The 288358-nt window shown below is 45.7% G+C and overlaps 2 protein-coding genes across 7 annotated transcripts; both read left to right on the forward strand.

Annotated features, from left to right (window-relative positions):
* Positions 1 to 35863: 35863 nt before the first annotated feature.
* ZNF628 (zinc finger protein 628) lies at positions 35864 to 44844 on the forward strand. 2 transcript variants are annotated; one of them, XM_086930461.1, is made up of 2 exons: positions 35864 to 36023; positions 36968 to 44844. In XM_086930461.1, exon 2 carries the CDS (start codon positions 36985 to 36987, stop codon positions 40453 to 40455), a length of 3471 nt encoding a protein of 1156 aa, XP_086786587.1. In that variant the 5' UTR covers positions 35864 to 36023; positions 36968 to 36984; the 3' UTR covers positions 40456 to 44844. The 2 variants fall into 2 exon arrangements, with proteins under 2 accessions (XP_086786587.1, XP_086786588.1); XM_086930462.1 differs by lacking the exon at positions 35864 to 36023 and adding an exon at positions 36816 to 36872.
* A 75199-nt stretch (positions 44845 to 120043) lies between these two features.
* Positions 120044 to 224077, forward strand: NAT14 (N-acetyltransferase 14 (putative)). 5 transcript variants are annotated; one of them, XM_086930463.1, is made up of 3 exons: positions 120044 to 120142; positions 121211 to 121358; positions 218420 to 224077. In XM_086930463.1, the coding sequence occupies exons 2-3, from the start codon at positions 121278 to 121280 to the stop codon at positions 218957 to 218959; spliced, it is 621 nt and encodes a 206-aa protein (XP_086786589.1). In that variant the 5' UTR covers positions 120044 to 120142; positions 121211 to 121277; the 3' UTR covers positions 218960 to 224077. The 5 variants fall into 5 exon arrangements, with proteins under 5 accessions (XP_086786589.1, XP_086786592.1, XP_086786590.1 ...); XM_086930466.1 differs by having other exon boundaries at positions 120095 to 120142; positions 121252 to 121358; XM_086930464.1 differs by lacking the exon at positions 120044 to 120142 and adding an exon at positions 120194 to 120258.
* Positions 224078 to 288358: the final 64281 nt, after the last annotated feature.

Consider the following 288358-nt stretch of genomic DNA (forward strand, 5'->3'; position numbering starts at 1 on the left):
ATGATTTAAGGAAACTCGATCTACTCCCTCCCAGGCATCGAACACATATTTACCAAGAAACTCTGAGAAGAGCCTGCCTGCTGCACTGACGGCTGGTGGTGTGTGTGCCTGGTGAAAGCGGGCACTGACGGCTGGTGGTGTGTGTGCGCTTGGTGAAAGCGTGCACTGACGGCTGGTGGTGTGTGTGCGCTACGTGAAAGCGTGCACTGACGGCTGGTGGTGTGTGCGCCCAGTGAAAGAATGCACTGACGGCTCCTGGTGTGTGTGGCTGGTGAAAGTGTGCACTGACGGCTGGTGGTGTGTGTGCCTGGTGAAAGAGTGCATGGTAAGCTTGGCCCTTGTGTGTGATAAGAGGTGCAATTATTGATCGTGCTACGTGCTTGGACCAGTGGGCATGATACGGAGCGTATGCTTGGCCCCTGGGTGTGACACAGGGTGCAGTTGTTGATGTGTGATTGTTGATGTGCAAATTGTTGATGTACGATTGTTGATGTGTGATGTTGTATTGCTGTTAAGTTTCCAAACTGTGGTTTGTTTTAAATATTGTGTTTCTGTCGTTTATTTAATGTTTTATATGAAGGTGCTGCTATATCTCACAACCTGTATTTGACATCAAAACAATATCGTTCAAATATTGTTTTTATTAACAACTGTATTTCTTCTACATTGTAACCTTCCATATGCATTGCTAATTGTTAATTGTGTTTATGAACAAATCATGTTGATTTGTCGATGCATCTGTAGATAGCACTGAGCTCATAGTAAAGTAATCGAGAAGCAGTAGCCCCCCCATGTTTATTTTCCCCATGATTTCGGATCGCAACCACAGAGCCCCTAAAAACAAAGAAGCTAAGGTATCTTGTCCTCTAACTTATCAAACTGATCATGGAAACACCACTAAAACATATGAAAAACAGGTTCCACACGGGCTATAAAATGTAATAAGGTTTGCCAAGATTGGCATGCACACATTAAAGCACATACATTTCCCTGGCCAAAGGAGGGACAATTCAACACTAACATACTTGAACAAATGAGAAAATGCGTACAGACCAAACACACAGGTCAAAAGAAAGATAAAAGGGAGGCATTACTAGAATTATGGGCCATCTTCAAAGAAGCCCAGATTGAAAATCCTACACTACAGATAGCAAACAAGGTGTCAGCACCTCCCCCACCTAAAGCAGGTGTGGGTATGGAGGTGCTCTTGCCCGCTCTTCGTGGATAAGGGTATTCCAATCCACCGTTAGTGGAAACCTGTGGGTCTCCCAACAAAGAGTGGACAGGCTGAGGCATGAAAGACTAATAGGCCAGCAGTCCTAGGCAATAACTGAGCAACCCCACTCCAGTGCAAGGGTTCCCAGAAGTTCGACCTCCCCATCCATAGTGATCAACACATAGAACTCCAGCAGTACGCAGAAGCGCTCGATCACTGATATGGGCAAACACAGACGAGTGTCAGGGAAATTTGTGATGGTTCTAGACAGTGATACCGCTAGCAGTAGTGAGGAAGGGGGCACTAGTCCTTTAGGATCTGACAACACGGGTTCAGCAACAGGACTTGCTCAGGTAGTTGAGGAAACAACAGAGTTAATTTGAGGGCAAAACCCGACCGAAAAGAACTGCGCATAGCTCAGAGGGAAGTAGACAACCTAGACGGGAGGTGGAAGAAAGGCGTGAGCTAAGGAGGGAAAGAGAAAGAGCTTGCACCCAGGAAACAGAGCGGGAGAACCGAGCAGAGCACTCACCGCATAAAGAGAGCATAGGTAGGCACAAGGCATGGATCGGGGATGAGTCAGAGGTAAAATTAGATCAGAGTCTTCTGGCTGGGATACAAGCCTTACCAAATGTTCAATATTGGAGAGGGGCTGCCTGTGAAATTCGAGATCAAGGTTGCCTGGTGCTGACCCAACCAAGACACAGGAAAAACAGGACAGCACCTTTGCACGAGGGGAGCAGTGACGACGGCATACACTGCTCCACACTAATGCACAAGTTAGATAGACTGACCCCTAGGAAGAGAGTAGTAAGCATGGGCGAATTTTGAGAATCTGTCGTTCGCGAATTTGCGTATTTGTGAACTCGCAATCCGCAAAATCCGCGAATTCTCACGAATGTGCGGATTTTTTTTTGTGTTCGCAAGGGTTTCTGCCAGTTCGCAAGGGTTTTGTACCAGTTCGCAATTGCGAACTTACTTGTCGGCTTGCAACGGTCGCGACTATGTTGTTTCTACGTCTGGGTAATCATCACAGGTTCACAGCACCCTCTGTTTCACCCATGCCACCCTCTGGTACATCAATGCCACCCTCTGGTTCATCACTGTAGATTATGGGGGGGGAAAGCAATCACACCTGCCCTGCTTCAACTGACATGAATTAATTTGGGGTTGATTTATTAATGTGTCACTGTTTTAAAATTCCAGTCTGGCACCTGCTTCCTTATCTGTAATTTGCTTTTTGTTGCAGAGCAATTTTTTTCCAGGCCCTTTGTGGCCTACTTGTAGCTATTCCATGAGCCTGCTGTGAGGGTCAGAGCAGGGTCATAGAATTGTTGCAACTAGCAACTGAACTCTGGAGGGGCCCCAGTCAGGAAGCACTACAGGGAATGGTTATTAATGATGAGTTTCAACTTTTGCACCTGCTGAGTGCTTTCAGTTTTGCAAAACTCGTTTTTCTTCAGAACAGCAACTGTAATGCCCCAAACAAACATAGGCAACTGAACTCTGGAGGGGCCCCTCAGGAAGTACTACAGGGAATGGTTACTAATGATGAGTGAACTTTTGCACCTGCTGAGTGCTTTCAGTTTTGCAAAACTCGTTTTTCTGCAGAACAGCAACTGTAATGCCCCAAACAAACTTACTTGTGAAAGTTGATTTCTAATCCAAAAGTGATCCAAAGAAAGTCAAAAGGCCTCAAATCCAAAAAAGTGCAGGCAAATGTCAACCTGAGGAGTTATTTTGATAAAAATCATCATTTTCAGAAGGTGTATGCTGCTTGCTAGTGGATGTCTTGTGCAGAATTGCAAATTTTGTAATTTCGCGAGTGCGAGATTGTTGCTGCCCGCCGCACCTACATGTTCGCAATTGCGAACTCTAGCAATGCGTCGCCAAACTCCAGCGGGATCCCGCAGCAAGATCCAAAATGGCGCAGCACTCGCAAAATATCGAGAAAAACAACTCGGCAAACGCTGAATGACGGTAAGTTAACGCCGCACGCCGCAATATTGTATCACCAAGAAAAAAAATCCGCTGCGTGAGAATTTGCGGATTTTCGGTAAATTTGCAAGAGTTCGCGGATTGCGAATTTACCGAAAATCCGCAAAATCCGCGAGCGGAACGTATTTTCCGCCCATGCTTAGAGAGTAGCAAGAAAAGAAGACAAGACATTTACGCAACCATTCTGTCACTTGCTAGCCTGCTGGACCGAGGAAAAAAAAATAGAGTACATGGGTATAGTAGCAGGAGTCTGTTTCCGACATGAAGGGGGTGATCCAGGGTGGAACTTCTCCTGCAAGAGTCCCTATGAAGATGGGAATACCACGTTAGGGACAAACCAGTAGTCACCCAAAGCAAAAGTTTTACCCGCTGTTACAGAAGGGCACATCAGGGACCATCTATGTGCCATGGGCTCAAATGGATAAGAAAGGGTTACGGGAAAAGTGACTGCCATTGCCGGATGGCGTGGGCAAATGGATCTCATGCTTTGAAAAGAACACTGCTGGAATAAACTTAACAACAGGCGATATAAAAACTCTGCTAAGTAGCCTTATCGGAGATCAGACTAACAAGGTGTATACCAGAGCTCGCATTCCAGAAAATACATTGACAAACAACGAGCATGTCGGGCCACATTCAATTCATACAGGCACATAATATGGACGGCCCTGAGGGAGATGTTCCCTGACCGCCCTGATGTAGAAGAGTAAATGGCAGACACTATGAAACCAGGGGAGACAATAACTGATTTTCTAGATAGAATGAGGGAACGATGGGGACAATAAACTGACACAGGCCACCAACTCACATTATTTTACAATATTCTCAAAAAGGGGTACCCCACCGAGATACAGGGTGGATTGAACAGAGTGGTTGGGTTAGACACCAATCCCTGGTGGGAGATACAAGCCCTTATATTGCATTATCACAAAAAGAAGGTAGAGAAGGATAGAGAAAAACATGGGCAAGCCCAAAGAGACATTGCTAAATTGGTCCAACACAAATTTAAAAAGACCGCCTTCGAGGAAGCCACGTTGGCCGCGAGCATGCAAATGGCGCCATTCGCAATGGGAGCTCCACCGCAAAACCGCAGACGGTTTCAACCTAGATATAGAAGCAGAAGCCAGGTAGTTTGGCAGCAACCAGACCCCAGAGAATGTTACTATTGCCACAGGATAGGCACCTGGCAGACAGATGCCCCTTAGAAAGGATACCACGCACGGAGACAAAATCATAATACACAGAACAAAGTCCAAGGAAACCTGAATAATACATCTTACATTCAGGCACAGGGACCCCAGTCAGCCGCTGCACCCCCGCAACAGGGATCAGATAACTGGACAGACATGTGACAACAGCAACCACAGTCAGGGAACTCAGGCCAAGAAGGGCCAGACCACAGCCTCGGTGGAATAACTAGGGAGATAATGCCTTCACACAAACACAGAATCCAAATATGCAGTAAAATGATCCTCCAGAGCAAATACCACCCATTCAGCCCAACAATTTACTGTGCCAAAATCAAAGAAGGACCATGAGACAGATTTGTAAATGCAAGCTTTTTCTAGAATCTGGGTGTTCAGGGCTGTTACGTGGGTTCTGCTGATCAAGTACCCTCACTAGAGAACGGCATTAAGGGCACCTGCGGGAGCCAGGGCCCCCTCTGATCCCCTGGCGGGGTGACTGTCCACACTTCAGGGGGAGGGCAGTCTGACAAGTGGGCGGAGCAGTTCCCAAACAAAGTACTTTAAAAGCAGGGACCCAAGCCCCTGTGTCCAAAGTCAATGGGGTTGGATTTCGATTACTACACTGAAAGGACCTCATTCTCATGCATCTGGTCCGGGTCCACAATTCCCTCATAGCGTGTAGCCCCAACAGCACTCCATATGAACTACAGGCCTCCAGAGAACAGAGCCCCCCCCCTTTCAGTTCTAAAACAAAGCTGTTCTTAAGTGGTGAGAACCAGGTTTCCCATAAGCTCAGGATAGTGATGATCCTATAACCTCCACAGCACATGCACAAGAGCCAACCAGTTATGAAGCGCCCCCACAGCATCAAATCCATTGGGATGTTCAGCAGGTTAGGCAGATTTCCCAGTAGTGTAAGGCAGTTCTGGTCCAGTCATTATCTCTAGGCAAAGTTCGGCAAAGGTTCTGGGCCTTGTCCTGTAGTGTAGTTCCTATATCCCTGATAGGCTCTGCACATTGGATCAATATGCACAATAGATTTGACTTAAGACTGAGGTCAGTATGTCTCTATCGAGTACATTAAACTTAATTACTTTTTTTCTTTGTGTTCAAAACTGCTTTATTGTATAGGAAAACAGACAGTACACAGCTTCTTGCGTTAATTACTTGTGTATGTCAGCTAACTCATAGGTCACGAGAAACGTTCTCGAATTAACAAGAAGGGATTAGTTTCTGACAACCGCTGTAACATGACAACTTTGTTTCCCTTCGAGTCGGAACAATATCTTCAGAGTCAGGGAAACAATAGATTACAGTATCACTCAGTCAATCGTGCATGCTTTGTTTCTACAGAGTTGCCTAGAAATAGAGAGACAGGCGTTTCAATAAAAGAATTTTTTGAATAGTCTTATTTCTCATGTAACAGATATGAGTTGTTATAATCGTAAAACAGACTGCAAAGTATAATACCTACAGCGTTAGCAGTAATGTAAAATAATACTGTAATAGCATGATCTGTAGCTATGACATATATACAAATACATACATAAATAACACTGGCTAAAATACTCAACTGGTGCGTCTGAAATAATCCAACCCTAGTGTACCTAACCTATGTGGAGTATGAGGGAAAAAGTGGGTGTTGTTTTAGCTATAGTCTAGTTGTAGCTAAAGTTTAGTTTTAGTTTCGCCAAGAGTTGCCAAAAGTTTCTCTAGGTTCTAATCAGCTCCATACCTTAGAATGAGAGAGGTTGGTATCTCTTTCCCGGGACTTGATCTCTAACACCCAGCAAGGGGAGTCAGAAACACTGGAGCTGGATTCTCCACGAGGAGGATGACAGCGTCTGGTCAGTGAGGCAGTTGGGGACTTGACTTCCTTTAGGACTTGCTGTGGGGAGCCGCGTCGTGCAAGTAGGTAGCCAAACCGCACCGTGCCTTGCCATAGCAAGTGAAGGTATGTTTATAGCATGAAGGTGTTTAGCAATGCCAGTATTCTTCTTTATTCATATAATCATGGATAAGGGTGGTGCAGCTATCCTGATACTCCTTGATCTATCTGCGGCCTTCGACACGGTCGATCACACCATCTTGATCGACCGTGTCGCCACCCTAGGCATTCAGGGCAGGGCAAGAGCAACGTTGGCATCTTTCCTGGCCAACCGAGTACAGTCCGTCAAGATGGGATGCTTCTGCTCTCCTGATTTCACACTCCCGTGTGGCGTTCCCCAGGGCTCCTCGCTAAGTCCAACACTTTTTAACATCTACGTGTCGGACTTGGCGAGGGTAATTAAGTCGTTCGGTATAGGTTTAACATCATATGCCGACGACACACAGCTGGTCCTGGAGATACACAAAAACGGAGAAGCAGTGGCAGCAAACTTTCAGGAGGGCATGAAGGCCATCAGTTCATGGATGAATCGGAATTGCTTAAAGCTAAATTCCGACAAGACGGAGGTGATGGTTTTTGGCGAACTAACTCCGTCTTGGTCTCCGGTCTGGTGGCCTTCGGAACTGGGAGCTCCCCCACCACCTGTAGCCAAGGTGAAAAACTTGGGCGTGCTTTTCGATAATAAGCTTACGTTTCTTAGCCATGCCAACGCTGTGGTGTCAGCCTCCTTCTTTACCCTGAGAATGGTGAAGAAACTGCTCCCATGTCTTCCCCCAACTGCAGGTAAAACCTTAATGTCCTCCCTGGTGTTATCCAAGGTGGATTACTGCAATGGTCTATTGCTTAACGCACAAGAGCAAGTTCTGAGCAAATTACAGCTTGTCCAAAACGCTGCTGCAAGGATTCTTATGGGTATACCCAAGCACGCTTCTATCTCTCCCACAATTCGTGAGCTCCACTGGTTACCAATAAGAAGCCGGATAAAGTTTAAGGCCATGTGTATTATTCACAAGGCCTTGAACAACAATGGACCTGATTTTTTCAAAAGAGCATTCAAACTGTACAAACCCAGCCGAACACTACGTTCTTCCTCGGCCCAACAGCTACAAATCCCATGCACAAAAAAAGTATCATGGGGAGATAGACGTTTTGTAGTGGCAGCATCAAAATTATGGAATCAGATCCCTTCCTCTGTCAAAGATCACTCCTCACTACTTTCATTTCGTAAACATCTCAAGACTTGGCTCTTTAACCAGTAAGACGTCAGTGGAACCCCTGTAATCTGCAAACTCCAGCGCCGAGACACCGAAAGGTATTTGCGCGCTTTAGAAATTTAAAAAATAAATAAATAAATAAGTATTGACATCCAATCGGGTATAAGAACGTCATGAATGAACCTCCAAGGAATAGATATTCATGCATAATAAATGAGTTCTTAGAGAAATCAATATCCAGGCAAGGGGAAGTCCTAAAGGCTTAAGAGTCTGGTTTTCCAAGAACTCGTTGTGACGAAGAGGATCGGATGTAGTTGACCATGCCTGTATTTGGTTAGCATGAGCAATGCCTAAATAAAGGCTGGTTTTCTATGCCTAAATAAGGGCAATGTGAATTGTACCTATATAAGGATATGAATCGGGAAAATCTATATACGGTATCTAAATTGACACACAATAGGCCAGGCCCTCCGAGTACTTAGGATCTCCGCAGTGTTTTCCCTTTTATTCTTAAGGGTTTTCTAATCTCCGTGTCAAAGCCCAGCTCACCTGAGTTTCTGTTCAGTTCTGATGGAGGTTGAAGACAGTCCAACCCCACCCTAAACTGCTTGTTCCAGCACACTAGTTTTAAAACAGTGCACTAAGAACCAGAAGCTCAAGGGAAGGGAGGAAGTGGATAAAATAAAAAAAGAGAGACAACACCGTTCTTGCGTTTCCACTGTGGAAGAGCTGCTAAAATCTGCGGCCCTCTCTGACTTCTGTAGAAACTGGTGCCAAATGAAACATAAACAAAGAACAGATAAGTGCAACCCATGCCTAAATGTGTTCCTGACTAAACCTTAATCTTATTAGAAATTCTCTTCTAAAAGTACCTCTTGGATCCTGGTCTCAAGCTTCCAGGTTTGGAATGTGTTACTGTTCTGGGATGTGCTTTCTATTACTGTAAAACTTCTGTAAAATCAAACGAATATCATTATCAGAATTACCAACGTCTAACATTCACCTTAATATAACTAAAGCCTAATGGCCACATGCATCAAAGTCCCGTTTTGCGATTCCTAATTTGCGATTTTTAGGGAATCGCAAATAAGGAATCGCAAAACGGGATGCATGATTAAAAGTGCATAAAATTTGCGATTCGGTAAAAATCGCATTTTTTACCGAATCACAAATATTATGCGAATTCCAATTTGCGATTTCGCATTTCCCATTGATTCCTATGGGCCAAAAGGCCCATAGGAATCAATGGGAATTGCGAATTCGCAAATTGGAATTTGCAAAATGTTAATGCATTCCATGGGTGCAAGGGGGCGTCCAAAGGACCCCCCCCTGCAACCCTGAAATGTATTTTTAATTGGATGTTTCACACACACATGTCCTAAGGACATGTGTGTCTGTAACATGACAGTGTTTAAAATGCTAATTTGAGCATTTTAAACCTTTTTCGCAAATTACCACGAGGTTCACCATCATGGTAATTTGCCCCCCCAATTGCGAATTCGCAATTTTAAAAACAATCATGCATTGCTTTTAAGGAATCGCAAATTTGCGATTCCTTAGAAGCAATCGCATTTTTGGAAATCGCTAAAAATAGCGATTTTTCCAAAAATGATTGATGCATGCTAAAAAGGTATTTAGGAATCGCAAACGGCCGATTTTACCGAATCGCACCGTTTGCGATTCCTAAATCCCTTGATGCATGTGGCCATAAATTCTTAATAGCAAACTCACTTTTCACACATTTCCAGACTTTTTATAAAACAAATACTGTACTTTTACATCAAAATATAGTAGGTAATTTGTGCAAGTCCTTGATTTACTGTTTGCCTTGCTGTCAATGATTTCCTCTGTTCGATTCTTAAAAAAGTTCAATGTAAAAACAATGTTTATTTCACAAAGTTCCACAAAGTATTCTTGTAACTAAGGGTTTGAACCACAAAGTTCGTGGGAGATATCTTGTTCCAAATTGTCTTTACATGAATCCAGAAATCGCCGATAAAGTTCTTTCAGGTAATAAAAGGTTTTGCACTTACTTGTTGCTGAAAAGGGATACTGATCAGTCTAACCTTGACCTCTTTCTCTTTTGCAGGTTGATTGCAGTGGACAGAACAGGGGCTAAGGCAAGAAGTAGCCGGAAACCAGAAGAAGGAAGAGCCAGAAGCCGCGGCCGTTGAAGTCAATGAAGGTCGGGAGAGAGCAGAAGTGCCAGCGCCGAAGGATCTGTTCTCAGGTAAGAGGGAGGTAGACGAGCACAAGCACTGGGTGAGGCTCAGGGGCTGCCTTTTATAGACAGGGCTGGGTGTGGTTCGAAGAGCTGGGTGTGGTTCGAAGAACTGGGTGTGGTTCTCAGAAGCAGGTGTGCAGAGCTTCAGTTATTATGCTAATGAGTTGAAGTAACACATCGCCTAGGGAGGAGTGTTCTAAATAAGCCTTGGTAAAAGAAAGGTCCAATGTTTTCTAAATAAGCCTTGGTAAAAGCAAAGGTCCAATGTGCAAACAAGCCAGCAATGTCCAAACTTGTGAATACATTGAGCAACATACACATTAGTCTTAGGGAGGGGCTGAGATAACAAGAAAGGCTTTCAGTAGTATGTTTAAAGAGAACTATTACAGAGACCACTAGTGCAATGAGAGGGGACATGCTCTTTGCTGTGCACAAATCCTAACCCTCCGTAGCCTGGTCGCTGTGCCATACGGCTTTAAAAAAGAGCGACAGGAGAATGCCTATTAGTAGGAAGCCCCTAACCCCAAGCTTGGAACCATAAATCCAAAACATCGCAGGGAGGACATGGTCTGAGGGAGAGGGCAGTGCCTGAGAGAGGGGCCACAGAGTTTGTCACAGCTCCAGGCGAGAGTAGAATACAGATGGCTCTCACCTTCATATCAGGCCTAGCAATTAACCAGTGCACCAGGCCTCCCATTCACCGTCTGGAGAAAGCAGTAAGCCCCGACCTCAGACACAACAAGATGGCCCAATCAAAAATACATGGGAGTGACAGAGCAACATTCTGACCCCCTCCGTCTCATGCAGATCACGCACGATCTAGGGAAGTGCACAAACACCCACAAAAGTAACTCAAAGTTAGCCTCCAGAAAGGGTAGGGGTTGGAGATAACCGGCACCACAAGGAAGGGCACGTTGCACGCAGCATGCTGAGAGACATGTGATCTCAGAGCACGTTGCAATCACCAAATAGCACTCGGTAGAGGCACGCCCTATCCTAGTTCAGTCATGTGCAAGTTGGAAACAACCCACACCAATGGCACCTCCATGCACAGATTAGAAGAGACCGAGTCCTGGAAAAACTGGTGAATCGCATACAAGTCTAGATTAAATTGATAAGATCCACACCTATGATCAAGGCCTCCCCTTAACATTGATCACTAATCCAGGAACCCAAATAGGTGCGTAGGCTCACAAAATAGACTAATTCGCCTGATTACCCATAAACTACCGTTAAGCCTTAACCACCAAAAAGATGCCAAGATGGGGCCACCTTCTGGTGCCTCACTAAAATTTTATAAAAGGAGTGTGTGGAACACACCTTTCAAGGGAAACACAGAAACCCAGAAGAAATAAGTATTAACAATTGTGCACGTACACTGTTTTTCTGACTTAAAAATGAACCAAGGTCTTATCCAATAGGGCTCCAAGCTAGCATCCAAAGTGCACCACTTTTCAGATGCCACTTCCTCACCCCAACACTCATCCAAAGTGTGTGAATCAAACTTACTAACTGCACTGTGAACATTTTGATTGAACCTTTTTTAATGAAAAACTACTGATAACCAGAGGACCACAGACATCTACACTGGAGCCATACCGAAGAGCTGAAATGTTCAATTACAAGTTATGTATTTTTGCACTTCAATATACCATCTGTCTAATTTGGGTACTGTAGCACCTATTCACTGTTAAAGAACTGCCTGGCCAAATGGAGCCTGTTCAGAAACTATCACAGCGCTTGCACGGGGATCTCTCCCATGTCACTTATAATTACACCAACCCAAACACTAATATTCCATATGCACTACACAGAGCCCTTTTCACACCACGTGCTATGAGCACATGACTGCCGTGGGCTCCAAGACATCAGCCAGGTCGCATTATGTCTGTTTGCTGATACCGCAGGCATTAGGCGCAGATCTCTTTACCTGTTTCAAGAGAGAGTCCCTGAAAGAGCAAAATGCCTTCTCCACCAGTATCTATGCAGAATCAGGGCCAAAATCCAGCCCAACAAGCTAGAACCACACAGAGTAGTAGTGAATCTGACCAGTTATGAGACCAACCCAAAAGGTTTATACCTTTTCACAGAGCAAAGCAAAATTCAAACTGAGATAGGCAGAATGCGTAGAAAAGGCACCATAGGGGAGGATACCGTTTGGCCTCAAGACTACCCAGGGAAGAGATTCTTGGAGGCAACAAAACCCCCAACCAAATGCATAAACATCCACTTCTGCCTCCATTTTTGGTCCAAGGGTGTCCCATAGTATATCTGAAGCAGTCTTCTTTAACAAAATGTGTATCCCAGACATGGAATTCTGGTTTAGGGGCACCGAGCTCGATAATATGAGTCTCATGGGGAGGTTTGCAAACAAGCATAGACAACCCATGTCAGGAAATCTGGGATACAGAGGTGGGTGGATACACTTGGCTAGAAGGGACGGGGGAGCCCCAAATTGTACGGAAACTTACATTGTATTCATTGTGTTTCAGAGGTAAATGAGCACTTCCATTGGGCACAAACGAAAACAATGGCACAATCCTGCACATTCTAGACATGCACCTCCACGCTGATGGATACCTACATGCAGTGCAGCAAGTTTGCCTACACTCAGCTCATCCCTGGATGGCGCAGACTCTGTTCCTTGGTCACCATGCATACCCCGACAATGGTCATTCCCGGAGAAGAACTATAGGATTTGTACCAGCACTCGCTAAGGAAGAAGACAACTTTGCTTGCTTCAGGCAAGTGAAAAAGAATCTGCGGAGTATTTTGTCTTGGCTTTGTACAAGAATATTTCAGAAGAACTCAGACTGTTCTTGGACACACAAGTATCGGCAGCATGGTCCATATCCTTCTTCGCCGTGAAGACAAAAGCAATCCCGCTGGTTCCAAATCAACAGGTGTGAGCTTCTTAAAATGATAAACAGAATTGAGCTTGGCCATAATTAGATCAAGGAAGAACTGAAAGTAATCAGCCTTGTGGCGATGAAGTATCGGTATGTCCTCCGATAATTTACCTGTCATGAAGTTTGACAGCATAGTTGGAATTTCAACTATAAGGGGGAATGTTGATATAGAAAAAGTCAATATTGAGGTGAATAATGATACATTTACATACAGAAACGAAATGTCATCCTTTCTGATGAATTTGCCCGCTGTGCAGTCCACATCAACCCATACTCAGGAATATATAGTTAGCAGACCCTGAGACTCAGGCCCAAAGTCACTGATTGACAGGTTGCAGGTGGGGTAGCATGTAGCCAGCACACAAACGCACGAAAAGGAAATCCCAGATCCAACCCACCGATAGGTGCAGCGACACCACAATGGTACAGGGAGATTGGCCCCAATAAAGCAGAAATGGCCAGAGCGGAGTGCGGGTTCCCAAAACGCAATAAAATTAGATGCCACATAAAATTAGGAACACTCAGCCAATCAGGACACAGCACACACAGTACATGCAGTGATCACGCAGTCTCCATGCCAGCCATCTGGACACATTATCTACTACCCGCATTGCGTCACACGCAAGGTCAAGGCCCACCTGGATTCTTCATCCAAACATTAAGTTATGGCTACCAAGACAGTGGTCCGCATTCCTTTCCATAAAAGGACTGATGGGCCTATTTTACTACACCCAATGCACTGTTATGTTATGTTAAAATTATTTATAGAGCGCACATTTACCAGGCGGTTTCATGGCGCTGTGAACGGGGGGCAGCAGAAGAGTGAAAGGAGGGCATTGCGATACTCGTAGGCCTGACAGAACAGCAGGGTTTTCAGAAGGGATCTGAAGTGGGTATAGGATGTAGTTAATCTAAATTCCAAGGGGAGTGAGTTCCAAAAGTAGGGGGCAAGGAAAGAGAATCTAAGACTACCGGGTTTCTTACGTTTGAAGGTGAGAGTGGTAAGCAAGGCCAAGTGGGAGGAGCGAAGATCGCGAGAGGGGAGATAGCGGTGGATCAAAGAGGAAATGAAAGCTGGACCAAGACCGGCCAATGCTTTGAAGGTGATGCTGCCTAATTTGAATTCACAGACTTTGGCCACCGGGAGCCAGGGAAGACTCTTAAGCAGGGGGCGAACATGGTGGTGTCTGGGTTGGTGGAAGATGAGCCTAGCGGCCTGGTTCTGCACCAGTTGCAGACGACGAAGCTGGTAGGCAGGGATGCCAATGTAAAGTGAGTTGGCATAGTCAAAGCGGGAGATGACCAGGGCCAGGAGAGCAAGGGTTAGGGCCTCCGTGGTTAAGAATCTAGAGATCTTTCGAATGCTGCAAAGGTGGAAAAAGCAAGATGACACCACTGCGCTAATCTGAGGCTTCATGGATAGGTCTTTGCAGATTATAACCCCCAGGCTTTTTGCGGATTCTACAGGACAGGGAGGAGTGCATAGGAGGGGGGGCAGAAGTTAGAATTCCATGGATTGGAGGGGCCTCCGATCAGGATCAGCTCAGTCTTGTATGGGTTGAGTTTTAATTGATTGGCCAACATCCAATCGCTAATGAGGTACATGGTGGACTGGAAGTTGTTGACTGAGTAGTCCGACGAGTCAATGTCAAACACCAGCTGGATGTTATCTGTGTAGTTAAAAGCGGCAACCTTACGCGCAAGGACAGGATAAGGGGAGTCAGGTACAGGTTAAAAGGAAGGGGGGAGAGGGAGAATCCCTGGGGGACACCGCAGGTCAGCGTAACTTTCTCAGCCGAGAAGTTGGAAAGGCGGGCAGCCTGGTGTCGGTTACTAAGGAAGGAGGAAATCCACCTAAGAGCCGACCCCTGGATGCCAGCGTCGCTGACACGGTCGATCAAGATGTTATGGTCGACCGTGTCAAAGGAGGCCGACAAATCCAGGAGCACCAAGGCCTGACTGATGTTATGGTCTGCCCCCCTCCTCAGTTCATCCATTACTGAGAGAATGACTAGCTCGGTAGAATCTGCTGGCCTAAATCCTGCTTGTTGGGAGTCAGGGAACTGCGAATGTTCAATGAAAGAGCTGAGGAAATTGGTGACATGAGATTCAACCAGCTTGCTGAGGTAAGGGAGCAGCGAGATGGGGCGAAAATTGCTTATCAGAGAAGGGTCGGCATTGGGTTTTTTTCAGAATGGGGACGACTTCAGCTATCTTAAAGGAGTCGGGGACAGAGCCTAGTCTGAGAGAGTTGAGAGTTGTTGAGGAGTGCAAGAGGGGGGTTAGGGCAGGTGGCAAAGACCTCTTGTAAGATGTGGGATGGGCAGCAATCTGTGGGGGAGCCTGAACCAACCTTTTTTAATAGTGCGATAAACTCATCCCTGGATATCATGGGTATTTGGTCCACCACCTGGGGTTTTTTAAAGGTGGTAACAGAGGTAGTAGAGGGTATGAGGAGGGAATGCTGCTTTTGATTGTGGCAATTTTTTTCTGTGAAGTAAAGGTTAAGGGAGTCACAGAGTGTTTGAGAAGGGAGGGGCGCAACTGTTACTCTGTCCGGGTGTGAGAGCTCCTCAACTATGGAGAATATGTCTTTGGTCTTGGCAGCAGAATTGGTGATTTTCAGGGAGAAATATGTAGTTTTGGCCTGGAGAATTGATTTTTTGTAGTCTTTAGGCAGCGCGACAAATGACACTTTTTTTTCTGGGGCGTAGTCTCGCCTCCAGCTACGTTCAGCCTGCCTGAATGTCAGTTTCTTATTTTTTTGTTCATCCGAGAACCAGCGCTGCGCGTCATGGGGGCGCTTAAGTTTGGTTTGCCTAAGAGGTGCGACGATGTTGCTGGCTGCTTCAAGCCAATACTTAATGCTGGTAGCCTGACTATCTAAGGAGTCCTGTTCAGTAGGAGACGAGGCGTTAAGTAAGGGGGCAGAAATCGTTGAGGTTGGCCCGGCTCCAGTTTCTTGCCATATGATTCCCTGTGGAGGCCTGTTTTATGTGGGGAACGCAGGCCAGTGAGAATGTAATAATGTGGTGGTCTGAACAAGGGCATGGAGAGATTGGGGTAGTGTGATTTCCAGGTTGAAGCTCCAAACTTGGTCTAAGACATGTCCCTTAACGTGTGTAGCGGACTGTATATGTTGAGTGCAGTTCATACCGGATAGGAGGTCTGTAAAGTCTGAGGAGCTGGTGCTCTCCTTAGCATCTGTGGGCCAATAGTTAAAGTCACCAATAATCAGGATTTTGGAGTTGTTGAAGACTAATTGGGCCAGCATTTCGCCAAACAGAAAGGGGAAACAGGGCATGTATTGAGGGGGGCGGTAAACAAGGGCGCAAATAAAAGGGGACTGGGAAGATTCACATTTTAAGATGAGGCTGTCGACTGAGGGTATGCCAGTGATATTTAAGGCAGTAAACCTGAGTGAGTGGTGAATTATAGCAGCAACCCCACCTCCCGGCTTCCCCGAAGGCCTGTTGGCTTGGAGGATGTAATAGCCTAAGGGAACTGCTGCAAGAATATCTGGTACTGACTCCGTAATAAGCCAGGTTTCCATTAGAAGAAGTATGTCAGGTTTGTTTGAGTCAAGTAGCTGGAATATTTCTAGTTGATGTTTTACCAGTGAGCAGGGGTTTAAGTGGCTGACTACCAGGGTGTTGACAGTTTTGCCCAGGGGCAGAGGGGGTATGGGACCTGTTGGACTGGCAGGGTTGGGGGAGAGGTTATTTGAAGCGGGAAGGACTAAAAGTTCAAGGAAAGCGGTCCTAGGGTTAAAGACCACTAACGAATACAGATGGGCTTGGGTGCTGGAGCTAAGAGGCCAATTATCATGGAGATGTAGCAGTTCAGTAGATGTATGAGAGACGAAATGGGCATAGTTGCCTGCCCCTTGCCCCGGTCGGCCGAGGCGCAGAGGGGCTTGCCTTTAGCACGCCCGCTGAGCACATCCGCTGCGCGTGAGGAAAGGCATGTCAGCTTTATGGCACGGGGAGAGCTAGAGAGCTACCCAGCGGCTCCACCCCCAGCACCTCCCGGCTGCCAGGAATGAGGGTCAGAGGCGCCGGCACCCTCCATATCAATCTGGGAAACCCTGTGGTGGACAGGGGTGTCAGCGTATGGCCCAGACGAGGTGTAAGCTGCTGATAGAGGTAGGAGCAGATTGAGCAATGAAGGTAAATTAGATAAACAATACAACCACAAGTTTAAAAGTTTAAAAGCTAGCAACAGAGTGCTTTGTGCGGACGCATAAGAAATGCTCACAGCGCGTTTAAGGCGAAGATGGAACTGCCTGCTTAGTAATCAAGCAGGACAGGTCTTAGGTCCGGTAGTCAATGTTCCCTCTAATTTTTTTCCTCTGTGTGCGGCAGTGTAAGGTTTCTGTGCTCTGCAGCCAATGCTATGTGCGCCAAGAACCGGATCACGCATATGGGTGCAGCAACAAATATCAGTGCAAATATCACTCCAAACTTTTGCTTAAAAAAATTAAATGCAGTTCATTCCACACATACAGCGCCACATAATGTGTCTTAAGGTAGGTTTGCAATTTACATACACACACCATTACATGAATTAGTTACACAGGCAAGTACACTTCAGCTTTAGAAAAGCACAGGACTCTAACGGTGGTACTAATATAAGATTTCACTAAAGATATCCAACTAGAGCTCTGTTCGTATGGTTGGGAAATGTTGGGAGCCTATACAAGATCGCATACCTTGGGATACATGCAGAGGGGCACATGTTATGCCCCCCTGTGTGTATGCACCCCCCATGTTCCTGCAGGGCATGGACTGAGGAATTTGCTTTGGCGTTCCCATATCGGTGCCTTTTTTATAGGTACTGCCGTGGTACAGCCTGCACTTTGAGATCTGCATGGTGTACATTCTTTGCAGCAGGTATATTAACCTTGGCGCTACCTTAAAACTTGCACTAGAGTAAACTCTGAGAGCCATCTTGACATATTTAATATTGCATGAAAATTGCTGGAGGCGAGTAATGTCACAGCAGGTGCTTTTAAAACAATAATGTACCTGCAAACATGGCGTTCACCCCCCCACACCTCCCAAAGTCAGCAGCTGGTACAGTGGCACCGGTCACACTGCCCTAGAGCTGGCCCTGGCCCCGCGGCAGAGCCCTATTAACCAAAGAAATGCAGCAAGTCTACCAGGGACATCTTAAGGATTTGGGGGGCCCTGGAACAAACTTATTGTATTTTTGGGGGACCCTTTTCAGAACAGGCTTGAATTTATGATTGCAATTCAAGTCTTTCATGCCATCTTAGGCCAGGTCACTGACAGTATACAGGCACAATTGTCAAAATTCTAAATGTGTTTACATCTAATGTTCAGGGATAGTGATGTGTGTTATCAATATTGTAACACATCAGCAGTTCACTAATATTACTGCAAATAATATCTGTGATGCACTCCCATTTCTCATATGTTTGGTCCTATTGCGATCTAATAGAATCCTTTTTATGAATGTTGCATAGAAAATAAACATTTCTCTGCAGGCCTAGTATAAAATGTGTGTAGTTATCAAACTGCTTTCACAGATTTTCTGTACCTCCATTAGCTATATCTCAAGCGTTGATTGAGCACTTAGATGAGAATTAACCCAACATCCAGCCCATCATCCCGTGGCTTAGTTGACTTGAAAAAACATACTTCACAAGCCATTGTTGTGTAATAAAGGGACAATTTTTTCCAGATTCCTCATTTGTATTAATTTTCAAAGTATTAACGAAATATAATGAATAGGCCCCATCAACTGGCTGTCTATATTGCACAGAACTCAGTTAGTGAGTGTAAATAATGTGAGATGCTTTCGGGTGCTGTGCCAGCCATCCTACTAATCTCATAAAATGATACTAAATGTATTTTGCTGATATTGGCAAAGCCCCTGTTCGGCAATGCAACGTCAGAGTTCAAAAGCTGAAAGACCTACACTCCCTGCACCAGCAAGTCTTCATCATCCGAACTACCAGCTAACAGTGAGACTAGATACTACAGCTCACCTGCCCAAAAATACCCACTTAGGCAGTCCGTGTTACACAAGAAGCTAGAACACAGCGAAGTTTGACACAAAAAAGCAAAACCTGGAGTCACTTTCAAGTTGGTTTTTAAAACAACGTGCGTTTGTATTTTGCAAATATATGCTTCCCCCAGTCACATTAGCAGCGGGGGGGCCTTTTAGGGGCAAGTGCCCCAGCTGCCTTCCTCCTGCCCCCACCGTGCCCCCTCACCAAGAGTATTAGGCAAAGCAGAGAGCATTAGAACAACTAAAAAGAATTCAGGAATCTAGATAAGTCTACAGGAGGCAAAGCTGTAGATGAAAAAAAACGCAAGAGCCCACTGTCTGCAGAGGTAATGGTTGCGCTGAAGCTGAACACCTCACTGATGGCACAGCTGCAGGTCATATAGTGTGCCTTTGTTAAAGTAATCAAGTAAATTGCAGCGCATGATGGGGCTGCAATTAACACGATTACCTTCACAAAAGGCACACAATCTGACCGTTTTCGCGCCGCACGCATTTTAAAAGCGGCGGCGAAAAGGTCCTCAGATGTCTGTGCGCGCTCTACATTTTTAAATGCGCGCTACGGGAGGCATAGGTGCGCGCTTGCCCAGGCGCGCGGCTTAGAGGGAACAGTGCCGGTAGTCATGCAAGGCGGGCCGAGCAGCGCTCTGTCACTGGCTGCGCGCGTGCACTGTATAAAAGTGTATGTTATACCAATTGTAAATGGAGACAGTCCTCAGACCCTATGCCTGTAACAGTTCTCCCAGCCGCACTGTTTAATTAAACGAACTGTTCCTGTTTTGCCAAGCGTCTCTTGTTTTTCAAGGCATTTCATGTTCAAGCAACAAACTCTCTCAAGTGCCCAGTTTAACTCAGTTGAAAACAAAGCGTATACGTAGGCAGTTTCCATTGTGAAGCATAAAAATACGAAATATAAGTGCCAAGTCATGTCTTGCCAGGCAGTTTATAGAGTGCATGTTTACTGCTGCTGACATGGGGCTGATTTCTGTGAATTACAATGTCAATGCCTATCATGAGATAGTGAATTAGTTTCCTTCTTTGTTTCATGGACTAAGGCGGCTTAAGAACATGAAAGTGCAACTTCACATAAATGAGTACATTCATCCTGTTGCTAAACAACATCGCTGAATTGCATTCCATTTACAAGAGGATACTGAGAAAGAACTTGATCCATTATTAAAGCATGACATCCTTGAGCGATCCACTGATCTGATGCCATGGGGAAAACCATAGTGGTAGTGCCGAAAAAGGATAGTAGAAGAGCTGTTGATATGCGCAAATACAAACAAGGAGGTTGAAATAAAATGATATCCCGGTCTGCATATTGTCAACATGATTACGCAAACGAATGGAGCTGAAGTCTTTTCCCACCTTGATTTGAACAAAGGGTATCACCAGCTCGTACTCGAAGAGAATTGAAGCTCCAGTACTACTGTTTCGACTCATGTGGGCGACGTTTTGGAGTGTCCTCAGCTGCCAAACTTTTTCAGGATGTCATTTGGCATAATATAGCCAGTCACATCTGCTTTCAATTACAGTGATAATATACACGTTTTTGGGGCCACACAACAGGAACATGATAAAGCTCTGACACGTGTGTCATATATTTTCTGATACAGGTCTCACTTTAAATGTGGCAAAATGTGAGCTTCATAAAACCAAACTCAAGATCTTTGGCCATGTCTTTTCTGATGGGGGAATATCTCCAGACACGAACAAAGTACAAGCCTCATAATCCACTTCTGCCCCACAGGATGTAACTATGCTGAGATCCTTCCTTGGTATGGCCAGTTACTATTCAAGGTATATACTTGACTTTGCCACTGTAAGTGCCTCATTGAGAGACTCATTAGTAGTAATGGGGTAACCCAGTAACCCTCAGAACCTGAGTGTAGAAGCTAAACAACAACAGTGGTTCTGTCGGGAATCACAAATAATTTGAAAAACCTGTTTAATACATATCGAGAAAACATATCCCGTGAAGGATATAAGGAGACACACACTCCCGAATATGGTTCTAAAGGTAAATCTTTATTATAAACCTTGTTGTGAATCAATCGACAATTTATAGATAGCTGTCCAAAACAAAGAGACACATAGACTATGTAAACATTTAGTGATCAGGTCGTGACTGGTGACATGGTGCTGTACAAAGCTAAAACAAATGACACATATTCATACATATAGACAAAACATTAGGTCATAGGTGTCCACTTTTGAATACAATTGTCAAAACTGGATGAAATATTCCCTTGTTTTTGTTCAGACTTTGTGTGGACGGATACACGTAAAGAACGTCGACGTTTTGACCCTATATGTTAGTGCAGACTCGTATGCATCTGTGTCGGGTCTTCATCAGGACTCAAGAAGGTGGAAGGACAGCCTGTGAATGTAAAACAAGGGGGGGAGGGGTCAGAACCGTGTGTGTGTGTCAGCGATAATTTATGTAGCTAAAGGGACCCAATGGGGCTCACCTGAATGAAAGGAAGAAGCATATTTACTTTCTTCAGTGGGTCCATCAAGAAGGGAGAATGTCAAACTCGATAATCATTCTTGGAGTTGTAAATTCTATAAAGCAAGCAAGGCACAAATCAGGCCTCTACTAAGGATATCTGATAATGTACTACCTAAATACATGCGTGGTTAGGGATGCTCATACCTTGTTTGATTATTTAATCAATCTTCTACACCAGCTGGTGGAATGATCTGTGTGGGTGGCGCCGTAGCGATCACCTGGAACGAAAAATAAGGGTACCTCTAATTAGCCCAAAAGAGGAGGACTACCGGATTGTCGCAATGCATAGTGGTGGTGTTCACTAGGTGGTGGTGGAGCTGTTAACATAACATGCTGCTAACAGTCTACAAGTCTGTTCTTCATTTAACGGAGTGTCCAAGGACAAGTTGAGGTGTACAAATTGTGTATCGTGCCTATGGTGGATGTGGCGGGTAAACTGTGTGGTTAGTTGGACATGAATTAAAAACCTATCCGCTAACACTGGGAGCTAATGAGGCCGATCGATTACGACTACTGGTGTGTGACGGGTAAACGCGCCACCCCGGTTGATTAGTCGTGAAGTAATAAGTGAATAGCACAACTCCTGTTGAGAGTGATTGGTACAACTCCTGTTGAGAGTGATTGGTAACGTGTTATGGTTTTAAACACAAGTGTATTAACACTGAGAAGGCAGACCTAATGATTAAACTTCCCGGTCAAAGTGAAGTTAAAACATTTTTGTACAAACTACAAACACGGTCATACGGAGCTCGTCATTTTTTGGTTTTTTGGTTGTACTTCGAGTAGAGTCTCATGTGGACTATACCAGGCCCTTTTTCTGGCTCTGTTGAGAAGCCCCTTTGGATAGTCCCTCTATCTTAGCTTGGAGATAAGCAAATCCGTTTCCTTGAAGTACTCCTTTCTTCTTGTGCAATTCCTGCATAAACGCAGGACAACTTTCTGCTTATGAGGGTGGCACAATCAGTGCTGCAGCCCACTAGCAAAACCAACAAAATGAAAACGCCAGTACTGATATACATGATAAAGCAACAACTAATGACTACCACAGATCTGAAAGAACAATCAGAAAAGGGGATTGACTCATTAATAGTCTTTTATTCAAAGTATTTACAAAATTTTGCTTAACTTTTTTTAGTTTTTACGAAGGAGTTTACAAAAGGACATGTAAAACGAAAAAAATGGATTTACCTTACAAGCATTCACTCAAATTTCAGACATATCACACGCAACCACAACAATTATACAACACTTCCAAGAAAAAAGGAGAGGGGAACATTTTTTTTATAGGAAACAAGTGAGAGAAAAAAATGAATACCAAGATCTACAAATATTTACAAAGCCGCTTGAATTGACTGTTTTATATGTACATTCTTATATTTACAAACACAATCTGGATTTCAAAAGAATTTTATATAGTAATGTACACTAGTGTACTCGGGGCTCAATCAATCAAAAGTCCAAGAGTTACTGTAGATTGGTAAAGTGGGGCCTACGCGTTTCGAATCCCACTCGGGTTATAGGGGATTCTCTTCAGGGCCGTGAGCGTTCCTTTTATTGAAAGTGGTAAAGATGTCCTATTGTGAATGGTCCTTGCGTATTGGCACTAAATTGTACCTAGTCACCCGAACGCCCTTTAGTGTCACGTCCTCTATCTTAACGGTTCGGGAAAAAGCTGGCGGCAGGGATACACAAAAGAAGGATCAGAACACCAATGAGGTGGGTGCCTGATGTCTTAGCGTTGAAATCGGACTAAGCGGTAAACATCCTTGGATAGAGCAATAAAGAAGCAAAACCTTCAAAAGAGTTTTCTGGTTATTATAGATGATTCTCCAGTAAAAACACTCGTAGTGGTAGATTGTTCGAAGGGTTGGTATATGTAGACTGCGAGTAAAACGTGTCAATTAAAGAAAGGTTTAGCCGTCTCCATATTAATATTAAACGTCATAAATTCTTTTTTGGTTTCAGACGCCCGTTTTCTCTTTCATAAAAAAACCCCTCAATATTAATATGGAGACAACAGGTTCCCCCGTCTTGATGAAAGAGTTGAAAAAAGCCAAGTAATTTGTGAAACTGTTTGTCATCTAACACAACCCCACATGCGTTAAACAGGTCTGATCTCCCAAACCATGCAGGAGAGAAGATTGCAATTGACTTCTTTGGACCCATTGACAATGGACATCATCTACTAGTAATTGTTGACGAATATTCCCGTTTTTCTGTGGTGGAAGACTTGTCGTCAACGACTCATGGCAAAGTCATCGAGAGACTAGAAAGTATTTTTGCAACTTGTGGTGTTCCTTCGATTTTGAAATCTGACAATAGCCCGCCTTTCAACAGTCGGGAATTTAAAGACTTTCTCACTCATTTAAATAACAAGCATCAGAAAAGCATACTATTGTAAATAGATTAGGTAGGCAGCAGGACACGTCTTCAGGTTATTAAGATATATTTATTAAGGTAGACAAGATAAGACAGCAGAGCAGTCAACCTCACAGCTAATCAGACCATCAACTGCCAAGGCTGGAATCCTCACATACCAGATAGAACACTCTTAGGTACTATGGAAGATTGGTAAGATAGAAACATTAAACAAACATTTACAATGCAAAGGTTTCGCCTTTGTAAAAGTTAGAGCTATTGGCATTGTAAATGACAATTTTTTTTATTTATGTGTTGGTTTTGAAACAGATAAATTAATGGTATTGTCATTTAGAATGCCAATAGCTTAATATCTCGCAAATGGATGATACCTTACACGTATTGTTTCAGAGCACTGTATTAAAGGTAGAACGATAACAACACATTTCACGAGCACTTAGATACATTTGATATATTGAAAATGGTTGCTAACATTTCTAAGACAACACGAAACATGTATTCACACAACTAACACACAATTGATCGTTTATAGTAATCAAACGGTACATATACTGAGAAAATGAGGGCCAATGGGGATTCCGCAGCAGCAGGTGGCCCGGAGGAGGGGCCACGTGTGGTGGGTCTTTGTGGGGGGGGGGGTGTTACTGTCTATTGTTCAGCACCCTCAATCCCAGGGGACCTTAACCCCAAAGGTGAGGAATTTACATCAACTGCACCTTGGGGTGCCGCCACTTAAAGGGGGGGGGGGCGAGGAGAGGGGGTCCGGGGCAGCCTCTTGGCCTCCCCCCACGGAGCACAGCAAAGAATGCCGGGAAGTGACAGGGTACTACCAGCAGGGCCCCAGGTGCTATCAGTACTCCAATAACTAGCGTCTTGCCAAACAGCACTATACGGGGCCCTAGAAAGCCGCTCTGCCCCTGACCCACCCTGTCTATCCAGGTCATCTGACCCCACCCCATGCAGACAGATGGTTTCATCTGGTGCTCCAGACTTGTGACTCCATAGTTCAGGCCCAGAAGCAGGGGTCAAAGGTCGCGCATAGTAAACACCCGGTTAGTCACACCGACCCCTTCACCCAGCCTTACCCAGGTTGAGGTCAGCTGTTCCTCTGCTGGTCTCAGCCGTCTATCACAGGAGGGGTCCTACATAACCTATCATCCAGCACCAGCTTCCCCCCCCCCCACTAAAGAAAAGAAAATAGACGCTTAGCAGGCTTGGAGTTGAGTTTGAAGCGCTATTAGGAGAGAGGGTGTGGCAAACGGCCAGACGTCCAGACTTTCCAACTGGAGAACCAGGTTCGAGTCTCGGCGCCCGCTCACCATCCTGCGATTGTGGCCGGCAAATCACTTCATCTCAACCTACCGGCCAAAAAACGCATGTGACCTAGTGCATGTAAAGCGCCCCAGTCCCTTATGGTGGAGCTCGCGCTATTTAAAATTGCAACAACAACAACAAAAAATACAACGAAAATAGAAGTGTCTGAAGTTTAGGCATAGGGTCGCCACACTCCTCAAGAGTATGCCAGGGTAAATCCGCGGATCGTGAGCGCTTGGACAGACACAGAGTGTCAAACAAAGCACAGCAGACCACGACGGCTGTCGTGTCCTCATTAAACTCCGGATATACCTTGGACAAACAGCCAGCCCAAACTATCACTGATCTTTTTGAGCATTGCAATTGGGTTTGTACAGCGTCTCCGACCACGGACGAGCCGCGTTTAATCCAATGGTTACCGATTACGGTTTGAAACTGGAATTCGTTTTTTTGTTCCCAACAGAATCATTCCAAGCATCCATTCCGGTTTCTTTCTGATCGATAAGAGGGGGTGAGATAAGTCCCAGGGCCCCTGTGGGTTCTTATAAACGGATGATGAACTCAACAGATGGACGAGAGGAGGCCAGGTTCTGCTAAACTGCGTCAGTATGGTTCAAAAGAGGGTAGGTTATGGGCAATGAAAGGGGATGTTGACAATTTACAACAAGCACAACGAACGCGGCAGGCACGGACAGCGGGAGGGGGGGGCGGGAAAAGCACGGACAGCGGGAGGGGGGACGGGAAAGGCACAGACAGCGGGAGGGGGGACAAGAAAGGCACAGACAGCGGGAGGGGGCGGGAAAAGCACGGACAGCGGGAGGGGGGGCGGCAAAGGCACGGACAGCGGGAGGGGGGGCGGCGGGAACGGCCAGCACTCATCTGGACCTGGACTTCCTTCGGCAGCGGTCGGCCGCAGAATGACCAAACGAAACCTGGACGAACAAAAAAATAAACCCGCCCACCGCCGCACTGACGTGATAAAAGGGGCTGGATGAGAAAAAATCTCAGGAACGCCCACGAGTCGCCTCGCAGAATGACGGACGCCTCTGTCTTCCAATGGCTAGCCTCCATTTATGGAGCTAGCCAATGGAACAGAGAGGCAGGACTTTTGTGCATACTGGTAAACAAAAGTTTTCGCCTGCGCGAAACGCTGCTTGCGCAGCTGTTCGCCAGGCGAAACCTAAAAAGGACTACTGACACCGAGTAGCCATATTGAATGAAGTACAAATATACAACATATCTTCTCCCTTTTCAGATATACAAAAAAGAAAGACTCAAACACAAAGTAAGAGTTAAAGCATGGAAGGCACGAAGAAGTAAACATATAACACGTAGGAGGTCAGCGACCTCATGGACTTCCAGATCACGAAGGCAGAGGAACAGGATCATGATGAGAATCGTGATGAAGATCATGAGGACCACCTTCTCCCCTTTGATTGACAAAACATGAAGAGCCAGTCTACTCTCTACAATCCGTCATTGTGGCCAGCAAAAACGGGAATAGACAGTTTACTTTCTCCAATCAGTGTTTGTCCGTCGGGGCTTCACACTCATTGTTGAAGATAGAACAGTTCAACAAATGCCTCAATGGGTCAAAAGTACTGGAAGGATGTTCCTGTAGAAAAATGTACAGCCAGATCTATTGTCCAAGATGAAATTCTGGACCAGGTGTCTCGGTTCTGTTTTTTTTTTCTCTGGTTGTGGGCCTCTAGTTGTGATTAGGGCCTCTGAGTTTCCTTTAAATTATATTTCTTTTGTGGACAAACTGTCTCAGTACTGTTGGCTATAAAGCCTGGTTCAAGTCGCGGAACACTTATCCCGGTTGAGAGAACCACCATGTCCCGATTAATCTGTCGTGGTACTGGAACTCTTGTCCGTCACGAATCACGGTCGTGAGGTCTACCGGTCCTGGGACCACCTTTGTCCACACCGGTACTGACTGTGGGACATCCATTGTCCCTTTCTGGATAGGTTGGAACCTTTGTTCACTTTTATTTTCTTCTGGGACCTTTGTCCCCTTTGTGAGCTCTCTCTTCTTGGTACAAATTCTCACGAATCTCAGTTGTGTCCTCTCCCGGTCCTGTGACTTCCTTTGTCCACTCCCGGTTTTGTTTCTGGGACCTTTGTCCCCTTCCGGTCCTGGGACATCCATAGTCCTCTTGCGGTACAGATTCTGGGACCTTTGTCCCCTTCTGGTCCTGGGACGTCCATAGTCCTCTCCCAGTACAGATTCTGGAACCTTTGTCCCCTTCCGGTCCTGGGACGTCCTTTGTCCACTCCCGGTTCGGATTCTGGAGACCTCTGTCGCCTTATGGTTCTGGGGCATTTATCCCCTCCTGGTTCTTAGACCTTTGTCACCTTCTGGTTCTGTCGATAATCGGTTCTTGAACCTTGTACCAATCTTCGTCTCAACGTGGTTCTGGATCATCCGCCCTAATATTGAATTCTTTACTACAGTACAGTACTTTCCTTGTTCTGAGCTCACAGTAAATGTCCCTAAGAGTAATTAAACGCTGATGGACTTTGCTGCTCGAAGTGTCTGCAACTCTTGGTTTCAGAACAGGTTACTAACTTTATTATCACCAACTATTTCTCTCACTATTATTCATATTGCTTCAACCTCGTTTTGGTTTTGAGAAACAGATCAAAAGTGTGAACTTCATACTGCCATTGACATGGTTCTTCTGTGAACCTCTCTTTCATAAGCCTCTGTCGAATTCTTGGTTCTGAGAGAATCTTTGTCCACTCCTTGTTAGGACTTACATAGACAAAGTACTGTTACTGTTTTTATTTTATTTGTATTCTTTTTTTTTTATATATCTGCCTCACTCGCTTTTGATGTTTTCTCTGTCAAAACTTCCCCTTATATATAGTTGGGGTGTTTGTGTATGGGTACCAGTTTTTCTGCTAAAATGCAGTCCGGTCCTTCTACTGTTGAGGTGGTGGCTCCTAATGATCAGCCACAACTGACCCCTTTGCACCCTCCTGCAGAGGTAGACAGGCTTCTCTCTTCTGCGATAGCTCAAGCTCTGGCTCCTCTGCAGGACAGTGTAAACAGACTGTCAGCCGATGTTTTTAAGAATGATACAGGTGTTTTGGGGGACAGTGGGGCAGGGCCCAGTGGTGTTCCATGTGCTCTACCACGTACGGCCAGAAAGCGTGACGTGGGGCACCTGGAGGGCTTCAGTAAATTATCTGAAGTCTTCCGTAAGAGTGCGCGCACGCTTAGAAGCGCACCCTACCGGGGGGACGACTCACCCGGAGAGACTGGTGGTTTTGCCACCCAGGACCTTGACCCGGAGGAAGGGTTCCCCATTGAGGGAGATGATGAGGAGGACGAGTACGTAGATGAGGATGAGGACGCTTCCTCAGAGGATTTTTCTGATGTGAGCAGGTCTTGGCGCCCAAAGCCCAGTGCTCCTAGTCTTACGGAGGGTGATCTTGTGCCTCCTAATATGTTTGACCCATCTACTATTGTAAGACCCAGGTCATCGGAGTGGTTTCCTGAACAGTCTACAGCTGATTATGTCGCAGCTAAGCTTCGACAGCCTTTACCTCAGGATGTTCGCCTTCGCCTGCGTTCTGAGTGCCCACACCCTTCCCTTCCCTTTAGAGTGGCATGCACCCCTGAGATTGATCCCAAGTTGTGTACCTTCTTCGCCAAATATATCAAGGACCCTAAAAAGGGTATAGATAGGTCATGGAAAGCCTGTCAGGATAAGCTCTTGGATGTTGTGGGCCCTCTCACTAAAATAATTGAAGTGGCCCAACGTTCTAAGGAGTCGGGTTTACCGATGTCGGTTGATGACGTTGCTGGTTGGTCGCAACGGGCAATGTGCCTTCTTGGCAATGCCAATTGCGCGCTTTCGGCGGAACGGCGACGATCCTTGCTTCTTAAGATTGATCCAAAACTAGGAGAGCTGTCGTCTTCTGAGGCAGGCCCTATTGCGCAGGGTGCTTTGTTTGGAGACCCCTTTGTGAAGGAGTTGGGGAAGTTTGCGGCAACCTTTTCTGCTCTGGACAAGGCTCAGGCTTCTATGAAAAGATTTTTTCCCAAAAAGGTTTTTGGCGGGGCCCGCAGAGGCAGGGGTCGCTCTTCCGGCCGTCAGGTCCAGCAAGGCCCCAATAGAGGCCAATACAAAAGAAATAACGGCTGGAATGATGGACGACAGGGTACCTTTTACCCTTCCAGAGGAGGCAGAGGCCAAGGCAGAGGACGTGGTGGATTCCAGTCCAACTCCAGAGGATTTAATGGTAAGATTTCGTATCATCTCTCTGGTTCAAATGGGGGGAAGGTTAGCGTTGTTTCGCCAGGCCTGGGCGTCAATAACTTCAGATCCTTGGGTTCTAGAGACTGTTCAGGGGTTTCACATCGAATTTTACGGTTCCCCGTTCAACCTTCTCGTCCTCGTCCTCTAGTTTTTTCTGTCACAGAACAAGAACTTGTAGATTTACAGGTTCGGGCGATGTTACAAAAAGGCGCCATCATCCCCTCGGTGCTTCACCCAAACGGTTTCCTCAGCAACATCTTCCTGGTGGAAAAGAAGGGCAAAGGGTTCAGACCGGTAATCAACCTCCGCTCCTTCAACGAGTGGCTAATTTACAGACACTTCAAGATGGAGGGCATCCATCTTTTGAGAGACCTTTTGTTACAGAACGATTGGTTGGTTCGCTTGGATCTGAAAGATGCTTATCTTTCGGTTCCAATCTTTCCTCCTCACTGTCGATTCCTCCAGTTTCTGTGGAAGAATCAGGTTTACGAATTTCGTACGCTTCCCTTTGGTCTTTCCTCAGCACCTTGGTGCTTTACCAAACTCCTGCGCCCGGTGGGAGAGCATCTCCGTACCCTGGGGATTCGTCTGATTGTTTACCTGGACGACATTCTTTTAATGTGTCAGTCCAAGGACCTCCTTCTTCACCATCTTCAGGTTACAATAACCCTTCTTCAGTCTCTGGGCTTCATCATCAATGCCCAGAAGTCGGATCTCTTTCCTCGTCAGGAAATTACTTTCCTTGGCTTTCTGATCATAACTACGGATGCGACTCTTCATCTTCCTTCCGAAAAGATCTCCAAGATCAAGAAGGAGATTCGCAAGGTTCTCCGGCGGGATCGAGTATCCCTCCGCCAACTGGCCAGGATTGTGGGCTTCCTGTCTTCGTCGATCCAGGCCATTTTTCCAGGCCCTCTTCATTACAGGGCTCTTCAGGGACTGAAGGCGTTTCATCTCCGCAAGGGTCTCACTTACTCGGAACTGATTTCCTTAAATCTGGAAGCCCGATCGGAACTTCTTTGGTGGTTAGATCACATGGATGCCTGGAACGGGAAGGCAATTTTCGGTTCCCGTCCGGATCTTGTGATCAAGTCAGATGCCAGTCGCCAGGGTTGGGGCGCCCGTTGCGGCTCCCTCTCGGTGGGCGGCAGGTGGACGGAGGAGGAACTTCACCTCCACATCAATTGCTTGGAGCTCCTTGCGGGCTCGTTCGCAATCCGCTCCTTCACCTCGACCAGGGTTTCGTGTTGTGTTCTTCTTCGGATGGACAACACGACTGCTGTCAGGTACATCAATCAGTTGGGAGGCACGCATTCCAAGGTCCTAGCGGATCTTGCGAAAGACTTCTGGAACTATTGCCTTCTTCGCCAGATCTCTGTCACGGGGGAGTATCTCCCAGGCGTTCTGAACACAGTAGCGGATTGGCAATCCAGGAATTTTCGGGATGCCAGCGACTGGAGGCTGGATCCTTCAGTATTCCGGAGAATTTCGGACCTTTGGGGTCTTCCAGTGATGGACTTATTTGCGTCCAGGTGGAACGCCCACCTGCCCCGCTTCTACAGCTGGAAACCGGATCCGGGGGCGGAAGCAGTGGATGCCTTACTACAGGACTGGTCCCAGTTTCCAGCTTATGCGTTTCCCCCCTTCCTTTTCATTCAAAGAGTGGCGGCTCAGGTCCGCAGACAGAGAGCTTCTCTGATTCTGATCACGCCAATCTGGAGAGCTCAATGCTGGTTCCCTTCTCTTTTGGAACTGTCCTGGGACAAACCTCTTCGACTTCCGTCGTTCGACCACATTCTGACGGATCCCTTGGGTCACCCGCATCCGCTGGTTCTCCAGGGCCATCTACGTCTCATGGCATGGAGGATTTCAGGGGACGTTGGTCTTGTGACTCGCTTTCGAGAGACGCTGAGCTCCTCATTCGAGGAGCCTGGGCCCCTAACACCACTAAACGTTATAGATCAGCATGGAACAGATGGGTTCGTTGGTGTGTGGGAAAACACCTGGATCCCATGGGCTCCTCTGTCACCGACGTGATTAACTTCCTCGCTGATCTTTTCAAAAAGAAATTGGCGTACAGCACCATTAACTCTTTCAGGTCGGCAATATCTGCTGGGCATGCCCTTGTTGATGGCTCTCCGGTTGGTGAGCACCCTTGGGTTTGTAAACTCCTTAAAGGTATTCGCCTTTCGCGCCCCCCAGAACCCCGTTATACAGGATTATGGGATGTTAATGTGGTCTTGAATTTTCTAAAGTCCTGGCAGGATAATCAGTACCTTTCCCGCAAGGAACTTTCGGCCAAATTAGCGATTCTCCTCTGCCTAATTTCATGTAAGCGTGCTTCAGATGTTCGTGCACTGGATATATCAGCCAGGGTTTTTACTGTTTCAAGAAGAACTAAATGTAATACCAGGTCAGTAACTTACCCGGCTTTCCCAGATTCGCCAAAGCTCTGTGTTGTTCGTTGCCTTAAGACATATGAAGATGTTACTCTTGAGCTCCGCCCTCCGGGCGAGAGACAATTGCTTATTGCGGTTAAGAAACCTTTCAAGGCAGTTTCCTCTCCCACCATTGCCAGATGGGTCAGGTGGGTTATGTCAGAAGCTGGAATTAGCATCACTGACTTTGGGGCTCATTCCACTAGAGGTGCAATGGCTTCCAAGGCTATACAGGTAGGTGGACGCCTGGAAGATATCATGAATGCAGCGGATTGGTCCTCGGATTCGACTTTCAAAAAGTTCTACTTTAAGCCAATCCATGAGGCTGCATCGTTGGTGGTGAGTAAGCTTTGAACAAGCAAAATCCTCGCCTCCGCTTCCTGACATAGAATGAGAAATTTCCTAGTTACCACAACGGAAAGTTTCTATTCTATTAAGGAGGCGGAGGCGAGGATTTTCCCACCCAGGCTTTATCGAGCCTTCCCTCCCGAGACTGGACTATGATGATTTTACTTCGTCTAAGGGAAGTATCTCTTTTCCTATGTATTAATGTTCTCATTGATAAACTGTGCAATGATGATTCATTTCTCTTTGCAATTCGTTCTGTTTACTCCATTGCAATGTTCTTGAATTGTTCGACATTGTTCTGGACGAGATATTATTATTATTGTTTCTCTTCCCTAGGCTCCGATCAAAAAGCGGACTAGTGGATGGATGACTTCTTTCCTGCGGCAGCACCCAAGAAAGAGGAAGGACTAACAGCTGGGACTCCCTATATGCTAACTGTTGGACTCTGATTGGTTGTTATGTTACCAGGACTACCGCTGCCATGTTGGTTTGGGTAGACAATGGTGTATTGTTTTTTTCTTACTACTAACTTGCTGTCCAATAAAATGGAGAAAGGACTAGCAAAATCCTCGCCTCCGCCTCCTTAATAGAATTGAAACTTTCCTTTGTGGTAACTAGGAAATTTCTCATTACTACAGGGAAGCAGAGAGAGAGGAGGACAACACGACGTACAAACTCTTTTCTCCGGCTTGACGCTGGTAACCAGGGCAACACAGAGATGCGCTGGAAGATTACGACGTCTGACGTAGGACACGCTGACTCTCCGCTAGCACCAACAGAGATTCCACTACGTCATAAGTGTGAGGATGACAGCGCCGCAGAAGGATCACTCGGCTGACTGGCGGTAATTGAGGCCAAGTGAATACGTTCAAAGCAAACAAGCACTATGCCTAACTTGTATCATTGCCAATCACGCCAATGCAGAGTGCTGATACTAACAATTGGTTTAATTATTCACTGCATATTCCAGGTTGTGACACAATGTACTCACAATCACTCACACGAGTTACTTCTGATGCGCATACCAATGCGATAACTTTCAGGATACAGACATACGCTTGCTTCAAGTAGAGTCTATTTAAAAACACGTGGACATTTCACTCATGCGAACCAACTCTGACCTGTCATCTTAGGGTGTGCCTTCAACAGCAGCTGTGTTTGGTACTTGGCAAATCGTTCTGAGACACACGGATAGTTTGATAGGTTTCCAGACAATTGGTTGGTTTTCCTCAAGTTTCGCTCCTTAAATTGTTTTCTGGCAGTAGCTGTAATTGACAGTTAAGTTTTCCTCTGATATTAAAATTAACCGTTGCTTTACCACTTGTTTCTTGCTGCAATCGGGTGACAGATTGTCATGTTGATTTTTTTTTTCTTGCGGCTGATTTCTTCTTACTTGCTTGCGTTTCAAAGGTTTATAGGTGTTTTCAACTTGTTTCAGGCCGCAGTTAGGTGGGTTCTTGTTTGTGATGTCTTGCTCGTGCTGCGCTATTCTTCTTCCTCTTCTTCTCTGGTCTGCTCCTCTGGTCTGCTCAGTGCAGAATGTCGCCAAAATGTTGTAAGTAGTTTAGATAGGCAGCAGGACACATCTTCAGGTTATTAAGATATATTTAATAGGTTAGACAAGATAAGACAGCAGAGCAGTCAACCTCACAGCTGACCAGACCATCAACTGCCAAGGCTGGAATCCTCACATACCAGATAGAACACTCTTAGGTACTATGGGAGATTGGTAAGATAGAAACATTAAAAAAGGACTACTGACACCAAGTAGCCATATTGAATGAAGTACAAATATACAACACACACCTCTCTGGCCACAGGCGAATGGTGTGGTCAAGAGATTCATGGGTACACTCATGAAGACCGTTCAGCGTGCTGCGCTGGAAAAGCCTAAACTCAAATCAGTTCTTCTGTCTATGCCTCGTGCCTACAGGTCAACTCCGTGTTCTACCACAGATGAAAGCCCTGCCACCTTGATGTTTGGGAGAGCCATAGGCACCAAAGTTCCACAATAGACCAATGAGAGATCTAATGATAAACTTCACAGTACTGACTCTGGGTACAAACCTCACATGAAGACCTATGTGGACTGACGCTGCTGTAAGCGGAACACTATGTTCAACAGAGGAGACCAAGTGATTGTAAGGCAGAAATGGAAACGCAAGTCTGATGCTCCTTTTGATGCTGACCCACTCAGGGTTGTGACCAGTAAAGGACACATGGTGACTGCTCACCCTCCTGGAAGTTCATTATGCAAGATTATTCGCATTTCAAGCACCTTCCTCAACTTTTGCTTATTCCAGAAGCCAGGAGTGAGACATATCCATCTGAGAGCCCAGAGTGCCTAGTGACTGTATCGATGACTGTCACCAATGCCAGTTATGGACCCTTCTCCGGTATCTCTTTAGCCTCACATGACCAGATCTGGGCATTGATTTGAGCATCAAAACAACGTTTTGAAAAGTTGTGATGCATAATTGTCTTGAGAGACAGAGATGACAAGATCCTTTTGGTTCCTGACGGACTCCGTAGAATAGTGACGTAAGTGCTTGGGTGTTGGTAATGGAATTCATGATGTAGATTGCAGAGTTCACGGTTACACACTGATGAATAAAAACATGCAATACCAAGCTCCCCGTGTGGCGTGGTGATCATTTATGTAGTATTCCTATTTGGAATGCTCTCTTAGAATTGTTATGTTACATGATGTTAGGAATGTTCTGTATCTTGGAGTTTGGGCATTGGGAGTTGGACATTGGATGTTGGTGGTTGTTTAAGCTGTTTCTCCTGTAATAAACTACTACCATCTGAAGATCGTGTGTTCCTGAATACTTCAATTTACAAGTACCCAGGCAGGGGAGGATGCTACATCTCTTTCCCTCTACTCTGGATGAGGCATTAATCTTAGAACTGCTGACTATGGTACTGGGAAACCAGGTTTGAGTCTCTATGTTAGCTCAATATACTGTGATTCTGGGCACATCACTTAATTTCCCGGTTGCAAACATCAAAGCATGTGACCTTGTGTAATGAATCACAAAGCTAATACTCAGAGGCAAAAGTATTACAATTCACTTTATTGTTAACTTGAATCCAAGAACAGTGTTGAGGGGACACAACAAGAAACCTCTCATACCGGTGTTCTCACCTCTGGTGACCTCCTCGCATTTCATAGTTCGAGGGGAGCTCGAGCATTGGAACTCCATGAGCTCACCAGCAGGCACGAGCTCACAACGTAACGTAATTAGTGCTCATATAAAGAACTCAGCCTTAGGGTTCAGTATGCAATGTATTTAAAAAATTGCAGAAAATTAACAAAGTAAAAACAAAGCCTTAATATAAGGAAAGACAAATAGAGACATTTTCTGGTTGATCTGCACAAACTGAGATCAGAAAACCTGGATAAATAATGGGTTCTCCCCCCTTAAATTGTGTCATCTTAAGCAAATATTCTATTTCACCATAACTTTTTTCTTCATTATTGCGTATGAAAGCACTTTCAAATATGAGTTCCGAATACCGTTGTACAACACTATCACTTTCAACAACTACTTCTCAGAGCAGTGCTAGAATGTGCCTTATTCATGTTAAAGATTCCACATGTTAAAGAAATACACTTTTTTCAATTGTGATGAGACTTTACCGTATTTTACGCCGCGCGGGCTGTTGATAGACTGTCATAGCAAACATTTTCAGGACTTGGCAGGTACAGTCCTTTGGCTTAGCACTCCTTAATTTGTTTGCTTACCCACCTCTGCCTAAAAAGTGCTTTGCTACTCACAGTCGGATTCTAAACGCTCTGTGTACAGTAGCATGGCGCTTAGCGCATTACACTATTACGGATGCTTTAGCGTTGTAGTTTATTAAAACCCTGTGGGCGTTAGCCAGACCAGCAATCTGCCAATGGGCGGGCTCGTTGCTGACGTGCTGCTCAGTTGTTTGTCTGAGCGAACCGGTAAAGGTTGGGTGTCTCGCGCCGTCGTAGCACGGCTGGATCACCGAGAAATGGGGTCACCGGAAGATGCCTCGTGACCTGTGGGGCGGCAAGCAAGCAGCCGCAGCTCACGCTGGACCGGGACCCCAACTCCGGTGAGAGGCTTTTATCAGTTCTGTTAGAGTAGTGTTCGGCTACTGAAGGGCGGGAACAATTAAAGGGGAGGTAGGCGTGTCTCACCCTTAAAGGAGCAGGCACAGTTTTGGGGATTTAGTTTGGCGGACAATAAATGTCTCGTTTCCACGTGACTTTCATGTTGTTGTTTTTTTCCTCCTCTTGTTACCATGTGGCTCACAATTTATACTAAGGTTACCAAATTTTTAAGCAAAAAAACGGAACAGGCCAGACATCAAAGTAGGACTAACGTCTTTAGCCTTAGTTCTATGTCTGGCCTTTTTCGATTTTTACGTAGCCTACCGATTTAAAAGCTATGCTTATTTAGCATTAGATAGGGCAGGACCTTTATCCCGAGTCTCCCTGCGCAGCGCTCCTCCCCAACTCTGTCTTCCACACTGCTGCATCATGCGTGCAGCCGAGCTTCACCTCCGATACCTGAAAGAAACACTTAAATTACTTACTTTACTTGATGGTGGTATACAATTGTCTTATATGGTGACTTGACCTTTGTCCCAAAAAACAGGACATGTATTTCAAATTAAGGAAAGCGTTGGGACAGACTTCTGAAAACCGGGAAATCCGTAACGTCTGGTCACTCTGTATAATACACTTGCATATAAATCCTTGTGTTAGACATGCTTTTTGCTAGTTGTTAATTATGTTGTAAAATAACCCTAACATTTTAGTTGCTCGTGATATGTAAAAGTAAACGCGAATATCACGTCCCTGCCAACCACTTCTGAAAAGTCATGCTGTTGGACAAAACCCAGAGAAAAGTAAATGGATATGCCAAGTATAGTCCTATTACTGATGAAAGTAACTTTCAAGTAGGTTTCTAGACCACTACTATATGTGTTGTTGATAGAAATATCTAGAGGGTGCTTAAAAAAAAAACAACAACCTTGACTCATGTTTCTTCCAGGTCCAGGTCCTGTTGAGATGCTTGGGGGACAGCAGATGGAAATGTCTGAAATACAAACACCTACGCTGCAACTACCGCAGCAAGCTGATGTCAGTGACCATCAATATGAATGTCGGGAGTGTGGAAAAGTGTTCAAGTGGTCTTCTAGACTCATCCATCACCAAAGGACTCACACCGGTGAGCGGCCATACAAGTGTTCAGAGTGCCCCAAGGCCTTCAAAGGTTCCTCAGCCCTGCTATACCACCAGAGGAGCCACACCGGGGAGCGCCCATACAAATGTGCGGACTGTGGCAAAGCCTTCAAGCGCTCCTCACTATTGCAGATCCACCAGAGTGTGCATACTGGTGTGCGCTCCTTTAAGTGCACCATCTGTAGCATGACATTCAAGTGGTCTTCTCATTATCAGTACCATGTGCGGCAGCATACAGGGGAAAGACCTTACAAATGCAGCTACTGCGAAAAGGCCTTTAAGAACTCATCGAGCCTGCGGCGCCACCGGAACATCCACACTGGGGAAAGGCCATATGTCTGCACCGTGTGCGGGAAGGCCTTCACCCAGTCAACAAACCTAAGGCAACATCAGCGCATTCACACTGGTGAGCGCCCATACAAGTGTGAGAAGTGTGGAAAGTCATTCACGCACTCCTCCAATGTGTTGCTTCACCAGCGTACGCATGCTGGGGTCTGTCCACACAAATGTAACTTGTGTGGCAAGATCTTTATTTCAGATGCATTCCTTCAAAAGCATCTTCAGTCACATGCCATTGAGCAGGCCTTTGTGCAAGCAGAGTCTGATATTGCCTGCACGCCAGCCGAGGTGTACTTGACCACCACAGATGCCTTGGAAACTGTTGAGATGCTTTTTAAGTGTGGAGAGTGTGAACTGACCTTCCGAAATGAGGACTTGTTGCTGAGCCACCAACAGAGTCACGTAGTGCTAGAGGAGGAGCTATCAATCTGTGCAACGTGTGGTAAAGAAATAAAACATGCTGGAGGGCTCTCACGACATCAACATTGCCATTCCAATGAAAGGCCCTTTAAATGCTCCATATGTGAAAAGACATTTGTGCAACTCGCTAACCTTCTTCTGCATCAAAGGACACACACAGAGGAACAACAACTTATCCAGACTGAGGCAGAAGTCACTTGCCCACAGTCTTCAGAGGTGGTGCAGGCACCTACTACCCCTGCTGCACCCACCGAAACTGTTGACCGAACCTTTAAATGCACAGAATGTGGCAAAGCTTTTAAGGGTTCTTCAGGACTTCGTTACCATATGAGAGACCACACCGGAGAAAGACCATACAAGTGTTCAGAGTGTGGTAAAGCTTTTAAACGTTCTTCCTTGCTGTCTATTCACCAGAGAGTGCACACTGGTGTGAGGGCGTTCAAGTGTGCAGAGTGTGGTCTGACATTTAAGTGGTCATCACACTACCAGTACCATCTGCGACTACACACAGGAGAGCGTCCCTACAGCTGTACTGAATGTGGAAAGACGTTTAAGAATACATCATGTTTGAGACGTCACCGCCAACTTCACACTGGTGAGCGTCCCTTTGCCTGCATGATATGTGGTAAGACCTTCACCCAGACATCTAACTTGCGACAGCATGAAAGAACACATACTGGGGAACGGCCCTACAAGTGTGAGGTGTGTGAGAAGACCTTCACTCACTCATCAAACCTACAGCTGCACCAGCGTACACACTCTACTGAGCGTCCATTCAAATGCACAGTCTGCAGTAAGGGCTTTGTCATGTCATCTTACCTCCAGCGGCACCTGCGAACCCATGCATTGGACTCAAACAGAGCTAGCAACAACGAGGCAACACAACAAAATCAATTAACACAGAACATTCAAATTGTGCCGAACACCCAGGGGGTCCAAGTAGTACCACACCTGCAAGCAGCTTTGGAGGTTAACAACCCACCTAGCACACCAAATTCGCAGACATACCTCTTGGTGCAAACTGCTCAGGGACTGCAGCTGATTCCTAGTATTCAGCAGAATTCCCCAAAGCTAATCCTGCTGCAAAGTCCCCAGATAATACCTGCACCAAAGACAATGCCCATTATGCAAAATAATGCAAACTACGTACTGGTGAAGAACAACTTTCCCCAGATTGAACAACAACAAAGAAAGCCTACACGCAGACGGGGCAAGCCGAAGAAGCAGATTTTGCCGAAAAATACAGCATGCAGCCAGAACTACTTTCTTGTGCCAAATCCAGGACAGGCAGTGCCTAGTTTGCAAACTTGCCAGAATGTGCAATATCAAACTATTCAAAGTAGTTCCCAGGTTGCAGGTCACCAGACAGGGCAAAATGTAATTGTGTTGCAGAACATGCCTGAGCATACGTCTAGTGAGATGCCTTCTTTACAAATACAAAGCTTTTCTTCTGCCCAAAAACTACCCAGCTTACAGATGCAAACAGTACCTATCTGTAATGAAGTAACAAGTTTTCAAATCAAATCCATGTCCAACCCCCAACAAACTCCAACACTTCAACTACATCCACTGGCCAGCTCACAAGAAATGCCAGCCCTTCAGCTCCAAACATTAACACCCTCCCAGGATGTGCAAAATTCACAGCTCCATTCGGAGATGTCCAACATGCAAATGGAAAGTATGTCTGATTCTGAAGATCTTCCCAATATTCACATTCAGGGTCTTGAAAACTCACCAGGTTCACAGAGTTTACAGGAGAGCCAAAATCTAATTGTCGTGCATAATTCTCCCGGGGATGAGCTACTGAGCACTGGGGAAGACCTAGAGAACATAGAAACAGTGGAGGAGGTGCAGGATGTGCACTTTGAGACTTTGCAAACAGATGAAGGTGTGCAAAACGTAATTGTGCTGCAGAATGAAGATGGGGATCAGACACGCCTGTGCATGCAGGAGGTAGACAGTATTCAGTCTGTACAGGAACCAAATACACAGGAACTTCCCACATCCATACATGGAGGCCAAAAGATGCTAATTATCCGCACTAGGCAGGGAGAACAGACCGTAGAGATTGTGGATAGCATACAAGGGATGCAGGGTGGACAGGATGTACATATGGTAGAAAACGTTCAATGTTTACAGAGCACCCAGGGCCTGCATTTGACACAGAATTCTCAGAACATGCAGTTGATGCAAAACACTCAGAATTCCCAGAACATACAGGTATTGCAGAACACTCCAAACCTACAATTTGTGCACAACACGCAGAACCTGCACCTTTTACAAAACAGTCAAAATATGAATACGCTGCAGATATTGCAGAATCCTGGGCAAAATCTCCAGTTGCGGACACTTCCAAGTCACTCTGGTGTGCAGACCTTGAAAAACCCACAGGACTTGAATCTTCAACATTCTAGCAATCTTCTGAACCAGCACACGTTGCAGCTAGTTCAGACCCCTCTACAACAACAACCACAAGGCCTGCAGTCTTTCCAAATTGTACAGACAGTTCCTAATGTTCAGTTGGTTCACACATTCTAAAACTTATACCAATTTGGTGGAAACAGCAAAGTTTTGTCCTCCCCTTCCCACAAGGTGGCATCTCCTATCTGATCAGGCTGGAACAATCAAAGAATCACTGCAGCACGAGAGGGCAAACATCTAAGGCAGTCAGCATCTCCCAACCAAAGACTGTACGACCTACTGCTAATCACTCTACAAAAGAAATCTTACCCAAACTGGGGGATGATCCACAGCAAGAATGTTTTTCAGTTTGTGGTTTCGTATGGAAACATTTACACCACATCTACTGCACAGTGAAAGCTGTTGGAAAATGCTTTAACTGGGTCGCAACTGCACAGGGGGTCTACCACGAAGTTTGTGCTGTGCTTATCAACCAGCATCACCAAGCAGGTCCCCTCTCAGAGCAGATGCTTGAGCTGGCACTTGTGCACAACTTGCCTGCTCTTGATCGATATTGACCGACATTTTACAAAGCGCTGTTCATTATGTACCGTAGCAGCTTTTTCAGAAAGAGGGACACAGCTGAACCTTAGATTTCCACAAGTGCACCAGTATATATACTTAAATACGAGAGACAGGCTGGCAGAACATGATAGGCACATGGTCTAAACTAGGCTCCCACTACAGCAACTGAACCTGCATTGATATTTTGCTGCATTTCTTGCTATCTGATCATATTTGTAATCTTTTCGCTGTCTGATGCTGAGGGAGAACCTAATGTTGGTGTGCTGCAAACCCTATTCTTTGCACCAAGCATGTTAGGGTGCAAGGTAGGCATAATCTGTTCAACATGTCTTATGCTACACCTTTTGTCCTTCTAGGCAATTCACAATGCATGCTTAAGACTAAAACGGCACCTAGATTTACATTGTTGAAATCATACACCACCTGCATAATGCTCAAATGTAGAACCCACACTACACAGCTATAGAGAGGGGGGGGGGGGCGGAGGGGGGACTGGCTTCCAGGGTTTTTTTTCAATGAGAATCTGGTTATCTGACGAGAAAGATATTCCACTAGCAACATCAAGCAGCACTTTGACTTAGTATTTCATTTGCTATTGTTCGCATCAATGTTTTGAATGTATTGGATAAAGTCTCTAAAATATTACCTCCTCCCCGTTGTAATAATGCTTTTGTCGAGTAATGTTGACTGTCTTGCATAACTAAAAAAAAAGCTTACCTCCACCCCAGGCTTCCTGGCACCTTTCTTTTCCCTTGCAGTTTGTTTCTGTCTGAGACACATTTTCTGTGTACTAGAAGACCGACTTCACTTCAAGATGTGGATAGAGGGTATTTGCCACCAAAAACATTAGCATTTGTCCACATGATAATACTGCAAATACTGTAAAGTTGCAATTATAGGTGTTAATTATCCTATGTCTCTTTGGCCCATGCATGTTTGTCTAAAATGCTGCTATGTGTTGAATTCAACTCGGGGAATCATATGTGCGGCTCAGCTGGCCAGGCCACTACACCAAGTGAGAGACCGCATAGTCTTTCATTTTTGTGGTTTCAAATGCATTTGCGTGTTTCTCTGTTGCACACATTAAATTATATTCTTGCCTGAAACTCAATTTCTACAGACATTAAAGTCTGTCAGGTTCTTTATGGTGGCCTGCCTTGGTTTCTCAAGTGCTTTTGTAATAACATAACAAGAAGTATTAATACACATTTATTGTGTTTATATTGGAAAAGAGACTAACAATGAACCGTTAATTTTCTCTTCTCTATGCACTTGGATGATAGAAACAGTACAGACCTCAGAGTTCAGTGTGGGCACCTGTTTGTCCCTTGCAGTAATAAACTAACCAAATTGATACATAAACTATAAATGAAGTATCTGTTATGTGTATACAGGAACAGAATCAGTCATCACTTTGCAATCCACCAACTCTATCCTCCATTGTAACAATCATAATACTAGTTTTAATTTTGTTTGTCTTAATGATTTATTTGTAAAATCAAATGACTAGTCTTTTGTGCCAGATAGTGTTTGAAATGATTCTAGTTACCCCTAGCACACCACAGATATATCAATATATGAAGCAGGATTCTACTTTTTTAGCGGTACATTTCAGACTGATTGTGTGAGTTTCACGCACCAGTTTGTCACAGTAGTATAAAATATATGTGATATGCTTTTTGTGATACAAGCCGGTATCCTGCAGAGCTTCTCGGAATGGGTCATAGATAGTTGTGCCTACATCAAATGTAGGAAGTTGTAATGTCTGCTGGAACTGCTTTAAAAGTGACATCTTAAAGGAATTCAAAACCATTCTGATTAACCAGCAGTTTTGCAACCTTTGTCACAAAGACACTGCTCAGCAGGATAGTGAAATTCAGCATTTATAAAAGTATTATTTTTCTTTTTTTGTGATAAAAGGGTAAGGATCTGTCAGTCAGAGTATTTCTATTTATTGTTATGCAACAGCTCCTGGCTGTACTTTCAGTAATGTGATAATGGGCACTTTTGCTTGTGTTTTCAAACAGGTATCTGTAGAGCTGTTAATCCCTGCACACCAATTTTTCTTACACATGTTTCTATAAAGATCCAGGAATGTCCTTTAGAACTGCCCAGATAAGAAAACTTTGTATGTTCACTTTTACACAGTCTTCACTCTCTTGATCATTGCACATACCCATCCCAATCTATTTCCCACAAAAACCATCACCATTGGTTGTAAATTGGTAATTCTTCAGGTAGTCTCCTTATAGATTCGAAAGATTGAACATTCTTAAAGTCAACTTCATTTGGACCAGTTTAATCGGGTATACGGTACACAGGTCCGCAGCATGAGTGACATTATCTATTGGGAGGTCTTTAAATGTCAATGTTTTCTGTCCTGCACCTTTAACATACACCAGTTTCACACCTTTTATATCTGCTGTGATCCCAGAGGCAGTATCATTTCCATTGGGAGCTATAAGGTTCACTTTTGGTATCCCTGTTGCACAGGGCTTAGCCAAGGTTCTTAAACCACAAGCCGGTTCCCAGTTGCTCATTTAATCTATCTTTGTGCAACAGGGATAAATATTTGTCTCTTCATTCACTGCACGCCAATAGGGTTCCCATCATATTTCTCAAAGGAATAGAGTAACATTTGATTTGGTTTGCCCGTTACTGAGGCTCATAAAATAGATGGTTCATGGAAAATACTAAAGCTGAAAAAAGTTTTCAGAGATGGCTCCAGTGTGTCTTCTCATAGGTAAGAGCTGGCCACAATGTCATGTGGGTACCTGCAGCAATGCCCTAGTGTATTTCTGAGCTTGCAGCACTTTAAACTCTAAAAGACTTAGTTTTGTTTTTCCCAATTTCAGTATGAACGTACAATTTCCAGCAAGCAGATTGGCTTAAGGCATGGACCTATTGGACAGCTATTTTGTTTGTGACCTCCTGCTTTAAAATATATCTACTCAAGACATTTTTATGGCTCATTTATTGCAATTAACTGCTTAGGACTGGTAGAAGTGGTAATTGAAATGTACTCTTTTCTTTGAATGAGTGAAGAATATCCATTCTTTGGCAAGACTAGTGTAATCAGGCACGAGTCCGTTGACATTTGTGTAAATATGGACCATTGCAAAGATGAAATCAAGCATTGCTATCCATCATAATTAGTTTGCAGAGCCAACCAATGACTACTAAAAACTATGAACTGTGGAAAGATTACTTACATAACAATCTAATAGTTACTTCTTGTTAAAACACACACTGACTGCATCTGTCGAAAACGAAGTGGCTTGTAAGACTAAGTAGACTGAGCATGCAATAGCTTTGGCACCTAATATTATGCCCCCATTGATAGGCAAACAGTTTGCATTTCCAGGAGGTAGAAGCTTGCCATTTAATCAGTTGACATACTACACCAGCTATATGACAATTTCAATTTTGCCCCCGGCTGTTTGATGCTCTCATCGGAAATACACACTGTACACCTAAATAATTACCTCAGAAAAGTGATGTTTACAATTGAGGACTTAATTAAATAAAAGATGTTCTTCCTAAATTAGTTAAAAAATTGTTTATGTAAACATTTATGATGTATGTAGGCAAAAAAAACTATGCTAAATGCAAAGATAGGTGGAGCCATGAATAGGAGCTTACGTTTTTGAGTAGCACTGCTGATTTGAGTTAAGGATTTCCAAAAAAACTACAATTTCTTATCTCTTGTACACTGTTTGCGCTAAAGTTAAAATAAATATGTATGGTACTGAATGCAAAGCACTTACATTTCTACCAGTATTTTGCCTTGGTAATCCGATTTTAGTTTATAATTTCTACACATGTCATCATACTTATTTAACAAAAACTGTTTATTGTAGCAGATGAGTAAGAAAAAACCTGAGATGACGTTAGTGGCAGATCTAAACATAACTTGCTTAAATAAAGACCCTTTAATGTGAACTGTGTGTAAATTACTCTTCCACCCACATCTTTGGAATACAAAATGCTGTATCAGAGTGATCTTTCGCATTGTATAATTTAAACTGAGAATTCCAACGTCATTATATTTATTTAGAAAATTCCTTCATCCGTGATTTCATTCTATTTTTCAATCAACCGTAAGGTTTACAAAAACAATTTCAAAGTGGCGTGGAACAAGAAAAGGCCTTCTACTCACTTGCCTACTCACTTGTCAAAAATTATAGTCTGTGGTTTTCAATTTAATTATTACCTTGCATTGTATGTCATCAATATCTTGTTAGGAGAGCAACACCACATACTGTTAAGTAAAACTCTTGAAAAATGTAACACCTTTTTACTTGCATTTTAAAAGTCTATAAAGCTTAAAATGGAGTGTAGAAGATGACCCATGTTCAAGTTTCATAATATGGTTCTTAGCTTGTTTAAATTTTTTTTTTTTTAAATAGTCAGGGTCTTTTTCCCCCTATCAAACCATGTGGAAATCTTCAGGACCCAGTGACCCAGTCCTCTTGGAGGAAAGCTGTTCCCTTGTTCGGGACCAAGAACCTAGTTCATATAGTCTTGCACTCCATGATCTTGTTAGCTTCTAAGACCTATTGGACTAAAAAAACAACAACTAACAGCTCTCCCCACAACAGCCATGCTTCTGCTGGCAATTCCCAGTTTGTCCCCGAGGGTGCCTTAGGGAGATACACCTTTATTTCTCCGCACAGAGGGTCACTGTGTTTCCATGAATGATTTACCTGGCGGTGGCTAACCCACTGGGTTGGCCCTTCATTGTGGCATTCTTCTCTGTGGGAGCCCTTTTGCAGACAATGCATACAACACCATTGACCTACTAGGCCTTCTCCTTCCCAGGGTTCCTTGGTGAGGTCATTGGAAAAGGTAATATCTGTCCCTGCAAGTTACAGAAAGTTTTTCCTTAATCAATGTGGAGACAACATGATTTCCTGTTTCCTGACCTGTTAAGTGGCTATTGCTACTTTTTGTCCCACAATGAATCAAGTGGTTGTTCGGGAGGTTCCTCGTGCCTGGGTTTGTTCCTCAATCTTTCCCTGTTTTTCTTTCTACTATCCCTTTGCACTTTAGTAGTTAGAGGACCATCCTTGCCTTTTCTGTATCATTTTTCAAGATGGCCATTCCAGCTTCAATCAGTCCAGCTTATGTCCGGATTGCCTGCTTGAAGTCTTCTGGGGTCAGGTCATCTTAGATTGTCAGAGCATTTGTAGATTGTTCTTCGAGATTTCTGCCCATTATCCTTTTCCATCCTTGAAGGCACTTTCTGGCTGGTGCTTTTCTGTGTCAGGAACGTGGCTACTGAAATGCATTAACTTTATCTCTGGCATACTAAATCTGTGAAGGCTAGGACGTTGATGCAGAGAAGAAGTGTAGGAAACCAAACCAGGCGCTAAGACCGTGACAGTTTGCGATGCCTATCACCCTGTTCTGATATAGATCAAGCTTTAGCCCAAAGAGACCTTCAGTAGACCAACAATGCTGTGATGAAAACCAGGCTTTGAGGCAAGCTTCTAATTCCAGAACTTCTGATGTTCCAGTAGTTTCTTCCACCATTCATCGTTTTTCCTGTGACTTAAATAAACTGAAAGAATTTCTTGACCCTTTGTTTTTCGTCAAGCCCAATTTTCGTTGGATTGGGCTAAAGGGAGATAACTTATAAGTTCCTTGTCCGAGCTGGCACTAGCTTGTGCGATCCTATTAGTAACTGCTGAAGATCCCAGTCTTTCAAATTAGGCCATCCTTTTAACTATCTTTAAGCAAGTGTTCGAAAGACCTGACCTTGAATTTTCAGCTGAATATGTCCTATGTGACATTCATCAAGGCGGGCAGGATGTCTTCATCTGTATTATTTGTTTTTGCCAGTTAACCGCTGAAACTACCTAAGTAGAGCGGATACTGCTGACTTATTTCACAGAGGTCTGAGAGATAAGAATAAAGAGGAATTAATTAACTCTTCCTGAGGGGTGACCTTCTTTGAAATTCTAGATCAAGCCCTACTGTCTGCAAGAGCAAAGATCTGAGAGACAGAAGATTCAAGCTGCACCTGCAAAAGGAGGCTTCTGGCAAACATCTCCTAAAATGGAAATTCCTTCCGAATTATTGCCTACATCTTCAAGTGAACAGTCTAAGCAGATTGGCACTACCAATGGCTCTCTTTCAGAGACAGAGCGATCATGTCATTGTCGAAAAGCTCTTTGGTTGTATTGTGTTTCTTCTGTACATGTGATGTGAACCTGACCAATTTATCTTCAAAGGACCCTTGAGAAAGGCTAGGTTTTGTCTTTGTGAGAGGAGACTTGAACAGAAGTACATCAGTTTTCTTTCATCAAGAGTTATTCTGCCTTTCCAGGTTGGGTAGCCAGAAAGAAGTTTGATTAAGGTCTCAGTCCTCCTGGATTGTGGAGCTCGTGGATTGTATTTGGATAAGAAATAGGCAAAGAAAAAATGTATTCCACGAATCACAATAGAATCTCCTGTGCTTGTACAGATGGAAAGAATACCTCTGGTCTCTGGACTAGAGAAAGAAATGATAATACCTTTAAAACTTACTTTTCGTTCTCACCAAAAAGTTCCTTTTGATATTTTTACTTTATAAACTACTATCCTTACATAAACCGGGAACTTAAACCAATTTATTTGTCTTCCCAGTTATATCATAGACATTGTTATCCTTTTGAGGGCTTGTGGGCTTCTATAGTGTGAGGGAGGTAGGTGTCAAAAGGGTCCCCATATGGCCCAGGGCCTTTGTATAGTTGGGCACAATCTGCTTTAGTGAAATATTAGGGGCAGTTTGTCATGTTTTGCTGATGGGTGGGGTACATCAGTTTAAACTGTCTGTTTAGAAATCTGTCTGTGTTGTGCCATCAGCGTCATAAACAGGAGCAAACTGGAAATGCTATTCAGGCTGGTACTCCAACATGCACCACTCCACTCTTCTCTACTATGCTCTACTCTACCCTAATGCATTCTACCCTATTCTACTAAACACAACTGCACTATTTGCCACTGTAATCTACATAACTCCTAGATAGTCCAATCGACTGCACTTTGCACCACTCCACTCTATGCCACTCCATGCTATTCTACTCTGCAAAACTGCACTGTATGCCACTGCATTCTGTGAAAAGCCACTATACTCTTTCCCACTGTAGTTTATACCACTTCACTCTACTCTAAAACAATCTACTGTACGCCACAACACTCTATACTACACCACTCTAAGCCACTCTTTTACAATCTGTGCCACTCCGCTGCATTCTATTCCACTGCAATATAAGCTGTGCCACTCTATGCCACATACTCTACACCACTGCTCTCTACATCAGTTAATATGCACATAATTCCACTGCACACCTTACCACATATTTACACTACACAAATCCACTCAACACAACTAACAGTTCCAACCCAACCCACATAATTCCACTCAAACCACATACATCCACTCCCTACCACAAGGGTAAAAGACATTGTCATTTACAACCCCAATAGCTCCAACTTAAAAAAAAAAAAGTTGAGACCTGTTGCATTTCTAATGCTTATTATCTTTTCCCATCTGGTCAACTTGAGGCCAAGTAGGTGATCCTCATCAAAGGGCAAGTTGACCAGATGCTGCTGCACCTCTGGCTCAAAGCCAGAAACACACATCCAGGTGTGTCAGTGAAGGAGGACACTAGAGTTAATGCCCTGAACGACGGTCTCTGCCACGTAGATGGCACACCGAATATTGGTATTGGATATCATTTTACCCTCTGCCTCAAATTCCTGCTCTCTTTTCCTGTATTGGTCCGGGAGATGTTAAAGCAACTCCTTCATTTTTTCCCAGTGTGTCCTATCCTACTGAGAGTAAACCTATGGATTTTGCAATACAGCAATGCATAGCAGACTGGGCAGTGACATGTTTACCTGCTGTGCCTATCTTTTAATTTTTCCTATCGGGCTGGGGGCATCACCCGTGCATTGGGCGCTGGCACGCTTTCGGGCAGAGTTGACAACCAGGTAGTCAGCCCCTAACGTAATGAGGGTCAGAAGGGAATGGTTTGTATTTCATATCAACCCTAGGGGTGATCACTAAAGCCTTTACCACCTCATTAATTTGTTGGGGGCATGCTTGAGCATCCCCTTGAACATGGATGAATATTGGATGGACCTTTGGGTGGAGGAGACGGCTTCCATCAGGAAGTCATCATCCTCCTGTTGCTTATGAATTTCCACTTTATGGAAAGTGGCTGCCCTCTGCAGGACCTCATGTAATGAAGTAGTGCCATCCAGTCGGGACGGCTTAGCAGGATAAAGGCCGGGGTTGATGTCCCCAAGGGGATCGCTATCAGAGTCTTCCCATGGGTCGTCATGCGGACATGTATCCAGGGTTATGTCATAGGGAGACTTGGGCAGTGTTGGACTTGGCCTTTTTCCCCCAAAGTTTTTCGCTTTTTGCCCCCCTAAATTGAATGTCTCCCCATGGTATTAAACCTATAAGGACCATGTGTGGTAAGAGTTACCATAATGTAAAATTACATGTTGTTAAATGGTGTACAGAAAATATCCCCCATTTTGGAAATGTACCTGACTAAAATGTACTGAGTCTTAAAATGGATGCCATGGCCCTGGGTAGTGCCACCTGACTGCATTTGGTCAGCGGTCTAGATAATCTTACCCAGCTACCCCTAGCTTTTGGAGGGAAAGCCTGGCACCCAGGGTGCTCACCCCCTCCCCTAGAACCAGTTTAGGCTAGATGTGCCAACATTCTAGAAGGTCCTGGCACTGCCTGGGAGGAGGGTATAAATAGGGAGAAGTGTCACCAGAGAGTCAGTCAGCGCTGGGACAAGGAAGGGAGGGGACCTGCTGTGAGGTGCTACCGCCACATGGGTCTGTGAGCTGGGCCCTGCACCCCTATAAACCCCCCCTCTACTGTCCCCATGGGCCCCTGACAAGGGAGGGCCCCTATCCAGGTCACTGACGCTGTTGGACCGGGTACCACGCCAGCTCTGCGTGAAGAAGCGCCCAGGAGGTGAGGAGTGTGCCCCTGAGAAGGACTGTGGGACTGTTCACCCCCCTGTGAGGTGTGCTGCCAGATGCTGTGCTGCAATAGCGCTGTTTTGGGGAGGTTGGTGCCCCCAAGGAAGCTGTGGCCCCTTTGGAAGCGCTGGGCTGTGAGGTGCCTATGGTGAAGGGCTGTGGACAGCTGACTGGCGTAAACTGCCGTATCACCCCATAAGCGCTGGATGTCTAAAGACTGTTGCTGCCTGTGGAGCTGCCTGGGGAGGATTGTGCCCCCAAGGGACTGTGCCCTGAGATTGGTGTGGCCCTGAGGATTGTGTGGGCTGAGGGAAGAGCTGTCCTCTGAGAAATAGCGCTGAGGAGACTGTGGCAGCCTGTGTATTGTGCAGTTGTGGAGGCGCGCTTTGCCGCTATAAAAATAAATAATTAAAAAGGGAGCCTACCCCTTGTTGCTGCCGGAAATCACCGCCGCGGCCCGGCGCTGTCGTGGGGAAACCCCCCCCTGCTGGGGGCATCGTCACGGCGGCCCCCGGTACCAGGAGAGGGCCGCCGAAGTGAAGGAAGGGCCGCGCTCGGCCCTGAGGCCGCCGACTCCCGCATCACGTGACGCGGGGCTAGGCCGCGTCATCGGCCCGCCCCCGCCGCACACGGATTGGCCTGCGCGGCCGTGACCTCTGAAGGCCGCGCAGGGATTGGCCGTCGGCCGGGAAGGCCCGGAGAAGCTGAATCCAAGTCCCGGGTCCCTGTGAGGTAGGAGGGGGACCCGGGTGAAGCTCCGTTGCGGGGCCCCCGTGCCAAGGAGGGAGCCCCGAGAGAAGCGACCGGAGCGGGAGGCCACCCCGCCGGTCTGTGCCCCACGCGAGTGTCGCGGTGAAGAAGGCGGGGCCGGGGCACACTGTCAGTGCCAGCCCCACCTCCCGACTAGAGGCGACCGGAGAAGGGAGCCCAGAGAGTACTGCGGGAGCCGTGCGAGGTGGGAGGAATGCCAGGCAGGCTTCCCCCCACGTGTGCCGAGACACTGCGTGTGTCCCCTGAGGCCTCCCTGAGGTTGTATTGAAACCCCGGGCCCCTGTGAGGAAAGGAGGCCCGGGTGAGGCGAGTGTGGCTGCCCAGACGTATAGTGGCCCCCCAGGCCCCAGAGAGGAGGAGGGGCCCGAGTGTTGCCGCAGAGAGGAGGGGCCTCAGGGCACATTGCCGGTGCCTGCCCCCTCCTCTGGAAAGGAGTCCCGCGACTCGAGGCACATTGTCGGTGCCTGGTGACCCCCCCCCTGCAGAGGAGACCCCAAAGGACGCCCCGCAGGACCTATTGAGCCACGCAGGAGCCATCGAGGAGAGCCCGGTGAGTGGGGACTTGGTTAACCTGTGCGGAAGTCGGGGCACAGGGTCGGTGCTCACCCCTGGACTAGTGATCGCCCCTGGGAACTGTTTCTGAGCCTCGCTGACCCTATGGGTCCCCTTTTAAGCCTCTAAATCAGACCGGGACATTACTGAACCACCCCCCCCCCCCTTGGACTGGTACAGGGAAAAGTTAACCCCTGGCTAGGTGTTAGACACTGTGGAGTGAAGGGTTGGGGTAATTTAGCCTGGTTGTTAGTGGCTTGTTTATCCCTGGGTCCTGCAATGGTTAATTGCCATGGTTATTCCTAATTAGGATGCTGGTTGCCCCATGGTAACGCAGCATTTCCATGTTACCTGTCAAGGTGTGGTGCGCTTCCGTGCCTAGTTTGAATTGTAGGCTGATTACCCTGCTGATGAGAATATGCTAATGATATGCCTACACTAAGGTTATTGAGGTCCAGGTATACTGTTGTGTTACACCTGATGGGTGATGGTATGCTTTCGTGCCCTTTTATTGCAGGTAAGCCTCTAAGCTGGCCTGATGAGTTAATCCAGGCCCCTGTTTATGCCCCGTGTTAATGAGCCTGCCGTACTGATTTCTTACAGGTGCTCCTGTCTAGTATGTGCTGTGATGCTCTGTTGTTCTTCCCTTACAGGGGTGGGGATTGGCGTTATAACGCCTGAGGTGTATTTATGCATAATGTTAGAGTTTGCAATTACAGCCTACCCCCGAGGATGAGAGCCTGAGTTGGCCCCGCCCGATTGGCCCCAGGTCTAGCGTTTAATTAACCATCCTTTTCCCTTTCAGCATGGACTTTGGACTCAACCCTTTTTGTCCCATGTAAATAATCCCCCACTGAAGTACTTGGCTCTGGTGCCAGTTGGCGCCTTGTTGTGACTACCACTATTTTGTTCCTTTTTACTTTGCAGGTTGGAGACATCACTAAACGTAATCTTTTTCCAACCAAAGGTGGTGTCGAGACTCTTTTGTGGTGTGCCTGGTGTGTCGTCTGTGGGTACTGCGTGAATGCTTCACATGTCCTCGAAGTTTGGCCTGCCCGCTTGAGGCCATGCTACCCCCTTGGAGATTTGGGTAACCCCCATTTCTTACATTGGTGGCAAGCGGTGGGATAGGACTTGTGTTTGCGCAGTACCACAGCGGCCACGGGTTACACTGCAAATAGAGCTTTGGATATAATCCGAGCCTTGTTGTGGGGATTATTGTTGTTTGGCTGAATATTGTGTTTTTTGATTGCTTCCTCCTAAAGAGTATTCTGAATTGTCCCCTTGTTCCACTGGGAGGGTGTGTCCCGGGTGTACCTCGCCACGATGGGGTTGGTTTACCAGGAAGTGGAACTGATGGAGTACACTGAGCAGGAAGTGTTACATTTTCTACAGGAGAGAGGGATACCCCCAGTAGGAAACATTAGGAGGAATTTGTTTCTCTATGAGGCCCTCAAGAGGGGAGAGCCCTTAGAGATTGATGGAGACTTGTCTGACTAACCCCCGAGGTTTTGAAGGGTCAGTGGGTTAGAGACCAGAGAGAGGGCTCCCCATCCAGAACCCTGGGAGGTAATTACTCCGATGAGGAGGAGGAAGAGTTTAACAGGGCAGAGACGCCAGTAGCTGTGGAGCACACCGAAGATAGGGAGTCTCGCACTGGGTCCAGTCCCGGGGGCACTGCCCCATCCCTTTCCCTGTCCCCAGAAGAGTGGGTAGATAGGAGAGAAGAGAGGGAGTATCAGCTGGCGCTGGCAAAGCTCAGGCATGCCGAGGGCTTAGCGCAGCTGAGGGTAGAAGAGCAGCGACTAGAGACTGAAAAAGTCCTAGCGCTGGAGAGGATGGCGGAGGCGGAGAGGGCCTTCGCCAGGGAGAGATCAGCTCAGGTGGGTAAGTTGTCCCCTGAGAGTGGTTTTAGGAGTCTGGATTCACCGAGGAGGGTGGGATCCAGTGGTGGCAGCGAGTGTAGGTCCAGTGCAAGGAGTCCCACTCCCGAAGCCCAGGAGACTGTGCCTGATTCCCCAGAAGAGGAGGACGGGTTAGTGTTCAGGGGCAGGGGAAAGCTGTCCCATCAGTCCTGGGGAGAGTTTGAGGAGGAGTGTTGGACTGTACTGGAGGATTGGGTGGTGAGGAGAGCAGTGGAGGATTGGGAAGGGCTGTGCCATGCCGTTATCCGGGAGCACATGCTGAGGAGTTGTTTCCCAAGACTGCGTCACCATCTGTTGCTGTGCGGGTTCTCGGACCCGAGGGAACTTGCACAGGAGGCAGACCTCTGGGTAAGTGCCAGAGCGTCTGGGAAGGCTGAGGGGAGTGATCCTGAAGGGAGTGAGACGGGGAGGTGTCCCAAGGTGCCCCAGCTGCGGCCACCGGGCCTGGAGTGTTCTTTAAGAGAACCCCATCTTGGGAGGCTAGGCTGCCCCGATGTGTCATCCAGAGGGAGGGATCCCTTTATGTCAGGAGGACCCGGAGCATCAATAATCAGAGCTCCAGTGGTTCAGGGGTCTGACCAGTCACAGGGTTTAGATCCTGGACTGGGGGTTCAGGTTCAGGAGTTGCCTGGCCTGGAGGGTGGGGTTCCTGTAATGCAGGTCCCTACCAAATTGACTCCCAGGGGTACCACTTCCAGTGGGAGGGTGCGGAACTCTGGGAGGGGGTGCAGAGGGAGGAAGGTCTCCTCTCTGTCACCAGCTCAGCCACAGGGCGCAGATCCCGGGTTGGGTGGCCAGGGACAGGAGTTGCCTGCCCTGGTGGGAGGGACATCTGTAACCAGAGTCCCCCCGGAAGTGACTCCCAGGGGTACTTCTCCGGGTAGGAGGGTGCGGAACTCTGGGAGGGGGTACAGGGAGAGGGAGGACTCGCCCCTGTCACCGGTTCAACCTGAGGGTTTCGACTCCAGGTTGGGGAGAGAGTTGTGTGAGGGTGTCCCCAGGCGTAGGAGATGGAGGAACCCTAGGAGGAGAAGTAGGGGGAGGAGAGCCTCGCCCCTAAGGGCTGGTCAGTCTGAGGGTGTAGACCCCAGATGGGTGGACCAGTGGCAATTTGGAGAGAGGAGAGTGGTTCAAGAGAATTACAAGCCTGAGGCTAGAGCCTCCCACTCTGGGAAGGAGAAACATCCCACTAGGGAACACCAGTGGGGTGGTTTTGTTAGTGAAGGGAGGGTTGCGAGAGAGAACCATTGGGTTCCAGAGTGGAGGAGAAACTGCAGGTGCTCCTGTAGTTGCAGGCCTGCGTCCACCTTTTTCCGCCCCAAGCAGGGAAGCCCATCAAGGCATTGATCAGTCTACCCTGGCTTTTGGCTGGGGGGGAGTTGTGTTGGACTTGGCCTTTTCCCCCAAAATTTTTCGCTTTTTGCCCCCCTAAATTGAATGTCTCCCCCATGGTATTAAACCTATAAGGACCATGTGTGGTAAGAGTTACCATAATGTAAAATTACATGTTGTTAAATGGTGTACAGAAAATATCCCCCATTTTGGGAATGTACCTGACTAAAATGTACTGAGTCTTAAAATGGATGCCATGGCCCTGGGTAGTGCCACCTGACTGCGTTAGGTCAGCGGTCTAGATAATATTACCCAGCTACCCCTAGCTTTTAGAGGGAAAGCCTGGCACCCAGGGTGCTCACCCCTCCCCTAGAACCAGTTTAGGCTAGATGTGCCAACATTCTAGAAGGTCCTGGCACTGCCTGGGAGGAGGGTATAAATAGGGAGAAGTGTCACCAGAGAGTCAGTCAGCGCTGGGACAAGGAAGGGAGGGGACCTGCTGTGAGGTGCTACCGCCACATGGGTCTGTGAGCTGGGCCCTGCACCCCTATAAACCCCCCCTCTACTGTCCCCATGGGCCCCTGACAAGGGAGGGCCCCTACCCAGGTCACTGACGCTGTTGGACCGGGTACCACGCCAGCTCTGCGTGAAGAAGCGCCCAGGAGGTGAGGAGTGTGCCCCTGAGAAGGACTGTGGGACTGTTCACCCCCCTGTGAGGTGTGCTGCCAGATGCTGTGCTGCAATAGCGCTGTTTTGGGGAGGTTGGTGCCCCCAAGGAAGCTGTGGCCCCTTTGGAAGCGCTGGGCTGTGAGGTGCCTATGGTGAAGGGCTGTGGACAGCTGACTGGCGTAAACTGCCGTATCACCCCATAAGCGCTGGATGTCTAAAGACTGTTGCTGCCTGTGGAGCTGCCTGGGGAGGATTGTGCCCCCAAGGGACTGTGCCCTGAGATTGGTGTGGCCCTGAGGATTGTGTGGGCTGAGGGAGGAGCTGTCCTCTGAGAAATAGCGCTGAGGAGACTGTGGCAGCCTGTGTATTGCGCAGTTGTGGAGGCGCGCTTTGCCGCTATAAAAATAAATAATTAAAAAGGGAGCCTACCCCTTGTTGCTGCCGGAAATCACCGCCGCGGCCCGGCGCTGTCGTGGGGAACCCCCCCCCCCTGCTGGGGTCATCGTCGCGGCGGCCCCCGGTACCAGGAGAGGGCCACCGAAGTGAAGGAAGGGCCGCGCTCGGCCCTGAGGCCGCCGACTCCCGCATCACGTGACGCGGGGCTAGGCCGCGTCATCGGCCCGCCCCCGCCGCACACGGATTGGCCTGCGCGGCCGTGACCTCTGAAGGCCGCGCAGGGATTGGCCGTCGGCCGGGAAGGCCCGGAGAAGCTGAATCCAAGTCCCGGGTCCCTGTGAGGTAGGAGGGGGACCCGGGTGAAGCTCCGTTGCGGGGCCCCCGTGCCAAGGAGGGAGCCCCGAGAGAAGCGACCGGAGCGGGAGGCCACCCCGCCGGTCTGTGCCCCACGCGAGTGTCGCGGTGAAGAAGGCGGGGCCGGGGCACACTGTCGGTGCCAGCCCCACCTCCCGACTAGAGGCGACCGGAGAAGGGAGCCCAGAGAGTACTGCGGGAGCCGTGCGAGGTGGGAGGAATGCCAGGCAGGCTTCCCCCCACGTGTGCCAAGACACTGTGTGTGTCCCCTGAGGCCTCCCTGAGGTTGTATTGAAACCCCGGACCCCTGTGAGGAAAGGAGGCCCGGGTGAGGCGAGTGTGGCTGCCCAGACGTATAGTGGCCCCCCAGGCCCCAGAGAGGAGGAGGGGCCCGAGTGTTGCCGCAGAGAGGAGGGGCCTCGAGGCACATTGCCGGTGCCTGCCCCCTCCTCTGGAAAGGAGTCCCGCGACTCGAGGCACATTGTCGGGGCCTGGTGACCCCCCCCCCCCTGCAGAGGAGACCCCAAAGGACGCCCCGCAGGACCTATTGAGCCCCGCAGGAGCCATCGAGGAGAGACCGGTGAGTGGGGACTTGGTTAACCTGTGCGGAAGTCGGGGCACAGGGTCGGTGCTCACCCCTGGACTAGTGATCGCCCCTGGGAACTGTTTCTGAGCCTCGCTGACCCTATGGATCCCCTTTTAAGCCTCTAAATCAGACCGGGACATTACTGAAACCCCCCCTTGGACTGGTACAGGGACAAGTTAACCCCTGGCTAGGTGTTAGACACTGTGGAGTGAAGGGTTGGGGTAATTTAGCCTGGTTGTTAGTGGCTTGTTTATCCCTGGGTCCTGCAATGGTTAATTGCCATGGTTATTCCTAATTAGGATGCTGGTTGCCCCATGGTAACGCAGCATTTCCATGTTACCTGTCAGGGTGTGGTGCGCTTCCGTGCCTAGTTTGAATTGTAGGCTGATTACCCTGCTGATGAGAATATGCTAATGATATGCCTACACTAAGGTTATTGAGGTCCAGGTATACTGTTGTGTTACACCTGATGGGTGATGGTATGCTTTCGTGCCCTTTTATTGCAGGTGTGCCTCTAAGCTGGCCTGATGAGTTAATCCAGGCCCCTGTTTATGCCCTGTGTTAATGAGCCTGCCGTACTGATTTCTTACAGGTGTTCCTGTCTAGTATGTGCTGTGATGCTCTGTTGTTCTTCCCTTACAGGGGTGGGGATTGGCGTTATAACGCCTGAGGTGTATTTATGCATAATGTTAGAGTTTGCAATTACAGCCTACCCCCGAGGATGAGAGCCTGAGTTGGCCCCGCCAGATTGGCCCCAGGTCTAGCGTTTAATTAACCATCCTTTTCCCTTTCAGCATGGACTTTGGACTCAACCCTTTTTGTCCCATGTAAATAATCCCCCACTGAAGTACTTGGCTCTGGTGCCAGTTGGCGCCTTGTTGTGACTACCACTATTTTGTTCCTTTTTACTTTGCAGGTTGGAGACATCACTAAACGTAATCTTTTTCCAACCAAAGGTGGTGTCGTGACTCTTTTGTGGTGTGCCTGGTGTGTCGTCTGTGGGTACTGCGTGAATGCTTCACATGTCCTCGAAGTTTGGCCTGCCCGCTTGAGGCCATGCTATCCCCTTGGAGATTTGGGTAACCCCCATTTCTTACAGGCAGTCTCCATCAAAACCAGAAATAGGGGATCCTTGAGGAGAATCAGGTGTAGGGTCTGCTGGCTGTGGGCGTGCGAGGTGGAGAGGCTTCTTACTCACTGGCCCCAGTGGTGTTTTAAGGGCTTCCCCAAAAGTCAGTTTTCTCTTGCGAGGAACAGGGTCCTTTGCCTTGGTAGGAGGCTGTGCTAGGATCCACCCGGTCTCTGGATGGATGTAAATGCACTGTATCCTGGTGTTGAGCTATTCTTGTAGATACTGGAGAATGGGATGGTCATGTTCCTCGGAGGTGGTGGAAGAAGCAGCCCCAAACACTGGTCATTTCAGGTCCTAAGATGCACGTTGATCTGCGGGCACATAGCTGGTTTTCGGCTCAGAATGTCTCGACTCTGAGGTTGGTTTCCAAGGTGCTTTTGACGCTGGATCCAATGAGGTGTTTGATGCAGGAAGGTGCTGCTTCTTCAAGGACTTTGGTGCAGGGAGGGCACCGTGGTCTGATCATGGTCTTGTGACAGTGGCGGACCAGAAACTTCATGACTGGCTTGTGAGCTCCATACTAGACCCCCCGTTGTCAATGCTCGACTTCTAAGTGGTGTTGAGAGCTAGGAGGCGGCTAGTCGTACTTACTTCAACCGATTTCTATACAGGACGCTGGACAGGCAGTGGCTCATAAGCTCTGGTGTCATAGCCGGTATTCTCCTTCAGTGTGAAGACCTTTGCCTCTGCGTAGGTCTCTGGCTTCAGATCGCCTTCGATGTTTTGGTACCTAAAAAGGGCCGGTGAGTCACAAGCATGGCGGTATTGGAGGGTCCTTTTGTTCTTGAAGGTAAGCCTTCAAACAGGAAGCCTCTTCGGGGCCTGGAGACAGACAGAGGTCTCACATCTGATGGAGGTCTATTCTCTGGTATTTGGCTCAACACTTAGGGCAGTACCAGAAAGGAGTCCCTCCCATTATGGAAAGACCATTGTCCTGCATTGAGGAGCTGATGGAGCCCCAGAAACAACACCATGCAACGTCGACTCAGAGCTCAGAACCCGATGACGGAGAAAAAACTATCTAACAATGGAGCTGATGCCCATGCGTATTACCAGCAATAGATTGAGTCACCAAACCTTGTTACTCTAAAGACTTAGTGGAAAAACAACTTGCACACGTCCGAGCTCAACACCAGATGGCAGGCGTATGCACAGCATGTGTATCTGCAGCTAAACATGCCACATATATATATACACACGGTGTGCCACAGGGATCAATTTTGAGCCCTCTGTTTTTTAATTTGTACCTACGACCACTGGCCAATCTTGCAGAAAATTTTGGTCTAAGTTTAATGACCTATGCAGATGACTCACAAGTCCTATTCTCACTTTCCAAATCTGACGTGTCTACCCCATCTGCATTAAAAGTAGGCCTCCAAGAAATATTTTGTTGGATGTCAGAAAACCAACTCAAACTAAATGGAGATAAAACAGAGGTCCTCCTGTTAGGGAATAGTAAAGATCTCTGGAATGATTCCCATTGGCCACCATCATTAGGTAAACTTCCACCTCCAGCCTCTCAGGTTAGAAACCTTGGGGTCATCATTGATGACAGTCTATCCATGACCCAGCAAGCTAACAAAGTGGCAGGTATACGTTTTACCATTCTCAAATGGTTACGCAAAATCATCTGGATGTTGCCACCTACCACCCAGAAGACCGTGGTCAACGCCTTAGTGACATCTCGGCTTGATTACGGTAACATCTTATACCTGGGCTCAAATAAGGCAGTGATAAAGCGTCTGCAACTAGTGCAGAACGCTGCGGCAAGACTGCTCTGCAAAATCCCTAGATCTGCTAGGATCACCAAACATCTCAGGGATCTGCATTGGCTTAAGGTTGAAAACCGTATTAGTTTCAAAGCCCTGAGCTACCTATTTAAAATCAAAGCTGGCACTGCCCCCAAATATCTACAGGCCCTTGCTAAACCCTACCTCCCAAATCGCAGACTGCGCTCAGGCACAGCTGCGAACTTTGTGGTACCTAGGTTCAAATGAGCCAGAATAGGCGGGAGATCTTTTTCCTACCTGGGGCCAATGCTGTGGAACTCACTGCCTATTCACATACGCAAGGAGGAAAGCTATGTGAATTTTAGAAAGAGCATAAAAACTTGGCTGTTTTAATAAATAATTGCTTTGACTGTTCTCTCCCCAGTGGTATTGTGTGTCTTGCCGGTCTGGCGCCGGGAAACCCTTTGTGGGTAGCTGCGCGCCTTACAAATGCTATAAAATAAAATAATAAAATATAAATAAAATAATAAATTAATATCAAACTGAGCAAAGATATGTGTTGTAAAGCCCTGCGTGACACTACAACACGTAAAGGCCAAATGGGTTGTAATGCCCACAGGGTAAAGGCATGTGAGATAAAGACCTGCGTTGTAATGCCTGATATTACTATGTAAATGGTTCCCTCTCGAGATTGAGGATGAGAATGAATAAGGCTCATGTACAGTCAGCAATTTTCCCAAAAAGTCAAATGTGCAAGCAGTTTAGAGTGTCTATCACTCCTTACCCTCATGTTGTACAGCAAGTTGGTGATAGTCTTATCTTGCAGCTTTCAAGCAGATCGGCCAGATTCTCCACCCTTCTGTAAGTGGAGGCCATAGTAAGAGAAGACAGTCCAAGGGCGCCAGGTCTCCATGAGCATGCTCATTTGGCTTAAACTTGCAGCGCATCAATCCTGGCTGACAGATGCAGCTCCAATTAGCTGGTGTCTCATCACACAGTACTACTATCTGAAGTGTGACAAGCCTATTATATATACTTGCACTCGACGTGCACACATAACGTCAGTACAAGGCCTCGGACACGCATACAAAGCGTAACTTGCCACAAGAAGTATTAGTAGGCTGCACTCTTTCCTGATGCAGAGAAAAAGGTCTGTCAATAATAACTATTTACAAAATCTTGGTATGCTGTCTCCACCGATTTATGTAACTTACTCGGGACATGGACAGTAGAGCTATGTCTGCTATAAGGGGTCGCTTTGGACTCCCGTCTAGGCCACAGAATAGGTTTTGGATCTTGTATTACCAGATTCAGGCCTAGGACTCTGAGCATATGCTAGATTAGCATGACCCCTCACAACAGCATACCATCAAATATCTTTGCATCCCCCAATCCCAAGAATTTACCTCATTTATTACACCATTTGGTAAGTATAAGTATTTACGAATGCCTTTTAGCTTAATTTCTGCTTCAGCAGTTTTTCAAAGAGCCATGGAGAGTGTTCTCAAAGGTGTTGATGGTGTAAAAACCTATCAAGACGATGTATTAGTATAAGGTAAAAACAAGAAGGAGCTTGACAGCAGAATATGTGGAGTGTTGAAGAGACTAGGGACCAGTGGTTTGACTCTGAAGCTAGAGAAATGTAGATTTGCAGTGATGGAAATAGAGGACCATGGTCACTCAATCACTGCTTATGGGATTTGTCCCAAGATAAGTCTTGAGTGATAATGTAAATGTATGTATACTTGTAAAGCGCACTATCACCTGACAGGCATCTTGGCGCTGTATACCGCTTTGGAACCGTCCTGGCTTTCCCTGTGAGACGCTCCCTACTGGGAACCCCCAAGGTGAAATCAGGCATCCCAGCGCTTTAGGGCCGTTGTAGAGATTAAGCAAGCTATTGCCCAGAGCTGCAGAGTGGGGACCCATGATTAGAGTAGGCACCGAAGCGAGAATTATCGAGTCCGTGGACATTGAGCCCAAGACCCTGCCGCGTCAGGAATTGAACCCTGGTCCCGGCCAGACCTCTGCATCAGGGTCTGCTGCTCTAACCATTGAGCCACAATTCTCCACATAATAGATATGCCAAGCCCTACTTCTAAGGAAGAGCTGGTTAAGTTTTTGGGAATAGCAGAATTCTACAGCAAGTTTATTCCTAGTTTTGCTGAAGGATGTAATGGCATGAGGATGTTATTAAAAAAAAGGTGTTGAATTTGTTTGGACGGCGGAATCTGAGAAGGAGTTTGAAGGGGTGAAAAAAGATTTGTCTAAAGCGTCTAGTTTATGTAGTTTTTAACCTGGTGTAAAAAACATTTTGAGAACTGATGCCAGCGTGAAAGGGTTAGAAGTGTTGGAACACAAGTAGTGTAGTGCTTTAGGGTTTAGTGTAGTATGGTAGTGTTTGTGTAGTGTTTTAGGGTTTAGGGTAGTGTTTGTGTAGTGGTTTTGGGTAGTGTAGTGTTTTATGGTTTAGAGTAGTAGTGGTTGTGTACTGTAGTGTTTTAGGGTTTAGTGTAGTGTTTTAGGTTTTAGTGTAGTATAGTAGTGTTTGTGTAGTGTAGTAGTGTTTTAGGGTTGTGGAGGGGTGGGAGTAGTGTGGGTAGTGTTGTAGTGTAGAAGTGTTGTAGGGTAGTGTAGGGGTGTGGGTAGTGATTTTGGGTGGGGTAGTAGTGTTTTAGGGTTAGTGTAGGAGTGTGGGTAGTGTTTTAGGGTTAGGGGTAGTTTAGGGTGGGAGTAGTATGGGTATTGTTGTAGTGTAGTAGTGTTTTAGGTTTAGTGTTGGGGTGGGAGTAGTGTGGGTAGTTTTAGGGTTAGTGTAGGGGTGGGAGTAGTGTGGGTAGTGTAGGGGTGGGAGTAGTGTGGGTAGTGTAGTAGTGTTTTGGGGTTACGGGTAGTGTAGGGGTGGGTGTAGTGTGTTGTGTAGGGTTGTCACTTACCTTGCAAACTTTAACTACGAGTATAGCTTTACCACGCATGCCTTTGCGTTGTAATGGCATGCGTGGTAAAGGCATACTTGTGGTAAAAGTATGCAATGTAATGGCATGTCGTTGAAATTGACATCGCGTAGTAATACCCACGTTGTAATGGCACACGTGGTATTACTATGCGATGTAACGTCACACAACCCTGGTGGGGTCAAAGCACCTGAAAGTATGAGAGGTTTTTTTGCAGGTGAAGGACGAGCTTTCGTTGGAGAATGGCCTAATAATGAGAGGTGGAATATTGATTCCTCCAGAGAAGGTGAGGATAAGACTTATGAGAATGCCCAAGAAAGCAACCCGGGGATTTCCAAAATGAAGGCGAGAGTAAGAATTAATTATTGGTGGCCAGGCATGGATTTCTTAACTGAAAAAGTGGTACATGATTGCATGGAGTGCAGTAAAAGCGACAAGATCTTGAAATGCAGAACCCAACCTATGTTACTCAGGGAGCCTGTAGCTGGATCTTGGTTTGAGGTTGCCTAGGTCCAATCAGGATCTCAGGTGGTGATAAGTTTATCACTTGCATGGATGTTTTCTAGGTGGCCGAACTTAAAGTGGTCAATGATGTGAGTTTGTTCCTAGAAGGAGACTTGGGAGGGGAGGAATTCCGGTGACTTTGTTAACCGATAATGGTGTACAATTGACATTGAGGATGATGGAGGAGTTTTTGAATGAGAGGGGCATCAAGCACAAGACTATGTCCTTATGTCATCCAGCTGCAAAGGTATGATTGAGCGCTTCAACAAGTTTAAGAGGTTGCCCAATGATTTGGTTGGTTCAGCACAGATATAGAAAGCATCTGGAACCAAATTTATCCCAGAAAGCGAAGGATTGTGTGAAAGTTTGAGAGCTAACAGAGAGAAAGCGACCATGAGAAAGTGAAAGGAGTAATTCGATGAAAGAATGTGGGTGAAGAGTACCAGCGTTAGAGTTGGTTATCGGGAAAAGAGAAAACAAGCATTTGCAATGCAACAGTCTCCCCTTTGCCATAGTTAGAGCTATTGGCATTGTAAATGACAAAATTTGTATTTATGTGTTGGCTTTGAAAACAGATAAATAAATGGCATTGTCATTTACAATGCCAATAGCCTAATCTCTCGCAAATATGACACCTATTGCATTTGGAGACACACAAAACCGGATCACAAGCAGGCAACGGAGGCACACCAAAAGCGGATCACAAGTAGGCAACAGAGGCACACCAAAAGCGGATCACAAGCAGGCAACAGAGGCACACCAAAAGCGGATCACGGATCACAAGCAGGCAACAGAGGCACACGAAAAGCAGGTCACAAGCAGGCAACAAAGACACACGAAAAGCGGGTCACAAGCAGGCAACAGAGGCACACGAAAAGCCGATCACAAGCAGGCAACAGAGGCCCACGAAAACCTGATCACAAGCAGGCAACAGAGGCACACGAAGACCCGATCACAAGCAGGCAACAGTGGCACACGAAAACCTGATCACAAGCAGGCAACAGAGGCGCACGAAAACCCGATCCCCAGGCAACAGTGGCACACGAAAACCCGATCACCAGCAGGCAACAGAGGCACACGAAAACAGCAGATGGGTGCAGAGTATTATTTGGAGGATTAAGCAAACGCACAGGCCCTTGTGAGTGAGAGGAGACATAACCAGAATGGTCGGAAACCTTAAAACAAAGGGGAGGCTTCGGTAACTGGGTTGGAAAACGCATTATTATAAAAACCCTGCGCCCTGAATGCCAGACCCCCTGAAGGTGATAAAATACCAGGGAAACGCTAGTGAATAGGTCATTTAAAGGAATCCTGTATAAACACTGTGTGAAGCACAACCGTGTACAGGTGGATTTCCGTGAACAAGAGACATTAATTTTGTGAGGAGGTACAAAACATCATAAGCCCACGTAAGTACGGCGTGTACCACGACCATGCAACGCTGGGTCTGTGTGTTGTGAAAAGAGAAAAGCACTGAATGCATGTGGGGTTACAGGAATAATGAGCCTTCAAGTCCAAGACCAATACCAATTGGTACGCAGGACACAATTAAGCATAGCAGAAAGAGCAGGGAAGAGAGCAGTTTATAAAAATCAAAACTTAGTCAATGGGCCGTGTGAATGTAAGTACTAATAATGTGTTGTGTTTGTAATCTCGCCGTGTGACCCCTGGCAAATTAAGGTGGAAGTGCGGAGCTCGAGAACAGCTGGGCAAAATACCGGGAGGTCAGGGCACGTAGCAGATTGCCAAAACCATAAGCACTATGGAGGCCTAGCAGGAAAAATTAACTGAGGCCTGTGCACAAATGAAAAGGGCAATCGAGGTTGGAAATAGACTCACCAGAAGCATCGAGATGACGACTGAGTAAATCAAAAGAGACGCCGGCAAGCAAGAAAGCGGGGCTTATATGGCTAACGTGCTGGAACAAGCCAGAGGGAAAAAAAAAAAAAAAATGATGACGAATCAGTCGGCGGCAGGTGAAGTTCTGCAGCACATCTACGGTGAGTGCTGAGCACTAGTTGGCAGACTGCAAGGGACCTTCATGTTTGTCTATTATTGCGATAAACTAGTGTACGCATGAGTCCTTCTTCCATGGTTTTGACCATTGAGGATATTTTCAATAAAGTTTTTGTTTAAATAAAAAGTTCTGATGTGGGTGCACCCTTTGAGGTAGTTGCTTGCCAGTCCTGTTTATTTGTTGGTGCAGGGAGGAAGTTTCCCGAGCGGACGAGCGCAGCAAGGGGTGAAAAAAACGCACATCAGAACAGGAAGTTGGTTGAAGGCAATTTGAGCTACATTTTAGGAAGCATATGGTTACACCATGTGACTTTACGTAGTAGACACCTAATGCAGTGAGAACAAAGACATTTCTGTGAAAAAGAAAGCATTGTACTTTTCAAAAAACCCTGGCGTTGATGAAACTGAAAGGTCTTCTGTGATGGCATTTAAAGGAAAAGGAACGATTTAAGAACTATCTCGGAGCATTCCATTTATCTTAAAAAAGAGCAAAAGAAGCAGGCTGCATTCCAATACAAGCTATTGGTATTGTAAATGACAATTTTTTTATTTATGTCTTGGTTTTGAAAATAGCTAAATTAATAGCTTTGTCATTTACAATGCCAATAGTTACAACTTTCGCAAATGTGACACCTATAGCATTTGTAATGCAATACGTGTTGTATTTACGTGACTTAGATGTATTGCTATCACAAATAACAATGGCTTTTATTTTTTTTTCATGATTAATACTTAAATAAAAGTCATTGTAATTTATAATGGCAATAGCTTAAACTTCTGTAAATAACTTTTGTGAAGATTATGTTCAGTGTATTTTATTGTGATGAAAATCCAAGAACAGAAGTGAAATATTAACATCTTTTTGTGACATTTGTAATATAGCTTGAAACATAGAGAGAACATACTTGTACTAGTTGTTGTTGAATGGTTGCACAGATTGATGCTGTGGTGACGCTGAGTGATGTTGTGGTGGTGACGAGGGATGCAGTGGCGTTCAGTGATGCTGTGGTAGTGCACAGTGCTGTTGTGGTGCCCCTGAGTGATGCTGTGGTGGCGCTGAGTGATGCAATAGATAGAGTGAGTGCAATAGATAGACAGAGTGAGTGCGATAGATAGATAGATAGAGTGAGGGCGATAGATAGATGGAGGGCAATAGATAGATAGAGGGAGGGCGACAGATAGATTGAGGGAGATAGAGTGAGTGTGATAGATGGATAGAGTCAGGGCGATAGATAGAGGGAGGGCGATAGATAGATAGACAGATAGATAGATAGTGATGGCGATAGATAGACAGATAGATAGAGTGAGGGCGATAGACAGATAGATAGAGTGATGGTGATAGATAGACAGATAGAGTGAGGGCGCTAGATAGAGAGATAGAGTGAGGGCGATAGATAGAGTGAGGGAGATAGATAGATAGGATAGAGTGAGGGTGATAGGTAGATAGAGTGAGAGCCAATGGATGCCACTCCATTGCATACAGTAATCGCCCAAGCCGCATGAAATAAGGGACGTAGAGTCACTTCGTTAAAGGTAATGAGGATGATGAGCCGAGATGAAGAATATGCCAGCACCAAATGTATATAATGCATATAGATTAAGCAGCAGTAAACAAGTGGTTTGACCCGAAATTTCTCAGGTCAGTTGAGACTAAACATACGAATGTTATACGTGAAGATATTGTGATGTGTTTAAAATCACACTGTTTATTTTCTTATTGCAAGTGCATCCTGACATGAGCAAATGGCCTAAAGACAATACTCACTACTCACGTGCAATAACAATTTACAAGCAAGTAGTGACAATGCCTGGCCCTTCAGGTAGCACTTTCCCTCAGAATCAGTAAGGGTAATAGTTCCAGTCAACTGGACACTCTCTTCGAATCAGGAGGAATTGTTCCACAAGAGCCAACTACCTTACCTGAAAGAGTCCGAAGTCTTAAGCGAACGCCTCATATCACGGGGGTATCCTTCCAGGATGGTGAAACGAGCCAGAAAACGGGCTTGGTACAACCCTCGCGACTCCCTACTCAATCCAGACGACTTGCCACGGGCCTCAGTTGACCGCGTCATTTGTGTCACGACCTTCTCAACACGTAGCAATGACATCAAGAAGATCATTAATCAAAATTGGCCTTTGGTTGCGGATGTAATTAAACAACCCGAACTACCTCTCCATTCTTTCAAGAGAGCTAAAAACATTAGGGACATGGTGGTCCACTCTTACCTGGAGTCAGCAAGTCAACCAACCTTAACATCCCTCTGGAACCTGCCCCCTGTAGTTGGCCATCACAGGTGTGGCACATGCATCGCCTGTGACACGACCATCCAGACCAAAACCTTCGATCACGGGGGCAGAACGTATAATCTAAAACATTATACGAACTGCAATTCAACTGGAGTCATTTACATCATTCGGTGCCCTTGCAGCCTGTTATACGTAGGCCAAACTCAACAAAAAATCAAATCTAGAATTTCATCTCACTGCAGCAGACTAAGATGCAAAGTGGCAGGGGCGCCCTTGGTAGACCATTGGCTGACAGCGGGACACGCGGTCACAGACTTACGCTGGTTTGTTATTGAAAAGGTTACCCTGGGTAGAAGGGGAGGTAATCGTGTATCAATACTGAACACACGTGAGTCCAAATGGATGTCCCTTCTGGACACCATTCAGAATGGGTTGAATGAGCAGGACAGTAGTATATCACAATTGGCAGCACTGGGTTAAGTTACATCCCACAATTTTAAATGCTTTTCTAATTACCCACACAACTCGTTACACTCTCATGTTTGAGAAGTGCACGAGCAGACTGCCATGATTTGCTGACAAATGTTTCCCACCTATGACCTTGTGTGATGAGAGTCGCGTGGATTTGTTACATTACATGATCACTGTTTTACAATACTTTGCTTACTGGTCTACATCCTCCTGTGTGAGAGTTGCACCAGTGTCCATGTTCTCCAATTTTTCCAATTACAATTGTTCTAATCCTCACTAATTGTATATTCGCCCTATGAATTCATATCCAAATATGCACTTTGGCTATTAAAACCCTACTCAGATGCCCATCCCGGCGATCGTGAGTAACTCTTCTATTTAACTGATTTGTTATATCAGTTAGCTCCTCCCCAAACTCCGCATTGCAGCCGCTGCGGAGTTCGTGGCAGGACCAGTGTAGACGGCGCCGCCCGCTTTTTCCTTTTGTAAGTAACCCTCGAGTCTGATACCCTTCTAAAAGTACAGTCCCGGCCTTTAGGTAAACAACTACTTCATTTACCGCAGGTAAAACAGACAATTCGAGCGGACGAATTCATATCCCGACTCGAGCTAGATCGGTGAACCTCTCACTTCGCGCTCTCAACATGACGGAGTTCGACTGAATGTCCTACGTAGACGGCGCTGTCCGCTCTATTTTCGTAAGTATCTGTCCCTCTGCAGCGAATATCCCAGACTAGGAGATTCGCTCTTCCAGCACATTTAGTATAAAACTTCTGTCTCTGTTTGGTTGACTACAGGAGACCATAAGCAGTTTCCTGCATTGTGCCAGACTCGTGGATCCTAGAAGGATCAACTCTCTACAAAATCAGAGGTATAATCTCCATATGGCAAGAGTGTTACATTGTTCGGATTTATCCCTGAGTGGTACGTGCTAATGTTGGCAATCATGTTTGACCAACACTGTTCTTCCTTCCACTACAGGGTGGAAGCAAATTTCACTTTGGTTAGAACTGTTATCCGATTCTTTTGAATCCCACCGATTCTTTTGAATCTTATCGATTGTTTGTCTCCTCTCTAGTTGAGGTTTCCGCCTTATTGACTGACCACGACTTCTTAGCGTGACGTCCCTTCCATATACAGAGCCCGGCTGGGCCGTATCCCATGGTAATTCTGTCGTTAATTTATCCCTTGGTCTATATATTAGATAGGATGAGTAATCGTCTTCCCTACTATGTATTAAAGTTCATTTGCTCTATTTTCTCACACAGAATTGCCCCTCTCCCCTCCCTGTGTGACGTCCTGATGAAGACCCCGCGAAAGGACTTTAATTAGCCTGCTGATAGGGGTCGAAACGTCGACTGTTTTCTTTTGTTGTAATTCCGGCACACCCCCGATTCATCTAGTATTCAGATGTGACCGTTGAATGTGATTCATTGACAATGCTTCAAATTGTGCCTTTTATTTTTGGCATGTGAACTACAACTGTTTTTATACTGTCACTAACCTTATAATATATCGGTTACCTTTTAGATACTGTGTTATTTTCCATGTTCTAAACACTCCCTTGAGCACTACCCCCTCCCTCTCTCCCTCTCTCCCCCCCTTGGGGCTTGCTAATTACAAATTTAATTCATATATTGTCACCGGCAATCAAGCAGTGTATGGTAATAAATCACATATACCAATCGAAAATTTGCCTTTCTAATTTTGCTTTACTGGTTGTTTCATTTTGTTTCCAGTGTATGTTATCCACAATACACTCTCCTTACGGGGACCCCTTTACATATGTACCACAACTGGACACTCTCAGCGCCAGAAGCAGGAACGTGAAAACAAACACCCACCTTCTCCGGAGTTCTAAAGGCCATCTGCCTCGCTGACTGCCCCTTGCTGCAGCTTTACTTAACTCTGCCTGGCATTACACAGGGCGTCACTCCTGTTCTTATGAAAAACCAGAGGCCACAGAACTCACAGCAGGAGCTAAATGCACGACATTTCAGTGCTCTGGGACAACGAATGATAAAAAAAAATAAGCCCTGATCCCCAAAAATGACGGCCAGTGCCCCTCACCCGCATGCAATCCTGGCACAAACTAAGTACTGCGCCCAGTGAAAATCATTTGATTAACTGGACCTCATTTAATTTCACCCATGCATAGCTGCTGAACCCCTGAATGCAGCAATTGGCAGATGGCCAGTTTATTTTTGCAAAGGGCTGCCACTGCTTGTTTATTATCATTTCATCCGTTTGAAGTAGAAACGATTTTGGCGAAATGTTCAAATTATGCCAATTGATGCAATATGTGGCAAATGCGGCACATTTGTAATTACGTGGAAGACACAGCGGAAGCAAACTCGCATACTTTCTGGCGCTGAGAGCGCAGTAGTGCCACGCCACAGCTGGCCCTTTGCATTACCAGGCACGGAGCGGCGATGGAAGCCAGCAGATGCGTGCATTTGCTTCAGGCTAAGCGAGCATTGTGTAGGCCAGCTGTGGCGTGGCACTACTACTGGCTCCGACCACCATCAGCGGTCGAGTGACTGGCCGCGCGCCTGTAAAACAGGAGCTGCTAGCTCGGCACCAACCCGCGTGTAGCTGGCGGCCAAGGGCTTGTCATCGGAAGTCATATCCGAAAACACTGTCCGGACCAACATACAAAGCGGCTAAGCCAGCGATAAGCCCCCTCTCTCGGTGCTCGTGTAATTGGTGCTCGTGTAAAACCCTAAAATACCTTCGGGTCGAGTTTGGCGTTGCAGCAGAAACATCTCACCCCCTAACAAAGAGATCACTGCACACTGTCCCCACTCACGCCGACTGCCCTGTCGCATTCACACAGATGGCTGAGCACAGAGAATAGGTGGCTGAGACGTCAATGTGCAGGTTAACTCCACCACAGGAGTACTGGGCTGGTCCGGTGAAGTCAATTAGGGTCGGGTTGGTCCTGAAAACTTAAGATAGCTAACACGTCGGCCTGGAGCCAGTGTTGCCAGATTTTTAGACCCGGCCCAAGCCCAAAGCCGCTAAAATATAAGCCCAAAATAAGCCCAATCAGACCAGTTCCAGCCCAAAAAACAGCCCAAATTAGCAAGTCTGAAATTATGCACAAATTATCATCGGAAACAATTTTAAGGACAAATATACATTGTATTCAATATACAGATGGTGGGAGGGCATTAACTGGGCACCTGCCTTAATGCTACTCAATTTTAAGACCGGTCCTTACTGTGACTTTGTCATGTGAAACAGGCACCGCTCAGAATACGGCTGATAGCCAGAAACCGGTCCCAGGATGCTTGATTCCGGTCCAGGAAAGACATGGATGGCTTGGCAGTTCGGGCTGGACTGTTCCCATGAGGCACAGGGTCAAGGCTGATTTGCATATGGCCATGTCTGAACTGGGGTGGTGTGGAGTGCAAAAAAACGATGGATTCAGGCCCAGATCTCTGTACTGGGGTGAATGTATGACATTGTTCTACATTCTGTCCATCAATTGTTGTTTTTGCATTTGTCACCCCGAGTGGGATGGGTATGCTCAGACGCGAGTCCCATGCTCTCCACACCACTGGAGTCAAGCTATCCTGGCTGAAGACGGCTGATAGCCAGAAACCGGTCCTAGGATGCTAGATTCTGGTCCAGGAAAGACATGGCTTGGAAGTTTGGGCTGGACTGTTCCCATGCTATAAGAAACAAGGGTGCTTAGCTTATTCAAAATGAATATAATACAGTATAGGAACACAATGGAATACTATACGATTGAGGTTTCCTGACCCAGCCGGGAAAGGAATTTATTTTCAAGACACAATGTCCAATATACAATGCATAATAAAATAGCATGACACAAGCCTGTGCCGTACCAAGGAAAGAAAGGAAGAGTAGGAATAGAGTGAAAGGGGTGTTTTTTCAGGCAAAGGAAGAGAGCAAGAGCAGGGCACTGTAGAAACAATGAGGATCACTGACAGTGTCACCTGAAGCAGAGCATACACAATCTCATTTGACAATTTTGTAAGTGTAACCCCACTTTTGGGTGTCGACGTTTCGATCCCTATTGCTCATTAAATGGGCAATAGGGATCGAAACTCTTGCTCTTGCTCTCTTCCTTTGCCTGAAAAAACACCCCTTTCACTCTATTCCTACTCTTCCTTTCTTTCCTTGGTACGGCACAGGCTTGTGTCATGCTATTTTATTATGCATTGTATATTGGACATTGTGTCTTGAAAATAAATTCCTTTCCCGGCTGGGTCAGGAAACCTCAATCGTATAGTATTCCATTGTGTTCCTATACTGTATTATATTCATTTTGAATAAGCTAGGCACCCTTGTTTCTTATAACGTAGTTATACCCATGGTCCTTAGCCATTTATTGGGTTCCCCTTGTTTCTAAAAAAAGGACTGTTCCCATGCGGCACAGGGTCAAGGCTGATTTGCATATGGCCATGTCTGAACTGGGGTGGTGTGGAGTGCAAAAAAAACGATGGGTTTAGGCCCAGATCTCTGTACTGGGGTGAATGTATGACATTGTTCTGCATTCTGTCCATCAATTGTTGTTTTTGCACCTGCCTGAGGCTGGGCCTGGGCTGAGCCTGCTGAGGCTGGGGGCTGGGCCTGGGCTGAGCCTGCTGAGGCTGGGGGCTGGGCCTGGGCCTGGGCTGAGGCTGAGACGAGGCTGGGGGCTGGGCCTGGTGTGGCTGGTGCTGGGCTGAGGCTGGTGCTGGGCCTGCCTGAGGCTGGGGGCTGGGCCAGGCGTGGCTGGTGCTGAGGCTAGGTGCTGGGCTCAGGGCTGAGGCTGAGCCTGCCTGGGGCTAGGGGCTGGGCGTGGCTGGGACGAGGCTGGGGGCTGGGCCTGGCTGGTGCTGAGGCTGGGTGCTGGGCTCAGGGCTGAGGCTGTGCCTGCCTGGGGCTGGGGGCTGGGGGCTGGGCTGGGCCTGGCGTGGCTGGGACGAGGCTGGGGGCTGGGCTCAGGGCTGAGGCTGGGCCTGCCTGAGGCTGGGCTGGGCCTGGGCCGAGGCTGGGCTGAGGCTGGGACGAGGCTGGGGGCTGGGCCTGGCATGGCTGGTGCTAGGTGCTGGGTCTGCCTGAGGCTGGGGACTGGGCCTGGCGTGGCTTGTGCTGAGGCTGGGTACTGGGCCTGGGTTCAGGGCTGAGGCTGGGTGCTGGGCCTACCTGGGGTTGGGGGTTGGGCTGGGCCTGGCCTGAGGCAGAGTGAGCGCAGCAAACATGCCTGAACTACCTGAAAATAAGAGTGGCCAAATGGTGCATTTTCAAGCAAATTTGTTAAAGCAGGAAGGTGTCAAGCATTCTGAGGTGTGATGACCCTGTCCAGAAGTTGAAGACCCGTTGAAGAGCAAGGACCCCTCCAGTGCTTCCTCCCACCTGTGTCTGATTTCAACTTTGCTGCGGACCCTCGCTGCCCAGTAACAGCTGCAGCCACAGGGACTTGGTCTCAGATCTGAGTGTAAAGTCTGCGTGTTATGTTGTTGCCTTTTACCTTCATCCCCTCTTTTCCCCCTCAGGCCTCCATCCCCTTCTCGCACGTCCATTGCCCTCGCGCTACCCTGTTCACCACCAGCTGGCATTCTAGAATGCCAGCTGGTAATTTGCATATGCATAGTTGAGTTGGTTGAGGGATTGTGACTGGGATGACGTGACCGGCGGCTGCGGCCCTCCGCTCCTGCCAGGGTGTTGTGTTTAACACTTAAATAAAGGAGACTTGTCATCACTGCTGCCTGGTGTCTCTCACTTAACAATGGCGACGAGGTGAGGAAAATAACAACACACCAGAGCTAAAACCACGCGTGAAGGAACATTCCACCAAGAAGATATAGAGAAAGATTTATTTAATGAAAGTAATCACAACTAAGGAAAGACCGATTTTTGGTGAAGTACGAATTCTATCCTCCATGACTATGGAAGTGCCTTCCCAGTGTGTTCTTGTGGTTGGAGTGTTTGCCATTTATTGCAGTATTATTCTTGTACCTGTGTTTGGTACCCTTTTGTAACTTGCACACGTCACTTTTCTTTTGTAACACACTGTTTGCTACCTCTCACATTTTGTTTGCTTTCCAGGGGTGTGGAAATTTTTTAAATAATCTACTTGTCCATGGGACAAAATGCAACATATATCTACATGTCCTGTAAGACAATATACTTGTCCCATCTGTTCCCAAATCAATAATGTGGGATGACAAAGAGCCATCAATGGATTTTTGTTTTAATAAAACTGACCAGTGATATCAAGGATTTGCAAAAATGTTGAAGGAAAACTTGACTTTATTGCTGAGAAAAGCAATATTCTCCTTAAGCACTGATACAAAACAATAAATGATCTTCAATAAACCAATCAAATGACACCTGTTAAAGCCCACAGCTGGTATGAAGGTAGTGTCCCAGCGATCTAGCAGACAGTAACAGAAGACCAAAGTAATAAAAAATGTAACTGAGTCAAATAGCCAATTTTTAAGTTGCCTTTTGAAGGCTGACAGTCAATTAACCGTAACTGAAAAGGAAGAATGTGAATAATTTTGCAGTGCGTACAGTAAAGGGGTTACCTCCACAATGAGACTTCAGAAATTTGGGAGTCTGCAGGAGTTGACTATTGTTGCATCTAAGTGCCCTCTTTTGGGTATACAGAGACAGTCTATTCAGGAAATAACATGGGGCCTCACCATGATAAGTGCTGAAAGCCAATGTTAGAGTTTTGAAGTTGATACGCTATACCACTGGAAGCCAGTGCAGATGTCGCAAATATGGAGAGACATTATGGCATCTCGGCACTCTCCTGATTAGTCGTGCCACTGCATTTTGAATTAACTGAAGTCGGTGTATCAAATATACAGAAAGACCAAGGTTGAGACTGTTAAAGTAGTCCAGATGGGACAAAATTAAAGAATGAACTGTTTTCCTTGTCTCTTCAGAAACCAGATCAAGAAACTTCTTTATAATTTTCATCTTCGTAAGGCAGACAGACAACATTTGTTTAATTTGAGGCATAAAAGAGAGGGTAGAGTCAAAGATGATGCACACATTTCTAGCAGACGTGGTATGATTAGGACAGGTGGTTGGCAGGCCACCACCAAATAGAAGGTGGCAGGGGCCATTTTGGTAAAAACCAAAACTTTTGATTTGTCAGAATTGTGTTTTAAACAATTTGCATCCATCCAAGTTGTGACTGCTCCAAGACATTCTTTGAAGTGGTGAAAAGCTTCCTCCATATTATCTTGGAATAATCTTGAATAACTGACTTCAGGTATGGTAGCTTCGATATACTGGTCCAAATCACAAGCTGCAGCATATTTGCACATCCATCCATGTTGGTTGTATGTGGAAATATCTACTGCAGAAACATCATGCTGCCAAAATATTGAGAACCAAAATATAGAGTCTGGAGTTAGGAATAGTAAATCTTTGCTTACCAATTACCATCTCCAAATTTTGAGGCTCAAAATTTTGTATATAATATTCTGGTAGCACAATATACTTATTCATAATTAAGGTGGAGTAGCTCAGTGTTGAAGTAAAAAATAAATGGATGAGAAATGCTGTGCAGTGGGGAGGTGCTGTCGGTCACAAAACGTCTGGCCTCCTTCCAGCCTAATTAGTTCTTCCCCTTTCATCTTACCATACTGACATACTCACTGCACATACACACAACCCAACTGCAATGACACGCACACCTGGGACAGACACCCACTGCACACTCAAACAACGCCATTGCACAGACACATAGCTACACTGCAGATGCATACTGTACACTCATACATCACTTAATGGACAGACACACAACCCCATGCAGGACCACACCCCTAGAGACATACCCCCAGCGCAGACTTAACCACAACTTCTATAGATAGACCCAAACACTTCCTATTGATAGGCAGTGCCTAACAGGAAAGGTTTGCATAACATGTGCTTAACTTGGCCCTGACTGGAGCAGAGATACTGCCCGCAAATCTATCCATGGATTTCCAGAAAAGGCTGAAAGAAGCCACTCGTTTTCTGTTCTAATGAAGGACATTCTACAAATGTATGAGAATGTTGCAGAAGGGGAAGGGTTTCAAGGAAGTTTTGGATTAGGTGGCAATGATGTCCAGCATAGGTCCACGAGGGCAGGTCGGAATCCATGGCCAGACTATCAAAAGTACCACTGACTACTCAAATTAGTTCCAATTAGATTAAATTGGTATATGTTTATTTTATGTAATAATCCTGAAAAGCTTGTATGGGTGTGGCCCTCCTTGGAACATGTTGGACACCCCTATTCTCTGGCTGTTTAGGATCTATAGTTTGCCAATGCTTATTTCAATTTTGGTTAGCAAATAGCACAGTTTTTCAGGTTGTTAGGCTCAAAGTGTAAATGTGCACTTGTGAAAAGATTCACTTGCACCTACCTTTTCTTGTGAATAAATATTTTCTGAGGTAAGAGAAGAGGGTGTTTCAGGAGGGTATTTCAGGGTCGGTATGCCCTGGGAAGTTTATGACCACCCACTAAATAATGCATTTGGGAGTATTCACAACTCACTACACAGCCCATTCTCATCATTGACATGGCCAAATATTTATTCATATCAAAGATCAAACAAAATCTGTGTCCAGGGTAAACGTAGGAAGAAAATTCCACCTAATTTGGTAGGATTGTAGGGAAAGGTCTCACTGCTTGTTTTGTGGTTCATTTCAACAGAGCATTGGGAAAAATGGAGACAGTATTACTGTTAGGAAAACTACATGTATTGACTCGGAAGTATGTTGATTGTACAATTCAGGGGTTTTGTGGCAGTTCTCATTGCTCAAAAGAGGTAGTTTCTGATATGCATTTCTTCACATCTTCAGTATTCGGTTTACTCACAATAAAATTTCACTCGAGGTGTCCAACATTTGCCAGTAGAATGTACAGGGGCGTAACACAGGCCCCTGCATCCCCGCAGTGCAGAGGGGGGGGGAGAGGGGGTGGGGGGGTGAGAGCTGCAGGGGGCCCCCTCAGCACATTACTCATGCCTCCGCGCTCCGGATTAAACCCGGAGCGGGCCCCCTCTGTGTACATTGCAGGGGGGCCCCTTGAACTTTCGTTACGCCACTGAGAATGTAGACTGAATCCACGGAACTGTCACACACGCAATAAAAAATCGCCAGCTAAGAGCACAACCTCAAATAAAAGGCCTTCAAAATGCTGGGCTAAGTATGTCTCTAAAAGAGCCAATAGCTCTTAAATCTTACAAAATACTTTGCCATGTTAAGGGTCGGGGCAGGATAATTCTTAAATTTCACACATAAAATAACGTCAAATTTAAATACCCTGAAAATATGAAATTGTAATGCCTAAGCACACTGAAAATGTGGCAGCGCCTCTCCTGAACACAAGATCACCTTTCAGCACCTAAATGACAAGGTCTATCCCGTCCTGGCGACCAATCAGGGTCTCTTTGATCTTAAAGCACCATCCAACTCCACTGCCCTCTTTAGCACAGCCTCGGCCGACCGCTCCAACCCTTGCAGTGCTGCCACGGCCAGAACAGGAGAGAATCTGAGCCAAACGGGACCCCGCATGCCAGATGAGATTGCCCTCTCCAGCGCTACCCACGCAGGACTGTCTGCTTCAGGGCGCACCAGTTAGTTAAGGATTTTAAATACAAACTCACTCTCCGGCATGACCAATATTCACCAAACTTTTGATTTGTTTAGACAACTGCACCAAAGGAAAGAGAGAAAACGGACAACCAAACAGATGGAAGAAAGTATTTACCGTGCCTCAGCCCATTTTATATTGCGTTCAAAGTTAAAATAACTTTAATATGGAGTTCCTTCTTGTATAATTGTGGCAATTACTAAACAAAAAAAATGCAGACACTACGCTCTTAAAGACCCCTCTCCTTGTTCATCCCGGTTTCATTCTCTTTCTACCACCTCTTTTCCCTACTTCGTGTGCTTGCAGAGCAAAAGTGTCCACGTTTCAGCACTAGCCACGCAGACATTAGCAGCTAGGAAAACACAAAAACGTATTTTTAGAATCCTACCAACAAGGCAAATAAATGTTACGTTCTGTATTCGGCATCCCGTGCCATCACGCATGCTATGGCATTAGTAAATCACATGACAGAGACTTGTTGAGCAGCCATAGGCAGACCATTGTTCTTGTGCGCACTGCTAATACACAAGCGATGCGTGCGTACAGAAGCTACAACCAGTAGTGGAAGAGAAGCTGCGTCTGACAGAACACTACCAGCCCCTCACCGAGATGATAGCTGTGGGGGCGGGGCCGAGCAGGGAAATCGCCGTTTACTTTGATTTAATGTCTAGTTGTCCGTCGGACAAACTAGACATTAAATCTTCTTGCCCCTGACAGAATTCAACATGTCTCGGGCGTCGGGCGATATGAATTCCCCTCCCCTGGCTTTCGATACTTGCACAAGTGCCACCATTGCCTATGTAACGTTTGTTCATGTGCTGGAGTGTCTGCCATTTATTGCAGTATTATACCTCTACTTATACTTTGTACACTTTTGTAACCTGCACACCTATCGCTTTTTCCTCCTGGAATGTACCAATTGCTACCTCTTGTATTTTCTTTGCCCACAATTGTCACTTTTGATTCATGTAACTTAACGTTTGCTTTTGTAATTTGTTCACTTGTAATTTCCTTCTCATGTATCATTACTGTTCCTATTGTTTAGAGCTCTTATGCCTTCGAGTAAAGTCTGTGTGTTATGTTGTTGCCTTTTACCGTCATCCCCTCTTGTCCCCCTCAGGCCTCCATCCCCTCCTCGCGCGTCCCTTGCCCTCGCGCTACCCTGTTCATCACCAGCTGGCATTCTTACTGTGAAGCGCTCGGACACCTTCGGGTAAAGTCCGCTCTATAATACATTGCATAAATAAATAAAAAATACGAGGGAGCGAGAACTGTGTGAATATATATAAACACGCATAAATAAAATACAATAAAATAAATACGGATGGGGCCGGCTGGGCCTGGCATGCCCTGGGGCAGAGGCTGGTGTCGGCCTCAGTTTGCCTACCTTTGAAGTGCGTCACTGTGCCTCTTCAAGGGCTGGGGCTGGGGCGCTGCCACAAGTTCACTGTGGTGCGTGTGGGGCCTGGGTGGGTGGTAGCGGCCATCAGCAGCAGTGTGACACACGACGAGTGTCACTGGTGACTCATGAGTCCTCCTCCCGACCTCCGCTCCTCTCCAGCAAGCAGCCCGGGCTGACAGTCTGTCTGTCAGTCACCGGCCGGCCGCAGGCACCACCACTAACATCACCATCACCGCACCGACCGTCTGCTCGCGCAGAAAGAGAGAGTGGAGGTCAGCCCCCCGCATATATGGGAAGCTTGCGGGGGCTGACCAACAACTGCTGTCCAGGGCATTGGTAGCGTTTCCCGCGCGCTACACGAATGACGGCCCTGGGGGACCTCCACATTGCTAATTTACCGTGGCAAAAGGCTCCAGGCCATAACGTTGCAACTGTAACCTAGCAACAAAGCTAGGTGGTGACCTGGGGGGGGGGGGGCGTCCAGGTACAGCTCGCATGTGCTGAGTGATTGTGTGTGCACTGTGCAAATGAATTACAGTGACAAGCAACCACTCCAGATAAGATAACACCAGCAAAAAGGTAGCAGGCCTCATTGATGGATGACAGACCTCGCTCTATGGCTGCCTTCTGCTCGTGGGAGTTAATGACTGTGTGCGAAGCGCTTTGAGTGTGTGCGTGATTGTGGGCGCCCGCCCAAGCCAGTTTTTTCCCGCACAAGAACACAAATATAGCCCCCCCCCAGGCATGGGTTTTTCCCGCACAACTGGGAAAAAAGTCGCCCAATTGTGCGGGAAATATCCCAATCTGGCAACATTGCCTGGAACGCCAACAGCCTTGGGCAGGAGCGTGACGCCGTGAGCGTGCACGTTGGCGTTCCCTGCAGCTCATGCCAGTGGCGGCTCATGCCAGTGGCAGCGCCTGCGGGGCTTGTGAGGCTGTGGGATGGGGCCACGTCTTAGAAGCGCGTTCACAGACTGCTGTCTGCTCCAGCACCGGTCTGTATCACTTGGGGAGGCAACACAGCGACAACAAGCGCTGGGTGCGCGGGACTCCGTGGCCCCTGGGAATCCCAGAAGAGGTCCGTAACTGAAGGAGGGCGGGGGCTTGTCTATGCCTCGGCCACGAAGTACACACGATCGAGTGAGTAAATTCATCTAGTCAGACAGTGCCTAAATCATGATTTGCGCCATGTTGTGTTGCTTGCGGGTCCGTCTGTGTATTGTTAGCTTGAGCCAGTGGACGCGAGGCGAGAGGTGCACAACGCGAAGAGCACGTCTAGTGTGCGTGGTGGTGTTCACTTGTCTCACTTTTGAAGGCACAAGGTGTTGTGTACTTTACATACTTTATACCATCCATGCTGGGACTGCCCGAGTATGCGCTCTCCGTGCTTATCAGCGGGTCAGGATGAGGGCTGGGAGTTAAGTTCGTGTTGGAAGCCTAATTGTTGCATTTGTAGCCCTTTTTGTGTTGTCTCATGTAGGCCTGATAATGATATGAGACCTCTGCAATCCTTGTGCAAAACCCCTTTTGGGCTGACACTTACAAATGGTGCTTCTTATATTGGTAATTCCGAGGTTGAAAGGTTGTTGAGCGGGAGTGTCTGGACACCTATAATTATAATGGCATGGGCCCGGGGAAGAGACGATGGCGCGAAAGTGAAACTGGTTTGAGGAGATGTGTGTGTGCCTGTACGTGAGCGTCCACAGACCCGAATCGCCGCGCGTGCCCCGGTCTGTCTCCCTTGAGAGGCATCTCGACGACAATAGGTCTCGAGAGCGAGACCTAAAAACAAGGAAATGTGGCCTGTTTGATAAGTTCTCTCAACCTGTGAGAGTTACCAAAATATGCAGGAACGCGATCAAGACTGAAGATCACAGTATTTGGAATTTGAATAGAGTTGCATTGTGGAAAGGTCCTGCTGGTAACTCTGGGATCAGATATAGCAAATGGAGGGGAGAAAAGGATCAATGGTGATCCAAGAGGGCTGTGATTACCACTCTGGAAGGGTGAGTGGAAGGTCCAGCCGCAGTCGTAGCCCTATGAATTACAGACAACAAGCATTTACAATGCAATGGTTTCGCCTTTGACAAAGTTAGAGCTATTGGCATTGTAAATGACAAATTGTTTATTTATGTGTTGGTTTTGAGAACAGATAAATAAATGGCATTGTCATTTGCGAGACCTCTTGCATTTGCACTCACACACACACACAGCCACACGCACACAGAGCCACACACACACACACAGAGCCCGCCCCCACCCCATACGTTCCTAAGAGAAGACCAAAACATGCCAGAGAAGTCTATAACATCACTGGTACTCGGTATTGGTAAGTGGTAACAAACCCAAATTCTAGGGTCAAAAGTAACAGAAGGTAGACAAATCACTGTCTGTTTTACTATGAATGTGTATAGTTGAAAAACACAGTGTGTAGTGAAATTTCAATGGTTAAGATGCGGTGTAGAGAGGACTAGGCAGAATGGGGTGCACACAAACTAAAACAAAGGCGCTTATTAGGGAAAGGTTGTGTGTGAACACATGTACAAATGTGCACTACAATTAGTATAGGTGATAGCAGATGGCGCGCTGAAGAGCTCATGGGCGCCTATCAACTGTGGAGATAATGCGGAGCCGTAGGGCATGGGCACTCACTGGGTACGTCAGTTCATTAATGCCAGGAAAAAGGCAGGTTCCATATAGCAATTGCAGGACATCTTCCTGTGTGGTAATGCTCTTACACTAACCTCTGGAGGCAATGGTCAACTGAGAGCCAAGTACACCCCCTGAATTAATGATACACCCTAAAACAGGGATTTCCCTGTGCCACCCACCCTTGGCTAACTCCGTACCCGAGGTAAACGGAACCATCGCTGGGCCTGAATTTATTTGGTACAGAGGACAGCAAGATAGCTGAATAATGCTTAAATGACCAGTCCAAACCAACTGTATCCCTTCAGTCGTTTTAGTTCCCTTATCCATTCTATCCACCATTCCAACCGACAAATGGTTACTACCAGGTTGCTGTTATCAATCCATAATTCTTGACATAGAGCATCCACCCACCATTGGCTAACTCCGTACCTGAGGTAAACGGAACCATCGCTGGGCCTGAATTTATTTGGTACTGAGTACAGCAAGATAGCTGAATAATGCTTAAATGACCAGTCTAAACCAACTGTATCCCTTCAGTCGTTTTAGTTCCCTTATCCATTCTATCCACCATCCCAACCGACAAATGGTTACTACCAGGTTGCTGTTATCAATCCATAATTCTTGACATACAGTATAATTTTATTATTATAAAGGCTTTTGTAGCGCGCTCAATTACTAAGAAAATAGTATCCTGGCGCGAAGGAGAGAGAGAGCAGAGCAGAGGGAATCCAGAGCAATGATAGAAAGGAGGACCCTATACAGTAATGTTAAAAAGGTGGGTCTTCAATCCTTTCTTAAACATAGTGATGGAAGGGGCTGTTTTCAGGTGGAGAGGAAGGGTGTTCCAAGCTCTCGCAGCTCTGACAGAGATGGATTGGCCACCAAGTCTGCTGTATTTGAATTTTGGTACGGTCATTTGGCACAAATTAGCCGACCCAAGGGGTCGGTTAGGAACATAAAGGGAAAATCTTTTTCTCAAATAGACTGGACCAGTTTGATGGACAGCGCGATATGAAAGGACAAGGATTTTAAACAAAATCCTGTGGGCGACTGGGAGCCAATGGAGGGCACGAAGAGGTTGGCGGACACTGGAGCTTTAGGGTATGTTAAACAAAAGACGCACAGCAGCAATTTGAATAACCTGGAGGCGATGTATCAAATAGGCTGGTAGACCACAGAAAAAGCCATTCGCGTAATCTAATCTAGATAGTATAAGGGCGCAAATGACGGTCTCCTTGGCCTCCCTCGGAAGAAGAGGAAAAAATCTACGTAACGTTTTGAGTGTGGAAAAGCAGACCCCTGTGAGTTTTTTTTAGATGATCCTCAAATTTGAGGTCGTTGTTAAACCATACTCCTAGATTTTTTGCAGGGCCACCAATAGATTTAGGGCATGGTAGGTCAGCAGGCCAAAGAGAATCAATAAAGTTGTCTGGAAAAGAACCATACAGCAGGATCTCTGATTTGCTTTTGTTGCATTTTAGTTGGGCGAGGGCTAGCCAACGAAAGACAGATGATAGGCAGGATTGGGCTCCCGACGTATCCAAGTTTTTTTTGGCCATGTGAACAGAAGTTGTGTATCGTCGGCGTAAGCCATAATTTTTGCTCCTAACTGTTCTGCAAGATATATGAGAGGGGTAAGGTAAATGTTAAAAAGCAGGGGGCTGAGGGTAGAGCCCTGAGGGACACCAGTTGTAAGTTTCTTGAGGGATTTGTATTTGCTTGGGTCCTTTCATCCCGAAGAGGAGGGCATCTTGGTGGTGAAAACCAGATGCTTCTTCTTCCAACTGAATGGTGCTATTTGTCCCCCTCCGCAAGATGCAAGGCTAAGCGTACCCAGTGGGAATTGCACCTGTTGTATGGGTTATGTTGCACACCGCACCGACATATGTGGACGAGAACGCCAAAATTATATCAACCATGAAATGTTTTGCCTGCGGGCTGAAACCACCATCCCAACCGGTAAGGGGTCACTAAGAAATGTTTTGCCTGAGAGCTGAAACCACCATCCCAACTGGTAAGGGGTCACTACCAGGTTGCCGACGCCCATCTATATTCATGACATATTTACACTGTGCACTTTAAGCCCCAACGGGGCATGTTGGCGCTGAATAAATAAGGCCAACTGAATGGCGTTATATTGTCCGCCTCTGCCAAGTGGGAGGGCTAAGTGTACATGGCCGGGAAATGAATCCGTGAACAAGAGGTGAACCAGTGAGCAAGAGGTTGATCCCCGGGCTGTGCCATGAATGCGTTACTCCACTAATCCCACCAACCCAGCAACAGAACCAGTGTTTTAATTAATTTATTAGATAAAACGTGTTGATGGCTTGACTAGTACATTTGGAATCATTAGTGGACATACACTCGTACGTACCTTAGCCCATGCTCCAGATTTAAAAATTCCCCACACAGTAAAATATAGACAAAAAGGGGGATAAGCATTGTCGTATAATAACGCATCTTGTAAACTAGAATGATTTATGAGCCCATGGGGAAGATTCATTATGCACTATAGAAGTACCATTACATTTGTTGAAGTACTAACCCAGAACTGTGCTTCACACACCATTAAAATGAATAAACCCAGACTGCGCTTAAAACACACGGTTGGCTGCCTACAAAGTGCGGCGTGCTATTTAAAAATTCCATTATATCAAAAACAATGGTTCCAGTGGTATAATCAAAATGATATGAATTAAATATATAGCTCAATGGCGATAAACATTAATACTGAGGATTGACAAGGATGGCAAAAAGAAATGTACGTACAATTGTGTATATTTCTCTCGTGTTTTTTACTTCATAGTATAAATTTTGTTGAGATATGTCATACAGTACAGTGCATACATAAACAAAAACATAAACAGTACATAAAGGTGCAGTGTGTCCCAAGTGTATCAATAAAACCAAACTAACAATACACAAAACATAAGTTCTCTCATGGCACAGTGGTTTCTAAATGGATATATGAAAAGGAAAAAGACCAAAGAAGAATAATTTGATTATTAAAAGTGATTCTACACAATCGTAGACACTTTATTTAAAGGTTCAATTCCTTGTTGCGTCGACGGCGTTTTGACCCTTTAGGGTGTGGGTCTCGTCAGGACAGGACAATGAAGGATATCTAAAATTTAAAAGTACGAAGGGGCAGTGAATATACTGTATGACGGCTTTATATACAAAACCAATTTATATTTAAGAAATATTTATATTTAAGAAAAAGAGACCAAAATACCTGAATGTTATCACGTATTCACCCATGCATGGTGAAAAAATGGAAAAAAATCACTCACTTACAAGTGACCCAGCCAGGTACAGTTGTAGGTGTAGAGAAAGGAAATGGTAGAAGGCGAGAGAACAATTAGTAAGGCAGGCCGTAAGAAGTACAAACCAATCAATAAGTGGGACTTGGCACCATGTCTAGATTAGGTACTTACCACATGTAGTGGTCAAAGAATTGCAATGAGCAATGTGCAACCGAGGGCACTGATAATGTTGTCTCAAGGTAACTGCTGTTATACCTAATGAAATAGTAAGGTTCCCAATTACATTATATATACTGACATATATTTTGGTTAGCATTTTCACAGTCATTAGGAATGTGTTATACTTGTCCCTGCTGCCCTGCATAGAATGTGTGATGTAAGAGCCTGTTAGAATGTTCTGTGTGGATGTCTGGCAGTTGAATGTGGGCTGAGTGGCAGGAGGCCACTCCTGGTGGGTTTCCCCTTTATATATCTTACCTGACATCTTACCTGAATAAAGGAGCATCAAGAAAGCATATGGACTACCTGGCCTTATTTAAAACATTTTTGGCGAAATTTTTTTGGCGAGACAGAAGAGCCAACAGCGTGCAGAAACCTAAACTTTACAAAACTGAAGAATCTACAGGCAGAAAGGAGTGTTGAACTTGTGAAGAGGTAACCCAAGACTACAAAACAGAAACAGAAGATTTAAAAAAAAAGGTAAATGACTTTCTATGTTTACGTGTGTTTAGCCAACTGGCACTAGGAAACCCCACCAGTGACAAAGAAATCAGTCGCCCTAAGAATCAGGAATGCCAAATTAAGCTTACATGTTTAAGGTGAAGTCATTTTTAATGGCATTATGTCCAGAGAAGTGTGCCATTTTTTTCAAGAAAGCATATGGACTACCTGGCCTTATTTATAACAGAATGTTTGCCAGTTATTACCTGCTGTCAATTTGAAAATAGCGCGGATAGCCAATTAAGCATCCGGTTCTTGGGTCCAATGATTGCCGTATATTTTTATCGAGGAAAATGCCTATTTAAACAAAAATTGGGAACGCGTCAGGGATAATGCAAAAGGCGGACTTCCCATATACTGGTTCGTTAAGGGACTCGATCGTTATTAAGTCGAATGTACCTCGCTGCTGTGGAGCACGATCGCGTCTCACAGCTCTCTCCTTCCGTGTTCGGCTGCCCCTCCTACGCCCGGGATATTGAATTGTGTAAGACCTGACTGTGAGAGTTAGGAAAACTCGATCACGGTCAGGTCACTTAATCGATTGCCTGAATTAGATATTGATGTATTGACGCTGATTCCCGTCATGTTATAAGACTATCTCCAAGGGATCATGTATTATAGATTACTCGCACATTCAAACGGTATAACCAAGTTGGGAGCAATTTGTAAAAATTAATCATCGGTGCTGTGATCGCATTGTCGAAGGACCCTCATCACAATGTTGGGCATATCTCCCATGTTATTCTACATTTTGCAGTCCTAAATACATAATTATAAATTATAAATTAGTGGGTAATCCAATCCATGTAATAAGCAGTATGAATCTTAATCAACATGTCGGATATATCGTTCTTCATAGATGCAATGTAGGAATTACGTATTTGTGTTATGCAATTTCAGAGGGTACAAACTGATTGAAAACTCCCTTTTCTGCGCATTAATAGTTTTAGCTAGTAGATCAAACAATTTACAATTCACAGAAGGATAGTAATGGAGAGCCTGCAAATAATTTCAATATTACACATATTTCTAGTGCATTAGTACTTCTCACTTCTTTGGCTTCACATAGAGACCTAGTTGGAATTTCAGATCATGTACATCTTAACACATACAGTAAATGATGTATTATTCAATATGAAATCCATCGCTATTTACAGGCTACACGTATATGTAAAACACACTGGGCCCGATGTAGGTAAATCTACATTTACCACTTCATAAATACCGAATCATGGGGGGCGCTAGAGGGCGCACTGCGGGATGGCTGGCGTGTGAGTCAGCTCCGCCGGACGGGTGAGGGAAAAGCGGTCCCATAACCCCCGAAACTGCTCCTTTGCCCGCTACGGACAGAGATATGGCAATCGGAAGATGGGAGTAACGAGACGCTGAAATTACAGCGATGCGGTGAGGAGCCAAAAGGAGAAAACGGTGATCATTGCAGCGAGGAGGACCGGCGATCCAAGATGGCGGCGACCGCGACCCGGGGCACCAAGTCAAACAAGTGCTAGCAGCCCCTAAAAACGACCTGTAAGCGGCCACAACCTTGCACTGCTGCAACAGTGAAACTACGCTGCCCGGAACAAAGCCCTGGACGCCCCTGCAAGCGGTGCCGGCCCGGCGACGGAGGTGCGTTCCACGGACCACAAAATGGCGGTCGCGGTGACACGCACGGCCGGAGGGACCGCGAACGGCGCTGCGAGCCCACAAAGACCCTAAGTGAGTACCCAAGTGGCGGGCGGCGGCTCAGATGTGCAGCAGTCGGCGAGAGGGGACGGCTGGAGAAATAGCGGCGAAAGGGGCACAACTACTGGGGCAAAGACATTTGCAACTGTGGGACGGGCGCTGAGATACATGCGCAGCGCGACGGTTACCTTCCAACAACACTCACTGCCGGATTGCCAGCGAGCTGACAACGCAGGGACGCGGTCCTGTCGCCCCTAGGTAATCGTATCCAGTTGAGCTTCCCGGCACCTCCCTCTTAGATGAGGGTAACGAAGACGACACGGTAACAGCACTACAGCCCCTGCAACAGCGCGAAGAGGTGCACATGCCATGATGACAGAATGAATAGAGAGGGACCAAATGAATAAATCAGCGGCGATAGGGGCACAGGGCAATCCACCGAGGAGGAAGCGAACAGCGATAGTGTCCCAAGTTGCAACCAGTCCTGCGCAGCGCACCAGCAGTCCGACTATGTCCTCCAGCGGCATGGGGAAACCGGATAAAAATCAATCAAAATTACCCTTCGAATCTAAGAAGCAAACGTCAAAAACAGCGCCTGCCACGGACGCAGAGGGGGATCACGACCTGGAAGACGGCGCCAACATGGAATCGGTACTGCGTGCCATCCAGCAGAGCCTGCAGGAGATGAACAACAAGATGGACGCAGTCGTCCTGAGGGTGGACGCTATGATGGCGAAAATGGAGAACCACGAGGAACGACTGGTGGAAGCAGAACAACAATATCAACGGTCGAGGATATCTCCAGAGACATGTCGAAGTCATGTAGCGCCATGGCGAAAACGCTGGAAACCCTAAAAGCGAAGGTGGAGGATCAGGAAGCCAGGTCACGCCGCAATAATGTGCACATTTCGGGCCTGCCGGAGACGACCAACACCGGCAAGATGGAGTCGTACGTGGAGGCCATGTTGAAAGACATATTTGGCGCGGAGAGCTTCTCAGAGGTCTTCCTGATTGAGCGCGCGCATCGCTCCCTGGCGCCCACCCCAAAGCCGGGGGCCACTCCCAGGATGATCATCGCTCACATACTAAATTACCGGGACAGAGATGCCATACTACGGCTCGCACGAGAAAAAGGCAAAGTCACGTATCAGGGCAACACCCTGGAGTTTTATCCCGACCACACCATGGCGGTGCAAATGGCGAGGAAGGAATTCGCCTCCGTCAAACAGAAACTCAGGGACATGGGAGTCGGGTATGCAATGCTCTACCCAGCGAAACTCAGAATTCTTACTGAGGGCAAGCCAGTAATACTCCCGACGGTGCAGGCCGCACAAGAGTATGTCAAGACACTCGGCAAACGCCGCAAAGAGTGGGAAAGGGGAGACAGGCTGAGCGACAACGATTGATGGCCGAGCTGAGGAGCTACTGTGAACGAATGAGCCGATTGAACTTGGACTGGCTAAACTGGGCGGCCGCCGGACTGCATTGAGCTGCTATGAGAGAAAGACGTTCTCCTTTAGCTGCGACGAGCACCAGCAGGACTGTTTGAACAGTGAGTACATAATGCGCCACAAGACGCAAAGGTAACTGTCTGCGACTGATGGCTAGCAATACTAGAGTTGCATAGCCTTTGAACTGAAGTAACGGCACTCATGTACTGAGTGGAACCCTCCACTGATGGGACACCGAATGTGCATTGGAGCGCACTACCTCACGCTCTACAGAGCAAGGTTAGACTGTTTATGGAGATAGTTGCTACCTCACCTTAGAGTGCCACAAGGGGGGATGATGAGGGACAAACTCTGTCACATATGCGACTGAACTCCACACCCGTCCACATCCACTATGTGGATGGAGACGTGTGCTCTTGGCGACACCCCCACGCGGGTGTACCCCAACTCAAGTTTCGACATTGTTTTGAAGTTCTTATGGGGATGGCTTTGGCAAAGTTTGGGTGCTGAAGTGGGAGGGGGGAGGAGAGGGGAGTTGGGGAAGGTTCGAATATATGCACTGTATCTGAGAGGCATTGCGACTCCATCTGTTGCTTGGATTGATGTAATTCTTACTATGCTCCCAGTAGAAGTACTGCGGCACACACACAGCACAGAACTGCAAAACTACATAATGGTCACTATACCAAACACTAACGCACAGAATCGACAGCCAGACACTCAGCGATGACGCGCCCTAACACGCTGAACTTTATCATGTGGAACATACGAGGCCTGGGGAACCCGAAGAAGATACGTCACATGTTTGCGTACCTAGATAGACTTAATGTAGATGTGGCCTTTATACAGGAAACACACATGGCGCCCACTAACACATCGAAACTGGGGAGTAGGTGGGCGGAATCGATCACTAGCTCCAACTATTCAACCTTCTCAAGGGGCGTTAGTATACTGATAAAGAAAGGAACCCACTTTCAGATCACGGACACACGCAAAGACACGGAGGGCAGATACGTGATGGTGGTAGGCAAGGTGAGACAACAACAGATTGCACTAGTGAATGTATATGACCCGAATATAGACGACTCCAACTTCTACGAAACCTTGTGGCGCGCGCTGGCAGATGTTGAGGAAGACAACATACTATGGGGGGGAGATTTCAACGTCACACTTAGAGATGGGCTGAACAGAGCACTACATACTCTGGAACCACATGTGAAGGCGAGGGCGAGGCTACGCGAAGTGATGACTGACTTACACCTGGTTGACGTGTGGAGGATAAAGCACCCTGGGGACTATAAGGCGACACACATAAACGCGGCTAATAACAGCTGGTCCAGGATAGACTTCTGGCTAGGCACTCAGGACACACTGACATGGGTGAAAGACATCAAGCACCTCCCCGGGACACTGCCAGACCATAGCCCTGTACTAATAAAGCTACATATCCCTCACTATGTCCCGCCGCCATATGTATGGCGATTTAACGCACAAGCACTGAGGGATCCATTATATGCAGACACTCTCCTGAAGGCGATCACAGACTACTTTGAGCTAAACTCACCTACAACGGAGGACCCTTGCCTACTGTGGGAAGCGTTCAAAGCAACTATCCGGGGCGTATGCATAAGCACAACTTCTGGCATACTGAGGGACATACGACACCAACTTCAGAGGCGGGAGGAGGACATACAAGAGCTGGAACAGCGGTACACACACACGGGGGATGCTACACTGCTGGGAAACATCAGGGCCCTTTTATCAGAGCACCATACATTTGCGGCAGATGAATTGAAATACATCTTCAAACGGACGACAGCCAGGAGATACGGCGAGGGGGGTAGACCTGGCAGGGCGCTGGCTGAGAAAATCTGTAAGGGCAGGGCACCGCAGCACATTGAGGTGATTCAACCCACGACTGGTGAACGCACACACGACATACAGACTATCATGGGGGAGTTCATGGGCACATACGGGGCACTATATAGGGCACGACCGATCATACCGCAAGACGACCTGCTGATTTATATGGCGGATGTTGAAATAGCATGGTTGGCAGACGGACACAGGGAATACCTAGCGCGCCCTATCACAACACAGGAGGTCATAGACACCATTCGACGTCTCCCAAATAGCAAAGCCCCGGGGCCTGACGGCTTTGTGATAGAATTCTACAAAGCATACGCAGACATCCTCGCGCCCCACCTAGTGCGACTATATGAAGCCTCACATGAGGCGCAGACGCTACCGGCTTCAATGAGAGAGGCGCTCCTAATTGCCGTGTTGAAGCTTGGAAAGGACGAAGAACAGTGCGACTCCTATCGTCCTCTCTCGCTCATCAACGTGGACACCAAAATACTGGCAAGCCTACTGGCGGACAGACTGAAACCACTAATGCCGCTCCTGATTAGGCCTGACCAGTCTGGCTTCATCCCGGACAGATCAACCACGCATAATACCCGCACCCTATTTGCACTGGCGCACTACTTGGCCCCGGACATAAAGGCGGTGGCGGTCTTCCTGGACGCGGCCAAAGCTTTTGACACCATTGACTGGCCCTTCCTCCACGCGGTACTGATTCGAATGGGATTCCCGCCACTGTTTACAGGTTGGATTACCATGTTATATACAAATCTCACTGCGCGAATTAGGGTTAACAAACACCTCTCTGGCCCAATTACCATTGGACACGGCACCAGACAGGGATGTCCGCTCTCGCCAATGTTGTTCGCCCTCGTGCTCGAGCCACTGGCGTGCGAGATCAGACAGCACTACCATCATTCGGCCATTCAACTTCCATCACGACCTATACACATATCTTTATACGCTGATTACATGGTCCTGTATGTTAAGAACCCCGACCAGCATCTCAACCCGCTGCTGCGGGAATATATTAAATATGGGCAGTATTCAGGACTGAAAATTAATTGGTCCAAATCCCTAGTGCTAGCACTAACTGACGGCACTAAGCCTACCGCACTGGACTATCCCCTGGAGTGGCAAGACGAGCCGACTAGATATCTAGGAGTGTGGTTCCACAGAGACCCGGAATTGGTTATCCGCACTAATTACGGGAGAGCCATATCCTCGCTGGAAGATAAAATTAAAAGGTGGGTTGGACTGCCACTGTCCTTGGCTGACAGACTTGCTATAGTGAAAATGGTACTGCTACCAAAATTCTTGTACCTGTTCAACAACATACCCATTAAACCCCCCGCAGAGGTGTTCCGTAATATAAGATCGCTCATGCTGTCCTTAATATGGGCGGGAAAACAGGCCAGGATTGATCTACAAACAATGACACTGCCATACGCTCAGGGTGGGTTTAAGGTCCCTGATATGTACCTATACTATCTCTGCGCCCATGCGCAATTCGCGCACTACTGGTTCCATGAGATACCCTTCCTAACGCACGTTGCGGTGGAAAAGGGGGATGCAGACCCGATCCCGCTGACAAGCGTTCTGTCCCACAGCAGACCGCGATTACATGCACATGATATCAATCCGGTAAATGCCACAATTGAAGCGTGGAAACTGCTAGGCAAGACAGCGCACAGCACGCCGCTTTACGCACCCGCACTCCCACTAGCTCACCATCCAGCCATTTCTGTGACTCAAGAGCAAGTTGGTATGGACCTGCTAAAGCAAGCTGGCATAGATAGATGGGGCGACCTGTATAAGGACGGGAAGTTCGTGACACTACACGAGCTGACCTACATTACAAACCCGACACTGCTCTTTAGCTTCAACTACTATAGACTACAACGAGTGGTGAAGGAGTATTATCCGACATTCCCAGCTGAGCCACAGACACTGGCCCCACTGCAAATGGTTCTTACCTCTCCCTCCGCATCACACTTGGTCTCTAGACTCTACAGCAGCGCGCAGGCGCACATAGGGAGTACCACTGCACGGGCCCGGGAGAGATGGTGCGCTGCACTAGAGGATACACTTACAGATGAGGAGTGGGAGGCATCTTGTGTAATGACGGGAATGCTGACACCAAATGGCAATCTGCGACTTATACACTATAAATACCTTCATCAAGAGTACCACACACCTCACAGGCTGCACCGATATGGCTTAAGGGAAGACTCCATCTGCGTAAGATGTGGGCAGGAAAATGCTGATTTTATGCACTTAGCGTGGCACTGTACTTTGGTTGCGCAATATTGGTTGCAGGTGATCCAAGCACTTAATGATATGCTGGGTGCGGCACTGCCATGCACAGCCAAGATATGTCTGCTGGGGTTGGTGCCGCAACTAAAAGCGCAAAGGCGAAGACTGTGCGTGATCGCCTTACTCATGGCAAAAAGGAGAGTCTCATTACACTGGAGCAGCAAACTAAAACCTAGAGTTAAAAATTGGTTGGAGGACTTGGCGTATTGCTGTGACACACTAGCCACATACGAAGAGGAGTTGCCAGCGGGTTCGCGCCCTAGAGACTATTGGGAGCCCTTTAGACAATACCTGGCGTAGACCGCGGCAGACCAGGAACCGCAGGCAGAGCTGAATTGACACTGACCAAATGTTAGTAAGGGAGTTTAATCGATGAAGTGACGGAGGGGGAAGAATGCTGTGATGCAGTGATATATGTGTTCTTGTTACTTTTTATTTTTTTCTGGAGGGTTGGGTTGAAATGTTCCTCCAGGTTACGGGGGTTGCAACTTTAAGGAGGAAAAAAACTGTACAAAATGTAAGACCATCAGTGCCACAGTACCAGCGTCACACATTGTCTGATTGCACACTTGACAGTAAAAACATCGACACGCCGCCGGACCTTCGGTTGTCGGCTGATGGGCTGTGTATGTGAAGAGCAATGTTTGTTAACACCACCCAAAGTAATGCCGGCCTCGTCAGGTTGTAGGCGTAGAGAGTGTATATTAACTCTGTGACAATGTGAAATAAAAGTCTTGCACCAAAAAAGAAAAAAAAAAAAAATTCCGAATCATACCGAATCGGTATTTATGAAGTGGTAAATTAGAGGGGGGGGGAGATGTAGGTATTTCAGATACGGTAAATACCGAATCTGTAAGATTCGGTATTTACCGATTGTATAAATACCGATTCGGTATCCCCCATTGCTTCCTATGGGCCTTGAAGCCCATAGGAATCAATGGGCATTACCGAATCGGTAATTACCGATTCGGTAATTACCGATTTGTGCAAGGGTGCAGGGGGTGTCACTTTGACACCCTCCAGCACCCCAAAAAAAGGCATGTTAGCCATGTGGCACACAGACATGCCCTAAGGGCATGTCTGTCTGTCACATGGCATAGGTGTGCATGCACACATGTGCATGCACACCTGGATTCGGTATTTTAACACCCAATTGGATTGGGTGTTAAAATACCGAATCTGAAGGGCCTGTGGGACTGAAAGTAGTCCCACCTACATCCCAAATTTAAAAAAAATCGGTAAAATTACCGATTCAGTATTTTTGCGATTCGGTAATTTTACCGAATCGGTAAAATACCGAATCGGACAAAAAAAGGTCCCCTACATCTCAGTAGGCCAAATACCGGTCGGAAACGGACGAAATCGGTCGTTTCCGACCGGTATTTGGTACCTACATCGGGCCCACTAGCTCTTCATGTTAGACACATACCCTCTCCATTCATCAGCGGAGTTTAGACCATGGTTGATAGAGTCAATTCTATCTATCCAGTGACACTCTCTGCGTTGTAGGATCTGTGAAATATCACCCCCTCTTTCAGGCATTGTTATACTATCGATAACTTGCCATCTGATCTGGTCAGCATTGTGATTCAAATCCTTGTAATGCGTTACAAGTGGTGCTGTTAGGATTGATTTCCTAATCCGACTACGGTGTTGGCCTATCCTCGCTTTCATGGGCTGTTGTGTTTGCCCAATATAGGGTAGTCCACAAGGGCACCAAATGCAGTACACAACACTGCGCGTGTTACAATTTGAAAATGTCTGCAATGTATGTGTAATATCCCCATGCTGGAACAATGTTGTCTTAAAAGTAAAGGGGCAGGCTACACAGTTTCCACATGGATGGTGACCCACCACCGGTGGTAACCCCCATACAGACTCCAGTGTACCAGTGCTTTCTCTTGTCTTCTCATTTGAGGAATGTACAAGATGGTCTTTCAAATTTTTCGCTCTTTTGAACGCGAACAGGGGCACTTCGATTGAAGGATCAATGTTCTGTATGATATACCAGTGTTTTATTATCAAACTGCGAATTTTGTTTGTATGAGTTCCAAAAGTGGTTACACAGACGATCTTCTGCATGTCTTTTTTGGGGCGTGTTACCAAAAGCTCCTCTCCTGGACAGTACCATGCACGTTTTAATGATCTTTTTATCAATATGTTAGGATATCCTCTACTAAGTAACTTCAATTTCAGGACACTTGCTTCTTTCATATAGTTGTCCCTTCGGGCACAGTTGCGACGCATGCGCAAAAACTGCCCGAAGGGAAGGCCGTCTCTTAAAGCTCTCGGATGGTGGCTTTTGTAAGAAAGTAATGTGTTCCTTTCAGTTTCCTTCCTATGTAATGATGTGATCAATTTATCTCCATCACTCATGATATTAAGATCTAGGAAGGCAATGATGTCCTTCCGAATCGTAGATGTAAACGTGAGGTGTTGTTGTATACTGTTAAGGTAAGTCACAAATGCATCAAAGTCTTCAGTGGTACCACTCCAGACTAGGAAAATATCAATATACCGGTACCAACATTTAATGTTTAAGGTTTAGATCATTGATGGCAAAAGATCTTTCTACCTGATCCATGTAGATATTCGCCAGGTTGGGAGCAAAAATTGCTCCCATACTTGTCCCACAGCATTGTTGATAATATACCCCCTTGTGTACAAAATAATTTCTCTGGAGGGCGATGCATAATAGAGAAATTATGAACGAGGTGGGCACATTCATGGGCCTTGCTCTGGTGTTAAAAAGGCTAGCGATGGTATTAATGCTGTCCTCTTGTGGGATGTTGGTGTACAATGATGAAATATCTAGGGTAGCTAGCCAATCTGTGTTTTCATTAAATAAAATAGTATCAACCAAATTGATCATGTGCATGGTGTCTCGCACATAGCTTGGTAGATTAGGAACATAATCTCGAATGAAAAAATCCACATATTTCCCGATGGGCTCTAAAATTGAGCCACATCCTGATAGGATTGGTCTGCCAGGCGGGTCTGTGATGCTTTTATGGATTTTGGGTAATGTGTACAAAACAGGTGTCCTGGGGTTTACGGAGTTTAAAAAGGAGAATCCGTGTTTGCTCAGGAAGCCTAAGTCAAGACCTTGCGTGGTGATACCAAGTATTTCATCTCTGATGTCATTTAGAGGATTATGTGTCAGTTTTTTGTAATGTTTAGGTTCAGAGATCTGTTGGTTTATAACTGTTTCATAATCCGGCCTATTCTGAACAACAATTCCCCCACCCTTATCCGCAGGTTTCAGTATTATGGATGAATCTTGTTTCAGACCATTCAATGCCTCACGCTCAAGAAGTGTGATATTATAAGGAATGAATTGTTTGGTGGTTCTCATAGTGTCTACATTCTTTAGAATTATTTTCTCAAATGCAATGAGTTCAGAAGGCATCATACTGTTGTTGGGATAAAAAGTAGAGGGGGGTCATAAACCTGTCACTGATTCTTTTTCTGAATACTCCTTGTCTTTAAAAAATATTCTCAAGCGAATCTTTCTAAAGAACTGGAACAGTTTGGATTTCAAATTAAAGAAGTTGGTCTTCTCTGTAACCACAAAGGATAAACCTTTGCTTAACAGAGATATCTCTGAACAAGACAGTATATGGTCAGACAAGTTAAAAATAGGAATGGTTTCCATATTGTCTTGTGGAGTAGGCATCTGTTCTAGTAAGGTTGTCTTACATGGGCCTAAAGAACCCACAGACCCATCCGTTCCGCACAAAATGGCCATTCCCTACGATACCTAAAAGGACCTGTAATCAAAAAATCGTGGGCTACTTCTTGTGCCCCTAGATAACCAAGCTAGAAGTGGGGGAATGCAGATTGCGCAAACCGCTCCTCCCCATTAGATGTTTGTGTCAGCACGCAAACTTAACTACTCATCATACCGCAATAGCTGTGGGACACTGTGACCATAGTCCCCGAGTCTTGAATAAAGAAATGTTCTAATCCCCCCAGACCAGTGTAACCAGCCTACCCAGTGAACACGTGACCCACTAGGTAAGAAGTCAAGCAATAAAATATCCTGCTCATGTGCCAGTGCTAAATGGAGACTGACCCACGCTGAACTTTTGTTTCAAGTTAGCGCAGAAAATTACCGAAACCCATTTTACAAGGAATCCACCTTGCCAACCATGTTCCCTTCATCTTCACAGACAGGGAAACCTCCAGTAAGGCGCTATAACAATCTTCGTGAATGCAGTGGTTAAGCAAGTGAATGCACTGTGGAGACTTTTTTTTATTTTTTTATATTTGTTTATTAGCAGGATGAAAAGTATACAAAGCTGTACGCCTACAACCCTTCTCAGGCCGGCATCATTTACAAACTGTTCTGTAAAGTGCATAACAAAGAGACAAATAGGGTACATGTTACATACGCAAATGAGTGCCACCGACAGTGGCCACCTAATCATCATATTTTCAGAGTCCGACATCATTGTATTTTCAACTTTTTATTATAACTTTCCCGAACCCCCTCCTCCCTCAAAGAAGAAAACAACGACCCTCCCACCCCTACCCCCCAATACTCCTACCGGTGCTCAGGCTACGTGGCCGCCCCGCGAACCTTTGTGATGCAACTAGCCCTGTAGTGTGGGTTCCCAAATCTGCTCATGGAAATACCCGGCCCTCGACCGCTTCTCAGTGCACCCCCCCTGTTGGGGCCCCAGTCTTATCCCTTGTAGAGGAGGGGATGTCCCCAGGGCCTCGCCTCATGCCGCAGTTCCGAACTAGATCCTCCACCCCACCACACCAGGCATGCGCTGTCTATATCTCTATATCGTCCGACTCTGAGTGTCCGTCACGTGCCTGCGCTGGGGCCTCCTCCACCTGTTCCTTGGAAGTCATATAGGTTTGGTACAGCCCCCAGAAGTTCTTGGGCCTACTCCTGGGTGGAAGCAGCTTGCCATACGCCTCTGACTGCGTATTGCAGAACAGCATATCACTGGACCACCGTTTCATGGTTGGCAAGGGGCCCCTCATCCAGCACATTGCCACCACTCTTTTAGCAAGCAGCATGCCCATGTCTACCAGCCTGCGGACTGCCGCCGGTACCTCTTTCGAGAATCCAAGTAGGGCAAGGGCTGGGTCTAACTGCAGTTCTAAGTCAATTATATTGCTCAATTTAGCGAAAATCAAGTGCCAGAATCTCTGCACTCCCGGGCAAGCCCAGGCCAGATGCAGAAAGTCCGCTACCGGGGCATGACATCTCTCGCATTCGAGGGGTTTCCCGTAGGCCATACCTATGCAGCCTCTCCGGCGTGTAGTACACGCGCTGCAGGTATTTAAAGTGTACCAGGCGATGCCGTCCGTTTAGGGATATTCTCCTAGAGTTCGCACAGCAGCACGTCCACATGCTATCGTCTATGTGTGTGTTTAAGTCGTTTTGCCAATCCAAGCGTGCTTTGGTGTACCGCAGTGCAGTGTGATCGTGACCCATTTTATAGAGTTTCGTGATAAGTTTTTGGGGTGCGGTCGTGTCAATGACATATGTCAACTCCGGAACCTCCGGCGGCTCCTCCAGGTCCGGACCCAACAGTTCCAGGAATGCGCTGCGAACCCTGTGAAATTGGAACTGTTGCAGCATCGTGGGTCGTACCTCTCCTTTTTTGATTTGCTCCCATGTCTTAACTCTCCCTTGGTCAAATAGGTCACCCATATTGTTAATTCCTAGCTGGCGAAGGGCACCGTGGACCCCGGTTTCCACTAAAGTGGGGAGCCATGTCACCCAGTGGATTGGCATGTGTGGGGAATATAACAATACTTTATCCTGCATCCGCAGTAGTGAGTGCCATGCGTGGTTAGTGGTCATAATAGAATCTAGTGTCCCTACTCTGCGATCCATCGGGCCGCATATCGTTGCCGGAAGTGGGGTAGGGTCTGCGAACAATCGTTCCAAGATCACGTGCGGGATATCAGTATTCCCGTGAATCCAGGTGTGAAGGTGCGTGGCCTGCGCAATCCTGTAGTACCTGTCCATATCAGGGGCGCCTGGGCCCCCTTGCTCATATGGGAGCATCAGTACCTCCCACTTCACCCTGGGCTGTTTGCCGCCCCATGCCAGGCGGATAAGGAGTTTGGTTAATGTGCTAAAAAAGGCCTTGGACAACACTATCGGGATGTTATTAAATAGGAATAGGAAGCGCGGGAGCACCACCATTTTCATAAGTGCAATCCGACCCATTAGAGATAGTGGTAGTTTGCACCAAATCTCCACGTCGTCGGTCAGTTTGTTGAACGCAACTCCGTAGTTTTCCCTGACCATCACTTCATGGTCGGTGTGGAGCATAATGCCCAGATACCGGACCGGTTCCGCAGACCACTGCAGGGGGTACTCCATCTCGAAGGGCTCCGTGACCGGAGTGAGCGGAAACGCCACTGATTTCGACCAGTTCACTTTTAGCCCTGACAACGCACCAAAGTGCACTACTTCCCTGAGGACTGAGGATAAGTTGTTCACCGGGTCTCTGACATATAGTAGGGTGTCATCAGCATAGGTAGATATCCCAATCTTATACGTTGGATAGCTGATGGCCTCATACGAGTGGTATTCTCTGATCGCACAGGCCAGTGGTTCCGCCACCAGCGCATACAGCAGAGGCGAAAGAGGACAGCCCTGTCTAGTACCTCTACTAATGTCGAACGGCTCCGATACTCTATTGCCCAACCGAACCCTTGCTCTGGGAGAGTAATACAGTGCACCCAGCAGTTGTAGGAACGGTTCCCCGAGGCCAAGTTTCCTAAGTACTTTCCGCATGAACGGCCACTCTACAGAATCAAATGCCTTCTCCATGTCCAGGAACACCGCTATAGCCTTGGTGTCTTGCCGAGTGTGCTGCATAGTCCCCATCACCGTACGGATATTATAAGTGAGATTGCGGGCGGGAATAAATCCGGCCTGTTCTGGGGCTACCAGTTCGGGGGCAACCATCGCCAAGCGTGCGGCCAGAACCTTGGCATAGAGCTTTGCATCGACATTTAGTAGCGACAGTGGTCTGTAAGACCCGCAGTTGGTAGGAGGTTTCCCGTGCTTAAGAACAGTGACCAGGATCGCCTCACGCATGGAGGGCGGCATGGACCCCGCCTCACATATATCGTCGAAGAGAGTAGACAGGTGTGGGAGCAACTTGTCTTTGAATGCTTTGTAGAAGCCTACCGTCAGGCCATCTGACCCTGGAGCACTCTCCGATCTCATGCTCTCCAGGGCATCTGATATCTCCTCCTGCATTATTGGGGACATAAGGAAGTCTCTCTGCCAATTTTCAAGAAACGGCTTCTTGATATAACTCAAGTAGCTATCTATCCGCTCCTCCATCCCGGATATCTTAGAGGTGTAAAGGTCTGAGTCAAAGCTTCGGAACTCCTCCAGGATCTCCCCCTCCTCCGTAAGTCTCCTGCCTGCTCCTGCCTCCAGCTCGGTCACCACTAGCTGTTGTCTGCTGCCTTTCACTATTTTAGCCAAAAGGGAACCAGGACGCTCCCCTTCCCCATACACGCGTGCAGTTGCGTACTTGCCCATGTGGCGCACTTCCCTGTCTGCCTCGTCATTAAATTCCCTGAGCAACTCCTGGAGTTCCCCAGATTCATCTGCCATCAAACTCTCTAGCCGTTGCCTCTCTAGGTCTGCTATCTGTCTCTCCAAATAAGCCAATCTCTGTCCTATAGCCTTTAATACACTGGAGTGTTTAGCCATTGCCACTCCCCTGATGCAAACCTTAAAGGCTTCCCAAACAGTTTGGAAACTGTCCACAGAACCTACATTCAAGTCAAAAAACGTATCAATCTCCTCGCCCAGTTCCCCTCTGAATACCTCGTCAAGAAGCGAGTAAGGGGGGAAACACCATGTGAATGGAGGGATTCTATGTGTCGGGGTGTCGAGAATGAGCAGCAGCGGCGAGTGATCAGACAGGGTGTGCGGTAAGATCTTGCAGGATCGAACCAATTGCAGTATGGAGTGTGTGGCCAGCCAGTAATCTATTCTGGTATGTATATTGTGGTAAGCTGAGTAGTGTGTGTATCCCCCTCTGTCCTGGTATCTATCCCTCCAGACATCTACCAACTCTAACAGCACCATCTCTGCTTGTAGTTGTAGAGCCGCAGCCGCGGCCATCTAGTAAGCCCTGAGGATCTGTCTAGCTCCGGGTTTAAGACCAGGTTGAAGTCGCCCCCCCACAGCATTCTAGCGGGCCCGACTCCCGTACAGAGCCTGGCCAGGGCAGCGTAGAAGTCCGGTGAATCATAATTGGGGCCATAGACATTTAGCACAATAAGTTCGTGACCCTTCCCTACACATCTGGACAGGACATACCTCCCCTCCGTGCCAGCCTGCAATAGTGAAAGTTGCAATTTAGACTTAGGGTTAACCCACGTTAGGACACCTCTGGCGTGCGACGTGAAGCCTGCATGCGTGATGTTTCCAGCTAGCCCTCTTGTGTTGAGCATCCTGCTATTGGGAGTCAAATGCGTTTCCTGCAGTAACGCCAGGTCTACCTGATGTCTCTGCAGGTATTGCAACACTTTGCGCAGCTTGCGAAAATCATTCAGCCCCCTGACGTTCCATGTCATAATTGTAAAGGACTCGGCTACCTCCGCCGAGCTTCCATGATGGTCCTCAGCCATACTCTCAGTGGTACCCTGCATATCGAACATGTAGGACTACATCCGCACATTGTAAAGGTGTCAGCGCAATGCCGACGCATAGTTACCGTGTGTTTACCACTGGGAGCCGGTGCTGTCATACCAGCATACACTCTGTCTATGGCTCCCAGTGTGAGCAAGACAACCAACGATTCCTGAGCCACCCTCCCTACCTCTGAGGTCCCCTTCCCCAAAATGAACAACAATAGAACATCCAACGCCCCCCTCCGCCCACAGCCGACCACCCCCAACTTGGTCAGACCGAGTCCCCCGCCGCCCTCCCCCCTCCTCCCCTCAATGCCTGCAAAAACAAACCCCAACCAGGGCCCAGCAAGGACCAAAAGAGCTGTCAGCGCTAGGGCAGAGGTCGCCAAACATGTCCAGAAGACCTGCCCCCTCAGATTGACTCTACTGAAACAGCTAATGATCCTGCCCCTGCACCATCACCCCTCCCATCTATGTTGACTATAGCCAAGCGCGTGTCCTAGCCACTCGCTAATCGGAGATCACTTGCGCCTTGCCTCTCCACCAAGAGTCATCAAAGTCTTATTTCGGCGGAGGGATTCCTGCGTGTTACGCGAGGCTCATGTCTCCCAATTGTCCAACATTGCGCCCCCTCAGCAGCGCGCAGACAGCATGGAAAAGTCTCACCCAACGTAGATTCCAGCACATCTCCCTCCATGCAGCACACTTGCGGAGCGAGGCGTAGTCCAGTGTTCTGATGTGCCCCCAGATTCGATTACTCCAGATGAATTCCGCCACTGACCCCTCATTGGTAGTACTGTCCACCTAGTCCTGTTCGTCGAGGTCATTGCTGTGCTCCGCCTCCTCAGTCCGGGCGCTAGGACTGCTCCTTTGTTCTCTGGCCCCCACCTTCAATGATTTCTGTAGATCTTTAGGGTCCGTGAAGAAGTGAGAGTGCCCCTGCCTGTTAATGCGGAGCTTAGCCGGGTATAACATGGCGTAATCCAACCCAAGGTCCCTAAGCTGTTTTTTGTACGGGGCGAATTGCCTTCTCTCCTCTTGTACCTTCGCAGTGAAGTCCGGGTACAGTGATATTTCCATACCCTCATGATGTAGCTTCCCCTTCTCACGCGCCGCTCTCAGTGCCGCGTCTCTGTCTGTAATTTAGCAGTTTCGCAATTATCGGCCTGGGGTTGGCTCCCGGGCGTGGGCGCGGGCCAAAAGTTCAGTGTGCACGTTCAACTATATACATCGGGGAGAATACGCCTTCCCCCAGGAGGGTGACAAGCAGCTTTTCGACAAATAACTCCATCTTGCCAGTTTGCGTTGTTTCTCCCACTCCTGTAATGCGTATGTTCGTGCGCCTCGAGCGCGCTTCCAAATCCTCTGATTTGTCCTGTATGACCTGGAGCAATCTGCTGAATTGTCTGCGGTGTTTGTCCCTTTCAGATTGTGCTTCCTCGGCCTCCGTTAGCCGCCTCTCCGACATGTCTAACCTTTCCGCATGTTTGTCTATCCTCTCGGACATTCGGTCCATGCGATATGAGAGTGCATCAATTTTGGAGCCGATCGCCGTCATACCTTCCTGCAGGCCTTTTTCCATGGTGGTCAGCATGTCTTTAATCTCCGCACACAGCGCACCCCCCGGTTCGCTAGCTCGCGTTGGCATCGCATCCGCACGTGGCTTCGGCTCCTTCTGACGTCTCTGCTCGAACAATAACTTAGGCTGTGTCCTGTCTCCTTTGCCCATGATGGGGCGCGGGGGTTGGGGAGACCAATCCCCCAAAGTCTCCACAGGTAGTATCGATCCTGGGGCACCTCAATTCGACCGGCACACCTCCCAAAGGTCGCAGAGACCCAGTGCAGTGTAACACTCTACTCACGGGGGCTTCTTCTACAGTTACTGGGCCATGTCGCTGGCAGGCGCCCCCCCACCAGGTCACGCAATCCGACAGCGGCACACGAGGCTAAGGAGGGGGGGGAGGAGGAAAGAACCACTCCCCCCGAGCCCCTCACTGGACACTACAATGTATACTCGCCCACCTGCCCGCAAAGCGACTCTCACGCCACGTGGTCAGTCAGGTCGCCGTCCAATCCCGGGGGGGCCTGTTCTCCACACCGCCTCGGACAGGTAACCGGGGGGGGGGGGGGCACCTGCAGTCTGGACGTACCTCCGGGGCACTTTCAGCCCAAAACCGCTGGTTTGTACACCATCTCGCCCAATCGCTGTCCCCCGGTCTCTGGGGATGGGGCACAGCCCCGCTCCGAGGCACAGGTCCGCTCCCGTCAGGACTTCCAAGGTCGGCCCCCCGGGCCCCGTGCGCCGCTCTCCAGGAGCGCCAGACCACCATCCTCGGCCCGCGCCAATCACCCTCAGAGGGACACAGAGCTGGTGTCAAGGCGCAGCCTCAGCGTGACTTCTCCGCTCCGCCGCGGTCTCCCGAGGATTGGTCCCAGCGCCGGCCGCACACAGAGTGACGCACAGCGGGTCGCGGCTCAGGAGAGGCCGGGGATCGCGGCCCAGTCCGGCGCCAGGAGGAGCCTCTCGCCTCCGTCGGTGTGAGGAGTCTCCGCAATTCGCAATCTTCGGCAGAGTGGCAGCGGAGGCGCCAAGTATGCCTCCCGGTGCCGTGACGATCTGGCAAAGTCAGTTAAGGATCGGTTTCAGGATTTTTCAGGGGTGATGGCGAGGAGCCTCTCGCTTATGCGTCCGCCATTGACGCTGGCAAGCTCCGCCCGCACTGTGGAGACTTCAAACTGTATATAAATGCCGTTTATACCGGAAGGCTAGAGGCTCATGTTGCTTTCACTTGCTATAAGTTCATTGAAGCAGTGTTAATACACATCTGCGTTGGTGTAGAATCGCATCCCAAAGTGTGCTTGAAAGCAACGTGTGGCCCAGATTGAAAGTTATTATGTATACACGAGTGCGCTCTACGGAAATACCACCTGCTATTTACAAAGTGCAGAGGAGTTAAATGGGTAAAATATGGCTGTAAAACAAACCCCACCTTTCAAATAAATGTAGCGCACATTAGACAGTAACCAGACGCAACGGGGTATGAGAAAACATGTTTTTCAAAAGAGTTTCACCCGATGGCGCCCATGTGATCACACGGAATCCACAACACACTACCTCTGAAGTTACAGCGCAGAAGAACAGCGAAAATATAATAGCAAGCGCTTCATTGAAAAGACCTCATTCTTCAAACTTCTGCCATTCTGGATGAATCCTGACCCCGAGTATAGTAATGCCTACACCCCAGTGAGAATTAGGAGAAACATGATATTATGTCTCTAGTCTTAGGTGAAGAGGCACCCCGCAAAAACATTTACCGCCCCTCCCACCAGCCAGGGCTCGGCTCCTCATTTTTGCAGCAACCTCAGATGAGCGAGGTGCCTCCCCCTCATGTGGCAGCTGGAGGCCTCACACCGCGAGCTGCATCTCTCCTGTAACGGCCCAGCCCCCACTCCGGTGCGGCCCCTTAAACCACCGCGCGCTTTGGGACACGTTTAGACGGAATATTTTAAAGGTATTCTGTACATAATAGTTCGCTATGCGCCACATTCAGCCGGAATATTGTAAAGTGTTCTGCACATATGAACTAGCTTTAGCCATAAAGATAACAGTTAGCAACGCAGTGCTCATCAACTTTGTTTAATGCCTCGCACCGCTGTGGGAAAGAGGCGCGTCCCCCACCTATGGCAGCTGGATGCCTCGCCCACCCCGCCACATTTCTTCCAGAAAGGCGCGGCCCCTTAAACTTAAAAAGACATGATTCATATAAATGTAAACGGACACGCACTCCATGGGGGAGCGTGCTCTGCGAACCAGGCGTGGCCTCCACTCCGGCGCGTAAACCTTCATCCTACCAAGACATTATTTAATCATCTATGTTGACCAGAACTCCATAATTGATCGCCGTGAGAATGAGGCGCGGCCCCCACCTATGGCAGCTGAATGACTCGCCTGCCACACTGCAACTCTTCCAGCACAGCGCAGCCTCTTAAACTTCCAAAGTCATTTTTCATTTACATCTACCGACACGAACCCCACAGGGGAGCACCGCTCTGTGAACCAGGCGTGTCCCCCGCATATGACTGCGAGACGCCTTGCACTGCGAGGTGCTCAATACAATTATTGTAAAGTAAACTAATACTAAACTCCCCTATGAGGCGACACACTGCGCCTAGGCCCCCTCAAACCTCCGATCTGAAAGAACGACTCGCACACAAACTCGGTCTAAAGAAAAAACCAAGGTCATTTTGGGATTCGGGGGCGTGTTTGCGTGTTTTTCGTGCTCTCCCCTTCCCATTGGCTGGAAGGTAAAATTCCAGCCAATGGGAAGAGGAGAGGGCGGGAATTAAAAAAAGACACGGAAACGCCCCCGAATCGTTTCACAGGGAAAGCGTGATTGACAGCCAATCTCTTCCAATGGCTAGCCTCCATTTATGGAGCTATCCAATGGAAGACAGAGGCGGAACGAAGCCCCATACTGTAGGATCATAATTTTTCGCCCTGGGCGGAGCACCTGCTTCGCAGGTGCTACGGCCAGGGCGAAACCTAAAAAGTAGACTGGGCTGTTGCTGAAGGGAGGAGGGGAAGGTCACTAGGTGTAAAGGGCAGTACTCGGTGGAGAGCTAACCCTGGGTATCCATTGTGTTGGATATAATGGCCTCACACACCCTTGCGAGTGTCATGCTTCAACATAGGCAATGCTCCTCGTTGGGTAGGCGGTGCAATACCCAACGGGCACACCTCTAGGAGGGGCTCTTTATCGGAGATCTTTTATCCAACTGCCTATGGGTGAAGAGTGGGTAAGGGGCCAGGAAAGAGTAGATGGTGTGGGTGAGGATAAAATGAGGCAAGAGGTACCGGAAAACAATTTTATTCTGGTGGTCCTCTGCCGCAATTAAAAATGAAGATTAGTCTGTCGTCGTTGGAACTTAGGTTTCCAGATACGAGACAGTACTAAGAAGTGAAAGGTGTGATCAACATGTTTCTCGCTTAAAGTACACTGACATACGATTCTTCAGGACCTAGTATAAATAACAAGCATTTGCAATGCAATAGGTCTCACATTTGGAAAGTTTGAGGTATTGGTATTGTAAATGACAAATATTTTATTTATGTGTTGGTATCGAAAATAGCGAAATTACTAGCTTTGTAATTTACAATGCCAATATTTTTAACTTTCGCAAACGTGACACCTATAGCATTCTAATGCAATATGTGTTGTATTTACATGACTTTGAAGTATTAACATTACAAATAACAATGGCTTTTATTTGTTTTAATAATTAATACTTTAAAAAAAAGTTATTGTAATGTATAATGGCAATAGCTTAAACTTTTGTAAATACCTTATGGGAAGATTATGTTCAGTGTATTTTACTGTGATGAAAATCCAAGAACAGAAGTGCAATATGAACATTTTTTGTGACATTTCTAATAAAGCTTGAAACATTGAGATAACATATTAGAACCAGTTGTTGTTGAATGTTTGCAAAGAGTGATGCTGTGGCGTTCAGTGATGCTGAGGCGTTCAGTGGTGCTGAGTGATGCTGAGGCGTTCAGTGGTGCTGAGTGATGCTGTGGCCTTCAGTGGTGCTGAGTGATGCTGTGGCCTTCAGTGGTGCTGAGTAATGCTGTGGCCTTCAGGGGTGCTGAGTGATGCCGTGGCCTTCAGTGTTGCGGAGTAGTGTTGCTGTGGCGTTGAGTGGTGCTGTGGCGTTGAGTGGTTCTGTGGCGTTGAGTAGTGCTGTGGTGTTGAGTGATGCGGTGGCGTTGAGTGATGTGGTGGCGTTGAGTGCTGCTGTGGCATTGAGTGCTGTGGCGTTTAGTGGTGCTGTGGTGTTGAGTGGTGCTGTGGCGTTGAGGGGCGTTGAGTGATGCGGTGGCGTTGAGTGATGCGGTGGCGTTGAGTGATGCGGTGGCGTTGAGTGATGCAGTGGCGTTGAGTGATGCGGTGGCGTTGAGTGGTGCTGTGGCGTTGAGTGGTGCTGTGGTGTTGAGTGGTGCTGTGGCGTTGAGTGGTGCTGCGGCGTTGAGTGGTGCTGTGGCGTTGAGTGGTGCTGTGGCATTGTGGGGTGCTGTGGCATTGAGTGGTGCTGTGGCATTGAGTGGTGCTGTGGCGTTGAGTGGTGCTGCGGCGTTGAGTGGTGCTGCGGCGTTGAGTGGTGCTGCGGCGTTGAGTGGTGCTGTGGCGTTGAGTGGTGCTGTGGCGTTGAGTGGTGCTGTGGCGTTGAGTGGTGCTGTGGCATTGAGTGGTGCTGTGGCATTGAGGGGTGGAGTTGGAATGTGGAGTTGGAATGTGGAGTTGGAATGTGGAGTTGGAATGTGGAGTTGGAATGTGGAGATGGAATGTGGTGTTGGAGGGTTGAGTTGGAATGTGGAGTTGGGGGTGGAGTAGGAGGGTGGAGTTGGAGGGCGGAGTTGGTGGGTGGAGTTTGATTTTGAGGCTGGAGTTGGGGTCCGTAGTTGTAATTTGTGGGTGGATTTGGAGGCTGGAGTTGTAGTTGGAGGGTGGATTTGGATGTTGGAGTTGGAGGGTGTGTTTGGAGGGTGGAGTTGGAGGGTTGAGTTGTAGGGTGGAGTTGTACGGTGGAGTTGAGTATTGTGAGGGTGAGGGTGAGTGAGGGCGTGTGAGGATGAGGGTAAGGTGTGTGAGGTTCAGGGGGTGTGATGGTGACTGAGGGTGAGTGAGGGTGTGAGTGTTGTGAGGGGGTAAGGGTGTGAGAGGATGTGGGTGTGAGGGTGTGATGGTGAGTGATGGTGGGTGAGGTGTGAGGGTGAGTGAGGGTGTGTGAGGGTGATCGGGTGAGTGAGGTTGTGTGAGGGTGAGTGGGTGTGTGAGGGGGTGTGAGTTTGTGATGGTGTGTGATGGTGAGTGAGGGCGAGGGTGTTAGGGTGGGTGTGGGTTGTTAGGGTGAGGGGGATGAGGGTGTGAGGATGAGTGGGTAGGGTGAGGGGGTGTGAGGGTGTGAAGGTGAGTGAGGGTGTTTGAGGGTGGGTGAGGGTGTGTGATGTGTGATGTTGAGGAGGTGTGAGGGTGAGTGAGGGTTGTTAGGGTGTGAGGGTGAGTGTAGGTGTGTGAGGGGTTGTGAGGGTGAGTGATGGTGTGTGAGTGTGAAGGTGTGTGAGGGGGTGATGGTGAGTGATGGTGTGTGAGGGTGAGTGGATGAGGATGTGTGAGGGTGGGTGAGGGTGTGTGAGGGGTGAGGGTGTTTGAGTGGGTGTGAGTAAGTCTGTTGTGATGATGTGTAAGGGTGAGTGAGGGTGAGGGTTGTGATGGTGAGGGTGTGACAGTGTGTGAAGGTGTGGGTGAGGTGTTGAGGGGGTGTGAGGGTGAGTGATGGTGTGTGAGGGTGAAGGGGTGTGAGGGGATGATGATGAGTGATAGTGTGTGAGGGTGAGTCGGTGAGGGTGAGTGAGGGTGGGTGAGGGTGTGTGAAGGGGTGAGGGTGAGTGAGTGGGTGTGAGTGTAAGTGTGTTGTAAGTGTGTGTTGTGAGCTGGTGTGTGTTTGTATGTCTGTGCGTTCTGAGTACCGATATTGGCCTAGTATTAGAATTAGTCCATGTTCTCTCTTTTTGACTGTTTCCCTGTGTGTGAAAATGGCAAGCGGTACCCTGGGCCATAATGCTACCAAAGTTTTTAGGTTAGTGTTCTAGTTTTTTCCCCTTATTTAGCTTGCATTTTGATTGACGTCTATTCCGTACAATCAAATTGCAACGTTGTCTTACGTAGTGTTGCAATTGCGCCACGTCAATTGGGAAATTTCCAGATCTTCGCGAGCCGGCGTTTGTGGAAGGCGTGTCGTGCTTCCTGTGTAGTAGCTGCGTCGTTTGACAGGTAAGTTTTTCAATTTTATCTTATTTTTAGTTTACCTAGAGTTTCTCTAGTATAGATATTTTGTACGTTTTTTAATGTTTAGTAATGTTTTTGAAAGTTATTTTTTGCGATCGTACTTGGCTGGTGTATGTATATATTGTTTTGCCGTGGAATGTTTATAAATTTCTATATTTAATGTATTTGTGCTTAATTTTATTTAATATATGGCTATGTTTTTTTTTTTAAGGTACTCTTCCCACATGTTGCTATATTAGTTTTGTTGACAATGTGTTATTGTAACGGTACTCTTTTGTATTAAACCTTGTGCTTTAGTGTTACTTAAATCTTATTTCTGCTGTTCTTGTTTTTGTTTTTCATGCGTCTAATTTGTGATTTTCTACCATATTTAAATATTAATAATTATAGTAATGGAACCTAGAACCTATATTTTCTGTATAGTTTAAAACCTACAGGTTTTGATGCGTATGAGCTGCAATCCCTTCCTTATGTTGTTATAAATAAATAAAAATTCAAAAGCAATACTTATGGAGTTTAAGCTTATAGGTGAATCGGTGTTCTTTAGATGGCTTTGTCCCCCTTTAAATTGTTCTATTACTCGCTGTGTATTTTGTTTTTTTCCTATTTTGTTTGCAGTTATTGTTTTCTTCTTTTAAAATATTGACAACTCCTGCATCTTAATGTATTAATTGCTGCACTGTTCTTGTGATGCATCAATTTTGCATTTTTTAATACATACAAGGCTTGAAATGTTATGTTCAGTCATTGAAATACATGTCGCCTAACGCTATTTACGTGTGGATTTGGAGGGTGGAGTTTGAGGATGGATTTGAAGGGTATAGTTGTAGTGGTGTTTTTTAATTAAGATAGGGCGTAGTTGTTTTCGTATTTGAGGTACTCTTTCCTTATGTTGCTAAAAAATTTTACTTGACGATGTTTTATTTTGATGGTACTGTTTTGTATTAGTCACTGTGTTTTTGTGTTCCTTAACTCTTTTTGCTCCTGTGTTTGCTAGTTGTTTTATACGTATACTTTCAGATTTTATTTCATCATTAAATATTAATACTTATTGTAATGGTACGTAGAACCTAATTATTCCCGTAAAGTTGTAAACCTACATGTTTAAATGCGTATGAGCTGAAATCCCTTAATTGTCTGGTTTGAAAAATTATGTTTTTCAAAAGCGAGACTTATGTAGTAGAAGCTTATATGTGTTAAAAAATGTATTTATTAAACGAAAAGAAACATGAGGTTCTCCATACCATTAGAATGGTTATTAAGTAGTATGTATGATATGGAATTACAAAGTATACGTATGAAACAACCTTTATTACATTTTTAATTTTTGGCTTAGTGTTTGAGCTAAATACACATTTGTAGTTTTTGAATAATTCCAATTAGGCTGTGAAGTCTCGTGCTCTTGTGATTACGCACCTGTTTAGACTTTCTTAATTTTGTCTGCAGGGAAGGGGGTCTGTGAGGTGTGGCGAAGTGGTGTGACCTGTGTGTGCGTTAGCGGGTAGCAGTGGAGGAGGGACGAGAGGCTGTGGAGCAGGGGCAGATTGTGTGTTGAGCTGCATTGAACCAATGGCGTTTTCCCACTATGTTGTACATGTGCGCTGTAAAGCCGATTACTTGTCCCCAGTTTGACCTTCTTTTTGCCAGACCCCAATCTGCAGCTAGCTTCTTCTGATGCTGTGGGTGGAGAGCAGACCTCAATAGAGCAGCCAGACACACTCTCCAAGCAACCTTTCAGTAAATTACAAACACAGGCAGCTGACAACGCCAATAGTCGTGACTTGTTGTTATGATGTACTTATTATTGTATCATATATCTGGATGCAATGACAGAAACTGCAAAATACAAGTCAGGCCGCACACTATGCTGAGCACAGATTGTAGCTCATGCGTTTTTTAGCCACACCCCTAATTACATTGGCCACGCCCTTTGAGAGACCCCCAGTTTTTTTCATCCCACTTAAAGCCCTGGCCACATGACTAGTAATTGAGTTTTGTTAATGAATGCAGCCACTGAGCTACTCTGACAGAGAGAAGAATACCAGAGTACTTTAGATTTACTGCAAGTCATTTCACGCTAGTCTGGGGCATTATAATGGGTCAAAAGTCCTCTTTGACTCAGGGGACGTTTCACATCCGAACAAACAAAGAGATGTCTGAAGCATTTCATGAGTGATGTGGAGCTTCTTGAGAGAACACTTAAGTAGATCGCCTGTATGCTGAAGTCACTCGAGCATGCGCAGACTGCTGTAGGCATCTCCAGGGTGCACCAGCGAAAGTTTTTGAGTGTTTATTGCTAAAGCACTCTGAAAAGATGTGCTTTACTGTGAATATTAGGGAAGAAGGGCCAAATTTAGTATAAGTACAAACACGTTAATGGTGTTAAATTTGACATAGCACTGTTGGACATTGTGATACGTGATTTAGGGTTTAAAGCCACAACAGAAACTCCAAAACATTACTTTAGCCCATTGATTCTAAAACAAAAAAACAACAAGTGTTGCGTGGAGTGATGCAAGTGTGGTGCGTTTTTTTGCTGCGTTGCGCTGAGTGCTGTATGTGTTGGGATGAGTGTTGCAGGTGTTGGGATGAATGCTGCTGTATTTGTGCTTAGTGATGCATGTGTTGAGCTTAGTGATGCTGTGGTGTTGTAGAGTTGTGTTGTAGCGGAGGCTCCCTGATGTATAGTGTTTCTGTAGTGGTGTTTAGTGGTGTTGTGGTGTTTGTTAATGAAGCTTTGCTGGTGGCGTATGAGTGTATTGTAGTGTTGCTATTGTTAGTGTGTTTGTCTTTTTGCTGATGCGATGTTGTGTTAGTGTTTTTTAGTAGTGTGTTATAAATGTATAGTGTATGTTAATATGTGTGTTTATTTGTGTGTGTGTTGTATTATTTTGTGTGTGGCGTGTGTGCTAATGTTGTGTAATATATTTTTTTTATTTCGTTATTAAAAAAAATGGCAGATGCAATGCGTCCCCTTGACGCTACTTACATTTAGTAAGTTAGCGGTCTAGTTATTTATCTTCCGCTGGTACTTTTATGCCCACGTTTAGATTGACATTTGGTTTATCCAATCGTAGCGCTACGTTTTTGACGTAGCGTTGCGATTGGCGTGCGTCATCGGGGAATTTCCCAGTTGATCGAGAATCATGGTGCGCGGAAGGCGTGTTCGTGTTCCTGTGCTGTTGCTGCGTCGTTTGACAAGTAAGAGTTTATTTCTATGTGTATTTTTAGGTTAATCGAATGTACTGTTGCTATTGTGTACAAAGGAAGTAATATTTATTAAATTCTTTTTTTAATTCTTAGTTTTTTGTTCGCAACTGTATATTTCCGTACACATTTTGTATTTTCCCTTCGATTCAGTATGTACTTTGAATTTATTTATATTTGATTTGGATGTGCTCTTTTGTAATGAATTTTATAATGAGTTTATTACATTATTGTAATTGTTGGCATTGTATTTGATCCATATTGTGACATGTATTTATTGCGCTTATGTAATTATTGTTATCTTGTGCCTCATTTTATCCTCCCCATCTACTCTTTCCTGGCCCCTTACCCACACTTCACCCATAGGCAGTTGGATAAAAGATCTCTGATAAAGAGCCCCTCCTAGAGGTGTGCCCGTTGGGTATTGCACCGCCTACCCAACGAGGAGCATTGCCTATGATGAAGGATGACACTCGCAAGGGTGTGTGAGGCCATTATATCCTACACAATGGATACCTAGGGTTAGCTCTCCACCGAGTACTGCCCTTTACACCTAGTGACCTTCCCCTCCTCCCTTTAGGAACAGCCCAGGCTACTTTTTGTTGTCTGTAACTCTAGGATCAGCCCTGAATTTGTGGATCGTCTCGAAAATTCTGTTTCCAAGGGACAGCAAGACCTGCACCCTTTGCATTCCAGTATTACTAATGGTATGCAAACAAGCAACAGGAAAAGTCAACGTGCAAGTAGGAGACCTACACATCTCCAAGATTTTGTGTACAGCTATTATTAAATAGAATCTATATTAGGATAGCTTGTAGTGCGCATAGCTGCCCCAGCAACGGGGCGTCCTGGCGCTGAGCAACAATAACACCTACACCGCAAGAATCCCACATAAGGAAAGACAGGGGGACAGGAAAGACAGGAAGATAAAAGATGGAGGCTTAATGTGGGAAAAAAAGCGTCTTTATCGCTTTTCGGAAGCTCAAGTAATTATCCATGCTTCAGATGTGAGACGGAAGATCATTCCAGAGCCTGTAAGCCAGAACGCGAAACGAGCGTCCGCCAGCACGAGCCCTCTTCACACGTGGTATAAAAAACAAGTGTTTGCCAGCAGAGCGCAGATGACGCAGGGGAGTGTAGAACGAAAGCAGACCAGATATTATACCAGAGGTGGGAGATTTCAAGATATTAAATGCGAATCAAAGAGATCTAAACTCCACCCGTCTCTCCACTGGCAGCCAAGGTAGCCGCCGAATGGTACTAGAGGTGGAGCAGCGGTTGGGCATGGCAAGAAGCGTTCTGGCTGTGACATTCTGGACCCTCTGAAGTCTTGATCTTATTGACCCCAAGGTAAAGCACTCTGGCATAGTCCAGTCTGGATAAAACAGATGCTTGCACAATGGTCTGCCGGATGGAAGGATCAAAGAAACCCAGCATGAGTCTAAGGCAGCATAGAATGCCAAGACATGTCGCCGCCACCCTCTTAGTTTGAGTTTGAAAGCTCAGTGCTGAGTTAACCCAAACACCCAGGTTTTTCACCACCTTTTTTGGGATGGAGGGTCCCAGGGAGGAGGGCCACCAATGCCTGCTCCACAGCTCATGATCCTTACCGACCAGCAAGACCTCGGTCTTGCTGGCGTTGAGCTGTAGGCAATTGGCAGTCAGCCACTCTGCTACATCCGCCAAGCCACTGCTCATGATCCTTACCGACCAGCAAGACCTCGGTCTTGCTGGCGTTGAGCTGTAGGCAATTGGCAGTCAGCCACTCTGCTACATCCACCAAGCCACTTTGAAACTTGGCCGCATCATTTTGATCATCATTGGAGAGGGCGACTACAAGCTGAGTGTCATCAGCATATGACACAATTGTCAGCCCTCTCCTTTTGGCTAGTAAAGCCAGCCGCTGAACATACAAGTTAAAAAGTGAAGGATTTAGCGCAGAGCCCTGAGGTACCCCCTGTTTGATGGGATACATCCTACATGAAAAAGGGGGAGCTGAGACTTGGAAAAACCTATCTGAGAGAAAAGAGGAGAGTCAGGTCAGGCGGCGCCCACGATGCCGGCCTCCTTCAGCCTTTGGCCGGGCGATCCCAGGGAAGACCAGTTCTCTAAAGACTTCTCGGCCACCCTTCAGTGTCTTAATTTTGTTCCTCACGTTCATTCCCCCACTTATGTCCAGGGCCACACATTGGACCAAATCTGGTCGGCTAGCAGCACCATACCCTCCCCCACTGTTCTCCCCTGCATGTGGTCCGAAAACTTCCTGATCTCCTTTTCCATCGAGCTTGAACCTCCAGAGAGACCCCCCCCATGCCTAAGAACATATCGGCCCGCAATTGGAATCGAGTGGATCTTGGCTCCCTTGGGTTCTCTCTCGTTCTCTCTCCTCCCGATCTCTCGAACCTCTGCCTTGATTCTCAAGTAGGTGCCTTGAATCATTGGTTATTTTCCTCCTGTGACTTGGTTGCCCCCCTAAAGAAAGTTAAGGCTTGCCGTCCCCATGATGCCCAAAAATGGTTCACGGACGAACTCAAAACTCTTAAACTGGCCCTTTGGCGCTCTGAACGTCACTGGAGACGCACTTATTGCCCCCTTCTACGTGCTAAATACAAGTCGCTATTAGTCAACTACAAGAAGGCCATCCTTTTTGCTAAAACGACCTACTTTTCGGAGATAATTACTTCCTCAGCCATCAAGCCTAAGGAGATCTTCTCCACAATTCGCAATTTAGTGGCTTCTGACAGGGCCAACCTAACCTCATCCCTTCCCGAATTCTTTGCATTTCCTTAAACAATTTTTTCTTAGAGAAAATTGAAAAAATCAAATCCAACATCCCTCCTTCCCCTATGCCACTCCCTTCCCTCGCTCTTCCCACACCCTCCGCCTTTCTTCATCAATTTCCTCATATCTCTCAGGATTCTTTTCTCGAACTCCTTCAGAAAGTCAAGTCGGGCTCTCCGACTGACTGTGTTCCAGCTCGTATCCTGAGAGAGCTTCTTACCCACTGCCCCGCACCCCCGCTCTCCCTTCTTAACGCTTCTATCTCATCTGGTCTAGTACCAAAATCCTTTAAATCTGCTATAGTCTTCCCTATTTTAAAAAAACCCGGCCTAGACCCCTCTCTGCCTTCCAACTTCAGGCCCATCTCGCTCCTTCCGTACCTCGGGAAGATCCTAGTGAGCCATATCACTACTTGTCTCTCCACCTTCATTGAGGTAAACCATCTCCTGGCCTCACACCAAGCGGGGTTCCGCCCAGTCCACTCCACTGAATCAGTGGTCTTGTCCGTTTTAGATGAACTTAAGAGCAAGGCTGACTCCAATCTACCCCAAGCCCTGGTACTCCTCGATTTGTCCGCTGCGTTTGACACGGTCGACCATTCCATCCTACTTGACCGTGTCCGCGCAGCGGGCATTCGAGGCACTGCGCTTTCCTGGCTCTCCTCTTTCCTCACCGAACGGACTCAGGCGGTCCAGCTTTCTGGTTTTTCTGCCCCCTCCCGCCTGGTTTCTTGTGGCGTCCCTCAAGGCTCTTCCCTGTCCCCTCGCCTATTTAATCTTTACATTCACCCTCTCATCCTTTCTCTCCTTGAAATGGGGGTCTCCGTATATAACTATGCGGATGACCTCCAGCTGGTATTCGATCTTTCTTCCCCCTCTGACTCCCTACCCAAATTTCATTCCAACCTAGCCTTCATCTCGGGGTGGATGAACTCCAATCAACTCAAACTTAATCTGGACAAAACGGAGTTGGTCCTGACTGGCCATACTATCTCTCCTTGGTCTGCTGCTTTTTGGCCCTCCACCTTTGGCCCCTCGCCCACGCTGGTGGCCTCTGCTAAGACCTTGGGTATTAAAGTCAGTCGGGACCTCTCCATGCATGCCCAGATCAGTTCAGTTGTATCCTCTTGCTTCCTCTCCCTTCGGATCATCCGGAAAGTGTCCCGTTTTTTTTCTTCCGATGCCCTCAAACGTATTATTTCGACTCTGATTTTGTCCCGTCTCGACTACGGGAACAGCCTTTTCGTAGGCATTCCTGCCTACGAACTTCGCCGTCTTCAGGCTATTCAAAACCAGGCCGCCCGTCTCATTTTTCACCTCCCCAAGTCCCTCAACATCACTCCTGTGCTGAAATCCCTCCATTGGCTTCCCATTCGCCAGAGAGCACTTTTTAAAATTGGCTGTCTGGCTTTCATGGCCCGTGCTCGCACTGCCTCGGTCTTTATCAATTCTCTTATCAGCCCTTACATCCCCAGCCGCTCCCTTCGTTCTTCTAACCTAGCCCTCCTCAGTGTTCCGCGCTTCAGCAAATCCAAGACTGGAGGCACTCGCTTCTCCGTACTAGCCCCCTGCTTCTGGAACAGTCTCCCGCTGACCATTAGATCAATTCCAATCTACCTCCAGTTTCGTAAGGCTCTTAAAACCTTCCTATTTTCTCAAGCGTTTTCCTGCTGACTTCCTCAGTAGAGATCCATCCTTTTCATCTGTCTACTTCAGCGCCAGGAAGCCGCTAGGTCGCAGTGCGCTTTATCAAGAACTTTCAATTTCAATTTGAATCAAGATCTGATGCGAGACCGTATCGAAAGCGGCACTGAGATCCAATAGGATCAGTGCCGAGGTCGCATCTCGTCCAAAGCAGCTCTCAGATGTTCAGATACGGCTAAGAGGGCTGATTCAGTGCTGAGGTCGTGACAGAAGCCGCACTGAGAGGAGTCCAAGATTTGATTTTCCTCCAGGTAGTTATAAAGAATCGAATTGATGTGTCTCAGTAATTTTTGGGATCCAAGGCAAAAAGGAGATAGGGCGGAAGTTCTCAGATTTAGTCGGGTCTAGCGTGGGCTTCTTTAGAAGCGGCATGACAACGGCCTGCTTCCATGACCTTGGGACAATGGCCCTGGCCAGAGACTGGTTGATGACCTGGCCCAGCAGTATCAGTAAAACCGATAATATTCTCCTCAGATGTTCCGGCTTCATAGGGTCAGTAGGGGAGCCGGATTTAACCTTCCTGCAAAGTGTAGTAAGTACTTCTTCAGTAATGGGTGGGAAGGTGACTACTAAGTGGGCAGAGGGAGATAAAGTCCTCAGATTCACCACCCAGAACCGTCGAAGGGAAGGTTTTATAGATGTTTTCCACCTTATTTATGAAGAAAGTGGCTAGGTCCTCGCAGTGCTCACTAGACTGGACTATAGGCGCCTTGGGTGCCCCCGCGTTTTTCAGGGTAGTAATGATGGAAAAGACTTTCTTGGTGGGGTTCTGACTGTTTCTAATCTCCTCCGAGAAGTAGGAAACCCTTGATTCTGGACAGCCCTCAGGTATTTTTTTATGGCGAATTGGTAGTTGCCTTTCAAGGTGATAGCAAAGTCTCGCCTCCACTTCTGTTCCAGCCGTTTACATTCTTTGCGCATGGAAGAAAGGATGCCATTGTACCAAGGATTAGACTTGGTACTTCGCCCCTTCGACAATTTGGCCGGGACCATAGCATCCAACAGAAGTTTTAGCCATCACTGGCAAGGTCAGGCTCGTCTGGCCAACAAGGCATACTTGATGAAAGGCAGGTGCAGAGCTGATCAAAGTTTAATTTATGCCAGGGACGGCGAAGGGTGCAGTACTAATGGGGCATGCAAGATGACATCACCCCAAGGAGCTCCATAGAAATCAAATAGTGATCTGTCCAGTCTAATGGAGTGGGGGTTAAGACAGAAAGACCCGGGAGGTTAGAGAAAACAGAGTCTAGCAAGTTGCCCGCAGAGTGAGTAGGACCAGTGACCAATTGAAGCAGTTGGCAGGCTGCAAGGTCCGCAGCGAAGTCAGACGCTTCAGAGTCGTGTGGGTTGTCAAGGTGAAGATTTAAGTCCTCAATGACCAAAGAGTTGGCATACCTCACAACCAGAGTACCTACTAGATCTGCCAGCGCAGTCCTCCCCTCCTTGGAGGGGCCTGGAGGGCGATAGACTATTAGCCCCGACAAGGTCAAATTAGGGTTGAGAAAGATCCCAAAACGGCCGCATTCACAGCCCGCCACATCTTCCTTAACCAGTGAGCAAGTGAGATGAGATTTACAGACAACTGCCACCCCACCTCCCCCCCTTGACTCTCGATTGAGGGTGCAAATGCTGTAGCCTGTGGGAAGCGCCAGACCCTGTTCAGCCAGCGTGTCAGCTAACAACCAGGTTTCTGTCAGAAAAAGGACGTCCGGAGACTCGTCTTGAAGTAGGTCAAACGCATCTAGGTAGTGTGTGACCAAAGTCCGGAGTTAAGGCTAAGCATTTTAATGTTCTGTCCTGAAACCTGCACTTGTATGGGCGGGCATTCCAAGATAGCTTCAGAATTATAACCGCAAACCCTGTAGCAGAACGGGCCAATAGGAGTGTTAGGTAAGAGACTGCAGGCCGTGCCCACTAAAGATCTAATCGCCAGGAGGTTGTCACAAGAGTAAAAGTAGGGATTTTCTTCAAAACTGGCAGAGTGGCTGGCGTCGTCCTGGCGCAGATGGGCTAGCCTTTGGCGCGCCCGCTACGCGGCCATTCCAGCATGGCCTTAAGTAAGGCAATAATCAGAGACTAGAACGTGCACCGCCAGAAGTAGGTGCGCGAGAAGGAAGCCTCACAATGAATCTAAAGAGGTCCTTCCCTCCGCACAAACGGTACAGACCGTGACGGACCGGGGAAACCTCCCAGCAGGAATACACGTATCAGCTCCCAAAGCGGTAAGAACACACTTAGTTTAAAAGACAATTCGTCATGAACACAGGGTAGAACATAAAATAAAAGATTAAAATACTATGGCTGCGAGCAAACAAGCAAATGACACCTGTGCAGTGTGAGATAAGCAGCAGTAGTGTAGAGCCACTGCGCAGCAGTTCCAACGTGGCCTTAAGTAGGGAATATAATGTTCTATATTGTTCTTCATGCTTTGTAGAGATGATGTGTATTAAATGTGTTCTCTTGGTAGTTGAGTGTGCGTCTTCAATTGTGGGAGTAATCTGCGAGGTGTGTGGTAGGCTATAGGGGTTTTGTGGTAGTCTTGCTAAACTGCCACTGTGCTGGAAGGTTTACCTAATGAAATCTCCAGGGAGGAATGTTGTTAATAAAAATGACAAGGCGGTTGGTTTCCAGGAGCGGATGACTGACAGATGGGGTTTATTGTACAGGTATAAAGGAAGAGCTTATATCCAGCCTGCGGAAGATTGATCATTTCTATACAGGGCCAAGAAAAAGGCCAGCCTATCATTTTTTTTGCATGCGGCCATGCACTCGGGACAAGGCTACAAACCCGTTCACCATGCAGGAGACATTCTTGTCCCTAAAATGACTTGCCTAATTTATTTCCTAAAATAAAATGCATCGGCCATACAAGAAATAGAGTAGAACAGGGTTATGTAATTCTTGCCTTAATTGCAATTATTCAGTATCTGTAAATGATAAATTCCACATGTGCATTGAATAATTGTCATTCGTACCCTGCCACCAGGCACCAGTCAAGCCCCGGTTTCGTCTGTTCGCATTGCTGCCTCCTGGTCCCCCTCCCCTTCCTGTTCTCCCTTCCAACCAGAAAGGCAGGCGACAGTAGCCTAGCTTGGTATGCTCAGCCCGAGACAAACTAATATTGCCCGGTCCGCCACTAACTCCTCAGACGCGCCTCCAGCTATATCCAACCTGCCCCAAATTGGAAGGTAACCGCCGGCGCCGCTGTAGACGGATGGCTCAGATAAAAACACACACGGTCTGGTCAGCCAATCGGCACTTCGAAAGTCTGTGTAACTCACTATGATTGGATCTCATAATATTTTTAGTCGTGGGGTTCGTTGTTGTGCAACCCGGAAGTGTTAACATTTACGGTCAAATCACATCCGTTAAGATATCAACAACGGACTACGGGCATTAGGTTGAATTTCTGAGTATTTCGTGTAAGTGGCTGACAGGTGGTCACCTGATTAAGGAGGTGAGTTAACCATATTGGGGTTAATCTGTAGATCTGTAAAATAGAAAACACAAAGTTCAGCACGTGTATGATATTGCTATGTTTCCACATGGAACGTGCCAGGCTTATTATGTCTTGTGAGTGGTTTGTAATTACCATCCGTGCATGCCAGTACCATCCTGTTTTGGGATGTTCTTCATAAACTACCATGTCTTTATTTTCAAATTGTGCGTGATATGCCCATAATATAGTCATTTGCACATCGACCATGTAAGGGAGGGTCACTGGAATTATGCCTTTGCGGAGGATCAAATTATGTGGCACGGTGGACTAAGTTATGCGGTAAGAAAAGCAAATTATGCAGCACATTTTGTGATCGTAGTACTTCCTAAAATTGTCATTTCTGCGCAGGTTAACTCAGTTTGATTAGATGTTTCTCCTCATTGACTCCAGATTTACACCCAAATACAGCAACGTGGCTTTTACCGCGTGGCAACATGTTTTGTTGCCGTTTCGTACCTTTTGATACGTTTGAGCTAAAAACGTTTTTTTTTTTTTGGCGGAGGGTGTTGGGGGGAGTTGGAGAGGGGCCAAAATATGCAGATTATGCAGCAGATGATGAATTGTGTGGCCAATACGGCAAAGCCATATTTATGCAAGAGACACAGCGTCTGCATAATTCCAGTGGTCCTGATGTAAGGCCATCGTGAGCATATAATGCCTGAAATGTCTTGTTAGAAATGACATGCCACTAATACCATCATGGTATCGTGACTATATTTCCATTTTTTTAACGGTACACCACCATTCATCATATGCCTGTCTGCATTTCACCCGGGTTCTTGACGTACCCTGTACATGGTAAGCATAAAACTACCATGTCATCCGTAGTATAGCATGCCAATAATTCCACCAAGATTATAGTTCGATAGAACCGCTTTCCTGTCTATTAATCATTCTTGTGTTTGTCTAGAATCACATTCTGTGCATGACATAGTTACAGTACTACCATGTGACTGGCTAATCTTTTGTATAGTATACCTACAGTAGAAAATGCCTATAATGCCAACCTGTACTTTCTATGTGCAGGCCTTCTGCTTCCACCTAGTGTCCGTTGTCTTACCTCCCAGAAGAGGGCTCTTTTGTAACCAAGACCATGCCTTCGTTAGATGAGAGCCAGCTGTCCATTCGGGAGATGCGGGAAGAGGAAGCACAGCTCGTGTTGGAAATGTTAAAGGTACTGTCTGAATGTGGCAGTGTGGAACATCATGCACCCAAAACTCAAACTCACAGACAGTCCCAGGGAAAGCATTCAGTATCCGTACATAATACCATATTTATAGTCCTAGCTTGTTTTATAGAGTACTTGTTGACGTAGTATTGTACCTTCTCAGGGCTGCTAAAAATGTTGTTTCTCGCACTGTTATTCAAAACCACTGGCCATCACCCAGTAGAGGTTGGCAAACTAGCACGTACATCTTTACATCATATTATTATTGGGTAGGATCGCAGAGGACCAAACTCATCTGCCCACAGAACATTTGTAATGCCCGCAAGACACATCGCCATCTTTATGAAGCTCTCGCAAGGCTAGTACCTGTGGCTTTTGCTCAGTCAGTACACACAGAGTAACACAGCTGTAGGCTTCCACATACGCAAAGACCCAACCACATAAGCTCTACAAACCTACGGAACTACTCGATCTGCTCATTCTCCCCCAAGAAGTTTGGAGGCATATTACTTCACACACAAATGGAGCTCACCTCATCGCATCTAAGATGGATTATGACTTTATTAGATTCAGGAAAGCATAGACCTACCCACCGTGCTGAATGAAACCGTATGTCACTCTATAAACTGGACCTGTTGTTTAAACGCCTAAAACCATCTACTCCATCTTTAGGCGTTTACTTCTTATCTGATATTATTTGTAATAATTGCTCTCTTTGCCAACTATACACTTCCAATTTATCCCTAAACCAATGTTATTTGATACATGAAGCTCTGAGGCTACCCCATTAGCGTGTAAGACTATACAGACCCTCAGATAATATGTCCAAATGAATGCAGACAAAACACATACAAACGTCCACACATATACCCATTTTACAGGTAAGAAACGCACATGCCCCATGACTGGGCATACCCACTACAAGGACATGCATTTCTTTAACCTGCAGCACCCTATACAGACCCTCAAATAATATGTCCAAATGAATGCAGACAAAACACATACGAACGTCCACACATATACCCATTTTACAGGTAAGAAACGCACATGCCCCCATGACTGGGCATACCCACTACGAGGACATGCATTTCTTTAACCTGCAGCACCTTTGGGGAAAAATAATTTTGTGGATTACTGATGGATGCATTGTTTGGATTAAAGTAACAGCACTTTATTTTCAAATTAGTGTATTGGCTGTTGTAATATAAAGGCAAACCATTAGCTGCAGTTGCCAATTTCGGAATTACAATTTCCTACAATCCTGTAGGGCATGGCCTTTCTGACATTGTTTTCTGAGGGGCGACAGACACCGCCCAGACTTGATGGTTCATGCTTCTTGTTTCACTCCTGGAAGTCAGGCAATTCATGGTTTGTTGTGTCAGGCATGAATTATTTATTTGTTGGTTTATTCAATATGAAGTGGCCGGCCCTTTTGATTGCCAGTGTTTCTACATTGCAATAAACATGAACATTATCACACAAACCTACTACTCACCTTTGCTGTGCTTTTGGCAACAGTTTGGCCTACACCCCCCTCCCTGCAACTGCCCAGCTGTACATTGCCTTGATTGCATCTGGAAGGATCTTACCCACAACACATACAAAGGAACCTGACACCAGGCCTGCCCTGCCTTTTGTCACCGTAGGGTAAGAAATGACCAGCACCAGTTGTGTGTGTGTGTGTGTGGTGTGAGGGTCGGGGGAGGTTGTAGGCCAAGGTAGTCCTTGGCACAACTGCTGGCACCAGGTATAAAAAGAGGAGCCTCAGACTCGTTAATCAGAGCACTCCTGGACCTGTGTAAAATTCAGGAGGACTGTCCTCCTGCCAGAAGGACTGTCCCGCTGACTGTAGAAGGAAGATTGCACATGCTTACCTTGATTCCAGGCCATCCAGAGTGATCTCTAGGGCCAGCTGGCTGTCCTTCTGTGTGAGCTACAGGTAAACAACATGCTTCTAGAGGCCTCACTGCAACTGCCTAGCTGATTAGCATCAACTCGTCCTGGACTAGACCTGCCTGAGTCCTACTGCTGGTCCCTGCAGGAGTGAGTCCTGATCCCCAAGAGATGCCCTCAGGTTCTGTGCCCTTGGTTTGCATCAGTGAGAGCTCCTTTCTCTTTTTAGAAGGTGAAAATCCAGCAGTTCGCGTCAATGATCATGCCAGTTCATGCTAAAACTCTGCCACCCAGGGTTATTGTCAACGCGAAGGTCCTGTGGCGACTGCTCTTTGCTCTGACAGCAACTGTCCTTGATGACCGAAAACGTGAGATCTGGACTTTGCACTACAGTTACGACAGCTGATGGCAACCGCCAATGCGTAGCTCCAGCACCGACTGGCTCATCGTGCTACAACAACATCCGTCTGTGATGCTGGATCTGCTCTTTGCATTGAATGCCTCCCCCTCATGGCATGAGGGGGAGGCATTCAATGCAATGGAACTCTTCGCACCAGGACACAATGAGGTAACTTTTCTCAGGGTACTAACCTGGTCCCTGTATAGGACCCACACTCTGTAGCTGTCGACCTGAATTTGTGACTTTCCCTCGCTCTTCCATAGCCAGTGAGTGGTGTTTTCTGCTTCTTGTTCTTATTTTCAGTAAAAAAAAATAAAAAAAACAATATCTCCGGTTCTATTGATTGTGTTTTGTTTGTTTTGGTGTTCTTTTATTTATTAAAAGTTGCTGTATTCTTCTAAATTGTTTTGGGAGTTTTCTAGTGTTGTGTTTTCACTTTATTACTGTTTGTGTACAGCATACATACTTTACACATTACCTCTAAGTTACGCCTGAGTGCTTCTGTGCCAAACTGCCAGAGGGTTAAGCACAGGTAAATTTAGTGACTTTTGTGGTTCATCCTGGCAAGGGACTTAGTTGTTGCTTGAGTGGGGCTCCCATCCCTCTCAGCGAATAACCCAATTTCTTACATTTAAGTGTTGATTAAAGATCTCTGAAACATAGACAAAATACAGGAAAACTTAGCAGACGAAAATGGCAGGATCATAGAACAGTTAGTACCAATAGCTGTGGACGTTTGTTCTTACATATTGCCAACAAAAAAAGATTAGATATGCCAAGCTACATTGCCTAATTTAAGCTTCCCTAAAATAATCAAGATATTCAGGAATACCCTCTGAGGTTGGTCAGTTGAAGGCTCTCACATGCCGTATTCATACTCCGCCCCTCCCCTCCCCCCACCCATTGCCTCCTGAATGCAAGGTCCGCAGCAACCTATTAGACGTTGAGCTAAAACATGTTTTCCTATAAGATTCTGAGCTGCGACAAAGCAGTGTTTATACCCTTATAGAATTAGTACCTGTGCAAGTAGGTTATAATACTAATGTTTGGCTATTTTTTAGGAATTGTGTAAGAGTAACAGAAGGGACCATTTTTTTTCTTTTCTCCTACATGGATTGCTCAATTCCACCCTCTCACAATTGACTTGGAGACCATTCAACTATTAATGCTCTAATCTACTACCGCCAGAAGGGAGCAAGAGAAAGTGCTAAGACCATTTATTATCCATATTTAGGCATCGGCCTCTAATCTTGTTGTTGGATTAATTGAATGAAATTTATAAACTTGATAGAAGCCTGTGATTTTTTTTTTAAATCAAACCTGCTACTCATTAAAGGATAAATGTTAAATATTTTTTTACCAGTTTAAAGAGCAAGTTTCCTGTGGGGTCTACCAATAGAGCTTTTGCTATCTCCTTCCAACCTTCTCATGTACAAGGAAGCTGGTTTAATTATCAACGAAAGCAGTAATTACGTGTCTTAACTAGATCCTGTGTGATGTATGTCATTACATCGCATACTAATACCACGCGTGCCATTACAACGCAGGTATTACTATGCGATGTCAATGACGACATGCGATTACATCGCATACTTTTAGCATGAGTATGCCTTTACCACGCATGCCATTACAACGCAAAGGCATGCGTGGTAAAGCTATACTTGTGGTTAAAGTTTGCAGGGTAAGTGACAAACCTACCCCTACACAACCCTCCCGACCCCCAGTCCTCTCCCTACAATAACACTACACTACCCTGCATGACCTCCCGACGCTACCCTAAAACATTACACTACAACACTACCCTAAAACACTACACTACACAAACACTACAACACTACCGTAAAACACTACACTACACAAACACTACAACACCCTAAACCCTAATGCACTACACTACCCTAAAACACTCCCCTACACAAAAAATTCAACACTACCCTAAACCACTACAACACTACCCTAAAACACTACGCAAACACTACAACGCTACCCTAAAACACTACCTTACTACACTACCTTAAACCACCACCCACACTACTCCCACCCCTACACTACCCTAAACCCTAAATCACTACTCCCACCCCAACACTACCCCTAACCCTAAAACACTACGACACTACCCTACCCTAAACCACTACCCACACTCCTACACTACCCTAAACCCTAAAACACTACGACACTACCCACACTACTCCCACCCCTACACTACCCTAAACACTACAACACTACCCACACTACTCCCACCCCTAGACTACCCATAACCCTAAAACACTACAACACTACTCCCACCCCTACACTACCCAAAACCCTAAAACACTACACAAACTCTACACTACAACACTACCCTACCCTTAACCACTCCCTACACTACTCCCACCCCTGCACTACCTTATACCCTAAAACGCTACGCCACTACAACACTACCCACACTACTCCCACCCCTACACTACCCTAAACTCTAAAACACTACGACACTACCCTAAACCACTACTCACACTACTCCCACCCCTGCACTACCTTATATCCTAAAACGCTATGCCACTACAACACTACCCACACTACTCCCACCCCTACACTACCCTAAAATACTACGACACTACAACACTACCCACACTACGCCCACACCTACACTACCCTAAACCCTAAAACACTACAACACTACCCGCACTGCTCCAACCCCTAAAACACTATGACACTAGCCTACCCTAAACCACTACCCACACTACTCCCCCCCCACACTACCCTAAAACACTACACTACCCACACTACTCCCACCCCTACACTACCCCAACCCTAAAACACTACCCTAAACCAGTACTCGCACTACTCCCACCCTTACACTACCCCTAACCCTAAAACACGTTGACACTACCCTACCCGAAACCACTACCCACACTACTCCCACACTTACACTACCCCTATCCCTAAAACACTACCCCTAACCCTAAAACACTACCCTACCCTAAACCACTACCCCCACCGCAAGCACTACCGGCCTTACCTATTTCATCCTTGATAGTCACCAGCGTCGCCGTCTCTGCTCCCGGTTTCTGCTTCCTGCGTCGTCAGAGGTGCACGTCATTGTGAGGAAACTGAGGCTGTTTCCTCACAACGACGTAGATAGCCATTACATCGCATGCGTTGTAAAAGCGCATGCGATGTAATGGTATGCATAGTGTCATATTTGACAGGGTTCTCCTATTACTTCTCTGCTACACTTAAGAGCACTACAGGTAATTGTAGATATAATAAAGTCAAAATCATCGTAGGGCATAGTAGTTTAAAAGCCCAACATATAAATTGTAAAAAGTAATTGTTACAGCACAAAAGACTTTCTCAGTGAAATAAGCTACAATCAGAAGCCACAGAAGTTTAAAGTAGTTACATTTTTCCTGATCCCATACTATTGTGAACACTTAATACAGCATCAACCGCAAAACTCATTCACTCAAGTCTGTCAAGTTCAATCTTTTATTGATTTATTCCTCATCACAGGCAACAATATATCTAAATCATGAAATGTAGAATGAAAGCGATAGAATTTATATCCTTAATACAAAATGCATTAGAAATAAAATGGCAACTATTCCAATTATATACTTAGAAATATCTAAAAAAAGATTCTCAAAATGGAAAAATATAATAACATATAGTTTCATTTACTGGAGACCAAATGAGAGCAAGAAAATTTCTTTTAGTATACACTTTCCATTTTCGAAAGCAAGGATCTGAAAATGTATAACTATATTGCTCTGGGGCAAAACACCCCAAAACATTTCTAAAAACTTTTCATGGATACTTCTTACAAATATCTTACCCGCTGCATCCAGTACCAGAATTTGTGTCTAATTCTGTGGGTCATTTCTTAATCCCTTCCTGTGCAATTGGAGAGTAGGGCTCTCACTCCTTGATGTGGGTATGTTACCTGATTTGTAGCAAAACCTGATCATGGGCACGAAGACCTTGCCCTGGCTCATAGAGTTAGGTTTTTAATACAGTTATATGAATCTTATCTGGTCACACCTTTCCAGACTGTTTCTTTTGCTGTTGGAAGCACGATTTCTACTTCAGCTGTTTTATAATTGTATTAAAAGACCATCTAAATTAATATTTTGCCCCCAGTTATATTTAAATAAAGTGGAAAGCTAGAATTACCATTCTTACTGAGGAAATGGGACTGCTACTGATTTCATTCTTGATTCACGCGGCTTTGATCTACTGTGCAAGAAGTTTGGTGAGTATTCTCTCACCAGATTTTGTTAAAATATGGTATACGATATCCACGTTGATTTTGTTTCTGTCATACTCCTGCTTTTTGCTGGATCTTAGCAAACATGGTGTAAGAAATTATTTGTGTATCGTATATGTTGGAAATTGGGTTACTGATTGGGGGGGTGAAATCCTACCTGTGCAAGCAGCAAGTACAAGTGGAGAAGTGTGGCTCCCTGGTTAGAGCAAGCAGACCCTGAAGCAGAGGTCAGACCAGGGTTCAATTCCCGACGCGGCAGGGTCTTGAGCTCAAATGTCCACAGACTCGATAATTCTCGCTTCGGTGCCTGACCTAATCGGATGTATGTCGTTACAACGCATACTTTTACTCCGCATACCATTACAACGCGGTATTTACAACGCATACCGCTACAACGCATAGCGCTTTGGGGTGCTGGATAGTGGTAAGTATAATTTACTATTCTAACTCCAGTCCCCGTGGACCCTAGGGAAGGTGTTGGATAGTAAATTAAACTTACCTCTTATCCTAGAGCGCCCCCCAGCGCCATGCGTTGTAACGGTATGCGTTGTAATGCCTGCGTTGTAGTGGTAGTGCGGAGTAAAAAATGCGTTGTAACAGGTGCATACCGACCTAATCATGGGTTCACACTCTGCAACTCTGGGCATTAAGCTTGCTTAATCTCCACAACGGCCCCCCGCGGCGGGATGCCTGGCTTTCACCTTGGGGATGCCCTGTAGGGGCTATCTCACAGGGACAGGTTCCCAAGGCAAGCGCTTAGAGACCCCTGGGTTATAAGCGCTATATAAATCCAACATACAATACAATACAATTCTTATTGGGGTGAAACACAAGCAAACAGCAAATTAACAAATGCTTATCCCTCTGGTAGCTTGGCATAAAAGCAGGCAGGCTTACCTCAGAAGAAATGTGTAAAGTATTTATGCAGCACTTCAAACAATAATAAAGTAAAAACCCAACACACAAATAATCACACACCAATTTTAATAAAAAAGAGTAAAATGTAATAATCTGTTTGCCATCTAAACGACCAAAATCCAATCAGCAGAACGAGATATGCAAATTCAAAATGTTAGGTAAAAATAGTGCTTAGAAGCACAAAGCGCAGATTGTGGTTATCGGTTCAAGTTCAGGCTGACTGCAATAGAGCACGTGCCGGATAAAGGGACGTATTTAGGCGCGCGGAACAAATACCATAAATCCTGGTTTGTGTTGCGAGAAACTGCGTCGAGGATGTGTCGTGTGGCTGCATTTCCTAGGAGCTGCTAGGCTGTGATGCGGAGTACTGCGTCATCGTTGAGGATTCCTGCGACAAGGAGCTTGCGATGCGAAGGCCTTCCTTGAGGATGCGTGATGCAGCCACGGTTTCAAGGAGGCTGTGTGCTGTGATGCGAGGTCCGACATCGGGGATGCATCACACTGTGGCAGTTCCAATACGACTCCAAGGAGATTAGTTAGTTCTGTTTACAGGACCATGTCTAGACTGGCATAGCACCTTCAGGCCCACTTCCAAGCATCCAGGACTAGGGTGGCAGCACTTGGGGTGGGCGAGACTCACAACAAGTAGAGTCCAGGTGCCTGGTACAAGATAGTTGAAGTCTTATCTGTCCCTTCGTGTCTGATCAGGAGACCAGCCAACTAGCCCTTCGAGTCGCACTGGTAGTCCTAGGTTCAAGAAGCAGGTCCAGGTTTTTTACTGAGGGCAACAGAATAGCAGTTTTTCCTGCAGATTGTAGTGAGTAGAGAAGGCAAACTGGAGACTCATTCGGGTAAAACACTGATTTATTGGAAGGAACAGCTGAGACAACACTTCACCAGCTGACCAGACCGGCAACTGATATTCAAGGAACTCTGGTCACAAGGTGCTAGAATACTCGCAGGTATTCTAAAAGAGGAAGGGAAGTAGGAAACCTGGAGGAAGGCTTTTATATTGGCTGAAGACCATGATGAAACCGGTGAGAATATACAACACATCTTCCTACTTTACAAACAAAAGGAAATAATGGAGACAAAGGAAATAACAATACTATGTTAATAGTAATCGATTAAATGGGCAGGGGGTCTGCGAGACCTCGAACATCTGACCCCTACATGCACAAGAGCGTTATGGATATTGCTGCTAGCATCACACGCATCACCACCACCCACCTCCCTACAATTGTAAGCAAGAGAATTAGACACAGCATTATCCAGATCAGTTAACATATAACCACTGTTGCTTTGCAAGCTTTCAGCACAGGAGTCAAGTACATCCATGGTGGGTGGAATTCCACGTCTTTGATATAAGACCAACCGACGAATGTTCCATTTTTACTGACATTGAAGGAACTCTGGTCACAAGGTGCTAGAATACTCGCAGGTATTCTAGAAGGGGATGGGAAGTAGGGAACATGGAGGAAGGGTTTTACATTGGCTTAAGGCCATGATGAAACAGGTGGGAACATACAACACAGATCAGCACAACAGTTCTGAGCTTTCTACAGGCCCAGAGGGGCACTGAACAGTTTGGGCCTAGGGTCGAATTTTTATACCTGGTCCCTATTTTGAAGTAGGAGACGGTTTCCATCCTTCAGAGGGGTTTAGAATTTCCTTCCTCCCTGCCTGGCCTCAGCTTGTCACAATAGACCGGTGTCAAACCCTTTATGAGTGTGCACAGGAAGAGCCTTTGTGATGTACAAGTGTGATAGGTGACCGCTCCTCCCCCTCATCCAGTCAGAGATGGCTGATCCTACCAACACCTATTGCCCCTTGTCTCACTGTCTCTGAGCAATACACAAAGACCAGCTGCCAGATACACCTGGTCATTTGACCCAGGATACAGGCAGCAGGCACATTAGGACAAAAAAATCAAATTTTTCAACAGTGGCATTTTTAGAACTGTGATTTAAAATCTGACTTTACCATTAAAGAGGTTTTTAATTACAATTCCATAGACACCAAAGTACATTTCTACCTGCTCCAAATTGAAATGTATCCCTTATTAAATGTATTATGGTAAACCAATGTTGTCCTATTGGAGAGGCAGGCCTTGCAGTATTGAAAAACAAATGTAAGAATTTTTCACTACCAGGACACGTAAAAATTAAAAGTACATGCCCAACCTTTTAAATACACTGCACCAGCCCTATGAGTTGTTTAGGGCCTATTCTCGAGGTTATTTATAAGTACTAAAAAGCAAGGTTTAGGCCTGACAAAAGCTTTATTTTGCCAGTTCAAAATGTCAATTTCAAACTACACATACAGGCTGCAATGGCAGGCCTGAGATGTTTAGAGGGCTTCTTGAGTGGGTTGCACAATAGGTGCTAGAGACTTATTAGTAGCATTTAATTTACAGGCCCAGGGTACCGATTGTACAAGTAAATTAAATATGGCAATTGGGTGTTAGGCAATTTCACTGTGTTTAAAGGAGAGAGCACAAGCACTTAGGCACAGGCTAGTAGTGGGAATAGTCCTAAAAACCATCAAAACAGACTCAGAAAACAGGAGGATGAAGGTAAAAAGTTTGGGAATGGCCTTGCAGAAAGGGCAAATTTCAACAGTATAGCTCAATTCCTTAGAGTACAATTCAGTTTGCCCCATGGTCTGATCTTACTTTTTGTGTTAAATTTCCCTGACTTGGAACTGCAGAGGCTTCCGTTTGAAGCCATTGTTTAAAAAATTCAATAATTGAATCTGTTGCTTGTGTTATCATTTAGTAAATAGCTGGCATGTAATCATCTATTGATTACAAGCATGGGACTCACGTCTGGGCATCCCCGTCCCACTTGGAGTGACAAATGCAAAATAACCTTTTGCATTTGTCATTCTAAGTGAGACCGGTATGCCCAGAAATGGGTCCCATGCTTACCATGCCTCTGGAGTAATTCTATCCTCAGTGATGAGGGGTGATACCTCAAAACTGGTCCTAGCATGCATATTTCTGCTGTGGGAGGGCCTGGCCTGGCAGTTCTTGCTGGACTGTTCCCATGGGGAGCAGGGCCTTGGCTGATTTGCCTATAACTGGATCCAAACCGGAATGTCCTGGTGAGCAAAAAAGACATTACATTTGGGCCCAATTGTCTTCACTGGGGGTGAGTGTTTGACACTTCAGCATTCCATCCATCATTTATTCTGGATACATCTTCTTAGACTATTTGAGAGATTTTTTTTTCTTTTTAATAAAATATGATAGAGGTGTAAATTAAATTATTTATCCACGGGTATCTCCTCATCAAGTACTAATTCTTCGATTTAAAAAAAATCATTCACCATTTGCATGAGCTTTCAACTGTCAACTGGGAGCGGATGAGGTGTGAACTTGCTCTCAAGTGGGGATGAAAGCCTTGGGTGTGGGGAAAGGTTGACCTCCCTTGACAGGATAGTCTGGGGGCTGTGCCCAGCCGCTTGCTTATATTCAAAAGATGCCTACCCTGTCACAGGCAGATGTACTTTACACCAGGGCCAGCTTCCATTTTGTCTTCCTAGACAGTCTGGCTCCAAATTCAGTGGGAAGGAGAGCTGCCTAAAATCTGATTTAGATTGGCCTGAGGGAAGGGTGCCCATATCCATAGCAATTTCTCTGGGTATGCACCTAAAGCTCTACATAGGTGGAGAAAGTTTTTGTCATGGTGAACTTGGGTTTAGAAGTGCAGTGTGGAACTGTTTGCTCCAAAAACACATAAAAGTATTGTAACTTCTACAGTGCTATTTTTATCCGTGTTAAAACATTGTCTAAATTTCTTAGGTTTCTAGAGTGCTACTGTCTTTGAACTTTTCTTTAGTGACAACCATAAGTGAATATATTCATGCATAGTTGGTGTATATGGAGTTTTCTAAGATTCACCTTTAACATTGATAGGAAAACTCTTCGATGATTTTTCAAGAGTAGTTATATCCATTAGTCTACCATAAGATGGAGTTAAAGTATATTGGTTAGTATCTCCAAGATCTGATCCGAGTGTGATTACTTTTGTTTCTAACAAGGAACGAATGACACCCAATGTTATATTTAGATATCGAAAAGGTTCTGATAACTGGAGATTATCTCCTGGGGCATTAAAAGAACTCCCTAGATTGAAATCTAGAGTTACAGATTAACTTGGTTGAGGTTCTGAATTATTACCTGCCCTACTATTGAAAAGGTCAATAGTTGCTTTTACTATGTATTATTTACCAGGCTATATTGCTTGAATAGTTTCAATGTCTGGAAGAGTATAATCCATTGATGTCCCTAACACTGAATTAAGTAACTCCACTCTGATGACCAACTTATGGGATATTAATGTGGCACTATCCTCTGGTAAAGACTTGGAGATCAAAGCATTTACATTTACTTCCATCTCGGTTTTCTTTTTAATCTATGAATTTCTTGTTTCATCTGCTAATGTAGATGGTTATGTGTCACAATGAGGCGTGAAATTAGAAAAAAAATTAGATTAGTAGATGAAGTCATTATAGAGCCAATATGCAGGGATTTACCTGTATGTAGAAGCCTTTGTCAGGTGTGGTCATGATCTCCTTTTTGTAACTTGTTCTATATTGTATTTATATTTTTACTGGAGATTAGGTGCTTGTTAGTTTTTACTTTCAGAATCTATTACCAAGCAGTCGGATTCTGTATAAAATACTGGTCTATGGTGAGAACATAGCGACAGCCAGCTAAGCGGCTGCTGATCTTTTGTTGGCACAATGTTTAGTTGCGAGAGCATCTCTCACCTTCCCACCCCCGCCTCACCCCTGTCCCACCGTGACTCCGTGGAGCTTCTTTTTCTTTCCTTCCTCTCCTTTTGGCGCAGGGCAGCGCGTGGAGGCTGCTGCGCCTTTCCCCATGGTGCCGGAGTTGGGCGGTGTTCGTGGTTCACTGCCGGCCTGGAGTCGGATTACCTGCTGGGAATGTGCGGCCTCGGGGGCAAGCTGGCGCCCAGTTGCGGTTTCTCTCTCTCAGGCCATTAGTGGATAGCCAGCATCAGCCAAGACGCCTTCTGGCTGCCTGCATTCTGACGGAGGCTATTCTCTGCTCAGGGTTACTCTTGGAAGACCAGCCCTGAGGCGGATTTTGGTAAGGTCTGTGCCTCGAGGTAGGGGGGCAATCCTATGGGCCTACACACCCTATGGACCTACACACCCCTAGCCTAATAAAACTGAAGTGATTTTTTTCCAGTAATTCATTATAGGGGCTCTGTGAGTGCGACTACAGAGAGGTCCAGAGGAACAAATAGGGGGCTTGTCTTCCAGCTTATGGAGAACGGTAAGACCACGCAGAATAGACCCTCTACCAATTGGGAAAGTGTTCAGATCTACTCTTCGCACTAGAGGGGGCTTTATAATGCCTCTTCTGGGGCTGGAAGTTTTGTCCCATCTTCAACCTGGTAACTATATACATTTCACGACTCAGGGTCGCAGTAGATCACCAGAACCTCTCAAGAAGGGCACAAGTGGGAAGGAAGAGAAAAATAACCTCTATCTTAACTACGACTGGTAAGAGCCCCAGGATTACGGTCCGAGGAAAGTAGGCCATTCAATCTAAGGTGAAGTTCACCCCCTACTTGAAATCTTTCTATAAGGTCCTTGCGTCCCCAGCTGTTGTCCTGGAAGGAGTGGTTGGAGATCTTGGATCTACCAGAATGGAGTGCGCAGGTTCAATCCAGAGCTCCGATATAGTGATCCCTTCTAGCTCTTCCCTGCTGGTAGCTCAGACTGTAAGGCTATTTAATGAAATTGGCCCACGAATTGTAACCCCAATCCCCATTTCTACATCAAATAGGTTTCAAGCCCTGGGGACCTTAGAGGCACGCAAAGATGATCTCCAAGATGGACGGGATGATTCTTCACAACTGGTACAATCAACTCCTGCCGTTAGTCATTCCCCTCAGGCGAGCTCAGAATCTGCAGTGGACATTTTCTGGCCTTCATGGAAGAAATGAAGAGCAGGTTTGCGATCTCTGAGCAGAATCAGGTTGCAATACAGGCTTCTTGTGCTGTTTTATACCCGAAACTGGAGGAAGTCTCTGTGTGAACCGAGGCCCTGGAGCAGGAAATCCCTATAATTAAACAAGCTATGGACAAGATGTCTGAGTAGGTGAGCCGGTTAACTCGTCAATACAGGGAGATTTGGAGCGTCTTAAAAATCACACATGGAGAAACAATCTTACACTCATCAGTATCCCTGATAAGGTGGATGGCTTGGATATTAAAGCCTTTGTGATTTCACTGCTACAGGAAACAGCCTTAAAAAATCAGTCAGATATCGACCTCTCTTCTGAAATCCAGCGGGTGCACTGGGGTCCATTTATAGGATCCCTTGGCGACAGAAGTCAAGGAGTATTTATTCAACTTCCCTACACTACTAAGGAGGCTATTCTGTTGTCCACTTTAAAAGAAGGTTCCTTCTCAGCAGGCTCCTGTTCTTTTGTGATCAGGTCAAATGTTTGCCATACTACCGCATTAAGGCAGTGGGAACTGGGGAAAAGGATGTAGCAATTGAATAAACTCTGTACTAAAGCTCAGCAAAAACTTTCTGCCTCTCTGCGAACAATGTGGAATAACCATATGTATATCCATCGCTCAGTGGAGGAAGCTGCAATGCTGATTTGAGGAAATCAGGAAGGGAGCTAGTAAGTAGAGGGGTGGGGGTATGAGGTGGGAGGTGAAAAGGTTGGCCCCATGTATTGTGTTTATTCTTGAGCCAACAATGAAGGGCGCTAGGCTTATGCCTATATTGGTTGGAGGGGGGGGGGTCCCCAGGGAAGGGAGGGTAGGGCACAGGGGTTTGGTGGGAGGGAGGTCAAGTGGAAGGGCACAAGGTGGGCAGCAGTGGGTAAAAATAAAAATTCCCTCTATCCCTTTAGATTGTTCTTAATCATATCACTAGGTCAGCCTATGATAACGTTTGTCCTTGATATTTTAGATGATGGGGCCAATGAGTTAATAGTTTTATCTTGGAACATCAACGGAGTCAGGTGCAAGAGTAGGCAGAGATTGGCGATGAAGAATCTAGAGGATAGCAGTGCGCATGTCTGTCTGATCCAGGAGACCAACTTAGATACCTTAGAAGGGAAAGCTGTATTTTCAAAGTATGGCTGGATAGACCGCTACCAAGTATCAGAACAGTCTGCACACTGTAGGAGGGTTCCCATCTTAATTAAACAAGGAGCAGGCTGTGTTATTAAATACCCCAAATCTGGGAGGTGGCTGATAGCTCCCTTAGACTGTGTAGTGGGGCGGTGAGTAGAGTTAGCTTGTGCTGTTTTTTTATTGGCCTAATATTGATGATCCCTCTCATTTGTCTAACTTGGAATGGAACTTAATGGCGGTCACAGCTCCTATTGTAATTGGGGGCATTTTAATGATCTACTGGACCCTGTACAGGATAGATCCAAAAAAGGCTGCTATGACCATACTCTCCGGGTGCGCCAAACGTAAAAGAAAATATGCTGCTTGAACTGGTCCTGTTAGATGTATAGAGATATAAGATGGGATCCAGTCAGGGCTTCACTTTTCACAGTAAAAAGCTTGGCCAATTCAAGGTTGGACTAGCGTTTTGTAGTCCGGACTATCATTGAAGCAATAGCATCTATAAACATCCTCCCAGGCCACATCTTGGACCATGCTGTTATGTTATGTTATGTTATGTTAAATGGCACTTTTTGAGCGCACTGACACCCGAAGGTTTCCTGGCGCTTGCTGGAGGGACGTATGAAAGAAAAAACGAGGAGAGGATTACCCAGAAGAGTAAACAGGAAAGTTTTAAGGAGTTTCCTGAACTGGAAAAGGGAGGCACTAGATTTAGTCAGTCTGCTGGTCAGATGGTCATAAGTAGCAACGTGGGGTACTGCGTGAAACCTCCGCTATTCTGACCAGCAGACTGCGGGCGGTCTGACTAGGAAGGATGCTAACTTTGAAGTATCAGACGTGACTTTTGCCGTCTTTCACACTTTGATGCAGTATATTTTTATACGCATATCAAGACCTTTTTAAGATATACCCAGGAGGTGGTGGAGCAATAGAAGTGGTCGTACTCATAGCAACACTCGTTTGAATTCCATAAAGACATTGTGGTTATGTGGGGTATTATAATTTTATTTCCTGAAGGTTTTTTGGCTTTGGAAATGTATGTGCCATAAACCGAAACGCGTCGATGCTCCATTTTGGTGGAGGAGCACTAGGTTGCAAGAGATAAGAAACTCCTACAAAACTGTGGAACTTACAAATTTGGAGTAACTTAATCAAAACTATTGAAACACTGGTGGCTTTCTCCGCTTTTTAATTGGAACCATTTTCCTTATGCACTGTCCCATATTTTATAATGAATTTTTTATCTTGATTTCTGACAATGTACTGTTTTATAATTTGTTTTTAAATTACGTAAATAAAGTGTACAAGATCTTTTGTATGTCTAATTCATGTTAATCATTTATTGCTCCTTATTATGTTTATGTCACTGTATATGTTTGTATATGTTTAGTATAAAACTGTGGTTTACTCTTAAGTTCACGCAAAGGGGAATACTTTGTTAACAGACTTGTCTTTTGGTACCCTACTCCTTTGGTTCTTTGGGTCCCTCTCTGTTTTTAGAAACGGTATGGAGTGAGCCTTGCATTTCTGCTTGCAAGTGCTGCTGCGGCTGGGGAGATTGGACAGTTGTGAGAAGTTGGCCTGATAGGTAGTGTTTCCAATTCTGGAACCACTGGTTATCAGTCCAAACAAACCCCAAAGATGTCAGGTTGTAAGTCAACCTTGTTAGACAAGCTATCCTAGTGGTAGCATGGACTAAGCAGCCTTAAAGGCTTAACTTAAGAGGTCGTGTTAAGCGAGCTGTTTTACCACATACAATCCTGTAATCAAATGAAAGGACACCACACAAGTATATATTGTAAAAATATATGTATTTATTTCTAAATTACTCCCCAGTACTCTTTATGAGGAAAGGGGCACAAGCGTTAAATCAAAAGCACAGTAAAACATATAAAGTTGCACAATTATGGATGAGGGCGGGTGGCCACTCAAACCATATACTAAAAAAGTGGTATAAGTAACACTTCTCGGACAGTGGTTAGGCCGAGGGCCTAGAGATTCGCTGGGAGCAGTCAGGACTAGCAATGCTGAAGTCGGGAGTAGCCCACAGGAGACGGGTGCAGCACGGAAAGTGCGGCTCGCACCAATGCAAAGTCAATGGTGCGTAAAAGTTGGATAAAGTGAATTAAAAGGTACTTCCGCTGAACCTAGGAACACAAAACTTTAGACACAGACCCTAGAGGTGTGTACCAGTGTAAGGACACCGGCGTTGCAAAGTTACCTCACCCACAGGCCGTGGGTGCACAGGGTCGAAGTGGCGTCGGATTCTGTCACGCAGGTTCTTGGTGCTTGAAGCTGTTGCAGCTGCAGGCGCTGTGAAGCAGAAGTGTCCGGTGCGATCCAAGGGTGGATCGAAGTAGAAAAGTACCTGAAAGCAGAGGGGACAGAGTCTGGGTCACTCAGCAGTGACCAGGGTGGAACCAGGACGGAACCAGGCAATGTCGGGCGCAATCAGGTGGCTGTCGATAGGCTTCTCTCCGCTGTCACGTGGGCTCTGGGGCATCTGCGACGTCCAGGAGCGGGTCACGATCTGTCCCACGTAGGCTCTCGCCGTCAGCACCGTCGGCTTCAAGATTGCAGCAAACAGCACTTGGCAAAAGCAATCCACGCGGAACCGGGAGATTGCTTATCACTCGAACCAGGAGGGTCAGAGTGGGGGCTCCTTTTCACAGGAGCTGGTGCAGATCTGGAGCAACCAGAAAAGCGAGTCGTATTTCAAGTTTCGTCGGCACAGGGGCCACAAGCCAGCTGGCAAGTGACCGGGCCAACGCGTCGAGCCCACACAAGCAGAAGGGCCCCACGCAGCACTCGTCGAGTGTGGAGGGGTGAGCTTTGGTGCAAGTGGAGCTCGGGGCTGGGGCTTCTCAAACCCCGGTGTACAGCTTCGAGGGTCACTCGTGGGCTGCACGGTCAGCGTCTCGTGGCCTTTTCAAGATGGCGTGCCCCACGCTTCCGGTCGCCTCCACGGGTCTCAGCTCTGCAGGGACTGTGGATCGGGCAGGTAGAAGGCAGGCAAGCTTGATCTCGTCGATCTCTGTCGCTCGAGTTCCGGCGGGAACTGCAACAAAGCAAGGGTCGAGGGCTGGATGGTACCTGTTTGCACAGGGTGGTCACTCCTTGACCACAAGGGAGATTCTTCAGTCTTCTAACGTCGTGTAGAAAGTCGAAGGGTCCAGATTTCGTTTCTTATGTTTCTTCAGGATGATCTGAGTTGCATTGGCAATGCTCCCACTCTTATTCGAATCTGGTGGGCTGGACATCCTGCTAGGTCCCCTCCTATGGGTGGGACCCAGGAAGGGGGTGGTTACACCCCTTTCCTTTGATCCAGGCCGCGCTGGGACGGGGGCTGGAAGGCCCCAGAACCGGTTTGGCCGGATTATGCAAGGGGCAGCCTTGTGCTCCCCAGGCAGTGTCTGGTTTCTTTGAAACCTCCCTACTACAATCCACTATCTCCTGTCTGGGGTGGTTTGACACCGCCCTGCGACAGGAAACCCTTTGTCCAGGCCACCATATGCTGAGTTTCGGTCAGCAGCAGGAGGCCAGACCCGTGTCTGTGGCAGGGGCATCCATTTTGTGGATCTGAGGCTCATTTTAAATCAACCGCGTTTCAGCAAAGTAACATGTCTTCTCCCTCTAGAAGGGTGGAATGCTACCCCCGTCGCCAGAACTGGCGAGGGGGTAGTATTCCAATTCGTATGACACCTTACACGACATGTTTTGATAAAGCCAAACCAAAGTTGACATATAACCGCGAGGATTATAATGCACTTAATAGTATATGGTTTGGCATTATCCCGGAACAGCTAAGGGAATTGGTCCCGACAGCTGCAGACAGGCTCAGCTCATGCTAGAGCACCATCTCACATTAAACCGCGCACTCTGCCTTCAGGATTGTTAAGGCCTGCCATAGGAGTGGCTCACAGGTTTATATGTGTCCAGATAGGTTTAGATATAGGCATACTATATCTAAGCAAGGGGTGATTACACCACCTTGCCCCAGCTGAGTGATCAGCCAGTTGTGTCAATTTTAGATAGCTAGCCAGGGGTGGCAAAAGATATGCTGCAGCCCCTGGTAGGCCTTGGATGCACCTATGCCCTGGGCACCTATAGTGCTCTGTACAGGGGCTGATAAGGTGACCCAAGCCAATCTAGTTATGCACCTAGGGTACATGGAATCCATTTTACAGAGAGAGCAGATAGCCTGGGGCCCTGATTAGCAGGGAACCAGGCCAACTAAGTCGAAAACCAGCTAAACACAAGGCAAAAAATCTGGGGTAACCATAGTCAGGTAGCCACCTTCCTACAACAGTCCTTTGTGGGCAGGTGACCAGGCCCCAACTTGACATGTTTGATCAGCGGCTGAGCATGGAGGGAACCCACTGCTCTGTCGCTGTTTAGTGTACCTCGTAAGGTTTTGCCTGCTCACTGAGGATCGTGGCTGAAAGGCTGGGTAGCGGGACAGCACCAGAAAGGAGGTACTAACACGACATACATGCCTACGTTATCTGCCATAATCAGTTGTGGGGTTACGCTTGACTGGGTGGCTGCGAGTGGAGTCTACCTGCGCCATAAGAGAGCAATCGAACATGGGTAAAACTGACAAATCGCAAACCCGCCTCACATTTGAGATGCGGAAGCCAAGCAGATCACAATCGAAGAATGCCTCGGACTTTGAGTCGGATGCCCCTGTGGAAACTACCCCTTCTCTTGAGGCCACGCTGCTGGCGACGCAGCACAGCCCCCAGTCAATTGACGGCAAGATCGATGCCCTAAATCTCCGAATGGACCATATGGCTGCAAAGTTGGACAGACCGCGCACCAGGCTGGGGGAGGTTGAGCAGAGGGCTTCTCCAGCTGAAGACGAGCTGCACACAATCTCCAGTAAAACCCTGAATATGGAAAAAGTGCTGGCTATCATACAGGCAAAGAATGAGGACCTAGAGGCGAGGTCTAGAAGAAACAATCTCAGAATCACAGGGCTTCCAGAATCAACCAACAGTGGTAAAATGGAAGTTTTTGTAGAGGTGATACTCAAGGAAATACTCGGAGTGGATAACTTATCTCCAATGCTAATAGTGGAGTGTGCATACTGCTTGCTTGCGGCACGCCCAGTCCCTGGAGCACCACCACGTCCTATCATAGCTCATTTATTGAACTACAGCAATCGGGACACAATACTTCGAATGGCCATAGTAAAAGACTCCATTAACTACCAAGGAAATGCACTGGCATTCTTCCCGGATTTCACGACAGCAGTACTGGCGGCCAGGAGGGAATTTTGTACCAGGTAAAAAGCTGTTGATGGCGGAGAAGATCTCGTATGCAATGCTTTACCCTGCTCCCCTCAGGAATAGCCCAGATAGTGCGTCCAAAATTTTCAGCAATCCAAGAGCCGCAATGGAACATGCTAAAACATTGAAAAGGCGCAGACGCATAATCACTACCGACCCTGACGTTGAGGCATAGTAAGTTCTGGCCTGTGCTTTGCTCAATATATGGCGTGTGATGGTGACCTGGGGTTGCTGCCTACATACTTGGGGAACTGATGTGTGGTGGAGGGCTTTCCAGACTTTGCTAAGCTGGGGTAAGTTGCATGCCCGATGTTTGCACTGTGGAACAATTTTTTGTTTTCTAATCTGGATTTGAAAAATGGTGACTTCACTGTGGCCCTTCAAGTCTGGGATGACATGCCGCCATTATAGGTCAGATCAGCCACCTCGCGGACTAAAGGGAGGCAGATTGCACTCTAGCGTTCCCCGATGGGTGTACCACGATTTGTTTCTTTGATGCCATGTTTATGGGGGAAATTGTTCCTGTTTAACTGGGCTGTCTTTAGCAAGTTGGGGGTGCTGAAGTGGGTGGGGGATTGTGGAGGGGTATTGGCAGATATGGTGCAGTGTGATTGCAGTCCCTTTGGTAAGACGGCAAGCATATGTGGGAGTTGCCGGAATTTTCTACTGTTATAATGGTTTACTGCAGGTCTTGGTACTATTGTGAAGTTATTAACATGGAATGTAAGTGGGCTTAATAACCCAAAGAAGATCCGTAATGTTTTAGCTTACTTAGATAGGCAAGATGTGCAGGTTTCTCCAGGAAACGTGCCGTACCAAAAACTTAGAGAAAAAATGTGGGGGCTAGGTAGTCAGCGATGCGGATAGTCGCTTCACATACCTCTTATTCTAGAGGCGTGATGATTTTAGTTAAGACAGGTGCACCATTCACCCTGCTTATGACCAAGGTGGATGAGCAGGGCAGAGTAGCTATAGCTTTGGACAAGTTGGGAGGAACAATTGTACTTCTGGTGAATGTTTATGGGCCCAATATTTGTGGTGTAAGCTTTATTTCGATATAAAAACATATCATAAAAGCGACATGTTACATCAATAAAAACAGTTTAACAACAGTCAGTACAAAATATCCAACATGATCATCATTGAGAATTAAAAAAACATCTTTAGGAATGACAAGATAGGGGGGGAACACACTACTGGATCAGCAATTTTTTCGCAGTTCTTATACGCCAAGCCCAGCCTAGAAATTTTGCCATACAACATGCAAAGAAAGGTCTTTCATCTGTACGCAGTATGCGTAAGGCTTCCAGATGTGAGCGGGTTCCCAAGCTCCTACAAAGGGGCTTCAACCACCTCCGTCTAGGCGCTGCGTAAACGCTGCACTCAAACAGCAAGTGGGCAACAGACTCTACCCTTAAATCGCAGAAGGGGCAGTAAGGTACAGTTTGTAAGGGCGGTTTCCAGGTGGAAATAAACTGGCATAAAGGAAGCACCCCCACCCTGAATTTAAAATACAATGATCTGTCGCCAGAGCTATGGATGAGATCCAGATAAGGTTCCCTGTAAGGGATCTCCTTAGCTAACAAAAATTGGGCGACAGATTTACAATGGTTTGTATTGCATACTCTCTCGTTGTCCACCCATGACCAATAAGCCTTCTTTAGTAATTGTTTTGAGGGTGCTGATTTGTTGACCCAAGCATCTCCCAAACCCAGCTTGTAAAGGAGCCTCTTGACCTCCCTAAGCCAAATAACCTTATGACAACCCGGAAGGGACAAAAGGTCATTTAGGGCTTCTGCATAGCTCTGGAGTTCAGGGACATTCCAGATTCTGGACCATAATAAAAGGGGGCGTAATTTGGCTTGCTCACATATTGGGCGAGTGCCTGCATCTAGCAAAAGGGGGATTGTGGGGGTACTGTGGGGTAGGCTGTTTATGAGCCCAATATTGATAATTCTGCTTTTTTTAATGATGTATGGAGGCGTATCTCTTCATTTCCCCCCGCAGTTGAGCTCTGGGGCGGTGACTTTAATGGATGTATAGATACCAGGTTAGACCACTCGGAGGACAAAGCGGGGTGTCGGACGAATACTGCATAGATGCTGTCTGAAATAATGGAGGCTGAGAGCATTAAAGATATATGGAGACTCTGGAACCCTGCTACTAGAGAGACATTTGTCTCCACGGTACACGGGTCCTGGTCCAGACTGGACTACTGGCTGGCATCCGAGGAAGTCTTCCCCTGGACTGTCTCAATACACCACTTGGCAAAAATGCTCTCTGATGACCCCCTGTTTTGTTGGAGTTGGGAGTTCCAGAGTGTGAAAGACCTCCGTTTCAGTTGTGGTTGGAGACCCCGTGTTCCGGGTCACCATAGGCAATACTATCAAAAGTTTTTTTGCTTGAAATGAGGGATCGGTGGACAGTGCAGGGACGCTTTGGGAGGCTTTCAAGTTAACTATTAGAGGGGAATGTATCAGAGCGCAATCGGGGGTATTGAAAGATCTCCGGAAACGAATCTGAGGGTTGGCGACACAGATCTCCATGCTGGAACGCGAATATGAGATGTGCCCCTCACCTGCGATACTTGCATGAATCAAGGAACTGATTTCAGAACGTAATCAAACTGCCGACCAAGAGATCCTGCATTGATCTAGAAGATGCAAAGCTCGGTACTTCGGGGAGGTTGGTAGGCCCAGCCGTTCACTTCCTCGCAAGATTTCCATGCCAAGGGAACAGGAACATATTGTTGAGATGCTAGATGGGGATTCTGTTGCGCTGTTCTCCACATGGGAAATCATCAAAATGGTTCTAGATTTTTATACAGAATTATATGGGGCTAGACCCTCGGTGGGCAGGTTTCCAGCTACCTGGAGGATGTCTCACTTGGGTGGCTGTCCGATGGACAGCAGGAGTACTTGACACAGCCCTTTGATGTAGAAGATGATAAAGAAGCTATATTGTCCCTCGGTACGTGCAAAGCTTCGGGTCTGGATGGGTTGCCAAGTTTTATAAGGCTTATGTCGATGATCTGGCACCTAGATTCCCCAATGTCTGTGCTGAAGCATATGAGACGGGTGTGCTACCTCCTACTCTGAGAGAAGCTCTTATTGTCACACTTCTAAAGCTTAAGAAGGAGGCAAATAAATGTGAGACCTATATGCTACCTTCTTTGATAAATATTGATACTAAGGTCCTGGTGAAAATAATTGCGGATAGATTGCAGCCAGTAATCCCGAATCTGATTCCCCCCCCCCCCCTGATCAGTCGGGATTTGTTCCTAAGCGATCAACCGCCCGCAATCTAAGGACCAATTTTGCTGCTGGGTGCTATCTTGATTCTGACCTCCCAGCAGTTGCATGTGCTGCTGGATGCGGCAAAAACGTTTGACTCATTGCAATGGAAGTATTTGTTTGTTGTTTTGCAGAGAATGGCTATGTCTCCATTCTTTCTGAAATGGGTGCAGTTATTATATGCGAATACAGCAGCACGGCTGCAAATAAGTGAGTGGGTTTCTGATGCATTTCCAATAAATAGGGGCACTAGGCAGGGTTGCCTCTTCTCCCCAAATCTCCCAGTTATATTGCGGAATATATGGTATTTGAGCGGTTTTCAGGTTTAGGATGAATTGTGCAAAGTCCATAGTGTTCCCGCTCACTGACTGCATCCGGGAGACTGCCTTGGAATTCCCACTTTCCTGGTCAACTGACCCAGTGAAATATCTTGGAATACGGATACACAGTGACCCGGAGGTGGTTCTGGCTATTAATTACAGGCGGGCCCTCATTAAAATCACCGAACCAGTTTAACGCTAGACCCGGTTGCCCCTTTCACTTGCAGATAAGATCGCCGTAGTAAAAATAACTATATTGCTCAAACTTCTCTATTTGACCGCTAATTGTAATCTTCAGATTATACACTTTAAGTACTTACATCAGTTGCATTACACACCTGTGCAGTTGTTGAGATTTGGGCTGATGGAGGATGCAAGATGTACCAGATGTGGGCAAGATGGGGCAGACTTCCTGCACTTGGCATGGAAATGCTCTGTCATATTTGTTTTTTGGCAACGAGTTGCAAAGGTGCTCACTGAAATGACACTCGAAAAGTTTGACTGTATACCCGAACTGTGCCTGCTAGGATTGGTAAAAAAGATAAAAACCATGCAATAGGCGTATTGTTGCAATATCTATCCTGTTTGCTAAGCATATAGTTGCTATGCACTTGGGTGCCAAGAAGGGCCCCACGCTGCTGAAGTGGATCTGCGATCTAGTGTACTGCAAAGAACAAATGGAGATATATGCCGAGGAACTGCCGGCTACCCCACACCGGAAGATTTCTGGACGCCACTGACCATATTCTTGCTGTAGAACACGGACCTGTGATGATTCTTTGTGAAACATCTGTTTAGATTGACTGTTGCTCATTCTGTGAGGAATTACGAAGTTCCCAGGGATTGCACTGAACTGCACATGGTTGCCTATACTTCATATGCCATACTTGTTAAGTGAGTTGGGGTGGGGTTGACCATTTTTTTTATGTACAGAAGGATAGTGTGTCTATCCGTTATTGTACATATCCTGTTTTGCAGGATAGACCCTTCGGTGCCCTGCTGGTTGTAACTTAAAACTAGATGAATACAAAATAAGAATAATCTGACCACTGCCAATTTCTTAGGGTAGCACTCCAACCCATCATTCTTTTGTTCACCATGCCACCTCAGCTTGGACCCAGGTATGTGAAAATCAGACTTGACCCTTCTCCGCATGGGAACAGTCCAACCCGAACTGCCAAGCCAGGTCTTCCCAGAACCGGAACACAAGCAACTCCTGACCGGTTTCGCCTTAGTTATGGGCTCATCAACCGAGTACAGCTTAGTTCCAGTGACACTGTGAGCACAGGATTCACGTCTGTGTATACACATGCCACTTAAGGCTGTACATGAAACACAAGCTGCTTGCATTAAGTGTGACCACTTGCAATAACTCGGGGCACCACTCCAAGCCATTGTTCCTTTGCTTATCATGCTAACTCAGTTTGGACCCAGCCGTGTGCAAATCAGTTTTGAACCTGTGCCTCATGGGAACAGTCCAGCCGGGAAATGACAAGCCAGATCCTCACTGAATCGGAACACAAGCAACTCAGGACTGGTTTGTTCATAGCATTTTGGGCCATTGTCTGCTCCATAAGACCAAACTGTAAACGGAGTTTGACTTCTCTCGCGGAATTAGGAAGTCTGACAATAGATTTATATTGCCTGGTTTGGGCCTGATTGAGCCATTTGCCAAATTTCCTGGGCAATGCTTCTAGACAAATCATCAGCAATGATAGATACTTGGCATTTATGATTCTAAACAATGGTGTTAACGAAGGCCCTGTAAGACAGTTTGCCACTTTTTTTTGGTGCAAAGAGAGTTCCTATTGCTATGATTAAAAAAGATCTCCTATGGTGCATGTGGAAGTCTTAGGCTTGGAATTCCGCCCTTAGGTTTGGGTAGGAATTTGTGCTGGTGATGGTGTAAGGTCGTATTTTCCTTGCTTTAGTTTACTAGGAACACATCCTTGTGAGGGTTAGGACCTTTGTCTTCTCTTTGTTAATTTCCAAGATGTTATTCCTGCAGTAAACCTCTAGCTTGTTTAAAGCGTGTTGAATACCTATTGATAAATAATCAAGCAAAACGGCTGGAGGCCACGCAGTGACTGTCCATTTAATTTAGGCGAACCCGCCTTTTGGTTTGTGATAGATGGCTCCATGTCAGCGACCAACAGAGTGAAGACAATGATAACCAGCAAACTTCCCTGTTTTAGGCTTCTGTGGACGTACCCTTTTTTTTCCGCCAAGGCTCCATCAATTCCTAATGTGACTTAAATCCAATTGTTTGAGTAAAGGGCTGTTATTTCATTCAACATATTGGATGATTGTCCCCGCTTACTTATCTTTCCCCATAATAGCTTTCTGTCAGTGCTGTCAAATGCCTTCCTGTAGGATGGAAGAGGTAAAATATTTGGCCTTAACTTTCACTTGGGCTGTTTGAAAATGGTAAGAATGTAGGAGCCCGGCCAAGATGAAAGTATTGAATAGGTGTGATGGAAATTATTGAACACCTTGCTCAGTGAGTTAACCCAGAACACAGGGTTTATGTAAGGATGGTTCTTGGCATCCTATTTTGTCCTAGGCCCCATCATTCCTGCTTTTTGAGAGAGGACTTCATCGAGGGTCTTATTGCACATCCACTCTGTGTTGACTCCTCTTGCCTTGAGTGGCAAGCTGTGTGTGTTTCGGTATCTACTTGTTCTGTTTTTACTGACAGTAGTGGTGTTCTTGTTGGGCTGTCTTTGGATGAATATAGGAGATTTGCATATTTTTCCTGCACAATTGCACTTAGAAAGTTTGCCAGTGGGGGATTGATTGGTGCTGTTCATTTATTGATCCATCTCCAGAATGTACTGGAGTTGCCTGGGGAACATGCTTTATGAATTAAAATCTACAGCCGTTCTTTGTCAGATGGTTTGGCTTCCCCGATCGAATTTCTTAAAATGCTTGCTCTGCTTAGGCATCTCACTTTTTCTTTTTTCCACCTCGTGGTTTGATTTGTTCGCTAATCTAGCCACGTTATGACGTTTCATTTTCCCTTGACGCAGTGCAAATGCAAACCAGGAATTAGCACCTTGTGGTAGAATCTGATTAGTATTTTTAGATTTAGAGTTGATCTTAACCAGTTGACTATCTAATGTTCTAATTGCTGTAGACCATGTCATATGATGGTAAGAATTATTGTCTGTAGTGATAGTGTGTAAAAAAATTAATGCCATTACCTTGAAATGAATCAACCTTTTTTGAACCTTGTTCTTTCACCTTCGATATCGATTGCACTAGTTTTGCCTTCAGTGGGACGTTTCCTTTCCTTATGGGTCTGGATCTCGGTAGACTGCATTTGCTGATTCTTAAAACTTTCTTCTGTGGAAGATGGTTCCTTTTTATGTGAGGTACTATCTTGAATTCCTTACTTGGTTAAATAGATAGAGAACATTTTGTATGTAGTCCAGCCCAGCGGGCCAATTCTGTAAACTCTCGTGGTTTGCCAAGATTGCTGCGGCCATATATTGCCCTTTTGCCCATGCCATGGAGAGCTTCAATTGTACATTTACCGAGGTAATTGGTTTTCTGTGTTTAAGTCCTTACTATTTTCTCAACGATCCGGTTTTTTGAGGGCTTCCAATATTCAGCATTTTATAAGCAAGTTATATAATTATTCTTTAACCAGCACAGTAACAGTCGTAGCAGTAGGTTTCATCTTTAAAGTGACAAAATTGTGGCCATGACATTTTGAAAGACTGCAGAAAAATGTGTTTGTTCTTCGGCGAAAGGAAGTTGAAAGTGGTAGATGAATTCAAGTACTGTGGCGTATTATTGAACTTAAAGGTTTGAATGGTTCTATAGTTAATAAACCTGTGCTCCGCATGGAAAATATTGTTAAAGATGTTTGCCGCTCAGTAGTGTGCATTCTTGCTGCAATTAATAACATTCTACCTGGGTAAAATTACATCTGTTGACCTCTAGTCAGCGGTAGGTGATAAGGGGGCAAATTTTATGAGTTATGGTATTGAATTTATTAAGAGGAGGATACAGTTTTTCACTTTAGGCCCTTCGATTTAGGGAAAATAACCTTTGTGCGTTAGTAAGTTTAAAGCTCGGCCTTTGGAGTTAGAAAACTACAGTGAAATGTACATTTTGTAGTACAGGATTAGAACAGTTATGTAGAATACAACTTAACTGGCATAAAAAGTGTGATTAGGAATGCATACCAACCATCAGATAGTTGTCAGGTTACTATAAGGTCGTATTTCAGGGAGAGTTAAATCGAGTACTCTGCTAATACACGTGAGATTGGTACAAGCGACTAATCACCAGATTTCACATGTACTCCTTGTTGACCAGTTCAAACAAGTATTTGCAATGATATAGCTCTTACATTTTTGAGAGTTTTAGCTATTGGCATTATAAATGACAATGCCTTTTATGTATGTGTTGTTTTTAAAACCGGTAAATAAAAGGCATTGTCATTTACAATTCCAATAGCTAAAACTCTCGCAAATATGAGACCTATTTAATTGCAAATGCATGCTATAGATTTTTTTTAATAGCATTCGGAGAGAGCGTGTCTTGCCTGCAACAGCAGGCAGGACAAAGTATTGGAGAAAATAGTGCTCGTAGGCTGTAATTGAAGCCTCTGTGCAACAACATACGTAACAGGGGGTGTCGCCATGGGAGGTTCCAAAATAAGACAAGGTGGTAGTAAGGCAGGACTACTAAGCCTTTTGTACAATGAACAGCCACAGTTTACAGTGGAAAATGACACAAGCTAATAAAAAATGTGGGCGGAGCCTCAAGTCGCTACCTCAATACTGCATGCCTCGCAGGGCAGTGCATGGGCTGCCCAGGCTCGACCTAAAAACATTTATGAAGTCTACCCAAATAAGAGACCACTAAACGCTATCCAAGCTTTCAGCTTTCTATGCATACTTAATGACATATAATGTTCCTAAACAAAAGTACTTTAATTTTCCCAATTTTGGGAGGAATGTAAAGTAGTCAATTATTCATATAGTGTTCGCTTGTGCTCTATGTTTTAAGCAATATAGGGCAAACAGGTGGATCTGCCTTACTGCCCATTAGTGCACAACATGGAAAACGGATTCCAGAGGGTAGATGTTTATTCCATTGTTCGCTGAAAACACATTATTGAACTTACCTATTTCAGCTAGTATGGTAACTGGGTCGTCGCACAGGCAGTGATTCTAAATAAACAATAAACTGTTCACTGCTGTAAGTGGACAGCATGTAGGGCTATCATTTCTTCTGACATTCCTAAACTGCAAGTGGGTATAATACTGCAGTAGCCCTCCTAGTCAGCTTATCGTGAGAGGAAGCGTGTTTACCATTATTGACCTGGGTTTCAGATCCATGCCAATCGCCCATTGTTTGTTTACTTGATAAGTCTTTGCAGTTTTGTTTTTCACTCTCTAAGAGGACTTGTTTAGTCCTTAGAGTTTTGTTTTTCAGTCTCTAAGAGGGATTATCCCACCAGTGATTGCTTCTTATTCCTCTTATAAATGTCTCCACCTTTTGTGATATAATTCGACTTAATCTTCGTTATTAATTGTTCTTTTATTCTGTTTACATTAACTCCCTCTGTCTTCCAAGTATTGGTTCTCCTACTTTAATGTAACTTTTCCTAATCACTGAGGGCATTAACTCCACAATGTCACACAATCCATAGTGAGACTTGGTTATTTTCATTTAATTTTTAAAAACTGGTTTAGTTGTGATTTTACAGTTCCATACATATCTGAACAATATTCCATTGCATGCATAGAATCTCAATGCAATCAGGATTGTAATGTATCACAGATAACATTCTGCAACCTGCCACCCCCCAAATAAACCGTAAAGCCATCACGTCCCTTCTCGGCTGAGTGGATCAGAGCTAAGTGCCTTTTTGCTCCTCTCTGCATCGGCTCGCTGGTATTCCCGGTAGGGTGCCCATATATCTCGAGGACGGTACGTGAGATGCAGCACTTCCACATATATTTCTAGTTGCTCATTACAGTACGTCATTTCAGCTCTCCATTGCTTTTTATCTAGAGCTCCTCCTCAGTGTATCACCACTAGAAGTGAATTTCCTGATGTCGCTTGGGATTTCTCTCACGCGTCCCTTAAAAGGCCATTTACACAGATACCTAGATGGGCAAGTCTAATATTAGTTGTACGGTGTGTTCTACTTCATATGTGAATTGTCTTACTTTCCCACACTCCCATGCCAGGTGTGATGTGGGTATTGCACTTCGCTCGCATGTATCAGTCTCTTTTAACCCCCACTTACGTAGTGTTTCTTGATTGTAATATACCCGGTGTAGAAAAGTGAAGTGTATTAGTCAGCTGTTGGGAAGGAGTTTCCCATTTGTGTGCAGCAGTACTCCCACGTGCGTCTGGTATTGGGGTTTTTAGGTTCCACCCCCCCGCCTCCCTTCCCCTGACAGGGGCAGATAGTTCTGTTATCGCCTTGTGCATTTCTTTGTATAGTTTTGTTATGAATTGCTTAGGGGAGTCTGCATTCATGATGATCTGTAGAGGCGTGAACAGTGGTGTTCTTTCTGGAAGTCCAGTGTGGTGTGTCTACTAATGGATTTCAGCCTAGGATACAGGAAGGTATCATATGGGGTGATCTTAGCATGGGCCGCAAATGTAGTCAGGATTGTGTGCATCCCTCCTCATAAAGGTCGCCCCATTTCGTAATCCTTAAGTTGTGAATCTGTGCTGCTGCCATCGCTTACTAGAGCATATACAGTATCAGGGGAACTTCCGTCGAATACATCATAGGGGCTTCAGTTATATTACAGATCCTCTGCCATGTCGCAGCAGTGCACTGAACTGTGTTAACACGAGTGTTGCGGGTTCCATTTCTCCCAAGAATTGTTTCCAGTGGCGCAGGATGAGCTAAATCTCTCTCAACCATTACTGGGCCATGTATTTGTTCGGATGAACCCAGTTAAATGCATAGTGTCTGTTAGCTGCACAGTGTTTTAAGCAATGGGAAAAAACTCTTTGAAGTATTATGTGGATGTTGACATTCCTTTCGCCATCGAGAGCGGCAGCTTTAGCTAGTGCTCAACGTTGTCTTCAAACTAGCTGATGGGCCGACCATACTTAAGCTTGGTTACATCAGTACCTATTCATACCCCTAAATATTTTATAGGGGTCTTGCACCACTTTAATGGAAAGTCCAGGTCGGCTTTAGGGGTGCCTGTGGTAAGCGGGCACACTGCTGATTTCCGCTAGTTTATAGCGATGCCTGATATTCCTTGGACTCAGGCAAATTCTCTTAGTATGAGAGAGCCCCTAATGTTAGGATCTTTCATGTAGAGTGTCATATTGTCCGTTTTTAGTGATATTGACAGCGGTCTGTTGCTGAATGTCAGTGTATGTTGGGAATGGTGCTGTTGCAGTTTTGCCGCCAACGGTATAAGGCTGTGTCAAATAGCAAAGGCGACAAGGGGAGACGAATGTGTTGGCCGCACAAAGGTACACAGCCGCCACCTTCTCACTGGGGAATGTGATGCATTACAGTGAATAGCATATGTAAGTTATGTGCAGGAGACCTTCTGGGGATAAACCCAACTTGGTTGGACGGATTCAATGGAGACATAAAAGGCAGGAGCCGATAGCTCTCTCTTTCACAACAATCTTAGTGTCTCAAATAATTATGGATAACGTTCTGTAGAATTTGCAGCTCTCTGCTGGGTTATTGGGTTTTAGAATGGTAATTATAATCACCTCCCCCTTAGATGGTGGTAGGCAGCCTTGCGTCATGGGCCCTTCCATCACCACCAGCAGCCGGGGTGCCAGTAAATCCATACATGTTTTATAGAAGTCGGCTGGGAGGCCATCCACTCCTGAGGCCTTTCCACTCTGTCATGTTCCAATGCCATCCACGCGTTCCTCAAGTGTTATTGGGTAGGCCAGGAACACTTTTTTTGTGCTTTCCCCAGCCATGCAAGCATCATATTATCCAAGTATATGTGGACACCAGCAGAGGAGGTCTGATGACTCTCCTCATACAAATTGGTATACTATATTGCAAATTTGTTGACTGTTTCTGGTGTTCATACAAAGGGCAACCTTCCTCATTTATTATTTTATTATTGGTTCCCGCTGGCCATGTTTACCATGTTGGCTAGAATTTTTCTGGGTCTCGTCCTTTCCATATGCCCTGACTTTGTTGTATGTTTCAATGTTTGGCTTCACTGGCCGCTGTGTCACTATCAGTTACTATGGCTCTAATTTTGTTCCCTTACACTGTTGGAGTCCGTGTATGTAATTTCTGCCTTAAGTTATTTGATTTTAACTCAGTTGTTGTCTCAGCATTATATGGACCCCATGTTGCTTCACAATGCAATGTCATCTAATGACTACTTTAAACTCCTCCGATAGTGTGGTCTGCGTCTTGACCATCCCATGGTTGTACTCGAAGTATTGTGTATTTTTGGTGTGTATTTCTTCGCTAAGAGCACTATCTAATAATGCCAGAGGGTTCAGGCATCCCAGTCTGGTGCCCAAGGTATCCCTATGTGCATGCATACTGGGGAATGATCAGATGATGTGTGCACCATGTGGGTCACTATGTATCGAGACAGACTCCTAATTCTAGTTCCCTTGACGTCCACAAGACCATGGTCTACCATAATGAGGTGTAGTGTTGTCATGGCTCTGGTGTGGCCTCATGTTCCCAAATGGGCTCCATGTACCTTGGGTCAAGAAGGCTGTTAAAATCGCCTCTCCACTTGGGGTTCCATCTCCTGCACCCTGGCCCATGTCTCATTGAAAGTCTTGTTCATCAGTATTGGGACTGTTATATGTTGATTAGTGTGATTTGCTCTTCTATATAAGAGCTATAATGCACAAAGCCCACCCCGCATCTGATAAGGCTGGCCACCCCTCTCGTAAAACGCAGAGTATGCAGTTGCATAGCCGGGCTTCACCCATTGCACAAACAAGGCCGTGTTCTGGCGCCTTGACAGGGGTGTGGAATTTATTAAAATATATACCTGTCCATGGGGCAAGTTGCTTCATAAATCTACTTGTCCTTTAACAAAATCCACTTGTCCCTTTGGTGCCATGTGGTTCGGCGACAAATTATGGTAGCAATCTCATTATATAAGAGCTAATATAGCCTCTCTGAATATGCCAGTGCTCATACCATAGTGGTTCTTGAATGCTGGCAATCCCTAGTTTATGTTGCCACGTTTCTGCAGATCTACATACTGGGACTGAGGTAGTGGTAAGCAATGGTTCCAGGGTTGGAATGCCCTTTAAGTCTGTGCAAATCTACTAACTTGCATGTTTTAAGGGGTTTCAACAACTCTTCTCTAATCTTTTCCAATACTGAGAAATGTTGGAAATTTACTCCTGACAATGGCAGACGTAAACCTTCTTCCAGAGTTCGGAAAAAAGTGGTTGATGGGAAAATGACCTTGCAAACACTCGGGTTTTCGCATGAGCAAATCTACACATGCATATTTGATCATGATAAACTGCAGTTCACAAATATTTTCCAGGAGTACATTTCTTGCCCTACTTCTATACATTCTTGTAAATTCACGAAAGCCATATAGCTGCACTCAATGCAAGGACATAGACCAAGGGTGCACTTTGAGACTTTCTTTAATAGGGCCCCTAAATTTGGTCTGGCGTTAACCACAACCTTTTGTGTTTATTAAAATTCTCTCCCCCTCTCTGTATCGGCTGGCTTCACTGTCTGGGGGCATTACGCTCTTTCACATGGAGTATATTGGCACACAAAGTAGTTTTGTTCAGTGGCAGTAACTAATGTGGCAGTGTGTGCTTTTTTAGACCAATTTGTTTTGCTTTTGCCAAGGTTTGTTATAATGGTGAGGGACCGGCAGCTCTCACATCAAGAAGGCTTTACAAAACCCATGCCAAAACAAGTCACGTTTTGGCAAAATTAAAAAGCTGACACTTATTTCAGACCTACTGGCTTTGCCAATCCTTGTTTATTTTTATGTTTCTCATAATCTTATTGAAACTGGTTAAACTGGTTTTCCAATATGAATATTTTTGCGAAATACCAGCATGCATCAACACATTTTACTAAATGATGCTGCAAAGAAACGGTACCTGAAATTTCACAGTAGTTTAGCAAAATGTATTTTTTCCTACTTTCATTTTTTTAGGAACATTTTATATTGAAAGCAAATAGTCATTAATCTTGCTATCAAGCTTCTGCAAATGTTTGCATCTAATTAGAGAGCATTCTGGGAGCATTATGCATAGCCTCATATTGCTAAACTTTGAAACCGTGAGTACACATTTTTATACTGTAACCACTGTCAGTAGTGCAGTCAGAACTTACATTCACTTAGAGCGCTCACCCTAATAATAAAGGCTTTCAATTAATGAACCATAAATACAATTTTGAACAGCATTAACATAGGCACACAAATAATAACCTGACTTCAGGCTGTGCCCTCCCTGGCCCTTAATGTGCTACTGCAAACTGGCAGCCAAAGGGTTTGTGCTGCAGGGGGTTGGGCCTACTTGTCCCAAGGACAAAATGCACATTAAAACTTGTTGCCCTTGACCCCAAACAATATGTCCTGGGCGTCGGGCTATAGGAATTCCACATCCCTGCCTTGATATGTGTGTCTGTTGTATTAAGGGAAGTCTCTTATCGTTGCAAATATGACAGTACTTACGTTTTTAGGTCAAGCCTGGGCAGCGCATGCGCTGCGAGACATGCTCTATTCAGGTATGGACTTGAAGCTCAGCCCATATTTTCAATTGGCTCCTTCTGTCCTTTCTAAATATTTGCTTTTATTCATGACTAGACTTAGTATTCCCTCCTTGGTACAGTCTTTGTAACCTTCCATAAGGACTGGACTTTTTACTTGTGTTGTGACACGGTCTGCTTTATCTAGTCTGTGTGCACTATTTTCTTTAATGATTTCCCCTCATGACGTGCTTTTCTACAATGCTTTAATTATTTTGGCTGCGCAACTTTATTTATTTTATTTGTCAGCGTGGCTTGCTTTAACTTTAGTGGCTGCGTTACGGAACGTTTGTTTTGTTTTTTCTTGGGTGAAAGCGCCCCATACAGTGCTTTCACTTTAATGGTGGCTGCGCCTCTTTATTTAGACGCTGCTAGTCGTATTCAGGTTACAGCGAGCCAGGTCTTAAGAAAGGAGTGCTGCCGCCATTAAAGTGAACGCATGGCATGGGGTGCTTTTACAAAATAAAGACATCTGTTAGTGAACTTCACAAACAATTTTTTTTTTTTTTTTTAGTAAAAGCACCCCATACCACGCTTTCACTTTAATGTCAGCCACGCCCCTTTCTTTAGACGTGGCTCGCTGTAGCCTGAACACTGCGAGCAGCGTCTAAAGAAAGGGGCGTGGCCACCATTAAGGTCTCGCATTTGCTAAAGTTTGAGCTATTGGCATTATAAATGACAATGCCTTTTATATGTGTTTTAGTTTTCAAAACCTATAAATAACAGGCATCATCATTTACAATGCCAATAGCTTAAACTCTCACAAATGCGAGACTTATTGCTATGCAAGTACTTGTTTTCCCAGGGTTGTTGAAGCTTCTCTCATTCCATGTTAGGAACGTTGGTGACTGCTCTCTGCTGCTGTTCATGGTCAGATAGTGAAGGTACTAATGATGTCCATTCCTGTATCTTTTGAGGTGCAGTACTTTTGTAGTCCTACATAAACGGTTAGGAATGTCCAGACATTTCTCATTGTGCTTTGAGTGCTGTGCCAGTGTAGTCTATATTCCCTCCCTCCCTCCCACCTCTCACACCAGCCCCTTAACTCACTGACAAACATTGCTTCCCTCCCTCTCTTCACATTTAACAAATCAACAGGCATTGTATGTAATGGTCTTAGTACTACGACAATATAATTCCCCTGCATGTACCATCAGGAAGGTTTGCACAAGCTACAGTTGTCGATATCTCGTCCTTCAGGAGGATCCTGATGTAATGGGAAGCATTTTCCGTGCTCTCTCCGCGGACATCGTTCTGGGCCAGGGCACCCGCATCTCAGACACTCAGAGTGGGTTGGCACCTTGCAAAAGCGGAGATTCAACAACTTGTTCTGGTAGCTCAGCTGCTTTTCTCTTAGATGCTGTTAACTTGATTTATTATTCTGTCTCGTCTTCCATCTCTTGGGTTTGGGCTTCTCGATAATTGCATAGGTTGTGTTTATGTTCCAGTTGCTTTACATATTTTATTGCTTGGTGCAGGGAGTTAAGTCACTGATTTGTGGCAGTGCATTATTTTCAAACAGGCAGTATAGAGTATCGCGTATGGGACTTTCAATAAAAATTAACTTTTTCTTCACATAAGTTTCGCATGCTTTTTGTACTGCCTGGGTGAAGTCTGGATAGATCGAGATTTTGGATTCTTCAAGTGGCAGATCTCCTTTTCCGCATGCCAAATGGAGAACTTGGTCTCAATCTTGGAAAATCAACAGTCTGGCTATACTAGGGTGAGGCGGTGCTTCCAGCAGCGGACGGGGCACTAATGATCTGCTAGCCCTCACCACTACAAGTGGTGCCGAAAATGATTCTGCACCAAAAAACGTGGTCCGCATACTCCACATATGTCTCCGTATTGCTCATATTGATTAATACCAGGGCTCCAAGAATTCTTATGTTACGTCGAGATTGTTCTTTTAAATCTCAGTTTTTAGGTCGAGCCTGGAATTCGCATCCGAAGGATGCGTCCAGGTGGAGACTTATAGCTAGCTGACTCAGGGGAATGAAGGACAAGAAAGTGCCACGCGCTTCTCTTCGGCTGGATTTCACTGCGTGCACGCGCTTTTTCCTTCAGGTTCCTTCAGTATGTTTCTTTGTCTGTGTGAGCGTGCCTTCGGTTTCGTTCTCAGAGCGCGATCGCTTTCGCTCATTGCGTTCCCGCGCCGCGCCGTGCACATCCCTCCGATTTCTTCACGTTGCCACACATGCGTGCGTTTTACAAACACAGCCACAGACACTCGCTCACACACACCCCCTCCCCCCCACCACAGTCATCGGCCTCTTTTAAACACACGCATACACACACGCATGCACACAGACTCCAAGACACACGCACGCACGCTCACACACATACATAGCCCCCCGCTGCCGCACGCGCGCACACACACATGCCCCCCCCGCCCTCGCAGCTCAGCAACAAGGCGAAGCCCCACTCACCGGCTTCCTTGGTGTGGCGGCTCTCCTCTAATCGGCAGCTGCAGGGCTCCTCTATGCCGGTTACCACGCTCCGGTGCTCAAAACAGCCGTGGCTCTTCCGTGAGAGGCGGGGTAGGCTCCTGCCCTCCTACTTCCGGTTTCCGGTTGTCCCGCCCGGCCTGCCTGACTTCCTGGTCACAGGCCGGCGGCGATGTTCGGTTTGTCCAATTTCTTGTTTGTTAAGGACCTATCACTGTGCACCAACACATATTGCTGCGTTTTTAGTAACTTTTGGGCATTTACCCTACAAACCAAATGTTTTTGTTAAAATCTTCATATTATGCAGCATGTGATGGATTATGAAGATTACCAGAAATTGATCCAGGCTTGAGATAAATTCATACCAAAGGTACTGCTGGTATTTATATCACAGAGTACTATTTTTCAAAGAACACAGTCTCCATAATGCAGAGTATAGCAGTTTGCTACATAATGAGTTCCGTCCGCCCCGCTTCATTACCCCAGACTAGTACAGGAAAACGTGGTGTATTTTAACGATCCTTATTTTTCTGATGTTCTTTCCAGCGTTCTGGACCCGTCGCCATACGCCCGTCTGCGCCTCCCTCTGTGCACTAGCGCCGCTAAGGAAGGGGCGCGTTCGGTTCGCACCTGCCTTTGCCTTTGTGACGGCTGCGCCTCTCACTAGGCCGGGTCACCCCCTTGCTCCTCCTGCCGCCTCCTGCTCCTGCCTGCCAGCCTTGCCGCCTTTTTCCGCCACCGACGCCCCCCTGGACCCTCGAGCGGCCCAGCCACAGTAGAGCCACCCGCTCGCCAGTTTCCCGCCGCAGCTCGCCACAGGCCCCGCCCACCACCGGCCCATTGGCCGAGCCGCTCCCGCTGCCCCGCCCTCCCGTCCCCCTTCTTATGACACCCCCAGAGCGACCACGCAGCAGACACGCGCAGCGGGAGCGCCAAAGGTAAGCCCGTCTGCGCCTGGACCGCGCCCAGCGCCAGGACCCCTGGCCCCCGCAGACCCCAGCCCACCCGCCGGACGTACGACGCCGCCACCCTCAACGCACTCAACGCCGGCCGAATCCCAGGATGCTACCGAGCCACCCCGAGACGCACCCACGGACCCTTCTGCTGCAACTCCTGCAAGTTCACCTGCATCCGGACCTGCACTACTCCAGCACCAACCAAGACCAAGACGAGCAACAGCAGCAGCCACCTGAAATGCATCCTGCTCAACACCCGCTCCGTCCACAGACACGCCATCGAGCTCTGAAACCTGCTCGACACAACTTCACCAGACGTCGCCTTCCTCACGGAAACCTGGTTGAACGCCTCTTCAGCGCCCGACATCGCCATCGCCATCCCAGACGGCTACAAGATCATCCGAAGGGACCGCATCAACCAGACCGGAGGAGGCATCGCCATCATCCACAGGAACACCATCCGCATCACGACCAACACCGACGACACCCTCTCACCCGCCGAGCACCTGCACTTCCAGGTCCACATCAACCCCAAGACCACCCTCAGAGGCACCCTCATCTACAGACCCCCCGGACCATGCACACAATTCAGCGAAGACATCGCCGACTTCATCAGCCCGCACGCCCTCCTCTCCGCTGACTACATCCTCCTCGGGGACCTCAACTTCCACCTGGAGAACAACAACGACCGCAACACCACCACCCTGCTGGACAACCTCGCAAACCTGGGACTCAAGCAGCTGGTGACCACCCCCACCCACTACGCCGGACTCACACTCGACCCCGTCTTCTCATCCAACAAGGACATCGCCTTCAGCCACGCCACCGGACTCCACTGGACAGACCACAGCTGCGTCCACTTCAGCTTCAGAAGGACCACGATCCACCACCACCAGCAACAGGTTGCACGCAGAAGCTGGAACAAGATCACAGCCGTCCAGCTCGCGACCTCCCTGAGCATGAACCCTCCCACCAGCGCAACAAACCCAAGCCAGGCGGCCACCAATCTCGCTAAGTGGATCAGCAACTGCGCAGACGACCTCGCCCCTCTGAAGACCCCGCCTAACAGACCCGGCAGCAAGAAAGCCCCATGGTTCACCGACTAACTCAAGAGCTCCAAGAAGAACTGCCGAGCCCTCGAGAGAACCTGGCGCAGAGACCCAACACCGGACAACATGACTTCCCTCAAGCTCGCCACCCGAAAACACCACCAACTCATCCACGCCACCAAAAAAACCGCATTCAAGGAACGACTGGACAACAACGCACACAACAGCAAGGAACTCTTCAACATCGTTAAAGAGCTCTCCAACCCCAACGCCGGAAACAACGACATCACCCCTTCGCAAGACCTCTGCAACTCCCTCGCCTCCTACTTCCACAACAAGATCACGGACATACACAACCGCTTCAGCACTCAACCGACGCACGCCACGACCGTACCACCGCCCCCCACCACCACCCTCCGCGCCTGGACCCCGATCAGCACCGAAGACACCGTCCGCACGATGAACTCCATCCACTCCGGATCTCCTACTGACCCCTGCCCTCACCACGTCTTCAACAAGGCCGACGCTATCATCGCACCCCACCTGCGGGACATCATCAACACCTCCTTCGACACCGCTACCTTCCCAGAGAGCTGGAAGCACGCCGAACTCAGCGCTCTACTAAAGAAGCCATCAGCCGGCCCCACCGACCTCAAGAACTACCGCCCCATCTCGCTGTTCCCGTTTCCTGCAAAAGTCATCGAGAAGACCATCAACAAGCAGCTAGCCGCCTTCCTCGACACGAACGGATCCCTCGACCTCTCGCAGTCTGGCTTCCGGGCCAACAACAGCACCGAGACCGCCCTGATCGCAGCCACCGATGACATCAGAGTACTGCTTGATAACGGAGAAACAGCAGCCCTCATCCTCCTAGACCTCTCGGCGGCCTTCGACACTGTCTGCCACCGTACACTAGTGCAGCGACTCAGCAACGTCGGAATCCAGGAGAAGGCACTGGAGTGGATCATCTCCTTCCTCGCCGGAAGGACACAGAGAGTCCGCCTTCCCCCGTTCAGATCCGAAGCCACCGAAGTCATCTGCGGCGTTCCTCAAGGCTCCTCGCTCAGTCCAACCCTCTTCAACGTCTACATGAGCCCCCTCGCAGACATCGCACACCAGCACAACCTGAACATCATCTCCTACGCCGACGACACCCAGCTGATTCTCTCCCTCACCAACGACCTCGCCACCGCCAGAGCCAACCTTCACGAAGGGATGAAAGAGGTAGCCGAATGGATGAAGAACAGCCGCCTGAAACTGAACTCTGACAAGACGGAAGTCCCCAGAAGAGACTCCAGCGGATACAGAACGCCTCAGCACGACTCATCCTGGACATCCCTGTCGCAGCCACATCTCCGGACACCTGAGAGACCTGCACTGGCTCCCGGTCAACAAGTGAATCACCTTCCGACTCCTCACCCACGCACACAAAGCCCTACACAACCAAGGCCCAGGATACCTCAACAGCCGCCTCAACTTCTACGCTCCCAAACGCCAGCTTTGATCGACCAGCCACGCCCTCGCCGCCGTCCCCCGCATCCGAAGAGCCACCACAGGGGGACGGTCCTTCTCCAACCTCGCCGCCAAGACATGGAACTCCCTCCCGACCCACCTCCGTCTGACCCAGGACCACCTCGCCTTCAGGAGTCAACTCAAGACCTGGCTGTTCGAGCAGTAGCGGACCCCCCTCCCCTAGCGCCTTGAGACCCTCTGGGTGAGTAGTGCGCTATATAAATGCTTTGATTGATTGATTGTGGGTGAATAATGCCCGCGCTCGGCTCGGTCCATTCGGCGCTCCGTTTGATAAATGCTTCCTGGCCTCGGCGCGGCTGGCACCTCGGCTGGCTGTGTCCTTTTCCACTCATTCACGGCATGTGTGAGGTTTGCCCAAGTCCGAGCCTCGTTTTCCTCAAAGGATTTAACGTTCACACGCAGTTTCGGTCTGTTCGAGTAAGTGGATTCCAGTATATTACAAAAATACCAAATACAGTCCAGTGTTTAGAAACGCACACTGTTTGAACAATAACTGCCCCCGACAACACACGAAGAAACGTGGGGATAAGACTTCTCCGGAACAGCTCCACTCTTATGTGGAGGGTGTATGTCCCCTCTGGATAAACGGTGTAAAAAAGAAGAGAGGGGCTCTTAATTACCCAGAGGGAAATGGAGCGCCAATGTACTATAAAGTAAAACAGAAGGGTTTTCCCACTGGGAAGTATTGTAACCTGTTCCTAGATCAGGATTCAAACTCACAACCATAAATCACACCATTCATTTTGTGGAACTAAAAAACACTTACCAAGAAGGAACATATGCAACCAAGTTATAAAAAGGGTACAATTTATTAAAAATAATTTGGTTACAAAATTTATCGACAAAATTATCAATTTAAAAACATATATGGCACAAAGATACACAAAAATATAAAAACACAGTCAGGGCCACCTAACGTGGACGTGGAGAAATTAATGTAGAAAGACACTACTATCTGTCTTTATCTTTTCATTTCGGACATCTAGTTTGTCAACAATGGAAGGAATGTTGTTCCTTTGAGCCAAGATTGTTGTTGGCAACGCCGAATATGAATTTAAGTTTTAGCGTCGACGCGTTTCGGAAGCTTCAACTTGATAAAGGCTTCCTTCCTCAGGACCAATTTATATTTCTATTCTCCACAACGTGAAAGAGTTAAACCTAATGCACAAAAAATATACAACACAATGTAACTGTTATACTGACATGTGGTGTTATATAAATTACATGCAGATCTTTTTACTGTGCTTTGTTTGCTGCTAATTTACCCCCTTAATTTTTCCATTGCCCTTTCTGAAGATATATTCAAGAATATTCATTCTAACTCTGCCACTGGCTCTTAAGGAGAGGTTTCTAATGGACCCACAAATACTAGCACAACCATGTTTTGTACATTTATCCCTCTCTTTTTTTTTATATAAAAAAAAACTAACAGTGCACATTTTTCAACACAAAACTTAACAATATCTAAAAGGCCCTATATATTACACAGTGGTCTCAAATTACCTTTACTATTGCTAAAATACATTGTACTCAAATGTAACCTTCTGGTTAGTGTTGTCCACATACTCTTGTCCCATACACAACCACATACAAGTGTCTTTCATACCAATGAATTTATGTTGAGCACTAACCGGAATGGTTGTGTTGCTCATAGAAAGCTACCAAGAGTGTAGCTCCTTGTCGCTTATGAAGTCATCAAGCTTTTATGCTCCAATCTAAAATTTGGAGGAGTATGATGTTAAGTAAAGCATGCCCAAATATTGATGTTTTATAATTAGGCTTCTAGTGCGCGCTTTCTTATTACCTTAAATTTGTTTTCAAATGCTTGTATTTAGCAACTTGTCTGTTCAGAGAATAATCCAAAGACAGAACTGGCCCAAACCTGCGTAGATTGCAGAGAATAAATTAATACATTTCCCCTTCTAATATTGCTGCGTTAGTGGTCAATTGCAGCGGAAATCTCCTATATGTATTGTCGAGTTTGTATCATAGTAATATACCTCTTTTCGTCTGTGCCAACCGGCGTACTTGAATTAAGGGTTCCCCTCCGTTTTGAATCGTTTTGTACTGCAAGAAATATGTTTTTTTATATTATAAAGTAGAATGGACTTCTAACTAAGTAATACATCCTGAACCTAAGTTTCATTATTCGTTCTTACCTAAAAGACGGGTCTTGTCTCCGTGAGTGGGGTTCTGTTTGGCAGCCGGGTAATTTTACTTGAGGCTGCATAAAGATACAAAGCGTGCATGCGCCTAGGTTTTGTACATTTAAGCGATCTTCGATTTGCTAGCTATGTTGGCTACACCATGAAGACTGGTTTAAAACGCACGCAGTCTAAACTGTTACTCTCGCTTTATTACCCAACAATAGTTCACGAACCTTAATTTTATTATACATTCTTACCTAAAAAACGGACTTCATCTCCGTAAGGGGGGTTCTGTTTTGCAGCCGGGTACTTTTACACGTGGCTGCATAAAAATACAGAAGGTGCATATGCTGGCGTCGGTTTGCTTATTTTGTTAATTACGCAATGAAGACAGGTTTAAAAAAAGCACCCAGTCTAAACTGTTACTATCGCTATATTGCCCAGGATCCCTTTCTTACCTGTTATTCGCACACGACTGGTTTCCCCGGGTCTGCTGTTCGAAGGCGTCTGACCGATCACCGCTTGTATTGTGAGAGTATCGACTGCTCTCAACGTGGTGGTCGCTTTTAAAACTCGTCATCGGATCACATGGTTATGATAAAACCCCATGTGACTCGTGAGAGTGTTATACAAAAAACGCGAGTTCCTCTGTTTTTTTTAACTTTATTTTAGTTGGCAATAACAAGGCTTTAAGCTGTGTTGCTATGCCGATGGGGCTGATGTTATTTACAAAAGATTCCTACTTCAGAATCGGATGAGTGTGTCCCCGCGAATGCTAATTGCTAGATTTTTATATTATTTCACCACGAAGTCTTCGCTTTCTGTATTTTGGTTGAAATCGACTGAGCTTTATTTTTATTTTTATTTTTATTTTATATTGTAACGCAAAGATATACAATTCCTGTCTATTTTATTTTGGTTGATTTGGACAAAGCTATATCCTATGTTACTGTGCCGCATAAGCCAGTTACTGGGTTTTTATTTTGTTGATTCAATAAAACACTAAGATGTTAATATTGGCTGACGGTACTGGTATTGATCTATTTCTGGGTCAAAAGTTATCATCTTGGGGAGTTCTTTTATTAATCTATGTTACTATTCTCAACCAGTCTTCTTTCGTGTTGAGTCCATGGTTGACCGTATCTAGAGTGGAGATATACCACTGCTCCCTATTTTTACGTTTTGTCTCCAGATTACCTCCTCTTTTTGAGCCAGTTATTTTTTCAATGACAAACCATGAGAACTCAGTATGTTTATGTTGTAGTCGTATGAAATGATCCACCAAGGGAGCATTCTCTTTGTTAGTTTTCAAGGCGGATCTGTGTTCTAACAAACGCAGTCTTATCTCCCTGCCTGTCTCTCCTACATAAGCTAGCTTGCAGGGGCACAGGATTATATAGACAAGGTTGCTACTTCTGCAATTGTTTAAGGTTTTTGAATTGATAGTATAGTTATTGTAAGTCAAGGATTTCCCTACGACACAATTTTCACATATAGAACAATTGCTGCACTTGTAGTTTCCCACAGCTTTATTACCATTCAATGTCAATTGGTTGTTTGGGTTCTGTTCCCTGTAGGTATGAACCAGGTTTTGACGAATATTTTCATTACGTCTAAAAGCAAATATGGGTTTGGCCAATTTAACTTCCTTACCATCATTTAAAATATGCCAACTCGAGTGAATCACATTTTTCAGCTTATTACTGATGTTTGAAAATTGGCTGACAAAAACTAATTTTTGGTCATTCAGTGGCTTTTTTGCTCGGGTGGGGTCTGGATGTATCATTGTATCACGATCATAAAATCGCGCCCTTTTGCACGAATTCCTGATTAGTTTTTTGGGGTAACCCCTCTCTTGTAGTTTTTCACTTAATTTGTTGGCATGTTTTGCATAGTCTTCAAGAGTAGAACAATTTCTTCTAAGGCGAAGAAATTGTCCGAATGGGACATTATCTCTTTGGGAGCGGGGATGATAACTATTATAATGTAATAGGGTGTTTTTGTCTGTAGGTTTAGAATAAAGTTCTACTTCTAGTCTGTCCTCCTTGTGTTTTATAGTAATGTCTAAAAAGTTTACGGCCTCTCGATCATACACTGCCGAGAAGCGGAGGTTTTCATCTCCCAAGTTTAACCACTCGAGAAATTGTTCCAGGATATCAACCTCTCCTTCCCAAATGAAGAAGATGTCATCAATGAAGCGTCGCCATAGTAAGATGTTTTCAAAAAAAGGCGACGCTTCATTGAACACATGTTTTTCTTCGAACTTGGCAACATATAAACATGCCAAGCTCGGCGCGCAGGTGGCCCCCATGCTGGTGCCCTTGCGTTGCAAAAACAACTCATCTTGAAATAAAAAGATATTGCTTTTCAGGACCAGAGTTATGCATTGTATTATGAACTCCATGTTAGCACCTCTGAGGTCTGCACTGTTTAGTATATCCTCCACCACATCGATAGTATCGTTTTGCGGTATATTTGTGTACAATGCCTCTATGTCGAGGGTCACCATGATCTGGGTTTTGGGATTGTACACTTGGCCTTCCACTATTGAAATCATGTGTGCTGAGTCTCGTACATAAGAATCCTGACTTAGTACAAGTGGCTTTAAAAAAACATCAGCGTATTGACTCAGGGGTTCAAGGCGTGAGCCTATACAGCTCACAATGGGTCTCATGGGGGGATTTTCCTCACTTTTGTGAATTTTGGGGAGGCCATATATCGCTGGTATTCTGGCCTCCTTGCTATATAGGAATTCAAACTCTGATTTACAAATCCAATTATTGTCATAAGCATTTTTTACTATTTCATAAACTTTTTTGTTCAATGATTCTAAGGTGGCAAATGGAACTCTTTGATAATGTTCTTTGACTTCTAAGAGAGCTAGCATTTTTCTATTATAGTCCTCTGTATTAAATACAACTACACCCCCGCCTTTATCGGCGGGTTTAATGGTTAGCTGTAAATTATTTTTTAAGCCTATCATTGCTGTTCTATGATCCTTGGACATGTTGTTCTTGTCCGGAAATGTGTTTTCTAAGATCTTTTTAATTTTAGATTCCACTGCTCTTTCGAACACTTCCACATTTTTACCCACCTGTGAAATGGCGGGTGTGAAGGTCGATTTCTGTTTAAGTCCTGACACATTGTTAGGGGGGTTGTAATCTCTCTCCTCAAAGAATTCTCTTAATCTAATTTTACGAAAAAATGCTCTAAGATCTTTTTCTAGGTTAAATTTGTTTACATTTGCTGTTGGGGCAAGGGTAAAGCCCTTTTCTAAAACTTCTATTTCAACTTTATTCAGAGAATAGTCTGAGAGGTTGATTATTGGAAATTTGTTGGAGTTATTTGTCCCTATTGGCGATATCGCTGGCTTCTTGTGTTGGGATATTCCTGAGGGGCCTGGTTGTGCTGATAATTCGTTCTGTAGCCACCTCTCGTAGTTTGGTACGGTTTCCTTTGAAACTGTCCCCTGTATGGGTATGTTTTCCCACCTCTCCTCTGGCGGTTCTCTAAAAAACGGTTACCTCCATTTTGTTCATTATTGTAGCCACCGTTTTCCTGCATTGATCCTTCATCTTCGCTGCTAGAACCAGAGGTTTCGGAAAATGTAACTCCTTTTTTAGCTCCTCTGTTATATATTGGTCGGTTGTCAACGTTTCTTTCCTCTCTAGGTTGTTGGAAGTAATCTTTATTGATGTATGGGTATACCAGTTCTATACTATACTTGTTAACATCTTTCTTAAGTTTGATGTTCTTCTTGTTTAACAAATAATCTTTGTATCCATCCATCTCTAAGTTTATTTCCTCCAACCTCTTTTTTGCATCATCTACTGCCGACATTTCTTGCAGGGCCTGTTCTAATTTTTCTATCTCCTTACGTTCCAGTATTACCCTCTCTTGCGCGGTCTCAATAATTAAAAGGATCCAATCTCTACTGCATCTGTTCGCAATGTGAGTCCAGGTCTCTAAGAACTTAATGTTGTCTGTAAAGAGACCTGGTTCATTGCGGACTTGCAGTCCCATAGGTATCACTCCTGTTCTGGCATATTGTATTAGGAACTCAGCATGGAGTTCAGTTCTTACTGCCTTTTTTTTGAGGTTCAGTATGTTACCCCATTTATCATTATTGCCAGTAACAACCACGATTTTATTAGTGTTGTTAGTTGAAGAACCAACTATTTTATTAAATTGGTCTTCTGTGAATGCAAAGGTTTTGAATGGGTCCATTCTAAGATTTCACAAGATAAATATAAGTTTAGTCGCTAAGAAGCGATCAGAGATATCTCTCCAGCACTAGGCTGTACCGAAACGGTGTAAAAAAGAAGAGAGGGGCTCTTAATTACCCAGAGGGAAATGGAGCGCCAATGTACTATAAAGTAAAACAGAAGGGTTTTCTCACTGGGAAGTATTGTAACCTGTTCCTAGATCAGGATTCAAACTCACAACCATAAATCACACCATTCATTTTGTGGAACTAAAAAACACTTACCAAGAAGGAACATATGCAACCAAGTTATAAAAAGGGTACAATTTATTAAAAATAATTCGGTTACAAAATTTATCGACAAAATTATCAATTTAAAAACATATATGGCACAAAGATACACAAAAATATAAAAACACAGTCAGGGCCACCTAACGTGGACGTGGAGAAATTAATGTAGAAAGACACTACTATCTGTCTTTATCTTTTCATTTCGGACATCTAGTTTGTCAACAATGGAAGGAATGTTGTTCCTTTGAGCCAAGATTGTTGTTGGCAACGCCGAATATGAATTTAAGTTTTAGCGTCGACGCGTTTCGAAAGCTTCAACTTGATAAAGGCTTCCTTCCTCAGGACCAATTTATATTTCTATTCTCCACAACGTGAAAGAGTTAAACCTAATGCACAAAAAATATACAATACAATGTAACTGTTATACTGACATGTGGTGTTATATGAATTACATGCAGATCTTTTTACTGTGCTTTGTTTGCTGCTAATTTACCCCCTTAATTTTTCCATTGCCCTTTCTGAAGATATATTCAAGAATATTCATTCTAACTCTGCCACTGGCTCTTAAGGAGAGGTTTCTAATGGACCCACAAATACTAGCACAACCATGTTTTGTACATTTATCCCTCTCTTTTTTTTATATAAAAAAAAAAAACTAACAGTGCACATTTTTCAACACAAAACTTAACAATATCTAAAAGGCCCTATATATTACACAGTGGTCTCAAATTACCTTTACTATTGCTAAAATACATTGTACTCAAATGTAACCTTCTGGTTAGTGTTGTCCACATACTCTTGTCCCATACACAACCACATACAAGTGTCTTTCATACCAATGAATTTATGTTGAGCACTAACCGGAATGGTTGTGTTGCTCATAGAAAGCTACCAAGAGTGTAGCTCCTTGTCGCTTATGAAGTCATCAAGCTTTTATGCTCCAATCTAAAATTTGGAGGAGTATGATGTTAAGTAAAGCATGCCCAAATATTGATGTTTTATAATTAGGCTTCTAGTGCGCGCTTTCTTATTACCTTAAATTTGTTTTCAAATGCTTGTATTTAGCAACTTGTCTGTTCAGAGAATAATCCAAAGACAGAACTGGCCCAAACCTGCGTAGATTGCAGAGAATAAATTAATACATTTCCCCTTCTAATATTGCTGCGTTAGTGGTCAATTGCAGCGGAAATCTCCTATATGTATTGTCGAGTTTGTATCATAGTAATATACCTCTTTTCGTCTGTGCCAACCGGCGTACTTGAATTAAGGGTTCCCCTCCGTTTTGAATCGTTTTGTACTGCAAGAAATATGTTTTTTTATATTATAAAGTAGAATGGACTTCTAACTAAGTAATACATCCTGAACCTAAGTTTCATTATTCGTTCTTACCTAAAAGACGGGTCTTGTCTCCGTGAGTGGGGTTCTGTTTGGCAGCCGGGTAATTTTGTGACCTGTATAGGCTCACGCCTTGAACCCCTGAGTCAATACGCTGATGTTTTTTTAAAGCCACTTGTACTAAGTCAGGATTCTTATGTACGAGACTCAGCACACATGATTTCAATAGTGGAAGGCCAAGTGTACAATCCCAAAACCCAGATCATGGTGACCCTCGACATAGAGGCATTGTACACAAATATACCGCAAAACGATACTATCGATGTGGTGGAGGATATACTAAACAGTGCAGACCTCAGAGGTGCTAACATGGAGTTCATAATACAATGCATAACTCTGGTCCTGAAAAGCAATATCTTTTTATTTCAAGATGAGTTGTTTTTGCAACGCAAGGGCACCAGCATGGGGGCCACCTGCGCGCCGAGCTTGGCATGTTTATATGTTGCCAAGTTCGAAGAAAAACATGTGTTCAATGAAGCGTCGCCTTTTTTTTGAAAACATCTTACTATGGCGACGCTTCATTGATGACATCTTCTTCATTTGGGAAGGAGAGGTTGATATCCTGGAACAATTTCTCGAGTGGTTAAACTTGGGAGATGAAAACCTCCGCTTCTCGGCAGTGTATGATCGAGAGGCCGTAAACTTTTTAGACATTACTATAAAACACAAGGAGGACAGACTAGAAGTAGAACTTTATTCTAAACCTACAGACAAAAACACCCTATTACATTATAATAGTTATCATCCCCGCTCCCAAAGAGATAATGTCCCATTCGGACAATTTCTTCGCCTTAGAAGAAATTGTTCTACTCTTGAAGACTATGCAAAACATGCCAACAAATTAAGTGAAAAACTACAAGAGAGGGGTTACCCCAAAAAACTAATCAGGAATTCGTGCAAAAGGGCGCGATTTTATGATCGTGATACAATGATACATCCAGACCCCACCCGAGCAAAAAAGCCACTGAATGACCAAAAATTAGTTTTTGTCAGCCAATTTTCAAACATCAGTAATAAGCTGAAAAATGTGATTCACTCGAGTTGGCATATTTTAAATGATGGTAAGGAAGTTAAATTGGCCAAACCCATATTTGCTTTTAGACGTAATGAAAATATTCGTCAAAACCTGGTTCATACCTACAGGGAACAGAACCCAAACAACCAATTGACATTGAATGGTAATAAAGCTGTGGGAAACTACAAGTGCAGCAATTGTTCTATATGTGAAAATTGTGTCGTAGGGAAATCCTTGACTTACAATAACTATACTATCAATTCAAAAACCTTAAACAATTGCAGAAGTAGCAACCTTGTCTATATAATCCTGTGCCCCTGCAAGCTAGCTTATGTAGGAGAGACAGGCAGGGAGATAAGACTGCGTTTGTTAGAACACAGATCCGCCTTGAAAACTAACAAAGAGAATGCTCCCTTGGTGGATCATTTCATACGACTACAACATAAACATACTGAGTTCTCATGGTTTGTCATTGAAAAAATAACTGGCTCAAAAAGAGGAGGTAATCTGGAGACAAAACGTAAAAATAGGGAGCAGTGGTATATCTCCACTCTAGATACGGTCAACCATGGACTCAACACGAAAGAAGACTGGATGAGAATAGTAACATAGATTAATAAAAGAACTCCCCAAGATGATAACTTTTGACCCAGAAATAGATCAATACCAGTACCGTCAGCCAATATTAACATCTTAGTGTTTTATTGAATCAACAAAATAAAAACCCAGTAACTGGCTTATGCGGCACAGTAACATAGGATATAGCTTTGTCCAAATCAACCAAAATAAAATAGACAGGAATTGTATATCTTTGCGTTACAATATAAAATAAAAATAAAAATAAAGCTCAGTCGATTTCAACCAAAATACAGAAAGCGAAGACTTCGTGGTGAAATAATATAAAAATCTAGCAATTAGCATTCGCGGGGACACACTCATCCGATTCTGAAGTAGGAATCTTTTGTAAATAACATCAGCCCCATCGGCATAGCAACACAGCTTAAAGCCTTGTTATTGCCAACTAAAATAAAGTTAAAAAAAACAGAGGAACTCGCGTTTTTTGTATAACACTCTCACGAGTCACATGGGGTTTTATCATAACCATGTGATCCGATGACGAGTTTTAAAAGCGACCACCACGTTGAGAGCAGTCGATACTCTCACAATACAAGCGGTGATCGGTCAGACGCCTTCGAACAGCAGACCCGGGGAACCAGTCGTGTGCGAATAACAGGTAAGAAAGGGATCCTGGGCAATATAGCGATAGTAACAGTTTAGACTGGGTGCTTTTTTTAAACCTGTCTTCATTGCGTAATTAACAAAATAAGCAAACCGACGCCAGCATATGCACCTTCTGTATTTTTATGCAGCCACGTGTAAAAGTACCCGGCTGCAAAACAGAACCCCCCTTACGGAGATGAAGTCCGTTTTTTAGGTAAGAATGTATAATAAAATTAAGGTTCGTGAACTATTGTTGGGTAATAAAGCGAGAGTAACAGTTTAGACTGCGTGCGTTTTAAACCAGTCTTCATGGTGTAGCCAACATAGCTAGCAAATCGAAGATCGCTTAAATGTACAAAACCTAAGCGCATGCACGCTTTGTATCTTTATGCAACCTCGAGTAAAATTACCCGGCTGCCAAACAGAACCCCACTCACGGAGACAAGACCCGTCTTTTAGGTAAGAACGAATAATGAAACTTAGGTTCAGGATGTATTACTTAGTTAGAAGTCCATTCTACTTTATAATATAAAAAAACATATTTCTTGCAGTACAAAACGATTCAAAACGGAGGGGAACCCTTAATTCAAGTACGCCGGTTGGCACAGACGAAAAGAGGTATATTACTATGATACAAACTCGACAATACATATAGGAGATTTCCGCTGCAATTGACCACTAACGCAGCAATATTAGAAGGGGAAATGTATTAATTTATTCTCTGCAATCTACGTAGGTTTGGGCCAGTTCTGTCTTTGGATTATTCTCTGAACAGACAAGTTGCTAAATACAAGCATTTGAAAACAAATTTAAGGTAATAAGAAAGCGCGCACTAGAAGCCTAATTATAAAACATCAATATTTGGGCATGCTTTACTTAACATCATACTCCTCCAAATTTTAGATTGGAGCATAAAAGCTTGATGACTTCATAAGCGACAAGGAGCTACACTCTTGGTAGCTTTCTATGAGCAACACAACCATTCCGGTTAGTGCTCAACATAAATTCATTGGTATGAAAGACACTTGTATGTGGTTGTGTATGGGACAAGAGTATGTGGACAACACTAACCAGAAGGTTACATTTGAGTACAATGTATTTTAGCAATAGTAAAGGTAATTTGAGACCACTGTGTAATATATAGGGCCTTTTAGATATTGTTAAGTTTTGTGTTGAAAAATGTGCACTGTTAGTTTTTTTTTTTTATATAAAAAAAAGAGAGGGATAAATGTACAAAACATGGTTGTGCTAGTATTTGTGGGTCCATTAGAAACCTCTCCTTAAGAGCCAGTGGCAGAGTTAGAATGAATATTCTTGAATATATCTTCAGAAAGGGCAATGGAAAAATTAAGGGGGTAAATTAGCAGCAAACAAAGCACAGTAAAAAGATCTGCATGTAATTTATATAACACCACATGTCAGTATAACAGTTACATTGTATTGTATATTTTTTGTGCATTAGGTTTAACTCTTTCACGTTGTGGAGAATAGAAATATAAATTGGTCCTGAGGAAGGAAGCCTTTATCAAGTTGAAGCTTCCGAAACGCGTCGACGCTAAAACTTAAATTCATATTCGGCGTTGCCAACAACAATCTTGGCTCAAAGGAACAACATTCCTCCCATTGTTGACAAACTAGATGTCCGAAATGAAAAGATAAAGACAGATAGTAGTGTCTTTCTACATTAATTTCTCCACGTCCACGTTAGGTGGCCCTGACTGTGTTTTTATATTTTTGTGTATCTTTGTGCCATATATGTTTTTAAATTGATAATTTTGTCGATAAATTTTGTAACCGAATTATTTTTAATAAATTGCTAACTGCTAACTGGGAAGGTGTGGAGGTGTCAGGTGCTGAACCCTTTCCCTGGACCGACCACTTCCTGGTGACATTCTCTATACAGAGCAGAAATGCCAACAAAACTAGCCAGGCACCCTCTAATTTTCTTAGAAGGAAGTGGGCTAAATTTTCGGTGGAAGATTTTAACCACGCTTTAACTAGGGATGGTTCGCCGGGGGGCGAGGACATAGAATCCGCTGTCCGCAACCTGAATCAGCGCATTACGGCTGCGCTTGACCAGACAGCCCCACTCTGCCGCTCGACCACATGTGCTCGGAAAGACCGCTCAGCTCCTTGGTTCAGTACTGAGCTGAGACTGACAAAGGCAGACTGTAGGCGGGCAGAAAAAGTCTGGAGGGTGTCCTACGACAGCAAGGCCAGGGACGTATTCCTGGAAAAAAGGCGTATTCACCATAGGCTGATAAAAAAGTCTAAGGCAGCCTACTTTGCTGAACAAATTCAGGGGGCAGAGAACTCCGCCAAGGAACTCTTTGGCATTTACAAAGCCCTGACGTCGGTAAATGCACCTACAGAGCCGGAGAGCTGCTCTACGGAGTCTTGTGACCGGATTGCAGGTTACTTCTCCGCCAAAGTAGAGAAGATTTACTCGACCTTCCCTACTCGGCCTACAGGACTGGACCTAGAGGAAGTAATGGGGGATACAGAGACGGCAGGGCATATATCACACTATTGCACCCCTCCTCCTGAGGAATTATTAGCGGTGTGTCGCTCTGTTAAATCAGGATCCCCGTGGGACCCGGTGTCGCCAAAACGCTTGGCAGACAGCTTGGAAGTCCTGGAGCCTTATATAAGGCATGTCCTCGACGTATCTTTCGGATCTGGGAAGCTGCCGGATGGATGGAAACAGGCGGTGGTGCTCCCGCTCCGGAAGAAATCCCACTTAGGCTTCGAGGTATTAGAAAATCTGAGGCCCATCTCCCTCCTGCCTTTTCTGTCAAAAGTGGCGGAAAAGGTGGTTAATACCCAAATTATGAAGCATGTGGAGGAAAGGGGATTGCTCCATGCGACGCAGTTTGGCTTCAGGCCACGACATTCCACCGAGTCCGCCCTCCTCATGGCGACGGAACATCTGAGAGAGGGCGTGGATGCAGGCCAAACTATGGCTCTGATCTTGTTGGACCTCAGCGCGGCGTTCGACACTGTAGCACACAACATCTTGCTACAGTGTCTGAACAGAGGCGGCATCTCTGGCACCGCGCTGAGATGGATCCAAGACTTCCTCAATGAGAGAAGTTTTCAAGTCAGGCAGGGAGACTGCTACTCAAGGGGGGTGCCTTTGGGCCAAGGCGTGCCGCAGGGCTCGTCATTGAGCCCAACCCTCTTCAATATGTATGTCGCGCCTGTTGCATCGATCGTGGAGAGCCATGGCCTCCAACTGGTGTCCTACGCCGACGACACGCAGCTGGTGATCTCCCTGTCGCAGGCGCCCTGTCTCGCTGCCGATGGCTTCCGCTCGTGCATGAAAGATCTTGCCGAATGGATGGCCAACAATTGTTTGAAGCTGAACGGCAGCAAGACAGAGGTGCTGGTGGTGGGGAGAGCCCAGTCTGCCTGGTCGCCGGCGTGGTGGCCCTCCTGCCTTGGACCCACCCCAACCCCGTGCCTAGAGGCGCGCAACCTGGGGGTGTGGTTTGACACTGGGCTCACATTCGGCCCCCAGATTAATCGGGTGGTGGGAGTCTGTTTCGGGATTCTGAAGAAGCTGAGAAAGGTCCTGGACTTACTCCCGCTTGAAGCACGTCAAACCCTGGTTCATGCCCTGGTTACTGCTAGGGCGGACTATGGGAACCTGCTGTACCTGGGGGCTCCAGAAAAAAGCATGACCCGGCTGCAAGTGCTGCAGAATGCGGCAGCGCGTCTGATTCTCAGATTGCCTAAAAGGGCGCCTTCTAAGGCGGCCCTCCAGCAGCTACACTGGCTCCCGGTAAGGAGAAGAGTAGAATACAAAGCTCTCGGCACATGTCATCGCATTCTGAATGGCAGAGCACCCGCCCCTCTGACGAATTTGATCAAAGCGTATATACCAACTCGCGCGCTCAGATCAACAGGGGGTGGCCTACTGAGGACTCCCAGAATTAAGAAAGCCCGAATGGGAGGCAGGTCTTTTAGATACTTGGCGGCAACCAACTGGAACAAACTGCCAACGGACCTGCGTCTAGAACCAGATGAGGCTAGATTCCGGGCGAAACTAAAAACTTACCTTTACAGTAAATAATTGGCCCGCGTAGTTTTCTTTCTGTGTTTACTGTCATCTGCCTACTCCTACTTTTCAGCGCGTGGACACGCCGGTGTGCGTAATCGCAGCGCTTAACAAATGTCCCAATAATAATAATAATAATAATACCCTTTTTATAACTTGGTTGCATATGTTCCTTCTTGGTAAGTGTTTTTTAGTTCCACAAAATGAATGGTGTGATTTATGGTTGTGAGTTTGAATCCTGATCTAGGAACAGGTTACAATACTTCCCAGTGGGAAAACCCTTCTGTTTTACTTTATAGTACATTGGCGCTCCATTTCCCTCTGGGTAATTAAGAGCCCCTCTCTTCTTTTTTACACCGTTTCGGTACAGCCTAGTGCTGGAGAGATATCTCTGATCGCTTCTTAGCGACTAAACTTATATTTATCTTGTGAAATCTTAGAATGGACCCATTCAAAACCTTTGCATTCACAGAAGACCAATTTAATAAAATAGTTGGTTCTTCAACTAACAACACTAATAAAATCGTGGTTGTTACTGGCAATAATGATAAATGGGGTAACATACTGAACCTCAAAAAAAAGGCAGTAAGAACTGAACTCCATGCTGAGTTCCTAATACAATATGCCAGAACAGGAGTGATACCTATGGGACTGCAAGTCCGCAATGAACCAGGTCTCTTTACAGACAACATTAAGTTCTTAGAGACCTGGACTCACATTGCGAACAGATGCAGTAGAGATTGGATCCTTTTAATTATTGAGACCGCGCAAGAGAGGGTAATACTGGAACGTAAGGAGATAGAAAAATTAGAACAGGCCCTGCAAGAAATGTCGGCAGTAGATGATGCAAAAAAGAGGTTGGAGGAAATAAACTTAGAGATGGATGGATACAAAGATTATTTGTTAAACAAGAAGAACATCAAACTTAAGAAAGATGTTAACAAGTATAGTATAGAACTGGTATACCCATACATCAATAAAGATTACTTCCAACAACCTAGAGAGGAAAGAAACGTTGACAACCGACCAATATATAACAGAGGAGCTAAAAAAGGAGTTACATTTTCCGAAACCTCTGGTTCTAGCAGCGAAGATGAAGGATCAATGCAGGAAAACGGTGGCTACAATAATGAACAAAATGGAGGTAACCGTTTTTTAGAGAACCGCCAGAGGAGACGTGGGAAAACATACCCATACAGGGGACAGTTTCAAAGGAAACCGTACCAAACTACGAGAGGTGGCTACAGAACGAATTATCAGCACAACCAGGCCCCTCAGGAATATCCCAACACAAGAAGCCAGCGATATCGCCAATAGGGACAAATAACTCCAACAAATTTCCAATAATCAACCTCTCAGACTATTCTCTGAATAAAGTTGAAATAGAAGTTTTAGAAAAGGGCTTTACCTTTGCCCCAACAGCAAATGTAAACAAATTTAACCTAGAAAAAGATCTTAGAGCATTTTTTCGTAAAATTAGATTAAGAGAATTCTTTGAGGAGAGAGATTACAACCCCCCTAACAATGTGTCAGGACTTAAACAGAAATCGACCTTCACACCCGCCATTTCAAAGGTGGGTAAAAATGTGGAAGTGTTCGAAAGAGCAGTGGAATCTAAAATTAAAAAGATCTTAGAAAACACATTTCCGGACAAGAACAACATGTCCAAGGATCATAGAACAGCAATGATAGGCTTAAAAAATAATTTACAGCTAACCATTAAACCCGCCGATAAAGGCGGGGGTGTAGTTGTATTTAATACAGAGGACTATAATAGAAAAATGCTAGCTCTCTTAGAAGTCAAAGAACATTATCAAAGAGTTCCATTTGCCACCTTAGAATCATTGAACAAAAAAGTTTATGAAATAGTAAAAAATGCTTATGACAATAATTGGATTTGTAAATCAGAGTTTGAATTCCTATATAGCAAGGAGGCCAGAATACCAGCGATATATGGCCTCCCCAAAATTCACAAAAGTGAGGAAAATCCCCCCATGAGACCCATTGTGAGCTGTATAGGCTCACGCCTTGAACCCCTGAGTCAATACGCTGATGTTTTTTTAAAGCCACTTGTACTAAGTCAGGATTCTTATGTACGAGACTCAGCACACATGATTTCAATAGTGGAAGGCCAAGTGTACAATCCCAAAACCCAGATCATGGTGACCCTCGACATAGAGGCATTGTACACAAATATACCGCAAAACGATACTATCGATGTGGTGGAGGATATACTAAACAGTGCAGACCTCAGAGGTGCTAACATGGAGTTCATAATACAATGCATAACTCTGGTCCTGAAAAGCAATATCTTTTTATTTCAAGATGAGTTATTTTTGCAACGCAAGGGCACCAGCATGGGGGCCACCTGCGCGCCGAGCTTGGCATGTTTATATGTTGCCAAGTTCGAAGAAAAACATGTGTTCAATGAAGCGTCGCCTTTTTTTGAAAACATCTTACTATGGCGACGCTTCATTGATGACATCTTCTTCATTTGGGAAGGAGAGGTTGATATCCTGGAACAATTTCTCGAGTGGTTAAACTTGGGAGATGAAAACCTCCGCTTCTCGGCAGTGTATGATCGAGAGGCCGTAAACTTTTTAGACATTACTATAAAACACAAGGAGGACAGACTAGAAGTAGAACTTTATTCTAAACCTACAGACAAAAACACCCTATTACATTATAATAGTTATCATCCCCGCTCCCAAAGAGATAATGTCCCATTCGGACAATTTCTTCGCCTTAGAAGAAATTGTTCTACTCTTGAAGACTATGCAAAACATGCCAACAAATTAAGTGAAAAACTACAAGAGAGGGGTTACCCCAAAAAACTAATCAGGAATTCGTGCAAAAGGGCGCGATTTTATGATCGTGATACAATGATACATCCAGACCCCACCCGAGCAAAAAAGCCACTGAATGACCAAAAATTAGTTTTTGTCAGCCAATTTTCAAACATCAGTAATAAGCTGAAAAATGTGATTCACTCGAGTTGGCATATTTTAAATGATGGTAAGGAAGTTAAATTGGCCAAACCCATATTTGCTTTTAGACGTAATGAAAATATTCGTCAAAACCTGGTTCATACCTACAGGGAACAGAACCCAAACAACCAATTGACATTGAATGGTAATAAAGCTGTGGGAAACTACAAGTGCAGCAATTGTTCTATATGTGAAAATTGTGTCGTAGGGAAATCCTTGACTTACAATAACTATACTATCAATTCAAAAACCTTAAACAATTGCAGAAGTAGCAACCTTGTCTATATAATCCTGTGCCCCTGCAAGCTAGCTTATGTAGGAGAGACAGGCAGGGAGATAAGACTGCGTTTGTTAGAACACAGATCCGCCTTGAAAACTAACAAAGAGAATGCTCCCTTGGTGGATCATTTCATACGACTACAACATAAACATACTGAGTTCTCATGGTTTGTCATTGAAAAAATAACTGGCTCAAAAAGAGGAGGTAATCTGGAGACAAAACGTAAAAATAGGGAGCAGTGGTATATCTCCACTCTAGATACGGTCAACCATGGACTCAACACGAAAGAAGACTGGATGAGAATAGTAACATAGATTAATAAAAGAACTCCCCAAGATGATAACTTTTGACCCAGAAATAGATCAATACCAGTACCGTCAGCCAATATTAACATCTTAGTGTTTTATTGAATCAACAAAATAAAAACCCAGTAACTGGCTTATGCGGCACAGTAACATAGGATATAGCTTTGTCCAAATCAACCAAAATAAAATAGACAGGAATTGTATATCTTTGCGTTACAATATAAAATAAAAATAAAAATAAAGCTCAGTCGATTTCAACCAAAATACAGAAAGCGAAGACTTCGTGGTGAAATAATATAAAAATCTAGCAATTAGCATTCGCGGGGACACACTCATCCGATTCTGAAGTAGGAATCTTTTGTAAATAACATCAGCCCCATCGGCATAGCAACACAGCTTAAAGCCTTGTTATTGCCAACTAAAATAAAGTTAAAAAAAACAGAGGAACTCGCGTTTTTTGTATAACACTCTCACGAGTCACATGGGGTTTTATCATAACCATGTGATCCGATGACGAGTTTTAAAAGCGACCACCACGTTGAGAGCAGTCGATACTCTCACAATACAAGCGGTGATCGGTCAGACGCCTTCGAACAGCAGACCCGGGGAACCAGTCGTGTGCGAATAACAGGTAAGAAAGGGATCCTGGGCAATATAGCGATAGTAACAGTTTAGACTGGGTGCTTTTTTTAAACCTGTCTTCATTGCGTAATTAACAAAATAAGCAAACCGACGCCAGCATATGCACCTTCTGTATTTTTATGCAGCCACGTGTAAAAGTACCCGGCTGCAAAACAGAACCCCCTTACGGAGATGAAGTCCGTTTTTTAGGTAAGAATGTATAATAAAATTAAGGTTCGTGAACTATTGTTGGGTAATAAAGCGAGAGTAACAGTTTAGACTGCGTGCGTTTTAAACCAGTCTTCATGGTGTAGCCAACATAGCTAGCAAATCGAAGATCGCTTAAATGTACAAAACCTAAGCGCATGCACGCTTTGTATCTTTATGCAGCCTCGAGTAAAATTACCCGGCTGCCAAACAGAACCCCACTCACGGAGACAAGACCCGTCTTTTAGGTAAGAACGAATAATGAAACTTAGGTTCAGGATGTATTACTTAGTTAGAAGTCCATTCTACTTTATAATATAAAAAAACATATTTCTTGCAGTACAAAACGATTCAAAACGGAGGGGAACCCTTAATTCAAGTACGCCGGTTGGCACAGACGAAAAGAGGTATATTACTATGATACAAACTCGACAATACATATAGGAGATTTCCGCTGCAATTGACCACTAACGCAGCAATATTAGAAGGGGAAATGTATTAATTTATTCTCTGCAATCTACGCAGGTTTGGGCCAGTTCTGTCTTTGGATTATTCTCTGAACAGACAAGTTGCTAAATACAAGCATTTGAAAACAAATTTAAGGTAATAAGAAAGCGCGCACTAGAAGCCTAATTATAAAACATCAATATTTGGGCATGCTTTACTTAACATCATACTCCTCCAAATTTTAGATTGGAGCATAAAAGCTTGATGACTTCATAAGCGACAAGGAGCTACACTCTTGGTAGCTTTCTATGAGCAACACAACCATTCTGGTTAGTGCTCAACATAAATTCATTGGTATGAAAGACACTTGTATGTGGTTGTGTATGGGACAAGAGTATGTGGACAACACTAACCAGAAGGTTACATTTGAGTACAATGTATTTTAGCAATAGTAAAGGTAATTTGAGACCACTGTGTAATATATAGGGCCTTTTAGATATTGTTAAGTTTTGTGTTGAAAAATGTGCACTGTTAGTTTTTTTTTTTTTTATATAAAAAAAAGAGAGGGATAAATGTACAAAACATGGTTGTGCTAGTATTTGTGGGTCCATTAGAAACCTCTCCTTAAGAGCCAGTGGCAGAGTTAGAATGAATATTCTTGAATATATCTTCAGAAAGGGCAATGGAAAAATTAAGGGGGTAAATTAGCAGCAAACAAAGCACAGTAAAAAGATCTGCATGTAATTTATATAACACCACATGTCAGTATAACAGTTACATTGTATTGTATATTTTTTGTGCATTAGGTTTAACTCTTTCACGTTGTGGAGAATAGAAATATAAATTGGTCCTGAGGAAGGAAGCCTTTATCAAGTTGAAGCTTCCGAAACGCGTCGACGCTAAAACTTAAATTCATATTCGGCGTTGCCAACAACAATCTTGGCTCAAAGGAACAACATTCCTTCCATTGTTGACAAACTAGATGTCCGAAATGAAAAGATAAAGACAGATAGTAGTGTCTTTCTACATTAATTTCTCCACGTCCACGTTAGGTGGCCCTGACTGTGTTTTTATATTTTTGTGTATCTTTGTGCCATATATGTTTTTAAATTGATAATTTTGTCGATAAATTTTGTAACCGAATTATTTTTAATAAATTGTACCCTTTTTATAACTTGGTTGCATATGTTCCTTCTTGGTAAGTGTTTTTTAGTTCCACAAAATGAATGGTGTGATTTATGGTTGTGAGTTTGAATCCTGATCTAGGAACAGGTTACAATACTTCCCAGTGGGAAAACCCTTCTGTTTTACTTTACCCTCTGGATAAACGACATGCAGGTTACAATTTATTTTCCATCAAAGCCAAGTGGTCTTTCATCCTTCCTATGTCGCTAATTTGAGTAGCTATGGTCTAGTGATTTTAACATATGTTCTTACCAGCACTTAGAAACCGTGGCATGGTGTGCTACATAAAAGACAATTATTATTAGAGTTGGTATGCATGATTTATACTGTAACGCAATACGAAGTCAATAGGCCAGTCCTTGATAGTCCTACCTTTTTTTTAAAACCTATTTTTACAAGCATATTCAATAGGTATTAAAAATGTAAAAGTAATAAAAAGTAAAAATACTACCATCTAAAGGTGGCAAATATGTTTGCCGAAAAAGAAAGTCAAAAGTGAACTGTAGGAAGAAGGGATTTAAAAAATTTGAAATAAAAGTAGAAATGGGCCTATCAACCCTGGAAAGAAGTGGACTACATTGTCCGCACATGTGCTAGAGCAAAATGCTGTCACAATGAAGAGAGCAAATGGCTGAAGTGGGCTGACACGTCACCATATGCGGTAGGTTGTGGTGGGCAGAAGCAAAATGTGATGGCACATCAACTGACCAATTAACAAATAGAGCTGTCCGAAAGGCGCTCTATGTATACATAAATGTTGTATTTTTTTCACATTTTTTTTTTTAACCATGAGGAGCACTAGACTGTTAATACTATTTCTAGACTAGACCCTAAACAAACAAGCATTTGCAATGCAATAGGTCTCGCATTTACACAAGTTTAAGCTATTGGCATTGTAAATAACAATGCCTTTATTTATGTTTTTAAAACTAAACCAAAAATAAAAGGCCTTGTTATTTCCAATGTAAATAGCTCAAACTCACGTAAATGCAAGACCTATTGCATTGGAAATGCTTGTGTTTTTTTGTTTTTTGAGCTCTGTGCGGTCTGGCTCTGAACTATCTGCAATGTGTTTTGCAGCACTACTCTGTGATGCCTGTACTGAGGGTTGCTGCATAGTTCTGGCATATACACATCAAGTAGGTGAGGATTAGTGTGCAAGGGTTTTGGTTGTGCAGTTGTATTGATTTTATGTGTGTGTGGTCTTTAACACTTCGTCTTCACACCTCTTAGATCCTTTCTTCTCTTCTGTCATAGCTCCTCACACACACTGCACCCTCACACACACTGCACGCACTGCACCCTTGCACACACTGCACCCTTGCACACACTGCACCCTTGCACACACTGCACCCTCACACACACTGCACCCACACACACACTGAACCCACACACACTGCACCCTCACACACACTTCACCCTCACACACACTGCCTACATTGCACCCTCACACACTGCACCCTCGCACACACTGCACCCTCACACACACTGCACCCTCACACACACTGCACACACTGCACCCTCACACACTGCACACACTGCACCATCACACACACTGCACACACTGCACCCTCACACACACTGCGCACCCTCACACACACTGCGCACCCTCGCACACACTGCACCCTCACACACTGCGCACCCTCACACACTGCGCACCCTCACACACTGTGCACCCTCACACACTGCGCACCCTCACACTCTGCGCACCCTCACACCCTGCGCACCCTCACACCCTGCGCACCCTCACACCCTGCGCACCCTCACACCCTGCGCACCCTCACACCCTGCGCACCCTCACACCCTGCGCACCCTCACACCCTGCGCACCCTCACACCCTGCGCACCCTCACACCCTCTGCACCCTCACACACTCTGCACCCTCACATAATCTGCACCCTCACACACTCTGCAATGGAACATACACTCCAAATACCACTCAATGCCACATAACACTCTATATATCTGTCGCCCTCCCTCTATCTATCACCCTCACTCTATCTATCTATCGCATCACCATAGCATCACTCCGCTCCACCACAGCATCACTCAGGGGCACCACAACATCACTATGCGCTACCACAGCATCACTGAACACCACAGCATCCCTCGTCGCCACCACAATATCAGTCTGCACCCTTGCACACACTGCACCCTTGCACACACTGCACCCTCACACACACTGCACCCACACACACTGCACCCTCACAGACACTTCACCCTCACACACACTGCCTACATTGCACCCTCGCACACACTGCACCCTCGCACACACTGCACCCTCACACACACAGCACCCTCACACACACTGCACACACTGCACCCTCACAGGGACAGGGACAGACTAATTTGCATGTAGCCAGGTTCTGAGCTGGGATGGTGCAGTGAGCTAAAAAACGGTGATGGGTCAAGCCCTGATCTTTGGACTGGGTAAGAGTGGTCTGCTTAATTCAGACACTCTGTTCATCACCACCCCCTTTTCTGAATCATTTTGTCCACCATAAGCGTGGAAGGGTATACTCGGATGTGAGTCCCTTGCTCATTGCACCATCAGGATTCAAGCAAGCCGGGCCGAAGACGGCTGAAATGCCAGAAACCGGTCCCCGGAAGCTTGTTTCCTTCCCAGTATAAGAATTGGCTTGGTAGTCTGGTCTGCACTGTTCCCATGATGCACTGGGCCAGGGACAGTCTAATTTGCATGTAGCCAGGTTCTGAGCTGGGATGGTGCAGTGAGCTAAAAAACGGTGAAGGATCAAGCCCTGATCTTTGGACTTTTAGGGGCCATCTTCGAGGTGGCCTCATTCCACAAAACAATATATCTACACCTCCCCCACCATACATCGGCAGGGATGTGCTCTCGCTAATGCCGCCCATTCCAGTTGCCGCGCTAGATTACACCAATCCACCGGTCGAGGAGGCTGCTGGACCCCCATCGGGGCAGGAAGTCGTCGGGCGGGGGAGAGGATCCCAGGTTATGCCAGCCCGTCACCATTGGCCTTGACTCAGACCGATACCATACCCTCTTGAGGTTCGACCCTCCTCCCCCTCACCCATAGGCCGAGACTCAGGCGGTCTGGACAGAACAAGGAGCGCTGTGGCCCTGTCTTGAGAAGAGCCGCCCACTTTTATCCTTAAATGATAGGCTTCAAGTAAGTGTTATGTGAAAATGTTCTGGTGCAAACCAGTCTTTTGCGAACTATAGTGTCCGCTCCTTGTATAGAAGTTTGAACTGGTTCTTCCTGTTTTCAATCTTCCCTTCCTTCCTCTGGACTTTTGGTGAGGTTGTCGGGTGCCCCGTGGAAAATACCACAACAAGACGACCGAGTCTGTCTGGGTTTTCCATAGATGATTGTTTAAGATAGCGGGTCCTCTGCCACGCCTGTGAACGTTTTGTACACTGTTCTTAAGTCAAGTGTAATTTTTAATCTCAGTGATCACAACGTGTGGTGCGCATTTGCGCCCACCACCTTCTAAGTGATAAGAAATTAGCAGTAGGCACGTGCCTGAGACCACAACCCGCTGGGACAGCTGGACTCAGGCATTTTGCTCCCAGAGCCGTTCGGTTCTCTTCCTCTGTTATCCCGAAGTCTTCTAGGCAACTCCGCGGCCCTCTCCACTCAGCCCCTTGGGGGTGAGTGTTTGATTTGCTCAAACGCTCCGTCCATCATCCCCTTTTGTATCGCTTTGTTTGCCCAGGGTATGCTCAGACGTGAGTCCCTTGCTCACTTGGCCACTGGATTCAAGATAGCCTGGCTGATGAGGATTATGAATCCGAAACCGGTCCCATCATGCTTGTTTCTGGTCCAGGGAAGACATGGCTTGGCAGTTCGGGCTGGACTGTTCCCTTGAGGCACAGGGTCAGACTGATTTGCATATGGCCATGTCTGAACTGGGGTGGCTGAGTGAGCTAAAGAATGGTGATGGATTAAACCCAGATCAGTTGACTGGGGGTGAGTGTTTGATTTGCTCAAACGCTCCGTCCATCATCCCCTTTTGTATCACTCAGCCCCTTGGGCTGATTCTCTGATGGGGTCTCGTCTTCTGGGAATTTTTTCTCAGAGTCTTCGGCGTCTCTGTCCTCTTCTCCCGTGCTGTGACCTCCTCCTTCAGCATCCTCGTTTTGTATCAAAACATCAGTTCCATAGCCTTGCACAACTCCGTCCCTTAAGTCCTGGTAATCCTGCGACGGCCTTCCGAGATCCTCACAGGCGACTTTAGGGGAAAGGCTGCTTCCAGTATAGGGTGTAATTGGATCCACCCTAACCTGGTCACAAGCGCCTACTCCTGAGTGCCCCATCGGGCGGCATAAGGTCAGAGGGAGGTTTGTGGCCCTCCTAAAAGGTGATTCCACCAGTGTAGGAGAAGAAAGATCCGACTCCAAAGGGGAAGCCGTGGGCTACACTCTGCCTGGGCATCCCTATGGCACAGAGCAGTGATTCCCAAACTTTTGACTCCTGAGGACCCCATTGAGTCACTTCTGGAAGTCGGGGTCCCCAAGCAATTTGTAAGATATACATTTCAAACGTTAAAACCGTAATCTACAAAAAATGCACAAATAAATGCACACCGACTAACTTTTTAATGCTTGGTTTTATTTCGCACTACATGGTTCCTGCTCCCTCCAGGGTCAAGCTGAAAACCCAAAGCAGGCCTGGCAAATGTTTTTAGATCAGTCCCCATATGATGCACACCAAGTGAGCCTGACCACTATAAAAGGGGGCTGTTGGGAGCTCTCCACCCTAAAAAATCTTGGAAAAAATTGTGCACTCTACAACACATTGTTAAATATATTGAATTGTATTAGTGTTTAAAGCATAGTAAATGATGACCTTACTGTGCACCAGGATACAACAATCTTTGTTGGGGCTATCAATGATTCCCTCCCTATCACCCTCCAACAGTTTTTCTCAACTCTCCATAGCCTCTCCGTCACATGTATTTCATTTGTTTTATAGCAACTTGTAGTATGAGGTAAGATGAAATAAATCCAATGAAATCCAAGAAGGAAACAAGATATGTGATATTTAATATCCAGTTAAATACACATATAGGGAGCCCACGGCAGAGGTTGTCAATGTGGAACACACCAACAGCAATCTGACAAGGAGGAACAGAATGAATAGGGAAAAGAATGCAAAAGCACTCTAAACAGAATGTACAACAAAATAGAACAAGATCTTAAAGGTAAAGCACTAATAAATCACTTACAGCATTTTACATACCCCCTCCCCTTAAACACAAAAAAATAAAAATTATTAATACAAAACATAATCTTTATATCTAATAGGAAGTTTGTGAACACAAGCATTACTAGACACCTTAACATTAATATCATTAGGAACATCACATTGAAAGTTATCATCACAAGAAATAGATGAATCAATACAATCATTTTTACAATCAAATCCAGGGCCAAATGTAAAATCAGAATCATTCCCAGATGGATCATTGCAGTATGTTCTGTTAAAAATATCAACATGAGAATCAGACATTTTCACTACGTTGTTCTTGCTCCACCAACCTCTATTGTCAAGTAACACAGAAGAATTTGTGACTTTGATGATGCGAGCAGGTAATGTGAATTTAGATTGACCTTTACAAATCCTAAAAGGTTTCTTGATAATAACCCAATCATTCACATTGAAGACGGAATTAGAACGTGTAGTGTTTCTATCATAGAATTTTTTTCTGAATAGCCTGTTTATTGGCCACAAGATTTTTAGTATCTTGTAAATCTGTGACCAAACTTCTCTTCTTGTTTAGATCTTTACCAACAGAGAATTTAGAAAACCAGTGTGGTAAAAGTTTAGATTTAGCCTCTCTACCGCCGAGAGCTTTGAAAGGAGTAACATTCGTGCTTGAATATGGGGTATTAAGGTATGCCCAAACTTTGTTAGGTATAAACTTAGCAACATCAACGTTGGATGAAATAGCAGATTGTATACCTTCCTTAATGAAGCGATTAGCTCTCTCAACGAGGCCATTAGAAGATGGACTATACAATCAGACCCCCCAGGATATAGCGGCATGGATTAGCAAATTTAGCGGCACAAAAATGGAAATTTAGCGGCACAAATATGGAAATTTAGCGGCAATTTTGCGCATTTTATTTGGCCATTTTTCCTACACCAAACACAGATATCTTCGTTTTTTTTAGTTATTTAACAACATGAAGCTGTGTATGTACACTAATGTAAGCATTCCTCCATAGAAACACTCTTGATTGTAGGTTTAAGTAATTCACATGCGTAAAGATAACAGCCCACTTGTGAACCTGTGGCTATGTTTAATTTGCTTGCCGCCTCTTTTGATTTAAACTTAGGCCACATGATGACATCACTCTGCACACCTGTTATGTCTTGGCAGCATGCATCTGTCAATCAATTGCTTGTTCTCTCTATTAGTCATGCATGCATTCTCTCAATAACCTTTGCACATGAGCTTTTCGTTAACCACGCACTTTATCTTTTTTTGAACGATGCATGTAGCAGTAGTTTGTCTGTTCCCTCAGCTTTACTATGAGGAAAGTGTCTGTCGGGATCTCGCAGGAGAAGCCTTGTAGAACAAAATCTCAGTCGCAGCGCTGGTACACTCAACAAGGGTCAGGATGGCATGTTTATCATATCCATTGAGGTACGTTCTGAAGGTGAACAGGCACCACCACATGCCAAAACAAGCATTTGCAATCAATTGGTCTCACATTATTAAAGTTTGAGCTATTGGCATTGTTAAATAATGCCATACCAATAGCTAAAACTTTAATAATGTGAGACCTATTGCATTGCAATGCTTGTTTTATTTACAAGTGTTTTTAGGCAGCCCTCTTCATTAACTGTTCTGTGGCGGGAAAGAAAGAAGTGGTGCAGTGGTCATTGGCCAGAACAACCTACTTCAGAAGGAGGAACAGAGCCTTAGAGTCTCAACTGTTGCCTCAACAACATCCTGTTCTGAGCAAATCACATCATCAACTCTTATTGGTAAGGTCACTGCAAAACAGGTTTTCATCCAAGTGCTTTCCCCTAGCTGTGTGTACTACCAAGAACAAAGATGCTTGTAACAAACGCCGTCTGCGGACTCGTTTATATTGTAGAAGCCCACGTGTTTAATTTAGTCCGCACTCCCGGTGAAGGCTGGGCTTTACGGCCGGGGCATTTCACTTGTGACAGGAGCTGTGGAGAACTGCAGCTCTGAAGCGCTTCGAGAGCACGCAGGGGCTTCTCGGAGTCTGCCTCACCAGTGAGGCACAAATCTGGTCAGCTAAAGATGTTCGTTGGGTGCAAGGGATACCAGGCGCTCACCAGACCCATCCAAAAAGCTATAGATTTTTTATAATGCATCCCTCGAGTGTAGCAATCTGGAAGAGCAAGCATTTTTTCCTAAGTGGACTTGGCTTTGATAATAAAGTGCACAACGACAAAGAAAGCAGAGTGGTGGTAAGGGGGCGAACAGCACATGCTGGGGAGAAGGGAGAAGTAAAGATGAGGGACTACAAAAACGAATGTAATAAAAACAGGAATGGATACAGCAGTTTACTTGCGCGGAGCTACAAAAATGTTGCCGATTTCAGGGAGTATAAATACACGCAGTAAACAAAGGTATTGACAATTCAAAATGTAAAAGAAAAAAGCTGTAGTCGAATGTGTATTTTGTGCTGAATGCACATTCAAGATTTACTGTATAAACAACTCCCGATAACACGATGAACTAATGAAAGCTTCACTGACATGACAGCTATTTAAAAGAAAACCATGGATCACGTCGCACACAACCCTTAAGAAAACACAACCGTTACGGCTGCAACTCCGGCGCTCCAATGCTGACGGCGGCGGAATAACAGACAGATCTTGGACAGGAGAAAGCAGGTATTGGACGGCGGCACGTAGTGACGTGTGCGCGCTCAGCCTATTATCGGGCATTGTTTGTTTTGCAGTCACTTTGGCAAATATCGCGGCGAGAATGACAAATATCGCGGCCATCGCGCTATTCAGCCGATTTCGCGATTTTTTTCGTGAATCGCGAAATCGCGAAATGCTGGAGGGTATGTACAATGCAACTCTGAGATGACTAATCTCATTAGATTTAAAGCAATTAGTCCTCTGATCCGAAATAAAATGTTGACCATTATCAGTAACCACAGAATTAGGAGTACCTTCAATTTTAAAAATGTTCTGAAGAAAACTGATAACTGAATCAGAATTAGCATTTTGTAGAAAAGAATAGTATATCCATTTAGAGTGATAATCAATAGTGACAATACAATACCTTCTTTCAGATGGGAGAAGTATGAAAGGACCTGAAAAATCAACAGCAATTTTGTCCCAAGGTTGATCGGGAAATGGAACTGGAAACAAAGGTTGTTTGTTAACCTTCCAATGTTTATCTGAAACAATGCATGTACAGCATTTGTCAATAATAGAATTTACATGTTTGTCTATGTTAGGCCACCAATAAATAGTTTTGATTTTTTTACACGTAGCAGAAATGCCTAAATGCCCCTCGTGTGCTAAGGCAATAATTTTGTTCCTTAGTGCAGTAGGAGGAACAAATAGGCCATTCCTGATACAAATTCCGTTTTCAAATGAAATCTCTTCACTGACTTGAGCAAAAGATCTTAATTCACTACTAAGACTTTTATTGTTTGGCCATTTAGTTCTGATAAAAACCTCCACTTTTTTTTAAAACTTCATCATTTTCCCTGGCAACCACCCAATCATTTTGAGAAATACTGCTAGAACATGAAGCAATGGCATCAATTAAGCCCACAACACAATCTGAACTAGTATGATCTTCATCTTCAACATTGCTAGGAAGTGGCAACCGGGAAAGGTAATCACCACGTACATTTTTTCCCCCTTGAAAGTATTTCACCATCAGATTGTACTCCTGTAATTTGGAAAGTAATCTCGCCGATCTGGCGGATGCTTTACCCAAACCATTACCAGATAACAAAGATACTAACGGTTTGTGATCAGTATACTCTTCACATGGGATACCCCAAATATATGTTTTAAACTTTTGAATGGCCTACACAATTGCCGGTGCATCTCGCTCAATCATGCTATAGCTACATTCAGCTGTGGTTAGGGCACGAGAAGCAAAGTCAATAGTATTTTCCTTATGATCCACCCATTGTCCGAAAACTGCTCCCAAACCTTTTTGGCTATCATCTACTGAAATGAAAGGTTTTGCTCGAGGCACAAAAGGTTGCAAGGCAGGAGCATTAATAACTAACAGTTTGACCTTCTCAAAGATATCCTGAAGAACAGAAGACCATTCAAACTTACAGCCTTTCTTCAATAGACTTCTGATTGGCTGAATTGTTTGAGCATATCCAGGCACAAATCTAGCATAATACTCGCAAAGGCCAAGAAAAGACCTCAAAGTATCTTTGTCTGATGGATGAGGCGCATTGCGAATAGCTTCTATCTTACAAACTTTAGGTTTGATTCCATCTTTAGATATTAAGTAGCCTAAATATTCAACTTCACGAATAACTAGTTTACATTTGTTAGCCTTTACTGTCATACCTTTCTCACGTAAGATAGAAAGTACCTGTCTTGGAATAATCAAATGTTCTTCCTCAGTTTCAGTATGTATCAATATATAATCTTGGAACGCCTGCACTTGACTTAAATCCCCAAAAAGACTGTCCATTAATTTCTGAAACACACTTGCAGCCGAAGCATGGCCAAAAGGTAATCTTAGACACTTGAATGCCCCAAATGGCGTCACGAAAGCTGAGAGGTCGAGATTCAAGTGACAGTTGGATTTGATGATATGCTGAGTGCAGATCTATGGTTGAGAAAAATTTAGATTGACCAATGTTGGCCAACATTTCATGTATGTGTGGTAACGGGTGGCAGTCAGCCACTATGTTTTGATTAAGAGATCTTAAATCTACACATAATCTCAAATCCCCATTGGATTTCTTTCGCAAAACTACTGGGGAAACCGACTCCGAAGCATTGATCGGTGCAATAAAAACATCAGCTGGAAGATTGGAAAGTAGTGTTTTAAGGTCTTCCCTGACACTAATAGGGATAGGGCGAACTTTGTGTATAACAGGGTTTGCATTGTCTTTCAATATTATAGTATGTTCAAAACCCTAATCCTTACCAACCTCACTTTTGAAAACTTCAGGAAAGTCTGCTGTGAGATTTTCAACAATAGTATTTCCATTTGTTATGGCTAAAACATTGTGAGGTAATTTACCAAGAACTATGGGAGGATCTTGTCCCGGCCGTAGGATAATTCCTAATAGACCAAGATCTTTCCACCCAACTATATTTCTTCCTTTAATTGCTACATACATTTTAGTTTTAATTGATCACCCTAGGCAAGTAAGCATGTCCCAAAAATATCCGATAAAGTCAATATCGCGTTCTCCGAATGCTTTCGGATTGATATCTGGGGCAAGAAGGGGAAACTTATCAGGCCATAATTCATAAAATGTAACATCAGCAAAGATTGTAACAGGTGCACCTGAATCAGCCATGGTAGAAATAACCTTATTATCAACAATAATATCAACAAATGGGTCCTCGATGGGTTTGTCAGAATACTCAGGAACATCAATGGCAACAACCATGTTTTCAAATTGTGAAGAACAATCTGACACTTCAGACGTATCAACTGAAATAGTACTAATTCGGGGTCTATAGTTCCTGGAATTAGAAGTCAGAGTTCTTTTGTTACAAACATTGTAGAAATGACCAAATTTCTGACATTTGGTGCACCTTTTCCCTTGTGCTGGGCATAAAGGAGTGTTACCAATATGATTGTTCGAACCACAACGGAAACAAATTAATTGAGGTTTAGTATTAGTCTGATTCCTGAAAACCCTCCTATCTGGTCCTTTAGGAGTGATAGTACAGACAGAATTTTCCTCAGACACCAAGTTCATAGATTGAGTTAGGTCATGGTGAGAAGAAGTTCCAGATTGTTGACTGGTAGCTATAACTTTGGACGTAACAATTGACCTTTCAAGGCTTTTTGCTAAATCAATTGTCTCTGTCAATGTAGGATTTATAGAAGTAAGTAACCGTTCTTGGATTTTTTTCGAATAACAATGAAATATGAATTGGTCTCTAATATATATATCCACACCATTACCAAAGTCACATTTCTCAGCAAGAACTCTTAAATTGGCAATATAGTCTTCAACAGATTCTTCTGATGATTGCTTGCACATAGCAAAATTGAATCTCTCTAAAATTACACTGGTAGCATCAGGATATTGCTTCCCTAAACGCAACTTTGCTTCAAGGTATACATTCCACTCTGCATCTTCTGAGACTGGTGGAGGGTAATGAGGGAGATTTTGAAAGACTCTATGACCAGCAGTCCCAAAGTGATTTACCAAAAGTGCCAATTTTCTAGTATTAGTATAATCATCAGCATCAATAGCAGTCAAATAATTTTCAAAGTCCTTTATCCATTCAGACCACTTTAAGTCTGGTTTGCCAGGTTTCTGTAGGAATGGTGATGGCTGTATGACACCTTGAAGTGTAGCCATGATGAAGCAAATTAAATAATACTAGATGAATAAATGAAAATAAAATGAAAGAAAACAAAACTTACAGATGTCGATTTCGAATGTAATAAATCCATGAAGAGACGATAATCTCTTAAAGTCGTTGCTGCAAAGGGTGCTGAAAATCAAAGCATTGAGATGAGGTTGTAGTAAATACTCTATTGAGTATAGCATGACCGCGATGTAAACATCAGAGTTTGACCAATTTAAAATGGCGGCCAGACATGTGACGTAATCACGTTCAATCCCACAATCCTTTGCGGTGCGTTGACGAAATAATCCCAGAAGTCTTTGCAAGATGTCACAGGAAGAATGAAGAGAGAGTGGATGGCTCTAGCATCGATCGCATGAGTAGCGATTCAAATGTCACCTGAAACTGCGGTCGCTTGTAATGAAATAAGCGAAAAACTCAAGAAAAGTTAAATAAATTTGTATGACGGACCTTCCAGAAGTCGAGTTCTTGACAGAAAGACGCTCCTGTCCGTAGGCTCCAAGTATTTTGAAAGGCTTCCGAATAAAAACGATAAAAAATATTTTCTTTAAAAATAATACCCCACTCCTGGTACCAAATTGTAGTATGAGGTAAGATGAAATAAATACAATGAAATCCAAGAAGGAAACAAGATATGTGATATTTAATATCCAGTTAAATGCACATGTAGGGAGCCCACGGCAGAGGTTGTCAATGTAGAACACACCAACAGCAATCGGACGAGGAGGAACAGAATGAATAGGGAAAATAATGCAAAAGCTCTCTAAACAGAATGTACAACAAAATAGAACAAGATCTTAAAGGTAAAGCATTAATAAATCACTCACAGCATACTACACTCCTCTCATACCAGTGTAGGGTGTTAGAGCACTTTACATCACACTCATACAGAGACACTGAATCATACATCGGTGTATAGAAAATGTTATATAAGGCAAAGGGGACTACAAGTTGTAGGAATCACATGTCATCTATACTGGTAGGCATTTTATAAACATGCTTTGTCTAGGGAAGCACAGGCTCAAGATTCAGAACATAACGCAGTCCTTAGCATTGTATTTAATATTAAGAATGTATCCACCCAAAAAAAACTGTTCTAGCACCATCAGGATAATGCTGGGGAAAAAAATAACACACTAACTTGTACCATGCAGTTTGCATGTAGCTCTTTGACAGTTCATAACTCACTGTGCTAGATTACGAGTGTAACTTATGAACTGCACAGTAACAAAAGAATCTCTGTGACAAAAGCAGTGACTGAGCTTTGCAAATAAAATGCTGTTTTTTTAATGCATGGTACACGTTCTCTGCAGCAAGCACATTAACCATCTGCACTACCTTAGAGTCAAAACTGCCACTGGACAAAACTCCCATTTTACTCCCGCAGGTACATTAACCACTGGAGTTATCTTGACACTTTAATTCTTGACCGACAAGTGCTGATTATACAAAGAACTTTGCAGTGCTTTTAAAACTGCTGCCTGGGGACCCCCTGGGTATGTGTCAGAGACCCCTGGGGGTCCACGGACCACAATTTGGGAACCACTGGCAAAGAGGAAGCATCGGGGAGCGAGGTCGAGGCGAAAACATTACCTTGAGAAACAGAATGGATGGGGCAGGAAAATGGATCTCATGTTTTGAAAAGAACACCGCAGATGTTAACATAGCTATAGGTGATGGCAGAAGTATGCTCAGTAGCCTCATTGGGGAGCAGCCTGACAGTGTACTCCCAAGTCGGCAGTCATGCTCACCAACACCAAGCATGATAGGGCTGTATTTAATTCATTCAGACACCAAATCTGGACGGCCCTGAGTTAGCTGTTCTCTGACCGCCCAAATGTAGGCTGACTGATGGCAAAAAGCATGAAGCCTTGGGAAACCATTAATTCCTAGACCTAATTAGAGAACGATGGTGGTAGGAGACAGGGCAGCCATGTACTAACACAGGTCCCCAGGGTGCCTTCTTCTACAACATCCTCCAGAGGCGATTACCCACAGAGATCCAGACTGGATTAGATAGTATAGTAGGGCTAGACACTAAAACTTGGCAAGAAAATACATGCCCTAATACAATCCTAGAATACAAATGCACCATAGCCCAAAAGCCTTCCCCAAGACAATGCATCCCCTTCTTATCACTCCCAGTCAAACTCCTTTACCTGCCCCTGTAGCCAGTCTTCAGGATGGCCATGGCATGTTGATTGAGAATCCCTGATAGAGTTCGCCATCTGAATGCCCTCAGGGGGCCCGGTGCCCCCTTTGCTGCTGATCCCTCCGAGGCGGGTTGGACAACTGTGGCCCTGGGCCAAAGGCAGACTGACGAGGGAGCAGGATGGCTCCAACCTGTGCGTAAAATTAGACACCCAAGACCACACACCTAAACCCAACTTTGGATGGTCTATGTAAATCTCAAACACCTCCGGGGTTCCTCTTAGAAGGCCCAATAATAGGCAACAGCCCACCAGACCCACACAAAAGAGCCCAAAAGTTCTTGACCCTTCCAAAACAAGGGCGGGACCTGAAAATTCGTCCAAATTAGAGAAAGCTCATGCCACCACACGTGCAAAGACCTAAAGGGCATGCACGTGTCAACAGAAACTTAAAACCTAAAAAGTAAATATCTGCCTCTCCTCACAATCACATGCTGCCCAGATAGGCCAAAAGGATGCCTCAGCACCTTATAAAACATCGTGCTCTGCCCAGAATAGCCTGCAGAGAAAATACTGTCCATTCGCCCCCCCCTGTTACCTAATCTCTAAGCTCCCTGCCACACTCAAGCCAAATCTAACCAGTAGTCAACTGCTGCCTAATCCGACACCCTAAACCGCATGCGTGACTGGGTGCAACGTCTGACGAGCCTCACATTCATCCGATGGTCCCTGAGCGTCTGTGGTATCCCGCAACCCCCCCCCCCCTACTCCACTCCCTCCCTTTGTGTGTCCTCTGCTACGCTGGGTCTCTCCTACTGTGCCTACCTCCTCCTGAGCTAGGAACTAATCATCTTCTGTTAAAATTGACTCAAATGATTGCGGCCTCTCATCATTCGGTTCCTCCGCTACAGTGGCCCCCGCATCTCCTGCTCTCAAGTGCGTTTGGAACAAGCCCTAAAAGTTCTTTGGTCGACTTGTCGGGGGTAGCAGCTCACTGTAATTCTCGGATTGCGTGCAGCAGTACAACAAGTCGCGTGTCCATCGCTTAGCCGTCAGAAGTGGCCCCCTCATCCAGCAGCACGCTACCACGTGCCTAGCTATTCGCATCCCTATTTCAGCAAGTCGTCTCACTGCCACTGATAGGCCTCTGGAGTGTCCTAGCAGCGCCAGCACCGAGTCCAGCGTCAGCTCTAGGTCCAGGATCTCGTTCACAGCCATATAAATGCTGTCCCAGTATTGCAGTACCCCAGAGCAGAGCAATGCGAGATGCATAAAGTCTGCAACCGGTGCGTGACATCGTTCGCATTCACCCGATTGTCTGAGGCCGTATCTGTGAAGTCTATCGGGGTATAGTACACCCTTTGGAGAAATTTAAAATGGACTAGTCTGTGTCTACCATTGAGCAATAGCCTTTTAGTGCTCATACAGCAATACCGCCACATATCGTCGTCGATAGTGACCTGTAGATCTCTATGCCAGGCCGGTCTGGCTTTCATGATCTGGTGTTCTCGGTGCGATTGTGCCTGCCGTTTTGTACAGATTAGTCACTAACTTACGGGGCGTCTCCGTTTTGATCACATAAGTGAGTTGTGGTACCTCTGGTGGCTTCTCCATCTCAGGCCCTAGTAGATCGGAAAGGGCACCACGCACCCTATGGTATTGTAAACGAAGCAGCAATGGGGCGGTTCTGTAGTAGGGGATCTCTGTGTATAGTCATAATCTAGTGAATAGTCCCGCCCATGTGCGTGGACCCCGGCAATCAAAAATAATCTCTTAAGTTGTCAAAATAATGCAGAAACTGCAAGACACTTAAGAGAAAATTTAAAGACAAATAATGCAGCCTATATCCACAGGCTACACTGTCCAGTACTTCAACTAGAAATTCCACCAAAAATAACCACACACAGCACAGCCTGCTAGTTTCTACCATAGAGAAACCTGCCTCCCCCAGTCAAAGACTCAGGAATGATAGAGAGGAAGGTAGGGACAGACAAGCCCCATAGGCTGCCATTATGTGGCTTAAATAGGATACTGTGCCTTTAAGAGAACTTTCCAGAACTTCTCCCAGTATCCCAGAATGCATAGCAGGTACCTCTACTTTCAGTTCTTTTTTCCGGCTCCTGCTTACAGGACCCTGGCATTGAGCTCTCCCTTTTCAAGGGTTTATTGAATTGTTTTTTGCACTTTTGATTTCTAAAAAGTGTTGCAGTTTACTTCTTGGTGTTCTCTTCTCCTTTTTGTGCTGTTTTAGGCGTTTTGGGGCTCCAAAATGCCTGGCCTTTTTGTGAAGTGCCCAGCATGTGAGAGGAAGAAGGCCAAGAGTGACCCCCATGATGTCTGCATCGTGTGCCTTCCAGAAGATCATGTCCCTGAGGAGTGTGTCATCTGCCAGCAGCTTTCTGCTCGGACCCTGAGGGACAGATTGAAGATCAGGCTGGCTGGCCTGGAGGATAGGCGTCTGCGAGCTGCAGGTGGGTCTGGGCAGCCTGGGAAGGTTCCCTCTGCCTCTGCTGAGGCCCCTGGGGGCTCCCCGGGGGCAGGAAGTCCAGCAAACGATCCCATTCTCCGTCGACGTCGATGGCATCGACGACGACGTCGAGAGGGATGACGACGGCGTGCTCCCCTTCTCCCCGGGGCTCCGGGTCGAGACGGCGTGACGGCTCGACGTCGAGGGAGAAGCCGACGTCGAAGCCGCCGTCGACGTCATCGTCTTCATCGACGTCGAGATCTTCCTACCGACGCCGAGGGCGAAGTGACGTGCATCGGCGCACGCAGTCGAAGCGGCACCGACGCTCGCCGTCGAGGCGACACCGCCGATCGACGTCGAGGGGCTCCTCGACGTCGAGGACATCGAGACGACGGCGGCGTTCGTCGTCGAGGGCGGAACGCCCGACGTCGAGAGGGCGACGTGACAAGTCGCGGAAGAGGAGGTCGACGTCGACGGTCGACGTCGAGGAGTCGACGGTCGACGCCGAGGGGACGAGGGTCGACGCCGAGGAGACGGCGATCGACGCCGGAGTCCAGGAGGCGTCATTCGATGCCGGAGAAGCGTCGCTCTGCATCCAGCAGACAGCGGTCAGCGTCGAGGAGTAGGTCACCCTCTCCAAAACGGCAAAAGAGGGACTCTAGTCCCAGGAGTCACGCTGCTTCCAGTGGGGGACGCAAGAGGAAGCGGTCGCCTGCGGATGGGGATGGCTCCCCGCGCCCTTCGCCTAAAGGGTCACCGGGCTCGGTGTACTCGGAAGTGTACACCCCATCTCGGCCCAGGACTCCGACTCCTCCCCCTGTTCCTAAGGAGGACCCTCCACCCAAACCGCCACTGCCTTCAGGAGACCCTTCTCCACCTCCGGTCCCTCCGCATGGGCCCACCCCGCAGCCGAAGGTTCCTCCTCCGAGGTCCACTTCCCTGCCGTCCCTGCCTGCTCCTCCTAAGGGGACTCCGAAACCGAAACCCCGGGAGGAACCGAGGAAACCCCGTGAGGAACCACGGAAGACCCCTCCACGTAAACCGGAGGAGCGTCCACGAGCTGGCAGGTCTCGCTCTCGCTCTGGGAGGAAGGAGAGATCGCGGCGCAGATCATCCACGAGATCGAGACACCGCCATAGGAGGCGCGAATCTCGCTCACACACGAGGTCCTCGGGGACCAGGGATTATTCCCCTACCCTATCGGGGTCACCGGACACCAGTGTCCCCGATAGACGACCTGGTGGCGTTTCAGGACGTCCTGTTGAGGGGCGCTGCGAAGCTAGGCATATCCCTGACGGTGCCTACTCCGAAGACGTCGGTCATTTTCGAGACTCTGCATCAGAAGCACCTGGCGCGTCCTCTCCTGCCTCTGGTGCCGGGCCTGGAAGAACCGGCTATGGCTCTTTTTCTCACCCCGGCGGTGACGAGGGCGGCTCCATCAAGATTACTAAAGAAGTACCGGGCTCCCGACTCGGATCCGGCCTTTTTGAGAGCGGAGCCTCCGCCTGACTCTGTCATCGTCACGGCGGCCCGCAAACAGCATGCCACCACTCCGTCCTCCATGGTTCCCCCGGACAAGGAGTCAAGGTGGATGGATTCGGCGGGGAGAAAAGTCTGTGGAACCTCCGCTACATCCATGAAAGCGGCGAGCGCTACGGCACTGTTGGGCCGATACGACCGCGCCCTCTGGGACTCCCTCGAGCGCTTCGCGGAGCATTTGCCTCGGGAGCAGCGTGAAGACTTCATGGAAGTCCTGAGTGAGGGGATGCTGGTGGCCAACCAGATAATCAGCGCGGCAGCGGACTCTTCCCTGTTGGCGGCTCACGGATTTTGCCACGGTATCAACCAGCGGTGCCACGCATGGCTCAGGCTTACGTCCCTGAAACCGGACGCACAGCAGAGGGTGGCCAATCTGCCGTTCTCCGGAGAGACCCTCTTCGGAAAGCATGCGGATGATGAAATGGCCCGCATGAAGGCGGAGGCAGAAACGCTGATGGCTGTGGGCCTGGAGAAGCCCAAAGAGACCAAGAAGCAGTACCGCCCCTTCCAACGGCGGTTCGGCGGACAAGGCCGAGGAAGAGGACAGGCTTCGGGGCACTCGCAGCAGCAACAGCAGTTCCGTAAGCCGTTCCAGAAGCGGCAGAAGGGCAGAGGAGGCCAGCAGTCGGCTCCGGCGCCCAAGGGCCAGGCTGGGTCTAGGCCCTAGGAACTTACTTCCCCCGGATCCGTTACCCACTCCGGTAGGGGGAAGCATCCAATTTTTTCTGGCAGAGTGGAGAAAAATTACTCAGGACAAGTGGGTGCTGAATATTGTTTGCAATGGATACAGTCTTCGGTTCACCAGCCCTCCTCCAGCGATTCCCCCGGTCAGCTCGCAGTTTCAACTGCGCGAGCTTCAGGCGGAAGCGGATGTCCTGTTAAGGAAAAGGGCGATAGAAGACGTACCTCGGTCTCAGAGAGGAAGAGGTCTGTACTCCCGGTTCTTTCTGGTTCGCAAGAAGGACAAGAACGAGTTCAGGCCCATTCTGGATTTGCGACAGGCAAACAAATGGATTCGCAGGGAAAAGTTCTGCATGCTGTTGTTGCATCAGATTTACCCTCAGTTGCAACAGGGAGACTGGCCTTGCGCTATAGACCTACAGGATGCTTACTTCCATGTGCCCATTGCACACAAACACAGGAAGTTCCTGCGGTTCCAAGTCGGCACCAATCACTATCAATACACAGCACTCCCATTCGGACTGAAGTCTGCGCCGAGAACATTCTCGAAGTGCATGGCGGTGGTGGCAGCACACCTGAGGAAGAACAAGGTGTTCGTCTACCCTTACTTGGACGATTGGTTGATCAAGGCATCCTCCTTCTCGGAAGCGCGAGCACACTTCCAGAAGACGTGCATTCTCCTGAACAAGCTGGGGCTGCACATCAACATGGCCAAGTCTGTCCCGACTCCGGTCCAATGCATACAGTACTTGGGAGCCTCCATCAATACGCTGTCAGCAAGCGTGTCTCCTTCGGAAGAGCGACGATTATCACTCCTTCGGAAGGCTCAGGCTCTTATGACGACTCCATCTACAACAGTGAGGACGGTGTCTTCTCTACTGGGATCGATGGCCTCTTGTATCTTCCTGACGCCACACGCACGGCTGCACATGAGACCGTTGCAGGAGTGCTTGGAGGACCAGTGGGATCAGAGGAAAGGATCTTGGGACGACAAGATTCGCCTGTCGCTGCATGCTCTTCAGTCCCTGAAGTGGTGGGGTTCGGCGGAGAATCTCCTCAGAGGGGTTCCCTTTCACAAGGACATTCCCACACAGACTGTCGTGACGGATGCGTCTCTTCTGGGATGGGGAGCGCACTCCGGGACTCTACAGATTCAAGGCACGTGGTCACCGATGGAGGCCACGTATCACATCAATTTCCTGGAACTCAGGGCTGTTCACTTGGCGCTGAAGGCCTTTCTTCCGTCCTTCCAGACCAACTCTCTGCTTGTACAGACGGACAATACCACCACGATGTATTACCTCAACAAGCAGGGGGGCTCGAGATCGCGCACTCTGTCTCAGGAGGCGCAGACGATCTGGCACTGGCTCCTAGCCAGAGGACTGACGATAACGGCCACCCATCTACCAGGTGTGCAGAATGTTCAGGCAGACGCACTGAGCAGACTGCTTCAGGAAAACCACGAATGGGTCATAAACGACGAAGTACTAGGAGAAGTCTTCGCAAGGTGGGGAACTCCAGATGTAGATTTGTTCGCCACCGCCGAAAACAGCAAGTGCAGAGACTTCGCCTCCAGGTACTTCCAGCAAGGGACGCTGGGGAATGCGTTATGGATCAACTGGACGAACAGCTTTCTGTACGCCTTTCCTCCCATTCCCCTGATTCCGGCGGTACTCATCAAGCTGGCCCGGTCCAGAGCTCGGATGATACTCATCGCCCCGGAGTGGCCCAGGCAGTGGTGGTTCACGGACCTACTTCACCGGTCTCTCCTTCCTCACATTCGGTTGCCGTGCAGGCCGGACCTTCTCACGAAGTTCGGGGGACGATGTTACACCCCGACCTCTCCTCTTTGAGTTTGGCGGCATGGCTCCTGAGATAGTGCAATATGGCCATCTGAATCTGCCCGATGACTGCATGGACATACTGAAGGAGTCTAAGAGACCTTCCACTCGGACTTCATATGCTTACAAGTGGAAGAGGTTTTGTATCTGGTGCCAGTCTAAGAACCATGATCCTACGACCTGCAAGGAAGATGTCATCCTTCCTTACCTTTTACATTTGGCGCAGTCTGGCCTTAATGTCCATTCCATTAAGGTACATCTTGCTGCATTGACTGCCTACAGGAAATGCCCTTCACAGACTTCCTTTTTCCAGATCCCTGTGATCAAAGATTTTCTGGAAGGTTTGAAGAAAGTATTCCCTCCTGTCAGGCTTCCCTCGCCTTCATGGGAATTGAATGTGGTGCTGTCCAGATTGATGAAGGAGCCTTTTGAACCTATTCATAAGGCTTCGTTGCAGCACCTGTCCTGGAAGGCGGCGTTCCTCGTGGCCATTACATCGGCCCGCAGGGTGAGTGAAATTCAGGCGTTGTGTTGTAATGAACCTTATACTGTATTTCATGCTGCTAAGGTTGTTATGCGTACTCACCCTAAATTTCTTCCCAAGGTTTTTTCTGATTTTCATGTCAACCAGACTATAACTTTGCCTACGTTTTTTCAGAACCCTTCATCGCCAGCGGAGAGGTCTCTCCATTCCCTGGATGTTAGGAGGGTGTTGAAATTTTATCTGGATAAAACCAAGGATATTCGTAGGTCTGACCAGTTGTTTATCAATTATGGATCGGTCAGGACGGGTCTTGCGACCTCTAAGCAGTCCATCTCTAGGTGGATTGTGTCCTGCATACAATTGTGTTACCAGAAGGCTAATAAGACCTTAGGAGGTAAGCCTAAGGCTCATTCCACCAGGGGCAAAGCTGCCACGACAGCCTTGCTCCGTAACGTGCTGATTGCTGAAATCTGCAAGGCAGCCACTTGGAAGTCGGTTCATACCTTTGCTAAGCATTACTGCCTGGACACTGACGCCAGGGCAGACGCTCAGGTTGGGCAGGCTTCGCTGCGGAATTTGTTCGCACAGTAGTGGCGTTATGTATTTATTCTCCACCACCGCTTTGGTGTGGGGATGGGCTTGCCATTCTATTCACTAGATTATGACTATACACAGAGATCCCCACTACAGAAGGAGTAGTTTCTGTCCTGTAACTCCAGTTCTGTAGTAGGGGTATCTCTGTTATAGTCATAAGCGCCCGCCCTCCTCCCCGGTGGAGATTTTTCATCATGTAAAGAATGCGACAGGTCTGGCGTGCTTCGCCTTCAAAAAGAACTGAAAGTAGAGGGACCTGCTATGCATTCTGGGATACTGGGAGAAGTTCTGGAAAGTTCTCTTAAAGGCACAGTATCCTATTTAAGCCACATAATGGCAGCCTATGGGGCTTGTCTGTCCCTACCTTCCTCTCTATCATTCCTGAGTCTTTGACTGGGGGAGGCAGGTTTCTCTATGGTAGAAACTAGCAGGCTGTGCTGTGTGTGGTTATTTTTGGTGGAATTTCTAGTTGAAGTACTGGACAGTGTAGCCTGTGGATATAGGCTGCATTATTTGTATTTAAATTTTCTCTTAAGTGTCTTTGCAGTTTCTGCATTATTTTGACAACTTAAGAGATTATTTTTGATTGCCGGGGTCCACGCACATGGGCGGGACTATTCACTAGATTATGACTATAACAGAGATACCCCTACTACAGAACTGGAGTTACAGGACAGAAACTACTCCTTCCACTGTCTCTATCTGGTCCCAAGTCTTGACTCTGTCATCCGAGAATAGGTCACCCGCCACACGAATGCCCAATCTGTGCATTGCTTGCACCACTCCTCCTTTCTCCCTAACTGGCGGTAGCCAAAGAGCCCACTCCACAGGCATGCTCGGCGAATATAGCAAAGCGCCACCCTGTGCCTTTAAAAGGGAATGCCAGGCATGAGTCGTAGCAGTTATGGAGTCTAAGATGCCCGTCCGTTGATCCACCGGTCTGAAAATCGTGGCTGGGAGAGGAAGCGGGTCAGCAAAAACACGTTCCATTCGCACATGGGGAATGTTCGCATCTCCGTGTATCCAGGTGTGCAGATGGGCGGCCTGCGCCACCCTGTAGTAATGCTCAAAATCTGGAGCACCCAATCCACCCATATTGTACGGTAGAGTAAGGACAGTCCACTTCACTCTAGATTGCTTGCCCGCCCAGTTGACCCTTAGTCCAGAGAGGGATCCGGAACGCACTACCTCCCAATGCTTAGACGACAGGTTCCGTTCTGGGTCTTTGACATATAGCAGGGTGTCATCTGCATACGTCGAGACCACTATTTTATATGTTGAAAAGCTTACGCCCTCATTACTGTGATATTCCCGCAGTGCGCAGGCGAGCGGCTCAGCCACTAGAGCGTATAGTAAGGGGGATAATGGACACCCCTGTCTAGTTCTTCTGCAGATTGGAAAGGGGTTCGTCACCAGGTCTCCCAATCTGAGCCTAGCCGACGGCTTATGGTATAAGGCACCCAGCATTTGCAGAAACGGGTCGCCCAGTCACAGGCGCTGTAACACCTGTCAACAAAAAGAAATACAGAGTTCCCCGGTTGCAGTCAGCTAGAGGACTGTCATTGGTCTCTCTCTTGTCGGGTCAAACAGCAAAAAAGTGAGTGTAGTGAACCCTCTCTTGGAATTTTTGGGGTACCTCACACAAGTCGCCGGTTGGACTACACTTGTAATCCCACCCGGTGATCGTTCAGCGTCATCATCGATACCCTGCCCCTGCGCCAGGCTGGCAGTGCAATGCCTGTCGGGCAACAATAATTGTTGCTCTTTGGCGGGGATCTTCTATTCCTTCGCCAAAGGGTGTGTGGATGTAAGGGGACCATGCAAGGAGGTAACAAGTGAGTGTGCAAAAGTGAGCGTGGGTGAAATAAAAAGAGTCAGTAGAGTCCAAAAATTGGGATTTTAATGATATGGCTCACTGCTCTCTTAAAAATACAAGGGGTATAGAGGCAGAACTATCAAGGTAGTAAGCCTCATTCGACCCTTGGTGAGTGGATGGTCAACATGTTTCTTGCTTATAGAGCAATTCGTCAGGACCAAGGGGTGCTCATATGATTTGCAAGGGCTCCCCCGTGGTCAGGGGGCCCAGTATACGACCTGGTAGGTGTCGTATGGAGGTCCTTTCCTCAGGACCCTTCCCAGGACTAAATGGGAGAGAGAAGAGAGAAGTGTACTGTCAAGGAGAGACCAGAGAGATATATCATAGACAAACGTGGAAACATTCGCGTTTTGTGACTGTCATAATGTACAGAGGGTGAGCATGCCTTTGGTTTGTTCAAGGCAGATCGCATGCTTAGTGGTATCCAACAAGGTGGGTTGGAAGCTTTGTCATGCAGTAAAAACCTGTAAAAATCAAGGGCTATTACTGTGCTATCAGCATGCGCGATAACTAGTGGTAATTGAGACAACATTTGGGGGAAGAAAAACAGTATTTTAAAACATTTCTTTGTGAAGTTTCAGAAAAGAACACTAGATGGAGTCAGTGTATGGGTAACTAGCCCTTGAAATGAACCATAACACCCGCCGAAATAATACAGTGATGGTAAAATTTAGAACAATCTTACCCGTGTGTTACACTACGGAGGCTTCCTCGAGCTGACCGGGTGGGGCCAGGACTTGGTGGAGACCACCTGTTAAGAGGAAGTATCCCCGCCATGTTATCGATTGGCGGTAATGGGTTTCCCCATTCAACTGCTTAAGGCTTGGTCCCGCCGTGGCGCTCAGAACGAGGCGCACGCGGGGGCGCAGAACGGAGCATATGTGCCTTACCTCGGAGTTCCTGGCGTAGGGCTTCTAGTCACCTACCCTTCCCACTGCGGACGGTGCCGCAGATCAGCCGGTAAAGCTTGGCGTTCCGGGCGCCCTACTTATGACCCGTGTGAGTGGCCAGATTAGTGGGCGTGGCCCCGGCGTGTTACCAGGCAACGAGTGGTAAACAATGGACACAGAAGATTCACTCGCTCCGTGTGTTGCCGGTGTTTTCAAGAAAGACGGCTTCGCGTGCTAGCGAGGAAGGAATCGCGAATGCCATCTTGAGAGGGAGGTAGACATAGGCAGCATGATGATAGTCATGCTGGGGTGCTGGTAATGTGACCCCGCGGATCTATGCAGGGGGGGCATTGGATAATTGGGATCATTCAGCTTAATGATTGTTGGCAGTGTTCGGCATGGTACGGACAATACAGTCCATTGGTCAGCTATCTAGTGAGCATTGTCCAGGGCACCGCATCGTTGAGCCCGTTTTCATCTGTGTGTAGACGGTGTACCCATCTCTGCTCCAGTCTGAAGAGGGATTGCTGATTCATACCAGGTTGGCATTCTAGAACTGTCCACTGTATGTCCTCAGTGGTATGTTTATGTTCCTTGCAATGTTCATACAGCCCGGTGTGTGTTTTGGAGCATCGAATGTTGCTGTTGTGCTCCATTATCCGTTGTTTCACCGGGCGCATTGTCATTCCGATATAGAGCAATCTGCAGGGACACACCAGGATGTATATACATCTCGAGCTGTTACAATTTGTGTGTTTGTGAAAGGTCCAGGTGAAATCTCCTGGGAGTTCGATTGTTCTGCCCTGGATGGTTTGGGGGCAAACCACACAGGAACCACATTTGTAGTGTCCAGTGACAGGGGGAAGGTCCCATAAGGTCCTGACTGGTCGAGTTTGTAATTTCTTAGGGCGAGTGTGGATCAATGTGTCCTTGAGGTTGGCAGTCCTTTTGAAAGCGAACCGTGGTTGTGCCAATTCCATCCCAGTGGAGTTCAAGATACCCCAATGTGTCATCACGGCTTTCTTGATAAATGATGAATGCCTGGTGTAGGAGGTGACACAGGTGATGGTGTCATCTGGTTCTTTGGGGTGGACCTCTAGAAGGGCATCTCTATTGTTGTTCAATGCTCGTTTGTACGAATTTTTTAACAACCGGGTGGGATACCCTCTGTCCTGGAGTTTATGCTGTAAGGTCCGGGCCTCTTGTCTGAAGTCTTGGACAGAGCTACAGTTCCTCCGAATCCTAAGAAATTGCCCAAAGGGTAAATTATCTCGCAGGGCCTTAGTATGATGGCTTTGGTAGAGAAGCAAGCTATTTCTATCAGTGTCCTTCTTGTATAGCGTTGTGGTTATTGCTTCGGGTCCCAGATTGATGGTAAGATCGAGGAATGGTATGGACGTCTCCGAGATGGTTCCAGTGAATTTAAGGAAGGGGTCTTGTAAGTTAATCCAGTCACAGAAGGCTTCACAGCTGGAACGGTCCCCTTTCCAAAGAATCAAGATGTCGTCGATAAAGCGACGCCAGAGAGTTAAGTTCTCTCGGTATGGGTTTTGCTCCGGAGGGTAGATGTACCTCTTCTCGAAAGAAGCCATATAAATGCAAGCCAAGCTCGGCGCGAAGGTAGAACCCATGGAAGTACCCCGTACTTGATGGTATAACTGGGATTCATACCTGAAGAAGTTCTCGGTCAGGGCGATATGGGCCAATTCCATAATGAATGTTATTGGTGTTGGGGATAACCATTCCTCTTCTCGCATCAGCGAATCCACTGCTTCCAGGGTTGCTTGTTGCGGGATATTAGTATATAGTGCCTCCACATCGAGGGTAAGAAGCAAGTCAGTGTCCTCTCTGCCATCTATGTCTGCAATTAGACGTAGTACATCCCTGGTGTCTTGCAGGTAGGATGGTATCTGTTTGACGTAAGGTTGGAAGAACGCATCACAAAATTGTGACAGTGGTTCTAGTAGGGATCCAATTCCCGAGACAATGGGTCTCCCAGGGACAGGAGACGTACCCTTGTGTATTTTAGGGAGAGTATAAAAGTAGGGGATAACAGGATCCGGAGTGATCAAGAAATCTGCTTCCTTTCTGCTTATCCACTCGTTAGTCTCCCCCTCAATCACAAGGCCCATGATGGTAGTTGTCAATCTTTTGGTTGGGTCTTCAAGGAGAGGTCTGTAATGGTTGGTATTTGTCAATTGTCTTCTGCACTCACGATCATAGTCTTCGTAGTTCTGAATGACCGTGGCGCCCCCCTTGTCCGCTTGTTTAATGACGATCGTCTCGTCTTGGCCTAGTGTTTTGACTGCTAGTCGTTCTGTATTGGACAGATTGTGGAAGGTTTTCTTCGAGGGTATCTCACGCATGCTCCTCAGGACCGCCCGCTCAAAAGTGAGGACTTCGGGTGGTACCATCCCATCAGTGGGGGTGAAGGTGGAGGGTTTTCTTAAACCTGTATCAAGATCCGGGAGTTCAGGTTGGTTGTCAAAGAATGCCCGGAGACGGATTTTCCTAAAAAATTGTTTCAGTTCAATCATCTCTTGGAATGGGTCTGGGGTTGGTGTAGGAACAAAACCAAGACCTTTCTCTAGTACTCGTGTTTCAGTTGGTGTCAGGGTTCTCTTTGATAGGTTGACAACTAAGCTCGTCTCCCCCTGGATGACGTGCTCCTGGTCTCCATTGCTGCTGGTACTGGTATCTGGTCCTGCCACTGTACACCCTTTTGCCCTCCTCGCTTTCGCCCTCTTCCTCTGCCCCAGCCTCTGCCGTGAAAAGGTGGCGGATTGGGGGGGTAGAATTGCGGGGGGCCCTGTGGGTAGAAGGGGTACTGCCAGGGGGGTGCCATCTGAGGTGGCCCATGGAAGGCTGGGCTTTGGTAATAGCCTTGTTGCCATGTCCGAGGTGGTCGGGGATTTCTTGGTGGGACTCCCCCACTGGAATCACTACTATCCGATCCACGTCTGGTATCGCTCCCTGAGTTCTCATCAGAGGAGTAGGTTTTCTTTTTCCCGTTGTAATCATCCTTCAAGTAGGGGTAGACTTTTTCTTTTACAAATTTGGCAATATCTTTCTCGAGTTTGGTTGTTTTTTGTTTCAGTAGAAACTCGTGGTGATCCGCCATTTCTTGATTTATTTCCGAGAGTTTGGTCGTGAACGCTGTTTTGTTGTTCTTGGATACGGTGGTTTTCATGGTAGCTTCCATGGCGGAGATCTTCTCTAGTAAAGCATCTGATAGACGCTTCGCCGTTTGACTGATAAGAAAGAGGAGATCCTTGGTACATTTCCATGAAACCTGACACCACTCTAATTTGAACCTTTTGTCGTCTAGAAATAGTCTCGGAATTATGTTTACTATCAAACCTTGTGGGGCTATATTACTCCTCAAGTATTCAGTCATCATGATTCCGTGAATGGTGATCCTGATGAGTTCCTTTTTCATTTCCGATAGTATGGTCCAATCATCGGAAGATGCGCCGGATGATGTGGTGGGGGGATTTGTTAGGAGGGATGGTGTCGATCTTAGGGCATCGGCTATGGTGTCCTCATTGAAACTGAGCCCGGGGACGTCCTCCATGGTCGTAAAGGTTCCGGATGCGGTGCCAAGGATGTCTGCCGGCCAGAGTAGGTGATCTTAAAGATTAATGTGATTCTCCCACTTGAAATGTTGTCTCAAAAATGGTCCAAAGTGGCGAGTGAAATCTTCGCCACTTGGTATCCTATAAACAAAGGGGTTCCCGTGCCAAAGGCACGCAAGGGATTGTATCAACAGGGGGGAACACAGGGTTAGGACAATTATTTAGAGGGGTCCAATGTATGTGTCCTAGAAAGACTATCAACAAAAAGAAATACAGAGTTCCCCGGTTGCAGTCAGCTAGAGGACTGTCATTGGTCTCTCTCTTGTCGGGTCAAACAGCAAAAAAGTGAGTGTAGTGAACCCTCTCTTGGAATTTTTGGGGTACCTCACACAAGTCGCCGGTTGGACTACACTTGTAATCCCACCCGGTGATCGTTCAGCGTCATCATCGATACCCTGCCCCTGCGCCAGGCTGGCAGTGCAATGCCTGTCGGGCAACAATAATTGTTGCTCTTTGGCGGGGATCTTCTATTCCTTCGCCAAAGGGTGTGTGGATGTAAGGGGACCATGCAAGGAGGTAACAAGTGAGTGTGCAAAAGTGAGCGTGGGTGAAATAAAAAGAGTCAGTAGAGTCCAAAAATTGGGATTTTAATGATATGGCTCACTGCTCTCTTAAAAATACAAGGGGTATAGAGGCAGAACTATCAAGGTAGTAAGCCTCATTCGACCCTTGGTGAGTGGATGGTCAACATGTTTCTTGCTTATAGAGCAATTCGTCAGGACCAAGGGGTGCTCATATGATTTGCAAGGGCTCCCCCGTGGTCAGGGGGCCCAGTATACGACCTGGTAGGTGTCGTATGGAGGTCCTTTCCTCAGGACCCTTCCCAGGACTAAATGGGAGAGAGAAGAGAGAAGTGTACTGTCAAGGAGAGACCAGAGAGATATATCATAGACAAACGTGGAAACATTCGCGTTTTGTGACTGTCATAATGTACAGAGGGTGAGCATGCCTTTGGTTTGTTCAAGGCAGATCGCATGCTTAGTGGTATCCAACAAGGTGGGTTGGAAGCTTTGTCATGCAGTAAAAACCTGTAAAAATCAAGGGCTATTACTGTGCTATCAGCATGCGCGATAACTAGTGGTAATTGAGACAACATTTGGGGGAAGAAAAACAGTATTTTAAAACATTTCTTTGTGAAGTTTCAGAAAAGAACACTAGATGGAGTCAGTGTATGGGTAACTAGCCCTTGAAATGAACCATAACACCCGCCGAAATAATACAGTGATGGTAAAATTTAGAACAATCTTACCCGTGTGTTACACTACGGAGGCTTCCTCGAGCTGACCGGGTGGGGCCAGGACTTGGTGGAGACCACCTGTTAAGAGGAAGTATCCCCGCCATGTTATCGATTGGCGGTAATGGGTTTCCCCATTCAACTGCTTAAGGCTTGGTCCCGCCGTGGCGCTCAGAACGAGGCGCACGCGGGGGCGCAGAACGGAGCATATGTGCCTTACCTCGGAGTTCCTGGCGTAGGGCTTCTAGTCACCTACCCTTCCCACTGCGGACGGTGCCGCAGATCAGCCGGTAAAGCTTGGCGTTCCGGGCGCTCTACTTATGACCCGTGTGAGTGGCCAGATTAGTGGGCGTGGCCCCGGCGTGTTACCAGGCAACGAGTGGTAAACAATGGACACAGAAGATTCACTCGCTCCGTGTGTTGCCGGTGTTTTCAAGAAAGACGGCTTCGCGTGCTAGCGAGGAAGGAATCGCGAATGCCATCTTGAGAGGGAGGTAGACATAGGCAGCATGATGATAGTCATGCTGGGGTGCTGGTAATGTGACCCCGCGGATCTATGCAGGGGGGGCATTGGATAATTGGGATCATTCAGCTTAATGATTGTTGGCAGTGTTCGGCATGGTACGGACAATACAGTCCATTGGTCAGCTATCTAGTGAGCATTGTCCAGGGCACCGCATCGTTGAGCCCGTTTTCATCTGTGTGTAGACGGTGTACCCATCTCTGCTCCAGTCTGAAGAGGGATTGCTGATTCATACCAGGTTGGCATTCTAGAACTGTCCACTGTATGTCCTCAGTGGTATGTTTATGTTCCTTGCAATGTTCATACAGCCCGGTGTGTGTTTTGGAGCATCGAATGTTGCTGTTGTGCTCCATTATCCGTTGTTTCACCGGGCGCATTGTCATTCCGATATAGAGCAATCTGCAGGGACACACCAGGATGTATATACATCTCGAGCTGTTACAATTTGTGTGTTTGTGAAAGGTCCAGGTGAAATCTCCTGGGAGTTCGATTGTTCTGCCCTGGATGGTTTGGGGGCAAACCACACAGGAACCACATTTGTAGTGTCCAGTGACAGGGGGAAGGTCCCATAAGGTCCTGACTGGTCGAGTTTGTAATTTCTTAGGGCGAGTGTGGATCAATGTGTCCTTGAGGTTGGCAGTCCTTTTGAAAGCGAACCGTGGTTGTGCCAATTCCATCCCAGTGGAGTTCAAGATACCCCAATGTGTCATCACGGCTTTCTTGATAAATGATGAATGCCTGGTGTAGGAGGTGACACAGGTGATGGTGTCATCTGGTTCTTTGGGGTGGACCTCTAGAAGGGCATCTCTATTGTTGTTCAATGCTCGTTTGTACGAATTTTTTAACAACCGGGTGGGATACCCTCTGTCCTGGAGTTTATGCTGTAAGGTCCGGGCCTCTTGTCTGAAGTCTTGGACAGAGCTACAGTTCCTCCGAATCCTAAGAAATTGCCCAAAGGGTAAATTATCTCGCAGGGCCTTAGTATGATGGCTTTGGTAGAGAAGCAAGCTATTTCTATCAGTGTCCTTCTTGTATAGCGTTGTGGTTATTGCTTCGGGTCCCAGATTGATGGTAAGATCGAGGAATGGTATGGACGTCTCCGAGATGGTTCCAGTGAATTTAAGGAAGGGGTCTTGTAAGTTAATCCAGTCACAGAAGGCTTCACAGCTGGAACGGTCCCCTTTCCAAAGAATCAAGATGTCGTCGATAAAGCGACGCCAGAGAGTTAAGTTCTCTCGGTATGGGTTTTGCTCCGGAGGGTAGATGTACCTCTTCTCGAAAGAAGCCATATAAATGCAAGCCAAGCTCGGCGCGAAGGTAGAACCCATGGAAGTACCCCGTACTTGATGGTATAACTGGGATTCATACCTGAAGAAGTTCTCGGTCAGGGCGATATGGGCCAATTCCATAATGAATGTTATTGGTGTTGGGGATAACCATTCCTCTTCTCGCATCAGCGAATCCACTGCTTCCAGGGTTGCTTGTTGCGGGATATTAGTATATAGTGCCTCCACATCCACACCTGTCTCATGAATGGCCATTCGACCGAGTCGAAAGCTTTCTCCATATCTAAGAATACCGCGAGTGCCTTTGCATCTTGCCTAACATGCTGCATGGTTCCAAGAACCGTACGGATATTGTAAGTCAAATTTCTACTGGGAATGAATCCCGCCTGCTCTGGAGCAACCAGCTTGGGTGCCAAAAGAGCGAGTCGGGTTGCGAGAACTTTCGCGTAGAGCTTTGCATCAACTTTTAGGAGGGATAGTGGTCTGTAGGAGCTGCACTCATCGGGTGCCTTATCTGGTTTGAGTATTGTGACAATGAGGGCTTCCCTCATGGATTGCGGCATGCTGCCCTCCACGCAGATGTCATCAAACAGTGTGGATAAATGTGGGATCAGCTTGTCCTGGAATGCCCTATAAAAGCCCATCAGCGCCAGGTGCACTACCAGAGCGCATACTCGCCAGAGCCTCTGCAATTTTGTCTGCCCCTATCGGTAGCATCAGGAACTCACGGTGCGTGTTCGTGAGTATGGGTAAATCTATGTGTTCCAAATAGTCCGTTATTTCATCAGACAGGTTCCCGCCTCTTGCGGAGTACAGATCTTCGTAGTAGCTCCTAAACGCGCTCGCTATCTCAGGTTCGTCAGAGACCACTTGACCATCAGACCTCTTCAGTCCAGTGATGTGGGGCTTACCCCTATTACCCCTAAGCATTCTAGCGAGGAGGTAGCTTGGCCGCTCCCCCTCACCGTATGTTCGCGCTGTCGCATATTTCCCCCATGGGTTGCACTTCCCTGTCCGCTTCCTCATTATATTCGGTAATAAGGGTCTTGATCTCCTCGGCTACGGTAGTGTCTGACGTTATCTGCTGCCGCTGTTCTAGGATCACTAATTGCTTCACCAGCGCAGTTAGTCTCTGTCGACTAGATTCAAACACGCTAAAGTGTTTGGACATAGATACGCCCCTAATGTATACTTTGAAGGCTTCCCACACCGATTGGAAGCTATCTACTGACCCAATGTTAGCCTCAAAGAAGATATCTATTTCTTCCGGCAACTCTTCCCTGAATAGCGGATCAAGAAGAGAGTATGGGGGGAAACGCCATGTGAATGGCAGGATCCGTTTCGTTAGAGCCACTAGGACCAACATCAGTGGTGGTCAGACAGAGTGCGCGACAGGACCACACAGTCCTTGATACGCCCCAGCATGGAAGAAGACGCTAGCCAATAGTCGATTCTAGTGTGGATGTCATGGTAGGTAGAATAGTGTGTGTATCCTCCCTGTGTTGTGTGTCTGCTCCTCCATACATCCTCTAGATCCATACTAGTAAGTTCCGCTATTAGTGTTTGCGCATCTGCAGAGGGTTTGCGCGGCGGGCCAGCTGACCTATCGAGTGCTGGATTCAGCACTAAATTGAAATCTCCCCCCCCATAGTACCTGAGTAGTGGGCAACCGTCGCTAGATTATGATAGAATTCAGGGGAGTCGTAGTTCGGGCCATAGACATTAATGACTACGAGGTCCATTCCCATCCCCTATTATATATCTCAAATCTGCCCACCTGGTCCGCCTTCAGGAGCGACCGTGTCAGTTTTTCATCTCGGGTTTACCCATTTCAGTACACCCCTGGAGTGTGTTGTAAAGCCCGCCGCTATGGAATTACCCACAAGTCCCCTACTGAGCAGCATCTTACTTGTAAGCGGAAGGTGGGTTTCCTGCAGAAGGGCCAGGTCAACCCTCTGCCGCTGTAGATAACTTAACACCCTGCGAAGTTTCCGGTGGTCATTGAGGCCCCGAACATTCCATGTGAGTGCGGCTGGTGGATTATGTACAGTTGGCTCATTTGTGTTTGCCATCTCTCTGAGGTGTGTGCAACTCGTGTGATATGAAATTTTGCAAGCCCAGGGTGGGCGGTGTGTGCTCACAGAGAAAAAACCCAATCCCCCCTGCAACGTGTGTACAAACCAACAATACAACCCCCCTCCCCTCCCACAGCAGACTGCCCCCAATTTGGCCTTGCCGAGCCCTTTACCCCCCTCCCTCCCTCTCTGCCCAACCCTCAACTTCCTAAAAAACAACTCCTATGCAAGTCCAAGCCCCACATTGCAGTCCTACTCTTGTCCTGGAGGGCAGTGCCTCAAAGCACAATGCAATCTGGGCCACTGGCTCTCGGGGAGCATCCCTTAACTAAACGCTGCCATTGTATCTTACCGCATTATGAGTCAACCATTTAGAAATCCATTACTCCTGCTCGTCTAGATGACTGTTCTCGTCAGCTTCCTCACCCGGCACCACCGCACTTCTACGCTGGTCTCTCGTCCAGTTCTTTAGGGCTTGTTGCAAGGCTCGAGGGTCTGTGAACAGGTGAGATTGTCCATGTCTGTTGTCTCTTAATTTTGCAGGGTACAGCATCGCATAGTCCAGGCCCAGGTCCCTAAGTTTACGTTTGAATGGGGCAAAGTGCTTACGAGCCTCCTGCACCCTGGCGGTGAAGTCAGGATACAGAGATATTTCCGATCCCTCAAATTGCAGCGTTTTCTTTTCTCTGGCCAAGCGCAACGCAATGTCTCTGTCCCTATAGTTAAGTAGCTTTGCAAAGATCAGGCGCGGTGGGACCCCCGAGCGCGGACACGGTCCCAGGGAGCGGTGAGCGCGCTCCACAACAAACATCTGGGAAAAAGACTCTTCTCCCAGCAAGGTGGTCAGCAATTTTTCTATGAATTTCTCCATGTTTCCTGTCTACGTTGTCTCCGGAAGGCCCGTTATCCTCAGGTTGCATGGACGAGACCTCGCCTCTAAATCTTCGGTCTTGTCCTGTAGAATTTGCATGAGTTGTTCGACTTTTTTGTGGTCTGTGTCCAGCTCCGTTTGTGCCTCCTCTACCTCCGTCAACCTCCTCTTGGACATGTCCAGCCGCTCTGTGTGTTTATCGATCCGTTCCGCCATCCTGTCGATCCTGTAGGTGAGGGCGTCTATTTTGGTGCCCAGGGCTGTCATGCTGGTGTGTAGGCCCTTCACCATGAATAGCAGTATATTCTTCAGCTCAGAGCCTGCTGCCGCTTCCTCCCCTTCCTGCGCGGCTCCCTTGTCTGCGTTCGCAGAGTCCTACGACTTCTTGCGCCTTTGTTCGAAGGAGATTTTCGTCCTGGGTTTTGTCCCCTTTTCCCATTTTGCGGGACACTCACTCTGTATCCAAAACCGCAGCGGAGAGTGCGTGTAATGCTCCGGACGGGTCCCAGACGAATAAGGTTGCTGATCGCGAAGAGCGTTGCGCGGGCTGCTATAAAGTATAGGCTCCAGCCTGGTCGATGTGCTTCCGTGCCGCGGATTTGTCCAATTGTTCTACAGGCCTTATAGTAATTACCAATGCCTCGTCCGCTGACCACCACTTGCCACTGTAGGTCAGGTGTAGATCCGGGAAGAACCCCAGAGTTCCCCTTCTCGAGTCTGTGTCTTCGCTGATTAGCCTTTGGGCCTCACAGGTCCTGCGATGTGACTATCCCCACAATGTGCCACAGGGGGAGAGGTGTCCTCAGCGGTCTAGCACTTAGGGCTAAGGGCGACTTCGAGCTACGCTGTGCAGCATGTGGCCCGGACAGAGCCCAACTCTTGTCCCCGCTGCTACTCTTATGGTCTTGCCTGTAGCCGCCTGTTTCCCAGTTCAGTAGGGCACTGCCCTCCCCCCAAGGCTGGTATATCAGCACCATTGCGCCAGGGGCAAAGCCAGCAAGCTCATCTCTTCCTAAGTGGGGCCCACAGGCACACACAATTCGCCGCTAGCTCTCTCCTCCTACCGTCGCCAGGGCAAAGAAGTGCTAATTAATTTTCCATGGGGGTGCATCCCCGCCGCCCACACCTCTAGTGCGGGGATCCTCACAGCCCTCTATCCAAGATCTGGATAATCTTCAAGCCAATATGAAGGAGGGAGGTGCCCTGGAGCAGGAATGGTTGCACAGTATCTTTTTGTGGATCCCGTTATGGGTGTCTAAGTTACTGACATCTGTGATGCCCACTCTCCTTGCTGTACTTCTGTAATGTTGTTTCCTACAAGTGAGGTTTTCTTGCTGTAAAAAAGCATTCCTCAAATTGGGTAGTATACATTTATAAAAAAAGTAACCAACAAAAAAACATAACAAAAACACACTAAGTAACTGTCATGTCATACGAGGAGGATAGATAGCTGATGACTCAACAAGAAGGGGGAATGTTGTGATGGATGAATACAATGTTAATGAATGTCATGATATGTGCTGGCCTGACAACGGCAATATCAGTAAATGCACTGTGAGCGTAAGCCACAGCCAATGCCCACATGGCCTTGACTATGCCCAGCAATATAATGTAAACGTTTACTGTAACTTGTGCCCGTACAGCAGCACCGACATGCGCAATAATTATACCAATGTATGTCATAATCCATGCTTGTATGATATTATTTTTGCGGATAACAACAATGTCAACGTATGTTCAAACCAAAGCAAACATACCTTTGACAACACCAGTAAGAATAATGCTACTCTGCAAGATGGCAACAGTACGCAGTGTTGGTAATATCGATAAAAACGATACCAGTGGCTGCCATTTTATTCTTGCGAGTTCCTATGAACTCACATCATTGCTGTCGGATTCACCAAAGGTGACCTCCCCATCAACCCTGAGTCAGAGATACGTGGTCAGGCAGGTCCTGCGATCCATGCCCATGCATATTGAGTAACAAGTCACAGGTAGAGTCCCCCGCAAATTACAGGCAAACACGCACCCAGGGAAAACCCTGATCGATTCCACAGATAGCTGCACCACAAACAACTCTGAGCTAATTGGCTCCAATAAATCCCATTTGGCCAAAGGCTAGCGTTCCCAAGAAATACCACAGAGCTATATACCACATGTATATAGGTCCTAACTGGTCCTAATTAGCTCTCCCCGAGGTCGAAAGCCATCTGAGGCCTTATGGCTCAGATGCACTTTTGGAATGTAGAGAACATTTTATTGTACCTCATGAATTGTATAAATTGACGGCCAGCCGAGAGATTTGCAGCAGACACATTCTGTCCAGGCTCTCCCGTCCGGATCATTTAATTAAACCAATTTATTCCTCTATTTACAAACGCCTCTTGTTTTTTCAATTATTTAAGATCAATTCTAATTTGAGCAACAGAATCCTTATTGTGTGTTGTTTAGTGCACCCAGTTGCAGTTGTGATGTGGCAGATATCAGAGTCCATGACTGAGGTCACTTGAATGGGTGACGTTTGTTCAAGTATCCTGACGCTACACTGGGTCTACTTTTGTTAGATGAGTGTCACTGCAAGCTATGATTAAACTTCCAGAAAAGTCATTATTTGAGATGGAATTGGAGAGGGAATCTATGATGCTACATATTGTTGGGTAGCCTTTATGTATGTTGTATGTGGCACAGGGGTGGGTGCTGAACGACTCATTGAATTGCTGGCATTGTGAATTAACATCTATGGCAATAGGATATTGTGACTGGAGAATGACTGCAGCTCACTTGTCTAATAAAAGGTTTTATTATGTTGCTTTCCAGGATGGCTTTAAGGATACAGAGAACCGCCTGATCCTCTATGTATTGACACGTCCCATGTCTTTGCTTATCCTGGCTGTGATCAGCAGTGGCCTTCGCTTCCTTATTAATTCATTCATTGCTGCCCTCCTCATCCCTGTATTGGTGGCTATTGTGGTCCTGAAATTGCTACTTTGGCACTCACCTGATCTAAAGCGCATCTACTCCTACTACAGTGCCGGCCAGCGCAGAATCTGGGTTGCAGTCTATGATGACGACGATGTCTGTGGCTGCGTGGCTCTGGAGCCCACATCCGACCGCCGCATTGCTGAGCTGAAGAGGCTTTCTGTTAGCCGCTGGTACCGTCGTTCAGGTGTGGCTTCCTGCCTTGTGCGCTTCTTTGAAACTCATGCAAGGAACAAGGGCTTCCTCCAGGTAGTCTTGCATACACCAGTTGTCTCCAAGGCTTCCACGGGACTATTTGAGAAATGTGGCTACAAATTGAATGGTGGATGGAATTGGTTGGGGTACACTATAGTGAAAGAATTCAGAAAGGACCTGTAAACCCCATTGGAACCCTGCATTTATACTATTAGTGTTCACCTCCACCAATCTGTCCAGAGGATTTTGCTCTGCATGTGGAGGCGAGGATTTTGAGCAGTGGAAAACATTCTAGATTGTTTGGAAAAAAATAACACCTGCTGCAAACAAGAGACAAAACGTTTGTTTTGAGCTGTGAGCCCGACAGTTATTTGGTGTTTTTCTAGATTTACAGCCCACCACTGCGTGTTCACCAGTTGTGTCTCAGTTGAAAGCTGATGAGCGGTGCACCACCTTTCACTCTTTGTTGGAGCCGAGTGAAAATGTTAAAGCATGGATGTCCTTGTTGGTCAGTGAGAGCTGAATCCATGCCAAATGTTCAGGCTATCCTCATGGGATACTTTTATGTACAGTTCAATCTATATCAGAATTGTTTGCATAGTTAATTATCTATAAAAGATGGCATGGATATGTCCTTTGTGGATCTCTCTGAGATGGGCATTGCAGATTTTATTATTTTATTATTAACTGTGCCTTTTACCACCCACTCCTTTTATTAACAATAATAATGATCTTGATTGTATGCGGCTATTTAAAAAAAATCATTTTGTGCTTAATTTTTTCTTCTGTCACTTTTTCTGACAGCCCTTAAAGAGTCTTGCATGTAAAACCTGCACGATTTTTTGGGTGGTAAAAATGCTTCATAGATTACATTTGGGAATTTGAATGATAGTCTTACTGTGATCAAGTACTACACAGGCCAAGCAATCTGTGTGGTATGTATACAATCAAAATAACGATACGTTGACGATCTAAACATTTTAAATCGAAACAAAGTTAAATGAAAGGTAAAGAGTTAATAAAAATAGTGTATCACACACTAAGAAAAATGTTGAAGAAACATGTGGTTAACCTCCTAATAGTCACCAAATGATTGATTATGCCAAAGATAGTCCAAAGTCGTTCTGTTGAACAAATTAATTGGCTCATTAAAACAGTGTTGAATCACGACGAGCCAGCTCTTTGCCTCAAAGGCATACATTTTTGCTTTAGAGCTCTGACTCAGAAGTGAATGACTGGTTTGCAGGTTTCAGGTTGATTTTGGGAAATTAATAAGAGTGTTAAATGTATTATATCTGGCTTGAAGTGGTAACAAAGATCCAATGATTTGATGTTGAACAGTGGGTCCCATTATGAGAGCCTATCTGTCAACACAGATTTGAACCAGGATGTTTACGATTTGTGGCCCCAGGCATTGCTGTGCCGTGATCTGACATGATGCAGGTGTCACTTGAACACTAACAATGTAACCCAAGAATAGGCTCCAAATGAATGGTTTTCAGAGGGATTTGAAGATTGAAGTTTCAGTGATAAGCTGCACAATCCTAGGTTAGTTTGAAGATTTCCTCAGGTTTCGTTACACTGACCGTATCCCCATTTTAGCCTTTTGGAGAAGCAGCTCCTTCTTGCCTCTAACTCTTAACTGTCCCTCAGCACTAAGTCTCTTAAAGACACTTTCCCCCAGGAGACAGTCTACCTCCAGTTAACTGACTTGTCGTCCAATAAACAACACCCATGCTTGGTGAAACTAGTTCCTCCAAGAGACACCACTCACAAGAAGGGTCCAAATGTCCCTTTGGAAATCTTATGGCTGGAGTCGTGCTTGCTTATTCATGGTGACAAGTGTTAGAGGCAAAAATTCGAGACAGAACATGGGATAGCTCCTCCTCCCTCAGGACACTGCTCAGATAGTTGGGAAGTATTGTACAGCAGGTCTCTATTTTACTCATTTAAGGGGCTCAAGGATGTTTAATTAAGGGTAAGTCTAGTGTGCTATTGGAGGTGATCCCTAAATCAACCAAAATAAAATACTCATGCTTCCACTCTTATTCACATGGGATAAGTTACACAAAATATATCCCAGAAATCTTTACACAAACAATTAAAGGAGGTTAGTCCGTTTCCCTGCCTTGAGGATATCCTTATCTTATTGTCTCCTATATCCACTCGTGCTTCCTCAACCCCAACTCCAGTTCATCTGAACTACAAACAAAACCCCCTTCTGCTGCTGGTACTTGTTGCAGACCTCTCACAACCTAGTGGTCCCACAAACTCTACTTTGGCCTATTATGTGAAAGGCAAACATTGTCACCTGGCTAAATCAGAAGCAAGTGACAAAGCTTAAGGCAGCCAAACCCACATCTACTATGCTTTGAGTGTTAACCCTCTACTCTGAGCTACAGAGCGGAGCAGATGTGAAGTATAGGGATCCCAGGCTAGAACTGGTGGCCTCCGCATTAGAAAGAGGCCCTTGTCCAAGGTAGGAACACTATTATGAACCAAGTACTAGAATAATTTCCCCGGTTTTGGATGAGGCTCTTTTTTTCCAGAAACAAAGCCATTCCTAGAACAAAATGTTTCTCTGCAGAGCTGAAAGATCATTAGTTAGCAGTATGCACAGCAAAAAGTAGATCGAAGAAATACCATTCTTCCGATTTTACATGTGAGGTTACAGTCTTATCACTTTCAAACAAATATGGAATTAAGAAAACAAAAACGGTACATTTTGACTATGTTTAATAAAGAAACCCTTAATATTGCAAAAGGAACTGTGCTGTACAATTTCTGAAATGCAATACCCCAAGCAGCCAGACAAGGTTAAAACCCCCTCAATAATTCCGAACATATTTACTGACTTGTTCCACTGACTGTAAGAAAAATATTGATGTGGCATTAGACCTTAGTAGTGTTCCTCCAACCAACTTTGACACACTCTTCTAAAAGATATTTAACCTATATCAGACAAGAAGTTGACTCCTGCCATATCAGTCTGATAACCTTTTAACTCGCTTTAAGATCCACATCCGACAAGGTTCAGGAAAAAGATCCTCTCCGTCCTCAAAAATGTACTTCTCCAAATATTCAACAACTGCTCCTTACAACATGGAAGATAGCAGTTTGCAACCAGTTCTCAAGACAGTTACCTTGAGTCCTGAGGATCTGAATAATTTCTGTACTATTTCCCTTCAGTCCTTCCTGATAAGCTATTGGAGAAAACAGTCTTTTCTGAGTTTTCAGTTACTGGTTCAGCCCACTCTTGATCATCTCTGAAGGCTTGTGGACGACAGACGGGGGTGCTAGGGCTCTGATTCAGTAGATCTGTCAGTAGCCTTCAACATCATTGACTACAACATTTGATTTCAACCCCTTGCTCTATCCTGGAAAATGCAGGAAGTAGTATTACCCTGCTTCTCATTTAAAGACGGAGTCCTGAGTTGTGGTGTCATGCCGAGATTTATTGTTTTATCCTTTTCACTCTCTGTATGCAGGCTCTTGCTTCTGTGCTCCATGAAGCGGAGACCCACCTATACATGTATACTGACAACATCGGGTTCCTCTTTGGATTCTCTCAAGCAGCCTATTATCAGATCATTTCACCATAGTCCATGCAATCTTCCTATCTATGGTTCGCCCATGGATGTCCACTAATTTCCTCAAAATGAATCCGCCCAGATCCTATTTACTAACATCCGATTGCAACATAATTTCTGGTAGTATAACAAGGGCTGTTCATTGGAACTTGCTAAAGTTCTTTGTAGCCTTGTTTACTTTTTGACTCTAAAGTGACCCTTCACTCTCCAGTTGTGGGAGGTGCCAGTACCTGGTTTGCCCACTTGAACATCCTGTAAGCATGCTATCCTATTTTGACTGGAACCTTCACATTCCTTACATGAACCTTCTCATTCAATCAAGATTGTACCCCTTTAAGCCTTCCCAAAAAAATGTAAGTGCTGTCTCTAGCATGGCCAGATTCAGCAGCCTAGGTGGTCGTCCACATTCCCAGACAAGTCCACAGCTGTCCAATTTTGAGGTCTCTCCATTGGCAGCCTATCCATTTTAGAATCCTCTATCCACAAAGTGATTAAAAGCAAAAGCTCTGTCTTTAATTTACTGTCCTTCTTGCTTTCTTACGGTGTTCTTTTAGTAATCTTTAAACAATCTTTTGCTGGCCATTCCCAAAACAAAACCGGTCTCTCATGGAGATAGATTGTTTGAAAAGCCGTTTAACTCCCTACTATATAGTCTGTGAGCTGAAACACAACATCTCTGCTTTAGGAATGTACTAAAAACTTGGCTCGTTCTTCCTCCCATCTCTTATCCATTACATCTTTTGTTTGTCTCATTTTGTCACATTTGCTTTCTCATTGATAGGATATATAACCGCAGTTGCTGAATGCCTAGATCACAATAATCATGTAAGCACTGCCATAGTGCAAACCATTCTGTAACAAAGTTACCAAATGTGGTGGAATTCTGGCTTTGTACACATTTTAAATATGGATGAAGTAACTCTCCTCATTAAGAAGCGCTCTTGGCTAAACCAGTCTTCAGCTCTTCTGAATTACAGGGATGCATGTTCGTTTCATGTGCAGTTCACTGTGAGCATGGGCTTAGGTGGGAAGGCGAAGAGGACATAGGAATGAGTCTATAAACTCTGGATTCGGTTTCTTTGTAAAATGTGGCTTCTTTTTCTCCTCCGACTGGCCTCTTACAAACTCCAGATAGAAAGAGAAGAGACTAAAGCGAAGTTACCTAGTTTAAAATTGGTTGCATGTAGAAAACATGTGATTCATGCACGACTGGTACAAATAAATAACTGAGCTAAAGCTCTGCTGGAGAACTCCATGGGGCCCCTTTTTAAAAATTGCCTATTACTGCCACTAGTTGTTTTGCAGGATGGTTTATTTATGCATTTGTTAACTGATTTATGTATTTATAAAATGTCACCAATTCGTGATTTTATGTATTTCTAAGCTGCCACCAGGTATGATGTTTTTATGTCTGAACCAGAGAACTCAATTTAAGTTGCATTTGTGTCACCCCACCTCCATAGTGGTGGGGCACTTATATCTAAGAAATGAGAGTTGAGTAGGACAAGATGAGTTGCAATTCTTGCTCAGGCCTGTCTCCTTAAACGCCATCACATGGACATATTTTACTGTTTCTAGTTATTTAAGTGGATGCCATGGTTCTGCTGCCAGGTGCTAAAGAATGGAATTGCAGTTCCTAAGGAATGTGTTAATATGGTTATATTTATGCTGCTGTAATGTAGTGTGTTTATAATAAAGTGTATGAATTTTATTTTGTGCCTAAAATACTTTACTGAATTTAAAAGCTGTAATTTAATCATCAAAATAACTATCTAACATGCATACAAAATTAATAATTGAAAGACTTCATCATAAATGTGGGTGGATAGATTGTAAATATATTGGAATGTCTGCTGAGGAACAATTTTCCGAGCTGTATCAGTCTTAAGAAAAGATTAGTAGTGGCTCCCACACATTGTATCGCTTGTCATCCTCTGTAGCCATTTCTCACCTTGTTTAGGACAGCACTATCCGGAAGAAACATTGATACTATTTCCAGATTTCATTTCAATCTACAAATGTATTATCAAGTCATTTCATTTATATAATTGTTACTTTGATTTTGAAATGCATATCGTATCCTTGCATTTCGAGAATTTTTCAATTTGCATTGCTGTACCAGCCCACTCCATGTATGCAAGGCCGAAAGTGGTTAAAAAAAATGATATTCACATAATGTTGATTTAAAGTGAATTTCAAAAATCTTTTAATTCTACAAGATCATTTATAGAGAATGAAATGGAAGGTAGGGTGAGACAAATAACCACTAGCTTGTATGGCCTGCAAAAAGATGTTGCTACGGCCATAAGAAATCAGGTTTTGGAAGTAATAGCTGAGGTTTGATGATTTACCAAGCAAGAGAAAGACGGTGAATACTGGATCCATTTTACAAAGAGCAGCTCAATAATTGTTGAAGTTGTTTTAAAGCACTGGTTTAATGTGCTCATGTTTGAGAGTGCATGTTGGAATGAATGTATGATCTGTGGATATTATGCCTTCATTCCAACATGCAACTTGGATATATTAAATGATAGACAATCTGGACCATCATATTGTAGCACCCATGTCAATTCGAAATGATTGTTATTGAAACCAGGAACAAAGGAGGTGTGCTTTGTTAGGGCAATAGCAACATAGAATATAATGTAATCTTTCCGAAGCGCAGCTATTATGACCGCACCCACAATCTAGTTTGAAAAAATAGCGCACTCAAGAAAGCATAGACCAGATTGTTGTATTATTTTTTTTTACTGAGGATGAAGTTTAAATAATATGATCATTGATTTAAAAAAATGGACATATTTACATACACCAATAAACCAGACCAAATGTCCAAATGTTTGAGATAACCGGAATAAATCGACAAATCATTGAGAAATATCATGCTATGATTCTAGCACAAACCCAATGTGTGCAGACGCTTGAAGATACCTTTCAGACCTCTTTGCAAAATGATTAAACAATTTGTTCAAATATTTTACCAGGTGTTAAATAAGTGCTTGCTTGCATAAGTTTATTAACAATGTAGAAATGGTTTGAAGAACTGAATAAATGACACTTGTAATTTGAAAATGCATCTACAATTTAAACAGGTTAAAACACTTAGAATTTGAAAATAGATCTAGAATTAAAACTGGGTATGTCGCAAAAACATTTGTAGGAACTATAGTCTGGAATAAGAATCGTATATGACTGAGAGTGAACACATTTGAATCATTTCATTTCAAAGCAACAAGAGCAAATGTAGGTATTGCCTTTACCTGGGTGATTAACTAAATAGAGAAACCATAACAGTCAGTTTATTCTGAACAAAGGTTTATGCAATCAAGCAGCAGTAGAGAAAGTTCTGAAAACATAGTTATGGATAGAGAACGAACACTCAGTATCTCGGGTGAGTGGGGTACCATGTACATAAAGAGGTAATGACCAAAGTGTGAAAGGCAGACAACATTTGGGGTATGTGTGGAAAAAGATTGAAACATAATGTTAGTGATTAATATTTGCACATACAATTTGTACAAATTGAGGAGAGTGCTTTATAAAAAAGCACAGCATTTTCACTTACAATAGAACATTTTTTGAGATGTTGTTTTATAAGTTCAATTCATCAGTGAAATTGAGCAGTCTTACATTTAATGAGTGATAAGAGTTACTAACATCATGCCACAGGTCCATAACTCTCAATTTACCAAGATGAAAAAGTGTTAAGGAAAGTAATCTTTCACACTCCCTCCCCGGGGCAAATGTCAGAAAGAAATGATAATCCGCGCATGGCTCACTGATGTCATGAAAGTGAGCTCAGTCGATCGGCTCATTACACTTTCACTGATTCGATGCTGAGGACATATCGCTAATTCTAATAACAATTAGGACTGGCTCTAATCAGTAAGGCTGAGCCTTTTCAACCAAATAACAGGAGAAATGCCAATACTGATAGTCAATTTAAACAAGGCGCGATAAGCAGACCCGAAAAGCCCATTTTCGGGTCTGCTTATCTCGCCTTGGTGCTCACTTTCATCTTGTTGCTTTCTTTCAATTAAATCGCAATAGTGTATGATTAGGAATATTGGGAATTGTTTTTTGACCTAATAGCAGACCCCCTACCTCACCCACTGGTCTATTGTCTTTCCAGTGAATCTGAGGTTTACAGCTTTGAATGTGTTGTTTGAAAGTGGTTTCGAGTGTGATATGCCTGATGAGTAACGAGTGATTGGATGGATGAGTTTTTATCCTATGCTTTGTGTCCTGATGCTTAGAATGAATCTTTGATATTTCATTTGGAACTTCAGCACCGATTCTAAATCGTAATGTTTTGATATAAACTTTCTGTGAATAAACAGCTATTGAATAGCTTTTCCAAGTATTGATTTGTTGTCTATACTTTGGTTTAGAATTGATTGTTTAAATTGACTATCAGTATTGGCATTTCTCCTCCTTTATTTGGAGGACATATCGCAGCAAGGTAGAGGTATCGCTGGAAAGAGGGATTCTTCCCTTTCCAATGATATCCTGCCCAAGTGGATACCTGCATGGGGGTGCCGAATGAGGGCAGTCTCCAAGCAATGATCAGCCCACTAGACCCAGGGATTCAATGTAGAGGGAGCATAGCCCTATGCTCCCTTAGCCTTGGCCTCATTAGCCTTTCTGCCCCCCGGGGGATAGGTGGGGGGTGTTAACCCTAATCTGCCCCTCTTCAAATGGATAAAAAGCCCACTGGACACCAGGGTCCTTTTAGGGTACACTATTTTTGAGAGTCACCCCCTCCCGGGTATAAGCCTGTGTGCTCCCCTGCCCCACCAGGGAGCACAGGCTTATACTTTTTTTGGGAATCCCCCATCCCCCCCCCCACCAGGGACCCTATTAGACTTTCTGACCCACCGTTGAGTGGATGGAGGTATTCACCCGCAGACTGCCCCTCCACGGGACAGAAAGTCCACTAGACACCAAGGTTCTATTGTTTGCTTTTTTGGGGGGAGTGGGGGGCAGAGGAGCTGCCCCCTACCCCACCTAGTATGGGATTGTGCGCCAGCCCGTAGCCCTAATTGTGCCGGCAGAAAGTCCACTAGACACCAAGGGTTTTTTTGCTGTTTTTTGGAGTGAAAGGTATGCCCCCACATGCATGGGCATGTGGCCTGTCTTGCCCTGGGTCCCATTAGTCTTTCTTCCCCCGGGGGTAGATTGGGATGTTCACCCCCTATTTGCCCCTGCAGACTGGCAAAAAGCCTACTAAACACCAGGGAGTTTTAGAGTAGAATTTATTTTGAGGGACAGCACCCCTGTCCCCAGGCTTTGATCTGTTCTCCCCTCCCTACTAGGGACCTTAGAAGTCTTCTCTTCCCCTGCTCACCCCAGGGATGATGAGGGTGTTCACCCCCAATCTGCTCTTCAGGGGTAGAAAGCAAACTAGACACAAGGGGTATCTTTTATTATAGAAAACAGTTATGGTGTATGGATTGACCACCCTTGTGTTGGGCCTTATAATCCAACCCTAAAACCCCAACAGTATTTCTGGGTACCTGGGGCGCAGAGCCCCATTCTCTTGGCAAGGAAAATGGAATTTGTATTATTTTATCCGTAGTTTTGAGTAAGGAGTAAGCCCAAACTTCCCCCTATTTACAATGGTGAATGGTTGCACTTTTCAGGTCCCTACTCTGCCATGCAGGGAAACTAACTAAAAACGAAACTAACGAGAAAAAAAAAATCTAGGAGACTCCAGGTTGGTGTGCCTTTCATGGTTCACACAATGTCTTCTTCCCCAATGCGTGCAAACTTTGCCCAAATTTGTGTATTTTCCTTACATTTCTGTGAAGAAAGTTCCAGAATCACAAATTTCCTACCACCCAGCGTTCCCCCAATTGTTCTAATAACCGCTACATAAAAGCCCCCAAAATAGAGGTATTGGTAGTATTTGGGCCCTGGCTGTACGGCCATCGAGGGAAACCTACCAAACCCAAACATTTCTTAAAAATAGACATCCAGGGGAGGCCAAGGTGATGTTCCACGCATGAATCCCACAATGTTTTCTTACCCAGAATGCCCTGTAAATCTCAAACTTTGCCTAAAATCACACATGTTTGAGGCATATGAGCTGTAGATCATATGCTTGTGCATAGCTCACCATCTAGTTTTGGGTCCGAATGTTTGCACTTTGTTTTTGTTCGAAGAAGTCTTTCCAGTCACGAGGTAGGTGTTCAAATGTGTATTGCTGCGCTCCGCTTCAGCATCGTTTCTCGGACCCATTTGACGCGCAATCCAATCCCTCGACGGTATTGTTATTGATCACGGTTCCCCATTCATTGCGTATTGTCCCAACCTTAAAATCTTCGATCGGAAAACTCGTAGAAGCCAGTCTGCTAAATTTCCACACACCGACTTGCATAGTGTGTAACCTCTGTTTTTCCCCAGGAACACGACAAGAAAGACTGCGACGTGTGCCGATCGTTGTGATCGAAAAAGACTCTTTGTGATCGTCGGGCTCGACGTCACGAGATGCAACAGCAAAGCGGCTCCGCACCGGACATCTTCGGCGAAGAGTCTGACTCTGAACATCATGCCCAAGGAGCTGAAGAAGAAGAACAATTCTCTGTGTCCGAGGACGACTCAGACATCGAAGAAGAGGAGCAAGTTACTCCAGGTCAGCATACCGTGAGTAAATACAACCTAAGACAAATGCTCCGGTCCATTCCCTGCCTTCGGGCCAAGGTCGGCATCGACAAAAAGTTTCCGACGCCCCACCTTCTGGCCCGGTTCTGAAACATAAAGAAAAGTCTTCCGGTTTGGGCTCGAACCGACCACATCTTGGTGCAAGCCCAACACCTCCGGCACCGAAACACAAGTCCAAGCCGACACCATCGGCGCCAAAAGGCTCGGAGCAGAAACGTTCGATGTCGAAACAGAAAACCAAGGATAAAGACACTCCTGTTGAGCCTCGGTCCGATCACTTCGTTTTGAAAGAGAAAAAGTTGGTGATTCACCCTGATACAGGGCATATTCAGGCCAGTCTACCACATTCCTCTAAAGAAGAAAAGTGTGGGTACTAACCCTTATCCTCCTTACATTACACCTACTTCTACTACTAATCCTAATTTACTTATTTCACCTGAAACTTCACCTCCACCACCAACTTCACCTAACTTGCAAGATGTTGGGGATGGAGATGGGGATGGCAATCAAGATCCCCCACAAGACACTGATCCTTAGCAGGACTGTCACACTGATCTAAATAATGATCCAGATTTGTACCCCTCCCCACCACATGATAACATTGGGTATGTTGAGCTGCTGAATATCACAAGGTGGAGTTACATTCCGAGCCATTAGAGCAGGATTTCCTCTTTGAGAACCTTAGCTCCTCTCACAGAGTCACTCATACATTATGCTCAAAGGCATGTTAAAACACACTGAGGACATTTTCAAAGACCCTATCAGAGCAAGAATTATTACTCCTAGGATGGAGAAAAAATATAAGCCAGCACCCACAGACCCTACATACATCAAAGGTCAGTTACCTTTAGACTCTCTTGTAGTCTCTAATGCTCGCACGAGAGCCAAACGCCCAAACATCAGCTGCAACTCCTCCTCCAGATAAGGAGTCCAAGCTCATTGACGCCTCAGGCAAAAGAGTAGCTTCACAAGCAGCTCAAGCTTTGTTGGCTCGTTATGACAGGGCACACTACGATGAATTGGAGAAACTCATGCAGTTCTTACCAGGCAAACACAAGACTAAGGCTAACAACCTTATTCAAGAGGGTAAGCTCATTAAAAATACATCTATCAGGTGTGCCCTAGATGCGACAGACACAGCAGCCCGTACAATTAAGACCAGTGCACTCTTACGAAGGCTTGGTTGAGAATTTCAGGTTTCAAACCTGAGGTGCAAACCTCGAGCCTCAACCAACGCTTTGATGAGGAACATCTCTTTGGACCCCTCTGGACCAGCAGTTGACAACTCGCTGGAAAAATGGAAAAAGATATAGAGGTCGCAACGTCCATGGGGGCTTTGCAATCACCCACCAATAGGGGTTCCTTGCACCGTTCCTTTTATAGAGCTGGCTCTAAAAACATATCCACTGACACTAACTCCTCCTCCTCAAGGGTAAAAATAAATCTCCCTCAAAAGTATTTTTCAGAGGAGGTTTTAGAGGGAACAATGGTAAGGGAATAAGCAGAGGCAACTCCACGCACTCTTCCCCCACCAGGAACAAACAGTGACTTCCATCCCATACTCCCCCGATCAATCCACTCCTGTCGGGGAACGTCTCTCCATCACTTCAGACAAATTATCCAATATGGTTACTGCCTGGAACTTACACCCAATCCCCCAAATATCCTTCCAAGACCACATGCAATGTCACCGGAACATCTCTCACTCTTAAAGCAAGAGGTTCTCTCTCCTGGGAAAACAAGCTATAGAACCAATCCTGTTACAATACCAAGGGACTGGACTACACTCCCTGTACTTGTTAATTCCCATAAAGGATGGTTTTTTAAGACCTATATTCGACCTCGGAGAACTAAATCTTTACATCCAATCAGACCATTTTCACATGGTCAAACTTCAACAGGTTCTTCCGCTACTTTAGCAAGGCGACTTTCTGTCCACTCTGGATCTAAAGGACGCCTATTTCCATATTCCCATTCACCCCGCTCACCGCAAATACCTCAGGTTTGTGGTAAACAGCCAACATGATCAATTCAAAGTCCTCCCATTTGGAGTAACTACACCACCCTGGGCTTTCACAAAGTGTCTGGCAGTAGTTGTGGCTCATCTAAGAAGACAGCACATTCACATCTTCCCCTACCCCGACGACTGGCTAATAAAAGCCAGTTCGCATTAGAGCTGCCTACGCCACACTCGAAAAACAGTCCAACTGCTTCACTACCTCGGGTTCACTGTGATCGTCACCAAGTCTCATCTCCAACCATCCAACACACAAGTGTATTGAGAAGCCACAGTAGACACTCAGAAAGCTCCAGCATATCCCAACCCAGTCAGGATCTGTAACATGCAGACGCTAATATCGCAGTTTCAGCCTCAACACTCATTACCAGCTGAAGTGTTCATGCAATTGATAGGAATGATGGCATCTTGAATTTTAATCATTCCTTATACAAGACTCCAAATGCGTCCCCTACAGGAATGCTTAGCATGTCAGTGGAACCAGGCTCAATGTCAGTTATCAGATCTAGTGTTGGTGGATGGCTGCACCCATCGCTCTCTGCAGTGGTGGAACATACAAAACCTTTTCAAGGGGCGCCCATTCGTCGACCTGGTTCCACAGATAGTGCTAACAGCAGACTCATCGCTCACTGGTTAGGGAGCTCATTTTCCAAAACATAGCCTTCCAACTTCATCTAGTAGGCAAAGCTGTCCTGATTTGCACAGACACCATGATTGCAATGTACTACATACAACAACAGAGGGGGGCACACTCTCTCCAGCTCTCACAGCTAGCCCAGAGCATCTGGAGATGGGCCATACCTCAAAAATATATTTCCTTGCAGAACACCTCCCAGGAGTAAACAACCAGATTGCAGATCTGCTTATAAGTCAACAACATCAGATGCACAAATGGGAACTCCACCCTCTAGTTCTCCTCCCATTCTTCCAAATGTGGGGCTTCCCAGAGATAGATCTGTTCGCCATGCGCCTAAACTCAAAATGCCCAAACTTCACATCCAGGTATCCACACCCATTGTCCAAAAGCAATGCGCTATGGATGAATTGGTCAGGGATATTTGCTTAGGTTTTTCTGCCTCTCCAACTCATTCCATTAGTGGTTCGGAAGCTTAGACAGCAGTCCCTGAAAACTAATCCTAGTTGCTCCCACATGGGCCTGTCAACCCTGTTGGATCTATCAGTAGTTCCTCACCAAAAAGAACACCTTACTCCCAATCTTTTCACTCAGAACCATGGAGAGATAAGGCATCCAGATCCCAGTCATCTTAACCTTGAGATTTGGTACCTGAAATCTTAGAGTTTGGATATCTTAATGTTCTGCCAGACTGCATGAATATTATCAAAGATGTTGGGCACCCTACCACAAGATCATGCTATGCAGCAAAGTGGAAGCGGTTTGACATTTACTGTAACAACAATAAAATCAATCCGCTAGATACTTCAATTCAAAACATTATTTTCTATCTACTACATCTACAACGTTCCAATTTAGCGTACACATCTATAAGATTACATCTTGCTGCAATAGCTGCATACCTACAAAACATACAGCATTTGTCTCTTTTTAGAGTGCCTGGTATTAAAGCATTTATGAAAGGACTTAAAAGATTCATTCTACACAGACTTCCACCTGCTCCAATGTGGAATCTCAACATAGTCCTTACAAGACTCATGGGTCCACCTTTTGCGCCATTGCACAAATGTGAATTACAATTTCTTACTTGAAAGGTAGCCTTCCTTATCGCCATCACATCTCTGAGAAGAGTGGGTGAGATTCAGGCATGAACCATAGAAGAGCCATTTTTACAAATACACCAAAACAAAGTGGTTTTAAGACCTAACCCCAAACCTTTTATTCCTAAAGTCATTTCTGCCTTTCATATCAACCAATGTGTTGAATTGCCTGTGTTCTTCCCTCAACCAGATTCAGAGTTAGAACTTACTCTTCGCACCTTGGACTTCAAAAGAGCATTACTGTACTACATAGAAGGAACAAAACCTTTCAGGAAAGCCAAGCAACTTTTTGTTTTTGCTCCACCAAATAAAGGCAATCCAATATCAAATATGCTACATTAAAGCTAAACGCACATTAGCAATTCCCCCTAGAGCGCATTCTACACGCAAACTGGGGGCTTCCATGGCATTCTTAGGAAATATGCCCATAGATGACATCTGTAGAGCTGCAACATGGTCTACACCACACACATTGACAAAACACTATTGTGTTGATGTGTTAGCAAGACAGCAAGCTAGTTTGGGCCAGGCAGTTTTACGTACACTATTTCATACCACTGCAACAGCTACAGCTTAGCCACCGCTTAGGGATATAACTGCTCTGTAGTCTATGCACAAGCATATGATCTACAGCTCATATGCCTCGGACGGAAAACCCTACTTACCCAGTATGCATCTGTTCTTGGCATATAGAGCTGTAGAGTCTTATGCGCCTCGGGTACCTTTACCTGATGCAGTAATATCTTAATTAGATACTATATACATTGACATCTCTCTTCACTACTCTTACTAACTCCATCATAACACCCTTTACAGCAAAACCATCTGAGGATGGAGTCGATGCCATGCTCACTATCACCGAAATGAGTCACCTACCTCATGACTGGAAAGACTTCTTTGAACAAAAACAAAGTGCAAACATCCGGACCCAACACTAGATGGCAATCTATGCACAAGCATATGACTCTACATCTCTATATGCCAAGAACAGATGCATACTGGGTAAGTAGCATTTTCATTTCCTTGCAGTTCTGTGAGGTAAACTTCTGTAATCTGCAGCCACACAAGTGAGGTCCCATTTTTATCAAGATACTTTGGGGACACGTTGGTTGACAGGAAATGTGTGCCTCCTCACAGATTCCAGACTTTTTTGTCACAGAAATATGTGGAAATTGTATATTTGTGGCCAAAGTTTGAACTTTGTTTCTGGGTAAAATTACCTATTGAGAACCACAAAATTCATGCCAGTCTGGGCTCTCCAAGGTGTCTACTTTTTAGACAAGCATTTGCAATGCAATAGGTATCACATTTGTGAGAGTTAGAGCTATTGGCGTTGTAATTGACAATGTCTCTTGCTGTGGTGTTTTGGTTTGGAGTGGAGTGAATGTATGTGGTGTGGAGTTCGATTGTGTGGGTTAGATTGGAATTTTTTTGCATTGTAATTGTGTGTTGTGAAGAAGTTTTATGTAGTGGAATTATGTTCCATGGTGTGCTGCAGAACTATGTGGTATTGAGTATACTGGAATTATGTGGATCGGGAGTGTGCGTCATGGAGTGGAATTATGATGAATGGTATTTTGAGTTGTAGGGAGATATGTAGTGGAGTTTAATTATGTGGTTGCTGTTGAATACTGTGGCATGTTGTGGAATTTTGTGGTGTGGATTAGATGTATGTAGCATGTTGTGTAAGTGTGTTGTTGAGTTGAACTATGTGGTTTGTTGTTAAATTATGTGGTGTGGAATGTAAATGTGTACAATTGAATTGTTATGTTATGTTATGTTACGTATCTCTTATATAGCGCATGGCTACCCCAGCAACGAGGCGTCCCAGCGCTTGCAGACAGGTCCAATCACATAACAGCCGGAGGAATGCGGCCGGATATCTATACACCGCGGAACCCTAAATAGAAGAAAACAGCCAAGTTTTTACTTGTTTTCGAAATTGTAGGTGGTTTGTGATGGAACGTACACCTAGAGGAATAGAGTTCCAGAGTTTTGGGGCCCGAAACCTAAAAGAGCGGCCACCAGCTCTACATTTGTGTGGTGTGGAAGTGTGTGTCTTTGAGTGAATTTATGCGGATTGGAATTATGTGGCATGTGGAGTTCATTTGTGTGGATTGTGGAACTGGGGGCACATGCATCAAACCATTTTATGATCGCAAACAGTGTGAATCGCAAAAATCGTCAGTTTGTGATCACAAAATGGCCTTTTCAGATGCATGTACCTTTTTTGCAAATTCGCAATTAAGGAAATCACAATTTTTGTGATTCCCTTAATTGCGAATGCAGTTAGGGAATTGCAAATTGTGATTACCTAAATGCGATGCATCATGCATTCGCAAATTAAGTTTTCACAATTTGGAATGGCAAATTACCGTCAACTTCAATTTGATGGTAGTTTGCCATTCCTATGAAAAATGCAAAAAAAAGCATTTTTCAAAGTGCTTTGTGGTGCATACACATGCCCTTATGGCATGTATGTGCGCCACATATACATACTTACCTGTTTTTGGGGTTGCATCAGGGTGCCTTTTGGACCCCTTGCACCCTTGAAATTGCATGCTCAATTTGCGAGTACCTATTTGGTACTCACAAATTGCGAATAGAATCCCATTCATTCCTATGGGCCTCAAGACCCATAGGAATGAATGGTAAGCCATTCCTTAATAGCGAATCGCAATTTGCCATTCGCTATTAAGGAATATGTAGGAAACACAATTTTTATTGCACAACCTACATGCATAGCTAATTGCGAGTCTTTAATAGCGATTCCTTAATAATCGCTATTAAGGAGTCGCAATTCCTAACTTTGGTGCATGTGCCCCTTGGAGTCTAGCAGTGTGCTTTCATCTGATAACAGGACGGCAGAAAGCAATCAATTAAAACTGCATAGGGCATGAAACAATCAATAAAAGGAACAGGCTTGGCAAACACGGCGTGGAAGCTGGAGCCTGGTAACTGACTGCAAGAGAGAAGGAGTGAGAGCAGAGAGAGCGGGGTGGAGGAGCAGGGAAAGGGACACGACAAAGAAAGCATAACCAGCGCAGCATGCGCTGATAGAGTGAAGTTGAATTTAAAATATTTATAAAGCGCACGATTACCAAGCGGTTTCTTGGCGCTAAGGATGCAAACCCAAGGTCAGGACTGCAAGTAGGTCGCTAGTGTGAAAAGGCTTGAGAAAACAGGAGAGTCTTGAGAGCTTTTCGAAACTCTAAATAGTGGGAGGAGGACCTAAGGGAGAAAGGAAGAGTGTTCCAGAATGCAGGGGCAAGGTGGAGAATTTCATTCCTCCCAATTTCTTCCTCCTAAAAGGACGAACAGAGAGAAGGAATTGGGAGGAGGAGCGCAGTTCTCTTCTGGGGAGATAGACCTTAATTTCTAAATTGATGAATGCGGGGGCCGTCCCTGCTCGGGCCTGAAATGTGATACAGCCCATCTTAAAGAGGGAACGTTCCCAAACGGGAAGCCAATGTAAGGCTTTGAGTAACGGGGTAACATGGTGAGATTTGGGGAGATTATAGGCAAGTCAGGCGGCCTGGTTTTGGACCAGCTGAAATCGCCGTAGGTCATAGGCAGGAGCACCAGAGTATAAAGCGTTGCCGTAGTCGAGGTGGGAGATGACCATGGCTAGAAGAATAAGTTTGAGGGCAGAGAGAGAGAAAAAGCGTGAGATTTTTCGGATGGTGCGGAGGATCAAAAAACAGGAGGAAATAACAGAACTAATCTGGGAGTGCAAGGTAAGCTGGTCATTCAATTTTATTCCTAGGGTTTTTACAGAGGAAGAAGGGGAGGGAGGGGGACCCAGGGAAGAAGGCTAAAATGAGGGATTTCCAGAGAGGAAAAATGTACAGGTTAAACAAAAGGGGGACAGGGAGGAGCCCTGTGGTACGCCGCAGAGAACCTTACGAGAGGGAGCAGAGAAGTCGGCCAAGTGGACGGCCTGGGTACGGTCCCTCAGGAAGGAAGAGAGCCAGACCAGGGCTGATCCTCCGATGCCAGCCGCCCTGACACGGGTGAGCAGGATGGAATGGTCAACCGTGTCAAAGGCGGTTGATAAATCAAGAAGGACCAAGGCCTGGGGCCGATTAGTATCCATTCCCTCTCTGAGATTGTCCAAAGAGCTCATACCTCAAGTTGTTCATTGAGATCAGAGCCAATTCATGGCTGGGGCAGCTGCGAGGAGCAGGGCAGGCACAGACAGCAGTGCCCCCTGCTCTGAGGCATGCAGCGCAGCCCACTGTCTCATCCGCCTGCCGGCACTGCTCTGGAGTTGGGAAAATAACCCAACAGTGAAAGCGAAACCAGTTCAGCGCTCGTGAAACAGGCACCGCTCTGATAAATAATAATAGTCCATAAATAATGTATGTCCAGAATTGTTAAAAAATAAACAACCAAAAACGGCAGGAGCTCTACTAAAATGAAAGCACGCGGTGTCACACACTTGTATTAATTAAATAAATAAGTAGTCCCTAACAATCATATAACATTTAGGAGTGTAAGTAAACTGTAATTGGCCTGTGCTCCTACCATAAAACCGGAAATGATCTATCGGAGTATTAACACTAAGAAGCCAGGAAATTCAATGGATGTAGGAGTGAACCAATTGCAAGCCACAGGCTGGATTCCACTCGGTGGAGTAATTACAGCAGGTCTTGCAGACAGCGCTTGCACGCTGATGCTCAACCTGAAAATTGGGTTATTATATGTTTTCCTGGCTGGTGGCTGAGCCAGAGCCAAAATCTGCAGCTACCTATGTAGAAGAAGTGTGGACTCCATTGTGTAAAATGTGATGCCAGGTACACACCGAGGGATAGTGAATCAGCCACCTGATAGCCGTCAGAAAATATACTGGGACCGGAGCGTCCACATACTCCAAAGGGCCTATTCCTTTACTTATGAGTGTCACTAATACTGAAATATCAACCTACTCATAGGAGTGTGGGTTGGTGAGGTTACCAACGTTTCTGGTATTCTTCACAGAGGTGGGGGCTGTGTTATATCATGCAATCAGGACCCCCCTCACATAGTGAAGATTAGATATTCTTTGAGGGGTCCTGATGAAATGCCTCTTGATCTTACAGGACAGCAGAGGCATGAAACATGTTAACCATAAACCTTTACTGAGATAATCTCACATTGGTATAGTACCAGAGACTGATTTCATAGTAGAAACTGGAATCCTAATTTTTCCTAGTTTCCCACTCTTTTTAATCTTGACATTGACTCTTTATCCCCTATTAAACAGAGTACAAAGTGTCTGGAGTCCATTTTAATTCACTTCATTCCAATCTTCCTACACTGGCAACCACCTCGATTCCCAGTTCTTCAAGAACAAATCAAATGATGTTCGGCAAAGTGCCCCCTCGAGAGGCCTATTGTGCATTGCAGTGCCAGCCCAGAGAGGAGCTGGCCCGATGATGAAGCATGCCACCTTCAGGCGAGTGAGGGCTCTTGTTCTATGAACTGACGCTCCTAGTGTGTGGAAATTTACAAAATTGATGTACATAAGCGGCGTTCATTTGCCTTTTCCCATTCCCCTCCCTGTACGCACCACGAATATCGTGAGGCGTTGACCGCATCACCCCGCCAGTAAAGGCCCGTGCCCGCATGTACCTGACAGCCATTTTAGGCACCATGGCCTCTTTGCCCGCTCATTGAAATCCCCGGCTTCCCTCCTGCGCGCATTTTAACACCCCCCCCACTCTCAAATGACCCCCTCCCTCCGCGCACCCTGGCAGCCCCCTCCCTCACATGCACAAGTCCACATGACCCTGTCCTTGGGAGTCACGGCCGCGCCTGACCAACACCTCCTTTCCTTTCATGAATAACCCCTCTGTTGGTAACCCCTCCCTCCGCGATTGACCGTCCACACAGGTCCGAGGCCATCGCCTAAGCCGGGAGATACTGTTTACTGCCCCTTATTGTATGGAGTCACTCCTCATCACAGGACCCACTATTGATCCTGACCTCCCCACCCCCTGGAATACGATCAGGCGCACACATCCTAAGAATCGGCGGAACACTCAGCTGCGCGATAACCCCCCCTCCTGATGTCAGCAGGGTGAGGGCCTCTATTGTGGATATATGTGGGGTGGGATTGACACGAGGATTACGGGGATGTCTTTTTCCTTGCTTCACAATGTCTTGATTGTAATAAAGAAAGGTCATATGTCATAAACCAGGGTATAAGAAGCCAGGCCTCAGAGAGGTTGGCAGAGCACCTCCCGAAAGACACTGTGTTTCGTGTCCGAAATGACAGGCTCTCCTCATGAGTAATAAATCCTGTTCTTGTGATTCCTGCTTCCAGCGCCCGTCTCTTTATTTGGTAACTATTCAGAATGGGAACTAAGAGGCGTCTTGCGCCAGCCGCCCGAGCATCGATGGTAATATGGGCTCACTTTCCACAATTGGCGTCCCAGCGCGGGGTCCATCAGTGACATAAGGTCCAGTAAGAGAGATCCAGACGATGAGGTGAACATCTAAATGATTGGAGTATACCTGCCTTGAGAGGGCCCTCGTCCGGCTGCCGATTGAATGAACTTCACCGATTCTGAACGGACCTCTCTCGAGTGACCTATTGTCCTGACTGGAAACCCACAGGAATGCCGCATGGAGTAAGAGAACGATCAGGCGCTGGAAAGGGAAGACGAAGAACTGTCCGCATGGTCCGGTCCGGGTAAGATTAAGTAGGGCGTTTTTACGCCTGATTGGTAGGATGGTTTTTAACCATCTGATTGATTGATTGATTGATTGTATTTGAATCGGTATTTAAATACTGATATTGTTGTTGTTGTTCATTTAGCTTTGGTTGCTACTTGAAAAATTGGTTCTCTTCTTGAGAACGAGACATTCTCTGTTTGCAAACAGCTGCGAATAGGAACGTTCGTCTCTCTTTGCAGATAGAGAAGGGTAGGTAATGCCCCTTTATGATTCGTCATGCCTACCTTTCTCCCCACTGATTGTTTGATATCGATTTATATCGATTGTTGCTCTTTGAGATCTTCCCTGTCCACAAACAGAGACGAATAGGAATATTCTGTCTCCCTTTGCAGATAGCGAAGGGCAGGTAATGCAGACGTTTGTCCCCGTTGTAATCCGTCATGCCTGTTTTTCTCCCCACTGATTGATTGATTGACTGGACATTGTTGTCCAAGGAATTGTTTGTTTGAGGTATTTTCTGTTTGCAAATAACGTGGAATAGAAATATTCTGTCTAGTCTTTGCAAGTAGTAAAGGGTAGGTTATGCCCCTTTATGATTCGTCAGGCCTACCCACTCCCCACTGATTGACTATTTATTGGAGGTAGACCATCTGGTCCGTCCAGGTGGATACCCTAATGAAGGGACATGTGCTCCACACTCATTGGAGGTGATCATCCGGTCCGTCCAGGCACCTTAATGAAAGGACACATGCCCCCCCACTGATTGATAATCTAGTTCCACCCGGACCATTTATTGGAGGTAACTCATCTGGTCCGTCCAGGAGTACCCCTAATGAAAGGACATATAAAAATATGAAGTGATCACCGTACCCTGTTAACAGAAACTTTAGCTTGAAACACGCTAAGGAAAGGAAGGAAAAATAAAAGAAATCGGGCTAAGTCAGTAACCCCCTGATGAGCTTTCGACTTCACTAAAAATAAGAAATATTAGAAATAGTTCGTAATAAGAAATATAAAATGGCGAAAGCTTGACGGCAAGACAGCCACGAGGTAGCTAGGCTCCGCTGCCTATTCCTGCTCCAAACATGTCTGCTTCATTGCCCACCACGCCCAAATAACTGTAACATGAAATAGATACAAATCAATAGATACCTACCCCCATTCCGGAAGCTCCCGAAGTGCAACAGGTCCGCGGTTACGCCCATCCGGAAGGCGAGGCCTCGATGCGTGCAGAGCAAGGCTCGGCTGGCCGCCATCGGTAGGGGAGACCGTGGGGCGGACGGCCCGAAGGTTGTTATGATCTCCCCATTCCCTTCTTTCCTTCTGCCCTGCGGGCCACGGGGGGGGGGGGGATGTCTTGCCTCAACCACCGACCCCCCCCCCCCCCCTTCTCTTGCCTGATCCGGCCATCATCAAAGACCGGAGCCAAGGCAAGGGGGGGTCCCTTGTCGGCAGCGCTTCTTTCAGCAATAATGGCTGCGACAACACTTCTTTCTTTTCAATTATGGCTTGGACAACACTGGAAAGTTGCAGGTAGCCCCTTCAGCGGCAACACTTGAGAGTTGCAGGTAGTCTCGCCTGGTCTGGCCGCTACGCAAAATGGTGCCCTGCAGGCCGCACGGAGGGGGGGGGATGTCTTGCTGCCTCCGACCCCCCCCCCCCCCATCTTCATTGCCTGGCACGGCCATACCAAAGCGCTGGAGCCGAAGAACGGCGCGGGTCGCTGGAAGGGGGAGGCGGCGCAAACGAGCCTCCCCCACCTCCCCAGGGGGAGGCTTCCAGCGACACCCCAACGCTCCTGCTTAAAGAGGGACCATATCAAAAAGCGGGTTTTCTTGCCCGGGACTGGCACACTTCCCGTGCTCCCCGACCTTGAAGATTCTAAAAGAGCCGGGGGGGCCGACCTCTCCACGAGGCGCCCCCCGTCCTCCGATGGAGCCACGAGACGTCGGCGCATTCCTGCCGGCGCCAGCCTCAGTTTGAAAATGACTAAAAGACTGCAAAGATACAGATTTGTTCAGTTCCGGTGGAACACCAGAATGACCCGGTAGGAAAGATTGTTGCCTCCCTCCCCACGTAGACGGATGGTTCATATCGCTAGTCTGTTACCCCATTGCGAAAAACTTTTTGAACTGCCAAAAGAGGTTCTGGTCCAACCACGAGTCAGTAGAGGCATTCTGACTATACTGGGACCTGCCTGACCTCGCCCAAAATGGCGCCGATACAAAATGAAACTTTCAAACTCCTTGATTGCTCAGCCTTGATGCTCCAAGATATGTATGCAGTTTTTGGACAATGAAAGTAGATAAGATGGATATTGATTATGTGCTTGGAAAAGAAAGCGATATAAGATGGATATTGATTGTGTTGGGACAGTGAACTGATTTAGGGTGGGTACTAATTACGTGTTGGAAGCAATGAATTGATATGAAATAGGCACTGATTGAGCATTTGGACAATGAATTGATATACGTTAGGTATTGAGTAAATAGTTGGACAATGAGATGATATTATTGAAAGCTTGAATTCTTGACACGCATTATACTCGCCCCTTAAGAAAGTTCGATACGATTTTATTGCACTGCTGCACTTTATGAAATGAATGGCCACCGACTTCATTCCTCTTATGCACAGTTCCAGTCGGCTCCGTAGCCGGCCCACTGGGTTGTAGGCCCGTATTTGTGCGCCAACATTTTTTTTAATTAAAGGTTTTTTGAAAAAGAAAGTATAATTGTAGCGATTGCATTAATGAGTTCCGAATGTGTTACTACTGTCTCCAATATAAGCGAAAAATAAGCAGCTTTATTAAGGTTGAAGGGTAAAAAGGCCCAATACTTAAGCAGTTACATTATATGCCACAGATAGCAGGAAAAAGGTTTAGATGCCCTTAAGCGATACCGAAGAAATGCCACCTGACCACCATCTTTGCACATGACCTAAAAGGCCACGATCAAGTGATTCATGTAGATGCGCAGACCATTGATGATTATCTATCTAACAATACTGGTCCCTCTGGGCTTAAACGCCGAGATGGTAGAGAATGAACCCCGTGGAGATAGGTCGAGTATGAGGTAGGTAAAAACATTTTTTCGGATTTATGCGCATTGATGTGTTTTGAATGCTGCCCCCACCCCCTTCTTCTCCTCCCTTCTGCAGGTCACGTCGGAACATCGGTTGAAGTATGGAGGAGTGATGATCGAACGACCGACGAAAGGGGAAGGAGGGGATCTGAGCATAGTACTTATGCTAACGAGTTTTGAAAGACGTAGACTTAGATATGACTGTTCCTCCTTAGAACGAGGTGACTGGGAGGATGGACTGACTTAGAAACTTGACGGGTTAGTACTGTATGACGGAATTTGACTCGAACCAGCACGCCAGATAGTGCAACTATGACGTTTAACTAGATAGGGAAAGGACAAGGAAAGTTCCGGGGTAAGGTTTACCTAGGCACCACCCGTCTGGGAAAGTAGGAATGTTGTTGATGTTCAAAATGTACCACCTCCTTCTCGCACTCTTATAGATATAGCCAAGCTGTCCGACTGTTCTCCCGATCAATACCCTCCGTTGCCTCAGCCTGGAGAACTTCTCACCAAAAGAAGAAACTCAAAAGTGGTTTAAGATCCAACCGTGGGCAATAGCCCGACCAGGTTAATCTCTGACCGGCTGACCGAGGTGGAAGTATTAGCAATCGAGAACGCTCGTAAAGATAGCAAACGAGAGGAAAAAGGAGGAAAAGGTAAAAAGAGCTCAGCCCGTAGATAAATAGCGTACTACAGATGCGCAGCATGCAGAAAGAGATCTTTTTGGCGAATAACTGTTCTATGTTTTGTCGTGAATCTATTTGTACGTAATACATGTACTGTCTTCCTTCGTCTGAGTTTGTGTGTATGTAATATATGGGTTTATGTCTCCCCTCCGTTCGCGTCTCTTGGTTACCTGACCCCTGCTGTTCTGTGTTGTGAGCACACTAAATGACCTATTACCGTACACGTTTCTCTCTTTCTCTCGCTCTCTCTCTCTTTCTCTCTCTCTCCCTCTCTATCTCCCTACCTCCCTCTCTCTCTCTATCTCCCTACCTCCCTCTCTCTCTCTATCTCCCTATCTCTCTCTCTCTCTACATGTCATACGTGTACCAAATGGCTTGTTTAGGTCGCGGACGACTCTCACTCTCTACGAGAGTCCCCCTGTTCCCTCTTCCTTTTTGTGGTAAAATTGTGCCCTGCTGGCACCAGTCTAATTGGAAACTTATTGAACGCGAAGGTGTTCAGCGAAATTGACAGAAACCAAAACGATTGTAACTTGCCATATTACTATCTCTCCTTTCTGCAAAATGAATGAACTCGAATTGACTAAGAAAGATGGGACAGGTAAGACGACTAATGTCCCCTAATCTGGCCTTTTATAGGGGAACTATATGTCAATGGCACCCTATTTTTTAGTTTGTTAGAGATACAAGCGCCAATGTCCAGATTGACCCCCAATGCCCAGATTGCCCCACCCCTTTGTACTCAAGCGCGAATGCCCGAAGCATCCCCGCCCCACCTGATTGACTCCAGCTGCTGTCCCCGATGTATAACTGATGACCATGAGCAACTGTCGTCCCTCGAGAAAAACCTGTTCAACACTGTCTTTCGATGATTGCACCCCCGCTCTGCTTGAAAGAGTTAGCCAGCTCTGAAGGGAAACGTAAGACTGTTAAGGCCTGGGTTAGAAGGACGAGTCTCCCCTGAATGTTGCCAATTTTGGAGTTTTTGATGAAATACGCAAGTGATAGGAGTCTGACCTCTGTCCATATGTGTCATGAATGAACGCCGATTAGACCTGGTGCAAACACAGTAGAAATACCCACATACTTACTTCATGGTAATAGACTTCTGACTATGACCAATGAGCATAACCCCCAGGTGCTAGGATTGCGAGTGGAATTCAAATGTAAAAATCTCTTCTCCTGCCAGTTCTCTAAAACTTGTTTTTACCCATTCAAAGATATACGATCACCGGAGGAGGAGGGTCGGACGTGACGCACAGCTTGGCTGCAGATCATGAGACACATGCGACCTCGACCAAAGGTGGAGCCGCAGCGCAACAAGATACGGGACGAGGCAGCACTCTCAAACGCGGTAAACGAAAGGATGAAGGCCTGTCCTGAAGCTCTCTGTCCGCTAACCCACGTGTGCCTGAAGCCTCCGTCCCCCTTTTCGAGCCCGAATGATGGGCCTGCTTGCTCGTTATCCTTTGCTCCCTTGGTCTCTTTGGTGTGTCCCAGGAAATCTGACCCCACTCCGCCCTCTCTTCCATCGACTATTGAACCACACACCCTCTTTTCCACGTGACTTTTTGCCGAAAGGAAGAACAGCATTTAGGTGGAAATGGGGTTATGCCACGGAAATATAGGTGCCGAGCATAAGGCGCCGCTAAAAAGGATTGGTTAGGGAACAGGACTGTGGTCTAACAGCAGAGGACAGACCGCACCTTGCTACGCGAAAGGTTAAATCCGAGCTGGACCTATAGCTCCACCGCCGGTGCTCAACAGCGCCAACGAAAGGACACGGACTAGAGCCTACCAGTGATGGCTCACTGCTAAAAAGACACTGTGACGAAGAGATCATCTGTATTGGACTGAATTCCTCCCTCAACCACTTGGTCAAAATGTTCATTGGTCACATTTTTTTAGAAAGTCAGAAGCATTTATGCTATGTAGTACGTTGAACGTTGGGCTTGTAGTAATCCAACAAATGTAAATTTCTATGTATTGCATTCTGCCAATTTCATCAACCACACATGTTTATATGTACGCCCATCAATTAGGAAATGAACTTTCTTATGTAAAAAGCGGCGACTGTGGAAATTTACAAAATTGATGTACATAAGCGGCGTTCATTTGCCTGTTCCCATTCCCCTCCCTGTACGCACCACGAATATCGTGAGGCGTTGACCGCATCACCCCGCCAGTAAAGGCCCGTGCCCGCATGTACCTGACAGCCATTTTAGGCACCTTGGCCTCTTTGCCCGCTCATTGAAATCCCCGGCTTCCCTCCTGCGCGCATTTTAACACCCCCCCCCCCACTCTCAAATGACCCCCTCCCTCCGCGCACCCTGGCAGCCCCCTTCCTCACATGCACAAGTCCGCATGACCCTGTCCTTGGGAGTCACGGCCGGGCCTGACCAACACCTCCTTTCCTTTCATGAATAACCCCTCTGTTGGTAACCCCTCCCTCCGCGATTGACCGTCCACACAGGTCCGAGGCCATCGCCTAAGCCGGGAGATACTGTTTACTGCCCCTTATTGTATGGAGTCACTCCTCATCACAGGACCCACTATTGATCCTGACCTCCCCACCCCCTGGAATACGATCAGGCGCACACATCCTAAGAATCGGCGGAACACTCAGCTGCGCGATAACCCCCCCTCCTGATGTCAGCAGGGTGAGGGCCTCTATTGTGGATATATGTGGGGTGGGATTGACACGAGGATTACGGGGATGTCTTTTTCCTTGCTTCACAATGTCTTGATTGTAATAAAGAAAGGTCATATGTCATAAACCAGGGTATAAGAAGCCAGGCCTCAGAGAGGTTGGCAGAGCACCTCCCGAAAGACACTGTGTTTCGTGTCCGAAATGACAGGCTCTCCTCATGAGTAATAAATCCTGTTCTTGTGATTCCTGCTTCCAGCGCCCGTCTCTTTATTTGGTACCTATTCAGAATGGGAACTAAGAGGCGTCTTGCGCCAGCCGCCCGAGCATCGATAGTAATATGGGCTCACTTTCCACAAGTGATGTTTAGTGCTCTTGGTTTTAAATAGATCACCTTGAAGCCATCAATGAAATAGTATACCCTTTTGAATTTGTCCTAAAATAAGATGCCACCTAGTCATGTTTTGGGGTGTATTGTGTTGTGGGAGCTAGGCCCAGCTACACAAATGGGATATCATTTTTATCAAGGGATGTGTGCCACTACAGAATAGTAGCACATTTATTACTATTAAGATTTTTTTGCATTTGAGCCTTCCAAATTAAAGCCAGTGTGTAAGAAAGAAGACATTTTGCAAACTACCCTCTGAAACATGTTAGTATGGCTACCCACAAATTCATAGATGTACAAATAACCAATGCTCCTCAAATCTGATTTTGGCGTGCATTGCAGAAATGCATAGTTTCCTCCATACCCATTTTTCTCTCTTTGTATTTTACCATATCAATTGCTTTATACTTTGGTACACAATGAAAAACCATTTTGGGTGCAGCTTAGTTGGCTATTGGTACCTCAAGTTCTTGGAGAACCTATAAACCCTATATATGCCCACAACCAGACTACTCTAGCGAACTTACCGGTGTACTGCTTTTGTAAATTGTCCATTTTGACAAGAATTTACAGGTGAAAACGTCACAAATGGGAGTTTTTTCCTACCCATTTTTGGGTCTCGCCTAGCGTTGCAGCGCAAAGCGAAGCATGCTGTGTTTGGGTATTTTTTAGAAGTGGTGTGAAAGCCCCGCCCATATTTTTCATTGGCTGGCGTCATCGTCCATGGTAAATGCTGCCTTCCGATTGATAATGGGGCTTCTTAGTCCCTCCTTGTTACCGTCCTGTCACATTTTGGGACCGCCCATCAGGACTGGATCGTTTACTTGCGGTGTTATACTGTCTCCTTCAATTAGTCTGCTTAGGTTGCGCCTGCTCTGTTTAGTGTCCTGTTCCCGCCCTCTCCTTATGTCTGTGTTCCTTTTGTTCCCGCCCCCCTCCCGCTGTCTGTTGTCTCGCAGCTCGTGGGCCATGGGCATGCTTTTGGTGCCCACTGGGCACAGCCCTCCCTGCTCTGCAACACATTGCAGTACCTCCTGAAGCACCGCAATGGCATGTTTCGGTGCCTCCAGGTGCACTCACCCAGCCCCTCCAGCACACCAGTGCACGCCCTGCCAGCTTACCTAGCCCTGACGAGGTCGCCATGACCTGACCCGGTGGACTCCTGCCCCCTCGCCTGGCCTACCCAGGTATTTCAGCCCCCGCAGATCTCACAGCGCAGGTAGCTGCATGGCTCTGGGGCGCTTCCCTCGGCTGCCTCTGGTGGCTCCAGTGAGAGGGAGGAGGTAGGCCTCCGCCGGGCTGGTGTCCTCTTCTTGTGTTTATCCCGGGCGCCACGCTTTGCTTAAACACGGCACCCACATTTGTACGTATAACATACTTCAGCGCAAAAGCTCCTTCCATAGTGTGTTCTCCTCAAATCGCTGCTAAAGCTGTACCTATTTTTATTTCTGTTCCTCCTTATGTTTTTGTTCCACCTTATTACTAGGGCTTTAAATGCTATTGCATTCTAAATGACATAATGGGATATCCTTCACACATACGCTCAAACACCAGTCCAGCAAACTTTCTATCAGGCCCTTTTTTTCACGTAAATCAAATGTGATTAGTTAACACGCTACTGGTGCGAACACTGGTTCATATAACCTGTTTAATAGATGTCTCATAGACCATTCAAGATTGATGCAAACTCAAACATGACAACAGAAAAAAAGAACCATTTTTTTTACAGATAATGCTGCTCATTCATTCCATGTGTATATTGGGGAGTGGAGAATCGGTTCAGCCAAAAATTTAAAAAAGCATTCATTCTCAATCACATGCAGACATTAGACTATCCGATTTCAGTCACTGAGTGTGAGAAATGCCCTTCAGTCCCATGAAATCACAGACTAATAAGCAGAAATGCAGTGAAAAGTGTAGTCCATGTAATGTAAATCAAGACATATTACATTGTCAAATCCACTTTAATTGCACATGTATGCGGAATGTTCGGCAATAAAAGTGGCAGAACACAATGTACACTGTCATCGCAGATATCGAATGTTCATGTTCTTTTCATTGAGAAAATACAACAGTGCCTTGTAACAAGAAAAAATAGCCTTGCTAAAGTTCACTAAGTACTCAAATCCCACCCAAAAAAACATATAAAACCACAAATCATTAATTGGAAAAACACATCAGGCACATTTGCATGCAAAAAATGGTGTATGAATAATTGGACTGGTTTGCACATGCCTAGCTAGAAATCCTTTTTTTTTTTTTTTTTTTTTAAATGGCCTTCGTGAATCGTCAGATCCACTGTCAAAGCTCAGATCTGGGTTGTGAAATCGAGCCAAAAACCAATTTAATAAGACTGCTAGTTTAAAGGTAGTGACTGGTTATTTCAGACTCTTCCGATTTAAAGCCTGCATGCAAGTGGTTACTTCGTATTAGATCCTTCCCAAATTATTTGGAGCAGACCAAGACACCGGAGAAAGGACCCTGGTCCTAGATGGCCCACAGTCAGTGCGCCATTTGAAAGGGGGTTCCTTGGACACCTTTATGCTTCTCCATGCCAATGAGTGCCGTCACTCACTGCGCCCACCTGCATGGGAGTCTTTGTCCCCCTGAAATTGCAGGCTGGTTTCACCCAGACTTTGAAAGGCTGCTTCAGTTTGGTAGTCCATCTTTCACTAATGGGCAGCAAGAGTAAGCGGCTAACCTGGGGGCAGCGCATTATCACATTTGCAATACAACAGGTCTCACATTTACACGAGTTTGAGCTATTGACATTGCAAATAACAATGTCTTTTATTTTTGTTTTTAAAACTGAAATAAAAGGCATAGTCATTTACAATGCCAATAGCTTAAACTCGCATAAATGCAGGACATATTGTATTGCAAATGCTTGTTTTTTTTTATTTGAAGTTACTTTCTATGAAAAACCTTGTCAGAGCTGTACAAACGGAATTCCGAATTTTGTCTATTTTTCAGAAATGTATAGCTTCTGGCATCATCCATGGGTTTCACACCTGTTTCCCCCACATACCTAAAGCAGGTTGAAAGTGAAATAAATTAGAAAAATAAACCTCTTATTAAAATGCCAAAACGGTGGTAAAAAATATTTTTTCATACTGCTCCACATGCTCCTGAAAGCTGAGAAGATGGTGATTTTAACACAGCAAACCTTTTATTGATGCCATTTTGGGGAAGCAAATCAGTAATTTTTTTACAGAGAATTTGTTTCTGAAAGACAACACAATTTCGCTATATTGTTGCCATTTTCTAAGTTTCCTCTAGGGCAATTCACATACCCTGGGTACCTACAGAATTCCAAAGAGGTTATGGGAAAGAAGTATGCAAAATTGGCCTGAATACCTAATGTGGAAAAAAAGAGGTAAAGGATGGCTGGTATGGCTTACTGAAAGAAGGTTGAATCTAACCATTAAAGCGGGACCTGTGTTTAACAGATTGCAATCCAACTGGAGCATAACAATTAAAATGATTGACAAACAAGGTGCAGTTGTTATTCTACACAACTGTTTATATGAATTAACAGTTTGTGCGAATGTAAAGTAAGCTAACATTTTTAGGATGAAGTTATTTATCTTAATTTACAAGAAGATCCTACAAATAAGTATATAGCTACTATTATTCATGTGCAGAAGGAAGCAAAGTGATTGGTTACTGAGAAAATATGAGAGATTTTACAAATAGATCATTCTTGAGTGCCAGTGATATACATATTATCCAAAGTGCACAAGGATCAAAGGGAACCTTGTAGACCAGTGATATCAGAAATTGATAAATTGCACTAAATATTTGAACGGTATATTGATTATTTTTTACAACCAATAAGGAAGAAATAAAAGAAATACAACTTTATGGGGTAGCATTTGCTATGAGCTCTTTAGACCTAACTTCGCCGTACACTCAGATACAACTAGGGTTTAATGTGGAATTTAGTGTAAATGAGGGAAGGGGTTAGAAGGATAAATAGTGTTTTTATGCAACTTTGTATCATAATGTCTTACAATGGAAATGTCAAGTGTCAAATCTGTCCTATCAGAAATGGATCGGTCCAAAGGTTCACTGGTTGGAAAAGTGGATTTAAAAGTGTGCCAAAAATAATTTGACATAAGGCTCTCACTTGGTCTTTTTATCATTAGATTTATTATTGCAGCCAGCAAAAATAGTACGCATTAGAAACTCAATTGTATGCTTCCAGCACATCAATTGTCTAAATAATACAAGATCCAGATTAAAAAGACTTATTATTAGTGGTTATGAGTAAAGTGGTGTAGAGTGCATTGGTGTAAAGTGCAGTGGCGTAGAATAGACTGTTGTAGAGTGGAGTGGTGCAGGGTGTAGGACAGTGGCATAGAGTGGTGTGCAGTAGAGTGGTGCAGAGTTGATTGCAGTGCATAGAGTGTAGTGGCGCAAAGTGGTACATTGTGCAGTGGCATAGAGTAGATTGTTTCAGAGTAGAGTGAAGTGGTATATAGTAGGTGCGTAGCGTGCAGGGTTGCAGAGTGGAGTGGCGAGGAGTGGTCTAGACATGTGGTGTAGGGTGCAATGGTGCATAGTAGATGGTGGTAGAGTGCATTGGCATAGAGTATTAGAGAGGTGTAAAGAAAGGCGAAGAGTACAGTGGTGCACAGTAAATTAGAGTGGCATAGAGTGCTTTGACTTTGAGTGGTGTGGAGTGGCATAGAGTAAAGTGGTGCAGAGTAGAGTGGCATAGAGTTCAGTGGCAAAGAGTGCTGCGGAGTAGTGTCGTAGAGTGCAGTGGCGTAGAGTAGTGCAGAGTAAAGTGACAAAGTACAATGATGTTGAGTGGGGTAGAGTGTAATAGCATAAATTATGGTGTCTTACAGTGCAGTGATGCAGAGTAGATTGGCATAGAGTTCCAGAGTGTAGAGTATTGGTTTTGAGTAAAGTGGTGTAGAGGGCATTGGTGTAGAGTGCAGCGGTGTAGAATAGAGTGGCGTAGACTGAAGTGGCATAGAGTAGATTCTATCAGAAAAGAGCGAAGTGACTTAGAGTGCAGTGGTCTAGAGTACAGTGTCATTGCATGCTGAGTAAAAGTGGCGTAGAGTGATTGGTCATAGATGGAGCGATGTAGAGTGGCATAGAGTTCAGTGGCAGAGAGAGTGGTGTTGCAGAGCAGAGTGACAGAGTGAAGTGGCATACAGGGAAGTGAGGCAAGTTAGAGTGCAGTGTCATAGAGTGGAGTGATGCAGAGTAGAGTGCATTGGCATAGATTGCAGTGGGGTAGGGTGGTGCAGAGAGCAGTGTAGTGGGATAAAGTGCAGTGGTGCAGAATAGATAGGCATAGAATGCAGTGGCGTAGTTTATTGGTTTTGAGTAAAGTGACGTGAAGTGCAGTGGCATAGAGTGCAGTGGTGCTGAGTAGATTGGTATAGAGGGCATTGGTTTTGAGCAAAATGGTGTACAGTGCAGAGTTGAGTGGAGTGGTGCTGAATGCAGTAGTGCTGAGTCCAGTGGTGTATAGTATATTAATTCAGATTAGCGCGGAGTGGTGCAGAGTAGAGTAGAACGCTCTAGATCACCGCCCTTAGACACCCAATGCCGTGGTATAAAGCTGGTCGGTCAGTGCGTCCGCACAGTCACCTGAACTAAAATCTACATTGCTTTCCTTGTAGCACTAGAATGCACCGGGAGGTCCCTGACTCCTGCAATGCTTCAGTTTTATCACCTCCATCTTGGAAGGACGGTTTTATTTTTATGTTTTACTGTTTCTCCCATTTCATTTAGCTTAGAATTACTTTATCAGTAGCTTTGTCTCCACAGGGGAGCCTGTGAGACTAAGTAGGGATTGCTGGACCCCAGTCTGTTTTTTTTACTTTGCCCTCACTTGGCCCGTCTGTGCTCTGATTACGGTCAGCGCTAGCCCCCCTGCCAGTTTGCCACAGACTTCACAGGAACCATCGCTATTCAAGTGACACCCTGCTCCTAAACAATTCTCTTGGTAAAACCTATGTGGGTCCTCAACTGGACGCGAATAAAGTCAACAGATAGAAATCCAGGAAATGTAAGTTACAAAGCACAACACCAATGGTAATCAACGGACGTAATACATTCCTAGGTCAACTTTCTGAAAGTCTCCAATATGTCTTTAGCAAATCAGACAGCTGTGCTGTTTGGTAGGCTGTGCCCTAAAAAGGAAAAGAACCCCTGGGACAGTAACTTAAGTTCATTTACACTGTTTCTAGACTGTCCTGTTTCCAGTGTTTATTTTCTCTTAAGTTCATTGGTGTTTGTCTGTGTTTATTTAGCTGATTGTCCCCAAAATAGGCAAAAAACATTTTTTTTTTTTACAGAAAAGGTTGTTATAAACAACCTATTTAACATGATGGTGAAATAATGCAGGGAATGCAGCATCAAATGGACTAATGTTAGAGTGTTTAAGCATAGAAAACCTTTGTATTGCACTCTCATTTACATTTCAGTGCCCTCTCTCATATCTCATTACTTTTCAGACACACTTTCAGGACAGAACGTTTTAATAAATGCCTGGACACATGGGGATCATCCACCTAGTCCTCCCTGAATAATATTCCACTTAAGGTGTTGTCAGCCATGACATTAGAATTATACCTGATGAAACATAAGTGAACAGCTTAGCTCCTCTCTCACTCAATGAATTTCTCTTATTTCCCAGGACTTGGACATGGCCGTTGTAATTATCATCAATGGCTAGATTAATCACTAACCCAGCTATCCCCAGCAAAAAAGTTACCATAGTGGCAAGATCAACCCCTCTGAGCTGTGGTTTATTGAAAGGCTCAGGCGGAACATAAATGGAAGCTCGATTACAAAATGGCTGACAAAGAGATTTATAAAACTAATATACAAACTTATAAAAAACTAATTCAAACTGACAAAAAGAGTTATTTCATCACAAAAATAGAAGCAAAAAACTCCTCAAAGGAACTGTTTGTCACAGTTAAGAAATGTTCAAATCTCCTTGAAAAAAAAAACCCCAACCTTAGTCAACCATTCAGTGACAAGTTATCTCTTAATTGGAGGATAAAGTCAAATCAGAGAACAACTCCTTCATAGACGCTAATCAATTAGCAGAATTAAATAAAAGCCTTTCAAGACGCACATGCAACTCCAGTACCAATACCCTTTCTTACTTTGGGCCACTTACAGCAGACCAGACTATACATTTTTTAGAACAAGTTAAATCTGGCTCACCTTGGTACCCTTGCCCACCCAGCATAATCCATCTGGTTTCTGAGGTAACAGCCACACATCTTACAAACATTGTTAACAGTATGTTTGGGGCAAGTTACTTTCCAAAAGATTGGAAGATAGGGTTGATCCTTCCTTTGCTTAAAGAAAACCCAACCTTGATGGTGGTCACCAAATAGTTAAAGGCCCAGCACTTGATTACCATGTACGGCGAAAATGGTGGAAAGAGCTGTTAATCAGGAACTTAAGAATTATGTAGATAATAAAGGCCTTGATCCAACTCAGTTTGGATTCTGCAGTCACCACAGCACTGGTCGCAGCCACGGAGGAAGTCATACAGACAATAAATTGTGGGAGAAACGTGGCCCTGATCTGGTTAGGTCTTTCAGCCGCTTTGACACAGTTAACCATACTCTCCTAATTGACCAACTTGAATCGATTGGCATCAAAGTCAATGCACTCAAGTTGATCACTTCCTTCTTAGCTGATCGAATCCAAAAAGTCTTTACATCAGCCTTCTTACTGTCTTGCCGGGTGCCTCAGCCCCATCTTATTTAATATATATGTCATCCCACTTGCAGCATTGATCAAATCTTCTGGTTTTGTGCTGGTCTCGTATGCTGATGATATGCAGATCATTGTGTCTCTAACATGCAACCCTGAGGCAACAGCAGTTCAGTTTCATGATTGCTTTCTCCATATCGCTAATTGGATGTGTAAGTAGTAAAATAAAAGATTTGAGAGTAATCATCGATACCAAGTTATCCTTCAAAGGACAGATAAATCACACCACCTCCTCTTATTTCTACATCCTAAAATTCTCAGAAAAGTCTTGCCCTATGGTCCAGTAAGCGTGCAAAAAATGGTAGTCATGGCCCTCATCGCTTCTAAAGTGGACTACTGTAACGCGCCCTTTATTAATATCCAAAATCGTTTTCTGCACAAGTTTCAGATGCTGCAGAACGTGGCAGCACAGTTAGTGCTAGGTATCCCAAAACATAAATCTGCATTTTAAGCTCTGGTCCAACTACACTTGCTTTCCATCTGAAAACGCATCCAAATTTAAAGCACTTTGTATAGTCTTCGAAGCGCTACAAAGGCCTTGGCCCAGACTATTTGAGACAACGTTTCCAATGTTACTTCTACCACGTTCACTGTGCTCATCCACTAATGGAAACCTTGTAGTCCCCAAATCGAAAGGTTAACTGGGTAGTGAAGGGAGTTTGTAACATGTGTGACGAGGCTGTTGAACTCGCTCCCCACAGAACTGAAAAACAAGGCAAATCTACTGAAATTCAGGAAGAATTTAAAAACCAGGTTTTTCACTAAATAGTCTCATACTTTTCTATAAACATCTTAATTTTTTCATTTTGGCTCAGAACCTAGATACATGTGGGTAATTGTTGCACTTTTGAAATAGTATTTTAATTTCATAGATTGGCATAGAGGGGATTGGTATAGAGTACACTGGTGTGAAGTGGTGCAGAGTAGAGTGCATTGGCATAGAGTGCAGTGTTGTAGAGTAGGGTGGCATAGAGTGGAGTATTGCAGAGTGGTATAGAATACAGTGCGAAGAATGTAGTGGTGCATAGTAGAGTAGGGACGGGTCGAGTGCATTTGTATAGTGTAGAGTGGAATGGTGTAGAGTGGAGTGGTGCAGAGAAGAGTGCAGTGGCACGGAGTAGAATGGTGTCTGGAGTGGTAGAGAGTATACTGCAGTGGCATGGAGTGGTGCAGAGTAGAGTGGAGTGAGGTAGCATATGAATGGTATGGTAGGGTACTGCTATTACCGACAGCACATCTTGAAATGACCATTACATTTGCACTCATACAGTTTTACTGTTAAATGTGTACAGTGCACAGACAGTGTGTGGTAATGCGATCTCCTAGTGTTTTGATTTGATCATCAGCACAGCTCATTTACAAACATTTAAGTTTTGATGTGTGGTAGAAAAAAAATATCATCTTAAAATTTTCTTCAGGCATTTCTCCAGAGCCAGCATGATTGTCACATAAATCCTCTCACTTGGAAGTCACTGGAAGACTTGTGACCTCGGTCTTTGAACGCAAACCACAGCAAATGGGACAAGAAAAGAACAAGATTTAAAAGCCAAGTTTGTAGAAGAATACAGAAAACACAGGGGCCCAATAGGATGTCGGGCAGATTGCCCCCGCCAGGCTGGCGGTAGCCCCCGCCAAAGAGATAATACATTGTCTCTTTGATATTACAACTTCCATGCCAATCTCTTAATGTCAGTCTAAAGGACTAGTGCGCAAATAAGGGCGAACCCCTGCACCTCTGGGCCCCTAAAAAGGTTCACCCCGACAAAGATGGACGCCAGAGAAGGAGCGTTGGGAAGGAGCTCCTGAGGGACGTAATATCCTTCGGCAAAAATCCTAGGATTCCCTCTAGCCACTACCCTGCAATGGGAAGGATTGAGCCACAACCAATTTGAAACAGTGGCAAGAAAAAGGATAGTCTGTCTGGACTTACCTTGCATCGTCCTGGACACCCGACCCCTGTCCTCCCAGAAATACTGCAACGTTGTGCCATCCCAAAGCAGCACCCTGGACCCAGGCAGCACTGCCGGGCCACTTACAACTCGCGTCAGTGGTTTGGTTTGCGGCCCCAGCACAGCAGGCAGCTGGGGGACCTGTGTCAGCTGTGATCTTGCATATTTGCTTCCCCTTCTTCTCCTGCTAGCCGCAGGAGTATCGGCTGCCTTGACACCCGGCTGCGGGCTGCTGAATCGAGGCTCTGACCCTACGTGGGGTCCGCTCTCCTGTGGTGCAGTTTGGGTGTGTACCACTCCAAGGCTCCATCAAGTTAAGGCGGAGTGCAGGCCGGCTGCACTGGGCTCGAACAGAGTTAATTACCCTTAGCTCGGGATCAGGCTGTCCCAGCCTTTGCTTGAAGTTTTTACCGTTGCAGAATGACCTCCCCGTGACCCTTCACACATCAGTCAGCCTCCCAATCTGAATGTGGAGTTAGCGCGACATTGAATCCAGTTGACTTCACAGCCAAAGTGCTAGGCCTCGCCCTTTATTGCTATGAAAAGACAGACTCCCATCAACTATCTCAGCTGGGTTGCCCTCTCCACGTGGAATGACCATCTTGGCTGCTCCCGTGGGGCATTCTTACAGATAAAGGAAGTAAGCAAAATGTGCAGGTCCACTGCTGTTTTTCTACTCTGGGTCGGAGGCCATTTTGGAGGATCTCTTACTCTCTCTGGCTGACTCGAAGGCCTCACCCATCAAAATGGCTCCCATCCAGCAGATCTGGCACTGACACAAGACTGGTTTCTACATCTCATGCACTGAAAGTAATGCAGGGCTATGGGAATCTAACCATGTCATCAAAAGAAAGGTATGACTATTCTAGGCTGTATCTATGATGCAGCCATTTTGTAATGTTATCTCCTCCCTTACTCAGCCCAGCCCAGTTTCCTTTTCTAACATGCACAATCTGACCAATGCCACTTTGCACTTTTAAGTACCATGCTACTTATACCACTTTTCATGGAATTAGACCCCATAAAGACGAACCTTGAGCAAAGGATAATTCTGATTATGGAAATATCTTTTACTCTGACTGCACTACAACCACTTGCTACACAATTACAATAGACCTTCTTATAGCAGTCTTATGCAAATTTAATCCTCAAACTCAAAACTGCACGCGTCTCTCAATATTTACCTCCCTTTCCAACATGGCTCCAAATAACGCCTGCCCCAACGACAACCTGCTCTCACAGGTGGGCCTTAATGCTTTTAAAATGGTTTTAAAATGGAAAAATGCTGCTAAGAACTTCAAACATGACCTACTCAAACAACACCCCAAAACGCTTATCTCTGATGTGTACTTTTGCACTTCAAAAGGTATTTTTGTTAACAACCTAATCTTCTTCACTAGCAGAAGAGCCCATTGGAGAAAAGGCTTAACCTCCTGGCTCCGATCTAAAACTATAATGAAAACTCCTCGCAGTTTCTGAATTACTGCAACACCCTCACCAGACTTCAAGGCCAATCTCGCAATAGCCCTCTACAACAAGGGAACATCCTTATTCACGCATCGGATTGTAGTCTTGATCTATTTGACTAAATCTTTGAGGTGCACAAATACTTTAGATAACTCTGTGTCATCTACACCACCTACACCAAAGCCTTGTCGCTGCACCAATACCTCACTCTACTTCTGCCGCCTCCTCCCCCTCACTGGAACTGTGTCAGCTTAACCAGTCACCAGGCGGCACCAATAATGAATCTATAGTAGCTGATTCTAAGTCCCCTCTCACAATCAAAGATTCCGTGACGGCCAGGGCGATGGTCTCGCCCTCTACTCAGATGTCTCATCGCACGTCATTTAAACATAATAATCTCCCCCTCAACGATCTCAATACCTACAATATGGAGAACTCTAGATCCTCCATTTGCATGTTCTATTTATCTCCTTCACACCAGCGGCTCCTCACTCATGCACAGCCAGCCCTGACACATGGATCTCAACTACCCCAGTCCACAATGGGTTCACCTCTGAGGACAATCCCTCAACTACCCCTCTTCCTCTCTCCACTCCCAATTCTCTATCCACCAACTTCCTTTCACTCCCTGTCACAGTGCCTACTACTCACCTCTCTTCAGCTGAAGATTGCACATCACAAACCACCACTCCCTCCTCTAAAAGATTTCACTCATTTGCTACTCCTAGACCATTCACCCTTCCTTTAAACCCTCATCCATTGAATATAAGCTGGCAGAACTCATGCATGATCTTCCACTAGTAAAAGAAGGCCTTCAGAACCTATTACTTTTCTCTAGGAAGATGGAGCAGTTATGGAATCTGAATATCTCCTTCGAATCCAATAAACCATGCCACCCGGCAATAACTAAATACAACATGAATAGAACCTTGCCCATAGTTTCCCTGGGGAAACTAGACTGGAATTCACAGCCACAGCCCAAACACCCATCCAGGCCACATAGAATTACTAATCATCTAACTGAAGCTGACATTCACGCCCTTGTCCTATCGTACAACTCATCCCTTAATAACTCATCACAAGCTTCATTCAAGATCCAGGCTATTCCCTCTGAAACGCTTAGAGAACCCTGTTTCAAACTTAGAACTTAGAACTGTGAACAAGGATAATTTACTACCTATTTCCATATCACTTCTTCTCAAAACTGTAGTGTTAAATCCCACATCAAATCGATGCTCCTTAACTGCAGATCAACGGTCAAGCACACGGCCGATATTTCTGACTTCATAGAAATCTTAGTGCCCCCCTGAATATGAAATCATCAGAATGGATACGTCGATTAAAGTTGGGGGCGGCATTGCATGCATCTTTCGCTCCGCTCTCACCCTGAGATGTATACAAACTGCACTGATGTCCATCTATGAACACTTGGGCGTTGAAATCTTGAACAGTGACAAAACAATCTGCACAAGCCACACAGTTTATCACCTCACAGGTGACAATCCTCTTTTTATCAGATAAATAATGGAGACCATTTGCTCTAACTTTATACAACACATCTTCCTTGGGGATTTCAACTTATACTGGAACAACACAAATGACCTTCTGCGATTAAACTTTCAAGGCTTTCCTCTCTGACCTAAACTTCACCCAGTCCTGCTATGAACCCACCGACAACAAGGGTGCCACCCTTGACTTAATCATTGCCAAAGACAATGTAATACAAGTAGATTAAATATCACCATATGACTGGCCAGAGCATTACCTTACCTCCTTTCTCTTTTTGGAAAGGGTGCTGATCAAACCGGGTCAACCCTGTGAAAGCAAACAATGGGCAAGAGATTTAAGGAACATCAATGATCTCATCCACACTAGGAATAACCTCCTTCCTCCACCTTATCCCTTTACCGAACTTTACATCCACTCCATGAAAAACATACATGACAAAATTGTTTCAAAACAGCTCAAAAGGATTCCCAGTGAACAATCCAATCCCTGGTTTAGTTGCTCCCTCAACAATGAAATACACAAACTAAGGTTGGCAGAGAGATCATGGAGAAACTCCTCCTCCATATCGAAACTCAAGCAGTTGAGGAAGATGAGAAGTGTGTATCACAAACACTTCTGTTGCGCCAAATCCAATCACTTTAAATCACAACTTGACAATGCCAAAAACAGACCCAAAAAGCTCTTTGAAATCATCAAACAACAAGCAAACCTCTCAACCAACCAGCTCTCTTCACCCAGTAACTCACTCCCCAGCTGTGAGGAGTTCTCTACAACACTTCAGAGACAAAACTAAAAAAATTGAGCTAGAACTACAACTCACCATACCAAACTCTCATTTCCAAGCCCAACCGACTCCCTCTCCATGTTTACCCTTGGTAAGTTCCCCTATCTTAGGATATAAGGAGCATACTCGAAAAAAATAATCCGTTGTGGGACACCTTCTAACTACTAGATGATGACAAACTATTCAAAATTATAACCACCCTAAAACCTTCAAATTACTTCAAAGAGACACTGCCTGCCAAGTGCTTCAAAGAGCTTAGATCCTCCGTGCTCCCACTCTGGTCTAAGATTGTCCACGAATCTCTCATACATGACCTGATTCCTGACTGCCTCAAAATAGGACAAGTCACCCCCATACTAAAGAAGCCTAATGCAGCATTATCTGATCCTAACACCTTCCGGCCAATCTCTAATACCATGTCTTTAACCAAGCTACATGAGAAATGTATTCACAAACATCTCTGTAATCATATGGAACAATTTCAACTACTGGACCAATGGCAATCGGCTTTCAGATCCGGACACAGTACAGAAACTGCCCTAATACACATAGTCGATGACGCGTTGTGATTAAATGACCAGAACAAACTCTGCCTTCTCATGCTACTCGACCTCTCATCGGCCTTCGACACAGGCAAACATGATAACCTAATTTATCTCCTCGAAAAAAGGATGGGGCTATCCGGCCCAGTTCTAACTTGGTGTGCCTCATTCCTTCACAACAGAACGCAAAGAATCAAAATCAAACACTCTCTATCTAAGAGTACACCGCTACCAATCTGAGTACTCCAAGGATCCGCATGCTCACCCACGCTTTTTAACCTACTCATGGAACCCCTCACCGAAATTTTTTACTGAGCAAACATACAATACCACATGTACGCCGACAACACTCAGTTATACCTACAAATCTCATCACCTGGTGACATTAAAAACCTTAACTCTGCTCCGCTGAAAACCCAACATTGGCTAACTCATATTCATCTTATGCTAAATACACTCAAGACCGATTTCCTCCTGATTGCTCCCCAAAATCACTTGGTCCCATGCAAGACTGGCTCAACCTACTAACGGCACTCAACTGCACTTCTCTCATTGTGGACTCCTTTACATCATTAGGCATAACTCTAGACGAACACCTGAATATGCAAAACCACATCAGTGCAGCCACCAGAGAATCCTATCACCAACTTAACACATTAAGGAAACTCAAACCTTTCTTACCAACGGATGACATGCAGTTAGCAGTCAAATCCCTAGTCATCAGGGACCTCAACTACGAAATTGCAACCCTAAGGGGTTACCTAAAGCCTGACTCCCCCTCCCCCCCCTCCCTGCCCCTCTTAGAGCTACGTTGTACTCAGCTGCAAGACTCATCAAAGGATCACAAAAACAAGATCACATCACACCAGATTTAACCCAACTTAATTGGCTCTCTATTGAAGCAAGAATCCAGTTCAATATAGCCTGCCTAACACACAATGCACTCCATTATAACACTCCAATTTACGTGGCAAAAAAACTCGAACTATCTGGTCTGAACCGGACACTAAGAAGCTCATACACTCTTTTACTGAAACCACATAAATTCAGAAGAAGAAAACGTACAACTGTGCCTTCTCCGGCCTTGCTCCAAGAATATGGAATGCTTTTACCCCGGAAATCAGAACTAACCCCTCTATTGCCTCATTTAAAAAAAGAAAAGAACTAAAAGGGCTGTTCTTGAAAAGCTGCCTGCAACTATAGACTTGAAATCACCAAACTAACTTTTAGCTCATGCTTTATATACCGGATTACCTCCTAACCATTTTTACTTTGTCTACATATATCTATGTTATATCTATGTTGCGCACCCCATGTCTGCTTACCTTTTATGTTTTGCTTACATGTACAGCGCTCTGATACCCTGTTTGGGTCATGCTCATGCTCTAAAAATCTTTTCAAATGAATAAAAATAAATAAATTGTGTCATTTACATCTCCGTACCCTCTCTTATATCTCATTTCTTTTCACCCACACTGTCGGGACAGAATGTTTTAATAAATGCTGGACACATGAAGATCATCTACCTACTCCTTACTGAATAATATGACATTTGAGGGGTTGTCAGCCATGACAACAGAATAATACCTTGTGAAACCTTTAAATGAATTACATCTGATTAGATTAGGCCTAACTTCAAAGCCGAAAGGTAGCAAAGTAAATAGGAAGCCCTGTCTTGACCACGCATGCTCAGAGGTTCATAAAAACTTAAAATTGCCTTTAAAGTGTACACCTAGGAATTACTCAGAGGTCTAGCGCAGGAGACGGTTGTACGGGCTTGCAGTAAAAAAAACGTAAAAGAAGTCTGAAAGCAGAGGCGTGGGATAAATTGTATGACGTCAGCCGTAATAATAATTTTGCATCCACTTTGGTATATGATTGGTCCAGCACAGGAGACGATTGTACAGACTTGCAATGAATAACGGTAAAAGAAGTATGAAAGCAGAGGCTTGGGATAAATTGTATGATGCCAGCCGTAATAATAATTCTTCCTCCACTTTGGTATATGATTGGTCTGGCCTTAAATTTACTCTGGAAGAGGTCACCCTGGCTACAAGTTCAAGCAAGCACCAGGGCCCGATGGGATCCCCATCGATTTGTTTAAGGCCAATGTGGAGCTCTGGAGCCCCCTCTTGACCCTTGTTTTTAGATCATGCCAGAGTGTAGGGTTTCCTCCTACATGGTCTGAGTCCCATATTATACCTATTTTTAAAAAAGGAGACCACAACTGCCTGGCTAACTACAGACCCATCTCCTTGCTAGATTCTCTAGTAAAAGTTGTGGGTCATATAATCCTGAGTACAATTTGCAAAATTGGGCAGATTGCAACAATATTTTTTTGGATTTACAATATGGATTCCGAAAAGAAATAGGAACCATGGACCAAGCTATTAATTTAAATCTGTTTATGAGCAAGTATGCTCTTTTAAAAGAGGTAATCTTTTTTTGTCGACTTGTCGACCACTTTTGATTGTGTTATTCACGACAAGCTTTGGTCTATTATGACCTCAATGGGTATTGACCGTACTATTATTAATTTTCTGAGATATTTATACTCCACCAGTGTGCCAGGGTTCGCTTCGGTATTAAGGGTGAATGCACACGTTCTTTTAACATTGAAAAGAGAGTTTGCCAAGGATGTGGGCTCGCCCCTTTTTTATTCAACTTGTACATCAACAAGCTAGGTGATTCTCTTGCTAATTCATGTTGGGATCTGCCACAGAAGTAACGCCCAATACCCATCCTACTTTATGCGGACAATGGGTTACTCATGGCACGTACCCCATTGGCCCTGCAGCATCTTCTTGATTGTTTTGTGCACTTTATGGAGTACCTGGGGCTGAGAATTAATATTAGCAAAACGTTCGCTATGAAAGTAGGCGGAAGCTCCACTAAAATGTCAAGATTTTTATAGGGAAACACATCATTCCACTAACTCCCACTTTTTCATATCTGGGTATACTATTTGATTGTGAGGGGAGTTGGAAAAGTGCCAGCAAATCAAAAAAGCTGCAATTTGTTAGATCCATTGGGCCTTGTGTAATTTTGCAAATAAACTAGGCTGTAAGCAGCCAAAAGAAATGCTAACTATATACAATTGCAAAATGTAGAACCATTGCTATGTACGGCTCTGAGTTGTCGGGGTACATGAATGTGGAACCTCTACAGGTGGTTGAAAACGCCTTTTTTTAAAAAAATCTATTGGCGCATCCTTCTAGTTTTTCAAATTTTGTGTGCCATTCTGAACTGAGTGCTATTTATCTAGCAGGCCTGATAAAGATACAGCCAGTATGGTACAAGATTTGGACTTCAGACTATACAGAATTTAACCGTGCTTTAGTAAAGGACTGCTGTACCTCTGAGTCTGCATTAAATGTACCATGGCTAAAGTTTATTAAAAAGTTCATGGCAGATATTAGTCAACAGGAATTCTATGAACATCCGAAGTCCTTGAATAATTCTACGAGAAAAGCACTCAAAACTGAGTGTCTAAGCCATTTGGAGGATCTGAGACTATCCATGTAAATAGTCAAACCATCTGTATAGCATAATCAAACGTTCTTGACTACATGCTCGATGCAACCATACATTTTTAATGTTTTAAATGTACAAGATAGATTTGTTTTAACACGTTTTAGACTAGACATATTTAATTGCTTGACGTCTTTTCCCAGTGTTAATAATTAGTAAAGGGAATTAATACTTTGTCCCTGTGACAATAAGTCTAAGCAATCAATGATTCACATATTGTTCTTTTGTAAATTATAAACCACTCTGAGGAGATCTGTTATTACACCCCTAATGAAATCCCTAAATTTTAATCAATGAAGGCTGGCGTTTTTGTATTTGCAATTACTTCCTCATTTGTTTACATGTGTGGTACTAGCAAGGTTTACCAAGGCTGGATTAACAAGAAGAAAATCAAGTCTAACTATGACTAAATCAAACTATGACTCTTTTTAATATTATTGTTTCTGGATTTTATAATGTACTGTTGTGATGTGCGCTTTTATGATACACTATGTGAATCGAATAAAGATTAATTGAATTTAATTGATTATAGTTTTAACCCTGCATACTAAGGCATGTGAAACATAATGCTTTAAGCATGCTTGCCACTGCTTTTCTGAACTCTTTGCCTGACTGCATAAAGGTTGGAGTTCTGGACTTTTTGGTTCCGTCCAGAGGTGTCAGGGAACAACACCCAAAGACCCCGGAGTTCCACCTGCCTTGGTGCACAAATGAACAGAAACACGGGCTTCTCGATGGTGGCGTCAAAGACCAAAGGTTTACTACTGCAGGGACACAGAAGTCACAGAAACTACGCATGGGCAGTAACTAGGAGCCTGTTCAAATTGTACAAAGAGGGTTGCTCCTTATATACTAAATTTTGGCCTTCAGGCGAATTCTTCACATGTTGGTACATTCCCAAAACCTTTGTGTCACAAACAATAAATATTTGGCGTACACAGGAACCGTTGATAAAATCTGATACTAAACATCTACGAAGAGGGGTTCCCACTAGTTCATCACAATCCCTTGTCAATATTGCATTCAAGAGCCGGACCGCCTCATCGTAAATTTCGTTACCTCCCCCTAATAAAGATTCAAAAAGAAAGAAACGGAGCCAGGTGTGGAAGATAGAAAAGCAGGATAAGAGATGTTTGTGGGTTGTAAATGGGCAAGGCTACCGGCTTCGGCCGCCTAATCATGATCGGGACAATGGACACGAGAACCAGTTCAGTTGGGCTGGCCTCGGGCAGAGGAGGCAGCCTTTGTCGAGTCATGTAGCTACGGCGTGATCTGGTTTAAGGTGCACGTGTCATGAGAGAGGTAAATCTCCGGCTAAGGCTACGTGTCCTTAATCGAAATGAAGTGATCAGAGGTTATTGCGTATGTGAGGGCAAGAAACACAAAATGGCTGCCATGATCTAAGATGGATGCCGTGGGTAGATCAGAAATGTGTTTGTAAAAGGAGTGCTCTTGCTCGTAGCGTAGTGAAAACACTAGGATATGCTAAATGGATCATTTGTGGTTCGCTGATACCAATATTATGCATTTCCGACAATATTGAAAACACGGGTTCAAATCGTCACGGAACCTCAGACCCTCCTTTTGCCCTTACATAGGCAATTACTCAGTCTAAGTAGGTTTCAAGGGCATAAGCAAAGATGGTTTGAAGGGCCTGAAATGATCCATTGTAGCTGAAAGGCAAAACCAGATAAGGAATACCTTTATCCATAGTGTGGGGTATCAAGCCACACACCCAGCAGTCTGTAGTGTTAACTACCAGTTGGTGTTGATGCAAGAGCTGTACAAAAGTGTAGTTAATGAACTCTGAGCGTTGGGCTTGCTCATGTTCGGGAAACGAATGAAAAGAGTGTATAGAAGAGACAGTAGCAGTAACAGGATTAAGGGGAGGTACTGTAGTTACTGGTACATAAATCAGACTTATACCAAAAACGATTCCACCCACCAACGTTATCAAAACAATTAGAAATGTAATGGCACATTGCGTCAAAAAGCATTTGCTATGAAGAATTCTGTAAAGTCTGTTTCTGCGAACGTAAATCACATTTTCTCGTTGCAGCGCAGGAAGCTCCATCTTCTACAATCCGCTCGCGACCACTGATGATGTGTACGTAGATGAAAATGCCTCTATCAGCCCTGGGAGTTCCCAGAACCAACAGAAAGATCGACCTTGTGTCAGACCCCTGCAAATCCAACTAGGCACACAGCCACGACCCTACGGCTACCCAGACGGCAAGGCAATTTTAAAATAATAAAACAATAGCAAACTTCCTGGCTGAAGGCAAAAGTTCAAAATTTCAAAACATCACAATATGCAGTTGCCTGCTTTATTTGTCCATTTTACGGTTTCGTAAATTATATCTTTGCTTCGCAGGTACTGTCTGATCGGCAAATAGCGTTTCACTGGTAGCTGTTGCAGTGTTCAAGTTCGCAGATGGCAGAGTTTCTTCTGATGCAGGAGACAAATGTTCAGTGTTCAAAGGAGTCTTTTCTGAAGGAGAGTCAGAGCTTGGAGTGTCAGTGATTAATTCGGCATCGCTGAAAGGGATGAATTTTGGCGCGCTTTCAAATTCGGAGGAACCAATTCCCTTCTTCACCCAGTCGTCGTAAGGAAGCGGCAAAGGGACACGCTTAACATGGGATGCGTGCACCCAATGCTTGCGTCCAGCTACACGAACTGCTGTTCTTGTTGCAAGCAGGACTTGGAAGGGGCCGACGAATCTCGGCTGAAGGTTCTTCGTCCTCGCGAAGTTTCTGATGACTACTAGGTCTCCTGGTTTCAGCTGATGCCCTGGACTCTCCGGAGGCTTTGGTAAAGCATCGAAAACCTGTTGATGAATAAGACTCAATTTAGCAGTCAAGTCGTAAAGATAGTCTATCAACATAGGATATTCTAGAGAGCAAAATTCCTTAGGCCTTGGCACACCCCAGATTTTGCCGGGCGGCCAAAGACTATCTCGTAAGGGCTAAGCCCTACTCTAGAATGTACAGTTGCTCTCGTTGATAACAAAGCCAAAGGAAGTGCGTCTGGCCAGGCTAAACCTGTGGATGCTTGTATTTTAGCTAATTTCAGCTTGAGGGTGCCATTGTAACCCTCCACTAAACCAGCAGACTGGGGATGATTTGCACTGTGAAACTTCTGTTTCAAACCTAGGCCGGCACACACACTCTGCATAACTTTCCCTATAAACTCACTTCCGTTATCTGACCATACAATCCGTGGCATTCCATACCTAGGGAAATATTCTTTGAGAAGAATCTTGGCAGTTGATAGGGCAGTATTGTCCTTTAGTGGGTATGCTTCAATCCACCTGGAAAAAGCACAGACCACCACCAGGACATATTTCAAATTATTACAGCGATCCATGTGAATGAAGTCTAACTGAATCACTTCAAAGGGGCAGGAAGGAGGAGCAAAGTGACCAGCAGGAGTTGGAGTTCCCTTGCATCAGGCATACCATACAATTTTTCACCACTCTCTCTGCACACTTACTGATCCCATCATTCTTCCAGACTGGAGCCAACATCTTACAGATTCCTTTAGAACTTATATGCGCTACTCCATGCGCCATCGTCACCACTGCAAGCACATACGCATCAGGCAACATCCAACGCTGCTGTTCTGTCAAATCAATCCAGCACCCATTCGAATCCAACTTGCCTGTACTCTCTCTCCATACACGTTTCTCTTCCTCAGTTGCTTCTTTCTGAATCTCTTTCACACTTTCCATTGTATCCTCACACATTCCAGATTCAGCAATCCATCTTGCAGACGTAACAACATACATTCTGCTCATTGTGTCTCTAGCTGTCTGTTTAGCAGTTTCATCAGCAAAAGCATTCCCGCGACCAACATCATCCGTGATTGCTTTATGAGCACTGCACTTTACAATCGCAACTTCAGTCGGCAAGGTTAGAGATTCCAACAAGTCGTTAACTAGCTGACCATGTTGAATCTTAGTCCCATGGGACGTAATGAAACCTCTTTCTCTCCACAAACGGCCAAAACTATGGGCCACGCCAAATGCGTACTGACTATCTGTAAAAACATTCACTCTCTTTCCCTTAGCTAAAACACACGCTCTCGTTAAAGCTATTAATTCTGCAGCTTGGGCAGAATTCTGACTCACTCTTGCAGTCTCCACAATCGTTTTCAAAGTCGTTACTGCATAAGCAGCGGTCACATCATCATTCTCTAATTTAAAACATGATCCATCCACATACAGCGTACCATCTGGATCTGATAATGGAGTATCCTTTAAGTCAATTCGTCCTTTTGTCTCTACCTCCGTTCTAAAGCAACAATCATGTGGCTCGGAATCACTCGACTCTTGATTAGTCGGCAACAATGTTGCTGGATTCAATACATTACATCTTTTGATTTGAATATGACTCGCTAGTAATGTCAGCTCGTAACCAGATAGTCTCGCACTGGTAAGGTGTTGTGTCTTGGTTCGGTTCATGAGTGTATCCACCGCATGAGGAACCATGACCACTAGCATGTTGTTCATCACCAAACCAGCAGATTGTCGAATGGAAGCCGCAGCTGCCGCTGTAGCTCTCAAACAACTAGGTAACGCTCTAGCTACCGGATCTAATGTTGATGAAAAATACGCACAAGGGCGTTGTTTATCACCAAATTTCTGTGTCAGAACACTCAACGCGCAACCTTCTCTCTCGTGAACGTAGAGCGTGAATGGCTTACTGTAATCAGGTGTACCCAATACAGGAGCTGAACACAATGCTTTTCGTAACTCAGAAAAACTCTCTTGACATTCATCAGACCATGGTACCGGACTCGGGACATTTTTCCCAGTCAAAGCTACCAATGGTTTCGCTAAAAGAGAAAAATTCGGGATCCACTGCCTACAGTAAGAGGTAATACCTAAAAAGGCACGTACTTCTCTCTGTGTGCGTGGAACACTCATCTGCGTAATTGCTTTTATTCTCTCTGGGGTCAACTTCCTTCCCTCCTTTGACAAGAGATGACCTAGGTAGGTCACTTCTTGGCAGCAGTATTGCATCTTAGAAGGTGATACCTTGTGATTCAAATTAGACAAGTGATGTAATAACGAAACCGTAGCTGCTTTGCAAGTTTCCTTGTCATCAGCAGCCACTAGAAGATCATCTACATACTGTACTAGAGCAGAACTTGGAGGAAGGACAAAGGAATCTAACTGGCTTTTTAATGCTTGACTGTAAATAGATGGGCTCTCACAGTAGCCCTGTGGAGCGCGTTTAAATCTGAAACTGCGACCTCCTAGACAGAAGCCAAAAATATCTCTGCTTTCCTCGGCTATCGGAATGCTGAAGAAGGCATTCTTCAAGTCGATGACTGAAAACCAAGTGGCGGTAGCAGGAATCAATGTTAACAAGGCAGTAATGTCTGGAACCACAGGAAACTGTGGGACTACAATCTTATTAACTTCTCGAAGGTCAATAACAAACCTATATACTGGAGGCTTTGTAGGATCAGTTTGTTTCAAAATCGGTAATACAGGACTATTACAAACATTTCCTCTAGTTTCTTCAACCACACCTTTCTTAATCAAATCTTGCACAATTAATAAAAGTGCACGCTCACCTTCACTAGATATTTTGTATTGCGGAATTCTTGGAAATTTTACATTGGCTTTCAAAGTTACTACATATGGTGGTATTTCTAAAAGGCCTACATCATTAGGACCAGTCGCCCAAAGAGAATCAGGGAGTGAACGCAGCTCTGGCGGGAGTGCATTCATTGACAAGTACATCGGAGAGGTGATTCTTTTACCCAATGTAAGCTGTACCCCTTCCGGAGAACAGTACAATGTCACATATAGTCGTTTTAACAAGTCTAAACCAAGCAGATTTTCATTACAACCCGTCGTCAAAATCAAGGGTGCTTTCAATTGACACGGTCCAACAGAAATAGACAAAGGACCAGATATAGGGTTGTAAACAGGGGCGCCTGAAAAACCTACAGAAACATTTGTTGAGCCAGACAAAGGTGCGCCAGGGAGTTTCGCATGAATGATAGAACTTTTTGCGGCACCAGTATCCAACAGAAACGGTTCGACTACACCTGATGTTGCTACTGCGACATAAGGCCCACTCTGATCTACTGGAACTGATACTACTCCCTCTCTCTGTCCATGGCTGTCCTAGTACCCATTTTGCTGAAATCCTTCATCCACTTCACAATAGTCTTCAACAAGATATTGTTGAGATCTATTTTGCTGGGCTGACTGTCCATTTCGTTGATCAAAGTGATTGGAAGGACGATCATTTGTCTGTGGAGGCATAGCTCCTCGCCCTCGACCTCTAGAATTCTGCACAAAACCACCACGACCTCTTTGAGCTGCTGCTGCATTATTTTGCGCTAAGACCGGACATTCATTCTTGTAGTGACCCTCTTTCTTACAGTACGCACACTGGTTCCACTGATATAGAGGCCTCGGTGAACTATAATCTGTCCTCTGATACGAACCCTGTTGCATATTAGTCTGATTTGTGCGAGGCGGATACGCCTGTTGCAAAAGAACTTTAGTCTTTAAATCTTTCGTTTTCTTGTCTGATTTCTCCTTTTCCTCTTTATCCCTATTTTTATAATATTGTGCAGTTGCAAGTATTTGCGCAGTTGTAGAAACAGCCCACGCACTCTCTGAATCTTTTAATTTATTGCATAACTCAGGTAGCAAATTATGCACAAATTTATCGACAAACAGTCTCTGTCCTCCTTCTGTGCTCATATCCTGACCACTATGATCTACAAAAGTCTCTTCAAACCTCGTGAAGAAGTCGGAGACACTTTCGTCTTTCTTTTGCTTGCATGCGGATAACTTGTCCCAATTAACACGTAATGCGGGCATCAGAGTCTTCATTAAGTCAATTATCCTACCCGGAAGATTAGCAATTAGGGGTTCAGGTTTTGCACCACCCGTTTGTTGACCATCTGCTGCAGTGATAGCTGCCCAATCACCACCTAAAGCAACCTGGTGATCTTCCCTACGAATTTTAGCCCAGACTGGTTGCGGAACTACATTTCCAAATAACATATCAATGTCTGCTAAGTTCATTATACAAGCCTCAACCGTTTGTGTTAATTCCTTGTAATATCCAGCAGGATTCTTACGCGGATCTGGCAAGGCCTGTTTCACTGCTAGCACTTCGGCTCGCTTCCACGGAATGTGTATCCACACTCTCTGGAATTGTGCCGGAGCGGCAGCAATACCATTAATAGCATCAGCTTGCACAGCATCGCGCCAAATCGGAGGAACCTCCCTCATTGGATATTGGCGACTCAGCTTCGTCTTACCTTTCTCTAAATCTCTCGGTGAACGAAGAGATGGATCATTCCTAAAACTTAAGATCAGTTCCATCGCTTCTTCTATATTTTCACCTACTATCATACCAGCAGCAAACTCTTTCTGAACCTTAATTAAGTCTTCTAAATTCGATTCAATATCATCTTCCTCTATTTCCTCACGTAACAATGAGCACATCTCGTCAAAGACGTACCGTTGCGTTGGTTCCTTCCACTGCATAAATGTATCTAGCACATCTCTCGTACTATATCTTCTACTCTTCGATATCCATCTGAGAGCCGTGGAATCTAAAATTCCCCGTTCCTCAGTGCTTGGATGCTGACTACGTCTCTGAACAGAGTCAGAAGTAGGAGTCTTAATTAAAGTTTTATAGAAAGGAGACAGCATATTAGACACAGAATCAGTGATTCTTCGACGAACAGAAAGTGGAGTCAACACACTCGCAGACGTAGAAAACACAGTGGAAGTAGGAACAGATAGCGGGGCAGTAGGAGTATCGAGAAAAATAGTTTGTGGAGCAGTAGGTGTAAGCGAGACAGATACAGGTATAGAAGTCGGCAATCCAGGAAGAGGAGGAGCCGTAGGAACATTCACATTAATCACAGGAGGTACAGGTACTTGATTCTGAGGGGCAGCAATACCAGGTTGTCCAGCAACCGGCAATTGAACATTTGGTACAAGTGGAGCCGTAGCACCTTGTGCATACGGTGGAGGTGACCGTAACAGATAAGACAACAGAGGATCGTTTTCGGGATCCTCTAGTGTCTTAGCCATTTTCGATGGCAAGGCAGGATAGCACTTGTCGATCGCTAAATTATGCTCTCTAATGGCCACCTCTATGGCCTTCTCACACTCGTTATCTTGCAGCTGCTTACTCTAGAGTCAACTCTTCTTTCTCTTTCTGTTCTTTCTTTAATCTCTTAATTTCTCTCTGTTTGGATTCTTTTCGCCAGTAACGGAAAGAATCAAACATTGCCGGCCGGGCTTTCTTCCTGAACAATTTCGCTTCTAAATTATCAAGAATTTCGGGTTCAAAACTACCATGCAGTGGCCAACTAAGGACACCATCTTTCTCGGTGTAGCGGACCCACACCTCATTATAGGATATAGGACCCACTCCATGTTTACAATATAAGTCATATAGGGGAGTCCCAATCGGAGGAACCAGACATGAGTCCTCCAATCGTGAGTCACTGGTGCAACCAAAGCACGACAACATACAGTTTCTCCGACTTACCATTTTTCAGTCCGGAACACAAAACAAACAAAACACTAAACAGATATGTGCACTTGAACCAAGAACTTTAAGGCCTACCAAAACGAACTGATGTATCGATACCCAAACTAAACCAAATAGATTATCGTAACCAGAACAACCAGTGATAATCTTACGAAACCAAACCAAACCAAGAACCAAAAAGGATTTTAACAACCCTCACGAAGTAACCAACTAGCAACCACTAAATACTTAACTGAGGCACTGAAGACGTCACCAAGGAGAAACCCGTCACGTTTCGCTGTACTAAGGACTGCACCTCGGGTCCAAGACAGGGCGACGGTCAAGGCAACGGCCCGCTGCAGCCGTCCTGAACGGGAACCCTCGTGGAAGAGAACTTCGGGCCACTTTTGCGATATGCCGGGATCGATGAAGTGGGGCGCCTCCCTCAGGAATCTTCACACGAAGCTTCTCGAACTCTTCAGGCTTTTGGACCGGTACCGAATGACGTCGCCCCACGTTGGGCGCCAATTGGAGTTCTGGACTTTTTGGTTCCGTCCAGAGGTGTCAGGGAACAACACCCAAAGACCCCGGAGTTCCACCTGCCTTGGTGCACAAATGAACAGAAACACGGGCTTCTCGATGGTGGCGTCAAAGACCAAAGGTTTATTACTGCAGGGACACAGAAGTCACAGAAACTACGCATGGGCAGTAACTAGGAGCCTGTTCAAATTGTACAAAGAGGGTTGCTCCTTATATACTAAATTTTGGCCTTCAGGCGAATTCTTCACATGTTGGTACATTCCCAAAACCTTTGTGTCACAAACAATAAATATTTGGCGTACACAGGAACCGTTGACTAGTTCATCACAATCCCTTGTCAATATTGCATTCAAGAGCCGGACCGCCTCATCGTAAATTTCGTTACCTCCCCCTAATAAAGATTCAAAAAGAAAGAAACGGAGCCAGGTGTGGAAGATAGAAAAGCAGGATAAGAGATGTTTGTGGGTTGTAAATGGGCAAGGCTACCGGCTTCGGCCGCCTAATCATGATCGGGACAATGGACACGAGAACCAGTTCAGTTGGGCTGGCCTCGGGCAGAGGAGGCAGCCTTTGTCGAGTCATGTAGCTACGGCGTGATCTGGTTTAAGGTGCACGTGTCATGAGAGAGGTGAATCTCCGGCTAAGGCTACGTGTCCTTAATCGAAATGAAGTGATCAGAGCTTATTGCGTATGTGAGGGCAAGAAACACAAAATGGCTGCCATGATCTAAGATGGATGCCGTGGGTAGATCAGAAATGTGTTTGTAAAAGGAGTGCTCTTGCTCGTAGCGTAGTGAAAACACTAGGATATGCTAAATGGATCATTTGTGGTTCGCTGATACCAATATTATGCATTTCCGACAATATTGAAAACACGGGTTCAAATCGTCACGGAACCTCAAGGTGGTGCTGCTGTTGTACGGATGTTTGGAGCTGCAAAGTGCCCGAATGATGAATATATTGCTTTAAGTCAAGCCTGACCTTTTAACAGACATCACCTTGTATTATGGGGCTAGCGGTTTTGCTGTTAATATTGTAACTATGTCCTCGAAAACCCCAGCAGTAAAATTCAGTTGAGAAAAAAGCCATAATTAGCTGAAGGTATCACACATAACAATGGGGTATCTTGCAGCAGTGAATTTTGTTGGTACATGCAAGGTTTTGTACAATGTTTTCACCACTATTCCATGGGCATAGTGACAGCACTCCTTTCGCAGGTACCTGTCACTACACCTTGTAGTCCATGTTCAATGCCTGAGGTGTTTGGCAGTTCACCTTCTATCAGTACTGCTACACAATGGGACTGATTTATCAAAGGGTTCTACCCATTCTGTGTCCTGTGGGATAGTACATATTAGCCAAAATTCGCATGAACAGGGCATTTCCCCAATCTATGAAAAAATTCACCACTAGCAAAACATCAAATATGATTGAAATATTTCCAGATTCTCTCAATCATACACGAGCATTAGATCAAACTTAAAACAACCTTGTAAATCCTATACCTTTAATCCAAGCACACAAAACTGAAAAGCAAATGAATATAAAACAATATTTCTGATGGCTACATCTACCTGTGTATTTCTCACCTTTTGAAGATCCCTCATGCGCAGCATTCGCCGCAAACTTTTATCTCTAGCTTTCCCGCATCGATGAGAACGTCCCAATACCATGGCTCCGCTCGCAACTCTGCGTGGCGTCATCGGAACCATAAGAAGACCTCGTTGGCGTGCTGACATCAGTTCCCTTATTTCCAGTCTGTCACTGCATAACAGTTTTCTCTAGGCTCTACATATTGTGGGAGATTCTTTCCTTTTTATGTAGGTGCAACGTTGTTGCAAGTGAAGATGTCCGATCCACATAAGTCAGGATTCTAGCCCTGCAGGGAATGCTCTGGTCAAATGTTCATCACTGACTCACATGATGATTGCCTTTGGTGCCTTTCATCTGATCATGATGTCAAAGCCTGTTCATTGTGTAGACAAATGAACCTCAAGGCCTAAATAGAAAGCGAGACAAAGCTTTTCATGGCTAAGGCTTAAGCAGAAGAGAAGTCGTTGAAGGTCCCAGCCTCTATCAGAGTTACCGCCTCCCCATACTTCGAGGTCTTCCAAACAGAATCAGAAGAAGAAGTGGCACAATGGCTCTCAGCATTGCTCTTCCAGGGATGGTTCGCTGAAGTTGGTGTCTGTGGGTCCAAGGGCTAATGAGGGAAGAGTGGAGATATCTCCAACTCCATCTCCAGGTGTGTCTCCGGTGTCGCCGCCGGCTCCAAGACCGTTGACACGGACTGAACTGCCTCTGCTGGAGCCAGATTCGGATCCACTGATACCTCTGCCATGTACAACACCATTGCCACCCAACCAGGAACAGGAGTAACTGGCATTCCCAACTCCAGGATCTGATCCATCGACCTTCTTAAATGCTCTGTTTAGCATTTTTGTGAGGGCTGCAACTCCATCTGCTTTGCCGGCTGGCCACATGGGTCCACTTTCTTACTCCTTAGCAGGCCTTTTTAGGACATATTTCCAACCATCACCTTTTATGCTGGTGACTCCTGTGAGCTGGACTCCACAGGCGCAGATACAGCCAATGCTTTTGCCAGTGCAAGAATGGCGAGAGTCTTTGATGCCGATTGCTACTTTTTTTTTTTTTTTGGGGCGTTCAACTGTTTATTGCATCTTTCACACGGTACACCGCTTTTGCACCTACAACCATGGGGCCAGTAGCATGTCAGTTGTGACGATAATGAGGTATTAAACGGCTTGACACAGCCTCGTTACCGACAGCCCGGAGGTCCGGTGGCATTTGATATTAATATTTGTTACACATTATGTACCTTGTGCAAAACATATCTGACATGGCATTACAGTAGAACCTTTTTTTTTTAGTTTTTCATGTATAATCATACTTGAAATTTAGTTATTATTTTCCAAAAGAAATACAAAAATAAAGAGAAGTATACAAATTCAATATACAATGACGTTTCATAAGGTGTCACTCTTGTCACAATCACTAACTGTACAATCTTTCAAACATACTCAAATTGCTCGGCCAAGATAGGGATAAAGGTCCACAGTGGGGGGACATATCTACCTGAATCACTTAAGGCAACATTACCACTCAACGTTCCCATCCGTGCATGCTCAAAACGCAATTCCCCAGTTCAGCGAGGCGCCCGGACAAAGGGGGGCGGGGAGATCCCACAAAGTGTGCATTGATCAAATGGTCAACATCAGGATATCCTCACATCCCTATAATTAACAATCAGAGGGGGGAGAGAGAGAAATCAGAATGGATTCATTCTCCCTGGGCATATTTAAATAAACAGTTAGAATCCACTCCTTGAGATTAAGGGTGTCTCCTCCACAGTGGGGAACACCTTTATGTTTTTAGGTCCCCTCACACACCAACAGGCCCCTTGGTGTCATGCTTCATCACCGGGGTCATCGTACCCCTCTACGGGGTACGGCGTGCTGCGACCTACGGAGACGTGGGAGCACTTGTTAGACTATGTGTGGTGTTGATGAGGGGGTATTTTGAATAAATGTGAGTGTATTGTGGGGTTTGGGAAATAGTGATAGTTAAAAAGAACCTGGCTCGTGGGGTGACTAAAAATTATTTAATAAGCCCCCGGGCTGGTGCTGTTAAAAATGAGGGTGGGAGGTCACTACGCTGACAATGTGCGTTACCTTTCTTTTGTGTGCGTCGACATGTTTAGTGCCAGAAGCACCTTCTTCAGGACGAGGTGCACAAATCACCACCTTACTTACGTTTCTCTAACTAATACCAGAATTTTCTAATAAAAGTGAGGAAAAATTAAAGTGCAGGTAAAAGTAATGTACCTAGCAAACAAAGACGTTGTCTATTGATCAACCTGTAAAGGAAAGAAGACAAAAACATTTTCTGGTGGTCTCTCTCCCCATATACATAGGTAAAATGTCCAGTGGTTACAGGTGACATACTATAGCTGTATTCCAGTGCTTATAGTGGGATAAAAATATTTTACAAAAAACACACTAGACTCACTGGCACACAACATAGAGCACACACACTTAATGAGGACATTTTTGATCAGATATTTTTAAATCATTTCCTGGTCGTAACACTATTGTTGGTAAAGAGGGAAAGGACAACGTTTGTGTTATATCCCTGTAAAGTGAGGAGGAAAAATGTCAATTTCATGCCATTACATATTTTACAACATACTGTTTTGGAGTTGTAGATAAACCTCATGAGCCAAAACGTCAGGATCTGGTGTGCTAACTAGCACCTGTTTGAGAAAGAAAGGCATATTTAGGTCTTGGTTTAACTTACATTCATGTAGTGGTGGCAGTGCTCACAATCATCAGACCTTTCTACTCACGATTTCTACGAGGAAATACCTTCCGTTCGATCCCTACGTGGCTCCGGTGATAATGCCAGAAGGAATTTTGAAACCGGGGTTTTTATACCTTTCCCCGGGTTGGAGTTAATTAGTTAATTGCATGACTAAGGTTTCCTTATGGCCATATATGGTCATTGTCGGTTTTAGTTAGTTAATTGCATGATTGTGGTTTCCTTATGGCCATATATGGTCATTGTCGGTTCCTTGCTCGCGGTCATTGTTTTCTCGTGTCTTTCCTTCACGCATGCGTCCATGCGGTGTGTTTTGTCCTGCTGCGCATGCGCTGTTATGGGTGTCTTTGTTACCCGTTATGTGCATGCGCTATCCTGCGCTTGTCTCATATCTCATGTTGGTTAGTTATGGCAATACGAATGATGTTTTTTCTCCTAACGGACACAATGTGCATGGCGTTTCGTTGGAAAAAAAGCCCACTTTGTTCATAATACTGCGTTTCATTGTTTGCTTGTTTTCTTTTGCCAAGGGGCAGAGAATACATATTACCAGGATGAGTGGATATATATTCTAGGGATGAATGAAAGATGCAGACCCCCGGGCATATTATTGTTCGTCTGGTAGATGCTCATGTGGGGAAAGTCTGGAAATCTTCATGAGACACTCTGTTTACATAAATTGTATTTACGCTGCGTTGAAGAGGACATTCATCAGGGCATCATCTAAGTTAACTGACCCCAGGGGATATTGTCATTTAGACCTGTAGTGTTAGTCCCCAGTCTAAAAACCCATCTCTGCTCTTTCTCAAAGAGTCCTTGTTCAGATGGGAGTTGTTCAACTACTGTCCACCTGATGTCATTCACACAATGTCCATTCTCAATGAAATAAGTGGCCATTTTTGTCGTCGTCTTCTTACACCGGATATTGCTCTTATGTTCCCCGATTCGTGTTTTCACTGGTCTTTTTGTCATGCCAATATACTCCAAATTGCAAGGGCAGGTTATCATATAAATGACATTTTTGCTGTTGCAGTTGGTTAGTTTCCGTTGTTCCCACCTCGTTCCGTTAGTAAAAGTTAGATTCTTACTTTTCTGAGTCAGGTGACAGCTCGCACAGTTACCACATGGGTAGTGGCCTCCCAGTCCTTGTGGATGGAGTTGTGGCATTTGTTGCAGTTTTGGGCGTGTGTGCACTAGCATGTCCTTGAGATTTTTGCCTCGTTTGTGGTCAAATAAGGGTTTCTCAATGTTTAGTTTGCCACTTGTCAGGATGCGCCAATGTTTATTCAGAAGTTTGGAAACCTCATTGGTTTGGGGGCTGTAGGTAGTCACGCAGATGGGTCTGGCTGATGCCTGATTGCTCTGGGGTTTGTTTTCCAGTAGTGCCTCCCGATAGTCATTTCTCACCCTTTTCATCGCGTTGTTGATGACCTTCTCTGGGTACTGTCTTCTCTGCAATTTGATTTTTAAATCCTTTGCTTGTGCCTTGTAGTCCTGGATTTGTGTGCAATTACGTCTCAGGCGTAGGAACTGACGATACGGCAAATTGGTGCGTAAGTGCCGTGGATGAAAGCTGTCATAGCGAAGGAGACAGTTCCTCGCCGTTGGTTTAAAGTGGGTATTGGTATGTAGTTTCCCGTCTTTTGGGAAGATGTTAAGATCAAGGAACACCAATGTTTCTCTTGACACTGTATGAGTGAACTTTAAGAAATGGTTCTGCTGGTTTAACCAAACCATAAACTCAGATACATATTCTTGGTTCCCATGCCATATCACAAGCACATCATCGATGTACCTTCTCCATGTGTGTATGTGATGTCTGTATGGGTTGTCGGTATGTAGGATTTTTGTGCTCTCCATGTGGTGGACATACAGGCCCGCCAGGCTCGGCGTGAAAGTGCTGCCCATACTGGTGCCATGGCGTTTGAGGTAGAGGGGCCCTTCATACTCAAAAAAGTTTCTCGTTAATGCAAGTGTGATGCACTCCATTACCACACCTCTCGGTGTTTGGTATTTCCAGTCGGTACTGTATAAAACCTCTTCTATGATAGCCAAGGTTTCATCGTGAGGGAGGCTCGTGTAGAGGCTCTCCACGTCCAGGCTAAGAAGTAGTTGATTTTCTGGATCGAAAGTCAGTTCTTGTAAAAGCTGGAGGGCTGCTTTTGTGTCCTTCAGGTATGTGTTCCTCCCCTCGACTAAGGGGCGCATGTTAACAGGTGCTAGTTAGCACACCAGATCCTGACGTTTTGGCTCATGAGGTTTATCTACAACTCCAAAACAGTATGTTGTAAATATGTAATGGCATGAAATTGACATTTTTCCTCCTCACTTTACAGGGATATAACACAATTTTGTCATTTCCCTCTTTACCAACAATAGTGTTACGACCAGGAAATGATTTAAAAACATCTGATCAAAAATGTCCTCATTAAGTGTGTGTGCTCTATGTTGTGTGTCAGTGAGTCTAGTGTGTTTTTTGTAAAATATTTTTATCCCACTATAAGCACTGGAATACAGCTATAGTATGTCACCTGTAACCACTGGACATTTTACCTATGTATATGGGGAGAGAGACCACCAGAAAATGTTTTTGTCTTCTTTCCTTTACAGGTTGATCAATAGACAACGTCTTTTTTGCTAGGTACATTACTTTTACCTGCACTGTAATTTTTCCTCACTTTTATTAGAGAATTCTGGTATTAGTTAGAGAAACATGAGTAAGGTGGGGATTTGTGCACCCCGTCCTGAAGAAGGTGCTTCTGGCACCGAAACATGCTGACGCACACAAAAAGGAGGTAACGCACATTGTCAGCGTAGTGACCTCCCACCCTCATTTTTAACAGCACCAGCCCGGGGGCTTATTAAATAATTTTTAGTCACCCCACGAGCCAGGTTCTTTTTAACTATCACTATTTCCCAAATTCCACAATACACTCACATTTATTCAAAATACCCCCTCACCAACACCACACATAGTCTAACAAGTGCTCCAACGTCTCCATAGGTCGCAGCACACCGTACCCCGTAGAGGGGTAAGATGCGTAGAGGGGTAAGATGACCCCGATGATGAAGCATGACACCAAGGGACCTGTTGGTGTGTGAGGGGACCTAAAAACATAAAGGTGTTCCCCACTGTGGAGGAGACACTCTTAATCTCAAGATATACTCACATCCCTCAACCAATACCCTCTGGGGCCATCTCGGGTGCAGGGGTGTGTTGACTATTCTCAATGGTGCCTGCTATATATGCGCGGTATGGGCCCCAGATGTGGACCGGCCTGGATGTGGCAGGGACCATGTCTGAGTATTCGGTACTGTTGAGATTGCAGTGTGCCATGCTCCGGAGCCAGGAGCTGTGTAGTGGGGGTCGTTGGTCGCACCACCTCAGTGCAACTTCTCGTTTGGCTAGCAGAAAACTCAGTGCCGCCAGTCTGCGCACTGACTTTGGAAATTCAGCCACATATCCCAGGAGAGTGATCTCCGGGATTGGGGCCAGGGTTAAGTGGAGCATGGCACTGAGTGTGCTGTGTACTCGGGACCAATATTCATGCAACTTAGGGCAGGTCCATGAAAGGTGAGCGAAATCTGCGAATGAGCCACCGCATTTGGGACAGGCGTGAGGTCTTGATGGGTCTATCATGTGGTCGCGCTGGTGTGAAGTACAGCCTACGCAGAAACTTAAAATGTAAAAGTTTGTGTTTGCTATTGATAGAGACGTTTTTGGTCGCTCTACAGCACCACTGCCATTGATCATCCGAGATGGTGTATCCCAAATCTGCCTGCCAAGCAGCATGCACTACTTGATCTCGAGAGGGGAGGAGGTCGCAGCACATCCGGTACAACTTAGAGACCAAGTGTGCGCCCAACGGGTGTTGTATGATAAAAGTGAGGGATGTCATCTCCTCGGGGGGGCTGGGGGGGGGGAGGGGGAACGAGGAGAATGAAGCGTGCAGCAAGGAGCGCAGTCTGGTAAGTACAAATGAGTCCATGAACGTCCTCTCCGTAAAACGGGGAATGCTCCGTCAGTGTGAAGGCATGACCGTCCGGGAATAAATCCCCGATAGAGGTTATATGGAACTTGGTCAACTACACGTTTGTCGCACCATAGTCTCCCCAGTTATCGGGAGCCAACTGCCGTTGGGTAACGGAAGGGCCTGGGAATACAGCTGCGGAAGGCCGACCAGGCGGCCCAGTCTTTCCCATGCCCAGCATGTAGCTGAAACCGTTTGGATATCTTTCGGATCTCTTGGGAAGCCCAACGGGAGTGTGGTAGACAGTGAACCCGGCAGTACCAAATCGGCCTCCGGTTTCAGGTATGGGATCCTGGCGTCAGGGTGAAACCATAGGTATGCGTATGAGCACTGCGCCACCAGAAAATAGAGATGAAAATCAGGGACGCCCAACCCACCCCGTTCATATGGGAGCGTTAGCACGCGCCATGTCACACGTGGGGTCTTATTGCCCCCCACCAGTTTCAGGAGTAAAGAGCGGAGCTGCGTGAAGAAAACTTTGGTGAGGGGTATAGGTATATTATTGAACGGGTATAGAAACCTTGGCAGTACTATCATTTTGATGATAGCAACCCGGCCGTCCATGGACAATGGGAGTCTATTCCATCTTTCAACCTGCCCCTCAAGGGCCGTCAGCGCAGTACCGTAATTTAATCTGATAATGGATTCTGTCTCCAAATGAATATGGATGCCTAAGTATCTCACAGAATCCCAGCACCATGCGAGGGGGAAAGAGTTGTGCCATTCGACAGTACTGGGCGTAAGCGGGAATATGACCGACTTGTGCCAGTTAATACGAAGGCCAGAGTATTCGCCAAATCGGGTGATTCCCAAGAGTAATGGCTCTAGGTTGGTTTGGGGCTGCCTGACATAGAGGATGGTATCATCCGCATATAGCAAGATCAAAAGTGGGCCAGTGCGAAATTGGAGGCCTCGGTGCAAATGCCTTTCCTGGAAATGACGGACCAATGGGTCCATTGCCAGAATATATAACAGTGGGGACAGGGGGCAGCTCTGCCTCGTACCGCGCGCCAGTCGGAACTGGGCAGTGATTTTACCATTTAAGCGCAGTCGAGCGACGGGAAGAGTATATAGTAATTCCACTGTGTTGACCAAGCATTCCGGAATTCCCATGCGGCGCATCACAGACATTAGAAAAGGCCACTCTAAGGAGTCAAATGCCTTTTCGGGATCCAACAGTATCGCTCCCGCCGGTGTATCGGCATCTACCCGGTGTAGAATGGAGAATAGGGTGCGGAGGTTGAGGGATGTGGAGCGGTGTGCGATAAAGCCTGATTGGGCAGGAGAAACTATGGATTCCATCAGGAGCGAGAGGCGAATGGGAGAACTTTCGCTAAGATCTTGTAATCAAGATTCAGTAGGGACAGTGGGCGGTAAGATTCACAAAGCGTAGCGTCTTTGCCCGGCTTAGGTAATAGCACGATGACCGCCTCTCTTAGAGTGGGGGGCAGACAGCCAGATCCAAGTGCCTCGGCGTACATTTCTACCAAATGGGGAACAGGCAGATCCTTGTAAGCCTTGTAGAAATCAGCTGAAAACCCATCCAGCCCAGGGGCCGAAGAACTCTTCATGGAGTCAATGGCCTCCTCTACACTATCCGATGTTCTGGGATCCCCCAAAAAGTAAATCATCCATTTATCTAAGTACACCATTGCAATCTCATTCAAATAATCCCCTCGCTCAATAGCATCGTCAGTCAATGTGGAGGTGTATAGTTTGGTGTAGTAGGATAGAAAGGTGTCACAGATCTCAGGCGTGGTGCGTAATATGTCTCCCGTCGGTCCTCTAAGCTCTGTTATATATGATGAGGAGTGAGGGGGACTGAGTAGGTGTGCTAAGAGCCTGCCAGGTCTTTCGCCCTCCCCATGTTGTCTGGCCGTGTATGATCTGGTCAAGAATCGGAGCTCTCGTTCTGCTTCTTCCCTAAACTCCACCATCAGTTGTAAGCGCTTGCTCTCCCTCTCCTCTGTGTGGTGTTGAAGCTGTTCCGCGTCCAGCACCGCTATGTCACGTTCTATGCGAGAGAGGGCAGCCCACACATCGCGCAGCATTCCAGTATGTTTAGCGATGCACACCCCCCTAATGGTTGCCTTAAATCCCTCCCAGAGGACAGCCCAGGTGTCCACCGTGCCCGTGTTTAAGTCAAAATAGTCTACAATGGCATCTCTGATTTCTTCTGTGAAAACTGGATCCATTAAAGCCTTCCCAGGGAAGCGCCACCTTCTTTCATAACCCCCCTCCCGTGGGACCCTCAACCGAAGCACTATGGGAGAATGATCTGATAGCGTGCGTGGCAGTGTAAGTAGGTCAGTTACCCACCTAACCACCTCCGGGGATATCAGCCAATAGTCTATTCTGGTCCATGTGTTGTGAAACCCAGAGTAGTGGGAATAAGCCGGTGTGGTAGTGTGCAGCAACGCCTCAATGTCTACTAGAGAGAAATGTGTGCAGATGTCACGCAGGACTGGACGTGATTGCGGTCTCGCGTCCGGGGTAGCTGCCGTGCTGTCCCTTGACGGATCGAGAAGTAGATTAAAACCACCGCCAATCAGTATTAGGCCTGGTTCCGAGTTCAACAATAGTACCTGTAGATCATTGAAGAAAGTGGGTGTATCAGTGTTAGGGCTGTATATCCCAACGAGCGTAACCCTGTGCCCCATTAGGGTTCCCATAATGATGACATATCTGCCATCCTTGTCGATGACAGTGTGGTGCGGTTTAAATGGTAGTCGCTTGTGGATGCAAATTGCCACCCCCCTGGAGTATCTGTTGTAGTTAGCAAAGATGCAATGTGTACCCCAACTTCTGGCCACCCTAGTGGCGGAGTCGGTGGTCAAATGAGTCTCCTGCAGGAAGACAATGTCTATTTTATGCCTGGCTATATAATTAAACACCTGTTTACACTTTCTGTCGTTGTTCAGTCCCCTAACATTCCAGGTCATCATTGACAATTCCGAGGGGCCCGACTGCAATCCTAATCTGGCCATGGGAGCAAAGTAGGGCTAAATGACCTATAGCATGAGCAGTTTAGTACCAAAACTGTAATTGCATAGACTTCTGGACACCTGCAAAAAAAACAAAACCCAACAAAACCCCAATCCCACCCAACCTCTTGCAAACCCCAAAGAGGACCATCCCACCCTGCGCGGAGGTAAAATGGAACATTATGAACAGTAGAAGCGCAATTGCAACTGAAACCTCCGTAATGAAAAAAACAAGAAATTCCCCAAGCAGAACGGTGATCGCCAGGGGGGGTAGCGACGCCTCGACATCCGGGCTATCAAATCACTATTGTGTAGTAGTCAATCCAGTGAGTCTCCAGCAGCAACACCGATTGTCCAAAATATGAGAGTATAAGCAAGCTTAAGAGTACAGTTGTCAGCCATGACCAGTGTCCGTGAACAGATCCACGCTTTGTTGAGTGTCTCCCTGAGCCAGTGACGGTGCCCTGGAGTTGGTTGAGCTCTGGGAACCTTTGGCTTTATAGGTGTGACAAAATTCCTGCACCTCGCGACGCGAGCCCTGCCGGCTAACTCCACCCTGAGGCATGCGGGGTAAAGCATACCGTATTTGAGGCTCAGATTTCGCAGAGTAGCCTTAACCCCGGTGTATTTCCGACGTGCCTCCTGGACCATGGCGGTGAAGTCAGGGTAGAATGACAGTGAGTCGCCTTGCCATCGTCTTTCCCCTTTCTCCCGGGCGGCACACAGGGCTGCATCTCGGTCCCTGAAGTTCATGATCCTGGCGATGATAGGGCGTGGTGGCAGGCCCGTTGTGGTCGTGGTCCCAGTGACCGGTGGGCCCTCTCCACCACAAAACCCGGAGTAAACTGGTCCCTTCCGAACAGGTCAATGAGAAGCTTTTCCACGAAGACGTCCATCCGGCCGGTTTGGGTCAATTCCGCCACACCCAAAATGCGAACATTATTGCGTCGTCCGCACGCCTCCAAGTCCTCATTTTTTATGGCCACCTTCTTCAAGATCTTTTCAACTCTATCAAGACGTTTCAGCGTTTTAGAGCCCGCGTCTTCAATATCAGAAATGCGGGCTTCGGCCACGTCCAGACGGCGATCATGGGCCTGCACTTTAGATCCCATGTCTGCGAGTTTTTTTTCCAGCGTATCAAATCTATTGTCTAGTGCCTTGAACCCAGCTCTCATTTCGGACATCATTGTCGCGACCAGTGTAGTGGTGCTGTCCAGCTGAGTAGGGGGCACCGCTTCCGACGTGGTGCCCGTGGTAGTGTCATTGCTCCGCAGGGAGGCCTTATCATAACTGAGCTTACTCTGGTTAGGGTCTCTTTTCCCCATGTTGGCCGATGGTCCGTCTGCCGCGTGCGGCTGCTAACTAGCCAGGTGGGGGGCAAGTGCTGAGGCCTAGTGTGAATGTGCCAGACTAGCAGGGTAACGTGGCAACTGTCTGTCAATGCTCTTGGCGTTCGGAGGTCTCGCAACGTGCAGGCCGTTTCAGGCAAGACAGAATGGGCTGTTAAATACGGTTCCTGGCGGTCATCAGGGTAGCCAGCGTCCAGGTGATGAGTCTACCAGCTCACCGCTACTGACCATGCAACTGGGCCACGACTCTCTTTCAACTGTGCTGCCGGCGAGGCTAATGTGTCGTTGCTAGGCGGTAGAGCGCCCACCGCGCCACTGGCAGGACCCCCAGGTAAGATGGCGGATCAGGGCTGGTAGTCCGCTGAGAGTTCGGTTTTTGCCCCGCTCCACGCTGCTGATGGGCGTAGGGGGAACCTTCAGGGGGGGTGAGGCGGGGCCACCCAGTCTCGCTGCAGCCCCGAACCGAAGGGCGCCCACCCCTGCCCAGGCGTCCGCTCCCGGCACCCGGGTCCGGCCCGCCTCCCGATCCCCGCCCGGGACAGCCGCAACTCTAGCCCCCGGCTCCGGCCCGCACACTAGGCCCGAGGCTGTGCGCAGCCCGGAACCACAAATCCAGCACGGACAAACCCCCAGGCCGGCCCTCGGAAAGCGAGCACAGGCCCCCGGCACCCAAAGCAGACCCCGGACAGCAGGCGCAGCGCCCCGGCGCGGAACTTACCCACAATCCAGGTGCAGGGAGAGCAGCCGCCAGTGGGGTGGCGATCCACTCCTCCGCCAATCTGTCCCCCTCCGGGCACCCCCGAGCCCGAGTCTGGTGTCAATCGGCGGCAAATCGCCGCGGCTGTAGGATGGTTGTGGAGAGCGGGGTTAACGAAGCCTCAGGCCCTCAGGATGTCGTGTTTAGGCCGCCCGGACGGCGGAGCTTCAAATAAAGCCGGCCATCTTAGTCGCCTCCGTGGCCACGCCCCATGCCGATTGATACTTCATCGACACTGTCTGGATCCAAACCAGCACTGTGTTGCCTGGAACCAATTCCACCACCTTCGGAGCAACTACTGTTGTGTACCATTTTAGGACCCTATTGTAATTTTCCCTATTCATGCCCTTATATAGGTATAAAGCACCATATCCTTATATAGGCATGGAAATCATAACCATATTTGGCCTTAGCTCATGCAGTCCAAATACGGCAGGGATACTTCCACTAGTTCCGAAAATCTACAACGATTTCTTGGAAAACTCTGCTTCAGCCACCAGGGACTTCCCCTTGGTCGAAAACTGACTTGTCCAAGAACTCATGGAGTTTTCAAAGAACTGAGACTCTTTTATGAAGTTATTATGTCCACCTTTACGTCAAACTCAGCAACTTCAAGGTATAAATATGCCCACACTTGCCTTAGCAAACACACGGTGGTTTGGAGCAGTTCGACTATCTACTTGCCCGACGCATCCTGCTACAGCAAGTGCCGAAGGAAGCCGACCCTCCAGCAGACGCACTGAGAGAGATGCTGTCTTATCTCCTGCCGAGAAATCCAGCTCCAGTGTTTCCAAGCTCCCCTTGCGGGGTTTTGGGAAATCGAATCCTGAGCCTGTCCTTCTTCATCCCAAATCAAGGTACGGAGCTGATTAGACCCTAAGAGAAATCTTGGACAGATTCTTGGCAAAAGAATACTATATTTATTCTACACCTCACTTACTTCTTCCCTCATACTAAGCTTAGGTTAGGTACATCGGGGTAGGCGTATTTTAGAAGCACCAGTTGAGTACTTTTAGTCTCTGTTATTTATGTATGTATTTATTTATGGTTTAGGAACCATACAATGCTCTTAAGGTATTATTTTATTCTACTCTTTCTACTGTAGGCATTATATTTTGCAACCAAATTTTTCAATTGTAGCAGTTCACTTCTTATGCTTGAGAAAGAAGACTGTTCTATAAATCTATTTATTGAAAACGCCCTTCTATCTATTTTCTCGACACCTCTGGTGAAACCAAGCATGCACGATTGACTGAGTAAAATATCTATCTATTGTTTTCACGACTCCGAAGATCAGTTTATTCTGGGGGAAACAAAGTTGTCATGTTTATGCGGTTGTCAGAAACTAATCCCTTCTTGTTTATTCGGGAAAGTTTCTAGTGACCTCTGAGCTAGCTGGCACTCGCAAATTAAGTCTAGTATATTCGATAGAGACCTAGTCGACATAAGTCCTACGTCACATCTGTAGGATATATTATTCCAATGCGCAGAGTCTATTGGGAATATAGGAACTACACTACACTACTGGTGTTGTTACCAAAGTTGCCGCACTACCTCTGGCGCCACCGATGCCGAAGATAAGGTCTCAAAGAGAGACTCCATTGATTTTGGAGGAAGAGTGGTTTTTGTGTGAAAATCAGGATGTTGAAGAGGGTGATATTGTGGTTATGGATCCAGAGTGGGAATTGCTATCCCCAGAGGGAATTTTGCCACCTGAGGTGACATCTTATCAGTCTGTTATCAGGAAGGTGGCAGAGATTCTGCGGCGGTAAAGTCGACTGTATTGATTGAGGTGCTTCATCTGTCCACATCATCATCTGAGCCGCTGTTGCCATTTAACAAGGCTGTTATTAAACCTATTCTTGAAATATGGCAAAAGCCTATGTCTTCGGCAGCAGTGTTATGGTCCGTTGCCTGGAGATACAAGCTGGCTCCAGTGGATCCATTGTTTTTGTCATCCCATCCCACACCTGAAAGCTTGGTAGTACATGCTTCTTGTTCCACCAAACTGTCCCCTAGCTCTTTTCTGACTGCTCCCCTGAAA

The sequence above is a fragment of the Lissotriton vulgaris genome, chromosome 7 (assembly GCF_964263255.1).
Source record: "Lissotriton vulgaris chromosome 7, aLisVul1.2, whole genome shotgun sequence".
Lineage (NCBI taxonomy): Eukaryota > Metazoa > Chordata > Amphibia > Caudata > Salamandridae > Lissotriton > Lissotriton vulgaris.

Excerpts from the sequence above, each read along its gene's own strand:
- ZNF628 (XM_086930461.1), top strand. The coding sequence starts at position 36,985 with ATGCTTGGGGGACAGCAGATGGAAATGTCTGAAATACAAACACCTACG.
- NAT14 (XM_086930463.1), top strand. The coding sequence starts at position 121,278 with ATGCCTTCGTTAGATGAGAGCCAGCTGTCCATTCGGGAGATGCGGGAA. Across the intron at positions 121,359-218,419 it reads TCGTGTTGGAAATGTTAAAG|GATGGCTTTAAGGATACAGA; the intron begins GTACTGTCTGAA and ends GTTGCTTTCCAG.